This window comes from Phascolarctos cinereus, unplaced genomic scaffold, assembly GCF_003287225.1.
Source record: "Phascolarctos cinereus isolate Bilbo 61053 unplaced genomic scaffold, phaCin_HiC Scaffold_7;HRSCAF=346, whole genome shotgun sequence".
NCBI lineage: Eukaryota > Metazoa > Chordata > Mammalia > Diprotodontia > Phascolarctidae > Phascolarctos > Phascolarctos cinereus.
In genome coordinates this window covers 2,158,351-2,439,487 of record NW_027556180.1, presented here as the reverse complement: position 1 = coordinate 2,439,487, position 281,137 = coordinate 2,158,351, and the positions used below count along the sequence as shown (strand labels likewise).

The 281,137-nt window shown below is 44.9% G+C and overlaps 1 protein-coding gene and 1 pseudogene across 12 annotated transcripts; one reads left to right on the top strand and one right to left on the bottom strand.

The window, feature by feature from the left end:
* The first annotated feature begins 46,192 nt into the window (after positions 1-46,192).
* Positions 46,193-269,315, top strand: DLG1 (discs large MAGUK scaffold protein 1). 12 transcript variants are annotated; one of them, XM_078147262.1, is made up of 26 exons: positions 46,193-46,518; positions 46,638-46,769; positions 75,341-75,507; positions 140,878-141,042; positions 179,754-179,852; positions 185,658-185,711; positions 203,783-203,833; positions 208,321-208,445; positions 213,226-213,395; positions 214,601-214,740; positions 217,396-217,540; positions 226,659-226,779; positions 233,646-233,802; positions 239,698-239,800; positions 243,396-243,510; positions 244,787-244,963; positions 247,033-247,102; positions 253,321-253,506; positions 253,898-253,931; positions 257,176-257,217; positions 259,553-259,603; positions 263,226-263,327; positions 263,465-263,637; positions 264,411-264,520; positions 265,275-265,366; positions 267,632-269,315. In XM_078147262.1, the coding sequence occupies exons 1-26, from the start codon at positions 46,500-46,502 to the stop codon at positions 267,736-267,738; spliced, it is 2,907 nt and encodes a 968-aa protein (XP_078003388.1). In that variant the 5' UTR covers positions 46,193-46,499; the 3' UTR covers positions 267,739-269,315. The 12 variants fall into 12 exon arrangements, with proteins under 12 accessions (XP_078003388.1, XP_020820483.1, XP_020820485.1 ...); XM_020964824.2 differs by lacking the exon at positions 253,898-253,931 and having other exon boundaries at positions 253,324-253,420; XM_020964826.2 differs by lacking the exon at positions 253,321-253,506 and having other exon boundaries at positions 46,194-46,518; positions 214,604-214,740.
* On the bottom strand, positions 72,861-73,268 carry LOC110193184 (large ribosomal subunit protein eL32 pseudogene; annotated as a pseudogene).
* Positions 269,316-281,137: the final 11,822 nt, after the last annotated feature.

The following is a 281,137-nucleotide window of genomic DNA, read 5'->3' as shown; positions in this document are numbered from 1 at the left end:
TGGCTCAGGGGCCATGAGGAGGGGCCGTGTGCTCCCTCCCAGTTTCCCCAGGATGTGCGGGTGTCTTGCAGGGTGGGATGCCTGGGGCTGGGAGGGTGTGTGTCTGCCAGGGCAGCACAGAGGCCTCTGACTCTGAGGATGACCCCTGGTCCTTCCTTATTCCTTTCCCTTCCCCACCCTCCAGCCCAGCCCCTCCTTACCTGAACTGCCCCAGTCTCAGCAGAGGGAGGCGACCGCGGGGGAGCCTCCCAAATACACAGCGCTAACTTTCGGCTGGGACCCCTCACGACCAGCAGCCCTGCTCCGGCCTGAAAACAACTTTGTAATTACAAAGTCTGAATTCAGAGGATGAAAGAAGCTCATGGAATACTGCAGACAGTCACGTGGACAGAGGAACCTGTCAGAAGTGTTGCCTGTGCTGGCGAAAGTGTGAATGGCGATTTTTTGTGCCTGGAGGAAGCCCCCCGCTCCACCTTAGGTACTCTTGGGCAGGTGTCACGAGGTGCCCTGGGGATCTCAACCTTTTCAGCTGCAGAACTCCCCCAAGTGGGCCCTCCCACGAAGGCTTTTGGGGAAGGGGCCAAAGGAGGTTTTCCAAGGACACAGATGGAATTAGCAGCGAATGGGGGGAGGCTGAACTTCGGGGGGGCGGGGAGGACTGGCACAATAAGGTGCCTACTTCCTCTTGGTGGCTGAGGTCACTCTCAGGCCTAGACGCTAGGCTGACCCCCCAAGCTCTATCAGAGATCAGTGCAGGTTGACTCTGAGTCCAGACCCAGGCTTTGGCCAGCACAGACCCTATCTTGGCCCCCAGGCAGGCCCTGCCCTGCTCTTGGGGTCATATCGGGCCTCAATACCCCTTTTCATAAAGGTGCTACAAAAGGGAGCCCCCCATCCATGCCTCCCTCACCTCTGAGCCCTCCCTAGAGGTGCCTAAGATCGAACAGAGTCTAGCAGGGGGTCTCCACTCCTGTTCTCTCTTTGGGGTGCACTTCTTCCTGGTCAGAACAAACAAATGGCAAGGCCTGGAGGAGTCACCGTTGCCTGGGAGTCAGGAGTCCTGCCTCTGCATTGTGAGCCTGGGAAAGCTGCTGCCCCCTCTGGCCCTCCAGGGGCCAGACTCCAAGGCAGCCTCCCCCCCCCCATTGCCTTCTGGGCCCTCGGTGTGGCCACCACCCAAGGCTCTATCCTCAGCCCCTGCTCTCTCCCCTCTGCTGCCTGGCCACCCTCCTCTGGGCCAGTCACAGCCTGAGCCTACCATGGATCTCTGAGTTACAGCCCAGGATGTTTCCCAGGGAGAAAGCATGCTTTCATTTGCCTGGCCCTTGGTGGGCTGCTGGTGCCAGCTGACTTGGGATTTGACCTTGCTGCAGAAAATTCCAGGCATAACTCGGGGAAACCCACAGCCTCCAGGGAGCCTGAAAACATGGCAGGAGCATGCAGTGGACACGTGTACATGCATGCATGTGTGTGCATGTGCGCACATGCGCACGCGTGTGTGTGTGTGTGTGTGTGTGTGTGTGTGTGTGTTGTGTATGTGTCCCTCCCCACCCACCCATCAACTCTGGCTCTCGGCTCCTGCAGAGAGGTTCAGCTGGCAGAAGCTCACCCACAGTTCCCTCAGCGCCCCCCGCTTTGTGAGTCACGGCTTCTGTGCATTTGATGGCCCCTGAGTCACTGCTGAGAATCAGGGAGACAATGGGAGAGAGGGAGAGCAGGTGGGGGATAACTATAGCTCAGACCCTACACTTCCTTAGGGTCTCGCCAGCTAAGGAAGGGCCCCTGTCAGTGGGAGGGGGCCAAGACCTCAGTCAAGCCTGAGCCAGGGCTGCCAAGATGCTGGCTGGGCAGAGAGCAGGGCGGCCACGTGCAGCTGGGTCCTGTCCCTGAACGGGGTGTGTAGAAAGAGCCCAAGGGAAGCTCTCTCCAAAGAGCTGGGGCTACACCGGACTCAAGGTCTTTCCTGCAGTCAGGGGGTTCTGGGAGGTTCAGGATCTAGAGAATGAATGAATCAGCAATGGCCTAGGGATCCACTCACTGGCCCTGGTGTAGTGAGCTTTATGTGGCTGGCATTTGCAAACTCCTACGCCCTGGAACTGTGGATGGGTCCAATCAGTCTGCAAGACAATTTGGAAGGAGCGGGGCCGGGGTCGGGGAAGAGGAATGGAGAGGGACTGAAATGTCTTTTGACCCAGATATCCAGCTGCTGGCAGCTGGATGGCTCAGGGGATGGAGCATGGGGCTGGGAATCTGGAAGACTGATCTTTGTGAGTTTGAATCCAGCCTCAGACACTTCCTAGCTGTGTGGCCCAGGCAAGTCACATCACCTCATTTACCTCAGTTTCCTCATCTATAAAATGAGCTGCAGGAGGACATGGTTAAAGCGCCCTGGCATCTCTGCCAAGAAAACCCTAGTGGGGTCACGGAGAGTGCGTGGACTGAGATGACTCAACAGCAATGCCATCGCACTGCAAGGAGTGTGCCTCGAGGAGGTCACAGACAGGAAGAAATGCCTGCGCTCCACAATGCCTAGCACCGCCTCTTCTGGAAACAAAGTGCAAGCCCTGCTGCTGGGGACTGGGTGGCCCCAGGCCACATTCCTGGGCTGTGCAAAATGGTCAAGCAATGCCAATGAGCATTTAGTGAATGTCTACCATGTTCCAATCACTGCTAAGCGATGGAATACCGAAACAAGCCAAAAGAGATATTCCCTACTCTCAAGGAGCTTCCGCCCTAATGGGGAAGACACAAAAGGGAGCTGAAAGGGACGGCAGTGGAGAAGGTTCTGGGCCCTGGGCACAGTGGAAAAGCCCAGAGGAGGGAGCCTGACCGCCCTCCTTAAACGGAGGAGCCCTCCCCGCTCCAATCAGGGAGAGGCAGCGGCCTCAGGAGCAGAGAGGGCCCTGGCAAGGCAGGAAGTCCAGGATGATGAGGTTTCGGGGCGTGAGGGAGGAACCCAAAGGAGGGAGCCTGCTGGGAGATGGTCAACAGGAAAAGTTCAGAGAAGGCGAAAAGGCCTGATGGGAACTACTGCGATGGAGACCACCTACCAGGAGACATCCTCATGGTCCCTGACTCCACTTCGCTGATCACCTTTGTCAAAAGGAGATGGGAGTGTGGATGGCTCCCACTGGGCTGAGGCTGGCTCTCCAGAAGACCCCTCCTCCCCCTGCTCTTCCCCTGCTTTTCCTCCCCCTCCTCTCCCCCCCCTCCCCTTACTCCTCCTCCTCCATGAGGGCCAGCCAGACAGGAGCCTTGGAGAGGCCAATGGCCTGAGAGCTCTTCTCACCTCCTCATAGGGCAAAGGGAAGAATTCAGCTGATTCAGAAGCCTCTTCCATGCTGACCGAGGTGTAGTTAAGGTGTGGATGGTCTCTCCCTGAAAGGTGCAGATATGGACAAAGGCCCCAAAGGTTCAGGTCAGTCAGCAGCTATACACAAACACCTCCATGATCCCCAGGTGTGCACTCTCTCTGCCATTCAGATTGCAGCCCATCCCTGGATCCTGACCATGGGGGACTCCTGGCCTTGTCCTACTCCAAATCCTCTGGGGAGATTCTATTCAGCCAGGCCTCAATTCACCATTCTAGGGGTTCCAGGGCTGAAGACAGAGGCTGTCCACCATCCTTTGCCATTACTTCTGTCTTTAACAATCAGACAAGTCTCGACCCTTCAGCCACACCAGTTCTACTCAGGCAGAGGAAAGAGGGCAAGATTTGGGTTCAGATCTGGCTTTTGCCACGTATTCCCTGTGTGACTTTGGCAAGCCATGTTACTCAGTTTTCCTATCTGTAAAATAACTGTGCTGAGATCAATGGCCCTTATTCTAAGGGTAACTGTGATCCAAAATTCCTCACCCACCCCCCCAAAACTTGAGGCTCAAACAGATCACCCAAGGGGTGGCCAAAGAAGAAAAGTCTCTTTTTCACCTAAAGTTACTCCAGGCTGCTCCTCAGACACAAATTAGCTGCAATTCTGCCTAAGTTTTCCCCATAGGTGAGCAGGAGGGTTCCTGGTTCCTAAATAAGCATTTGAGTGGGATTATGACAGAAGGAGAAATAGGGCAGCTTCCATTTCCCCCACAATGAAGATGCCAAGAACTCCCAGGATCCCATAAACAAGCATAGAACCATAAAGTTCTCGGATGACTCATTAGCTCCCCTTAGGGTGGAACTGAATGTGGGGCAGCCTGAAGTTGTGTTGAGGCCCTCTTCCCCTCAGGGTCCCACCCAGGCGTCCTTTCACCATCCCACCGGAGCTCTCTGAGTAACTTGCTGTGGTATCAGGAGGCAGCTAGGACCCAATGTCCTGCCCCCCACCCCAACCCCTACCCCTACCCCGTAATGTGAATTAGTCTTTTAGTGAGAGGGAGCTCACCAGCAGGCATTTTCTTTCTGTAAGCATATGTTGCACCAGGGAGTCAAAATCTGCGGCCCCTCCATGAAGGAGGCTGGGGATCGTGAGTGGCCTCCTCACGTGGCAGGGGGGACACATTTCTGTTTCTGCCATGGACTTCTATAGGAATTCTCCAAACGCCCTGGCTGCTGCCCTTCTTGGGCTGCACGAGTCTGCTCTTAAGAATGCTAGCCTCTGACTTGCATATCAGAGATATGGGAAGGCATATGTAACTTCTGCACTTTCCCTTTCCTGAGCTTCTGCTACTGCTTCTGAGGGGGAGAGGCTCCTGCAGCCCTCCCAAGATCCAGCCCTCTCTACTGATAATCATTTAAGATCAACTGAGCTCCAATAAGGGCCAAAAAACCTGAATTGATCTTTTTCTCTCCGAGTGAACTAAAAACACCCCTTCCTGTGTCAGCAAATTCCAGGACCAGATGGAACTGACCAGCGTTCCTGCTGTGTTAGCACTGGGCCCAGGATGTCTGGGACCAGAGACTCTTCTTGAATAATGGGACTTCTCTTATCTTGAGTTTCTATTGACACTTTGGCATTCTTATGTTAAACAAACATATGGAGGCTGTATTTTTTTTTGTAACACAGACATCCTGAGTCTGATCACTCTAAACTGTATAAAAGTTCTCTCATTTTGCTTAATCTCTGAGTCAGAATCACATCTGGCTCCCATGTGTTAGAGTTAGAAGGGCTTATGTTTCCACAGGTAGAATAATGCAGAGATTTAAAGAACAACAGCTCCAGGAAGTAGTACACTGTAGGTGGGCTCGGGCTTAGCCAATAAAAAGTAAGTGGATTGTTCCAGAAGGACCCGAAAATCAAGATAAGGGTCGAGCCAGCTCAGACCAGTTAGGGTCAACCTGAGGACACCTGAAAAATGTTAGTGCGCCTGCTTAATGAACTTCATTACTATTATCTGACACACCCCGCATAAAATTAGAGCCTCATTAACGAGTCATGCGATGTATGACCAAGGGAGGGGGAACATACTTGAGCATATCAAGGGGAAACATGTAAGGAAAGGTGTAACCTGGGAAGGGATGAACCAATCCCAGCCTGGGAGGTTTCACTCGGAATTCAACTGCATAAAAGCACACTTGCCCTTGCACTCAGGGCCCACCCCTGAAGACGGGTGGAGCCCGCTTCTGGCCAGAAACATCTAAATCCTCTGGACTTTCTTTATAATAAATTTTCTTGATACTAAATTTTTGGTGTCAAGTCTATTTCTAACACATGTTAACATGATTCTCTAGCTAAAAGGGAATAAACTATATAATCATGTATCACCTAACTTGTTTGCCTTCTTTAACCAAACTTTCAGGTTAACACTACCATGTATTGACCTAATGTGTACCATCTTCTGGCATGAGGGATGAGGAGGAAAAGAAGGGGAAAGGAAAGTCTGAAGAAAGCCAAAGGGATTCTCCAACTCACTTTTATAGGAGTCAGAAAGTAAACAATAGGCTAAAATGACTGAAGATCCTCAAGGAAGAAAACTCAACTAAGACCTTGAGCATAAGCAGATAAACGGAGAAGATATTAATTGTAGAAGTGAATCTGCCTTCCAGATCAGGTGAAAGAGTCCAGACACATGTGAGTAAATATTCCAAGACAAAGGGATATTAATTAACAACTCACGAGGCTGCGGACTCGTGGATTCCCAAGAGAGTTGCGTAAACGGTTTACATGATGAATAAAAGTTGTGAAAGCAGAAGTTACAGCTTACACACAGCAGAACTAATGGGCAAAATAGGAAAACTTGAATCCAAAAAATGGAGTCCAATTCAAGAAAAAGTTGAGTCCATTGGAATCCATCCATCCAGTCACTAAAGAGGGAGTGACTGATCGGGAATGTAAGTACAGCAGAGCAGGATGATCTGGAAGAAGAGAAGCAAAAATCGATCACACTAAAAGAAGCGCGATCTCTGTACAAACAACACCTTTGGAGCTTGAGGATGGGAGGCGCAGAGCAATCGGATGATTACAGATGCGTCGGAAGAATGTGGTAGCTCCAAAACCCCTGAATGCCCTGATGCAAACAACTAGCTCCTGAGCCAGCAGGAGAAAGACCTTCAAGCACAAAGGAAATGAAACTCAAATGATAGAAGACTTTCTGGCACCGACCAGGAACCGCAGGAGGGAATGGGACAATGTGTCCCCATTAGCAAAGAGCTCAAGGCATGGCCCAAGGTGATCTATCCTTCCAGCATTAATGAGCAGAGGGGGAGGCTTAATCGCTTTTAAAAAGAAGCATCTGAAACATTCCCAGAAAGAAAACCAGACCTCACACCATTGTTTGCTTCTCAAAAGCCACGAACAAGGGAAATACAACAAGGCGGCCAGAGAAACCTGGAGACAGGAAGAGGAACACGGAGGGACCACTGGGGATCTCTGTCTACGTGCACACACGGACACGACGAAAGCAGAGGACAACAAGAGGCCAGATTGAAGCTGACCCAGAGGCCGTGGGGGGCCGCACAGCGGTTGCAGGCCGAGGGAGCCCATCACCACTTGTGAGTCACGGGATGAAGGTTCCACCTGCACCGGATGTCACCAAGGACACGCGGGCCTGGAAAGGACATTGGTGAGGCAGTCAACAAGCATTTACCGAGCACCTACTGTATGCTGGGCACGAGCCTGGGAAACGAGGAATTCCACACCTTTGTCGGGGCTCCCACTGCCGGCTTCCTGGCCCTGCGCTTAACACAAGCTAAACTGACCTCACTGAGCCGATTTTCTATTTCTTCATCCATCGGGGGCCTCATTCACCCCCTCCCTGCAGCTTTCTACCCAATGACACAGAGGCAGGACGGCTTTGATGCCTTCCCCTGCCCCCACCCAGTGCCACATCCTGATTGGGGGGCAGGTCGAGACACTTGTCCCAGGTCTTGGAGAATTGGCCTCTGGCGCTGCTCCCCAGCACCTGCTTCCTTCTTGGGCCTGGGCTTCTTGACCCATTGCGCCCTGACTAAGCGCTTTGAGATCCCGGGGTGGAAGGGGGCCGTGGCTGGGATGATGAGGAGGTGGCAGCACTCCCCACAGGCCTCCCTGGGAGCCCTGCCAGTCAGCTCAGATTCCAGATCACCTCCCTCCCACACGACCCGGTGCTCGCCCACTGTTTGCTGCTGAATCGGAGACATTTCAGAAGCAGAGAATCCAGGAGCTGGTAGCTTTTCTCTGACAGCTTCAAAGCCCCAGGGGAGAGCACATACCAATGTGAGGGACCCTCACAGGCTGCTCCTGCTGCCCACTCCGGGGGCTCCTCTTTGGCCAATCAGATGGCAGGATCTGAAGGATCCGTTAGCAATGGCATCACAAGTCTCTGGAACCAGCTTCTATGTACGTGTGCATGTGTCTGTCTGTGTCTGTGTGTGCGCTGAGGGGACCAAGTAATGAAAGGGGAATGCAACAGAGTGTTCAGCCTCTAGGGCTCCAGAATGATTAAAAAAAAAGACCCTGGAAGGCCCACAGAGCACACGTGGTCCCTGCATGAGGGCAGCTCCTGCAAGGATAAAGCTCCCTCAGCTGATCCCGCCTGTGTCTGCCTGTGCGGGATGCCCAGTGAGCACCCAAGCAGTGAACACTATGACAGTGCCAGGGGCTCTGTCGTGGTAGAAGCTGTCAAGACGTGAGGCTCAGGCCCCAGCAGCAGGGAGGCCCCGTTCTGAGGTGATCCAGTTACCAGCAGTAGCCGGGAGTACAATGATGAGGTTGGAGAAGAGGTGGCCCTCGAAGAGCAGAATAAGGCAGAGGGCAGGCTGAAGGGACTCTAGCGTGTCATGGAGTCAAGGCAACACATTTATTAAGTGATTATGGCATGTCTTGGGGTGTTTGGGTGTCGGGGAAGATGAGCACATCTGCTCATCCACCTTCGTCTCCACCTCTCACCTTCTGGCTCCAAGAAGCTGTAGCGTGTCTGGCAGACATACCAGATTAAGGTAACTGAGGGGTCTCAGACCCACTGGCGAGTTAGGAGGTGTCTATCCCAAACATGGGAAGGCTTCCCTCAGTGGAATGAGCACATGAGAACAATTTGTTCCAGCGGCCATGAAGTGGCTGAAGCAGGTGCTGCGGAGTGCTTAGAGCTTGGCTAGACATCGAAGAGGCCAAGGTCATCCTCTGCATCCCAAGTCACCACCATCTTGACTTCGTCCTGCCACTGGACTCCAGTGGCTCTGGAAGACGGAGTGAGACCAATGACTTCGCCCAATGCTACCTCACTTAAATCCAATTTATTTACTAATTAAAAGACATCACCCATGCCATTTTACCTTTTTTTTGGTTAACCTATGACAAAGTCCTGTGGGAACAGGCAGGTGATGAAGCAGCAGGTGTGGATACACTGGGAGCTGTGGTCACAACCCTGCCCACAGGCAGCCCAGGGCTTAGGGTTCTCTTCTCACTGGACTAAAGCAGCAGTGGGATTCGGCAGCCCCCTGGGTGTCTGAGCAGCCTCTTAAGGACCACACTGCTCACCTCCTGGTGGGAGGAAGGGGCTAGAAAAGGTGCCCCCCAAATTGTCTGCTTCACCCAATTCCAGCCTGATTACTGCAGCAGGGGGGGATCCCACCCTATGGTTGAAACAAAAAAAGGACACAAACTTTGGCAAGGATGATTCCGCTCACCACCGGCACATGGAATGTGTGTACACTTATAGACAACATGGTTTTCTGGAGTGGCCATGGTGCTGGGGAGCACTGTGAAGCTGGCGTAGGTTTTGCAAACAAAACTAATCTAGCCAACAAGCTCGTCTGCCTCCCACAAGGAGGGAGTGACAGGCTGATGTGATTGCCCCTTGCAGGAAACCATCATGCCACCGTCATCAGTGCCTGTGCTCCCACCATGATGAACCCCGCTGAGGGCAAAGAAAACTGTTATGAAGACCTGGAGACCCTCATCACCACTGTGCCGAAAAAGGACAAGCTTAGAATTCTATATGACTTTAATGCCAGAGTAGGCACAGACTATCAGACGTGGCAGGGACTCCACAAATGGAGTCAGAAACAGCAGCTGCAATGATCACTTACTACTGAAGACTTACAAGTCTCATAACATCCTCATCACCAACACTGTCTTCTGTTTACTTAAACATGCTAAAACTTTGTGAATGCACCCTAGCAGCAAACATTGGCATTTAATAGACTATGTCACTGTAAGGAGAAGAGAGACAGGATGTGAGAGTGATGAAGGCAATATATGGTGCAGAGTGCTGGACTGACCATAGACTTGCCCTTTCTAAGCTAAATATTCACATTCAACAGAAGCCACATCCCCGAGGCAAAATGACTGCCAGAAGAATTAATGTCAACAGATTAGAGCCTTTCTCTGAGCAGGAACAGTTTGTTGCTAACTTGGAGGGAAGGCTAAGCCAACACACTGTTGGCAACACTGGAGCAGAAAAGGAGCTTTGAGAGATCTGGTGCACAGCACCGCATTTATTCACTGGGGCTAGAATGCTTGCAAACATCAAGACTGGTTTAATGAAAATGATGGGGAAATTCAGAAGCTGCTAAATGAAAAAACGAGAGCTCCACAGGGTTTACCAGCAGGAGAGTTCATCCATCTCTAAGAAGGCAGCATTTAACTCCATCAAAAGTAGAGTGCAAGTGAAGCTTAGAGAGATGCAGGATTCTTGGCTCAGTAAGGAGGCAGATGAAATTCAGTTCTATGCTGATAGTAACAATCCAAAGCACTTTCATGATGCCTTGAAGGCTCTTTATGAGCCAAAGACCTGTGGTGCATCTCAGTTACTCGGTGCTGGTGGAGCCTCATTGATTAATGATAAGGACACGATTCTGGAGATATGGGCTGAGGACTTCCATAGTGTCCTCAACAGACTGTCACCAATCAATGCTGAGGCCACTGACCATTTACCTCGGATTGAAGACAGTCCCTCCCCAGCTGAACTTCCAACTGAAGAAGAGTGTTTAATGCCCTTAGGCTCCTCTCATGTGGCAAAGTACCTGGTGCTGATTCTATTTCAGCTGAGATTTACCAGGCAGGAAGCCCCCTGCTCATACAAAAGCTGACTGAAACCTTCCGGGTTATATGGCAAGAGAAGGCTATCCCCCAGAGGTCTCCATTGTCTACCTTTTTAAAGGAAAAGGAAATAGGTTGTCCTGTGACAACCACAGGGGGGCCTCTCTTAGTCATTGCAGAAAAGATTCTTGTCAGAGTCCTGCTTAGTAGGCTGATCCTTCACCTGAAGGATGGTCATCTACCCAAGAGCCAGTGTGGACTTCAGAAAAGGCCAAGGAATGGTCAATATGGTGTTTGCTGCCTGGCAACTCCAGGACAAATGCCAGGAGCAGAACAGAGGTCTGTGCAGTTTGCAGATCTGACCAAGTCTTCTGATACTGTCAGTCATGACGCTTGTGGAGGATCATGGCAACATTTGGTTGCCTGGAAAAGTTCATCAGCATTGAACATCAATTTCACAATGGCATGTTTGACCCGGTTCTGGATAATGGACAGTGTGCTCTCACACTTCCCCAGTCACCAATGGAGTGAAGCAGGGCTGTGTGCTTGCTCCCAGACTTTTTAGCATGCTGTTTTCAGCCATGTTGTCAGAAGCCTTCAATGAGGATGAACGTGGCATCAAAGTCAGCTACTGCACTGAGGGTGAATTATTTAACTTGGAAAGGCTTCAAGCCAAGACTAAAGTAAAGGGAGAGTTTGTGCATGACTTTTTGTTTGCAAATGATTATGCACTCAATGCAGCCTCTGAGGCCAACATGTAATAAAGTATGGATTGATTTTCTGCTGCTTGTGCTAATTTTAGCCTGACAATTAACACCAAGAAAACACAGGTTCTCCATCAACCAGAACTATTGGTTACAGCAAATGGAAAAATTTTGAATGCTGTAGATAAGTTCCCTTACCTTGGCAGTATACTTTCCAGGGATGCCCACATAGATGATGAGGTTGACACTTGCATTGCCAGAGCTAGCTCAGTCTTTGGGAGACTCCGAAGGAAAGTGTGGGAAAGAAGAGGGTTAAACTGACTATCAAACTGAAGGTCTACAGAGCTGCTGTGCTGACTTCCTTGTTGTATGGCTGTGAAACCTAGACAGTCCACCAGCGCCATGCCAGGAAACCAAATCACTTCCATTTGAATTGTCTTAAGAAGATTCTGAAGATCTCCTGGCAGGATAAGGTACCTGACACTGAGTTCCTTTCGTGAACTAAACTGCCAGACGTTCAAACTCTACTGCAGAGAGCGCACCTCCAGTGGACTGGCCGTGTTGCTGGAAAGCCAAATGGATGCTTGCCTAAAATACCATTTTACAGAGAACTCACACGGGGCAGGCTTTCATGTGGTGGTCAGAAGAAGCCATATGAGGACACTTCGAGGTCTCTCCAAAGAACTTTGGATTGATTGGTGTGGGAGACACTGGCACAGGACCAGCCAGCATGGCATGCCCTCATCAGAGAAGGCACCAGGCTCTGTGAGTGAGCCACCCCAATGTGCCCAACCTGTGGTAGAGCCTCCCAAGGCCACATTGGTCAGCTCGGCTACGGTCGACCACGGTGCACCTTGATCCCAACATGGTGGTGTCCTTTGATTGGGAACGAAGGATAACAAATCTCTGTTGTGCGCCTGGCCCCTCAGTGCTCAGCTCAGGGACCTCCCCTTCTCAGAAAAGTGTCCTCAAATGCAGCAAATGCAGAGGACGACAAATAAGCCCGATCCTAGTGAAGTGCCTACCAAGAGATTTTTAAAGACAAGTTCCCAGGCTCCCAGGTAAGAACCCCTGCAGGAGGAGGGGAAACTGGAAGGAGCCTAGAGCCTGACCGTGCCAATCTCCCCATTCCCCAGAGGGGGAACTGTGGAAACGTACAGATCCTGGAGGAGGAAGGGAGGCCTCAGGGCATTTTTTACGGGAATGTAAGAAGGTAAATTATATGTACAAGCTGTCAGACTGGCCTCTGCAGCCTTTGCCGCTCAGGCATCTCGGGCCACCAGCAGGAGCTGCTCCTGCCTGGCTCAGCCATGGACATTAAGGAATCACAAGCCTGCTCCCATTTTGTGGTGCTTCATTCCCGGGGTCTGTCACCCTGGGTGAGCAGATGGGACCACCCCCTGTCCTGCAGATGGGGACCCTGGGGCTCAGATGGGGGAGGGGTCTCCCCCAGGCCAGGCCCCCACCACACAACCCTCCCCCACCCAAGGCTGGCATTCCCACCTTCCTGGATCCAATCAGCCAGCTCTTTGCCCCAGCTCCCCGAAGGCCCTTGGAGGTAGCCAAGGTGTGCTGCTGTCACCTCTTTCCATGGGGAGCAGGGTCATTTCCAGGTTTCCCTGGGTGTTGAGGCGGATATGAAAGCTCCCAGGCTGGGGTGTGGTGAGGGTCTCTGTCAGCCCCCCCCCGCATGCTTCCTCGTCCTGGGAGGGTCTGGGGTGCCTCCTCTGGGCCATCCCCTTCCCAGGCCTCCAGTGTAGCCCAGGGGTGTCCATCCATCACTCATTTCTCACTTTTTCTCTCAGAGATGTTTCTTCACACTTTCAGACGCTGCACTGGACGCTCTAATTTCAGAAATCCACTGGGTTCTGTGAGAAAGCATGGACTATAAGGTCCTAGTCTTAGAGCTGGGAAGGGACTTGGCGGTCATCAAGCCCAGCCCTCTCATTTTACAGGTGAGGAAACTGAGGCACAGAGGTGTAAGTGCTTTACCCAGGGTAACAGCTAGTTCAAGCCCAGATCCCTTTCCCCTTAGTCATGCTTTAGACTGACCCCACCCACTTCTTGTGGTAGACTCCCCTCCCCTTGTGGCTGAGCCACTCAGGGGATGGCTCTTCCAAGGTTGGGGAAGCCTCTCCCATGTCTTTTATTAACATAGTCCCAAATCCGGGCCTATCTGCACCCCTGGGGGTGCTGGGGCCACATCTGCACGGGGAGATTCTGGCCCAAGGCCGGACACTGCAGCCTGAGCTCTAACTGTCCCCACATCCTAACTGGGGGACCATAACGCCCTTGGGGTCTGAGCTGCAGACAGAGCGCTGGCTCCCACACTCAGGACTGACATCCCTGGCGTTTCTAGCAGTGCTCAGGCTATAGAGGAGGCCACACTGACAGCCAGAGGTCCAGGCATTGACTCTGAAGGCCCGGGGAGGGGGCATATCTCCCCTAGGGGAGCTCTTCTCACTGCTTCCTGGGCCAACATTGGCCAACAGTGGTGGAACTCATCGCTGTCAACTCAATGGATAGCACCCTCGGGAGAGAGCCTTCAGGTAGAACAGGAGCCCTGGGTTTGAATTGTGTCTATGACTCATGAGCTATGTGAGCGACTTCCGGGCTGAGCTCGAGGGCCGCTTCCTGCTCCTGATGCGATAGACCAGAATTCTGAAGCATTAGCCTGGTGCCCGGCCCGGGGGAGGCACTATATGAAGGTCTAATTAGTATTGTCACTATTATTGTTGTCATCATTTCTCCTAGCGTTAGTGCCCTACCCCAAGTTCCCTTGTATTCACACCAAGAGGTGTGGACTTCTCCAGACAGAATGTAAGCTCCCTGAGGGCAAAGACAGTTGCCTCTGCCATGTGCCCCCATACCTGGTCCAGGTTGATGCTCAACAAGCAGGACTTTTGTCAGAAGAGTGGCCTGAGATCCCCTCGTCTGACATGCCCAGTTTGCTGATGAGAAGCCAGAGCTTCTGGGAGGGGACGGGGCCTGCCCAGCTCTCCGGCTCTCCGGGGCAGGAGGCCCCAAGCCCTTTCTCCTCTGGCCCGTCCGCTGTTGGAGGTCACTTGCAATGACCATCGGGGTCCTTCATCTCTCTTGCTCTTCCTGACCTGTGGGCTTCCTTGCTGGGGATCAGTCTTCCCCTCACCGACATCGAGCCTCAGCATGTCAAGGCCATGTTGGCCCTGGCAGAAAAAAAGGAAGCCAGACCTTGTTTCAGTAAATCTCGATCAATGAGGGTGCCACCTTCTAGTGGGAGGGCCTGACGTGGGCAGTTAAAGGTCATCAGACCTCGGCCAAATGGCCCCTCTTCTCCTGCGCCTGGTCTCCAATTTGTCTCTTATAACCACAGTGGGCTACTAAAAAGGATTACACAAACCTGGTTCTTTTACAGATGAGGAAACTGAGGCTTACAAAAGGGGAAAATGGGTGGAGGAGGGGATGGAGACAATTGGGAACTCAAAATTTTAAAAAATGAATGTTAAATGGGAACCTCCCACATTCGCCTGACTGAATTCTCTCTGGCAATGGAAGATCTGGAGGGATGGTCCAGGCTCCCAGGGCACCCCGGAAGTCCATGGGCAAAGTCGGATTCCCTTTGTATGGCTGCAGAGATCAGAGGCTGATGGGGATAAAAGGGGTTGTTCGTGAGGGGACGTTCGTATGAGTCAAATAAAGCCAAAGTCCATTGCTCAGTACAAGCTGAACTGGGCCAGGCTCCTCCCCCACCCCACCCCTTGCCCTCCAGGCAGTCAGCTTCTCCTTCTGAGCCCATCTCCTTGGTAAGCTTTGGCTTCTGAGACCCTGCTGGGGAGGGCAGGGAGGCAGCTCTTAGCCAACTCCCCCTCCCCACGTCTAAAAGTAAGTTCCTTGGGCAGGGCTGGGGGTGGGTGGGGAGTGGTGGGTTCACTCATGACCTGTGGACCACAGCATGCCAATACTGTCCATGTGATTTTCGTGGCAGATTCTGGCATGGTTTGCCATTTCTTCTCCAGTGGATTAGAGCAAACAGAGGTGAAATGACTTGCTCAGGAACACACAGCTAATGAGTGTCTAAAATTGGATTTGAACTCAGGTCTTCTTGACTCCAGACCCATCACTCAATCCACTGAGCTAACTACCCTTAGGTTTCAGCCAATCCAAAGGAATGTTCCAGTCCTGGAGCTGGGGTGGGAAGAGGGTTAGAGACAGTGAGGACATGGGCTGCTGCTGGGACCAGAAGATGAAAGGCTTGAGGTGGGGTGAGGTTGCCAGGTAGGCCTAGAAGAGACCTAAGCACCCTTTCCCCTTTAAACACATATGCATATGAGGTAAATAGGCATCCCAGTGGATAAGAACACTGGAGCTGGAGTCAGGAAGACCTGAATTCAAATCCTGCCTGTGGCATTTACTAGCTATGTGACCTTGGGAAAGTCACATAATCTCACTGTGCCTCAGTTTCCTTATCAGTAAAGTGGAGAGGATGATAGCATGAGCTTCTCAGGTTTGTTGTGAGGGTGCAGTGAGAGAATATTTGTAAACTTCTTTGCAAACCTTAAAGATTCTTGCTGTTGTGGCTGCCATTATGATGGTGATGAAGATGGTGATGATGATGATGATGACAATGATAATGGTGATGATGATGATGATGGCGATGATGATGACAATGGTGATGAAGATGCTGATGGTGATGAAGATGAGGATGGTGATGGAGATGATGATGATGATGGCGATGATGCCATGATGGTGATGATGACAATGATGGTGATGCTTATGATGATGGCAATGTTGATGACAATGATGGTGAAGATGCTGATGGGAATGACGTGCATCCCTGCCACCAGGGTTCATGGAGAAGAATGGCAGGAGAGGTGCCCACCAGCAGCCTGAGGAACCCTACCCAAAGCAGCACAGTGGCATGTGAGGCCCCTCTGAAAACCAGGCCAGTGGTGGGGGCTTCTGGGTCAGAGGCAGGGTCTGCTGGAGCTACAACATTCAGTGTGAAGGGCATTGACCAGGGCAGCTGGGTGGTGCAGTAGATAAAGCTCCGGCCTTGGAGTCAGAAGGACCTGAGTCAAATGTGGTCTCAGACATGCGACACTTATCTGTGTGACCCTGGGCAAGTCACTTAACCCTGATTGCCTCACCAAAAAAAAAGGGGGAAGAAAAAGAAAAAAAAAAAAGAAGGGCATTGAGCCAACACTACTGAGCAAGGCTGATTCTTCTGTGGATTGTCTAGACTGAAGAAAGGGAGGGAGAAAAAGTGGATGATGTAGGTAAAACCCTCAGGTATGTCATGCTTTCAGAGAGCCAGCTGTGAAACTGTTACCAGCACTCTCTGACTCCACTCAAGCTCCCACTTCTGTGTTCATCTTGCTAGTCAGCCAGAGGGCACATTTGGGTGAAAGTAAAGGCATTTTCTGAGTCACCCTAAGAGGAAAAGGAGTGATAGACGTTAGGCACATAGATCTGCTTCCCCCACTCCCAGTGAGAAGCTGGAGAGCGTCCAGACAAACAAGGTGACCAGGAGCATGCAGGGCTTTGGAATGGGAACACAGGAAGGAAGTAGACATGCTTAGCTCAGTGGAACAAAGTCTGGGAGGGGAGGGAGGGGGCGATGCTACCTGGCTCTGAGTGTCTGAAGAGGGGAAGAAGGGTGAGCTTCAGCAGGAGGGGCAGGAGCTTCCACAGGCAGCTTTGGGCTGAACTGAGGGAAAAGCCTCCTGCCGAGAAGAGACATCCCAGCCAAGCCTGGGTGGCTTCATGTGGGCTCTCCCTCCCTTGCTAAGGCTGCCACACTGCCAGCGAGAGGCTCATGCAGTGACTAGTTGGACTGGGTGGTCTTGGGTCCTTTCCAATGCTATTTCTGAGATTCTATAAATATGAAAAAGCAGCTACCTGGCACAATGAACAGAGCAGGAAGACTGGAGTTCTCAGCTGTGTGACCCCAGGCAAGTCACTTCCCCTCTGCCTCAGTTTCCCCCTCTGTAAAATGGAGATCATGATAAGCCCTCCCTCCCAGGGTTGGGGGAGGACCAGATGAGATCATGTATAAAAGCTCTGTGCAAACCTTAAGGCCTGGTGTGAACACTTGGTATTATTTCTGTTATTGTTACCATGGCCTGCATCGAGAATCACCCAAGAGGCCACGTGGAGGGGCCGTCCCTTGGGCGGCGTCCCCCACACTGACTGCGGGGCTGAGGAGCTCTTCCAGACATCTCCCAGGCAGCAGGTCACGTCTCTGCCACCTGCCACCAAGGGTCCCATCTCCACTCTGGGAACCACCTGCAGCTGCTCCCTGCCCTGGCTCAGTGGCTTCAGCTGGTGTTTGGCTTAGTAGTGGGGGATGTCTTTCTCATCAAGCCTGCCCCAGAACAGAAGCAAGAAAGTGCCTGCTGCCAGCCCAGGAAATGAAAGGCCATCCCCTACAAAATGGAGACAGGAACAATACAAGTTACAGAGGGAATTCCACATCCCTGGCCCCCTTTGGGGCCAGACCATCTCAGGCAGAGGACAAGTATGCTCAGCAGTGAGCTGATGGGCCAGCTCTGTGTGTCGCTAGTCACTGAGGTGGGGGCAGGCAGCCTGGAGGGAGCAGAAATCAGAAGCCCACTGCCTCTTCCAGAGAAGCCCCATTGAGCCCCATCTCTGAGGACAGGGGACCTAGCGTAGGAGGCCCCAGAAATAGGGGGCAGGCTGAGGTTGATCTGAGGGAGAAGAGGAGAAGAGGTCAAAAGAAGCCTTTGACAGGGGAAATGATATTCTGGATTTGATTGTGACCAGCAAGGGAAAGGTTTAGAAGGGATGGGAACTACCCATCTCTGAATATATCACATGAATAGAGAGGAAAGTTGAGTAAGTCTGAGACTCATTCTAAAATCTGAAGTAGGCATCAGAGAGCTCCAGGAATGGACAGGCAGGATTGCTCCCCTCTCACGAGTCAGAGAAAGTCAGCGCAGGAGTGATAAGAAGCTCTCCAAAATGAATCTGAAGACACAGAGGAAAAGAGACTGTTGTGGCTGCACAGAAAGCTCTCTGACCAACCTAGAGATGAAAGCAGGGGTTACTGATCAGAGGATAAACACACAAGTACAAGAACAGAGTCTGATGAAGCTGGTGATGGATACCACAAACAGCTAAACATCGGTGCTTTTAGGTTTTGTTGGGAACAAAAAAGATCCAAGAAGGGGCAGGTCTGCTGCTCAGAACATCTGGGACAAGAATAGCAGATGAGGGAAGAGAGATTCTGTTCACATTGATCCTGTTTTCACTACCAAAGATAAGGAGCAGGGACAGCTAGGTGGCGCAGTGGATAGAGCACCTGCCCTGAATTCAGGAGGACCTGAGTTCAAATCTGGCCTCAGACACATAACACTTACTAGCTGTGTGACCCTGGGCAAGTCACTTAACCCCGTTGCCTAGCCAAAAAAATAAGTAAATAAATAACAAAGATAAGGAGGTTTGGACAGGGAAGGGTGGAACAAAGATGTCAGCAAGGATCATGGCAAGTCAGAATGAAAGGTGGGATCTAATGGGATGAACCCAAGGACTGAATATTTGGGTTCTAAAACATCAGCCTCTCAAGTGCATAACTGGGGAAGAGTGTCTGTAAACCAGATTGGGGGTCATGGGGGACTGAGTGCTACATACAAGTCATCGACATACTATGGCAGCCAAGAAGGTTGGACCTCGGGCCACAGGAAGAGACATTCATCATCCACACAACAGGAGAGGTGACAGTCTCTGTCCTCTCTCTTGGTCAGGCCACATCTGGAGAACCAGTCGCCTTCTGGGCACCATATCTTGGGAAGGATGTTGTGGTGAGACCATGCCCTTCAGAGACCAAGGGGAGGATCTGGGGAGGAGAGAGAAGGTCGAGAGGCTGCATGCACAAGAACTGCCTTCAGGAGATGAAAGACTGTCACACAGATTCAGCTTGTGAAGTACGGCTCCTCTGCCGAGGGAGCAGACTTAGGCTGGATGTCAGGGGAATGCTTCCTAACAGTAAGACCTGAGCCAGAGCATCAGGGGCTCTGCCTCAGCCGGTGGTGGGTGCCACCTCACTGGAAGTGTTGGAGCAGAGTCGGGATGACCCTGAGTCAGGGATAGTCCAGGCGGGTCAGGCAGGAGTGGCCCAGAGACTGTGGAGGTTCTGTGATCCAGTGAATATTTGAAGGCAGACCAGAAGATTATGGAATGTTCTTCGTGGGAAAGGCACCTATCTCCCCGGCATAGCTTAGGCTGTGGTCCTGCTGAGGTGAACAAACATTCTGGGGCTCCAAACGGTTCCATTTGGGGTCTGTGATGTCTGGGAACTCGGGATGAGTCATTGGGGGATGGTCAGCCCCTCCAAAGATGCAGATGCTCTTCCCTCGTGGTCTGGCTGGCCACGAGGGGGCACCTCCTGTGGCCTTGGCAGCACGTGAGTCACAGAAAAGTCCCCGAGTCCCAGTGGGGATGGCAGCAGCATGGGCCAGAGAGGGCAAAGGGCCACGCTACCTTTAACTTAGCCGGAGCTCCTCTCAGCACAAGCTCTTTGTCTGGTGACACAGGTTGGAAGGAGTAAACCACAATCATATCGATGTTCCGGGATCGATGACGAAGTGTCAGCCAAATGGAGACGGCCTCGGCCTCTCCTGGGAGAGTTAGCCGCAGCAAACCACATCTTTACAACGCCCGACGTCAGGGGTGATTGATGACAAAAACAGCATTTAGCCAGACCAACACAGCCTTCCAGGGTCTCAGATGCGAAGGGAGTTCTCCAGCATGTTGGGTCTGTGGTCCTCTAGGGAGGGTCTGGGAGCGAGTGTGGAGGACGGGCTGCAATCTGCACCACTAGAGAGAGTGCCCACTTGGGAGAGTTCACCACTCCACCAAGAAATGCCCCAATGTCCCTCCTGACTCACTGAGCGCGATGACACCGCCACCCCCATTGGTGGCAATTCTCATCTCTACGTGTTGGCCAAGAATTACATAATACTTTCAGGACTGCCCTGCCGGCTGAGCAGGGTCAGCAGTATTGTTTCCATTTCATAGATGAGGGAAGTGAGGCTCTGAAAGGTTAGAGGGTGCTCACAGCTTCAGGAAACTCCCAGGCCAGCCAGCCCAACACCTTTATGATAAGGAGGTGGAGATTGAGCCTCAGGCAAGGTCACATGGACTTAAGCCCACCCCTCCCCCTCTCTCCAACCCAGGCTCTTGCCAAGCGCACAGTGGGACTGCAGGCTAATTGCTTCCTGTCTCTCAGTCTCTGTTTCCCCCTCAGATGACTACTGAGGGCCCACCTCTGATGTGGCAACTCAGGAGAGGTCAGGAGCTCACTCAGTCTTGGGCCTGAGCTTGGTGAGTGGGGGAGAGGACCTTGGACTTTCTGGCTGATGATCTGGTCCCAACCACTGGGCTCTCTCTCCCTGAGAACAGGACTCTTGCCTTGCAACATTTTCCTTTTGTGAAGCCCCTGGATAACGCTGGAGCCCAGGGGAGGGAGGGCAAAGACCACTGATCCCTTGCGTGAGCCCACAGCCAGAGACATGGGATGTGGGCTGACTGAGCTCCCAGCTCGGGCAGCCTGCAGACCACAAGAGGGGCCCAGCTGCACTAGGGAGCAGCTGAGTGTCACAGTGGATAGAGTACTGGCTTCTGCTTTTCCCAGGCTAGTGTCCAGAAAGACCAAACCCCAGGCTCCTGGACTGAAACCTCCCTAAACACAAGTCAAAAGAGGAATTTCTAACTGTGAGAAGCTGGAGGCCGGCCCTCTTCCCCCCTTCCTTTAGCAGAAGGTACCAGAATGCAAATGACTTGGGATTATGTCATCCTGGGCTTCTCTGGACATCAAGGTGGATTAAGTCCGGTCTGCTTGAGGAGATGGAGCCAGGACCCTCCTTGCACTCTGTGCCTCTCTCAGCAGCAGGGACCCAGGTCCTGGCCTCACTTAGCCTTGCATTTTCTTTTAAGTGGTTCATTTTGTGGCTGGCTATTTCCAGGCTAAGTGGCTCTCACTGAACCATGGATGTGAACAGGGCCCGGAGATTAGTCAGCAAATGCCAGTGCAGGCAATGAGTGGGTGGTGGAACATTCTGGCAGACTGAGGAGCCCCCCCTTCGGGCCAGGTGCCCAGTGCCAGGCGCAGGGTGCCAGGGCTGGACCTCCGTGGAGCCAGCCTGATCCATTCTCCCCAGACAGCAGCATCTCCACCACCAGCAGGCAAGTAAGGAGCTGTGGGGAGGGAGGGGGGAGGGCAGAGCCCATTTGACTCTAGGAAGCGTTTCATGGAGCCCAAACGCTACATCTGATGGAGAAAAACGAAGGCAGTTACCTGGTGGAAAAAATAAACAACAGCAACAAATCTGTGTCTAAGACCCCCAAATTCAGATGAGTAAAATGTAGTCTCTGCTAAAGTTCCTGCCTTTTACCCCTTTGTAGTGTGTGGGAGCCTCTGGTGGGTCACTCAGATCCATCTTGCCCCCTGGAGATCTGGGAAAGCTTCAGGGTGTGTCATGCAATGGGCAGAGGGTCAGCTGACTAAGGCCCCGCCACGGCTGGCCACGAGCGATGCCCAAAGCTGCCCTCTCAAGTGTGAGGGAGAGGGGTGTTGAGGATGGAGAGGCACAGGCATGTTTGGAAGCAGCCAGCAGAAAGAGTGGGGATGACAGAGGAGGCAGTCTCCTGCAGGAGACAGGGTGCAATGGGGTTGCTCGCCTCGGTCGAGGAGAAGGGCCACCTCGTCAAGGGAGACAGGGCTGAAGGTAGAGACAGGGACATGAGGTGGTGAGGGCTAGCATCCTCTAAACCCCAGGCCATCTTGGAGCAAAGCCCCAACTGTCTCACCCTGGTGGCAGCTCTAGAAATGCCTGGGGGCTAAGAGTACAACAGACAAGTGAGGCTGCTGGGGACTGCCTCTGTCGCAGAAGCAGCCCCAGCTGGAAGGAGGCCATGGGTCTGTGGACCATCCGCTACTCTCCAGTGGGAAGGCCAAGATGGGACAGAGGAAGGCAGACAAGCCCACGAGTTCTGTTGTGGACACAGGAGGTGACAAGGCCCAAAGCTATATCTTCTTCTTAAGATTGAGCTCCTAAAGTCCCATGTGGCCACTTGAACAATGCGTCTGTCAGCAAAAGTGCAGCCAATCTGGTGGGTTTCTTGCATGTATGTCATTGGGTGAGGGGGAGCAGCTAGGTATCTCGGCGGATAGAGCACCAGCCCTGGAGTCAGGAAGACCCGAGTTCAAGTCTGGCCTCAGATACTCACTAGCTGTGTGACCCTGGGCAAGTCACTTCACCCTGTTTGCCTCAGTTTCTCATCTGTAAAATGAGCTGGAGAAGGAAATGGCAAACCACTCCAGTATTTCTGCCAAGAAAATCCCAAATGGGGTCACAGAGAGCTGGACATCAACGTGATTTCTCACAAGTGGCCATGTGTGTAACCATCCTTTCGTTTGAAATCCTGAGAGATTTCCCCTTGAAGAGGAGGGTTTGTAATCTGAGAGCCCCGGCTCTGGCCTCCTCCAGGGTGTCCTTGGTTTCCTCGGGAAGGGCCAGTTCAGGCCGCTGCTATACAAGTGGCAGAGGCGTAGGCTCCCCCAGCACATCGTGGGAAACATGCCGCTCTCCCCAGGTGTGGACTGGTCGGGCAGCTGGCCTGCAGCCCCAGGGGGTTTCAGCTTAGGAAAGAAAGGCAGGCTGGCTGCTTCCTGGAAGGGAGGTGAGGGGACAAGCCCCGGCTTGCTCTGACCCATCCTGGCCCTTGGCCCTTCCAGAGGCTAGGAGGCAGCCAGCTCGGCCAAATTCCAGGGCAGAGCCACCGGTGACTTCCATCCTAGTCTTTCCTTGGTCACCCTGGGAGCCATCCTTTCCCTTCCAGCTGGTCCCCGCCCTCTTCTGTGGCCTGTGGTAGGAACCAGCCGATTGAGCTGCCACTTGGGTTACTCTGCATCCGTTTACTCCCTGACCTCAGAAACTTCCTCTGGTGCTCAGTGGAGAAGCCAGGGATGCCCCCAAGCACAGCCGTGGGTGCACGCAGAGGACGGGGTCGGGGGGGCTGGCCCCCTCTCACCTAGCTGGGGACTGCCCTGGGAGATGGCCCAAGCAGCCCAGTCCTCACCGACGTGAATGAGTCGCTTGGACGCTCCCCTATGTCACAGGGGTGCAGTGAGGACCTAGTTAGACGACATTTGTAAAGTGCTGAGCACAGTGCCTGGCACGTACTGGGTGCTGCATAAATGTTGGCCGTTATCATTCTCCTGTAGCGGCTTCTGAGCTGCTGAGGGGATAGAGCCATGGGCCTGCACTCAGCAAGCCCTGAGATCGGATTCAGCCCCAGGCACTTACAGACTATGTGACCACTGTCTACCTCGGCTTCCTCAACTGTAAGATGAGAATACCAGCATCTATCTCACAGGGCTGTTAGAAGGACCAAACGAGGTAATGTTTGTGAAGCCCTTAGTGAAGTGCCTGGCACATGGTAGGTCCTAAGCCCCAGTATGACCATTCACTCTGCTGCTGGACCATACGAGAGACCCGGGAATCAACAGCGAAAGCTATGCGGCCAACAAGTAATCAGACAGAAAAGGGAAGAAGCTACAAACCATTCTCTGCCCCCAGAGACAAGGGGCGGGCCTCTCCTCCTCCCAAGGGAGCCCCGTGGATCTGTCCCTTAGCCCTGCTGAGCCTGGGAGAAGGTGGCAAGCTCTTCTGGCCAGAACTCGTGGCCCCGCGGGGCAGGGAATGGTTGGAGGACAGTGGCCCCGCTTCTCCCAGAATTCAGCAGCGGAGTCCTCCCCTGAGCACGGCCCTTCCCTAAGCAGGACGTTGCAGGCTCCCCACTTCCCTTTCCTCTGTCCGTGACCCTGCCCTGCCCAGCTGCTGCTCTGGAGCCGGCTTACTGTCCCGCGGCAGCGCTTACCATGCACAGCCTCACATACAGTCCAGTCCTCTGGGAAAGAGAGATTCTCTCCCAAGGAGCCAAGGCCTCTCAGACTCCATCCCCTACCCCAGGCAAAGGAAGAATGTGTTTGTTTGCTTGGGAATCTCTTCTGTCCTCTAAAGGTGGAAGGAAGAAGTGGACATCCTTCTCAGCACTGCTCTGCTGTCAGTGTGGCATGGCGTCTATCCTGTTCTCTGCATGAACCTCCTTAAAGAGGAAGGGGAGAATGATCAGGGCCCTTAGACGCATTGCCTCATCTGATCCTCCTTTGGTTGGACGCATGAGGAAACTGAGGCTTGTCTAGGCTAAGTGACCCACCCAAGGACACACAGGTCGGGGAGCAGCAGAATCAGAACTTGAGCTCAGGCCTTCTCCCTTCCAGCCCAGCATTCCTTCCAGGGCACCCTGAGGGCTCCCCAGGACGGGCTCAGCCACAGCCCTGGGGCCCTGCTGGTCTCCCCTGCTGGTCTAGTACAATTAAGGGAGCTCAGGCGGCACAGGACCTGGAACACAATGAACTTCAGGGCTGTGGGATTTTCCATCCACTGAAAGGAAACTGGGCACATTTATTGCAATTCATCTTTTCTTAATTTTAATTTTAATTAAAAGTCGTGTCAGAGTCGGCAGAATGCCCATCCTTCAGGGAGGAAATGTTTCCACGGGATTCTTCTGTCCCTCTGAGATCAGAGAGGAGGGCCGGGGAGGGGGGGGAATGGAGGCAGGGAGGAAGGGAGAGCTGGGAGCTGCCTAAGAGGGAAAGGCTTCAGGGGAGGACGTGGGAGGCTCAGGAGGTGGGGGAGGGGACTGGGCAAGACTGATCATGAGCAGGCTCACAAGGCCAGCCTGAGCTCTAGGGGCACACACACACACACACACACACACACACACACACACACACACACAGAGGCACATGCATGTGCACATGCCATGTGCAGGCATATAGCACACACATGCACACCCCACACTACACACACATTGTGCACACTATACAGACACACGAGCCTCATGCACAGACCACACATGTGTACATGCACATATACACATGCACACACACGCTATGCTATACACACATCATATTCACCCACACATGTGCACACACACACCACATACCACGTTATACATGCATCATATTCATCTACGCACATGCGCACACACAGCACACAGACACAGATGCGTCCCAGGCAGTCTGCCTACAGACTGGTCAGGGTTAACCAGCTGCCTCAATCTCTCTTGAGTACTGGTCCTTATATCTTCATCTCTCCATTTTAGAATCTGTTGGGGGGGGTGGCACTGCTACCTCTCAGCCCCCCATGGCCTGGCAGTTCTGGGTCCCAAAGAAGTCCATTAGTAATGCAGATAGAGAATCTCCAAAGTAACATGAAGGCCTTAACCAGGTGGGCAGCACTAACAAAGGGTTGGGGGAGGAGAGGGGGAAGAAAGAGGAGGGGAGGGGGGGGAAGAGAAGGGCAAGGGGGGGAAGGGGAGAGCAGGGAGGAGAAAGGGGAGGGGAAGGGGGCTTCTCTTCAGAGGGAACACCTGAGCTGTCATGTGAAAGAAGCTCTGACTTCTCAGAAGTGGAGGTGAGAAGGATATTTCTGGCATAGCCCACCAACCTGCCCACCCAAAGGCTTGGAGGTGGGAAATGTGTACAATGAACAAGCTCATAGGCCAGTTGGAGATGCAGCATGGTCCCAGAGTTAAACAGAGAATTTGATCTGAATATAATTCATGCATTTTCAAAGCAAACAGATGGAGGTGGTGGGGGTGGGTGGGTGGGGAGGGCAGGGTTCTGAACCAGAGCAAGGGAGGGGTGGGGAGGGTGCTCCACATGTTCAGCCCTGGCAGGCCTGGCCAAGGCAGGGCAGGGGTGTCTCCAGCCCCTCCTCCCCCAGAACCCCTTTCCGGTCCCCGCCTCACTGTCTCTGCTCTCCTGGGCCTGGATGGTTTCCTGCAGCCTCTTCCAATGGCCACAAGCTTAGGACCACTCCTCAGAGGAGTCCACCAAGCCAGTGACAGGGAAGGAGGTGGCGGTCCTGCTTGGAGCCAAGGAAAACACAGGGGCAGCAATAGCTGGAGGCCCCTGGAGAGGCCTGGGGGCAGCAGCCAGATTTAATTTCCCTCCAGTCTGTCAGAAACAAGCGATTATTATTGTTATTAGCTAATAGATGACATTTACATACTCTGCGTCAGGCACTTGACAATTATCACATTTGAAGCTCACATCAACCCTTGGAGGTGGGTGCTGTTGCTATCCCCATTTTATATATGAGGAAACTGAGGCAGATGGCGGTGAAATGGTCTGGCCTGGGCCACAGTTTGAAAGTGTCTGAGGCTGGATTTGAACTCAGGTCTTGCTTACTTCAAGGCTCTATTTCCAGCCTACTGTGTGCCAGGCACTGGGTTTTACAAAGAAAGGCAAAAGACAGTTCCTGCCCTGAAGGTGCTCACAGTCTAATGAGAGGGAAACCTGCCCATCCCTCCCTGCTTGGTGCTCATCTGTGGCTTTTCCTCAATTTTCTGCTCTCCCTCAGTGACTTTTGGCTGCCTCATTCCCTTCTCATTCTTCTCAGCTGGAAATGTTCCCTTCTCCACAATTTTAGTCTCCTCTCACACCCTCCCAATCTCTGGGATCTCTTTTCTCTTCCCTAAAACAAGCACAAGGTTAGATTTCTAAATGTAGGGTTTGTCTTTAGCCTTAACAAGAGCCTTCCTTCCTGCCAGCTTCCTTGTGTGAGGTATGGAAGACAGGGATGTTCCCAGAGAGTGTTCCAATGTTGAGGCACACCCCCTCAGTGGCTGGGATTCTGGGGCACTTGTGACTCTGGCCCACCCCTCTGCAAGGGAGACTGAGATGCTCACCTAGAAGGGAGCACAAGGACACATAATCCTCCCTTTCTCCCAGAGTGGCACCAGACCAGAATTAGATCAATCTGCCCTCCTCAAATACCTCCGGTCTAGGGGTATGACAGATTCAGAACAAACACTGCTTCCCTGGCCACTCTTGGGGGTGTAACTCTTAGCTCAGTTCCTTCCCGCACAAATGCTTGCTGGGCCAAGTAGTAAAACTTGGTAGTAATAGCACCAGCCTTCCAGGGCGCACTGAGAGACTACAGCAACACAATGTGCACAGAGAGACGCAAGCCTGGGCCCCTGGCTGCTTAGTCTTTCCTTTCCTGAGAAGGCCCCTGAGCATCAGGCAGGAGGCATGCATCCAGCCTTGGGAGTGACCCTGTGAGATCAAGGGGCCCAGCAGCCTGGGTCCATCAGGTGGAGCTGTCAGCCTCGGAGAAGACAGTAAGTGAAGAGAAGAGGAGCCCAAGTGCTGACTTGACAAGTCAGAAGACATGGACTTTGAGGGGAAAGGGCAGAACCTGGATGAAATGTAACAGTGTCTACACTGTTCCCACAAGTGGCTTCATGATTCGATAGTTAGTATCAACCTCCCAGCAGAATATAACCACTGTATCCTGTTTTCAGTCTTTCTGTTAATAGGCACCTTTAAGTGGTTTGTGTTGAGCATTTCTTTTATGCGTAAGAAATAAATACTGTTCCCCGCCTGATTTATATTGTGCATTGAATACCCTTCTCCCGTTCTCCCTGCTTTGAGGAGACCTAAGACATGATCCACAAACTCAATTAGAAGGTGATGGAGTGGGGGCCATCAAACCAGGGCATGAGAAAAAGGAGCCTCGTTACCCTCCTTGGTGACTTAGGACTGAGCCCAGTGGGTTCTTGTGTCTGCACCCAGAGCAGGTGGGTCTCTTAGTGGGAAGGGGCATCATGGCTCTGATGGGGTTCTTGGATGCTTGTGTTTGGGTGCTTGGACCCCAATTTCTCCCTAGCCTCAGAAACACTATCCCTGACAATTTCTCCCCAGCCTAAGGACGCTGTGCCTAGCAATTACTCATGAGTGGGCCCCAGCAAGACCCTTATCTCTCTCCTGGTGCAGTTCCAAACAGCACCTGAAGAATTATTAGTTTGAACTGGCTTTGCACTGGGCCATAAAGACATTCTTACCCACTGGACTATCTATACTACCGCCCTACCTCATTATCTACATCCTGGATTCCTCCTTAACTGTATTCTAGACTTAAGACATATGTGTACTCCCTACCTCTATCTTGTCAAACAAGACTCTGATTGGTGGCAGACTGGACAACTCTCAGTTACCCTGAACTCTAGTTAACTTAGTGACGTAGCAGGCCTAAAACCACACCTCCATGTGGCCCCCCTTGTGGGCTTTTCCCAGTGAACTCTGGGTAAAATGCCTGCACAGTAGGTAGAAGAAGCGAATGTTCTTTAAAGAACTGACCACTCCTTAACTACTCCCTAATCCCACCCTGAATCCCTAGTTAGCATATTTGGCACATGTTTTATTGTATTTTATCCTATATAAACTCTAACTGTACTCCTTTAAGATTGCAGGATCCTTAAGAATCCTTGCCTGCTGAAAAGCATAACAATAAACTTTTTGCCACCTTGACTTAAAGAATGCTTGAGTCTGTTTATTCATTCCAGATGACTTGTCATGTACTTCAGTTTTTGAGGGGTCACAACCTCTCAGACTGCAACAGCTCCTTCCTTCCATTGCTGGTTCTTAGCATTGGAGCTTCAAAGGCTGTGAGAGCTGAGGCCATGGTTTGGGTGTGTGCGCACAACACAGGATTGTTACTGTAGTGGAGGATGCACAAATAATATTATTTGATGCTGATGTTGACTGAAATGAGATGAAATGAGCAATCATTAGTGACGAGGCCATAGAGCCTAGAAGAGGAAGACAGATGATAGAGAAGATGGGAGGTCCTACATCTGATGCTGGAAGGGGCCTCAGAGGTCCAGCCCAAAAAGGAAACCAAAATCTAGAGGAGGGAAATGACATGCCCAAGGTCACCAGGGAGGAAGTAGCAGAGGTGCCAGGGGGCCCAGGCTGTGGTCATACCAGGCCCCTCATTAATGTGCCGGATGATAGCTGGCCGCCCTTCCCAGCCTTAGCTTCCCAAGCTGAGCAGAAAAACCCAGTACTGAGGGTAGTTCCCAGGGCTGATGCAGAGGTTAATTTGTGCCTGTGTTAGGGGCTTTGGCCCTTTGGACTCCAGCGCAGTCAGCAGGCCAATAAGAACGCATAATGCTCCCCCACCCCTACCATCCCAACAGCTTGGAAACCCTGGAGTCAGTCAGGTTCTACCAAAGTCCCCTCCCCCTTCCCACTTGAATCTGTCCTGAATAATTAGACTGATGAGCATGGGTGCCTTGAAGGTTTGCTGAGAGTCAAACCCAGCAGGCTTCTGTCTCAGATTTCCTCTATTGAATGTCAGGGCTTTCCCAGAAGTCTTTGAAGGCAAAAGGTTAGTCCAAAAGGGGTGGATGGAGCTGAGAGCACTGAGCCTGTAGAAAGAGGTGTTTGAGGTACTCCCCCACCCCTGCCCTTGATGCTCTGTGGATGAGATGAGTGACCAACGGTCATTCAAGGCCACATTTGCAGGTGACCAATGGTCACTCGTGGCCACGTTTGCAGGTGACCAATGGTCACTCGTGGCTACGTTTGCAGGTGACCAATGGTCACTCGTGGCCACGTTTGCAGGTGACCAATGGTCACTTGTGGCTACATTTGCAGGTGACAAATGGTCACTCGTGGCTACATTTGCAGGTGACCAATGGTCACTCGTGGCCACGTTTGCAGGTGGCCAACAGCCGGTCATTCAAGGCCACATTTGTGGGACTGTATGCTCAAACCTCCAAATCTTATTTTAGATCAAACAATGCAACCTGAGCTCTTTTAATACCAATATTCTCCCTGATGGTGCCATATGACCACAAATGATAGAGCATCAGACTTAGAAAAATCACAATTACAGGTGACCCAAAGGACACATCAGAGAGACATGTGGGGGACCTAGGGATGTGACAGCAAGTTACCAGCAGTGGTTTCAGCCAGAAGTTCACAGGTTAACAGCCAGGTGCTGGCAGGCACCTCAGGAGTCACCTAGTCCAAATATCTCACATTACAGATGAGGAAACTGAGGCCCAGGAAGGCTAAGTGACGTGACCACAATCATCATAAGGAAATGTAGGATTGGAAAAGGAGACAGGCCAGCCTGACTGGAGCCCTGCTACCCGCTGAACTTCAAATGAGCCAGAGGAAGGGAGGCCTTCGGCAGGTTGGCTAAGGGAGGACATGGTGCCTGGGGCACATAATGAGGCCCCGTGGTTTGTGATCGGCCCCAGAGATGACCAGAACAGTCAGTTGGTGAGCATGCATTCAATGACACTTGTGTGCCAGGCTTTGGCCAGATAGAAAAGCAAAGAGGCGGAGCATCTGTTCTCCTGGAGCTGTGCTGATGAGGTCACATCTGCTAAAGGCCAAGGTGGGAGCCTCCCCACACCTTTCCTTGTCCAGCCTCTTTGGCCTCTAAGTGCCCAGCCTGGGCTTTCAGCCTTCAGAATCTCTGGGTTCTTTCTGCAGTGCAGAAAACCCATCAAACAGGTCATCAGGCAAGCTGGCAGGCAGGCAGCATCCTGTTGGCTGGTGCCTGCCAGCCCCGGCCAGATGGTGACCCAGCAGAACATATGCCCTCAACAATGGCCCTCGGTGACGGTTCTCCCTGCTGCCTCTTGCCTTCCTCTTTTTGTCAAATCCATCCCCCCTGTCCTCCAGGTCTGTGCAAAAAGGCAAGCAGCCCCCAACTGCCTGGGTCCTAGCAAAACCAGTGAGATGCCTGGCACCCAAGGCAGGCCCTGAGGAGGAAGAGCAGGTCCTTGGGTGGGCTAAGCCCTCACAGGGAAGCAAGAGGGAGGCAGGATTCCAGGCTAGAGACATTAGGGGAAGACTCTGAGGCAAACAGCACTGGCTTCCAACCGCCATGTTATCTTCTGTCCCAAGAAGAGGCCTTCTCAAAGCTGGGGGGAGGGAGGAGGCTCAGATAACAAGGCAATGTGAACTCAGCCAACAGAAGAAAAGGAACAAAAGGGCCCAGCCTGAAGAAGAAAAGAGAGACTGAGACAGCGAAGGAAGGATGAAGGAAGAGACAGAGAAACAGAGACTGAGAGGGAGAGACAGAGAGAGACACACACAGAGAGAGACAGAGAGACAGAGAGAGAAACTGAGAGAAAGAGAAACAGAGAGACAGAGACTGAGAGGGAGAGACAGAGAGAGAAACTGAGAGAAAGAGAAACAGAGAGATAGGGAGTTAAATAGATAGGGAGATAGAGCTATCTCTAAGGACTTTCAGTGTGATAGGCCCAGGAGCAATTATTCAGAATACAAATGCAAGCAGAGATAGTCTCTCTCCCCTCTCCTCTTCTCTCTCTCTGTCTCTCTTCTTCTCTGTCTCTGTCTCTCCTCTTCTCTCTCTGTCTCTCCTCCCTCCTCTCTCTCTGACTCACTCTTGTGAGTGAGACACTCACCCTCTTCCTTCCTTTCTATCTCCCTTCCTCTCTCTCCTTCCCTCTCTCTCTGTCTCTGTCTCTGTCTTCTCTCTTTTCTCTCTCTGTCTCTCCCTCTTCCATTCTCTCTCTCTCTCTCTGTCTCTCTCTATGTGTGTGTGTATCTGCCTTTCTGTCTTTCGTCTTCTCTCTCTGTCTCTCTCCCTGTCTGTGTGTGTGTGTGTGTGTGTGTGTGTGTGTGTGCATGTGTCTTTCTCTCTGTCTCTCTCTTAAGGACCTTACAATCTACTGAGCTGAAAACAGGGGGGATGAAGGTACCCTGCAGGAATGTAACCTGAGTCCCGAAGGCCCTTGGTCTGGGGCTCTCTTCATTAAAGACAAAGGGTGAATGCCCAGGGTTCTGTCAGGCTCAGGAGCGTGACAGCCTGGTCACTCCTCAAATGGAGGCTCACAGAAGGAGCTCACCCAGGAGAGGAGGAAGCCCCAGGTACAGGGACCTGATCACAGCCTCCAAAAAGCTGATGGGAGATCATGGGAAAAAGGACGTGGCCTCAGTCTGTGCACAAGCCAGAGAGACAGTTAAAAATGACAAGGTGAAAGTTTCGGGAGACAACTTTTGACTCACCATCGGGAAAACATTTCCTGACAGTTAGAACTGTCCGTCTCTGGGACAGGGTCACCTTGAGGTAATGAGTTTCACATCTCAGGAAATGTTTAAGCCCAAGCTGGACTGGGGCTTGTCGGGCTGGTTTCGAGAGGCTTTCTGCAGGGAGTGGGAGGCGCGGGCCGCCTTGGACTGCAAAGGTCCCTTTCTGGCTCTGGTCTGCTCTGGTTTTGGGGAGTGCTATTTGTCCCTTGTCTGCCCACTGTATGAGCACAGAGAGCCCAAGAACCAGCACGCCAGTGGTCTTACAAGGCAGAGGGGCAGTGTGCTATACCAGCAAGAAATGGCCTGTGCCAGAGAGCAACAGCTAGCATGTATGTAGCCCTTTATACTGTGCCATCCTGGGAGGCAGGGGCTGTTTTCACTCCCATTTTACGGCTGAAGAAACTGAGGGGCCAAGAGCTCAAGTGACATGTCTAGGATGACCCAGTTAACCATGATTCAAACACAGGTCTTTCTACTGCCAAGTCCCGGGCTTTATCCCAGGTGTAGCAGGAGGCATTTGAAGGAAGCCAGGGAGGACAGGTGTTGGTGCAGAGGAGGAAGAGCATGACAGACATAGTAGACGTGCCCAGAGCCCAGAGATGGAGGGTCTTGTTTGAGGAACAGCCAGGAGGCATAAGGTATGAGAAGACTGGAAAGGTGTGAGGGGGTGGGGGGTGGGGTCAGGCTGTGAAGGGCTTTGAAGGCCAAACAAAGCATTTTGTATTTGATCCTGGAAGTAAGAGGGAGCCACCGAAGGTGACTGAGTAGGGGTGATGGCAAAGTCATCCCTGGTACTTTAGGAAAAATACTTTGTCAGCTAAAGGAGGGGTGGACCAGAGTGTGGGGAGAGGAGGCAGGCTCACCAACTCAAAGGCCAGGGTCTTCAGGTTTGAAGTGGGGAGGGTCTGCACCAGAATGTCTGAGTACAGATGCTATGAAGGTCAAACTGACAGGCCTGGGCAACAGGTTGGATATGGGGGGAAGGGAGAGGTGGTGAGGCACCAAGGGTGCCCTTGCCAGGAACAGGGAAGTTTGGAAGGAGGGAAGGTTTGAGGAGGAAAAAGAAAGACCATTAGGTTTGGCAACGAAGCGATCTTGTTAACTTCGGAGAGAGCAGCTTCAGCTGAATGATGAGCTTGGAAACCAGACTGGGCAGAGACAGGGGAATACAATGTAAGTAGGATAGGAAGTGGTGGCCTCAGTTTTTGATGATCTTCTCCAGGAGTTTAGCCACAGAGGGCAGAAGAGAGGTGGGCTGATAGCCAGTGAGGATGGATGGATCCATGAAAGGCTCTGTGAGGATAAGGGAGACCTGGCCATGATGGCTGGGAGTGGGGAAGCAGCTGAAGAGAGGAGTGAGAGCTGGGTGAGAGAAGGCAGGCTGCCTGAGAGGAAGATGGAAGGGGATGGCTGGTGCAGGGGGAGGGGGAGGGGACTGCCTGGGCAAGAAGGGCCACCTCCTCATGGGAGGTGAGAGGGAAGGAGAAGATAAAGTCCAAAGGCATCTGAGTGCTGGGAAGAGGGGGAGGGGGAGGGGGAGAAGGAAGAGGAGGAGGAGGCAGAGGAGGGGGAGAGGCAGGGGGAGGAGGGGCAGGGGGAGCAGGAGGCAGAGGAGAAGCAGCAGCAGCAGCAGCACAGCCTCAAGAACACTTCAGTAAAATTTGAGGCAATGTGCTCAGATGAGAGGGTGGGGCTGGGGCAGCCTTTGGAGAACGTTTGGAGGACTGGAGGGTGAGTGGTATAGTGAGTTAATTAGGGAGGTGTGGAAGGATCGAGCACCAACAATGAGGCTCAGTCTGGTTATGGAGCCCAAATTCGTAAGGGCCTCAACCAGCCCAGTTTGAGGGTTTGACGAGCTGCTACATAGGGGAAGACAGTGAATGGTAGGAGAGCCTCCAGGCTGACCCCTGGCAGGGCAGTATTGGCCAGAAAGGGGCGTGGTGCTAAAGAGGCTGGCATAGAGTTGAAGACTGGGAGAAAGGGAGCCATAATGGGAGAGAGAGGCAGGGTCAAGGGATCTGAGGTTAAGGTATAAATGAGTATGGGGCTAGATGCTGATCTAATAGAATTTGGAGAGGAGAGACAGGCTGTGAGCCTCGGACTGAGGAGGAAGGGGAGTAGGTCAGTGGGCAACAGTTACCTTCATCTTGGTTGGCTTGTAGAATGGACTGGATGAACCTCAAAGGACTGGTCTCTGAGCAGCGGTGGTGAGGGGAGAATCTGGAGGTGGGGATGGGGATCGAGGAGGATCCCACCCTTCCTGTGTCTGCCAGTGAGCTGGGAGTGGGGTAGGGATAAGTGATAGTGCATCCACTGCTGGGCAGGGCAGCCAGGGAAACTAGGTCATCTTGAGGGAGCCAGAAAACGCAAAGAGGGGGACAGGAAAATACCTGCCATGAAAGCGAGCTTGTTATCCAAGAAGCAGGCATTCCTGAGAGCCAGGGGAAGGGGCAGGGCGCTTTAGAGGGGGGCTTTGAGTGAATTAGCATTTGATAGACTATGAGGCTGTAAGGAGAAGAGAGAAAGGATGTGAGAGTGATGAGGGCAATGTGTGGAGCAGAGTGCTGGACGGACCATAGACTTATCCTCCCCAAGCCAAATTCCCATTGAGCAAAAGCAGCAGTCCTGAGGCAAGACGACTTCCAAGACTTAAGGTCAATAGATTAGAGCGCTGTTTCTAATTGGGAGGGAAAGCTGAGTCAACACGCTGTTGGCAACACTGGAGTAGACAAGGAGTGGGCAGCTTTGAGAGATTTCAGAGTGGGTAGCACCACGTTTATCCACTGGGGCCGGAACACTCACAAACATCAAGACTGGTTTGATGAAGATGTGGAGGAAATTCCCAAGTTACTAAACGAAAAAATAAGAACGCCACAGGGTTTCCCAGGAAGATGGTTTGTCTATCTCTAAGAAGGCCTTGTTTAACGCCATCAAAAGCAAAGTGTGAGCGAAGCTTAGACAGATGCAGGATTCATGACTCAGTAAGAAGGCAGATGAAATACAGTTTTATGCTGATAGTAACAATTCAAAGCACTTTTAGGATGCCCTGCAGGCTATTTATGGGCCAAAGACCTGTGGTGCATCTCAACTACTCAGTGCTGATGGAGCCACATTGATTAGTGACACACTTCCATAGTGGTCTCAACAGACCATCATCAATTGATGCTGAAGCCATTGACCAGGAAATTGACCTGCTTCTTTTGTAATTGTCTTAGGAAGATTCGGAAGATCACCTAGCAAGATAAGATACTGGGCTCTGAGGTCCTTTCTTCAGCTGAACTGCCAACTCCAATGGGCTGGCCATGTTGCCCCTCCCATGGCAAACACCTGTTTGCCTAAAAGACTATTTTACAGAGAACTCATGCAAGGAAAGTATTCACACGGAGGTCAGAAGACCTGTAAGGACACTCTCAAGATCTCTCTGAAGAACTCTGGAACGGACTGTGAGACATGGGAGACACTGGCACAGGACCATCTGGCATGGCATACCCACATCAAAGAAAGTGCTGTGCTCTGAACAAAGCAGAATCGAGGTAGCTCAAAAGAAACCTGAGAAGTACAAATTCAGACATCTCCTCCACAAATGGTCATACAATCTACTTGTGCACGCCTTGTGGTAGGGCCCTCTGAGCTCAGATTGGTCTGATCAGCCACCGTCAGACACGCTGTACCTTGACCCCAGCGTGGTGATGTCACTTGGTCCTCTTGGAACATGGAAGACAAACAACTGCTCCCCTTCCCCCAGGCAGGAGACCTGGCCAGAGTGTTGATGGACTAGCCTTTCATCTCTTCTCTGGATGAGTCTGGTGCTGGATAGAATGGTGTTTCTCCTCTTCCTGTGGAAGTCTGGAGACCAGACAGAAGATTCAGAGGTGGAATGGCATTTCTTCCTTTACCCAAAGGCAGGAGGTGAGTGAAATTTTCCTCGCTGCTAAGTATTGTGGGTGCAAAGAAAGTCTTTGCCCTCCTGGAGCTTACATCCTCATTGAAAGAGATAACACACATCGGGAGATGGTGGCCAATGAGAGACACTTAGGCCTGGAATGTTCCTGGGGTGGTGAATGGGACCAGAGAATAGTTTGATGTGCCTTTTCCAGGAGTAATGGCAGAGTTAGGGTTAGACCTCTGATGCCCCTCTCCACCTCTTCCCTCCCCTCCTATTTTGCCTCCCAAGTCCCTTGTACTTCACTCTAATTAATTAACTGCCCTACAGATTAGACCTGTGTCCTCCCTGCACATATCCCTACCTCTACTGTGTCTACACTGTTGTCCTCGTGTGGGGATTTTCCCCTAGTTCTGCTGCCTTCCCCCCACATTAGTTCATGTGAGGCTTTCCCCACTTCTCTGTCATCTTCAATTCATCATTTTTTATTTTGAACTGATGGTCCATTATTTTCCATATTATATTGTCTTCATCCATTCTTCAAACAATGGGCATCTGTCATCTCCTGCTCCTGGTGCAGCTTAACTCCTGGATTAAGGGGGAACTTTCCTCCTGTCCTTGAACTCCTTGGGATGACCACCTAGAGGTGGGATCTTGGAGCATTTTGGATTTCTGACTCTTCCCATAAATCATTGCTTCCTCAAAGAATAAACTCATTAGGCATGCTAATTAAAACATCATTTTGTTTTCAGGAAACACCAGAATGTCAGGCTCTTGAGCAACTGTCATTTGGATATTTGCTTGCTAGAATGATGCCAGCCTTGGCATGAGCTGATTGAGTGAACAGAAGGAGAGCCTGAGAATGTCTGTGTGAGGATCAGAAGGCCCACCACTCAGCTTCCTCCTTTTAGCTCCCGAGCTCTCCAGAAGGGGTGTGGGAAGTCTCATGGGGGAGAGGGCACTCCTCCCCCCAGACTGTAGACCCCAGCCCAGACTAGACTGCTGGCCCCTCATCCAGATCCTCCTCTAGGGACACCACAGGGGCTCCCCCCAACAAGCTGAGTGCTTTCCTGATTTCTCTTGACCTTCAAGGATAGCTGTGGAACCTGCAGGACACTGTCAGAGTGCACTTTTGTCCCATGGCAAACCTGGCTTCTTTTCTGCTCAGACCTTTCTTTCCCCACTTCTTCTTGAGAATGTCTTGTGACCAGTCCAAGCACCTCCTACCCACCATGTATCTCTCCAGAGCCCTTTGGGGTTACAGTCAATTGTAAATTTTTTAGAGTCTAAGAGCCAAGGTGTGACGAGCTGGCTCTTTCTCTGTGTCTCTCCTCTCTCTTTCTGCCTCCTTCTCTCTGTCTCTCTCACACGCACACATACACACACACACACACCCCACCCCTTGGGCACCCCTTGTTTCCTGCTGCCCCTTCCAGATGCTCTCTCTGCCACCCTCACTCAGCACCCTCTTCTTTGAGGTCTATTTCATCCCCCTCTATCCCAGTCTAGATCTCAGACCCTCAGGGCTAGAAGAGCTCTCAATGGCCACTCAGCTCACTGGAAACTTGCAGAAACCTGCCTGAATCATAGCTGCTGGAGGCCAGCCCTCCAATGAGGGAGGAGCCATCATTTCTGGAGGTGGCCCAGGCCACTTGGATGTGGTCAGGAAGCTGCCTAACTCTGCCTCTTTTCAGCTCCTGCACACTCCTCCTTCTCATGCCCTCTGCCAAGCGTGTGACATGTGAGCATGTGAGCACCCTTCACACTCAGACACAGGGTCTGGATCCCTCCCAACTCTTCTCTCCCGGAGGCCAACAAGCCCCAGTCCCTCCAACCATTCCTCACATAGGGACCTTCACCTTCTGGTTGCCCTCCTGTGGACATTCTCTAGCTTATGGGAGGCCTTCCTAAAATGGGCAGTCTAAAATGGAACACAGCATTCCTGATGGACCACCATGGGGCAGGAGTCTGAGTTCAAATCTGGCTTGAGACACTTATTAGCTGTGTGACCCTGGGCAAGTCACTTCATTCTGTTTGCTTCAGTTTCCTCATCTGTAAAATGAGCTGGAGAAGGAAATGGCAAAATGTTCTAGTATCTTTGCCAAGAAAACCCTAAATGGGGTGATGAAGAGTCAGACATGCCTGAAATGATGGACCAAAAGTCCTGATGGAGTCTTAGCAGGAAAGAAGACAGAAGTGCCATCACTTCTTTGTTCCGGGCACTGTGCCTCTCTTCATGCAGCCCAAGATGGCATTTGCTTTTTGGGTTGCCACACGACACACTGCTGATTCTTGTTGAGCTCGTGGTCCACTCTAACACCCAGATCTTTTTTAGATCTTTTTCAGATGCTGTTTGGCTACATTAGTCACACATCTCCTTCATATTCCATTTGTGGAGCTGACCTTTTAAAACCCAAGTCTAAATGGACATTTATCTCCATTCCATTTCATCTAATTAAATTTGGCTCAATATTCAGGCATGTAAAGGTCTTCTGAGTCCTCACTCTGTCATCCTGGATTCCCTAGCACAAGGAATAAGTATTTTATTTATTTATTTTTAATGGAAGGACTAGACTTTATTTTACATTCCTATTAAACATATTTTCACATTAGCCATGTTGTAAAGAAGAATTAGAACCAATGGGAGAAACCACGAGAAAGAACAAAACAAAACAAAACAAAAGGTGAGATCAAATAGTCTGCTTCCATCTGCCTTCAGACTCTATGGTTCTTTCTCTGGATGTGGATAGCATTTTCCATCATGAGGCCTTTGGAGATGTCTTAGATCCTGGCATTGCTGAGAAGAGCCAAGTCTATCAAAGTCAGTCATTGCACAATGTGGCTGCTGCTGTGTACAACATTCCCCTGGTTCTGCTCACTTCACTCTGCAACAGTCCTTACAAGTCTTTCCAGGTTTTTCTGAAGTCTGCCTGCTCATCATTTCTTATAGCACCATAGTATTCCATTACATTCATATACCACAACTTGTTCAGCCATTCCCAAATGGATGGGCATCCTCTCAATTTCCAATTCTTTGCCACCACAGAAAGAGCTGCTATAAATATTTTTGTATATGTGGGTCCTTTTCCCTTTTTATGATCTCTTTGGGATACAGACCTAGAAATGGTACCGCTGGGTCAAAGGATATGCACAGTTTTATAGCCCTTTGGGCATAGTTTGAAATTGCTCTTCAAAATGGTTGGATCAGTTCACAACGCCACCAATAATGCATTAGTGTTTCAATTTTTACACATCTTCTACAATATTATCATTTTCCTGTTTTGTCATGTTAGCCAGTCTGATAGATGTATTGTGGTACCTCAGAATAGTTTTGATTTGCATTTCTCTAATCAACAGTGATTTAGAGCCTTTTTTCATATAACTATAGATAGCTTTAATTTCTTCCTCTGAAAACTGCCTGTTCATATCCTTTGACGACTGATCATTTGGGGAATTACTTGTATTCTTATAAATTTGACTCAGTTCTCTTTATATTTTAGAAATGAGGCCTTTATCAGAGACACTGGCTGTAAAAATTGTTTCCCAGCTTTCTGCTTCCCTTCTAATCTTGGTTGCACTGGCTTTGTGCAAAAACTTTTCAACTGAATGGAATCAGTCACTCAATTCGCATTTCATAATGTTCTCTATCTCTCATTTGGTCATGAATTCTTCTGTTCTCCATAGATCTGATAGGCAAACTATTCCTTGCTTTCCCAGCTTGCTTATGGCATTAGCCTTTATATCTAAATCATGTACCCATTCTGACTTCATCTTGGTGCAGGGTGTAAGATGCTGGTCTAGGCTCAGTTTCTGCCATACTATTTTTCAGTTTTCCTAGCAGTTTTTGTCAAACAGTGAGTTCTTATTCCAGAGGAACAAGTCTTTTAAAGCTACACCCAAGTCCTCACTGATGTTTGTTGCCATATATAAGATGGTGCCCTGCTTTTGGGGGGAGGAGAAGGATGTGGCCAGGAGTGGGAATTTTCAGAGCAGCATTTCCTGTTCCCAATGAAGACCTGGTTCTTGAGGTGCCTGAGGACCTGGACTCTATGCCCCCTAAATAAAGGTTTCCTTTGATGAGTGTAGCATGTCTCTATAAGCAGCAGAAAGCCAAGCCCTGACCTGGCTGGCTCTGCTACTTGCTAACTGCATGCGTGGATGGATAAAAGGCATTTCCTCTCTCAGAACCTCAGTTCCTGCACCTGTAAAATGGGGATAATCATCCTGGTATTGCCTGCCTCATAGGGCTGTTGTGAAATATTAGGACTATTACCATTAATGATGATGATGAATGATGATGGGGGTGGTTGGGGGTAAAATCATATTTTAGGAATGGAATAAGTGACCTCCTACTAATCTAGTGGTATTTTGACAGATCTAATTAAGGACTCCAAATTTTATTCTTTGTCCTGAAGGAAGTGCCTCATAACAATCCCAAGTATAACTTGAGAAGAAATTGCTTCTCCTGGAATCTAGGGTCTCCCCGGATTGTCGGCCTCCTCTTGGCTTTCAGGGAAAGAGGTTTTATTTTTTTTCTAAGAGTAAAAAAACAGCCCAGGAAAATCAACATACTAATCATGCCTGATAAGACATACTGTATTCCATTCCCATAGTCTCCCACCTGTGAATGTGGGAATGAAGTAATTCTGCTAGCTTCAAAAAGAAAAGCATTGATCTCCTGTCTTTATATCATTTTCACTACAAAATTTATTTCCCATATCCCTCCAACCCAGAGATATCTCTTATAACAAAGAATGAAAGAAAATCCCACAAAACTAAATAATACAGCAGTATGAATGAGTAAGTGAATGAATGAATGGAAAAATGCATTCACTAGCTGCTTACTATGTGCCAGACGCCATGCTTAGTGTGTGAGATACAAATACAAGAGTCACTTCCTCAAGGACCTGATTTTCCAATAGGAGAAGACAACGCATGTGGTGGAGAGGTGGCCAGGGGTGAGGAATCAGAGTAAGATGGCTTGCTGGCTGGCTGAGATAGAAAGGCCTGCTGTCTTGGGTAGTCAGGTGGCAAAGTGGATAGAGCGCTGGGCTTAGAATCAGAAAGATTCTTCGAGAGTTCAAATCTGGCCTCGGACCACATTTTTACTGGTTCTGTGACCCTGGGTAAGTCACTTGACCCTGCTTGCCTCAGTTTCCTCATCTGTAAAATGAGCTGCAGAGGGAAATGGCAAACCACTTCAGTATCTCTGCCGAGAAAGCTCCAAATGGAGTTTTCCAAAGAGTCGGACACAATGAAATGACTGAGCAGCAATAAGTGTGGGGCAGCTGGTAGACAGCCATGAGTTTGGGCCTTGCTATGTGAGCCATCGTTCCCAGGCTCTAGAATCCCAGACCCTAGGTATCCTCCTCCTCTGAGAGGGGAAGCAGGGGGACACATTTTCTTGTGCTGGTCATGGTTACACAGTGCTGAGTCTCCATCACTGTCGTTGCTTTTTCTTTGCTGACTGCTGTAGTTGCATGTATATTGTGTTCCTGGTTCTGTGCACTGCATCTGGCATCAGTTCTTGGGTTTTCCCATCCTTCTCTACATTCCTCATATTTGCCATTTCTAATGGGGTGGCGAGTAATGTAAGGTTACATTCACATGCCACCACGGCACAGGGGTCTTGAGCTACTCTCCCAGTCCTCAATTCTCACTGCTGAGCCAGGTCCCTAGAACCTGGCTGTGACTATGGCTCCCAAGCCCAAACCAGTGTGGTCCCCACCCCACCTCCCATGACTAGCAATTGCTATCGATGAGTCAGCCAGAGTGAATTAGCCTGTAGACAGGGGTATTTACTGAGGTGGTTTAGTAAGAGCAGTCTGTACCAGCCAACTCTCCACACATTTGTAACACGGTCTCCCACAAGTACGCACAGAATCCTGGGGAAAGCAGGCTCACACTCTCGGCAAAGGCGGTAGTTTGTGACTCCCAGAAGCCCCTTTGCTGGTCTTCACAACGTCCCTCTTCAGTATGCTGCGGCTGTCCGATTTAATGAGTTTAATTTGTCTTCAGCTCCCAATACAGACACTGCTACCAACCGCTATTGTCCCAGGGACTCCTCAGGAGTCCAAATCCTCTAATCTTCCAGAATTCAAAAGAATGGGGAAGCTGGGGTGGGGTGGGGAGAAGAGTCAGAGAATTCCTCCCTTCCTCCGAGCTTGGCAGGACTGTGCTCTATCCTGTGCTGCCAAATGCTGCAGACCTCCTGGTTTTGACGTGATCTGTTACTGTATACAAAACCCATAGGACATGATTGACTTTTTTCACCCAGTCCCAACACAATTCCACATGGAATCATTTCACTCCACTCAGTGGTATTTCCCATTGAACAAGGACATCTAAATGCCTTTGATTGATTGATTAACCGATTCAATGGGTCTTATCCATGCCTGGCTCATACCTCTGACTGATTTATTCAGTTGAAAAGTCGGGCTCTCTGTAACTGTGAATTAGGGATATGAGGAAACTCTCTTGGGGCTGAATTTCTTTAAGCATTTTCCAACCAACAGTGTGCCTCTCACTTCCAGTTGTTTGCTGCCATGGAAAGTGCTGCTATAAATATTTTGGTGGACATGAGTGGGGACTTCTTTGAGGTATATGCCTAGCAGTGGCACTCAGGTCGAAAGACATGGGCATTTGGTTATTCTCTTTGCACAACTCCTAATTGCTTTCCAAAAATGGGTAGATCACTTCACAGCACCACCAACAATTCACTTGTGTCTGTTGCTCCAACATTGAATATTTCCATCTTTTCTTATCTTTGCCAAGTTGTTGAGTGTGAGATGAAATCTCAAATGTTTTGATTCGCATGTCTTGTTTTTGTTTTGTTTTGTTTTGTTGAGGCAATGGGGGTAAGTGACTTGCCCAGGGTCACACAGCTAGTAAGTGTTATGTGTCTGAGGCTGAATTTGAACTCAGGTCCTCCTGAATCCAGGGCCGGTGCTCTATCCACTGCACCACCTAGCTGCCCCTGCGTGTCTTATTACTAGTGATTTAGAGTATCTTTTCATATGACTGTTAATAGTTTGCAATTCTTTTGAGAATTTGTTACCCATATCCTTTGACCATGTATCCAGTGGGGAATCATATTCTTTGGATACAAGATACTTATCAGAAATATTTGATGTAACACAGACCTTTTCTTCTTCTTGTTGATTGCTTCCCTTTCCATTCAAGTCATGTTGATTTTCTAAGTAAAAGTTCGATGATTTTTTTTTCCATTACAAAATGATCCCACAGCAGATCAGAGGATCACAGATTCAGAGCCAAAAGGTACCTGGGAATTAGGCTGAAGCCCTCTCATTTTATAGATGAGAAAATGGAGGCACAAAAAGATGAAATGACTTGCCCAAGGTCACATAACTAGGAAGTATCTGAGGTAGGATTTGAATCACGTCTTCCACACTCTATTGCCTCTACCACTATATTGGGCAAATAAGCCCCCTGAGGGCAGGCAATTACTTGATTTTTGTCTTGTATTAGCACTTGGTATAGAACTTAGCACGTGATAGGAGCTTAACACATGCTTACTGAATCGAACTCATTTGAATTTCACTTATTTTTTAGTTTTTCAATATTGACTGTTAGCAAATTGATTTATCTTATTTCTAACACAATCTTCTCCACTGCTAAGAAATTTCATTAGCAAGCATTTTTTCCACAATAAGTGTCAGAATATCCTCAGCTTTGTTTTTCTAGAGCACTTTATTTATTCACACACACACACACACACACATATCTACATGTACATATTACCATGGAAGGGAAAAGTCAAGTATGTGAAAGGAAGTGGGGGTGCAGAGAAACAACAAGTCTCCACCACAGGCAGTGCTGCCTGAAATCCAGGCCTGCTCCTCTCTTACCCTAGCTCTCTAGATGTGTGACTGTAGGCAAGTTGACTTCTCTATGCTTCAGTTTCCTCATCTGCAAAATCAATATAATAATACATCCTGAAAGTGCTTGGGATAATCCCAAAGTCTGGGTGATAAACTGGATTCCAACTGTTATCGGCTATTGGAATGAGAAGCAGGGGTGATCAGCCACCTTATCTACCTGCAACACACCACGGCTCCATGGCGTGTTTTCTAACATTGTTGTAATCCAACCACAATTATCGGCTGCCTGACTGTGGGGCTGGAGAGGCTGCTTGGGTGGGCTCCAACTTGTATCTCTTCAGCACAATACACAAGGTTTTCTCTTCACTAGGGTGACCACCTTTTGCAATTGGTTGCTAAGAGATGAGGGTTTCCTTGGGACTTCAGCCCTGAGTTAGGAAGACTACCCGAAATGGGGCTCCACACATCTTAGCTCCTTCCCTCCATAGCCTTCCCTATTAGGGAGCTTCCTCAGACAATACACCCAGATATGTGATGGAAGCCAGGCTGGCTGGCAGGCTGGTCAGAGCCTTATCTTTACAGTGGGCACTGCATGGGCCTGAGACCATGGCAGAATGGGTGGTGTGGCACTGGGGACTGAGTTTAGCTGGAGAGGTGCTGAGGAAGGTAGCTGCAACTAGGCAGGAAGGTTGGTGGGGGAAACCGGACTATTAGTGTTGAGAAATCAAATGGATGCTCCCTAAGCGCCCACCGAGTTCCAGGCATTGTGCTAAGCCCTATGCTAAGATGCAACCAGGCACAAGACAGCGCCTGCCCTCAGGAAGCTTGCAATCTAAGGGAGGAGACAACACACAACTAATTTATGGCATGTTCTCCCCTATGGTAAAAAGAAAAAGACAGACTTGTCTTAGAGGGAGGGCTTCATTACACTGCTAGAAACAGCCTCCGATGCAGACACACTGGCAAATGACTTCTTGAGATGTCACTGAGCAGACAAAGCATGAAGCACTCACTCTGTGTCAGGCACTGTGCTAAGCGCTGGGGACAGAAATACAAGCCAGATAGACGGTCCTTGCCTGGTCTCAAGAAACTGACATTCTAACGGGGACACTGCGCAGACCGGGGAGTTAGGAAGGGGGCCGTGGCAGCTCTTCAAGGTGACTGGTTTGGAAAGTGACACAGAAGCCGGATTGGAGCCCAGGGTGACAGAGGCAGGGTTCCACATGGTGGAAGTACATGGTAGTGGGTACAGATGAGAACCATGGGTGGAGAGGACGGCTAGACGACTTCACATGTTCTGATTTCATCCCATCCATTCAAGGTGGGCATCAGTGTACTTTCCAATACCTCCCAATGGGTTTCTCTTAGCCCAAGCCCAAAGCTCCAGCTCAGGTCGCTTAAATCGTCCTGGGTGAGATACCTCCTTTCCCCTGCCTATTCTTCCGCAAGTCCCTCGGAGCCCCACCCCGGGGAGCTTCTACTTCCTGGATGTTTCCATTCTCTGCGACCGGTGGCTGGGCTCTGCTCCCCTTTCCTCTGGTGGGTGGGCCAGCCTTGCAACGGCCAGTCTCCTGGTGAAGCTTTCTCTTGGGGAGGGGTGGGGGTGCTGTTTAGCTCCTCTGAGAGAGTTAGGGAAAGCAGGGGTGGCCTCTGAAGAGGGCCCCTCCCCGAACTGTCTCCAAGCACTTCCTTTCATCGGGCAGAGCTCTTGGGGTTAGGGGTGGGGGGGGCCTCCGAGCCCCACGTGCTGGAGGAGGCTGGGATAGCATGAAATGCCCGCGCTGCCCAGAGGTCCAGGCGCCCTCACCACGGGGCTCGGGGATGCCCAGCTGGACGACGCCTACTCTGGGCCTGGGGCCACGCCTCCAAGAGCGTTATTCACAGCAGGGGTTCTGAGAGTAAGGTTACAAAACAAAATCTTTCTTTTGGGCAGCTCCTAGACGGGATGTCATTCTTAAAACCTTGGCTCTGAGGAGCTGACAGCACCACCATTGGCTGCCTCCCTGCGTGACCTCGTCCGAGCCACGGGCCTCAGTTCCCTTTTCTGCTCCATGGTCTCTAGCCCCGGGGCCCCAAGGTTTTGTCCCGCCGCCTCCGAGCACCGGACCTGGGCGCTTCTTTCGCGCTCCTCTCCCTGGCCCCCATCTCCAGGATTGGAAGCAGCAGCAGCTCCTCCTCCGGACCCCGCCCCAGGGCGGGGCCAGCCCACCTGCGGCTTCGTCCCGCGGGCAGGGCAGCCACCTGTGGCTCGCGGGCCCTTTAAGGTGCGCCTGCCCCGCTCCGCGGGGGGCCCGCCCCGCCCCTCCCCGCTCGGGCCCCGCCCCCCTCTCCCCCGCCCCCCCTTCCCCGGGGCTGCCAGCGTTCGGGCCGCTGGGGCTCGCGCCGCCGCCTGCTCACTTCCTATTGGCTGGCAGCGCGGGGGAAGGCGGTCACGTGGGGGCGCGGCCGTCCGGCTCGGGGGCCGCCATCTTGAAGGAAAGTTTGAGGGGAGAGCCCGAGAAGGAGGAGGGGAGGAAGAGGAGGAAGAGGAAGAGGAGGAAGAGAAGGCAGCAGCGGCGAGACAGCGAGAGAGGGAGAGGGAGAGAGAGAGAGACAGAGACAGAGAGAGAGCGAGAGAGCGAGCGCGAGCGAGCGGAGGAGGGAGCGGCGGCGGCGGCCAGCGGACCGGGCCGGCCCCGGAGCCCCGGCGGAGTGGGCGGGCGGCCGGGCGATGGCTCTCCGGGCGTGAGGCGGGGCCGACGCGCGCCAGCCATGCCCGTGCGGAAGCGAGGTGAGCGGCCGGAGGGGGAGGGGAGGAGAGGAGGGGACGCGGGGAGGGGGCGCGCAGCGGGAGGGGGAAGGGGAGGGGCGGGGGGCGCGCGCTCACCCGCCCCCACTCTGTCCCCGCAGATACGGAGCGCGCGCTGCGGCTGCTGCAGGAGTACCGCGCGCAGCTGAGCCCCGCACACGACCGCCCGCTGCGGGGCTCCCTCGAGCGCGTCATCGGCATCTTCCAGAGCAGCCTCTTCCACGCGCTCCTCGGTGAGTGGGGGAGGGGAGGGGGCGGAGAGGGGGCGGGGCCCCGCCTCGGGCACCCAGTAGGCTGTTTGCTCCCGGAGCCGCAGGCCTGGGGTCCCCCCGCGGCGCCGGCCTCTGCGAGTTTCTGAGTGAGGGGAGGAGCGGGCCGCCCCCCGCTCTGCCGGGAGCTTTGATCGGGGCTCCCCGGGGTCCATGCGCGCCCCGATCCCGGAGGACGTCCGACGGCTGCCCCGGAGGACGTCCGACGGCTGCCCCGGAGGACGTCCGACGGCTGCCCCGCCGCGCTTTCCTTCCGCGGGCCGCTCCCGCCCTCTGGCTCTGTCTGTCTCTTGTCTCCCTGTCTGTCTTGTCAGCCTGGCTTCGGCCCTCGCCGGGCCCTCTCTGACCGAGGCAGCGCTGCCCGGTCCGCCTCTCGTGGCTGCCTCTGACCAAGTCCGCCTCCCTGTATTGCTCATCACTGGTCCCTGCGCTTGTGTCCTGGTGAGGGAGCGCTAAGTGGACCCGGGGAAGGCTGGTGCCCGAGCCGCTTCCCAAGGCGGGCTGGGGCGCTGGGTGGGGCGCGCAGAGACCCAGAGCGCTGGAAGTGGGTGATGGGGAGCCGGGCGCAGGAGCGGGCGAGAGGTGTCGACTCTCCGCGGGGCTCCCTGAGGCCTGGCGTCTGAACGTGTGTCCCCCCCCCCCAGCAGAGACTGGGGCCGGGGAGAGAGGGAGATGATGTCAGGGTGTTAGGAGGTGAGGGGAAGGAAGAGGGTGATTACTGTGAGTGAGCTCAGCTTGGTCAACGGCAGGTGAGGCCCTTAGCTGTGAGTGGGGGCGGGGGGAGGACGGGGGGGGGGGGGGGGGGGAGAGAACAAGTTTGGAAATCGGTTGTGGGAGGAGATAGACAGGGGATTGCTTTGCTGCGGGAAGAGCCCAGCAGAAGCTGGATAATAGGAATTTATTCCGTACCCCTTCAGCGTGGTTGTGACTCGGATTCCAGGTCTATTCAGGACTGGATCGCGGCAGTAAGCCATGGCTGAGATGTGGCGGCAGATGGTTGGTAAAAGGATTTCAGAATTGATGACTGGAGTTGGACGGCCCAGTGCTAGGGATCGGTATGTGTGACCTTGGGTCAGTCACTTTGTGTCTTTGGACCTTGTCATGTTTTCCTCCTGGTTAAAATAAGGGGGTCAGGACTGGATGCCCCTGAGATCCCCTGGAGGCAGCTCGGTACACAGAGTGCCAGCCCTAGAGTCAGGAAGACCTCCGTTCCACTTGGGCCTCAGATGCTTACCAGCTGGGTGACTGGGCAGATCACTCGCTGCTGTCTGCCTCCGTTTTCTCAACTGTAAAATGGGGATTATAATAGCATCTGTCTTGAAGGGTTGTTGTGAGGATCATTTGTAAAGCTCTTGCTTAGCCCAGTGCCCGGCGCACAGTAGGTGCAACAGAAAGTCCTGTTCCCTTTCTTGCTGGTGTGAGATCGATGGTTCTTTGAACCTTATTGACCAGTGTAGTGGCCTGAGCAAGCCCCGAGGAGTGGGGGATTGCGTGTCCCTGAGGAGGGTGGTAGAGGTGTGGATCAAAAGAATGTCAGAATTCTTTGATTGTCCAGCCCGTATAGGTTTCTCACCTGTCACCTTCGTCACCTGGGTTGGTGCAGTGGCCTCCGACTTGGGCTTAGCATCTCAGGATCCCCTCTCTGCCATCCTCCAGATTGCTGTTCCTAAAACCCACCTAAAGACTGTCATGGAGCTCCCTGCTCAGGCACCTCCAGGGATGGTTTCTAGGATAAAGTACCCTGCCTCCCTGGGCCTTTCAAACCCTTCCTCGTTTCCGGGCTTGTTCACACTGTGCCCATTCACGGGCTCACTGACTGGCCATGGTCCTTATGTGATGTTCCCCTCCCTCCCAGCCCGGGTACTGCCTCCTGCGTTGGGCCTTTCCTGATCTCGGTCCCTCTCCCCCAAGAGCATCTTCTGTTTGCTTGGAATGTTGTCTTTAATTATGTGTGGCCGTGGTTTCTCCCTTCTGGAGGCCAGCACGAGGTAATTGCTTAATAAGCTCTGCTGGAGTCTGCTGGCTGTTAGCATCACTAACAGTGATGGATCCTGTGCCTTTATAGTGAGCAAAACGGACCCGCTCTGCCAAAGCTCAGCGGGTGTCTGACCCCTTCCAGGCTGCCCAGGGGAGCTTGTAGACCAGTGTGGCCCCTTGAACTGGACACCCAACTGACAGGCCTACAAAATGTGGTTGGGGACTTTGGAGAGTGGCTGTTCCTCTGCTTGGCCCATGTGCCCAGTGAGAGGCTTGAGGGCACAGTTAGTCTGACTTTGGACCTGACGGGCTTGATTCACTGGCCCGCCCTTGGGATGCTGGAAAACGGTCTTGTCTTCTCTGGGGAATGTGTCCTAGCTTCTCCCTGACCTTCCCTTCTCTTCCCTGCCTCATTCCCCAAACCACAGGTCTCTGAGCTTGTCACAGGCTTGGGAAGTGCCCCCTCCCCATGGTGGCTCCTTCCCTGATAGGCTCAAAGCGTTGCAGATGTCTGATGGATGAAAGAAAGACTGAAGAAACTTCAGGCAAATGTCTTTGGCTTTCTCTTGATTCTCCTGGATGGGGAAAAACCAATCTCGTGTCTTGTCTAAAGGGAGGATTGTGCATTTCATTTCCCCATCCCTTCCTGTTCTCTGTCACACAAGTTATGTAAAATCCTCCGGGACTTTTGGGTGAAGGCAGATGGCAGGGAACTGGAGTTTTCACAATATTTTTCACAATATTTGTTAACTGCTGTGTGAGATCCACTTCCTGGAGCATGCTAAAGGGACTTTGAAGTCGGTGGATGTTTGGCTTGGAAAAGATCTGTTTCGTTTTTTAAAATAAATGTCTAAACCTAGGTCATGGGCAGCTGGACTCCACAGGCTCTCTGTCACCTCCAGGCTCCAACACAAAATCTCTACTGTTCAGGCCCTTCCTCCCAGCCTTCTTCCACCTTCTTCTGTCCCCCTGCCCCCCCCCCCCACTCTCTCATTCTGAGACGCTGGTCTCCTCGCCTTTCCTCTAACAAGACAGCCCATTTATGAAGTGCCTACTACATGCCAGGCAGAAGGCAGTCCCTGCCCCTGAGGAGCTTGCAGTCTGATGGGGAAGATGGCATGCAGACAAATATGTATGAAGGAAGCAATGGCCAGGATAAATAGGACATGATTTGGAGAGGGAAAGCACTGGGATGAAGAAGGGTAGGAAGGCTTCCTGTAGAAGAGGACCTTGATGGAGTGTTCCCAGCCTCCTCCTAGTCTCAGCAAAGCCTATCCTCCCTTTGTTAGGGATTGCTGCTCTGTTTTGTCTGTTCCTTTTTGTGCAGGATGGCTGGAGAGCAGGGCCTGCCTTCTGCCTTCCTGTGGATCCTCAGTGAACAGCTTAGTGCAGTACAACACATAGTAGGGATCGAGAAATGCTAGTTGACTGGCAGTAACAGAGTACTCATTTATCAGAAATTATCAGCCTTTTAGGGGCAGTCTTTCTAGGTATTTGCTTCTTGGTGAGGCAGTTGGGGTTAAGTGCCTTGCCCAGGGTCACAGAGCTAGTTAAGTGTCGAGTGTCTGAGGCCGGATTTGAACTCAGGTCCTCCTGACTCCAAGGCTGGAGCTCTATCCATTGGCCACCTAGCTGTTCCTTTTTTTGTCATTTTTCCCCCCTACTTATTAGTATTTTATTTTTTCCAATTACATGTAAAGATAGTTTTCAGTATTCACTTTTGTAAGATTTTGAGTTCCAAATTTTTTTCTCCCTCCCTCCCCCCTCTGATTTAAGCTATACATGTACAATCATGTTAAACACATTTTCACATTAGTCATGTTGTGAAAGAAGAATCAGAGCAAAAGGGAAAAACCACGAGAAAGAAAAAAACAAAAGAGAAAATAGTCTGCTTCCATCTGCCTTCAGACTCCATAGTTCTTTCTCTGGATGTGGAGAGCATTTTCCATCATGAGTCGTTTGTAATTGTCTGAGATCCTTGCATTGCTGAGAAGAGCCAAGTCTATCAAAGTCAGTCATTGCACAATGTGGCTGTTACTGTGACAACGTTCTCCTGGTTCTGCGCACTTCACTCAGCATCAGTCCGTACAAGTCTTTCCAGGTCTTTCTGAAGTCTGCCTGCTCATCATTTCTTATTGCACCATAGTATTCCATTACATTCCTATACCACAACTTGTTCAGCCTTTCCCCAACTGATGGGCATCCCCTCAATTTCCAGTTCTTTGCCACCACAAAAAGAGCTGCCATAAATATTTGTGAAGACGTGGGTCCTTTTCTCCTTTGTATGATCTTTTTGGGATTCAGCCCTACGTATTATCTTAAAGCATATATGTTCTAAAACCTGATATGTCAGTATTGACACGACAGGCTGAAATTCCTACTTTTTGAATCGGTGAACATTAGTGATTGTCCACAGATGCTCTTACAAACATGTTGTCTGAATCTTTGTACTTGCCCTTTCATCCATAAATTTCAAAAGCTGCTGTGGCGGGTTGATCCAGTTCTGCCTCCTGATTTTTCTGGTGGGCCCTGCATGTCCCTTCCTGAGATTTCTTGTGCTTGGGCTCTTATAGGCCCTGCTCGAAGTGGAGGGGGTGATTGTGTCATTGGCTTTGCAATGGACTCGGGACCAGGATTTTTTCCATTGGTGCTGGAATTTAATGTTTTAATCTCTGTTTTGGGTTGGATTGAGCTTTTTATTTGCTAATTGTTGAGTCGTATGCTTCTCTGAGAAAATATTTTGGCTCTGTGGAATCTCACAGAATCCCCTTCATTAGAGCCGGGTTTGTGGGTCTGGAAACATAAGGGAGGCTAGTCAGGTGTCAGCTGAGAAGTTTCACGCGGACAAGACTTTTTAGAGCTCTGTGAAGAAGGCCATTCAGAGGCGGTTTAACTGAGAGGTGTATTTATGTAGAGAAATGAAGCATCTTGATTTAGGGTATGGTTAGACTCCCCAGTGGAAATAGATTGAGATTTGTATATATTTAAGGTAACTATCAGAATTTAAAATGATTTTTATTATGTTTTACAAATACAGCATTCTTTTATTTTTCAAAATACATTCATAAGCCTTTCTAAAAATCAAGAGTTTTTAAAACAGCTTTGGGATAAGGAATATTTGGTTTCACTCACCCTGGGCAGCGGTAAGAAGATTTCATGGTTTATGTAACTTGGTTTAACTTTGGCAGTTTTGCTTTTAAATTGACTGAAAATCTGCACTTTTTAAATTGGGACCTTCTTGAATATTTGGTTTGCCAGAGAATAGACTGGGAATGAAAACAGCTTCCTTCTGTTTGACATGATGAAGGCAGATGATGGCTCAGTGGATAGAGTCTGGAGTAGGGAAGACTCGAGTTCAAATCTAACCTCAGGTGTTGTGTGACCCAGGGCCTTTCCCAGTTTCCTCATCTGTAAAATGAGGATAATGATAGCACCTATCTCTCAGGGTTGTTGGGAGGCTCAAATGAGGTGATAACTGTAAAGGGCTTAGCACAGTGCCTGGCACATAGTAAGCATTATTTAAATGTTAGCCGCTGTTACTGTTATTGTTGTTATTGGGGGCAGCTAGGTGGCTTAGTGGATGGAGTGCTGGGCCTGGAGTCACAAAGACTTGAGCACTCAGGCACCTACAACCTGTCCCTGAGCAAGTCACTTCACTCAGTTTGCCTCAGTTTCCACATCTGTAAAATGAGCTGGAGAAGGAAATGGCCAGCCGCTTCAGTATCTCTGCCAAGAAAACCCCAAATGGGGTCACAAAGAGATGGACAGGATCATAGATGGCTGAACAGCAGCAGCAGTTATTAGTAGTGTTACCATTATTATTATTAGTCCTTTATTGCAATTGTTGCTCTTTCAGGATTGAAATTGGGACTTTTTTACCAATGTTGTATAGCTGTCATCAGGATAAACCAAATGTTTACCAGTTTGTACGTGCGAAAGCCGTTCAGGTCCAGGTGGGTGCTTCTCAGGAGGCCAAATGCAAAGTGCTTTGAGATGTGGCACATAAAATGCCAGATCCTGTTCATGTGGGTTCATAGGGGTAGAGTCGGAAGGACTCTTAGAAGTGATCTTGTCTGCCTCACCTCCCATCCTCCCACCCCCCCTTGCCCCTTCTTTCCTGGAGGAGCTGTAGAGACAGGGACGTTCCAGAGATTACCCAGCTCAGCCAGGGCAGGGCCAAGATTGGAACCCAGGGCTTTTGACTCCAAGTCAGCTATTCTGTCACACCAAGTGGGGCCTCTACTCTATGGAAAGTTCACTTGTGTTTCCTGAAGGGCATCCAGAGTAGTGAGGCCACAGCATTGGAGTATTAGGTAAAAGGAACTAGGGATGTTTAGCATGGAGGAGTAATTGATGAACTTATAAATGAATTTATCTAGATTTTAGCAAAGCTTTTTATCCAGTGTCCCTTGCTGTTCTTGTGGAGAAGATGGAAAGCTCTGGATTAATTAGCTAATCCAGTTGGATGGGTCTGTGTCAGGAGGCGAGGAGGTCTCCAGAGGAATCCTAGGGATCTGTGTTTGGCCCTGGGCTGTTTACCATTTTTATCAGTTCTTTGGATAAAAGCACGGATGGCAGGCTCATCACACCTAGCTAGGAGGGACAGCTAACACACTGGACAACTGAGTCAGGGTCCCAAAGGTCTTAAGAGGCCACTACATTGGGCGGAATTTAGTCAGATGCCATTCAGTAAGTATCAATGTCAGGTCTTGGACCTGTCTATGCCAGTGGACTTCATCCAAAGGCAGTTGTTCTGAAAAAGATGAGATGGTTTTTATGGCCTGTAGATTCAGTATGAATTAGCAGTGATCTGTCACATCCAGAAAAGCCAATGAGACGTCTGTGGAACATCCCAGTTTGAGGTGCCAGGAGGCATTTGGGCGGAGCAGAGCTCTCTATCTGAGAATCATCTTCATAAGAACCCAGGAGGGCTGAAGAGGGCACCCAGTGACATGGCAGAGAGTAGGGCTGGTGGGGGCAGACTGCTGGAGAGGTTGGAGGGCTGTGGGCTCACATTGAGGGGTTTCCCTTAGCAGGAGGGCTTGCCTCTTTATGTGAAACAGGGCTGAAGGAATGTGGAAAGTTGTGGGGGGCGGGGCGGTTAGAAGTAGCTACAGAAATTTATTCTCGATAATTGAGAAAATAAACACTACTGAGTTCTGTCAGAAAAAGGGAGAGACAAACCACAGAGAATTACAGACTGATCTTACTAATGGAATTGGAACATTTATTAAGCATCTACTGTGTGCCAGGACCTTGGTTAGTTGCTAGGGATACAACAGCCCCTTCTCCTGAGGAGGGACAACCAAATTCCAGATCCATCATCCCCAGTGTGCATGGCACCCATCTGGGCTGGCCTGCAGAGGGCCCACTTATCCCCATGGCCTGGTGTGGCTCCAGTGAATCTCCACATTACATGTTTCTCTCATGTTGGTCTCAAGGCTTCCCCAGAGGTGGGGCCCCCAGCCCTCACAGTAAAGGGAATAAATGCAGGTTTGGCTGCTCCCTTGGACTTAAAGGAGATGTGGAAAGCCCCTGACTAGCCCACTGCCCAGCTGAATCTGTTCTTGTGGTGGAGCTCAGCCATTTGCCATTCCTGATGAGTTTATCTTTATTACTGAGTAGTCTGTGGCCTCCTAAGCCTAAAGAAAGTACAGGGCACCAGGTCCCTGGTGAGCTGTCATCTCACAGTCCCCTCATATTACTTGGCCACTCCTAGATCCCTCCCATAGTCTTTCTGTATATAAGTTCCATCTTGTCTCCATTCAAGTGCTCAGATTCCTTAAGAACCTAGCCAATAGCTCACAAATGTTCAGATTCCTTAAGAGTCTGGCCAGTGTGGTGGATCTTTAATAAACCTTGTTTTTGGCTGGGAAAAAAAAAGTACAGGACAGCCACTGTCAAAGACTGCCCAGATCTGCTGGGGCTAGGCTATACTGAGGAGTTGTCTGGGGGTCTGCAGTGGGCGCTGCTCAGATGACATCTTGGGGACGGCCCTCTGGCTACATCCACATGACATCTCCTGAGAGTAGTCTTTTCCGAAATGATGGATTTTTGGGAACTCTTCACCTTTGGGGGTCTTCCTTCCCCTCTTGGCACTGTCCAGGAAATCTCTCTTGTAGCTGAAAGACTAGATCCAGGATTTGGTCCTGAGGAAATTCAGAATCTCTTCCACATAGGCTTGTGGGCTTGGTTTGTATCTTGCTTAATTACCTGGGTGATCTTGGATCAAGCCTCAGTTTTGCCATCTGTGAAATGAGGAGGTTGGACAGATGGCTTGTGACCAGAGTTTCAGACTGTTTTTTGTATCTTGGAACTCTTTGGCAGGCAGTTTGGCTAAAAGCCTGTGAAATACTTCTCTTTAAATGCATAAAAAACTGATAATGATAAAGGAAGCCAGTTCTTTGGAAATAGTTATCCAAATCCTTAAAAAAACCCCAAAAAAGCAAAAACCACGGATCCATGGGTTCAGAACCCTTGTTTTAAATCTATGATCCTATAAACCAGTGATTCCCATTTTTTTTTTCAAAAAATAAATGTGTTGTGAAACCCCCAGGGTAATTTAACATACCACTCGTTGTATTTTTTTAGATTTATTCATTAAATACTTAAAATAACTACAGCGATAATTTTTGCCCCCCCAAAGTTCCAAATTAAAATTTGCGTTATTTAAATAAAATTAAATTTTATTCTATCTATACTTATGGAAACTCTAAATAGAAAATTATAAAACTCTAATTGTAAGATAGTTATAATATCTAATGTAGGATAGTCTATAAGAATTAAAAGAGGTAAACTAGCAAGACTGCTAACAGTCTTAATAATCATATATAAACTTAATTTTGAGGTTGAACTTTTTTATTTGAATGAAGGTTTGCAGTATTTGGCCCAGTCTTAAATCCATTTCCCCATTGAGCTTATATTCTGCATTTTGATTTAAAATCAAAGTGAAAATGATCACTCACATAGATATGGTGGAAAATGGTAGAATTTTACAAACTCTCATTGAGAGATGAAATTCATTTTTTATTTTTGGCCAAAAATGTAGAAGGCTATCATTTTTGATCATGTTTATAGGTCATCAGTTAAATTTTATTTTTCATCTATTGCCAGTTTATCAACCAGACATAAAATATATATCAGATGGGATTGTGAATCCAATTTAATTTGTTGGAAATTTCAGGAAAATATTCATTGAATGTCATTTCTAAAAATTTTAGATAATTACTGATATCTTTTTTGACAGCCTGGTCCCGAGACTGGTCATTTACTTTTTCTTTTTCTTTTTCTTTCTTTCTTTTTTTTTTTTTTAAGGCAGTTGGGGTTAAGTGACTTACCCAGGGTCACACAGCTAGTAAGTGTCAAGTGTTTGGTCTGAGGCCAGATTTGAACTCAGGTACTCCTGACTTCAGTACCGGTGCTCTATCCACTTTGCCACCTGGCTGCCCCCTGGTCATTTTCCAATAAGAAATTATATAATGTCACAAAGCATTCAGTACTGTTATTAATTGAGTGGTTCCTAAATTTTAGTTTCTCTAACAATACTTTTTTTGGTCTTGAACGGTCAGTGCTTGTGTTGTGCCATGCCCACCCCCCTTTCCCAGCGTGTGGAATTTGTTAACCTTTGAAAAGACATCTCCTGAAGATGCTAATCTTTGTAGTCATGTCATGTAACATAATAGCTTACTCAGGTGAAAAAGGATGGTCAGTGAAGAAAACAAGTACCTTTTCTCTCAATTCCAATAGATGATTTTCTCTGCCATGGGAGAGCCAGCCAGCTACCACCTTTGTTACCCTTCTAAAGTGTAACATGTTCACACTGCATAAAATGGTCAGCTGTTGAGACCTAAAGGAATCCTGCTTTTTCAAAATTCGTGATTTTGGCTGTGTTAGAAAACATGCTTTTAAGTTTGGAACATTCTCTCTGATGTCAGAACTTGTTTGTGTCTTGCGTGGTGTGCCCATTTTTCTTGCCTTGTAAATTCCACAGCAGTTTGACTGATTTGTTTTCTTTCAGAGTATGAATTAGGTTAAAAATAGCTTCCCCAGTTGTACTTCCTTTCAACATAAAGTAGCCTATGTACTTCTACTTTACCATCAGCAGATGTCTTACAAATACAGTTAAAACTACTAGGTTATGATCATTTGGTGCCTTATCTGATTGCAAAGGGTAAATTTTACTTTTTGGAACTCTTTCTATAGTAACTCATTCAAGATCATTGGACATAATGTGTTTGAAGAGACTTTTTTTTTGCTTTTTGGTGAGGCAATCAAGGGCTAAGTGACTTGCCCAGGGTCATACAGCTAGTAATTTTTTTTTTTTTATTTTTGAAAATGTTATTTTTATTTATTTAGTTTTTTGGCTAGGCAATGGGGTTAAGTAACTTGCCTAAGGTCACACAGCTAGTGTTATATATCTGAGGTCAGATTTGAACTCAGGTCCTCCTGAATCCAGGGCCAGTGCTCTATCCACTGTGCCACCTAGCTGCCCTCCCCCCTTTTTCAAAATAGAAAACAGGTATCATCTCTAACTTCTTAACAGAATTATCTCCAAACACACACTTTACAATTGTTTTGGCTCATGGCAAAATTTATTTTTCTGTAATAGTCTTCATTTTTTATAATTTGACAGCTTATTAAATATAAAAGTTCAGTTGCTTTTTGGCTTTCTTGTTCACAGAAATGAATTGATGAATGTTTTCACATGTTGTTTTTTCCATTTCAGAAACAATCAGCATATCTTTCATGTTTGCATTGTAAATGTCCAGTTAAAAGACATGGCTTTAAGCTGCAAATTGCAGGCATTTCTCCAGAAATTGTACAGTGTGGCTGTACAATTCAGTGTCTCCATAAATTAAAAACCCAATTTAATGTTTTCTTTATCCTGTTTTTTTCTTTTTCATAGCTGTTGTAATACAGGTATCTCAAACATGTATTACTTCAGAATTGTGACCTATCAAAATACTTTTGACTAGTTTTCTGGGCTGAATCTGAATGAGGATTTTGAGTTTCCTCATGAATACATTTTTTGGCAACTTTTTTACCCATAAATACATTGGGGCTGTGATAATTTAAAAAATAAAAACATTTCTACAAAAATTTCATTTCATGTTTTCTATTTGTAAAATATAAAACAGTACTATTACCAGCATAATTGCAAATGTGTATCCCTTCAGGCAGCTTTGCTTTGTAACAGTAGACTGACCTCAGAATGTTTCCCTCTTAGCTTGATGCTTCTGTTAACTGGTGTGCATGGACCCCAGAAGAGATGGCTACCCACTAACCAAGTGATGAAAACAAATAGCTAGTTGTGATATATAATATGTACTTTGCCACTGGCTAATGACAAGTGCTATGTTGAATCATAAATATACTTATATATTCTTTGGTTTTAAACAATTTTTATATAAACTAACTCTTGTAAGATATGACTTTCTTCTTGACTCTTGACTCGAATACATTCTTCTCAAAAACACCACTGAACTGCTTACCAGTGTGACAGTATTTTAAAAACCTCACTTGATCTCTCTATCCCCACTATCATCACCTATGTCTCCTGCCTTTTGTGGCTAAACTCCTTGAGAAGGCTGTCTACAGTACATTAGGTGCCTTTGCTTCTTGACCTCTCCTTTTCTTCACTCTCTGAGGTCTGGCTTCTGACCTCATAATTTCACCTGAACTGCTCTCTCTAAAGTTACCTGTGACTTCTTATTTGCCAAATCTAATGGTCTTCTCTTCATCCTCATACTTCTTTTTTTAAATAGCTTTTTAAAATCAATCTATTAATTAGTTTTTAGTGTTCAGCATTTGCTTTTATAAGATTTTGAGTTCTAAAAGTTTTCCTCCTCCCCAAGACAGCGTGCAGTTTGATGTAGGCCACACATGTATGATCATATTAAACATGTCTACATTAGTCGTGTTGTGAAAGAAGAATCAGAACAAAAGGGGAAAACCATGAGAAAGAAAAAACAAGAAACAACAAAAGAAAGAGAACTCGTATGCTTCGATCTGCACTCAGACTTTATCAGTCATCCTTGTACTTCTTGACTTTCCTGTAGTCTTTGACACTGTCGATCCCTCTTGACACTCTCTTCTCTCCTGCTTCTCCTACTTATCTTATCTATGACTGCTCCTCCTTAGTCTCCTTTGCTGGATCTTCATCCAGAGCCTGGCCTCTAATGATATGGATCCCTGTGGGTTCTGTCCTGGCCTCTTTTGTCTTCTCCCTCTTATCATCTTCTTTGGATTCTGTTGGATTCAATACCATTTCTATGCTCTACCTTTCCTGCCTTGGCCTCTCTGTTGACATCCAGTCTCACATTTCCAGCTGCCCTTCAGACATCTTGAACTGGTTGTCTGTTAGACATCTTAAACTCAATCTGTCCAAAACTGAACTCATTCTGTTTTCCCCAAAACCTTCTCCCCCACTCTTTTCCAAACTTCTGTTGACTGTGGAGGGCACCACTGTTCTTCCCACCCCCGTGTTTACAACCTAGATTTCATCTTGGACTCTTCACTCATCCAATATATTGCCAAGACCTGTTGATTTCCCCTGTGCAGCAGCTCTTGAATACACTGCCTCCTCTCCTCTGACACTACCACCCTCCTGGTGCAGATTCTTGTCACCTCACACCTGGACTGTAGCAATAGCTGCTGGTGGATCTACTTGCCTGAAGTGTCCCCCTGCTCCAGTCCATCCTCCACTCTGCTGTCAGAGTGATTTTCCTGAAGGGCTGGTCTGACCATGTCACCTCCTTATTCAGTCAATTCCAGTGGCTCCTTCTCACCCCCTTGGGTCCCATATGAAGGTTTTGCATTCAGAGCCTTTCCCAGCCTGGCTCCCCCTTTACCCTTCCAGTTTGATTCAGTGTCGTCGGCCTCCTTGCTCACAGAACGCTCCATCCAGGCATTGCTTGACTCCAGGTGTTTTTTGCTGCCCTGCAGGCCTGGAAGGCTCTCCTACCTCATCTCTACCTTCTGAATTCCCTGGCTTCCTGTAAGTCCCAGCTAAAAGCTCACGTTCTACAAGAAGCCTTTCCTAACCCCTCTTAATTCTAGTATCTTCCCTCTGATGCTTATTTCCTGTTTATCCAATATGTATCTTGTTTGTACATGGTTGTGTGCTTCTTGTCTCCCCCATTAGATTGTAAACTCCTTGAAGGCAGAGACTGTCTTTGCCTTTCTTTGGATCCCTAGCACTTAGCATAGGTGCTAAATAAATGCTTATAGATTGACTGATTGAATGACAGGCAATATAAGGTTTATTTCTTGAGAGCAGCTGTGCTGGTCTGTGATCACTTTCAAGGTGGCCTATAATGAGCATGCTCAGCAATCACGGTTTTCTTGCAGCCTATTTGTCCTGCAAGACCACAAATGCTCATACCATCAAGATGACATGGTTACACAGTGGATGAGGTAGAATTGATCACAGGGTAACTCTAACAGAGGAAAAGGAGCATTGGTTTGCTGGTACTTGTTTAACAACGAGCTCTTGAAATGACCCACCTTTAGTTTTAATTTGCTTTATTAACATTTTCTCCGTGATTTGTCTAAACAGTCAACAAACTGTAGATCAAGCCTTGATTTGTAGTGCTTGCTGCTTTCTGAGTCTTAAATGCTCACATGTTACAGCACACCCTTGGGGAGGAGGGAGCTGCTGTGGTGCATGTTTCTGATCATCTGTTGGGAATAGGTTTGTGCTTGAATGTCTGTCTCTTGTGGTAGTTTGGAAACAATTTGATGACAGATTGAGAAACTACAAGAACAGGATGGACTTAGTTGGAAGTGAGATGTAATTTCTGCAGGAACGCTGAAATCCCCCAAATCATGTGTATGATCATAATGGATTCTGAATTGCTGTGGAAATAAACCTAACACACTTCCACCATGCACATAGTTGTAACAGGAAAACTATATTCATAAATTAGTTAGGCAGTTACTTACTTCAGAAGGAAAGGAACAAGCATTTATTAAATGCCTATTACTACTCAGAGCCAGGCAGTGTGCCAGGTACTTTACAAATGTCTCATTTGATCCTAACAACAATGGGAAGTAGGTCCTATTATCACCCCCATTTTATAGTTGAAGAAACTGAGGCAGATAGATTAAATGATTTGTCCAGGGACACACAGCTTGTAAGTATCCGAGGCTGGATTTGAACTGAGGTCTTCCTGACTCTGGGTGCAGTATTGTCTACCATACTACCCAGCTGCTTTCCTAAGGCACCATTAAAGAATTTTTAGTTTGAGCCCCTTGGACCATCATCATTGCAAACCCCTTACTGGAAATCACTGCTGTAAACGACCCTGTTGTGCTGATTCTTCTCTTAAATCTTCCCTGTGATGCTCTTTGACAAGGTTCTAGAAAGGCTAGTGAAGCGCCGTTCTGTTCAGTAACTCACTTCCCTGGCTCTCTGTCATTCCCCTATAGGGCTTGTCTCCCCTCTTAGAATGTAAGCTTTTAATAAATACTTTTTTCTTCATTCTTTCCAAGGGGAACAGCATCATTGTCACTGTTTGTATCCAACAAGTTGGTTTAATTAGAAAACCTTGGAAAATTAGGAAAGAATTTAGGACAATAGCTTTAGTAAAGTGGCAGAATACAAAATAAATTAACAGAAATAATCATGTATTATATATAACAATTACAGAAACTAAGAGGAAATAGTAGAGACATTATATTTAAAGTACAGAAACTATTGGGGTGGGGGGAGATGGCAGTCTTCCAAGATGTACTCAAAGACTTTTATGCATACAACTACAAAATGTTATTTACAAAGATAGTAGAAGACACCTAATTGGATGACTACTCATTGCTCATGGTTAAGCCGTACCATTATAAAGATGAAGCTTATACCTTTGGTGACATAGAGTTTTGGATGAATACCTAAGAAGTTACCTTATGTAGACAATAAAATTCATTGGAAGGGACAAAGGAGACTAGTAATGAAAGGGGATTAGCACTAATAAAACTTAATCAGTATTCAGTATTTTATACTGGTTTGAAAAATAGATAGCTAGAACTATCTAGATAAGCAGAATCAGAAATGATCAAACTTAGTGCTCCAGTATTTGATAAACTGAACAGCACTGAGGATTTGACAAGTACTCCAATGGAAAGCTGTTTGGCAAAAAATAGGACCCTCGAATGATAGCTTAGAGCTGCCAGGAGCACTCCCCTGCTTTGATGGGTGAAGCAGCTGAGACCCAGGGAGAGGGAAGAAGTTGTTCCAGGCTACCCAGGTGTTAGCGCAGGGATGGGATTGAGATGGCAGAGTCACCGTTCTTTTAGCTGAGTCATGGATTTTAAGACCAGCTTCGTCTTCCACCATATACCATACACTGTACTAATTTTAATTTGGATACGTGACCCACATATACAATGTTTCTTCATTTAAGAGGGAAAAAAAGGGAAATTCTTTTCACAGTCATGGCTGGGGGAGAATATTTAACCAAACAAAGGCTAGAGATCACAAAACCTAAAATAGCTTTGATTACATGATGTTAAGAAGCTGTCATACAAATACTTTGAAAATAGTCTCAGATAATTTTATTTTTCTAAAATTTTTAGTTTGTCCTGTTTCATTTCAGAGAAATTTTTCATGCTTTTTGGAATTTATTTTGTAGGATTTGAAAATGATTTCCATTTCAAATCAGGATTGTATTCTTTAGAAGTATTTCTAAAATCTTTCCTTTCCCTCAACCCAAAGTGATATTTCCAACTGTTAGGTTCTCTTTGATTTCCAACAAATTTATTGCTAAGGTTAATGGAAGGCTGTATTCTGATGTTAGCAATTAGAGCTTTTGGTGAAAGCTCAGTTTCAGCATTTTGTTATTAATTTTTTTTGTTTTTTAGTTTATTTATTTTTAGTTTTCAGCATTCACTTTTATAAGATTCTCCCCTTCTTTCCCCCTTTCCCAAGACAGCATGCAATTTGATATAAGCTATGCATGCACAATCATATCAAACATATTTCCACGTTAGTTGTGTTGTGAAAGAAGAATCAGAGCAAAAGGGAAAAACCACGAGAAAGGAAAAAAAAGCACAAAAAAGAGCAAATAATGTGCTTTGATCTGCATTCAAACTCCATAGTTCTTTCTCTGGATGTGGATAGTATTTTCCATCTTGAGTCTTTTGGAGTTGTTTTAGATCACTGCATTGCTGAGAAGAGCTAAGTCTATCAACATTGGTAATCTCACAGTGTGGCTGTTACTGTGTACAGTGTTCTGGTTCTGCTTACTTCACTCAGCATCAGTCCATACAAGTCTTTCCAGGTTTTTCTGAAGTTAGCCTACTCATCATTTCTTACAGCACAGTAGTATTCCATTACATTCGTAGACCGTGACCTGTTCAGCCATTCCCCAACTGATGGGCATCCCCTCAGTTTCCCATTTTTTGCCACCACAAAAAGAGCTGCCACAAATATTTTGGTACATGTGAATTCAGTTTCAGTATTTTGAAGCCAAGTCCTTCACTACGCCCATGATGTCATTGTCCTCTTTGAAAACGAAGGACCAAAAACAGTAGTTTAAAGAGAAACTAGTGAGGTACAGGAAGGGTTGTCAGGCCAGGCATGCAGACCAGTGTGCTTTGAAGCCATTCTGACAGCTTGGATTTCTTTAGAAAATTCCACGTTCATATCCTTTGACTATCCACTGGGGAATAGCCCTCAGCCTTACACATTTGAATCAGTTCCCAGTGTCTTAAATTCGAGACCTTTATCAGAGAAACTTGATGAAAAGGGATCCCCCCTCCCCATATTTGTTTCCCTTCTAACTGAAACTGCATTGGGTTTTGTTTGTTGAAACACTTTTACATTTTTTATGATCAAAATTGTTCATTTTATGATGAACAGGATGATTAAAAGAAAAAAACCTGGAAAGACATGAACTGATACAAAGGGAAGTAAGCAGGACCAGTGGAACACTGTACACAGTAACAGCAACATTGTTCGATGACCAACTTTAATAGACTGGGCTCTTCTCAGCAATACAGTGATCCAAGACAATTCCAAAGGACTTATCGATGAAAAATGCTGTCTGCCTCCAGAGAAAGAATTGATGTTGTCTGAATACAGACTGGAACATATTGCTTTTCACTTTTCTTTCTTTTTTTCTTTTTGTTTGAGTTTTCATGCGTAAAATGACTAATATGAAAATATTTTACATAATTGCACATTTATAACCTATATCATATTACTTACTATCTCAGGGAGCAGGGAAGGAAGGATAGATTTTGGAACTCACACCTTAAAAAAAACAGTGAATGTCAAAAATTGTTTTTCATGTAATTAGGGGAAATATTATTTAAAAATAAAAAATAATACTAACATAAAATTGTCCATTTTATCCTATGTGATCAGTCAATAAAAACTTATTAAGTACCTGTTGTGTGCCAGGCACTGCTGAGGATGCAGAAAGAGGCAAAAGACAGCCCCTGCCCTCAGGGAGCTCACAGTCTAACCCGGGGGAGACAGCGTGCAAACAGACACAGAGCAAGCCAAGATAAATAGGAAACCATTAACAGAGGGAAAGCAGCTCCCAGTAAAAGATGGGATTTTAGTTAGGAATTCAGAGGAAGCCAGGGAGGTCAGCAGTCAGAGAGAAGGAGGGAAAGGGTTCCAGGCAAGGGGACAGCCAGAGAGAAGGCTCAGAGCTGAGAGGTGGAACAGGCAGGAGGCCGGGGTCGCTGGGTGGAAGAGTAGGGGAGGGGGAGGAAGGTGCACAAACCTGGAAAGGGAGGAGGAGCTGGTGAAGGGCTTTGAATGCCAAACAGAGAAGTGATGGGGAGCCCCTGGCGTTTACTGAGTGTGTGCGGGGTGCCGTGGTCGGGCCTGTGCTTTGGTGGTTGAAGGGAGGATGAATTAGAAGGAGAGACTTGTGGTGGGCAGACCCTCCCAGCGGCTATTGCAGTAGTGTGGGTGTGAGATGATGAGGGCCTGCACCATAGAACCCGTGTCAGAGGAGAGAAGGCGATGTATTCCAGAGATGTTGCAGAGGTAAAATAAACCAGGTATTTAAAGGTAAAATCACCAGGCCTTGGCAACAGCTTGGATATGGGGGGTGAGAAAGAGTGAGGAGTCCAGGATGACTCCTAGGGTGCTAGCCTGAGGTGGGGGTGTCCCTCTGCAGTTATAGGGAAGGCTGCAGGAGGGAGGAGGCTTTAACAGGAAAGATCTCTGTTTTGGCTGTCCCGGGCCTGCGTCTGCCATGTTGGTTCATGAGCTCTTCTTCACTCCAGTACCTGTGTCTTTCTTCCTTGCTCCTCTACTGCTTCTCACCTTTTATATATGTCATGGATCCGGTGGAGTTCACCTTGGTATATAGTTTGAAATGTTGGTTTATATCTAATTTCTGCCAACCGTCTTCAGGGTTTTCCTAGTAGTTTTTGTCAAGTAGTGAGTCGTTCCCCCAGTAACTCAGCCTCTTGAGTTTATTGAGCACAGTACTACTGTGTTTATTTGCTTCTCTGTGCTGTGTCTTGCTAATAAATCTAATAGGTTGGAATTTGTTCAGTTATCACAAAGCCACTCGTGAGTTTTTTTGGGGGAGGCCAGATAGGAGGTTGAGAGGGGACTCCTTCCCCCTGGACAGCCTTACTTTCATAAGAACTCTACAGCCCCCTTGAGTGACTTCTTTGTGGAAGACTCACCTAGAGCTTGGACTTCCTCTTCATCCCAGCATTCTTCTCAGCTCAGGAACTGCAAAGTAGACTTAAGAGACACTCACAACCTAGGGTGGGGTGGGGGCTGCAGTACAGTCTGGGCCCTTGCACTTCGCCACTAAATGATTTTCACATGGGAGATGAGGTGTCCAGCAGACAGTGGAACTCAGCCTACCTGGGAAGGCCCGTTGCAAGTATTGCTGAACACCCCAACTTTAATCCAGATCAGAGAAAAAGATGCTTGGATACATGGTGCCCATGTAAAACCTGCCCCTCATTGTTTCATGTGAGAGCAGTGTATCTGAAAACCTTTTTGTTTTGCTTTATCCTGATACTATCTGGTGTTCCTCCTTCCCCACTTAATCTTTGGAATGAAAAAATTGTCAACGATGGGACCGCGGATGCTTTTTGCAAAACCATTTGCTTTATCATACTCATGATGTGTTTTCCATTTTGTTCATCGCCTTGTTGCTTAATTCTGATGTTGTTACCAGTTCTTTTTGTGGTCACTCCTCTCAGGAGGACTGGAAAATACCGAATCATGTTAGTAAACTTCCTGGTGATGGAGGACATGCTTTGTATTATCTTAGGGAAGCTGGGCCTGAGGCTGCAGGGTTTGTCATCAGATCCACCAGAGTGAGCCTGATCGAAGGGAGTGTTCTCAGTTACTGAACAGGAAATTCTCCCCCACCCAGCAGATTCCTTTGACTTTGGACATCCTAGAACACCGTGGTCGAAAGGGGCCTTTACACCCTTTGCCCTCAGCCACTTGAAGGAAAATAGAAGATAACAAGGCAAGACCAGTATCCCTGACCCAGCTTTAAAGCAAACAAGTTATTTTCACATTTAATGGGACTCTTGATATCATCAGATTGAGGACTGTATCGCTTGTGGTTGCCACTCCCCTGCTGCCCAGAAACTTGGGGGCATTTCCCCCCCCCCTCAGTGGGCCCCATGGGCCCTTCTCTCCCTTTCTTTTGTTGCAGGGCTCAGCTCTGGCCAGCTTCTGGGCTGCCCCTGAGTTTGGCTCTTTCTGGGGTCCTCCCTTCTTGCTGGGGCCTCCCCTGGGCTGGCAAGGGGGCTCCAAGCTGCACCCGTGCTGGGTGTTGCCTAAGGCTTACCTTTTTCAGCTAGGCTCCTGGGCCCCTCCCTGTCCTATTCAGTTCTTTCCTGGGGCTTTTCCAAGGGGTTCATCTGCATGTAGGGCCCTTCTTTTGCCACTGGCTTTAGGGCCATCTCCTTGCTGGGCTCCAGTGGAGCCCCTCCTCACTCTTCACAGGCCCCCTCTGACTGCCTCAGCTCTTCCTTTCACCAGCCTTGGTTTGCCTGCTTCACGGTTTCTGCAGGATTCGTGCAGCCCTGGGCTGGACAGAAGGGTCTTAACAGCTGATGCTCATTATTTCTTTTTGTAACTAATGCATATTTAAGCCTTACTGGGCTATTTGTAGGGGATTTGGGCTCCTCTAGATCCTAACAGCTGCTGTCTTCCCACACAACATAACAACAGTACACTTTATGAAGGAGTTTCTGTTGCACCTGGGAAAGGTAAGACAGGTAAGATGTTAAGCTAGACTTTTGGTTGGGTGAAGAGTATCCTTGAACTCCTTGTTCTCTTGTCTTACTGGACTCCAGCCAGAGGCAGCTGTGTGGTGCAGTGGATAGAAGGCTGGGCCTGGACTTAGAAAGACCTGAGTTCAGTTCCACTTCCCTGGGCAGGCCACTTCATCTCTGTCTGCCTCAGTTTCCTCATCTGTAAGATCGGGAATACTAGCACCTGCCTCTCAGTTGTGAGGATCAGATGAGATAATAATTGTAAAGTGCTTAGAGCAAAGGGCTTGGCACAATAGTAGGGGCTTAATAGGGCTTGCTTTCCTGCTTGCCTTCCAGCCATGGATTTCTCCCAGTATTGCTTTCTTTCCTCTTCTCTGCCTGCTGCTGAACCCAGAGGGAGGAAATCACCACCTGTTCTGACTGGATCTTCTGCAGATTTGTTAGGTATTCTCAACCAGACCCTCGCTGCCACAAACCAGTCCTTTAGTCACTGTCCCGCTTCCCTCAGAGTCCAAAACTTTTCTTTCTTCAGGCCACCTGCCTGATAATCCTCCCTCTTTGTAGATCACCTCACCAAACATTTCACTGAAAAAGTTGAGGTCATCCCTTGTGAACTCCCTGTCTTTCAGCCAGTCCCCATTTTATTAAAAGCCTCCTGGTGTGTCAGAGATTGTTCTGGTCACAAAGGCTATAAATACTAAGAATAAAATAAACACCCTCTGAGAGAAACTCGCTGTCTTTTTTTAATAGTATTTTATTTTTTCCAATTATATATAAAGATAGTTTCTAACATTCGTTTTTATGAAATTTTGAGTTCCAAATTTTTCTCCCTAGCCCTCTTCCTAAAATGGTAAGCAATTTGATATAGGTTATACATGTGTAATCATGTAAAACATATTTCCATGTTAGTCATGTTGTGAAAGAAGAAACAGACCAAAAGGAAAAATCCATGAAAAAGATAAAGTGAAAGTAGTATGCTTCCATCTGCGTTCAGATGCCATCAGTTCTTTTTCTGGATGTGGGTAACATTTTCCATCATGAGTCCTTTGGAATTGTCTTGGATCCTTGCATTGCTGAGAAGAGCCCAGTTGGTCATCGAACAATGGTGCTGTTACTGTGTACAGGTTCTCCTGGTTCCGCTCACTTCATTCCGCATCAGTCCGTACAAGTCTTTCTAGGTCTTTCTGAAGTCTGCCTGCTCATCATTTCTTATAGCACAATAGTATTCCATTACGTTCATATACCACAACTTATTCAGCCATTCCCCAATTGATGGGCATCCCCTCAATTTCCAGTTCTTTGCCACCACAGAAAGAGCTGTTATAAATATTTTTGTACGTGTGGGTCCTTTTCCCATTTGTATGATCTCTTTGGGATACAGCCCTAGAAGTGGTATTGCCAGGTCAAAGGGTATGCACATTTTTATAGCCCTTTGGGCATAGTTCCAAATTACTCTCCAGAATAGTTGGATCATTTCACAACTTCACCAACAATGCATTAGTGCTCCAATTTTCCCACATCTTCTCCAACATTTATCATTTCCCTGTTTTGTCATGTTGGCCAGTATGATAGGTGTGATGTGGTATTTCAGAGTTGTTTTGATTTGCATTTCTCTAATCAGTAGTGATTCAGAGCATTTTTTCATATGACTACAGATGGCTTTAATTTCTTCATCTGAGAAGAACTTACCTTCAGATATACTTGTATCAGTCTACACCACATAGAGTAAATACATACAAAGTAGTTAAATACAGGGTCATTTGGGAGAGAGAGCTTTCTGGAGGAGCTGGTGCTTGGGCTGTGTCTCAGAGCGATACAGGGAGGGATTCCATGATTGGGGGGATGGAAAACGCAAAGGCACAGACAGGAGAGGTGGCATGCTGTTTTTGAGCAACACAAAGCCCATCTGTTTGGTCGGATGGTAGAGGTCAGAAGGGCGAGGCCATAGGAAGCCACTGAAGACTGAGTAGGGGAGTGACGTGGTCAGATGTGTACAGAGACTGATTGTAGTGGAGACAGCTGAGGGCTGTTGAGGGCTTGAAAGAAAAGGCTGCAGGAGAGAGATGTGGAGGTAGAAATGCAAGATTGGGAGAGTGGTCACAATTTTCATCTCCTTTCTAACTCAGGCTAGGGGACTGAGTCTTCCTCCAATTCCTTGACTGCTCAGCTCCCCAAAGACAGATGAGCATATCCTAGATCTTGCCATCACTTTGTACCACTTCCAGGATCAAGAATTCTGAAATCCCCTTATCTGACCATCATTTATTGGCTTTTCTTCTCACTCTCAGCCCTTACTTACATAACCCTACTTTTTGTCCTCACTGTGACCTCTAATCCCTCCAGATGATTCTCTCCCAGGCCACCTCCCCTTCACTAGCCACTCTTGCAACCTATCTTGATGCCTTGGTGAACCAGTCCAGCCCTATACTGTATTCTCTTGAATCTCTCACCCTTTTATCCTATCCCTGAATGCACCCAGCCACGCCTCAGCTTTGGGTCGCTTGCAGCATTTGTCACCTTTGCTCCTGCACACTGCTGAATGAAGGAAGAGAAAATCATGCAATTGTTTTGACTGGGTCAGCACAAGTTTATGTTTCACAACCTCATATGGGCCCTCACTGCTGTGAGGCAATCCTTTTACTCGTCCTGAATTAGCTCAGCATCTCACTGTCCACTGAGGCTCTTCCAGACCTTCTCATTTCTCCTCAAACCTCCTCCAGCTCCCTCTCCCCCTCCTCTCAGTTGAGGCCCTGGCCTTGTATTTTACAGAAGAAAATTGAGACCATTCACCATGAGCTCCCCCTTGTCCTCTTTTCCTCATCTCCTTCACTCACGTGCCTTCCACCCCTCTCTTCCTCCTCCCCTGTCTCACGTGATGAAGTGGCCTCACTCCCTACCAAGGCCAACCTCTGCCTGCACATGGGATCCCCTTCCAGCCCATCTCCTCCAGCAGATTGCCCCCTCTGTCATCTTCACTCTCACTTCAGTGTCTCCTACTCTGCTGGGAATCTCCCACATTCTGATAGAACCCTCTGTGGGATCTTTTCACACTTGCTAACATCATCCTATGTCTCTTCTGCCCTTTGTGGCTAAACTCCCTGAGAAGGTGTCTACACTCGGCCCCTCCACTGCCTTTCCTCTCCTTGTGCTTAACTTCTTACAGTCTGGCTTCTGACCCTCTCTGACCTCTCTTCTCTCTCCTTTCCTGGATGCTCCTCCAGGTTGTAGCCTCTAATTGTAGGTGTCCCTCAGGTCCGTCATGGGCCCTCTTCTATTCTTCTTCTGTACCACTTCACTTGGTAATTTCATTAACTCTCTTGGATTTAATTACCATCTCTATGCTGGTGATTGTCAGATCTTCCTATCTTGTCCTGAATTTTCTGCTGACCTTGAATTTTGCATCTCCAAATGGTTTTCTGACATCTTGAACTGGATGTCCAGTAGACATCTTTTTTTTCCTCCCACAATTATTCCATAAAACAAGCATTTCCATAACAAAGTATAGTAAAAAACCAAAAAAGATGATTGCACATGAAACTGCAAATCTATTATGTACACCTTGCTATTCCTTTAAATATATAATAGTTATGTAAATTTCTTTTTTTTTCTTTTTCTACAGTAGACATCTTACGCTCAGCATAACCAGAAGAGAACTCATTCTGATTCTTCCTAAACCCTCCCTTGCTCCAGCCTTACCTATTTCTGTAGAGACCAACATCGTCCTCCCAATTCCACAGGCTTCCAACCTAGGGGTCATCCTGTATTCCTCACTTTTTCTCACCCCTCACATCCAGTATGGTGCCAAGGCCTGCCAAGTGCACCATCTCTTGAATACACCCTCTTCTATCCTCTGCCTCCACCCTGGTGCAGGGCCTCCTCGCTGCATACCTGCGCCGCTGCAATATTTGCTGCTGGGTCTGCCTGCCTTAAGTCCTTCTCTACTCTCTGAAAGCCCTCTTGTCCTTCCCTCCCATGCCTGGAATGCTTTCCTTCCTCTGGTCCCACTAGGCACCTCTCTGGCTTCCTTTAAATCCCAACTAATACCCCCTTCTACAAGAAGCCTTCCCCAACCTCTCTTAATTGCAGTATCTTGCCTCTGCTAATTATTTCCTATTTATTCTCACTTTGTAAATATTTTTTTCCTTATTTTGCATCTGGGGAAATGGAGGCAAACAGAGGTTAAGCCACTTGCCTAGGGTCACACAACTAGTAAGTGTTTGAGGCCAGATTTGAACTCCAGTCTTTTAGACTCTAGGCCCACTGTGCTGCCTAGCTACTGCCTTTAGGCAATTACTGGTGTAAGGAGTCATTATTCTGCAAAACTCTTGTGAAAACTGGAAAGCAAGGTAAAGGATATGAAGATGCAGCACTCAAAGGAAGTAATTGATGCTATCAGCAACTGTGTGAAAAAATGCTCCAACTCACTAATAAGGAGAGAAACTCTCATTACAGCATCTGTGAGGTTCTACTGTGAAGCTGGCTATGCTGACCAAAAAGAAAACCAGTGCTGGAGGGATTATGGGAAAATGGACATGATAATGCCCTGTCAGTTCTAGCCATCCCGGAGAGCAGTCATTTAGGAGCTATGCCTCAGAAGCCACCAAGCTATGCATACCCTTTGATCTAGTGATATCATGACTAGGCTTATGCTCCCAAGAGGTCAAAGAAAGAGTAAGGGGATGGTGATGTATAAAAACATTTATAGAAATTTTTATTAGTAGCAAAAAACTGGAAATCAGGGGAGTTCTTACCTGTTGGGGAATTTTGCTATGCACATTTTGCTATGTATGTCATGGGGTATTATTACTTCACATAAGAATTGATGAAATAGTTTAAAGAAAACTGGGATGACCTGAAGAAAACCAAGTAGCACAACCAGAAGAGCAGTTTATATGTGAACAACATGATAAAGAAGAACAACTTGGGTAAACTTTAGAGCTCTGAACAGCATGGTCACAAATTCTCCTTCTATGGGTGGGAGGTGAAGTGTGCTGGTGGCGTTCTGACAGAGGATGGATAGACTCACAATGCAGAAGGAGGTACACTGGTTTGTGGGTGTGGTGAATTAGGGAATTTGTTTTCCTTGACTGTGCATATTTGTCTTGAGGGTTTTCTTTTTCTTAAATGGTATGGGGAGGGAGAGAAAATAAATGCTTATAAAAAGTAAAAAAGAATCCCTGGTCTAACCATAATAATATCAGTAAAAAGGAAAATTAATGCGGAATTTGAGGTGTTGAGGTTGAGATATTTCTGGGATATCTGGGTTGAAATGTCCAATGGGCAATGAGACTTAAGTTCTAGGGAGAGACTCTGGCTGGGTGTGGAGATCTGGGAACCTGCAGCCTGGAAATGATGGTGAGACACCTGAGAACTCATGAGATTGCTGAGAGAGGATGTGGAAGTAGAAGAGGGCCTCAGATAGAACCTTGGGGACATCTGGGCATGATTTACCAGCCAAGATCGTCAGCAAAGAGCTGTGAAGACCAGTGGGAGAACCGGGAGAGAGAAGTTTCCTGAAAGAGGAGAGACTGTCCACAAGGACTGGGGCTGGGTGTGTGTGGGGGGGTGCAGGGTTGGTCCGCAGTGGTAGATGGTGCAGAAGGTTGAGAAGAATGAGGACCTAGAAGAGACAGGCTGGCTTGGCAGTGAACGGATCTTTGTAAGATTTCAATGTCAGGCAGAATATAAAGGGATGAGGAGGATGTGAGAAGCAGTGAGTGTAGACAGTTTTCAAGGAGTTTGGCAGCTAAGAGAAAAGGGATACATGGGGATTCAGGGAATAATTGAGTCTAGTGAAGGGGTTTTTTTTTTTGGTAGTAATCGGAAGCTTTTTTTTTTAACACAAATAAAAATGTGCAAAGTATTTTACTTATTTTCTTCACTCCTCAGTCTAGCATTTGGATTGGTAATTTTGATGGCTAGCTGAGCCGCTCTCTCAACAATGACTTTCTGATTCTTGGAGGACACATTGTGAACAGTCTCGGTACAGGAAGATTTCTTGCGCATCAGAAGCACTTCTAGCTCTTTGACATTGTATACCAAAACCTTCCTGAATTCACTTGGTAACGTGTGTTTGGTCGTCTTATTACTTCCATAACCATTATTGGGCATCAAGATCTGGCCCTTGAATCGTCTTCGCACCCTGTTGTCAGTGCCTCTTGGTTTATGCCAGTTTCTTTTGATCTTGACGTATCTGTCAGACTGGTGCCGGATGAACTTCTTGGTCCACTTCTTGAGGATTTTAGGCTTTATGAGAGGTCTGAGGGCAGGCATGGCACTGGCGAAGAGATAGCAGCCCTCCACTCAGTGAAGGATTTTTAAAGATGGGGAAGATGCTTCTGTTTGGAGGCAGTAGAAACGCAGCTAGCAGATGGGAAAGGGTTGGAGATGGGGGATCAGAGAAGAGAGGGAGAAGGAGAAAGAATGAGTATGATTGACATTGCATTTCGCTGGAGAAAGCTGGAGGGGACATGTAGAGAAGTGGAGGAGAAGGCATCCTCTTTGTCAGTCTGGAGGAAAGGAGGAGAGAGTGAGAGCTAATGCCAGTGGATTTGGGGATGGAGAGGACAGAGGAGGGGGCCCCTGTCAAATCACCTCATTTTCTCAGGGTCCTAGTCTTGTGGGTAGGTGGGTGGGGGAAGAGCAAGGTGTGGAAGATTTGAGGAGAGAAGAGAATATTTGGAATCACTTTCTGGTGGAATGAGATCAAGAGTCAGTTAGGAACATAAATGGATTGCTTTAATCCCTCGAGGGGCTGTTTGAGTTGCCTGTCTTTGACCAGCACAGTCCTGAGACTTTCTCCAACTCTGTTTAGAAGCCGAGCAGAGGAAGCAGACGGAGAGAGTATTCCAGGGCTATGGTTTGGCAGGAGATGAGCAGAACTTGATGCGGCCTTCATTTTGCTAGCCATAGAATCTTGATTAGAAAGGGAGGAAAGTGAAATGAGTGCAGAGCTGATGAATGAATGACCTGACAGGCACAGATGGGTGAAGGGATTGGAAGGTTAGATGAGGCAGGTACTGGCTTTTACCTCCCTTTGTATCCCCAGCGCTTAGCACAGTGCCTGGCACATAGTAGGCTCTTAATACATGTTCATTGAGTTGAGATACATTGAAAGGTGTGGGCATAGAAGGTTAGGCCTGGGCAGAACTGCAAGGAAAAGGCTTGGTCAGATAGGGGAATGTGGGTTGGGTAATTTACTCATTTATTTTAATCAAATTTTTTTGTTTTTTGTTTTTTTTTTTAGGCAATTGGGGTTAAGTGACTTGCCCAGGATCACACAGCTAGTGTTAAGTGTTTGGTCTGAAACTGGATTTGAACTCAGGTTCTCCTGACTTCAGGGCTGGTGCTTTATCTACTGTACCACCTAGCTGTCCCTTAATTAATTTTTTTTTTAACGAGCACTTATTTTCTCTTCCTCTCACTTTCAGCCGACTGTAGCCGGAATCATTCCTCCTCTCCATCCTTTTCTTTCTACCAGTTACCTTCAAAAATGCCTTTCTCCCTTCTCCTTAAAAACCTTTGACCCTTCCTGTGGAGGTGTGGAGGGCCACACCTTTTGGGTCACCTTGGTTCACAGCCTCAGAACCATCCTCAGACTCCTCCTCCCCCAGATCCAGTCAGTGGCCAAGGCTTGCTCTCTACTCCCCAGGCCACTGGCCTGTTTCAGACTCTGGTCATCTCTTGCCTATACTGTTACCTCCAGTCTCCCCTCCCACCCACCCTCCCTACCCACCTTCCAAATTGTCCACATCTGCCCACGTCACTGACCTTTATCCTCTTGTTTCTTCCATCTTGTTTAGAGTAAGAATGTCAGCAGTGTAGGATTCAGTTCTAGGTACTCACATTTAGGGGCTGGGGCCTCCAGCTGTGTGGAAAGTTTTTGAGATTCAGAAAACGGTGCCATTTTTAGCCCCTACTGTTCTCTTGACCAGCTTCCTAGTGCATTGGTTCCTTGCCCATACTTAACTGGACTGGTCCATGGAAAACAAACTTGTTGGGCCTTCAGTAACCTGTAGGCAGGTGCTTCTGTGCCCTGATGAGAAAATGGCAGAGGACCTTTAATTTTTCTTGGTTGGGCAATGAGGGTTAAGTGACTTGCCCAGGGTCACACAGCTAGTAAGTGTTATATGTCTGAGGCTGGATTTGAACTCAGGTCCTCCTGACTCCAGGGCCGGTGCTCTATCCACTGCGTCACCTAGCTGCCCACCATTTGTCACTGTTTCTGAGTGAGAATGTTTCTTTATTTCTATGTTCTTGTGCTATTGCTTAGGTTATGTAGACAATAAATAATCTCCTTTAATGATCTGTTATTACATATCTTTATTTCTCTCTCCTATTTCTAGATATTCAAGAATTTTATGAAGTGACCTTACTGGATAACCCAAAATGTGTTGATCATGCAAAGCAGTCTGAACCAGTCCGGCCTGTGAATGCATGGGAATTTTCCAGCCTTCCAAGTACTACTGTGACAACAGACACACCACCCAGTAGCCTTAGCCCAAGTATAGAGGTAAGATTTTTAAAAAGAGTGGGGTTTTTTTTAAGTCCATTTAACCAGACTACCAGGTTTTCAAATTTTATTATAATAGTTTTTTTTCTCTCAGACTGATTCCTGTAAGAGCTGGGTCATTTATAAATGTGAATTTTTTAGAATAGTTGTGTGTGTGTGTGTGTTTGGATTTGGACTGAACCTTTCATTTCATTGGTAGAATAAAGCTTCTGCCGAGGAAAACCTACCCAAGCTAGATTGGTTCCTGCTCTGAGCCTTGCTCATGGAGCGTTGGGTGGCTTGTCTAGGGTCTCTGAGTCAGCGTATGGCAGAGGCAGGCCTCAAATCTGCCTCTTTGTCTTCTCTACCATGCAACGGCGTCTTGGTGATACAGAGAAGATAGTGGAATTGAGCCGATTCTTGGTGTTCCAGCTCTCCATTCTTTTGGCCGCCCCATTGTAAACCATTTCTGAATGGTTTGTGACCTAGAGGAATAGTAAGTTTTTGTATTTCAAGTTAAGTATTTGTGAAGTCCGTACTGTGTTCTAGGAAAGAAACAACAGTGTCCTTTCTTTTTCTTTGGGGGGGGGTAATGACAACGAGGAAAGAACAAGCTGGGACTCTTTCTTCTCCTGGATGCTCCTCCCTTGCAGGGCTCTCTCTCTGTACCAGCTTATTTTCCTCTTGAGTTTGATATAGTTCTGTGCCAAACTCTGTGTGTGTATTCAGCCTGCCTTTGCCTGTTTTAGGTAAGAGAGAGGTTCCTCCAATGCCTCCTTTCCCAGGCCCTTCCTCCATTTGGAAAATAGCAAGTTTCGTGCCTTTCTTCCTCATTTCTAGGCTGATGTATTCCTTTTACCCTTATTCCTTTCTCTCCTTCTTAAAGTCCTTAGAACAGAACCCAGCCCCTCCCAGGACCTTTGTTTTTCTTACTAAGCTTCTCCAATATCCTTTGACAGTGTTAAGGTTTTGTAGGGACGTGAGTGAATTTGCCTTTCTTTGATTCTCTGAGCTCTTGGTCTTTTAGTCTGGAATGCTTGAAGTCCTCAGTTTGGGCAGCAGGGCCCTTTTGGCCCCCGGAGGACCATCGATACTGCTTTTCAGGGCTTACTGTTCTGTTATAGCCCTCTCTCTTTTACTGTTTCAGATGTTCTATTTCTTGTACTAGTAGAAGTTGCCAGCTCTTGTGGGATCCTGACTCTTGTTTCTTGGTGCTTGAACTATTTGTCTCTGGATGCTTGCAATGTTTTTCCTTTGTTGTGGGAGGCCTGATTTTGAATATGACATTATTGGGACTGTTACTTTTGGGGTTTCTTTCAAGAAGTGATGAGTGGAGGGTGGAGCGAAAGCAGTGACTTCCTTGAGTTCTCCCCCAAACTCCTCTAAATACCCATAAATAATGGCTCTAAACAAATTCTAAAGCAGCAGAACCCACAAAAAAGACAGAGTGAAACAAATTTCCAGCCCAAGACAACCTGCATGACTGATCAGAAAGGTGTATGGCGCTGGGCTGGGAGCACAGGCCACGGTGAACCTGGAGAGTCCTCAGAGGACTGAATCGCGGGCAGCTGTGGAGGTTTCCAGACTCCTCAATCCACTAATGCCAAAGACAACTTAGAAGGTCAGTGGGAAAACTCTGTTTCTGCAGTGCTCAGAGAGGAAGGCGGGGTTTTAGCTCCATTCCCCAAGAGCGTGGCCCTGGCCGGGGGGAGCAGCTGCTTCCCGAGCTTCGGCCCACAGACTGAGGGGGAATCCAGTGGCTGATCAGAGAGGGATTGCAGGGATCTCTTTGCCAGTGCTGAGGCAGGAATCTCTTGCTTTGCCCGTGTTTGGATCTGGGTCACAGTTCTGGGCGGCGGTGCTGGGGTGAGGAGGAACGCTGGCTTGGTGGAGCTTGTAGTGGCTGTGGAGAGGAACCCCTCCTCACAGTTACAGGACAGAAAGGAATACTTGTGGTCACAGGCCAGGAAAGGAGTAAACACCTCGCCCCTTATCATACCTTGGAAGAACTGAAAATTTACAGGTCCCTACAAGTATCTCTGAAAACAGCTGTACAAACCCCTGAAGCTTGGGACAGTACATTCTCCACATTGGAAGCAGACTCTTACCTTAACAAAGAGTTTAAAACTCAAGTAATTGGCTGGGATCATGAGCAAGCAGCAAAAAGAGTCAGACTATAATCTTACTTTGGTGAAAAGAAGATCAAAATATACAACCAGAAGAAGACAACAAAGTCAAAGCTCCTACATCCAAAGCCTCCAAGAAAAATATGAATCAGTCCCAGGCCTTGGAAGAGCTCAAAAGGGATTTTGAGAAGCAAGTAAGGGAAGTAGAGGAAAAACTGGGAAGAGAAATGAGAGTGATGCAAGAAAATCATGAAAAACAAGTCAACAGCTTGCTAAAGGAGACCCAAAAAAATACTGAAGAAAATAACACCTTAAAAAATAGCCTAACCCAAATGGCAAAAGAGGTCCAAAAAGCCAATGAGGAGAAAATGCCCTAAAAAGAAAATTGGCCAAATGGAAAAGGAAGTCCAAAAGATTACTGAAGAAAATACTTCCTTAAAAATTAGAATAGAGTAATTAGAAGCTAGTGACCTTATGAGAAATCAAGACACTGTAAAACAAATCCAAAAGAATGAAAAATCAGAAAATAATGTGAAATATCTCATTGGAAAAACAACTGACCTGGAAAATAGATCCAGGAGAGAGAATTTAAAAATTATTGGACTATCTGAAAGCCATGATCAAAAAAAGAGCCTAGACATCATCTTTCAAGAAATTATCAAGGAAAACTGCCCTGATATTTGAACCAGAGGGCAAAATAGAAATTGAAAGAATCCACAGATCTCCTCCTGAAAGAGATCCCCAAAGGAAAACTCCTAGGAATATTGTAGCCAAATTCCAGAGTTCCCAGGTCAAGGAGAAAATATTACAAGCTGCCAGAAGGAAACAATTCAAGTACTGTGGAAACACAATCAGGATAACACAAGATTTAGCAGCTTCTACATTAAAGGACCGCAGGGCATGGAATATAATATTCCAGAGGGCAAAGGAGATAGGATTACAACCAAGAATCACCTACCCAGCAAAACTGAGTATAATCCTTCAGGGGAAAAAATGGTCATTCAGTGAAAGAGGACTTTCAAGCATTCTGATGAAAAGACCAGAGCTGAATAGAAAATTTGACTTTCAAATACAGGACTCCAGTGGAACATGAAGAGGTAAACAGGAAAGAGAAATCATAAGAGACTTATTAAGATTGAACTGTTTACATTCCTGCATGGAAAGATGATATTTATAACTCATGAGACCTTTGTCAGTATTAGGGTAGTTGAGGAAAAAAATTATATGTAGTAGATAGATAGAGGGACAGGGTGAGTTGAAGATTAAGGGGTCATCTGGAGAATAAAATTAAGGGATGAGAGAGGATTATACTCAGAGAAGAAGAAAGGGAGAGGTAGAATGGGGTAAATTATCTCACAAAAAAAACAGAAAAGAAAAGTCTCTCACAGTGGAGGGGAAACAGGGGAAGGTGAGAGGGAATGAGGGAATCTTATTCTCATAGGATTTGGCTTAAGGAGGGAATATACACATTTAATTGGGTATGGAAATCTGTCTTACCCTACAGGAAAATAGGGGGAGAAGGGACAAGAGAGCAGGGGATGATAGAGAGGAGGGCAGATTGGGAAAGGGGTAATCAGAAGCAAATACTTCTGAGGAGGGACAGGGTCAAAAGAAAGAATAGAATAAATGGGAGGGCAGGATAGGATTAAGGGAAATAGAGTTAGTTTTTCACAACATGTCTACTATGGAAGTGTTTTGCATAACTGCACATGTATAACCTATATTGAGTTGCTTGCCTTTTCAGTGAGGGTGGGGGGGGAGGGAGGAAGGGAGAAAATTTGAAACCTAAAGTTTTAAAAACATATGTTTAAAAAAAAGATTTCACATGCAATTGGGAAATAAGAAATACAGGAAATGGGGTACAGAAGTCTATCCTGCCCTACAGGAAAATAGAAGGGGAAGGGGGTAAGAGAAGAGGGGGAGAGATAGAAGAGAGGACAGACTAGGGGAAGGGATATTCAGAATGCATGCCATCTTGGGGTGGGGGAGGGGTGAGATGGGGTGAAAATTTGGAACTCAGAATCTTGTGGAAGTAAATATTGAAAACTAAAAATAAATAAATTTGTATTTAAAAAAAAGTGATGAGTAGATTCTTTGTATCATTGCTTTGCCCTCTAGTTCTAAGAGATCTGTACAGTTTTCATTTGTGATTTCTTGAAATACAATGTCCAGGTTTTTGTTTTTGTTTTTTTTTAAATCAGGGTTTTCAAAGAACCAGATAATTCTTAAAATTTAAATTAAATTTAAAACTTAAAAAATAAAATTTTTTTTAAAAAGTAAGCTTTTGTTAATCTCTTCAAATTTCTTTATATCGTCATAGTTATCCCTAGTATTCCTCCCCTTCCCATAAAACCATCCCATAAAACAAATAGTATTTTTAAAAATTAATTTAATTTGATTTATCAACCATCACTTCCATAAGCTTTTGAGTTTTAAATTTTTCTCCCCCTCCACAAGACGGAGTGCAATCTGATATGGGCTATACATATACATTCCTATTAAACATATTTTCATATTATTCATGTTGTAAGTAAGAATTAGAACCAATAGGAGGAACCATAAGAAAGAGGAAATAAAAAAAAAAAAGAAGGAAAAAAAATAGCAAAGAGTCTGCTTTGATCTGCATTCAAACTCCATAGTTCTTTCTTTGGATGTGGATAGCATTTTCCATCATGAGGCCTTTGGAGATGTCTTAGATCCTTGTATTGCTGAAGGGCTAAGTCTGTCAAATTTAGTCATTGCACAATGTCACTGTACTGTGTACAGCGTTCTCCTGGTTCTGCTCACTTCACTCAGCAACAGACCATACAGATCTTTCCAGGTCTTTCTGAAGTCAGCCTGCTCAGCATTTCTTATAGCACAATAGTACTACATTACATTCATATACCACAACTTGTTCAACCATTCCCCAGTGGATGGGCATCCCCTCAATTTCCAATTCTTTGCCGCCACAGAAAGAGCTGCTATGAATATTTTTGTACGTGTGGGTCCTTTTCCCATTTGTATGATCTCTTTGGGATACAGCCCTAGAAGTGGTATTGCCAGGTCAAAGGGTATGCACATTTTTATAGCCCTTTGGGCATAGTTCCAAATTGCTGTCCAAAATGATTGGATCATTTCACAACTCCACCAACAACACATTAGTGTTCTAATTTTCCCACATCTTCTGCTGCATTTATCATTTTCCTATTTTGTCATGTTGGCCAATCTGACAGGTGTGATGTGGTACTGCAGAGTTGCTTTGATTTGCATTTCTCTAATCAGTAATGATTTAGAGCACAAATAGTATTTTTTAAAGAGTAAAAAGAGTCAGTACAACTGATCTAGATGTTGAAAAAGTCCAAAAACATGCCCAAACGTGTAACACCTGTGAACCTCTGCCTGCAGAAGAGGAAAATTTGGGGATGTCCTCTCATGTCTCTTTGTTCAAGTCATGATTGATTTTTATGATTTTGTTACATTTTCTTTTGAGTGTGTTTACACACACATGTTATTTGTTTTTTAGCATTTATCTTTTAAACTTCCATTCCAAATTCTCTTCCTCCAGCAGAGTCCTTCCCCCCCTACCCCCACACTTCCTCCTTCCTAAGAATGCAAGCAGTACGATACCCATTATACAGTTACGTTTACTTTTGATTTTGGGAGTGTGTGGTCCTTCCGTTCACATTTTTGTTGTAGGCTTTGTGTCTTTTTTTTTTTCTTGACCCTGTTGACTTCATTCTGTATCAGTTCTTATAGACCTTTTTGTGCTTCTCTGTATTTATCCCATAAACCACTTATTACAGTACAGTCACATTCCATTTACATTCATATACTACAGTTTAACCATTCCCCAATTTATGGGCATCTATTTTGTTTCCAAAGTGCTACAGCAAAATGTTTTGGTATGTTTGGGAACTTTGTTCTCATCGGTGTCTTCCTTTGGTTATAAGCTTAGTACTGGAGTTTCAGTTGAAAGGGTAGGGACGTTTTAGTCACTTTATTTACATAATTTCACATTACCTTTTTTTTTGTTTTTTAGGCAGTTGGGGTTAAGTGACTTGCCCAGGGTCACACAGCTAGTAAGTGTCAAGTGTTTGGTCTGAGGACAGCTTTGAACTCAGGTCCTCCTGACTTCAGGGCAGGTGCTCTATCCACTGCACCACCTAGCTGCCCCCAGTTTCATGTTACTTTGCAAAATACTTGCGACACCAACAAGGTACTAGTGTGCCTGGACCAAGCGAGATAATTATTATGAAGCATTTTGAACGGTGTCCAGTGAACAGTAGTGATTGCCCTGTAAATGGTGACTTCTTCATCGTCCTCATTCTCATCCTCATCATTCCACAACCCCTCCAACACTGACTGCGAATGATTCTTAAGTGATTTCTCCTTGACCTTTTTTTCAGTCATTTGATTGAATTACAATATCTGTTGGTGTCATCGATTTATGATTGATCTGTTTTACTTTGCAGAGAATCTGTTTCTTGAGTAAAACTTGCCTTTTTCTGTTTTAAGCTGTTGTTGAGTCATTTCAGTCAGATTTGACTCTTTGTGGACCCCCCCCTTGGGGTTTTCTTGGCAGAGATACTGGAGTGGTTGGCCATTTCCTTCTCCAGCCCATTTTACAGGTGAGGAAACAGAGGCCAACAGGGTTACATGTCTTGCCCAGAGTCTTCCAGAGTCACCCAGAAGATAGGAAGTGTCTGAGGCTGGATTTGAACTCGGATCTTCCTGACCCCAGGCCTGGCGCTCTGCACTGTGGTGCCCCTGGCTCCCTAAGCTGTTCTCCTCTTAATTCTTGCCTCCAGAATTTTCATCTACCTCTCTATTTTTTAAGGCGTTATTTTCTTCAGTATTTTTTTTGGGTCTCCTTTAGCCAGCTGTTCACTTGTTTTTCATGGTTTTCTTGCATCACTCTCGTTTCTCTTCCCAGTTTTTCCTCTACTTCTCTTACTTGTTTCTCAAAATCCCTTTTGAGCTCTTCGATGGCCTGGGACCAATTCATATTTTTCGTGGAGGCTTTGGATGTAGGAGCGTTGACTTTGTTGTCTTCTTCTGGTTGTATGTTTTGATCTTCTTTGTCACCAAAGTAAGATTTTATGGTTTGACTCTTTTTGTGCCTTTGTTTGCTCGTGATTTCAGCCATTTACTTAAGTTATAAACTCTTTTTTAAGGTAGGAGTCTGTTTCCAGTGTGGAGAATGTACTGTCCCAAGCTTCAGGAGTTTTGTGCAGCTATTTTCGGAGATATTTCTGGGACCTGTAAATTTTCAGTTCTTCCAAGGTGCTGTGATCAAGGGTGAGGTGTTACTCCTTCCTTGGCCTGTGCTCTGGTCTGTGAGAGACCACGAGCACTCTTTTCTGTCTTGGAACTGTGAGGAAGATTTCCTCTCCACAGCCACTACAAGCTCCACCACGCCAGTGCTCCTCCTCACCCTGGCATCGCCACCCGGAACCGTGACCCAGATCCACACACGGGCAAAGCAGAGAATCCTGCACCAGCAGAGAGATCCCTGCAGTCCCCCTCTGATCAGCCGCTGGATTCCCCCTCAGTCTGTGGGCCGGAAGCTCAGGAAGCAGCCACCGCCCCAGGGCTGAACTCAGGAACTGGAGCTGAGATCACCACGCTTCTCTCTCTCACCACAGACATAGGCTTTTCTCACTGACCTTCTAAGTTGTCTTTGGCGTTTCTGGGTTGGAAGTTCTGGAAACCGCTGTAGCTGCCTGTGATTCAATCCTCTGAGGCCTGCTCCAGGTACCGCTCCCAGCCTGGCACGATACACCTTTTTGAGCAACCATCCAGGTTGTCTTGGGCTGGAAATTTGTTTCGCTCTGTCTTTTTGTGGGTTCTGCTGCTTTAGCGTTTGTTTAGAGCCATTTTTTTATAGGTGTTTGGAGGGGTTTGGGGGAGAGCTCAAGCAAGTCACTGTTTTTACTCCGCCATCTTGGCTCCACTGGCTTCATCTAACTTTCTGATCACTTGCTTGGTCGCTTCTGCAGTGTTTGTGTAATCCTTGTAGAAATCCATTTTTTCCTTTGAGTCTTTGCTCATTGTTAAAGGACTTACATCTTTTAGGTTAGATTTTTGGGCATCTCTAGATCTATTACTTTTGTTGTTGGTTGGTGTTTCCTGGTGTTTACTCATCTTTCCAGCTTTAGTTCCTGAACTGGGGCTTTGTGCTAGGGAACGCTTTTGGGTGAGGTCATTGGCGCTGCTCGGAACAGCCCTGGATTACCTTGGTTCCAGCGGTGATCTCCATTTTCTGGGTCTTTGCTGGATCTTTGGGGCCCTCTGTGACATCTCTGGTTGGAGGGATAAGGTGCTGTTTTCCTGGGCTTCTCTGGTCCCTCCCGTGAGGCTTTCTGGTTGTTTGGCCCACCATTCTGGCCAGAAGTTGATACTTTTCTTTGATTGTATTGTCTTTCTTATGTTTACATATTTTTTTTGTTTCACTGATAAGTATTACTCTTTGGTTACTTCATTTACTATTTTTCTTTGCCCTTAGACTTTCCATTCCCCTCTGCTGATGCACCACTGGTTTCAGATCATTTATGTCAGAGTATTGTAGTTTATTTTGTACGTGTCTTTTTTTTTCTAGATCGGGGGAGTGGTGCTTAACTGTACACAGGAATCTCTGAGGTCACATAGTGACTTGGAAAACCACATATTAATGTCTGTTTTCTAGTGTATTTTTATTTATTTTGTCAGGTGTCCCTCACTTCCATTTGAATCTGGTTCACTTGGTATATTTGACTTCCTCTGTTCTAGATCAAAGAGCTTGCCCAAACCTTGGGAAATATGATTCCTTATTAAGGACTGTCCATCAGCTTTCCGTCTTGCCTTTTGGTCAATTCGTTTGGCCCCTTTCATCTCTGTGGTAACTGCCTTTGAGAGTCTTTCCCCACCACTGGAATCTTATTGGACTTGTAGATTTTTTAGTGTTCTTTCTGTAAAGCCCAAAGCAAATACTGGGTACTGCCAACAAGCGGAGCAGCGAGTCTCCCTTCCTTCATTACTTATCGCGTGTGCTGTCAGACGTGGTTGAAGCGCTGGTTGGTTTTCCTTTTCCTTTTTGTTTTATTCTCTGGCTCACTTAGTAGTGGAGGAGTGAAGGGATCTGGTTGGAATTATGGTGTAAGAAAGTATTAACAGGTTTTTTCAAAAGAGGGTTTTCTAAAGAAAGTGCCGTTCTACCTTATTTAAAACCTTGTTGTCAAGTCGTTTTCAGACCTGTCCAACTCTCTGTGACTCCACTTGGGGTTTTCTTGGCAAAGATGCTGCAGTGCTTTGTCATTTCCTTCTCCAGATCATTTTACAGATGAGACAGCTGAAGCAAACACGGTCAAGTGACTTGTCCAGAATCACCCAGCTAGGAAGTGTCTGAGGCTGGATTTGAACTCAGGGAGATGAATCTTCCCAACTCTGTGCCTGGCACTCTATCCGCTGTGTCACCTACCTGCCCCATTTAAAAATGGGGGCCATCAAAATCTTAGGGGAAGGTAGGTAGCACAGTAGATAGAAAGCTAGGCCTGCAACCTGGAAGTCCTGAGACACTTCCTAGTTGGGTGACCGTGGACAAGACATGTCACCTGTTTGCCTCAATTTCCTTATCTGTAAAATGAGGATAATAATAGCACCTATATCCCAGGGTTTTTGTGAGAATCAAATGAGATAATTGTGAAGTGCTTAGCCCAGGCCTGGCACATAGTAGGTGTGGTGTAAATATTAGCTGCTGTTGTTGTTACTAGGAATACTTTAAACCTGGGAGCTTTGAAACTTAACTATGATATTCCTCTAAGTTTTCCTCTGGGGCCGTCTTTCAGGTGGTGATTGGTGTATTTTTTTCTATTTCTACTTAACCTTCCTGTTTTAGAACTCCAGGGCAATTTTCCTTGATAATTTCTGTAATATTGTATCAAGATTCTTTTTTTTTTTCCAATCATACTGTTTAGTAGATTTTGGTTCCATTTCAGGAACCCCTTCCATAATATCTGGAGGAGTCCTAAAGTGGAATACCTTGAGTGTCTGTATGGACCACTGGGGGGTTGAATCTCTAGCACCTTCAGGAGCCAGTTAAAGTGCCCCCCTCCTCCATGAAGCCTTTTCAGGTATTGCCAGTCAGTGCTCCTTCAGCCCCCAGCAAAACTCCCTTTTATGTGCTTTGTCTTTTACTTCGAGTCTTGGTGTCCTTGTGGCTAGAGAGCTGGCTTCCAAGGCAGAAAGATCTGTCTTCAGGCTCTGCCTCTGACACAGATGATGTGCTTGATGTGGAATGAATTAATTACCCTCTCAGTGCTCCAGTAGAAATGGAGTCCCTTCAGGCTGCAGATTGACTTAACTTTAAATTTGATATTATCCCAGTTTTATTGTTATTTATTTTGTTAAATATTTTCTAATTACATTTTCGTCTAGCCACTCGGTCACTGGGTTTGACACCTGTGTTCTGGGCAGTTCTCTTAAGACTAGAAGTGGTGGGAAGTGTATCCTTACCTTGGGTGTCTTCTTCTGGGAGTTCACTGGTCCTGACCCTGGCCCTGGCCTCTTGTAACTTTACATATATTTTATATTTATTTATCTTTGTTTACATTTTCCCAAGTAGAATGTAAGTTCCTTGAGAATAGGGTCTATTCTATTTTTATCTATGTCCTTAACATCTTTCCTGGTGTCTTACTGCTTGTTGTATTAAGATGAATGCTGTAGATGAGATTCATTCTGAAATTTTGTGTGTATATAGTACACACTCTGTGAATATTAGCTATTATTATTATGATATTGCTATCTGGCTAACTTGACAGATGATGTCACCGACAGCAGTGGTGAAACCTGAAAGAGGTTTATGAATGAGATTTTAGGGAAAAGAAAGACTTCTTTTTGGACATGTTGAGATCAAAGTACTTTTGAGCCACCTGGATGGAGAGTTCCTGTTGGCAGAGATCACAGAATCATACAGTTGGAGAGTCGGACTGGACCTCGGTGGCCATGGAGTCGGAGCCGTACTTGTAAAGATGCTGCACAGCAGCATCCCTGACAGTGGACATCGAGCCTGTTCCCTCTCCCCGAGATTGTCCATCCCACTTGGGGACAACATGCAGTCAGGGTCAGGGTTGGGAAGTTTCTCCTGACATTGAGGCTACGTTGACCTCTCTGTAACTCTTGACTGCTTGCTTCTGGTTTTGCTTTGGGTGGGTGGGTTAACAGAATAAATGCCATCTCTTCTCTGCTTGGCAGTGGATCATCAGATCCTCAAAAACAGTTCATCATGCTACTTCTGTATTTCTGGGGCTCTACTGCCCAGTGTCATGTGAGCCATCCTTCCATGGAGTTCCCTGACCTTGTGGTCCACTAAATTATCAGATCTTCTTCAGAACAGTTACTGTCTATAAACACTCCTTTTCCTTTTTAGGAAGTTTGGGGGTTTTTGTACCCAAGTTCAAGACTTGGCATATATCCTTAAGGCATTTTATATATTCAATCCTTTGCTTTTGGAAAAAAGGGAAGAAGTGTTTATTAAATACTACTGTGTGCCAGGCACTGTCCTGAAGCCCTTCACAAATTTCATTTCATTGCATCCTCAGAACAGGCCTGGGAGGTGGGTGCCATTCTTCTTCTTCCCATTTCACTGTTGAGGACACCAAGGCAGACAAATGAACTCCTTGCCCAAGGTCACACAAGTGTCTGAGGCCGGATTTGGACTGGGTTATCCCTGCTCCAGGCCTTGTGTTTTATGTACTGTGGCACTCCCTAGAAGCCTCAGATCAGACCAGATCATCTCCATGTTTCCCTGCTTAAGTTTTAAGAATATAGCTCCATTTTCAGGGAGTGACTTTTCATTTGAATCTTTATGAGTCAACAGCATCATTGAATAGACTGACCTTCATGGTAACATGACTAAGGACTGAAAATCCCACGATTGCCTCACTGTAAGGTTAATATCCCAGTTGAGGTTTTTTTTGGTACTAGAAAGTGAGAAGGAGAACAGCTCTAAATGTCATTCACATTCCAAAGTACAGAGGAAAGGGATGAATTTACTTTTCTGTCATGGAGGTTTTATACAACCTACTCTTATGGCATTTTCCCAAATGGCAAGTACATGCCAATTAGAGGTTTTAGAACTGTTAAGTGAACCAAAAGAGATTGAATCTCATGTACTGTGGCGTTGAAGCAATGACTGTCACTGTCTTAATTTAATTTCCCTGTCAAGAAAACAGTATTTCACAGGGGCTTTGTGACTATCGGCCTCAGTTTTTAAGATTTTATACAATTTAAAAAATTTGCATCAGAACTGTTTTTGGAAGCTGGCTGGTAAAATGTACTTTTAAAGTTACTTCTAGGGGGACGCAGCCAAGATGGTGAAGAAAAGGCTCACCCGAGCTCTACCTCAGACCCCTCCAAACACCTTTAAATAATGACTTTAAACAAATTCTGGAGTGGCAACCCACAAAAGGATGGGGCGAAACAATTTTCCAGGCCAAGACATCTTAGAAGGTCAGCAGGAAAGGTCTGTTGCACCTGGATGAGAATGAAGCTCAGTCCAGCCCAGACCTGTCCCCAGCAAACCAGGAGCAGGCCTTGAGAGTGACTGAATCAGTAGTGTCGGTGGCTGCTTCCAGAGCTCTCAGCCCACCGATGGCAAGGGGGTCAAACAACTGGTCAGAAGGAGATTACAGGGGTCTCTTTGCTAGCACTGAGGCAGGACTCTGTTGCTTTGCCCATACTAGAGCCAGGTCTCAGTCTTGGGTGGCAGTCCCAGGGCAAGGAAGAGCACTAGTGCACCAGAGCTTGTGGCCACAGGGGAGTGGGGACCCTGCTCACAGTATTAGGGCAGAAAGGAGTGCCTGTGGTCACTCACAGACCAAAGCACAGACCAGGAGGTGAACAGCTCTCCTTAGATCATACCACCTTGGAAGAAATGAAAACTTACAGGTCCTTACAAGCATCTCTGAAAACAGCTGCACAAAAGCCCTGAAGCTTGGGACAGTGCCCCCTCCCCCCTTACAGCATGGCCCTACTTTAACAAAGAGTTAAAAGTGAAGAAGAAGGCTGGAAAAATGAGCAAACAGCCGAAAAAGTGCTGACCATGGAAAGTTCCTGTGGTGACAGGGAGGCTCGAAACACACTTAGAAGAAGACAACAAAGTCAAAGCTCCTACATTCAAAGTCTCCAAGAAAAATACTAATTGATCTCAAGCCAAGGAAGAGCCAGAATAGGATTTTGAAGACCAGGTTAGAGGTAGAGGAAGAATTGGGAAGAGCAATGAGAATGATGTAAGAAAAGCATGGAAAAAAAAAAGTCATCAGCTTGGTAAAAGAGACACAAAAAAATACTGAAGAAAATAACACCTTAGGGACAACTAGGTGGCGCAATGGATAGAGCACTGGCCCTGAAGTCAGGAGGATGTGAGTTCAAATCCAGCCTCAGACAGATGATATTCACTAGCTGTGTGACCCTAGGCAAGTCACTTAAGCCCGATTGCTTTACAAAAAAAAAGAAAAAAAAATAACACCTTGAAAAACAGACTAGGCCGAATGGTAAAAGAGGTCCAAAAAGCCAGTGAGGAGAAGAATGCCTTGCAAAGCCAAATCAGCCAAATAGAAAAACACATATAAAGTTACTTGTAAGTGACTGTCAAGTTACTATTGTGTCGGGCCTTGTATTTTTTACCAGGAGGCCAGAGGAGGAGTCCTTGGCACAGAAAGGTCTAGACCCTTAGGGTAGTGTATGGTGAGTGCCAGATTAGGAGGAATCAAAAGAAATCCTGCTTCTTCTTCGGGCTTTTTTCATTTAAGGGCTTCATAAATATTTGTTGAATTGATTGGATGTTTTGACAGTGGGCAAGTCATCTAACTTCTCTTGTCCTGGATGCCTTCTGTCCTCTGTCCCTTAGTGGTCTGTGTCGTCAGCTCCGTTCCCACCCGAGTGCCACCAGTGCATGTGCCCCGGGCGTCTCAAACCCGACGTGTCCCAGGCACATTCGTTCCCTATATCCCCAGACTGTTCCTGCTCACAGCAGTCATCCTCCAGTCCCCCATGTCCACAAGCTCTGTGTCCTCCTCATCTCTTCACTGTCATTCCCCACGCATCTGCAGGATTGCTCTCCTCCTCTCTTCCTTGGCTGATGGCATCACTTCGTCATTGTTGTCCCTTCTCTGATCCATCTTCCCCTCCATTGTCAGAGGATTTCTCCCAAATGGCAGCTCTGACCATGTCACATTTCCTGCCATCTCTTGACTCAAGCATTACTTCTTGCTGTCTTAGCCTCCATAACCTGTGTCACCTTAGCTTTCCAGCCCCCTTAGACTTTGGCCTTCCTTGTTCTTCCTCACTGTCTGTGCCTTTATATTGACTCTACTGCCCAGAACATGCTGCTCCTCATCTCATGTCCCTCTGACACCTCTCTCAGCCCGGCCTCTGGGAGACAGGTGGTTCTCCTCCTTGCCTCTGTGTTCTGCCTTCTCCATCCCCGGCAGGGAGCCCCCATGGTCCTTCTCACTCTTTGGCTAATCTCTGGGGAGCAGACCTGCTTGGGTGTCCCAAAGAGGAAAGTATTTCTCACGGGATCCTGCCAGGAATGCGCATCTCCCCTCCTCCCTTAGCAAAAATCCTGAAAACCCACCTAGGCTCAGGGCTTCTTCTCTCCTTTTATCCCCCATTCATGGGGGCTCTCTCCTTTTCTCTGAGCACAGGCTCTGGCCTGATGGGTTTGGTTATCATCTCTGTCCGTGTGACTACCAGTTCTGCCTGACAAACCCATCTTATTCCTGGCCTCCATCTGGGATCTACAGGTGTCTGCTAGAATTCTTCAGCAGCAGGTGTGGATCTCTCTGGCTCATAGTCTTTCTGCTGCCTCCTCTGTCTCCCTCCTCTGTTTGTAGGAGAGCATCCTCTGTCCCCATGCAGGTTCAAAATCAGATCATTTCTGACTCGCTCTCACACAGCCTCCAGATTCCATCCGTTGTCAGGTGTCTCCTCTGAATCTCTCCTCCCTTCACTTCTCTGGACTTGCCCTCCTGCTACCCTCATCTAGGCCCATGATGTCTCCTGCTCGGGCCGTTAAGGGGATTTCCAAGAGCTCCCCCCCTTTTCCGACGTTCCTTCTGCACAGCTGCCAGATGGATCTTCCTAAAGTGTGGGGCTGGTGAGGGCCTTCACAGTGGTCTTCGTGTGTGGCCTTCTCGCTTCCGTGGCACACGCTGCGCTCTTATCACTGCAGCCTGTTTGCCTCTTCAGGACATCTCAGCTTTAGCTTCCTTGCTCTTGTGTCAGCTGTTGGCTGGGAGCCTGGAATGCTCTCCCTCTATAGCCCTAGCTCTCTTCTACTAGAAGCCCTATCTTACGTCAGCTGCTCTCTCCTTTAACCAAACTGTGCTGATCCCCTCAGGTGACACCTGTACCTGCATCTGCATGTGCATCCCCATCTCTCTATCTGTGGGGGCACATACCCACAGCTGAGCGTGTGTGCATGTGTGTGTTTGCGTACGAGTGTGATGTGTTCACACGTGGTTGTTTTTCATTTGTATTGTGTCTGGCTCTTCATGACTCCATTGGGGATTTTCTTGGCAGAGATACTGGAGCGGTTTGCCATTTCCTTCTCCTGCTCATTTTACAGATGAGGAAACTGAGGCAAACAGGGTGAAGTGATTTTGCCAAAGGTGGAGTGGATGGAGTGCTGGGGCTGGAGTTGGGAAGACCTGAGTTCATGTTCAGCCTCAGACGCTTAGCTGTGTGATCCTGGACAAGTCCTGTAACCTCTGTTTGCCTCAGCTTGCTCAGCTGTAAAATGGAGATGATAACAGCACTTACCTCTAAGATTGTTGTGAGTATCCAATGAAATAATAGTTGGAACACACTTAGCAGAGGGCCTTGCACATAGTAGGTGCTTAATAAATGCTCGTTCCCTTCCATTCCCTCTTCATCTATAGAGTGGGGGAAATAATGCTGGTAGTGCACAACTCACATTGTTATTGTGAAGATCCAGTTAGATAATGGATGTGCAGACCGCTTTATAAGTGTAAAATAAATGCCAGCTATTTATTGGGAAGAGGCATGGTGGACATCGACAGGCTAAGGCCCATTCCCAGCCCTGAGCGGAGCAAGAGAAGGGTATCCAAATCTAAGGAGCTTAGGCAAGATCAGAAGAGGAGGGAGGGCAGTTGAAGAGTCAGAACGAGACACAACGTGAAGAAGGGGGCTGGACTCTGGAGGCACTGAGATTACACGCAGAAGACCCCCAATATTTCCGATCGATCTGGATAGTGGATTTATGAGAGAATGTGGGAAAAGGCGAGATCAGATGAGAGCTCAGGCATTTGGATTTCTCTGCGTTGTCCTCTTCTCTAATACATATGTTGGCATCTGAGCCATAGCCTTCTTCCCCATCGACTTTTTAACAAATGCACGTCAGAAGAGCTGCAAAGAGAGATGACCCTGCATCTCCTGACGTGTTGTTTTTTTGCGTTTGGATACAAGGGCAGACCAGCTTTGCCTCCTCCTTTGTTTGCCTCTCCAAGGAGACCTTCTATTTAGCGGCAACTTTGGTGTCTTCTGGTTTCATTTGTGGCCAGGACGGACTGAAAGGATTCCATTCCTCCCAGAATATGTCAGTGGGCAGGAATCTTCTTCTGTGGTGCCACCATCCAAGGATGGAAGCAGTCTGAGGCCGCCTTTGTCGCTGTGACTGCAGTGAAGCAGAGGGCCAGGCTGAATGTTTATTTTCCTTGTGTGATCAGAGGGGATGTGAGCCTCTGTGCCTAGCCAGGCTGGTCCTAGGACAGCAGCGAGGAGGTGCCCAGAGCCATGTGCACTCCTAGACTTTCTAGCTTGGTAGATTTTAGGTCTGGCCAGTGCACACATTTATTAAGCATTTGCTAGGCGCTTGGCACTGTGCTTAGCACATCAGATCCAGAGAAAGGCAAAAAGGGGGTTGCACGTACCCAGCAATATCCACAAACAACATACGGACAGGACAGATTGGAGCTCGTCACACAGGGAAGGCACTAGAACCTGGCAAAGGCTGCTTGCAGAAGATGAGCTTTTAGCTGGGACCTGAAGAGAGTCAGGGAACCCAGGAGGCAGAAATGTGGAGGAAGAGAGTCCCAGGCGTGAGGGGCAGTCAGTGAAGATGCTTGCCATTGGAAGATGGAGGACAGCCAGGAGGCTTGAGTCACTTACTGGATTGTAGACCTTGGGGAGAGGAGTAAGATGTAAGAAGAGAAAGGTAGGAAGGGGCCTGTAGGTTACCTAGGGCTCTAAAAGCCAGTCAGAGATTTTAGACTTGATGTGGAAGCAATAGGAAGCCACTGGAGTTTATTGAATGAGTAATGAGGTCAGATCCACACTTTAGGAAGATCATGATAGGTCCTGGGAACTCAGAGACAAAGCTGAGCTGGTCCATGCCCCCAGGACTTTGCAGTTCTGTTGGGATGACAGGACCGAGGATGTGCTGGATACCCAAGTAAGTGAGGACAGAACACGCCCAAACTTGAGGCCTGCCCGGCACCGCCTTCAGCAGCTCAGGAGCCCTCCTGTGCCACACAGCGGCCTGGGAGCTTGGGGTCCTTTGTGGGCTGTCTGGAAGGGAGGCAGCTAAAGTGTGGGAAGAAAAACCACTGAGTCAGAAATAGCCATGTCTCTCTCCTTTGCCTCCCACCCCCATAAAACCTGAGCCAGGTAAACAGCATTTGACAAACAAAGGTAGTCAGTCATCTCCTGGTCTAAAAACTGTGATCTTGCTGTTAGGAATGGCACACAGTTTGAGCCATAATTTGGGGGTTTCACTTATTCTGAGATTGTGTTGCAAGGAAGTTGAATGAAACCTTTCTTTAGCAGAATTTGGTTAGATCAGATGATTTTCACAACATAAATAGAAGAAGAATACCTCTGCTTTTACATTCTTTTCATTTCATTGTCCGGGTGCTCCCCTTCTGCACAGTCCCACATGGAATGTTCCATTTATTCCTGCCTACAAAAGTCAGTTTTTTCCGAGCAGCAGTTACCGAAACGGTTTAATGGAAGCAATGTTTGCTCGCACTTGTGTGCTCTTACGTTGAGGTGTTTTTGTTCGTTTTAAAGCCAGAGAGCTCTCAGCCAGCTGCTTTAGCTCTCCCCTGCTCTGTGGAAGCCTTTCCCGCCAGCATTTCCTCAAATGCCTCCCCTCAAACCGTGTGTCCTAGGAAATCCTGAGACCAGAGGGATTCATGAAAGAGTGTCGGCGGCTGCACTCCCTGATCTTTTTTGGTGGGATAATTTTAAATTATTTAGGTACAGACAAAACAAGTGAGCATTCCAGGAGGTTTTAGGGGGCTCCTACGTTTGCATTTTTTCTGATACTTAAAGAAATTATTACTGCCTTTCAGGGTGGGTTTTCCTAGAGATACCCAAGCTTCCTGTGACCTTCCTGTAGCTTTCATTAATCTTCAGTGAAGTGAGATAAGAAAAGAATGCCAATTAATTTCCTTAAAGCAATTTTTTCAATCAGCTGTTTTAATGACTAATCTGTCGCTGTTATGTTGTCGGGATGGATTGTCTGTGCATTCTGACCACCAAGGTAAGCTGCCTCAGGCTTGGTGGGGAGGGAGAGCTTGGGACGGGAACCTTTTGTTCCATTGTGATGAAACTGGCCCAGTTGATTTCTTTTTGTTCCAGTTTTCAGAGCCGTTAGTTTGAGTCCTGTGCTAGGGCTAAGGGGCTTTCTTTGACAGTTAATGAAAATAAAGCTCCTGTAGTAAAACTGATGAAATGAATCTCCCCTCACTTTTAAAGGGAGCTGTTCTTGTCTAAATAAGGAAGCTTATATTTAGCTTTGCTCAGATGCAAGTATCTACCTCTGTAGTTTCTCCTTTCATATTTAAGTTTCCTGTTGGCATTTAGCTGATGATTTTTGCATGAGAAAAATAGTGTCATTTTCCAGTATTCTTTCCCCCCTAAAATGAATAGACTAGTAAACATTTAACTGACAGCTTCGGAGTGGTCTTCAAAGTTTTAATTTATAGCCTGTATCTAAAAAGGAGATTATACAGAGGTAAGAATCAGTGAGGGTAGACTAGATAGCCCTTGGGATTTATTAATTGAATTTAAAAGTGGCTAAATTGGGCACATATTCGCTTTCCCATGTTCCTTATCCCCTCATCTCCACTACTTTCTTTAAATTAATCTGTTCAGGAAGAATAAAGAGGAGAATGGAACCTCGTAATTTAATGTTTTCTAAGATGGTACGATGGCTCAAGTGAACTGATCGCACTGTCACAATGATTGGAATTCTCACTGTTTTGCCTGAAGGATCTTTTTGGGACAGCTACAGTAAGAGGTTTTATGTCTTCCTGTATACTTTTTGGTTTGCTGGCTGCTTTGATTTTTGCCATCAGCATCTAATGCCACCTCCCACATGCCCCATAACAGCCCTTTGCTGTCAAAGCATGTCGCTAAGTTCCTTTTGAGTCACCTGTTTCATTAGGCCCAGACCAAACCGGAAGTGCCCTGGGCATGCTAGCAGGGTGTTTGTTAAAACTTCTAGGGTCTAGGTGATTGTGTATTGTCAGTTCCTGCTCTGTGTCTGGGGCTCCTATTCCCATGAGTTTTCCTTTGTTACTGCTTTCTAATTTAGGGTGAGACAGTGTTGTCAGATAAGCCCACAGGAATTTCTTTTTAATATTTAATCCGCAAGGGAAAAAAGTGAATTACCAAGGTGATTTTTTTTCTGAACACTTTTAAGGGCTATTTTTTTAAAATAGCGTAAAAGTCTTAGTGCATTTTGCAATTGTGGAATGCTGCTAGTTGCTTTCAGCTGTCATGAGAAGGGGACCACTGCCAAAGCCCAGCTTCGTTAGGGCTCACAGTAGTACTTTGGGACCTTGTAGAGATGTCTCCTTCATCTGGTCACGCCCTCTCTGGGACTTGTGCCCCTAGAGGCATGCCCTGACTGTGTGTCTGTAATTTTTGCTATTTGTGGGGATTTACTCTGTAGCCTTTGTTCTTTCTGGCTTTTGTTTCTAAGATCGGGAGCAGATGTATTTATTTTTAAGAAAATATATCCCATTTTATCTTTTCTGTTTAAAAGCTCACTAATTTGGTTCCTTTTCTTTACAACTAAACAGCTAAGGAGATCATCACTTTTCCCCCCTACACTGATGTATTAATTCAGTTGCTATCCTCAAGCTAATGAAAACATGTTATAGAACAATCAAGTGACAATAGATAAACATAGGCTGGAAATGCAGGAGCTGCACAATTCATCTTCAAGTGTAAAAGCATGGAAAGCATTTGCTTTAGGCCACTATGGCAGCAAGAAAAGTCTTTGCTTCGCAATGTGGAAAAGTGAAATCGAGTTGGCTGTTAGTCATTTAAAATGATGCAGTAGAGTCTAGGGGATGGGGGAGCGGGAAAAAGGGAACGAAACTCGCCCTGGTCTTCAGAGAGCATCGTGTGCCTTACTGTTTCTTACTCGGATCTTCATGAACAGTCAGCATCCCCAGCTCTCAGAGTGAAATATTCCTCCCCCCCCCCCCCCCCCCCCCCCCCCCCCCCCCCCCGCTTGGTGACTTAGGTGGGAATGTCTGAGTCATTGAAACCATAGATAACCCTTCCACAGCGGCGTGTGGGTGGAACGAATGTTGCAATGGTTCTTTAGTCTGTCATTTTTGCTGCACAGTGAAGACTTCCAGAAAGCTTTGGGAGCGTTCTTGGTCGTGTGATCAAATGAACAAAAGGCGGCCTCCAAGTGGAGCAGCAGTGCCGGATGGTGAAGTGCTGCTCACTTTCAAGCCGTTTCCTTTAGCCGTCTAGCTTTAGCTGCTCTTCTCAGCTAGAGAGTGTATCTTACCAATGTAATCGAAATGTGTGTCTTATACACAGAATTTCAGAGGTTGTGTGGTTGGCACAGCCCATAGCTGAACTAGAATGCCCTTTCTAAAAGCCCTCAGCCAGCTTTTGTTGGAATACCTCCAGTGCTCCCTACTTTACAGGACTTTATGAAGACTTAGTAACGTGCCTCGCTTTGCACCCTCTGCTCCCACTTCCACTCGTTGCTCCCCCTACAGTCAAGCAAAATGAGTCACGTGGCCTCCCAAAGGTCACCCTCAGATCCTACCCAACTCTTTCCTTTTCTGGTGCCACATTTCTCGTTCCTTGTTCCACATAATCATTTGTCCAGGCACCCTCCTCTTGATTTATACTAGATTGTTGTTGTCTTTTCCAAGGTCTTGTAGCCCAAAACACATGAGCTTTATGGCCTGCTAGTCTATACTTTGGATTCATATAGAGCTGGTCAGCCCCAATCATGTGGAGAGCTTTTCCGGAAAAGATCAGAAGGTGTTGGACATGGTGAGCACTGAATAAAATGGCCAAAAACAATTTTTGATTATATTTATTTTAACGGAGAGGAAATAACTCATTTCTGATGTAAGAGCCATTTCCAGATCAACTGTCTGGGTATAGTCATATCACTGATTTATTAAAGCAAAAGTCAAAATTAGTACAAAGCTAGAATAAAAAAATTAAAATTATAAAAAGGTTTTACAAAAGAGAGGAATTCATACACACACATACACAGAGGTGGGTTCAGAAACACATTTCACTCAATAGAGAAAATGGAGGAAAAAGGGATGGAGAAACTGGAAGGAAGGTAGATTAAGAGAAATTATTCCTAAGCAAAATAACCTCTAATAAAGAATAAATAAAAATACTTATAGCTCTTTTTGAAGTGGCAAAGAATGGGACTCTGAGAAATGTCCATAAATTAGTATATGGCTAAACAAATCATGATACATAAATATGATGAGACAGACGTGTCAAACTCACAGCAAAATGGTCTGAACCAAATTAAAATTATAACTGGAAAATGTTTAACACAATATACTGTGTAGATCATGTTAATTTGTCACTATTTCTATTTAAATTTGACATCATACTATAAAAAATGATGAAGGGAATTGTTTCAGTGGAACCTGGGAAGAATTATTTGATTTGAAACAGAACAGTTTATACAATGACAACGTTATGGTAATGACCAATAACTTTGAAAGAATTAGGGACGCTGATCAGTGTAATAACCAAGTAGGATTTCAGAGGGCTAATGACAAAAATGTTACCAACCTCCCGATAGAGAGATGAGGGACTCAATGTAAAATGAGACATACTTTTTGGGCACAGCTAATATAGAAATCAATTTTTCTTGATTATTCATGTTTATAACAGTATTTTTTTTCTTTTGTTCTCAGCTGGGGAAGGTTGTGACTGGGGTGGGGGGAAGGGGAGTCAGATTTTTTGATGATTGAAAAAAATAAAATATACATATCTTAAAATAAAGGAGCATTAGAGAGGTAGCACAGGATTAGACTGGGTGAGGTAATATGGTCCCACTGTGGAAAAATCACTGGATGAGGAGTCAGGCACCCAAGTTCAAACACCACCTCCACAGCCTTAGAAACTCAACCTCTCTGGGCCTTAGTTTGCTCACCTGTAAAGTGAAGGGCTGGGTCTAGGCAAGTCTAAGAACCCTTCCAGTTTAAAATTTATGATCTTATAGAGAGTAAATGTCCATATTTCAACCCCAAAAGAGGAGGGACAAAGAAGAGAATGAAATATGAAAATTATAGGAAAACGAGCTCAATGTCCATTTCTAGCCAAATTCCAGAATACACCATAAGAGATGGGCTGGAACTGATGGTCCCCCAAAGTCAGCATGGCCTGATTAAGAAGTCACACCAAACAGTCTAACAGATTGGGGACGCTTTAGGCAACATCTGATCAAGCTTTTCATGCTAGTCTCCTAGTGACAGGGATGTGCACAGTGTCTAAAAGGCACTCCCTTGTAAAGTGGGTCAGAGGTCATTCTTTGCCTTGTGCCAAATATTCAGTAAATCTCATCGAGGCAAAGACAGTCAGACTTCAAAAGGATCTTGGCAGGCTACACAGATCATTAAGCTGATCATCTAATAAGATGAAATTTAATAGTGACAAGTACGAATTTGAATAACACTGATTCAAAAAGTTAACTTTGCAGGTGGAGAATTTGCCACTTCAAAAAGAGCTATAAACATTTTTATTTATTCTTAATTAGGGGTTATTTTGCTTAGGAATAATTTCTCTTAATCTACCTTCCTTCCAGTTTCTCCGTCCCTCTTTTTCCTCCATTTTCTCTATTGAGTGAAATGTGTTTCTGAACCCACCTCTGTGTATGTGTGTGTATGAATTCCTCTCTTTTGTAAAACCTTTTTATAATTTTAATTTTTTTATTCTAGCTTTGTACTAATTTTGACTTTTGCTTTAATAAATCAGTGATATGACTATACCCAGACAGTTGATCTGGAAATGGCTCTTACATCAGAAATGAGTTATTTCCTCTCTGTTAAAATAAATATAATCAAAAATTGTTTTTGGCCATTTTATTCAGTGCTCACCATGTCTGACATCTTCTGATCTTTTCTCTAAGAAAGCTAAATTCTTCTCTTCTTTGACTAGTTCACATGAGAATGAAATTCAACTGTCAGCCACTCCCCCTCACCTCTCTCCTGTTATTTGAATAGATGTCTACTTGTACACCATTATATAAGGATTATATAAGGTACAGTTTTCCCTATCTTTACTTTCCCTTCCCCCCCCCCCCAACGCCCACTGTATTCTTCTTCCCCTCTTTGTTTTCTTACACAGAGTCACTTCCAGGCTTTGTCTAATTGAACTTTGAACCCTGGTGATGGTACAGTTGGGAGTCGATGAATTTATCATCTCCCCATATTTGTACACAAGCTGTTTATTCTAGGTTAGCCTCTTATTGTTGTTTGTTTGCATTTGCCTTTATGTTTCTCTTCACTCCTGTGTTTGAACTTCAGAATTTCTACACAGCTCTGGACTTTTCATCAGGAATGCTTGGAAGTCTTCTCTTTCATTAAAACTCTATTTTCCCCCCTTTGTAGCATTCTGCTAAAGTTTTGCTGAGTATGTTATTCTTGGCTGTAAGCTCAAATCCTTTGCCTTCTGGAATACTATATTCCACCCTCTCTCCTCCTTCACTGTGGTGGCTGCTAAGTCATGGGTGATCCTGACCATAGCTTCTTGGGGCTTGGAGTCCTTTTCTGGCTGTTTGCAGTGCTTTTTCTTTGACCTGGGAGTTTTCATTTTGAGGTTTATCTGAGGGGGTAACTGCTGGAGCCTTTTTTATGTTCTTTCTGCCCCTGTGAGGCTTTTGAGATGTCTTGAAAAATGGATTTGTAGGTTCTCATTTGGCCATGATGTTCAGGTAGTTCAGTGATTTCTTAAATTTTTTCTCCTTGATCTGTTTTTCAGGTCAGTTGTTTTTGCTATAAAGATACCTTACATTTTCTTTTTTTTTTCCAGTCATTTAATTTTTTTGTTTTATTATTTCTTGTTGCCTCATGAAGTCACTGGCTTCTATTTGGGCTATTCTAATTATCAAGGAATTTGTTCGGCAAAGTTTTATAACTGTTGCACCAAGCTGTTATTTTTTTTCCTTTTTTCATTTCTTTCTTCCATAGCTGTCATTTCTTTTCTCATTTTTCTTCAAGAGCTCTCATTTCATCTATAAAAAATTTTCATAATGCTTTTAAAAAAACAACAAAAAACTTTTGTTTCATCTCTTCCAGGAATTCTAGTTGAATTTGTGCTCAAAAGTTTGAGGCTTTTGATGTGCATGTTTTAGAGTCCTTCTTTTCTTCTGGGTTTGTGTCTTTGGCATCTCTCTCACTATAACAAAGTTGTTATGATGGGATTCTTTTTCTGTTTGCTCAGACTTCCTGACTTAAGACTTGATATCTGGGCTGGGCTCTGGGCTCTTTGGAAGGATTGAGGCTGGTCTTGTTGCAGGTTTTGTGGATAGGGAGTGTTATGTTATTCCAGGATCCCAGCTCGGGCTGTAAGTGTTCCCATAGTGGTCTGATTGAGGGCGAAGTCTGATTACTGCGCTTGTAGTCGGAACTTTGCCAGTTCCTCCCCTGGGTTTTGCAGAGTCTGAGCAGGAATAGACTGCTGCTGTACTCAGTCACCATCAGCCAACTGGGAAACTGCTCCTTGGGGCTGAGCCCCATCGCTGATGCTTGGCTTTCTCTATTTTTTTTTCCTTTGCATAATACTTTAATAGGTAAGCTCTGATTAGGATAACTCCCCAAAAATCATGAAAAACACTTTCAAATCAAAGAGCAATAGTTGGTATATTAGTGATACAAAAAGAAAGTGAGCTTTGAAAATGACTCAGAGGTTTGTAAGCACTTCAGTTTAGCTTGATTCATTTCCATTGAAAAGGCGTGAATTGAGCACCTGTCATGTGCTAGCCACTCTGTTAGACCCTGTATGGGATACAAAGTCCCTTCTCTACAGAAAATTGTAATCTAGTTTGGGGCACAGGACTAGTGCAGTATGGAATAATTCTAAGCTAAAAAAAATAGAAGCAAATCATGATATTCAATTCAAGAAACACTTGTTGTTTTATATGTGTTCCAGTGAAATTGGCCAAAAACCTAATTTGTATACATTTGGTTTCCAGTTCCTCTTTGACTTCCATTTATAACATTACAAATATTATCATATTGGATAAGGGGAATCTCCTAATAGAACAACGTCAGACCTTTTGAGGAAGGGGTTAAGATTGAACCCATTGCACAGTATTGTACTGCATTTTATCATGGTAGCCAAATTCTGTCTTATGGGAGTTATATGCTTTACCTACTAGTTCGTTGTTCTTTTGTATCCCTTTATTTTTTTTTCTTTTTTTTTAAATATAAATTTATTTATTTGTAGTTTTCAACATTCATTTCCACAAGTTTTTGAGTTCCAAATTTTCACCCCATCTCACCCCTCCCCCCACCCCAAGATGGCATGCATTCTGAATACCCCTTCCCCTAGTCTGCCCTCTCTTCTATCTCCCCATCCTTCTCTTATCCCCTTCCCCTTCTGTTTTCCTGTAGGCCAGGATAGACTTCTGTATCCCATTTCCTGTATTTCTTATTTCCCAGTTGAATGTGAAAACTGTTTTTTAAACATGTGTTTTTAAAACTTTAGGTTCAAATTTTCTCCCTCCTCCCTCCCTCCCCACCCTCATTGAAAAGGCAAGCAACTCAATATAGGTTGTACATGTGCAGTTATGCAAAACACTTCCATAGTAGACATGTGAAAAACTAACTCTATTTCCCTTAATCCTATCCTGCCCTCCCATTTATTCTATTCTTTCTTTTGACCCTGTCCCTCCTCAGAAGTATTTACTTCTGATTACCCCTTTCCCAATCTGCCCTCCTCTCTATCATCCCCTGCTCTCTTGTCCCCTTCTCCCCCTATTTTCCTGTAGGGTAAGACAGATTTCCATACCCAATTGAATGTGTATGTTATTCCCTCCTTAAGCCAAATCCTATGAGAATAAGATTACTCATTCCCTCTCACCTTCCCCTGTTTCCCCTCCACTGTAAGAGACTTTTCTTTCTGTTTTTTTTTTGTGAGATAATTTACCCCATTCTACCTCTCCCTTTCTTCTTCTCTGAGTATAATCCTCTCTCATCCCTTAATTTTATTCTCCAGATATGACCCCTTAATCTTCAACTCACCCTGTGCCCTCTATCTATCTATCTATCTATCTATCATACATATAATTTTTTCCCTCCAACTACCCTAATACTGACAAAGGTCTCATGAGTTATAAATATCATCTTTCCATGCAGGAATGTAAACAGTTCAATCTTAATAAGTCTCTTATGACTTCTCTTTCCTGTTTACCTCTTCATGTTCCACTTGAGTCCTGTATTTGAAAGTCAAATTTTCTATTCAGCTCTGGTCTTTTCATCAGAATGCTTGAAAGTCCTCTATTTCACTGAATGACCATTTTTTCCCCTGAAGGATTATACTCAGTTTTGCTGGGTAGGTGATTCTTGGTTGTAATCCTATCTCCTTTGCCCTCCGGAATATTATATTCCATGCCCTGCGGTCCTTTAATGTAGAAGCTGCTAAATCTTGTGTTATCCTGATTGTGTTTCCACAGTACTTGAATTGTTTCCTTCTGGCAGCTTGTAATATTTTCTCCTTGACCTGGGAACTCTGGAATTTGGCTCAATATTCCTAGGAGTTTTCCTTTGGGGATCTCTTTCAGGAGGAGATCTGTGGATTCTTTCAATTTCTATTTTGCCCTCTGGTTCTAATATCAGGGCAGTTTTCCTTGATAATTTCTTGAAAGATGATGTCTAGGCTCTTTTTTTGATCATGGCTTTCAGATAGTCCAATAATTTTTAAATTCTCTCTCCTGGATCTATTTTCCAGGTCAGTTGTTTTTCCAATGAGATATTTCACATGGTTTTCTAATTTTTCATTCTTTTGGATTTGTTTTACAGTGTCTTGATTTCTCATAAAGTCACTAGCTTCCAATTGCTCTATTCTAATTTTTAAGGAAGTATTTTCTTCAGTGTCTTTTGGACTTCCTTTTCCATTTGGCCAATTTTTCTTTTTAGGGCATTTTCTCCTCATTGGCTTTTTGGACCTCTTTTGCCATTTGGGTTAGGCTATTTTTTAAGGTGTTATTTTCTTCAGTATTTTTTTGGGTCTCCTTTAGCAAGCTGTTGACTTGTTTTTCATGATTTTCTTGCATCACTCTCATTTCTCTTCCCAGTTTTTCCTCTACTTCCCTTACTTGCTTCTCAAAATCCCTTTTGAGCTCTTCCAAGGCCTGGGACTGATTCATATTTTTCTTGGAGGCTTTGGATGTAGGAGCTTTGACTTTGTTGTCTTCTTCTGGTTGTACATTTTGATCTTCTTTGTCTCCAAAGTAAGATTATATGGTTTGACTCTTTTTGCACCTTTGTTTGCTCATGATCCCGGCCAATTACTTGAGTTTTAAACTCTTTGTTAAGGTAAGAGTCTGCTTCCAATGTGGAGAATGTACTGTCCAAGCTTCAGGGGTTTGTACAGCTGTTTTCAGAGATACTTGTAGGGACCTGTACATTTTCAGTTCTTGCAAGGCGGTATGATAAGGGGCGAGGTGTTTACTCCTTTCCTGGCCTGTGACCACAAGTATTCCTTTCTGTCCTGTAACTGTGAGGAGGGGTTCCTCTCCACAGCCACTACAAGCTCCACCAAGCCAGCGTTCCTCCTCACCCCAGCACCGCCGCCCAGAACTGTGACCCAGATCCAAACACGGGCAAAGCAAGAGATTCCTGCCTCAGCGCTGGCAAAGAGATCCCTGCAATCCCTCTCTGATCAGCCACTGGATTCCCCCTCAGTCTATGGGCCCGAAGCTCGGGAAGCAGCTGCTCCCCCCGGCCAGGGCCACGCTCTTGGGGAATGGAGCTAAAACCCCGCCTTCCTCTCTGAGCACTGCAGAAACAGAGTTTTCCCACTGACCTTCTAAGTTGTCTTTGGCATTAGTGGATTGAGGAGTCTGGAAACCTCCACAGCTGCCCGCGATTCAGTCCTCTGAGGACTCTCCAGGTTCACCGTGGCCTGTGCTCCCAGCCCAGCGCCATACACCTTTCTGATCAGTCATGCAGGTTGTCTTGGGCTGGAAATTTGTTTCACTCTGTCTTTTTTGTGGGTTCTGCTGCTTCAGAATTTGTTTAGAGCCATTTTTTATGAGTATTTGGAGGGGTTTGGGGGAGAGCTTAAGCAAGTCACTGCTTTCACTCTGCCATCTTGGCTCCGCCCCCTTGTATTTTTGGCTCCGCCCCCCTTGTGTCTTGGCTTTCTCTAACTTTGGTAGAACTTAGCCAGCTCTGGGCCCAGGTCTGCCCTAGATCTGTGACCCGGAGCTGCCCGAAGCTACGCCCCTGCAGCCTGTGGTGGCCCTTGAGTGGGTCTGGGGCCTCTTCTTGGCCTGGTGCTGGTATGCTGTCTCCTGCTGATGCTCTGCAGTTACTTGGGGAGAGATCCTGCTGGACACCTCATGCCAACCAAGGCTTCTCCTTTTCCTTTCATTTATGGTGTCAACAGGTAATCACCGTGTCATGGGACTTATGGGAAAACCTGGTTATTACAAGAGAAGTGAACGTGCATGTGGATCCCTAAGAGGTCACAGTCCTCAGAGAAGTTTGTCTCTTTGTGACAGTACAACAAAAGGGGCGAGACACAGGAGGGGAAGGGTGCAGTAACCCTTCCTAAAGCGGAGGAGCAAGGCTATGGCAAAACCCCCAGTGATTAGATTAAAATCTTTTTAGGTTCATCCATTTCTGTTCTGGATTTGGCTTCCTAGGAGAGAATGGGGTGGTGGATGGAGGATTGGCCTCCTTGTTGGGAGCCCTACCTTTCAGTCATACCTCTGGGGCTTACCAGCTGTGTGACCTAAGGGCACATAACTTCACCAGCGTGTGACTTTAGTCCCCTAATCTGTAAGATAGTCATAATACCAACTTCAGTATTCAGTACCAACCCTGAAAGGGTCACATCACATACATGGGAGCTCTTCTAAAAATTGAGTTTAAACAAATTTCCTCTTATAACTTTTTCTTATTTTGTCTGTGCTATGGCTATGAAGGTCTGTAAATTGTGTAACTGTTAGAATACACACACACACACACACACACACACACACACACACTCTTTTTACTTTCAGTTCCATGAAACAGAAGTCCTAAAGAAGTGTGAAATATTTTTAGTACTTCCATCAATTCAACTTGAAAAATAAGCAAAGAATTTAACAAAGTAGTTGAGGGCCCTGGGAATCCCTGAATCTGACCTAGGAGTGAAGGGAAGAGAGGATTCACAGACATCCAGAGGTAGGGATCAGATCGGGCTCAGCAGCTCTGGTGGATACACACTGTGAACAAATGGGGCGATTGTGAGAAGCAGGGGAAACTGTCCCTCCGCTCACAGCATCTGGCACTGCTCAGAGAGCTGGATGGGGTGACAGACCATTGAAAAAACTCCTAGCTGTAAAATGAGGGCATTGTGGGCTTATCCACCTCGCAGATTCTATGCTTTTCTGGTTTGACTATTTTAGCAAAGTTTTTTTCCATGGAAAATCTTACTGGATTGGTGAAGGAGAGACTGACATCTGTATTTAGCTACAAGAGGAATATATCATAATGATAGCCTTAAAAACAGACAACTTTCCAGTCAACAAGTCAAGTCATAGGTCATTTTATTAAGTACTTCCTGTGTGCCCAGCTCTATGCTAATTGATAGGAATACTAAGGCAGGCCAGAGGAAGTCAGTCCCCTGCTCTGGAGGAGCTCAGTCTCGTAGAGAAGAAAACAGGCAAACCCAGCGCTAACAAACACTTTATATACAGGAGAAATTGGAGATCATCAGCAGAGGGAAAGTGCGAGAGTAGAGGGAGAGATCGGGAAGTGCTTCTTGGAGCCAGGACTTGAAGAGAGCCAGTGGGGCAGCATTGCAGGAAATGATTGGTAGACAATGAGGAATTAATTTGCAGATTCTTGAGCTAGGGCCTGAACAAAAGTTGAAGCAGGCAGCCAGCTGGGCTTGGGTTTTGGTGTTCTCACTGCGAAGGTTTTTTCTCCTCCTGTTTCAGGAGCCCTATTTTTTTTTTTAAGTTCACCAGCACCTGCTAAAATATTAATTGATCTTCATCATTTTAATTGTTTCATTGTCTTCCCAGTTTTAGGCCCCAGGTAAGCTTCCCTCACTTCCACTGCCCTGAGAGTGTTCATATTCATATAAAAGAGCGTTTCTGAAAAGGTTGCTTATACATAGTTTGCACATTCCCAACTCCCTGAGAAGCTTCTCAGGGGCACTTGAGTGGTTGGAAACGTGCTGTTAGAGATTTTGTCAAAAGCATGGTTCGTGTTCTAAGTCATGTGAGCCTTTTAACATTCAGCAGTGTCCTTCAGGTAGACTTGGCTACCCCAGTGAATTTGAGAAAAAAAGCTCTTTGAACCTGGGAAAGGTAGCTTTTGGGTAGAGATCCAGGACTCAGCAGCCTCTTCCTGATGACTGAGCCCAGTCCACTGGGGATCGAGTCTTTTGGGCTTATTTTTGAGGGTGCATGTTTTACTGTGGCGCTCTGGGGGCTGCAGCCTGTTCTGCTGAACTTAACCCTGCTAAGAAGGCCATGTAGGCGGAGACCCAGAGTCACTGTGCCAGAGCTCCATCACTTAAATCTGCATTCAGTTCTCATCCTAGGAACCTGATTTTCTTAGTTGAGTCCACAATGATCACAGCCAGTTGAACTGATGGATGCAAACCTTCCTTTTACCCTGCTGTCACCAGCCCATCAGATACACCCGTTCAAAACGGAATTCATCTGTCTTCTCTGCTCCCCTGCCCTTCAAAGACAATGAAAGAACAAAGACAAACCAGCCCTACCCTCTTTCAGATTTCCCTGTTCCTGGTGAGGGGCCCCTTCTTAGCCACCTGGGTTTGTGACTTCTGCCCCCTCAGTGCCATAGCCATTTTCCAAGTCAGGGAATTTTAAAAGTTGCAGGGCCCTTCAGTGACCCTCTAGTACTGCTTCTGTCCAAGCTAAAGTCCCCTTGGCAGCGTCCCTGCTAAAGTTTGCCCAACCTCTCCTAAAAGCCTTCTAGAGAAGGGTGGCCGACTCCCCCACTCACAGATGGCACCAGTTGTTACGCAGTCAAGTAGCAAGCATCAGTAGCAAAAAGAAGGATACTGCCTGCCATCCAGGAGCCTCCATTCTGATTGAGGAAGGCAAGCCATCAAAGGGAATTGAGAAGGGGGAGTTGGCATGGGGGCCAGGGGCATGGTCTGGAGAATCTGGAGCAGAGCTGGGAGAGGGGCGGAGGGATATGCCAGCATGGGAAGGCCGCTGAGAGTTGGGCGAGTTGGCAGGGTGGGGGGAGGTAGTGTCAGGCTCACTGTTAGGAGATTCTCCTTACATCTAGTGTGACAGGGAGGAAATGGAATGGGTGGGCTTAGGTCTCACAGGAAGGCCACCTTCTGAACATCTTCTGAAAATCTCTGTGCTCACAGCCGCACCCTCATTATGCCTCATCTGGTCTATCACTGCGGCTTCCCAGTTGGACTCCTTGTTTCTAGTCTTCCAAAATCATCTTCCCACGTTGCAGGTCTGAGTAGGTCACTCTCCTCAGAAACCTTTAATGGCTCCCTCTTCCCTTTGGAAAAATAGAAACCCCAGTTGTGCCTGGAGTTTAAGGCCTTCTGTAATCTGACTTATACCTGACTTTACCAAACTGACTTCATTCTTCTCTTCTCCTTCATGGACCTTATGTGCCAGCTAGCTCCTCTTCATAATCAATATGCATCTTTTGCCTCAGGACAGTTCACATAGACTCTTTTCTTTGCCCAGGGAATGTTCTCCTCTTTCTAGGCTGCTTTCAGATAGCGCCTCCTCCATGAAGGCCAGCGGCCAAAGGGGAACAATCTGCAGAACGTCCAGGCTGTGGACAGCCATATGAAGAGAATGGAGGTGGGGGTGGAGGGGTAGTTAGAGAGATGTGAAAAACAAAGGACGGCAGTGAAGATGACGTTTAAAGCATTTTTTAGAAAAGACAGCCTATGATTTCCCAGTCTTTGGAGCTCCCATTTGACCTCCCGGCTTCCATCTCTCTTTGTCTTCTCCATTAGCTCGTGAGCTCCTCAAGGGCAGAGACTGTACCTGAGCCCCTTTTTGTGTACCCAGGGCCTGGCACTGAGGAAATGCTTGTGCCTGAGCTCGGGGTGGGGGGAGAGGGGGGAAGGGAAATAGAATGCTATCATCAGGGCTGACAGAAAGCTCTTACCTTTCACGAAGCTCTCATTTTCCCAATGAGTACACCAGGAAGAAGAGCATGAACACATCAGGGCAGCCAGGAGAATAGCCTTATTTTCTGGATTTGAATCAATTCCTTATATATTTTGGAAGTGAGTTCCTTATCAGAGTGGGTGCTAGGGGATGCCATGGTGCACAGAGCACCCTGCCTGGAGACAGGAAGCCGCCTCATCCTGAGTTCAGATGTGGCCTCAGACACTCACTAGCTATGTGACCCTGGGCAAGTCACTTCACCCTGTTTGCCTCAGTTTCCTCATCTGTAAAATGAGCTGCAGAAGGAAATGGCAAACCACTGTAGTATCTTTGCCAAGAGAACCTCAAAAGAAGTCACAGAGTAAGATACAACTTAAACGACTGAAAAACAAGACCCTGCAGAAATGCTGATGCTTTGTGTGGGTTTATTTTATATCTGCAACTTTGCTGAATTTATCTATTTGAATTAATTACTTAGTTGTATCTCTAAGATTCTCTAAGTAAACATGATATCATGTGTTAAAAGATGACAGTTTTGTTTCCTATTTGCCCACGTTTATTCCCCCTTTTTTTGGTCATAGTGCCCTAGCTTACATTTCTAGTAGATAATAGTGGTGACCGTGGAAATCCTTTATTTACTCCTGATCTAGTTGAAATGCCTTGAGTTGAGCCCCCTTATGTAGAAAGCTGACCTTTTGTTTGTTTAGAAAGATACCATTTGTATTAAGGAATATCTCATTTATTCCTATTATTTCTCATATTTTTAACAGTAATGGGGGTTGTACCTTCTCAAAAGCCCTTTCTGTATCTATTGAGAAGTTATTTTTGTTGTTTCTTATTAATATAGTCATTACTTTTGTAGTTTCCTTAATATTGAACCAAAGCTGTGTTACTGATATGAATTCAGTTTCTTCACGGTGTTTAAACTTATGTCACTGTTGCCTTTTGTCCAGTTGACGAGATTTTTTATCTGTGTTCACTAGTGATATTATCTCGAGTTTTCTTCTTCTGTTTTGAATTCCCCTGGTTTACCTATCAAGACCATATTTGTATCACAGAAGGTATTGGGTAGAAGACCTTTCTGACTCACCTCTGGGCCTTCAGACTCTGCTCTGCCCTCTATGAAGGCAATGCTGTCAGACACAAAGAATCTGTGCAGAAGGATCCTTGTGGAAGAACATTTACATAGTTGTAAAATGTGATATCAGCTTTTTACTTGTTTTGTTAAATATTTCCCAATTAAACTTTAATGTGGTTCTGTCAGCGCTTGGCAGTGTTGGAGGCCATGTTTTGACACACCTACACTAAGCTCCCAAAAGGATTGTTCTAAACCAGGTGTGGGAAACCTGTGGCCCCAAGGCCCTAGGTCTGACCACGTCACTCCTCTTCTTGGGTTGCTCTAGGATAACCACTCCACCCCTTTCCACCCTGCCGGTGACCCTCAGCCCTGTGCAGTTCCTCCACCAAGACACTCCTGCTTCCCGTGTCTATGTCCCAAGACCGCAGTGCTCTTCCCTCCACCCCTCTGCCCTCTGACTTCTTTCAGCAGGACACCTGGCCAGGCCCCTCCCAGCTGCTGATTGGACCTTCCCTTCTCCAGGACCAGCAGTTTACTTGTTCTCTGCCCCACTCCGATGTGAGTTGCTTGAGGGCTGGGACTGCCCTGCCTTTGCTTCTGCTTGCTTAGCACGGGCTCTGGCACATAGTCTTTACTTCATCACTGCTTGGTGACTTCTGCCACCGCGGCTCTGGGCGCCTCCACCTTCTGTCTGGTCTTCACTAGGCCAGTCTGTCCTGAAATCCTGCCCTTGACTTAGCGGCTTCAGTTGGCCTGATGGGGATTTCTGCAACACTGTTTCAGACTTCTTTTGAAGATTTAATATTTGGTTTGCCTCAGAGGGGAGAACTGGGTCTACCCCCATTCTTCAAGCAAAGAGAATGCAGAGGAGAGAGGAAGTTAGGGACCGGTAGAACTGGGCTCCTGTAAAACCTTGGAGATTCCTGGAAGTTTGCTGCTGTGATTGTCTCTAAGAGGAGAGGCCCTTCCATGCTGGACACAGGCCGTGCAGAAGACTCCTTGGGAGCCTTTTCCTGGGTGTTCTAGTGAATATGTAGCCCTGCTCATTCAGCCCTCCATGGCAGAGGCAGAGTCTCTGGTGAATAAATTTCGTGCATTTTAGTTTTCACTTATTCTTTGTTCCCATAATGTCATCCTAGCAGCATTGACATTTTCTCACAGAAAGCCTCCTTCCTGCCTGCCTTCTTGCTGGAGGTGAGTGAAGCAGAGTCTTGGCGTGGCTGGCGTGGACCTTCCTTGTTACATTTCGTATTTTATATTCATTTGGGTCTTGATTTCCGGGGTATTTTACTCTCTCCGAGCGGCGCTGCCTATGGTCGCTGTGTGCATAGTCAGTCATTGTATACATTTTCAGGAAGGCTGGATCTTCCTTTGTCATCAAGTAACATTGACGGTGTAGGAGGGGGTGCCCTTTCTACCTGTATGTAGTTGAGCTTTCTTGTTAGAATTAGCAACAGCTTTGGAAGAGAGTGAGACCTTTTAAAGTCTCACTGTATTTTTAGAGTGATTTTGATGATCTAAGTCAAACCTTTGTGTGTTCAAGAACTAGACTGAGATATTAGTATAGAAATGCTGCCCTCTACTGTTTACCTATTTTCCCAGAATTAAAAGAACTACCCATCTGCAGTGAGGGATGTTAGTGAATTTACTGTACCGTGGAGCAACGGATGATGTTGGGACTTAGGCATCAGAATACTTAAATTCAAATCCTGCCTCTGAGTGTGTGACCCTGTGCAAGCCAGTTAACCTCTTTGAGCTTTCAATTGCCTCATTTGTAAAATAGGATGATAACACCTGCTTCACCAAAGTATTGTGAAAAATTAGATAACAAAGTGTTTTGCAAACTTTGAAGTGTTACACAAATTTTCTCATTTTCTTCAGGATAGAAAATAACCCTGGAACCCTTTGTATTGATACCTCGAGGTGTCAGTATGAGGAGGAGGGTGGGGAATGGCAGCTCACTTTCTTTCAGCTTACACAGGTAGGAAGTGCCTACGTTGTACAAGTATAGAGTCAAAGAGGAATGCATTCCATAGTCCCAAGGAGCTTCTGTTCTGTTAGGAGAATATAATGTGGACATAAGGAAATGCAGAGCTCATACAAGATAACTTCAAGGTTAATTGGGATGCAGGTTTAGAAAATGCTTAATGTTATAGCTGTTTGAGCTGAGCTTTGGAGGAGCCTGGGGATTCTAAAATACAGCAATAAGGAGGGAATGCCTTTAGACACATGGAGGAATGGAGTCAAGAAATAGAACATTACGTCTGATGAACTGGGAAGTAGGCAAATTTTGCTGGACTGTAGTTATAAAGGGAAATAATATGTAATATGGGGCAGCAAGGTGGTGCAGTAGATAGAGTGCTGAGCTTGGAGTCAGGAAGACTCCTTTTCCTGAGTTCAAATCTGGCCTCAGACATTTACTAGCTGTGTGATCTTGGGTAAGTCAGCTAACCCTGTTTGCCTCAGTTTCCTCATCTGTGAAATGGGCTAGAGAAGGAAATGGCAAACCACTTTCTTATCTTTGCCAAGAAAATCCCAAATGGGGTCATTAAGAGTCAGACATGACTGAACAATAGCTATATATATATATATAAGACTGGAAAGGTCGGTTAGAACCTGAGGCTTTAAATGCCAAGTAGAGGAGTTTGTCATTGATTCTAGAGGTAGTAGGGAGCCACTGGAATTTTAAAATAAGTTTTTGTTAATATTTTCTGTTTCTTACATCACCGTAGCACCCCACATATCTTTCCGCCTCAGAGAGAGCCATCCTATATGACAAGTAATATTTTTTCTTTTTTAAAAAATTCATTTACTTATTTTTAGTTTTCAACATTCATTTCTGTGAGATTTTGAGTTTGAAATTTTCTCCCCATCTCTCCCCTTCCCCCACCCCAAGACAGCAGTCTGATATAGGCTCTACATATACATTCATGTTGGACTTTTTTTCACATTAGTCATGTTGTAAAGAAGAATTAGAACCAATGGGAGAAACCAAGAGAAAGAAAAAACAAACAAAAAAAAGGGGGGAAAAAGAGATCAAATAATATGCTTCAATCTGCATTCATACTCCATAGTTCTTTTTCTGGATGTGGAGAGCATTTTCCACCATGAGTCCTTTAGAGTTTGAGAAGAGGTAAGTCTATCGAAGTTAGTCATTGCACAATGTGGCTCTTACTGTGTACAACACTCTCTTGTTCTGCTCACTTCACTCAGCATCAGTTCATGTAAGTCTTTCCAGGTTTTTCTGAAGTCTGCCTGCTCATCATTTCATAGTATTCTATTACATTCATATACCACGACTTGTTCAGCCATTCCCCAACTGATGGACATCCCCTCAGTTTCCAATTCATTGCCACCACAAAAAGAGTTGCTGTAAATCAAATAGTATTGTTGTAGGGAGGGAAAAAAAATCATCACAACTGATCTATACATTAAAAAAGTTCAAAAACATGGGTGATGTGTAATACCTGTGGACCTCCCACCTTCATAGAGGTGGGAATGAATTAAGAGAAGGCCCATTTGATCTTTATAATTTTGTTACATTTACTTCTGCTTTTTTAGTGTGTCACTTTTTACATTGTTGTAGTTACTGTTTGAGTTGCTTTCTTGGTTCTTCTTACTTCACTCTACATCAGTTCATATAGATCTTTCCAGGCTTCTCTGTATTTATCATACACATCATTTCTTTTCTTTTTTCTTTTGATATTTTCCCCCAATTACATTAAAAAAATTTTTAACATTCTTTGTTCAAATTTTGAGTTCCAAATTTTCTCCTTCTTTCCCCTCTCTCCTCATTGAAAAGGCAAGCAGTTTGACATAGGGTATACATGTGTATTCATACAAAACACATTTCCACGTAAGTCACGTTGTGAAAGAAAAACACAGACCAAAAAAAACCCAAGAAAAATAAAAAACATAAATAAAAGTATCTTCGATCTGCATTCAGGTGCCACCAGTTCTTTCTCTGGAGGTGGATGGCACCTTTCATCATAAGTTCTTCAGAACTGTCTTTAATTATTATATTACTGAAAATACCTAAGTTGATTATAGTTCTACATTGTATAGTGTTGCAGTTACTGTGTACAATGTTCTCCTGGTTCTGCTCATTTCACTTTGCATCAGTTCATGTAAGTCTTTCCAAGTTTTTCTGAGAGCATTGTGCTAGTTATTTCTTATAGCACAATAGTATTCCATCACAATCACATACAATAACTTGTTCAGCTGTTCCTCAGTTGCACATAATTTCATTTTTTTTTGGCCTTTGGGGGAGGGGTGTGGCAATCAGGGTTAAGTGACCTGCCCGGCGTCACACAGCTATTAAGTTTCAAGTGTCTGAGGCTGGATTTCAGCTCAGGTCCTCTTGACTCTGAGGCCTGAGCTCTATCCACTTTGCACCTAGCTGCCCCTGTACCTCATTACTTAAAGCACAGTAGTCTTCTATTACATTCATGGACCGCAATTTATTTGACCATTTCCTAATCAGTGTATATCTGTTTTGTTTTCAATTCTTGTTGTTCACTCGTTCCAACCATGTCTGACTCCTCATGACACCATTTGGGGTCTTCTTGGCAAAGTTACTGGAGTGGTTTGCCATTTCCTTCTCCAGCTTATTTTACAGATGAGGAAATGGAGGTGAGCAGGATGAAGTAACTTGCTCAGGGTCATATAGCTAGTAAGTGTCTGAGGCTGGATTTGAATTCCAGAAGATGAGTTTTTCTGATTGCAGGCCAGGTATTCTATCCACTGTACCACCTTCCTGCCCTTTTCTAATTCTTAGCTATCACAAAAATGCTGCTATAAATATTTTGGTGCATATGGAGACTTTCTTCTTATCACAGGCTTCCTTGGGATATAAGACCTGTAATGGAGTCTGTGGTTCGAAGGGTATGGACATCTTAGCAACTTTATTTGCATAATTCCAAATTGCTTTCCAAAATGATTGTTCCATTTCACAGCTCCAACAAAAATGTATTAGCATTTTCGTCTCTCAACCCCTCTAACATTGACTGTTGCCATTTTTGGGGTCATTTTTGCCAATTTGCGGAAGATGAGGTAAAACCTCAGAATTGTTTTAATTTGCATTTCTCTTTTATTATTTGGCACATTTTTTTCCATGTGATTATGAATACTTCACAGTTCTTCTTTTGAGAATTATTTGTTCATGTCCTTTGACTGCTTTATATCTATTGGGGAATGGCTGTTAGTATTATACATGTTTGTTTGTCTATCTAGGCTAGCACACCCATATCAGGGAAATTTGATACAAAGATTTTTTTCCTGTGTGACCACTTTCCTTCTTGCTCTAGATTCATTAATGATGCCTGTGTAGAAGTTTTTCAGTTTCAAGTGATCAAAAGATATTTTATCTTTTATAATTGCCTCTTTCACTTGTTTGGTTAAGTAAACATCTCTTATCCATGGCTATGAGAGATAGATGATCTGTTTCTCTTCTTATTTTTTCATATGATCTTTATTAGTAAGCACACATAACCCATTTAGAATGTATTGTGGAATGGAATGTAAGGTGTTGGTCTAAGCCTGATTTCCACTAGATTGCTTTCCAGTTTTCCCAGAAGTTTTTAATCAGATTTGGAGTTTTCCCTAAGTAATTTATGTTTTCTGCTTTATCAAACACTGGGCTACTGAGTACTGTTGCCTCTGAATTTCCCTTATCTATTGTTTTTTGTTTTGTTTTGTTTTGTTTTGTTTTTGCTAGGCAGTGGGGTTAAGTGACTTGCCCAGGTTCTTACAGCTAGTAAGTGAGGAGTGTCTGAGGCAGGATCCCTTATCTGTTCTGTTACATTGATCTGCTGCTTTATGTAGGATTTGAGATCTGGAAGTGGTATTCCCCTTTTGTCCTCACTTCTTTTCATCATTTCCTTTGATGTTCTAGAGTTGTTTTTCCAAATGGATTTTTTTAATTAGTTTATCAAGTTCTGGAAAGTATTTCCTTGGTAATTTGATTAGCATAGCATTAAAAGTATATGTTAATTTTTATTATATTGTATGTCATATTATTATATTGGCATAGCCTAGCCATGAACACTAAATATTCCTTTATCTATTTAGGTGGTTCTTTATTTGTTTACGAAGTCCTTTATAATTGAATGTATACACATATGCTCTTTTGTGTGTTTTAGGAGGTTGATCTCCAAATATTTTATGCATGTAGTAGGTGTTTGGAATGTGATTTTGCTTTCTATTATTGTTTCTCGTGTTTTCTTATTATCATATAGAAATGTTCATTTTTGAGGGTTTATTTTGTAGTTTGCAACTTTGATGAAGCTAATATTTCAGTATCTTTGCTGATTTTCCTGGATTTTCCAAGTAAACCATCAAATCATCAGCAGACAGGAATAGTTCTTTTATCTTCTCTTTACTTCTTTTTATCCTTTTAATTCCTTTCTCTTGTCTTACTGCTATTGCTAGATTTCCAGAACTATATCAGATCACAGGAGAATGGGCATCTTTGCTTCACTTCTGTATTTATTGAAAAGGAGTCTGGTGTATGCCCATTGCATATAATGTTTGCTTTTGGTTTTAGATAGATGCTTTTTTATGATACTAAAAAAGGTCCCTCTTTACCTCTACTTTGTAGGGTTTTTAGCATAACAGAGTGTTGTGCTTTGTTTCTTTCCCCAAGGAGCTCACAGGCCAGTGAGGGAGACACCTGTCTCTGCTTGTGTGAAGGAGAGCATGGAGGACAATTTCACTGGATCCCAGAGTCTGTGGAAAAGAGTAAGGTTTAAAAAGACTGGAAAGCTGAGAGGAGACTGGTTTGTAAAGGACTTCGAATGTCAAGCAGTCCTGGAGAAGATAGGGAGCCACTGAAGTCAAGTAAATGGAGGGGAGAGATGTAGCATGATCAAGCTTGCACTTTAGGAAGATTTCTTTGAGAACTAAGTGGAGGATGGATTGGAGTATGGAGAGGCTTGTGGCAGGGAGACTCACCATCAGGCTCTTGCAGTAGTTTGGGAATGAGGTGGCCAAGGGCTACCAGGGTAGTGTCAGTGTTAGAGGAGTGGAAGGACATGTATGACAGTTGTTGCAAAGTTGTTGAGAAAACTTAGCAACAGATTGAATATGGGGGTAGGAGATAGTGAGGAGTTGAGTATGAAGTCTAGGTTTCAAATCTGGGAGACTTAGAAGATGATGGTACCCTTGATAGTAATATGGAAGTTTGGAAATGGGTAGGAGAATATCATGGAGAGAAGAGGGTGATGCCAGTGTCAGAGTCTGCAAAGAGGTCAAAAGGATAAGGATTAAAAAAAGGATATTGTATTGGCAGTCATTGATACCTTTGGAGAGAGCAATTTCAGTTGAATGACAGCCTCGTAAGCCAGATTGTACATGCATAATAAGTGTTTTCCATCCCCTCAGTTTTATTTTGTGTATGTCTTTGTTTTTAATATGTGTTTCTTGTAAGCAATCAATAGATTGTAGGTCTCCCCCCCCCCCCATTTAGTCTGTCACTGTTTTTCATTTTATTGGATTGTTGGATCCATTCACATTAAAAGTTATGAGAGTTAGGTTTATATTTTCTTCCATCTGTCTTTATTCCTTTTTCTTGTTTTTGAATTATGATTCTCCCACCCTTCTGCTGTAAACACAGTACTATGTTCCTTCAGTTTCTTTACCTTTCCTAAGGTGGCCTTCTTGCCCCTCACTCATGATCCTCTTCTTATTTGTTAATCCTTTCTCTTTGAGGTTTTACTTATTAGTTTTTCTTTCTTGCTTTTATCTGGTTATATTCTTCTTCTGCCTTCCTCCCCCCCCCCCAATCAGGTAATTCCCTTTTCCATTCCTCCCCTCATTCATTAGTTTTTTAAATTTCTTTTTTTTTTTTTTTGGTGCCCCTTTCCAGAAAGGGTTTCTCTTGCTCTCATTATCATCCATTTTCTCTTTCTACTCTGGACCCTCATTCTCTGGCCTATGACCCCTATATTTCTCAAGCAGTCAAAATTTGCCAGGTATCCATTCTAGGTACTCCCCTCAGGCAGATTCTGCCAGTGCCTACTCGAGTTTGCCCCATGAGTTTCCCTTTTTCCTTTGTTCCTCATCCTAGAACAATGGCAGTTCTTGTGGGTGTCAGAGAAGACACTGCCCCATGGTAGGATCCCTCCCTCCCAGTATCCCTTATTATGTAGCCCACTACTGATGTATTATTCCCTTCTCCAATTACACCGCCCCCGCCCACATTTTTTGTCTCAAAATCTCCTCCCTGGTTCTCTTCCCTCCCACTCTCCTGTGTGCCAGTTGTCCCTGGGAGTTTCGGCTTCCCCCACCCCATCACCAAGGTAAGATCAGTGGCCTTTTCAAGCACCAAATTCTCTAGACCACACCTGGGGCTTGGTTCTGCATCTCCCTTCACTCATATGAACATTCTTCAGTGGAACCCACTCCCATGACCGAAGCAAGGCTGTCTGTCTTTCTTCCCCCATCAGTCTTCCCACCTTCCTCCTCACCCACTCCCTTGCAGGCATTTCTCTTACGAATCACTTTCCTCTCTGCCTTAATTTAACTGGGAGGCCTCCCATGTTCCTTTTCCTCCTTTTATGTACCTTTTTCTAAGAGCTGTTTTGTAGTCCCACAAGAAAACTTGATTTCCTGTAGGTGGGATGTTGCCAGGTTCTGTCCATAAGGCTCCAGGCCCACGTCTTCCCTGTGATCCCCAATGGATTTGCACCTTCACTGTGTCCTTGTAGACAGTTAGAAAGAAGGCTCTTCCCATCTTTATGCTGTCCTTTTTGCTGTTCCTTTCACTCCTACATTTATGTTGTTTAGGGTGTTCAAAAAGCAAAGCATCTCTTCAGTTCTTGTTTCCTTTCTAAAAATGTTTTAGACGCTTTTTTATTGTGGAAGGTCCAGCTTCTTCCATGTGTAGTTAAGCTTGGTCTTGCTGGGTAGATTACCCTGGGATGCATTGTTCTTCAGAACACATTATTCTGTTCCTTCCAGTGTTTTCTGGTGGGTGCAGGATAGACTTGCATTATTTGAATTTCTTTTCCTTTGTATTGGAAGGTCTTTCTCCTGATTGCTTGCAGAACTTGTTTCTGAGTTGAGTTGTTAAATTTATTCACTCCATGTCTTGGAAGTTGCAGCCTTAAGGTTTTTTTTCTATGAATTCTTTAGATTAGTATTTCATTTTCTGTGTAGTTTTCTTGTTTTATTTCTTGCCTTATGGTGTTCAGGTTTTTTCACTGTTATGTTCTTTTTGGAGACCTTGGGTCCTTAGGTTGTTGTATTTTGTTTGTATATTAAACATATTTTATTGGATGTTGTTTTTTGCTTCTTTTCTAGATTACCCTTCCCTTCTGTGTATTTGTGTTCCCAGTCTATTGTTCTCTCTTTTGTTTCTTTGTTGAGATTTGCCATCACGGATTTCCAGTTTCTCTGTTTCACTCTTTATCTTTGCTGTGGAGGACATAAAATTCGGCTCTCATATTTCTCATTTGTACCACTCAAGAACCTTATTCTTACATTCCACAGGGTCCTCTATCTTATCAAATGTCGGATTGTTTTCCCTCATTCTTCATAGATGTCTGAACTAATTTTCTAAATTTAGAGGCCATATTTCCTTCTGTTGTTACTGTTTTCTCTCTTGATTTATTTGCTTTACCTTCAAGAGCTTTTGAGTTTTCTTACTGAAATCTTTGGTAATTTCACCCTGTGAGAAATGCTGAATTATTAGATTCCCACATAAGTTGCAAAAAAAAAAAAAAGACAAACAGGAAAGGTGCTGAATGGCTAACTGATTAAGGGGAGAGTGACATTCCTCAGGCCAGTTAAGCTAGGTCAGCTTAACAGCAGAGTTCCTGTTTTTGCAGCCAAGCCTGTTGAGGGTCCATGTCTAGGCACAACAATCTGTTATTATACAGGCTCAGTGAATCTCATGCATATGTTAGCTAAAGGATCAGGATTTCACCAGTTGTAACTCGGATTGAGGTTTCTCTAATTAGAATATGGAATTGTGAACCCAACCAGTTGTGAAACTTTTGATATAACTCAGACCAATCCGAGTCTTGGAGGGAGGGGTGGGGGGACCAGACTAACAGCGTAAAGCTCTGTGCTCGGTATGCCTCTTTCTCCGGAGGGAGTGCACCTGATTCTCCTGAGAACTGATTAAAGGAATGTCTTCCTTCACTGTAAAAGAGCCTCTTATTTTGACTCTCAGCTGGGGAAGCAGTAGGCAGCGACAGCTTGTCCTGTGCTAACTCCCCATTCCTGCTGGTCCTGGAGGTTGTTGATAACGATGGACCCCTATTTTTGCCTGTTGTTCATTCTCTGACTCTCTTCTCTCTGATTGTGGTTTCTTTAGGGACTGGATCTCAAAGTGTCTCAGCCTCTTCCCACACTGGCAATCAACATTTCAACAGCCCAGGTCTCTGGCCTAAGTAACTTTTGAGTGGACAGAGCTGACCTCAACTGGATGCTGAAAACTTTCCTTCAGGCTTTGCAGAATGCTGCCTTGAAGATAGATGCTTTCTCACTCCCCCCATCCCCCATCCCCATACATCGTGTCTTCTAAGATCCAGTACAAACTCCTTTGTTTGACATTTTAAGCTCTTCATAACCTGGCCTCTTCCTGCCTGATTACAGATTCATTCCTCTTTTCTAGAAATATACTTTATGGGTCAGTCTGATTGGCCTTGTGGCTATTCTTGACACATGATTCTCCCTCTCCAGCCTATTTCCCATGCCTCACCTCTGCCTCCTGGAGAGCTTCCCTGGCTTCCTTCAAGTCCCAGCTCAAATCTCACCCACTACCAGAAGCCTTGCGTGACCTCCCTTCATTTTACTGCTTTCCTTGTGTTGATTATCTCCAAATTATCTTGTGTAGATCTTGTTTTTACATAGTTTTTTGTATAATCTTCCATTAGATTTGAGCTTTGTGAGTGCAGGAACTGTCTTTTGCCTTTCTTTGTATTCCCAGCACTTAGAGCAGCGTTGGGCACATAATAGGGCACTTAGTAATTGTTTTTTGACTGATTTGCCCAGGGTCCCGTAGCTAGTGTCTTTGTCCAGATTTGAACTCCAGGCCTAGCACTCTGTCAACTGGATGCCTTTCTGGCTAGAAGGTGAGGGAAGGATATAGTGGGATGATGGGATCATATATTTAGAGTTGGAAACCCTCTCTGCAAAGTTACCATTTCTTAATGACTAAATATCTGATTTAATTTCAGGCAACATTCAGTTACCTTATTTTTACTGAGGAAAGCAGGTGATGTAAAAATCTGTTGGGAAGAAAAATAAGATAAATTTCGCATTTGGACATTGAGAAAGCTATAGAGTTTAGAAAGAAATTCTGGGTAACTCACTCTTAGTTGTATTGCCTGATTGAAGAAGCCTACCCTGCTCACTTCTAACCTGTCTCTACTCTTTCTGGCTATTGGCTCCTTCCCTGTTGACTCCAGACATACCCACATGTCCTCTATCCTTAAAAATCCCATCGCTTAATGCTGTTATCATTGCTAACTACTGTCCAATGTCTTTCTCTCCTTCTCAACTAAATTACTTGAGAAGTGATGCACATTCTGTGCCTTCTCTTTCTCAACTCTTTGTGACCCTGTTTGGGCTTTTCTTGGCAAAGATTCTAGAGTGCTTTGCCACTTTCTTCTCCAGGGGATTAAGGCAGAGAGTGAAATGACTTGCCCAGGGTCACATAGCTAGTAAGTGTCTGAGGCCAGACTTGAGCTCAGGTGTTCCTGATTCCAGGCCCTGCTCTGGGCACTGCACCACCCAGCTGCCCATATATACATGTATACATATGTATGTCTGCATGTGTGTGTGTGTGTGTGTGTGTGTGTGTGTATAAGTGTGTAACAGTGTTCCCCAGATTTGTGGGAGAAATATTCTATTGGTACTTTTCTTACTGTGCCATTTCATTAAATAACTTTTCTTTGAAGTCATGGTGTCCTCTGGTTGATCAGACAAAAAGCAAACATATTGGTAGCAGCTTTTTAAGCTGTGGTTTTGAGTGCCTTAAGACGCAGGTCAGTGCCTTGAATCTGGATCCCTATTCTAGGGTGTAACAGTAACAATAAGAGACAGTGTTGCATCCTCCAAATACTGTGTTAGTTTACCTTTGGCTGGTGCTGTCCTTGGTTCCGAATTCTCTTGCCCTGACCACCATTCATTGCCCTGTTAGTCTCCTGTAGCCTCCTGGTTGCCGGTGCCTTGTGGATTTGTGATCTTGCCAGGCTCAGTGTACTGTTGTTTCCTGGCTTCTGGGCTCGTCCCCGGGACCCTGGCCACTGCTAGGCACTGGAGGTAGAGAGACCCACAGGAAGAGCGTAAGTTCTGTTGGGAGGTAGAGTGAGTGCTTTCTGACACAGCCAGCTGGGAAGTTTCACTGCAGCTTTGTTTTGAAGGAGGTGTGGAATGAGAGATAGAGGAGTCCTTGCAGAAAGGTAGAGAGGGAGGTGTTGGGATAGGGAGCAGTTGGTTCTGCTTGATTGGATGGAAAGAGGATGAAAGGAGGTCATTGGGAACAACACAGGGAAGGTTGAGGAGAGGCTGCCTGTGGCAGAGTGGTATTTGATCCTGGAAGCAGTTGGGAGCATGGAAAAATGTTTCCTTGCATGCTCCACTCTGTATTGGTAGCTGTGGAGAAGAGTGGATCAAGGGAGGAAGATTGGCCCTTTCTGGAGGCAGGCAAGGAAGGCTTGAACCAGGAGGGACTCTGAGTCCGGAGAAGGATCTGGATTTGAGATTTTGTAGAGGGAGAGTGCTCATTAATTGGATGGGGGAAGGATCTGACCAGTCAGGTTCTTGTAAATTCGCAGAGGACCCAGATCATAGCCCGCCTGGGAGTTCCGAAGCACTTTGCTTACTCTTACTCAGTTACCCGAAAAGGTAGGAACTGAAGCTGACTGCAGTGGGAAAGAAAGCCCGGGCAGCAAGGATGCTGAGCTTCAGGGCTGTGGAATGAGCCTCTTGCTGCAATATCTTGCCCCTCCCCCTAAGCCACCAGCATTCATTGAGCATTGTGGCTCTGCCAGAGTTCTCTTCGGCTTCGGCTCTGGAGGAGATCGAGAGAGCAGGGCAGGCTGTATTGCAGCAGGTGGAGGGAGCTGCTTTGGCGAGGGGCCCCAAGTGCTGCTGGGGGATTGGAGCAAGGAGCTGGACCTTGGAGCAGGGATGCTGCTTGGGTCCTTTCAGTCTGACCAGTTTCTTCCCATTGTGTGGAATGCTGTGGTCTAGAGGAGAGAGGAGAACTGGAAGGCTTTCTATGGCAAGCCTACCATGCCGACCTGATTGCTCCCAGGACTGAGGGAGGGTGATCGCCACTGCTGCCGCCGCTGCTGCCACTGAAGAATGCTGCATTTTAGGACAGATCTTTTTTAAAAAAAATGCTTTGGATCTAGATTAAATGTTCCTGCCTGGCAGTAAGCACCGTTTGCAAAGGCCTTTTTCTGCAGTCTCAGTCTCCGATCGGTGGAAGTGCCCTGGCTCTGGAAGAATGTCTCCCAGCATCAAAAACTTGGATTGCTTTTCTCCCATGTTATGCCACTGTAAAGTAGCTTGCAGCAGCAGCACGATGTCCTTAATGTTTGGCTGTAAGGTGGGTTGGAATCGTGTGTTCTGAAAAAAGCTGAGCATTAGCCACTGACGTTCCAGTTCTCCTATTTTGTTGTTAAATTCTCAGAGTAGGGTCTGATGGGTTGAGCTGATGTTGAGTGGAAATGCACTGCTATTTGCCTGCCTTCAACGAAGAATGATTCTGGGTGAAGATATTCTTTCAGTTCTGGGTGAAGATATTCTTTCTGCACAATGACCTTTTGAATTAGAAAGCTGTATGCAAAAGAGCATTTGCCGTGAACAAGTCCTGCTAATCAGCTTGTAACCAGTTTATTTACACTTGGTTTTTTTCAGTTTTTTCAAGTGTGGACAATTAAGTATGCAGAGAATTCTTGATGTGTGTGCAGGATTGGGGCTGCCTCCTGGTCGCGTAGGGAGAGGAGCAGGCTTGAGATCTCTGGGCTTGTGGACTCCCAGAGTGCACTGACTGGTCCCCAATCTGTCCCTCTCAGTAACCAAAGGCTTTTCAGTTTGATATTTTTAAAGCAGAAGTACATTGCCTCCGTTCTTTGGAGTTTAATACAAATGATAATTCATTTTGAAATTTTGAAAAGCTGATAAAAATCCATACATTCTAAAATGACATAAATCTGACTGAAGTATTTTAGTCTGATTTTCCCTTTGAAAACAAACCTCTAATTTAATTTAAAGCCAATAGTACACTAGAAGTTTTCTAGTAGAATTCATTATTTGTAGAATGACATATTTAGTATGAAGTATTATTTTTAGTATAAAATGCTAATTTTTGTAGACTGAAACTTTTTTAAAACAGTTGGTAGGGTAGAGAACAACAAAGTCTTAGAATCTCATTCAGTTGGGTGATTTTGAGTTAATGGGTTTTGCTTTTTAAAATTAAGAATATGTTTTCTTGAAAGCTGGTGTATTCCAGGTGAATGGTTTATGTTAGAGAATTAGAATTGCTCCCCTGCCAAAAATTTCTGAAATTATCTAAAATAAAAAGGAAATGTGTAATATAAATATAGTATTCTAATTAACATTTTATCAGCCAGATTTAAAATATTTTTCCATTAAACTAAGATCTAATTTAAAACAAGATTTTTATGCTTAAATTTAGGCTTTCTATTTGATCAGCTCAGATTGGATTTCTTTTGAGCTTGCTTTTTATTGAGGACTATGAGAGAGAAAAATGTTACCAGAGGACTTGCTTACATTTCTTTTTAAAAGACATTTTTCATTTGTCAAAGCATGCAGGAGGCTTATTTTTAAAAATCACTTTATTTTCACAAAGAAAAAAGCATTGCGAAGCTCACAGACATTTTCCTCGGTATCAGCACTGTGTTTAGTAATCAGCTATTTCAGTATTTTCATAGTATGTACATCAGTGAATCGGAAGTCTTAGGTTTGTTGTCCTGAAGTACTCGTAATTTTATCATTGGTCTTTGTTGTGTGCTTGGGGCTCTACCCTGATTCTTAGTGTTTCAGATGAAGTTTATGGAACTGCCTGGGGTCAGCCTCCCAGATTTCCCAATACCAGTGCCCCCTGGTGGGATGAATGAGCAATGGATTTGAAGAATTACATTAAAGTATTGCAATACCTCATATGGCATGTATGTAGCTTTTAATGGTAGCACCAAGTTCAGAAAAGGTATTTAATTTATAATTATCCATTTAGGAAATAAGTTTCAAATTTGTTGCTTTATGATATTGCTTGTTGGTAAAATATCCCCCCATTGTGATTAGTTTGTTTTTCTGTAAATCCTCATTGTGATTAGTCTAATTTGTCTTCATAGTTTTCTTCTCAGAGAATCAGTCTGGCCTTGAACTCCCGAAGACCCTGGCCCAGATTCTGTTTCAGACAGTCCTCTTTATGGCTGGGATTCACAGGAGAGGCCTCTAACCTAGTGCTTCTAAGGGTGGCTGGACTGCAGTCAGTCTTAGGAGTTTCTACTTTACCTACTCCTTATGCCATCAGAATAGGAGCTCTATTCTGTCACCCTCTGGAGGAATAGAGTTTTACATCCAATAATCAGTATTGGAATATGGAGGAATTAAGAATACTAAGACTTTTTGTAAGCTTAAATGCCCACGTGATGAATGAATTTGGATAGTGGTCCTTGTGGACTCCATGTAGTGAAAACATAACTTCCTTGGAATAGTTAAATTTATTTTTTGTTTTTCTTTTGTTATCTTACAACTTATGGATTAAGACTAAAAAATAACAATGGAATAACCAGATCTGTGCTAAACAAGAAAGGAAAGCATCTCATTATTATGTCAGAGGTCCTGTTTATGTTTGTTCAGATAAATGAAATGTGGTATTAGCCAAATGTTTTAGAGAAAAAACGGGCTTGTAGCTTGGTGAATTCGAAAGTAAATTTAAAAATCAACTGGTGCTACACTGTATTATTGTCTCCATCTGAGGTGTTTTGCTTTAGTGAGTTTTCCAATATTTGGAGCTTCTTTGCTTTAAAGCCTTCTTTAATCATTTGACTGGAAATCTTTCAAAACAGACTCCAAACTTCCTGGCTTTGGCATTTTGAAACATTTTACGTACTACATGTGTTGAGTTGTAATGATGATTATTAATATAGAGTATATTCAACATCACTGAAGCTTTTCTTGTTGATCCTATCTTTATTAAAAGCCTCAATTATTGAAGTATATAATAATAGGGATTCCTCCAGGGATTGTTAGGTGTCCATAGGACTGTTTGCCTTTACCCCAAATGACTCCAGATTACTATTCTATTTTGATTCTTTTCTTTCTATTTAAACTCCTCCTCCCCCCCTTCTGCTCCTGACACTGCGCGTGCCTAGGATTTTCTTTTGTTCCCCTTCCTTTGCTTCTAATTTGTTGTGTACCTAGAAAACGGATACTGTTCAATTGTGTCCAATTCTTCATGACCCCTATATGTACTTTTCTTAGCAAAGATACAGAAATGGTTTGCCATTTCCTTTTCCGGTGGATGAAGGCAAACAGGTTAAGTGACTTGCCAGGGTCACACAGCTAATGAGTGTCTCAGGTTAGATGTGAACTCAGGTCTTCTTGAGTCCAGGCCCAGTGCTCTATCCACTGAGCCACACAGTTGCCTTTAGGAAACAGATAACCAAATGGCTTTAATTTGGATAAGAGACAAAGAAAAGAAAAGCCACTCAGGCCCTATGAGGTGATTGCAGGAGTTGGAACACTTGACTTTGAATGCTAAAAGGTAGGTTGTAACATCAGGGTGTAGGGAAAGGCATTGGAATTCTAGACTCTGCAGCCGGAGTCCAAATCGTGGCCCTGTTCCTTATTATCTGTGCACCTTGAGGGAAACTCACATAAGCTTTCTAGCTTTTGCCTTTCTTTGTATCCTTAGTGCTTAGCAGAGTGCCTGGCACACAGTAGGTGCATAATAAATGCGTATTGACTGACTGACTAAACTTGGGCTTATATCACCTTTTTTTGCTTACTTTGCAGTGCTTGGCAATGCCCTGTACAAGGGGAGGTTGCACCAGAGAGTCACGTTTGACTTGAAAATTTTCTGTGTAGCATGCTGCCTTTGCTGCCTTTGGAAAAAGTGAACTCATGCGTTTTGTAATTGGAAACTAAATACTTTGAACCAGAGGTATTTGATGCAGGTAAAATGTATCAATGAAGTAGTCAATGTGAGAAGCTTTATCATTGTGACAAAGATTTGTAAGGACAAATCAGATTCGATTTAGAATGTCTTCCCATCCATTTCTCTGCCTTTTCTTTCTGGCTGTCAGGCTTATTAGTCTATGTGCATTTTTTTTTTAAGAATTTAGTTTTTACAGTTGGACTGGCCCTTTCAGAATTTGTTGTTTGTCCATGGAATTGTTAGTTAGCCACTGTGTGTCTTGGAATTTACAGAATAGGCCCCCATCCCCCACCCCCTTTCCCGTGGTGTTCTGGGATTTTTTGCTTGATAATTTGTTTCTGTTTTTCAGAAGTTCTGGGCAGTTTTCTTTCTTTTTTGGGGGGGGGAGGGGATTATGATCTTTTTTGCTGTTATTGTTGTTACATTCTTCTGGCAGGTCTGTAATCCTTTTATTGTCACTGAACATCCTGTCTTTGTGATCAGTATGTTTGGTTTGTATGGAGGTATGCTTTCTTTCATTTGTGCATTTGCATTCTCAGTCACTTATCTTTTGGGGGAAGGGGCTTGTTTTTGGTGAGATTTTCCACGTGGATTCAGATTTTTCTGTTTGCCAGGTATTCCGACTATGCAGGCTATATCTTTTATTTCTTTCTGAAACCATTCAGGATCATCCTGCTGTGGTTCCATGCTCTCTTGAGAAACTGCAAGGCCCTTCGTCTTGCCATATTCATTCATAGGTATCTGAACTCACTTAGCTGATCTGGATGCCACATTGCCACTTGTTTTTAATGTGTTCCCTCTTGGTTTATCTGCTTTTGCTCAAAGCCTTTGACTTAGTTTTCTTCCTTCTGAGATCTTTAGTCATTTCAGTCTTTTTTCCTTCCCTTCTTTCTTTAATTAGCCCCCTGTTGCTCACTTTCTGACTCCTTCTTTGAGCGTGGTTTCCCTAAGGTTTGGCACTCAAAGCCTTCTCAGCCTCCTCTCATGATAGGTAAGTCCCTCACAGTTCACTCGACTCAGACTCTGCCCCAGAAGACCCTGAGGGGAACAAACCTGTTCCCGGTTGGAAGAGAGAGTGAGGCTGACAGTTTTGTGCAGCAGTGCCTCCTTTCAGAGTGAGACAAGATGGCATTGTGATACCATTGATCCTCTTGGAGAATGAAGGACAAGGAGAAAGACCTTTAGGAAGGGGAACCCATCCACCCCCTTTTTGGGGCACAGCCTTTGTGTTAGCAAGTTTTCCTTAGTATCATATTAAACACTTGAAGCCTCTAGAAGGTTGAAGAAGGGGGTGTAGGTGGGTGCTGTCTGCTTCTGTGTCTGGGTCTCTGTTAGGGTAGTGGTATGACAGTTCTCAAGATGACTTCCCTTGTTTCCTTTTGTGTACCTTGCATGGGGATTGTCCTTGCTGGGTGCAGCACTGCAGGGTGGGGACTGGAAAGGACAGATTCACTGATACTTCTGCTCCCAGATCTTTGCTTTTGGGTGTGTGTGTGTGTTCAGTTTATTGGTTTTTGCTTTGGGATTTTACAGCATCGCAGTTGTTTGGGGGGAACGGGACCAGAGACACTGACTCATTCCCTTGGGGGGGTTCTGTGGGACTTTCCTCAGGACGGGAAGTTGCAAACTTATATATGGCTTGAATTTCTGATTTAATTCTTACTCCTTTCATGCCTGATTCCAGTCTGTAAATCACACCTTAGGCACCATGAACAGACGACCATTATTTTGAGCCTTTCATTCCTTCTATCCATGGCATGGACAAATGGGTATGGACCTTGGTTTAGAAGAGGTTGTCACTAACAGTGCAATAACCAGATGGCACAGGAATATTTCTTGTTGCTTTTTGATAGATAAGATCAATTTTTTCAACTCCATTGTTTTCCCCTTTTAAAAAAACCTTCTGAGCCATCTTCACATTTAGTTGTAACTCCTTCTGTCTTCTGCTTTGTTTCTAACAAGAATGCCAGTATTGATGGGTTTCTCCAGTAGTAGCAGCAGCGTATTAGTTGGTTTTTAGGTGGGAATTCATGTTCAGATTACCCAAAGTTAATTTTTAGGGCAGACTATAACCCACCACTGTCTTTGCCACTCTTTGTCAGGGTCCCTGAAGAATTGACTGAGTTCTGCTTTGGATTTTCCTTTTATTTCCTGGGCTTTTGTGGTCAGTCTCCAGGCGTGTCTGTGCTTAGGACAGCAGCCCAGGACTGCCTCTGGACTCGGAGCCTTTTCAGTATTGTAGAGCATTCCAGAGCCTCAGAAGTCGGACTCGGCTCCATGTTCTCAGGAGGTGTTTGGACAAGGACAATCTAGAGTGTGAGTCCCAGAGGGCCAGTGTTATAGTGGGTGGTTGTAGGTTCACTGTCACCGGGTAAGTTGAAGTGACGCTTGTGCTGGCTTGTGAATGATTGTAATGTGTTCACACCTTGTGGTTAGATACGGCATGTCACAGGAGGTAGAGTCCTGGACTTGGTCAGGAAGATCTGTGTTCTCATTCTGCCCCTACCACTTGCTGTATTTCCATGGTGAAACCCTAGGATCAGTGGGTGTAGTTTGGATGCAGATCCAGCAAAGGAGATGGAGAAGGACTGGTCTGGAAGGTAGGAGGAGAACCAGAAGAGAGTGGGGTCAGGGAAACCTAGGGAGACTGCAGAGAGGTCCAGAAGTGGTCAGTGAATTCATGGGTGCTGATGAGATCATGGGGAGGAGAGCTTGAGGGAGGCTACCTGTCATTACGGGATAAAGTCTGGATGATTCCCCAAAAGGAGCTGGAGCCAGAGTGGGAGAGGGAGGAGCAGAAAGTGTCTGGCCATGGGGCAAGGCACTGGGGATACCAATGCTAGCAAAAAGAGATAGCCCCTGCCCTCAAGGAGCTTACATTCTAATGAGGGAAGTTCACCCCTGGAAGGAGTTGGAAAGTAGGTGAGCTGGTAGGGAATGAAGGAGGGATGGCTAGCCTGGGCCTTTCCCCAAAATGGAGGTCCAGGCAGGAGCTCAGGGCTGAGAGAAATCCTTGGTAGGTTTGTAGAGAGCAGTTCCGTTGAGTGAGGAGGACTAGAAGTCCGATTGCATGGGATTTAGACCTGAAGGCAGGGATGTCAAGGATAGGTCACAGGACATAGATTTGGAGCTTAGAGGACATCCACTCCCATCCCCTCCTTTTACCGAGAGAGATGTCTCTGCCTCAGAGAGGGGAACTTGGGACTTGCCCCGAGTGAGGATTGCTCCTCTTCATCTGCCTGACTCTCACTCCATTATACCTACCTGAGGCCTCCTGGGTGTGGCTGTGAAAGGGGGCATTAAAGAAGAGCTGGGAGAGAAGGTTTTGTCATTTTTGTAGGCAGCAAGTGAAGAAGCTGGCAGATTTGAGGAGACCGAAGACTAGGAGAAAGTGGGGGATGAGTGGTCAAAGGGGCGAGCACGGGGAGTAGACAGAAAGGGATCGAGGGTTCAGATGGAGGACTCTTGCAAGAAGAGGGTCCTGACCATCTGTGTGGTCATCGGTGGTGGTCTCACTGTGCAGAAGGCAGAGCGGCCTGGGCGGCCCAACCAGCTTCCTTTCCCCTGCCCACAGTCACATTGCTCTGTGTGTCTGGTGGAGCTGGATGGAAGCCAGGTCTTTCTGACTCCCAGGCAGGCACATGGCACCACTCTGCCTTGTATGAGATGGGAATTAGTCTGCTGACTAAGGCAATTGTATTTTTCACAGCTGTGTTTGTATGGAGTTGAATATAAATCAGATAATTTTAAATGTATTAAGGTAACTGGACAGTTAATGTAATTTTGAATTCTTTTGTTAGGTGTGTGACAGTGTCCCTGTTAGAATTAGAAGGGCTTAAGTTTCCACAGGTAGAATAATGCAGAGATTTAAAGAACAAAGGCCCCAGGAGGTGGTACACTGTAGGTGGGCTGGGCTTGACCAATAGGAAGTAAGTGGATTGTTCCAAGAAGACCCCAAATTCAAGATAGGGGTCGAGCCAGCTCAGACCAGTTAGGGTCAACCTGAGGACACCTGAAAAATGTTAGTGCGCCTGCTTAATGAACTTCATTACTATTATCTGACACACCCCGCATAAAATTAGAGCCTCATTAACGAGTCATGGGACGTATGACCAAGGGGAGGGGGACCATACTTGAGCATATCGAGGGGAAACATGTAAGGAAAGGCGTAACCTGGGAAAGGTTGGACCAATCTGGGCCTGGGAGGTTTCGCGCCGAATTCAACTGCATAAAAGCACACTTTCCCTTGCACTCAGGGCCCACCCCTCCTAAAGAGGGGTGGAGCCCGCTTCTGTCCAGAAACATCTAAATCCTCTGGACTTTCTTTATAATAAATTTTCTTAATACTAAATTTTTTGGTGTCAAGCCTATTTCTAACAGTCCCTAATTTTGGTCTCAGTCTCAATTGTTATAGTGAATTTCCTTAAAGCAAGCCTTGTTCTTTTTCTCTTTATTACCAAAAAGTTTAAAAAGCCAGTTTGTCCCCCCCCCCACTCCCTTAATAAAATGAAATAGATTTGAACACCTTGGCCCAGCTCTGTTAAATGCTCAGGAGTGTTAGTCCTGGGTCACCCTTAGAGCTCACTAAATTAGCATAATCAGAGGACTCATTGTTTCCTAAGGAAGATCTCTAGGAAGTTATGTAACCACCACTGGAGTAAGAACCCTGGCCCATTCTGATGCAAAACTCAGGTCAAATCCTGAAGTAACCCAACTAAGCAGGCAGATCCTGCTGCCCAGCGAGGCAGAGTGGGAGGATCTGGGCTCTGGAGAGCTGACAGAGAGAGGCGTTCTGGAATGGAAGGAAACAGGGTTGAAATTTTCCTATTTTAATGGTTGTTGGTGTTACAAAAATTCCACTCCCCCCCCCTTTTTTTACAGCGTTTGCAGCCGTATTGGTGGTAAGTTAGACACGGTCGTCTCTTTGTATATTATTTCATGATTTCCTTTGGAGATGGAGGGTTTTGGAGACAGTGCCCTTCCGAATATGATTTTATGAGGTTTTAAGTATTGAACTTTTTAAGAAACGTACTCACTCCTTTGAAGGCAACTTGCTAATTATAATTAATAAGAGATACTCATGCCCTTGACCTGGGACAATACATGTGGTCTGACTCAGGCAGAATACAATAACCTCCTTATTTCTGGAGACTTTTCCAATTTAAAAAAAAATCTATTTGGTGAATCTCTTGTGTGTCCTCATCTGTCTCTGCAGCACTTCTCCCCCTCCCCCTTCCCCCCGTAAGTATTTGTCTTTGTAATGTCATTCTTCCATACCTCCTTGGCCAACTTCATGGGTAGCATTTTACTCAATGGGAATCTTCCTAGTTGGATCTGGAGTCAGGAAGATCTGAGTTCAGGCCCTTCCTCAGATCCTGATTAGCAGTGTGACCCTGAGCAAATCACTTAACCTTTGTCTGCCTCAACTCAGATCTTCAGAATGGGACTAGTGAAAGCACTTACCTGCCACGGTTGTTTTGAGAATCAAATTAGATGACGTTTGTGAAGTATTCTGCACACCTTAAAATGCTCTTATACTGGATGGGGTTTTCTGGGCAAAGATAATGGAGCGATTTGCCATTTCCTTCTCCAGTGGATTAAGACAGACAGATGGGGTGCGTAAGGACCTCTCCACATCTGATGTCCACCTGTCACTCAGCTCTCATTTGTGACTCCAAGGCTGTGCAGCAGCCACACCCTACTAAAATCGACAGACTCGACCAGGTTGAGGGTAACCAACGGGCCTTAGATCCATTGCTGAGTTAGAGGGATGCTATTCCAAACATGGGAATACTTTCCCTGCTAGAATGGGCAGATGTGAACAGTTTGTTCCAGTGGGCCATGAAGGTGGCTGGAGCAGGTTCTGTGGAGTGCTGAGAGCTTGGTCAGACATGGAGGATGCCCGGATCAACCGCCCACTGTATTCTGGGCCATCGCTGGACTCTGATGTCTCAGGAGGAGAGAATGAGGCTGACAGCTATGTGCAGTTCTGCCTCACTTCAGTCCAATTCATGTGTCAGTTCTTCTAGTCTTTGTTTGTCATGCTGTGCTTGATTTTCTTCTCCTTGCTGTCTCCAGGCCATCTCCAGGCCATGCTTTCTGTATCTGGCATCTTCCAGGTACTTCTGTTGGCAGTGGGAATCCCTGAACCTGGGACTTGGGTTCTGATTGGTGAATTTTCATCTTATCTTATCCAGTCCCCGGCTCGGCATGCCGCTTCCCGGCCATCTTCAGGCCATCTCTAAGCTACTTGGTTGAGGTGCAGAAATCAGGAGGGAAGGAAAGCTGACTTGGCCACAGGAGGCATTCACCAGTGGGAGGAGGTGGGCCTTGTGGAGCGATGTTCCCTATTGAGAAGGCCATGGGGTTAGTTGGATGTTGAAGGGTAAGGAGGCATTTGGGGCTCAGTGAATCTTGGATGAGACCCAGCAGAATCATGGTTTTGAATGGTTTAAATGAAAAATGTACAATCAGTTCTCCTGTTGTGTAAATTTGCATCACACAAATTTGACTTTATATAAAGAATTCTGAAAGAAATCTGCATTCCCAGAAAATACCTATGTTAAATTTACTGTATAGTACTGTGGCCTTTCTCTCTGTGTTCCTGCCCCTCTGCTTGGCTCACTGTGGCCTCCCACCATTCCATGTGAAAGCAGAACAGCCACGTGGAGGGACTGCCACAGTCCAATCAGGGGCTTAGCTTGAGACCTCCAGTCCAGAGGCCTTTACCTAAGTCCACCTGCTTGCATGTTCTGCTGCCACGAGTCTGTCCTCCGCATCCACACTCGAGGCCTGTGTGTCTGTCTCTACACCCCCCATCTCCTGCGTGTCACTGATTCTTGCCTGTCTGTGTTTGTGACTGCCCCCTGCGTGTTATTCCCCACATGGCCGGTCCTAAGCTCTGCATATTCCTCCTCCTGCTTTTATTTCTCTGTCCCTGGCCCCCATGTGGCCTTGAATTGTATGTTGGTCCCCTCCCTCCACAGGTTTACATGGCCTCCTTCCTGCCTCCTTCCCTTCCCCTGTCCACAGCAAACATACGTAAAGATGGCTTTATGGAGAGGTCTGAATGTTCAGTTTAAGCAGAGTGCCCCAGCCAGCCATGTTCACTTCTTCATTCTTCCCTTGTTTCCACTTCTGACTCTCAGGACTTAGTTCTTGCTTTAGTTTTGTCTTGACCCATTAACAGTTAGTGAAGTCTTTGTTAAGCTTTTGCTATGTGTCAGGCATTGTGCTAAGTGCTAGGGTTACAAAGGAAGGTGACAGTCCCTGCTTTCAGGGAGCTTACAATCCTATGGTAAGACAATGTGTAAACAATGCCATGCAAACAAGCCCCCCCCCCCCCAGAGGATAAATTGGGTATAATCAAGAGAGATTAAGGGGGAGACCAGGACATACTTCTTGTGGAAGGTGAAGTTTTAGCTGGGCCTTGAAGGAAGCCAGGGAAGTAGAGAAGAGGGAGAACGTTGCAGGCGTGGGGGACAGCCAGAGAAAATATCCAGAGCCAGGAGATGGAGAGTCTTGTGTGAGGAGCAGCCAGGAGGTCAGGGTCACTGGACTGAAGAGCATATGTCGGGGAGTCAGGAGGGAGAAGACAGGAAAGGGAGGAGGGGATAGGTTATGAAGGGCTTTGAATGCCATACAGGGTTTTGTATTTGATCCTAGACATGATAGAGAGCCCCTGGAGTGTATTGAGTGGGGAGAGACCTGAGGCAGCAGACCTCCCAGCAGCTGTTGCAGCAGTCCAGGTGTGAGGTAAGGAAGATCTGCACCAGGGTCAAAATAGACAAGACGTGGCGACATTGCATACGGCGGCTGAGAATAGAGGAGAGCGGCTCATAAACTGGGTCCAGAGTTAAACCAAAGATGCAGGGGGAATTGGATTGCCTTCAAGAAATGTCAAACCTTCTTCTGCTGTCAGTCACTGGGCTCCTCATTTGAATCAGTCTCACAAGTGACGTTTTAGATCTTATGCTTTTCCAATGTTCAGATGATTAAGATGTGAGTGAGGGGGTAGCTGGCATGTAGGGGGCGCCACAGGGCACAGAACTCGGGCCCGGCATCAGGAAGGCTGGCGTTCAGACACTCAGCCTCGAACGCTTCCTAGCTGTGTGGCCCTGGGTAAGTTGCTTCATCGCCATTTGCCTGTTTCCACATCTGTGAAGTGGGAATAATCACCTTCCAGAATTGTTTTGAGGATCAAGTGAGAAGAATGGTAAAGCACTTAGTATAGGGCCTGGCAACACAGTAGGTGCTGTATAAATGTTAATTGTGGTGATGCTGGTGTTGTTCACCGACAGTCTGGATCCTAACATCTCTGCAGGCAGGAACATTGAACCCACATCTCTTATGATGAATTTTATAGGGACAAATGTGAAGTGTTTCACTTGGGTTAAAAACAATCAATTTCACAAGTAAAAGAAGTATTGGCTGGACTTCATTTCATCTGAGAAAGATCTGAGTGGGTTTTGGTGGAGTTCATAAGTATTTATTAAATGCCTGCTCTGTGTGGATTACGCAGCTAGGTGCTGGGATCGTAGAGAGAAAAACTAAAGCATTTTGTCCAGAAAGTGGGAGGACTCAGTCATACAGTGCTTTTGCCTTGGTCATTCCACCATAATGGTCATGTTGGGTTTGATTCTGGTTGTTGTAGGTTAGGAAGAACTAATACTGACCTCAGTTAGTTTGGAATTTTGTCCTAGTACCTTTCCAGAGGCCTAGGAGTTTATTTTAAATTTGGGAGATAGCTAATCCACAACTGATCCCAAGAATTCAGATATAATCTCACCTCCTCCTTTCCCTCATTTCATATAAGGAGTTTTTAATTTGTGTTCATAACATCATAGTTATTTGTTCTGCCCTTAGTCATTTGAATATTTAAAATACTTTCAATGGGCCTAATAATCCTGATTCAAAACAAAATTTTGATTAAAAAAATCTCCCAATTCTTTCTACAAGGCTAACAGTCTCGCAGAATGTTAAACATAGCATGAAATGGAATGATGTCATATCATATGCTATTTTGGTACAGCCTCATTGTGGTGTGGCGCTGAATCTGGGCTCTGGAAGGCTTTGCCAGTGAAGTTCACACTCTAGCACATTTGAATGTGCAGGGAAGGCGTTGAAGCTCATCCAGGCTGCGGACTTGGATAAAGCCCAGCCAAATACCTTCAACAACAAAGGTAAAATGACTCTGGGAAAGAGTTTGTGAAGAATTTCCTAGTTTCTAGGACTTCTGTCAAACTGGACTTGCCTTTTGGCACGCCAGATATAAGATCTCCATTGACAGATGGGTAGAATTTGGACTCCTGGAGGAAGTGAATTGTATCCATCTGGACTCTTGAACTATGAAGGGAACCACCAGAAAAAAGCAAGTTGCCCCTGTCCTTGTTGAAGTCACAAAGAAACATTGTTTCATGAGATGGCTAGTTGTGGCAGAATGCTCATGGGAACCATTTTCAAGAAGACCAGGATGAAAATCGTTGTAGTTTCTGGGCCATTAGCTGTTCCTGAAGTTAAGGGGGCAGAGAAATATCTCTGAAGAACTCAAGAAAATCTTTCAAATCAAATCCTGATATACTTTAAGACTTGGTGACCTCAGTGCAAAAGTGGTGAGCAAGGGTAACTAGAATTGGTGAAAAATGTTGGAAAAATAGTTTTCAAGTTCTCTCTTATCCTCATATCACTTAGTATTCATTTGGTATATCTTAAAAACTTTTTATTATTTTTAAATCAGTAAAACTTCATGTTTTCTCCCTCCCACCCCAACCACCCGTTTGACAATACAAGAAAAACAACACATTTAGTTGAAACATTTTCACATTGCTTCTGTACTCAAACAATATCTGTCTCTCTGTACTCTGCATCTTTCACCCTCTGTCAGGAGTTGGGGAGTATCTTTCCTCATTAGTCCTGGAAACCTGGTTGGTTGTTACACTGAAAAGAGATCAGCATAGTAAGTATTGCATCCCATTTATCTGCCATCACTTCTTCATCCATTCCCTAGTTTATGGGTACCCTTTCAGCTTCCCTTTCTTTGCCACCTCTAAAAGAGCTATAAATATTTCTGTACGTCCTTAGAATTTGTTTTGATTAGGACCAATCCATTACTTTAATCTACCCTCTCTCTAATTCTCCCCTTCCCTCTCCTCCTCTTCCTGTTGAGTGAAATGTATTTCTGGACATGTATATGTTGTATGTATGTATTCTTAAATCTTTGGCTAATTCAGATGAGAGTGAGGTTCAAATGCCAGCTGCTCCCCCTACCCCATGCTCCTTGTTTGTATAGATGTCTACTTTTGCACCCCAGATGTGTGAGATCATTTCCCCATAACCTTTGTCACCATCCCCCGTGCTCCCCGGTATTCTTCTTCCGCTCTCTTTACATTCTTTTCTTAAGTTCATCAAGACACAACCAAACCTCTCAGGCCTAATTAGCCTGCCTGATGATGATGGGGATCAGAGGAGACATGTCTTATCTCCCCATATTGGAGTGTAAGCAGTTTGTCTTTGTTGGTCCCATATCATTCTTTATTCATGCTGACCTTTTAATGGTCCTCTTCACTCTTGTTTTTGTATTTCAGTTTCTCCACAGCTCTGGTCTTTTCATCCAGAATGCTTGGAAGTCTTCCTGTCATTAAAGGTCCATTTATCTCCTTCCCCCCCCTCCTCCCATAGCATAATACTCAATTTTTCTGGGTACCTTATTCTTGGCTTTAAGCCTATATCCTTTTGCTTTCTGGAATGTCATATTCTGAGTTCTCTGCTACTTCATAGTGGTGGCTGCTAGATCGTCTGTAATACTCATGGTGGCTCCTTGGTACTTGAATTCTTTCTTTCTTGCTGCTTGTAGTATTTTTTCTTTGACCTGGAAACTCTGGATTTTGGCTGTGATGATCCTAGGAGTTTTCATTTGGGGATTTCTTTGAGGTGATGGGAGAGTGTTTTCTGGTTCCATTTTGCCCACTCACAGATCTGGGAAGTTTTCTTTTAAGACGTTTTGAAATATGACGTCTAGTTTCTTACGCATTGTTTTCTACTTGATCTGTTTTTCATGTCAGTTTTTTTTGCTATGAGATATCTTACTTTGTCTTCTATTTATTTTTCAACCTTTTTGACGTTGTCTTAATATTTCTTGTTAATTATGACTCTTCAAGAACTCACTTGGTCCATTCTAATTTGCAGAGAATTCCTTGGGCCAGGTTTTGCACCTCTCGTGCCAAAATGTTAACTTGTTTCCCACTTCTTTCTTCTGTAGCTCTCATTTCTTCTCCCATTTTTTCAAGCATTCTTCATTTCATTTATGAAAAAAAAAACCCTTAAAATTTTTTTAGAAACTGTTGTTTCATTTTTTCCAATATTCAGAGCTGTTTGTTCCCTTGAGACTTTGCTTGTAGATAATTTGGGGTCATTCTCTTCTGTGTTTGTGTCTTGGCCATCCCTATTACCCTAATGTCTTTTGATTGTGGGCTTCCCCTTTTAAAGGGTTGCTTATTCTTCCAGCCTTTTCCTGACTTGAGACTTGACATTAAGTCTGGACAGGGGAGGTCTGACTTTATCCTACTGCTTTCTTGGGGTGTTAAGTGCTGTGCTGTTCCAGGATCTCAGGCACAGCTCAGGCTTTCGGGTCTTTAGCAGCGCTTCTTAAACTGTGGGTCATGACCCCATCTGGAAGAAGATTAAGAAGCCCTGCGTCCAGGGGACAGCTCTGTAAGTTCCAAACTTAGGTCTGGGCAGAACCTGTCGCTTGATCAGCCACTCTCAGCCTGTTGGGAGCTCTGCTGGTTCAGAGGGTCTGGGATTCCTGCCTTGGCTGTTCCTCTGAAGGCTTCAGACTGTGTGAGAACCTGGGACCGCTACTCCAGTCTGCTTCTAGGTTCTAAGCCATCTGACTACTGCTTGCTTCTCAATACATAGGCTCCTTACCCAGAATGACCACCCTCCATGGAGGTGCCCTCTTTAGGAATGACCACCCTCGATGGAGGTGCCCTCTTTAGGCCTGTATCTGTGACCCAGAACTGGATAGCAGGTGACAAAGCTGCCACTTGGCACGTGCTGCTCTCATTGTTCCCCATCCTAGGCATGTCCTGTGGGGTTCTAGGCCTTGGGGCAGAGGCCCTCTTTCTGCTTCAGAGTTCTCTGCAAGTAGTAATCCCTTTCTGTCTATTTCCTTATGCCACTCTGGGCTGGAAGAATGACTACTGTGATTTTTTTCTTGTATTTCTTTATTAGGATTCGTTCTGGTGCATTTTCTCAATCTTTTGAGGGGAGAGTGCTCTGCTGCACTTCTTTCTGGTCTTCACCATCTTGGTTCCATCTGTTTGATGGACCTCTTCCTTACTTGTATATACTTCATTTGTTCCCCTTACATGTGCACGGGTTGTTCTCCCTGATAGAATGGAGACTACTTAACAGTCTGTGGTTTTTGTCTTCATATCCCGTTGCCCAGTACTTGGCACAGAGTAGATTTAAATACTTGCTGATTGATATGGAGGCAGGATGATGGAGTGTTAGAGCATTGACTTTGGAGTCAGAAGGCCTGAGCTCTAATTCCGTCTCTGATGCTTATTATACACACCACTTTGAGTTCCGTGGGCCTCAATTTCTTCATCTGTAAAATGAGTGGTTGGGACTAGATGGGCCCTGAGGTAGCTTCCAGTCCTAAATCTGTGATCATCCAATTGGTTCTTTCATGATCTTCATGTATGTCGCATCCCTCTAGTAGAATATCGTCTTGAGGGCAGAGGCGATTTTGTGTCTGACTGGCATATAGTAGGTGAATTCAGAATTCTTCATGAGTGAATGAAATAAGCCTTCTTGCCTAGATATCAAGGATATTTTCTCCAGGGAGGGATTCCTGGCAAAATGGTGTCCTGGAAATGATGTCAACATTTAAAAAAAAAAAAAGGGAATTGATTCTGGTTTTACTCACAGGAGGTAACAGGTTACTTTCATTGGGGTTCTTCCCTGGCAGCTCTCTTAGAAGTAGTCAGCCCATCACTGTGTTAAAGCAAAGCTCATGGTCAGAACTAAATAAGAAAGAAGCAAATTGAGAAGATGAACAAGCTGTTTTCCCTGAATCATGGATAGAAGTGGAGTCATTGTCAAGAGTGATTTTTTTTTAAGGCAGTTGGGATTAAGTGACTTGCCCAGGTTCACACAGCTAGTAAGTGTCAAGTGTTTGATCTGAGGCCACCTGACTTCAGGGCCGGTGCTCTATCCATTGCGCCACCTAGCTGCCCCGATAACATTTCCTAAAAGACAGAAGTAGTATGGGGAAGAAATACAAGAGAATTTACAGAATACTTTGTATAAAACCCAATAGAGTTCATTATCCTGATGTCATTTATGGATGAAGCCGGAAGGAGGATTCCTGAATGGACCAAGGACATTCTTGAAAGACAGAGATAGGAGAGTGGGTATTTGGGTCCTCGGGGAGGGGGAAAAGAAACCCTTCTAATGCAGGCAGCCCCCCTCTCCCCCATCCTATCATCTTCATTAATCCTTAGACTTTTCAGAAATAGATTTATCTTATTGACCTAAAGGACTCATACTTTTTGCTGTCTAAACATATTGATATTAGCTTAATATATTTCCAGTTTCATAAATATTAACATAACCCAGTTATTCTGTTGTTGCTTTTAAATCCTTTGAAATTATTTTGCACATATTTTGTTTTCTCGTGTATGGATTCATGTATATGCCTGGTAGACTGCAATTTCCTAGAGGCAGGGACTGTCTCCTTTTTGTCTTGCTCCCCAAACAAGGCACGTTAAGTAGGCACACAGTAAATGTTGGTGGAATTAAATGGAAAATCAGACCACTGCTTCCTTGCAGGTACACAGATGATTGAAGTGTGTAGGACATAGAATGCCCTGCCGTGCTGCTTCTGATTTGTTGAGTTTAAAGTTCACACTTGGTTTGGTTAAGCAAAAACATTGCCTAGAGGCCCTCTTTCAGCAGGCTCCATTGCATGTGCCCAAATATAGTAAGATTTCTTTGTGGGTACAGCAGTAGAGATCACTTTGTCTGACTCTTGTTATCATATGAATGAAAACGTAAAACAGGAAGACATGTGCCCATAGGAGACTGAATCTCAAAATATTAGAACACTGCCTTAAAATAGACGTTGTGATCATGTGCATGATACACCTCTAGGTTATGTCTGTCTGTGGGGTAGCTGTCTGACATCAAGAATATGCTTTGTATCAAGCATGTGCGGTGGACTCAGAGGACCTAAATTCAGGTGCACGCACCTTGGCTGCCCCACATCTGAGCAGTCTTCGTGCCTTCTTGACTTTCTTGGAACTTTTTAGGTCCACGTTGGTTCATTCTGTATGGCAGTTCAAAACAGCATTTGAATTAAGTGACTCCCCCCTCCCAGTTGTCAATGTTTCAAAGGTTTCTTTCTTTTTTTACTTTGCAGAAATATAGATATCAAGATGGAGATACTCCTCCACAAGAACACAGCTCTCCAAACATCACCAGTGAGGTGACAGGTCCGGAACTGGTTCATGTCTCAGAGAAAAATCTTTCAGAGATAGAAAATGTGCATGGATTTGTGGCCCACTCTCATATTTCACCAGTCAAGGTATAGTGTTTCAATGCATGTTCATCTTTTTTCTGTGCTTTATTACTTTTGCACTAACATTGCTTTTTTCACATGTTCACCAGAGCTAATAGAGAAATAGTTTTAGGTATCAGAGCCTGTGATCTGCCCTTTTCAGATTTTTGCTGAAACTTCATGAGAATTTCAGATCTCTCGTGTTCAAGGAAACTAATTTAGCTACTAAATGTTCCAAAATGTCACTCATTTTGAAACAGTCCTTCATTCCATTAGTTACTCATGACTGTTGTGTTTGGTCTATGACAATTGATGGTGGTAGTCTCATTCTCTTGTGCCACCTTCTCATGTCAATTCATCTTGAAAAGATGTTTTGGGGGAGGGGTGGTTGTTGTTGTTGTTGTTGGAGGGATTTGGTAGCTAGTGTTTGAGGCTGTATTTGAACTCACGTCCTCCTGCCTCCAGTGCCGGTGCTATTCACTGTACCACCTACCTGCCAGAAAAGAAGGTACTTTTTAAAAATAATTTTAAATTTGTGATTTGTTTCTTACATCCCCGTAGTTTCCATGTATCTCTCCCTGAGAGCCATCCCATATGACAAATGATTTTTTTTAGAAAGGAAAAAAAATAACTAATTTGTATTTTTAAGAAAGTTCACAAACATGTGCCATATGTAACTCCTGGGGACCCCCTTTCTTCAGCAAATGGTAGGTTGGAGGTGTGTTCTCATATCTCTTTATTTGAGTCCCGCTTGATCTTTTTATAATTTTGCTTCGTTGACTTTCGGTTTTTTGGTGTGTGCGTTGTTCTTTCTAATTACATTGTTGTAGTTACATTGTCTGTTGTTTTCTCAGTTCTGCTTCCTTCATACTACGTCAGTTTGTAGAGATCTTTCCTGGCTTCTCTGTATCTATTACATACATCATTTCTCATGGTACAGTAATATTCCATTACATTCATGGACCAAAATTTGCCTAACCATTTCTGATTGATGGGCATTTATTTTGTTACCAGTTTTTAGCTATCACAAAAAGTCCTGCTGTGAATATTTTGCATTACATGGGAAATTTTTTCTTATTGATAGCTTTTTTGGGATATAAACTCAGTAAAGGAGTATCTGGTTTACAGGGTCTAGACATTTTAGTCACTTTATTTGCGTAATTCCAAATTGCTTTCCAAAATGGTTGTTCTTCACCGTTCTACCAACAATGTATTAGTGTGCCTATCTTCCCACAAGCCCTCCAGTATTGACTTTTAGCATTTTCTGTCATTTTTGCCAATTTGCAGGGTATAAGATGAAACCTTAGCGTTCTTTTGATTTGCATTTCTCTATTAGTGATTTGGAACCTTTTTTCCATGTAGTTGTGAATATTTGCAGTTCTTCTTTTGAGAATTATTTATTCGTATCCTTTGACCATTTATCTACTGGGGAGTGACCATTAGTCTTATATATATTTATTTATTAATTGTCTCAGATAACAAACCCATATCAGAGAAATTTGATACAAAGTTTTTTTCCCCATTTGACCACTTCCCTTCTTATCCTAGATGCATTAATCACTGTTTTTTGTCCTTTGTTGTAAAAGAGGACCATGACATCAGGGAAGTGCTGACATGACATGCAAGTGAATTGGATTTAAGTGAGGGAGGGCCGTTCAGAGTCACTCTGCCTTACTTTCTCCTCCGGAGCCATCTGAGTCCAGTGGCCAGACATGGATCATGACAACTGGACACGGTCCAGATGCAGCAGGAACCTTGGCCTTTTCAAGCTAAGGTCCTTAAACAGGTCTCAGTTTGATAGGGGTAACACCCATTCAGTGATTAAGGCTTAATAAGAAATGAAGCAAAGAATGGCTTCTTAAAGATGCATTAATGATGCTTGTACAGAAGCTTTTCCTTTTCAAGTAATCAGAGTTATCTGTTTCATCTTTTGTAATGGCCTCTATCGCTTGTTTGGTAAGAATATGTTCTCAGCCTTAGCTGCTAGAGGTGCATGGACTATTTCACTTCTCATTTTTTATAGTATGCTCTTTAATATTAAGGTCACATATTCCTTTAGAGTGTATTGTGGAGAGTGGTGTAAGGTGTAAGTCTGAGCCTAATTTCTGCGAGATTGCTTTCCAGTTTTCCCAGCAGTTTTTTTTTTTAAATCAGATTGAGAACTTATCCCTGGTAACTTATGTTTTCCACTTTGTTAGACACTGGGTTATTGAGTTCTATTGTTTCCATATTTTCCTTGTGTATTCTGTTCCATTGATCTATCTTTCTATTCTTTAACCAGTACTAGATGGCTTTGATGACTGATGCTTCATAATATAGTTTGAGATCTATTAGTCTTTACTTCTTTTTATCATTTCCTTCAGTATTCTAGACCTTCTGTTTTTCCAAATGAATTTTGTTAAACTCTATAAATTGTCCTTTTGGTAATTTGATTAGCATAGCATTAAAAGTATGAATTAATGTTGGTAACATTGTCATTTTTGTTGTATTGGCATGGTTTATCCACAAGCACTGAGTATTCCTTCAGCTGTTTAGGTGGTTCTTTATTTTTTATGGACTACTTTGTAATTGAATCTGTATAAGTCTTTTATGTCCGTTGAGAAGTTGATCCCCAGATATTTAAGCATTTAGTAGGTATTTGGAAAGGAATTCCCTTTCTCTTGTTGCTTCTTGCTTTTTTAAATTGTCATATAGAAATACTGTTGATTTTTGGATTTATTTTTGTAGCTGATAACTTTGCTGAAACTATTAATTGTCTCAGTATCTTTGCTGATTTTCTGGGGTTTTTCAAGTAAGCCATCATATCATAAGCAAACAGTGATAATTTTGTCTCCTCTTTGCCTATCTTTATTCTTTTAATTCCTTTCTCATGTCTTACTGCCATTGCTAACATTTCTAGTACTGTATCAAATAATAGTGGGCATCCTTGCTTCACTCCTGTATTTACTGGAAAAGGTTCTAACCAAAAAAATAAAAAAATTAAAAAAAAAGAAGACAGTGTGAAATATCTTATTGGAAAAACAACTGACCTGGAAAGGAGATCCAAGAGAGATAATTTTAAAATGGTTGGAGTACCCGAAAGCCATGATCAAAAAGAGAGCCTAGACATCATCTTTCAGGAAATTATCAGGGAAAACTGCCTTGATATTCTAAAACCAGAGGGAAAGTAGAAAGTGAAAGAATCCCCCAATCACCTTCTGAAAGAGATCCCTAAAACTGACAGGAATATTATAGCCAAATTCCAGAGTTCCCAGGTCAAAGAGAGAATATTAGATTTAGCAGCTTCTGCATTAAAGGATTGGAGGGGTTGGAATATGATATTCCGCAGGGCAAAGGAGCTAGAATTACAACCTAGAATCACCTACCCAGCAGAACTGAGTATAATCCATGAGGGGAAAAAAAAAAATGGATATTCAGTGAGATAGAGGAATTTCAAGCATTCCACATGAAATGACCAGAACTGAATAGAAAATTTTACTTTCAAATACAAGACTCAAGAGAAGCATGAAAAGGTAAACAGGAAAGAGAAATCATAAGTGGCTTAATAAGGTTAAAAAGAATTCCTACATGGAAAGATATTTGTAATTCATAAGACTTTCTCATTATTAGGGTGGTTAGAAGGAGTATATATACGGAGGGCACAGGTGTGAGTTGAATATGAAGGGATGATATCTAAAAAATAAAATTAAGGGGTGAGAGAGAGGAATGTACTGGGAGAAAGAGAAAGGGAGAGGTAGAATGGAGTAAATTATCTCATAATAGAGGCAAGAAAATTTTTTTACTGTCATCAAAATTGGCTTAAAGAGGGAATAACATACACATTCAATTAGGTATAGAAATCTGTCTCACCCGACAGGAAAGTAGGAGAGGAAGGAGATAGGAGAATGGGGGGTGGTGGTGATAGAATGGAGCACAGATCAGGGGAGGGAGTAGTCAGAAGCAAAACACTTTTGAGGAGGGACAGAGTGAAAGGACAGAGAGCATAGAATAAATGGGACAGGATAGGATGGGGGAATAGTCACAACATGACTATTATGGAAGTGTTTTGCATGACTATATATGTATAACATATCAAATTGATTGCCTTCTCAATGAGAGGGGGTGGGAAGGAAAGAAGAGAGAGAATTTGTAACTCGAAGTTTTAAAAACAAATGCTAAAAATTATTTTTACATGTAACTAGGGAAAGATAAAATACTTTAAAAAAAGAAAAGAAAAAAAGATTCTAGTATATCTCCATTACCTATAATGTTTGCTTTTAGTTTTAGATAGGTTTTTTTATGATACTTTAAAAAAGGTCCATCTATGCCTATACTTTGTAGGGTTTTAGCATAAAAGAGTGATGCACTTTGTCAGAGAGTTTTGCTACGTCTGTTGAGATGATCGTGTAGTTTTGGATGTTTTGGGTTTTAATATGATTAATTATATTGATTGTTTTCCTAATGTTGAATGATCCTTGCATCCCTGGTATAAATGCTACTTGATTATAATGAATGGTTTCTTGGATAAATTCCTGCAATCTGTTTGATAGGATTTTGTTTTAAATTTTTGAGTCAATATTCATGAATGATCTTGGTCTATAATTTTCTTTCCTTGTTTTATCTTTCCTTGATTTAGGTAGTAGGATCATTTTTGTCTAATAAAAAGATTCTGGTAGGGTTCTTTTTTTTCTCAATTTTTGAGAATAATTTCTGAAGTCTCACTACTAACTGTTCTTTAAAGGTTTGGTAGAATTTGCCTGTAAATCCATCAGGTCCCTGGCGTTTCTTCCGTGTCCCTCTCCTGTTCTCTGCTATCCTTGTTGTATGAAAGAGGGATTAGGTTTGTCCTGTAGAGCCCCAGAGAACAAGACCATGCACAGTAGAAGTTTCAGAGAGGTTAAGTGAGGCTTGATGTGAGGGAAAAATCTTAATGATTAGAGCCTTTCAAAGCTGGAGTGGAGTACCTTGGGGTGTGCTGGGTTTCCCCCTCCTTGAAGGTCTTCATCAAATAGAGTGGTCAGCCATGTGTTAGATATGTCGTAGTGGTTGCTTTTTCACATCTCAGTTGGAGTAAATGGCTACTGAGGTTTCATCTGTCTTACTCTGGAATTCTGGAGGGCTTTGAAATTTTCAGTCAAAATAGGGTGTTTATTTACTTTTAAAATGGATTTTTTAAAGCAACATTTTCTATCAAAGTGCCTACTGTATGTTATACTAAAGGGTGGTGTGGCCACTAGATGGCGATGCCACAAAAGGGGACTTTGTGAACTGCCTGGGTGATTACTAACATAGAATTGTTTTCTTTGTTAAGGGTTAAATATTACTTTTAAAAGAAGTAACTGTTATATTCCATTAGCCAAAGAAGAACCTAGGTAATAATTTAAAAGAAGTAACTGTTATATTCCATTAGCCAAAGAAGAACCTAGGTAATAATTTAAAAGAAGTAACTGTTATATTCCATTAGCCAAAGAAGAACCTAGGTAATAATTTAGACACACATTGGTAGGTAGCTTGAGTCATCTTTAGTCTCCACTTAAACAGAATCATTCCTAGGGAACTACAAGTTGGTGCAATTCTATTCAAGAAATTTACCTTAAAAACAAAACAAAACACAACACCACCACATTTATTGAGTGTGTGTTATATGGAAGGCTCTATGCTTGGCCCTAAGAATAAAAATGTAGCTGTGCTGCCTGCCCTCAAGGAACTCCATGCTGCTGCTATCTGAAGCTCTGACATACTCTCATGCTGGACCTGGGCTCAGGCCACCAATCCCCTTGTAGATTTTTGCCATGGTTTGCCTTGCTTCTGCATCCTCCTCTTCATCCCTGCTCTCCCCCAGCCCGTCCCCGCAACTATTCTTTCTGCCCTATGCTCCCTAACTACCAGTCCCACCAGCCTTGTTAGAATATTAACTTACGGAGGGCAGAGATTCTCTTGTTTACTTGTATCCCCAATACTTGACTGAGTTCCTGGTACACTGTAAACATATGATAAATGCCTTTTCATTCATTACTGCTATGGAAAGAGCATTGCTTTGAGCAGCCTTTGAATCCTGCCCGTGATCTTTGGTAAATCACCTAACCTCTGTGGAACTGTTGTTTCCTTTTCTGTAAAATGAGGGAGAATGTTGAACTAGATGGACTTTGAGCCTTTGTCAGTTAATCCAAGTTAATTTGAGGAGGGAGAGAAGACCACCTGATCTTCTTGAACAAGGTGAAGCCTATGGGGTGCCTTCCAGGAAGGAGGTCTCCCGGGGAGGGGGACGATTCCAGGCCAGAGGAACAGCTTTGGTTTGAATTCCCAGAGGTGGGGGATGATGTTTTGGGACCAACTGATAATGTGAAATAGGGCGACATAGGGAAGTTGGATTGAGATTATTGTGGACTTCCTTGAATACCAAGTTGAGGTAATTCTAAAAGCTGCAGGTATTTTTGAACAAAGGATTTTTGACACGGTCAGACCTGTGTCTTTTGGCAAGTTATTTTGGCAGTGATGTGAAGGAGGAACTAAAGAGGAGAGAAACTGCGGAATAAGGAGCCCTCCTCTTCCTCCAACCTTCTCAGCCAAAGATTTGAGCACATCCTTGACTGAGAAAGTAGAAGCCATTTCTAGTGATGTTTCATTCTCCTGTTTGATATCTAAGGGGGCAAATCACACCCCATTCTTTCATCTTTCCTCTAATCTGATGAAGAGAAGGTCCTTCTTGCAGTGCTATGTGGGTACAGCTATCTGGTGTAGTAGATAGAACCTTGAATTGAAATTCAGCCTTAGATACTTACTAGCTGTGTATCTCTGGACATATGACTTCACCTCCTTCTGTCTCAATTTTCTTAACTGTAAAATGGGGGTAGCACCCTATGGCACCTACCTAAAGAAATAGGCTGGAAAGTGAGCAAATAGCAGAAAAAGATCCTGACTAAAGAAGGTTACCATGGTGAGAAGGAAAATCAAAGCACAAACTCAGGAGAAGACAACCAAGTCAAAACACCTATATCCAAAGCCTCAGAGAAAAATGTGAATTGTCTCCAGGCCATGGAAGAGCTCAGAAAGGATTTTGAAAATCAAGTTAAGAGAGGTAGAGGAAATATTGGGAAGAGAAATGAGAGTGATGCCATCTAATCATGAAAAAAAGAGTCAGTGGCTTGGTACAGGAGGCACAAAAAATGCTGAAGAAAGCAACACTTTAAGAAACAGAACAGACCAAATGGCAAAAGAGACACAAATCCAGTGAAGAGAAGAATGCCTTGAAAAGCAGAATTGGCCAAATGGAAAAAGAGGTACGAAAATTAATTGAAGGACAAACTTAAAAATCAGAATTGGACAAATAGAAAAGGAAGTACAAAAGCTCACTGAAGAAAACAATTCCTTAAAAATTAGAATTGGGCCAGTGGAAGCTGATGACTTTATGAGACATCAAGAAATAATCAAAGTCAGAAAAATGAAAAAATAGAAGAAAATGTGAAATACCTCATTGGAAAAACAGCTGACATGGAAAAAATAGATCCAAGAGAGATAATTTAAGAATTACTGGGCTACCTGAAAGCTATGATCAAAAAAGAGCCTAGACATCATCTTTCAAGAAAACTGCCTTGATATTCTAGAACCAGAGGGTAAAATAGAAATTGAAAGAATCCACTGATCATCTCTGAAAGAAATTCCAAAATGAAAACTGCGAGGAATACTATAGCCAAATTCCACAGTTCCCAGGTCAAGGAGAAAGTATTGCAAACAGCCTAAAAAGAAACAGTTCAAATATCGTGGAGCACAAGATTTAACAGCTTCCTTTAATCCAATTAAAGTATTGGAGGGCTTGGAATATGATATTTCAGAGGGCAAAAGAGCTAGGATTACAACCAAAGAATACCTACCCAGAAAAACTGAGTATAATCCATGAGGGTAAAAATGGAGGACTTTCAAGCATTCCTGATGAAAAGACCAGAACTGAATAGAAAATCTGACTTTCAAATACAAGACTCAAAAGAAGCATAAAAAGGTAAACAGGAAAGAGAAATCATAAAGGATTTAATAAGGTTAAACTATTTACATTCCTACATGAAAAAATGATATTTGTAACTCCTAAAAACTTTATTAGGGCAGTTAGAAGGAGTAAACATAGACAGGGGATAAGAGTGTGAGTTGAATATGGTGAGATGATTATCTTAAAAAAAAAATAAAATTAAGGGATGAGAAAAAAGAATTCACTGGCAGAAGGGAAGAGGTAGAGTGGGGTAAATTATCTGAAGAGGCCTGAAAGAGATTTTACAGTGGAGGGAAAGATGAGGGAAATGGGCAGGGAGGAGCTTGTGAACCTTACTCTCATCAGAATTGGCTCAAAGAGGAAATAATATACACACCCAGTTGGATGTAGAAATCTGTTTTACCATACAGGAAAGTAAGAAGGGCAGAGGATGAAGGAAGGGGTCAGGGGAAGGAGCTGGAAGGAGCTGATAGAAGGGAGGGCAAATTGGGGGAAGTAAAAGTCAGAAGCAAAACACTTGAGAATGGACGGGGTGAAAGGAGGGAAAAAGTAGGGCAAATGGGGAAAATAAAAAAAAAATTACAGCAAGTTTCTCTGATAAAGATCTTGTTTCTCAAATATATAGAAAACAGAGTAAGACTTACAGAAATAAGAGCCATTCCTCAATTGATAAATGGTCAAAGGATATGAACAGGCAGTTTTCAGACAAAGTAATCAAAGCTATCATCATATGAAAAAATGCTCTCACTATTGATTAGAGAAATGCAAATTAAAACAACTCTGAGCTACTACCACATACCTATCAGATTGACTAATATGACAAAAGAAAAATGATAAATGTTGGAAGAGATGTAGAAAAATTAAAACACTAATGCGCTATTGGTAAAGTTGTATGCTGATTCAGCTGTTCTGGAGAACAATTTGGAACTATGCCCCAAGGGCTATAAAACCATATGTACTCTTTGGCCTGGCGATATCACTACTAGTTTTGTATCCCAAAAAGATAAAAAAAAATATGGACCAAAAATATTTATAGCAGCTCTTTTAGTGGTTGCAAAGAATTGGAAATTGAGGGGATGTCCATCAATTCGGGAATGGCTGGACAAGTTGTTGTATATGATTGTGATGGAATATTATTGTGCTACAAGAAATGACTAGTGGGATGCTCAGAAAAACCTGGGCTTACGTGAACTGATGGAAAGTGAAAGGAGCAGAACCCAGAGAACATTGTACGCAGTAACAGCACTATCATGTGATGGTCTGCTGCGAATAACTTAGCTATTCTCAGCAATGCAGTGATCCGAGACAGTTCTGAAAGACTTAACGACGAAAGGTGCTGTCCATCTCCAGAGGAAGAACTGGTGATACCTGAATGGGATTGAAGATACTTTCTCTTTACTTTCTTTACTGGGGCGTGGGATCTGTGTTTCTGTGTTGTTTCACAGCATGGCTTACATGGAAATGCATGACTACACATGTATAAGTTATGTCAAACTACTTGCCTTCTTAATGAGGCAGGGAGGAAGGGAGGGAGATAATTTGGAACTCAAAATTTGAAAATAAAAAGGAATGCCACAGTTGTTTTTGCATGTAATTGGGGAAAAGTTAAAATATTAAATATTTTACAGTCTCCCAGGATCAAATGAGGTAATATTATAAAGCACCTAGCAGAGTGTCTGACACATAGTAGGCACTTAATAAATGCTTATTCCTTTTTGATCCCTTCCCATCCCATTTTAGATCCTTTTACCTTCACTGCAAACACAGCCCAGTTCTCTGCCATCCTTTGAAACAAACAAAAAGCCCTTTATTTGATCCTTCTAGGCTATTGGCCTTTATCTTTTCTCCCTTTAATAAGCAAATTCCTTTGAAATGCTATTTCCATTTCATTCCATGCTTTCATTTTTATTCTCTTTTCTGAACCCCTTGAATAAACTTCTGCGAATTTCAAGGCCTTGGACAAAAGTTGTGTGTGATGGACAGGTATAGATGGGCTAGGTTATGAAGGACTTTGAACGCCAAACAAAGGATTGTGTGTTTGCTCCTTGACACTACAGGCCACCACTGGAGTTTATTGAGTAGGAAGGGGTGCCAGGATCACACCTGGGTTTAAGGACGACCAATTTGATATCTGAGTGGAGAATGAATTGAGGTGGGGAGAGACTTGGGGCAGGTAGGCCCCCTCCCCCAGCAGCTGTTGCAATAGTCCCCATGTTGCAGAGGTGGACTCAACAAGCCCTGGCATCATATTGGATATAGGGGGTGGTTTGAGGGCAAAGAGAATGAGTTCTCTTTTGGACAAAGAAGAGTTTTCATTTTTTTTTAAAAGGCAATTGGGGTTAAGTGACTTGCCCAGGGTCACACAGCTAGTAAGTGTCGAGTATTTTGTCTGAGGCTGGATTTGAACTCAGGTCCTTCTGACCTTCAGGGCCGTTACTCTATCCATTGCGCCACCTAGCTGCCCCAAGAGTTTTCATTCTTGCCGAAAGTGCCATCTGGGTTTAAGGGAGCTGTAGTGGAAAGATGAGCAAACAGGGAGGATGATCTCTTCCAGCAATTGTGCCAGTGTTGGCCTCCTCACTTTTCACCTGATTGCTGGAGCCTCCTCATTGGGTCCCCTAAGCATGTCTCTCATCTCCTGCTCATCCTCTGCCAAAGTGTTTTTCCTAATGCAGGCTCTGACCACGTCGGTCTTGTTGCCTCCAGTCCCAGATAGAAACTCCTGTTGGACGTTTAGTGCCCTTTATCATCTGACCAGCTTTCCTTTTCAGACGTGGGTCATATATCCCTTAGTCCTCCCCCTGCTCTCTGTTGTCAGGAGAGATGTTGCTCACGTGATCACATTTCATCTCCTGCCTCCATATCTCTGCTCCAGATTGACCTCTGGGTCTGGCGTGCTCCCCCTCCTCACCTCTACGTAGTAGAATTCTTAGTTGATTCCAAAGCTTCACTCCAAGTTCATTTCCTCCATGAGATTTTCCCTGGTCCAGCCTTGTCCCTAGCAATTGCTAGCATCTCCCACCCCTCAAATGACCTTAGATTGACTTTCTATGCATCTTTAGGGCAGAGACTGTTTTGGTCTTTGTCTTTTATCTACCCAGGGCCTAACACAGGGTCACACGTGGCCCCAACCCTGGCCAGCACACAGTTGGTGCTTGACATTGGCCTGTTTTTCTTGATGACTCTGTCTGGTTGTTTGGTTTTGTTTTGTAAAATACTGAAGTGGTTTGCCATTTCCTTCTCCAAGTAGGCACTTAGGAATTGCTTATTGATTGATTGGCTTATATCTGGCACCAGGTGCTAAGCCTTTCCTCAGTATGGTTTGGGATGAAGCTGACCAGAAAGAGAACCTGTATCTGGAACATATGCTTGGCTCTCCTTCATGTCTGGAGATTGAGCCCTCTTATACAGATGGGAAATGTGCGAGGGTCTGAAGCGGTCACAGGGTGTTAGGTAAGCAATTAAAAGCACTGTCCATATTGAGCTTCAGGGCTCCCATAACCGAGATTCTTTTTAAAATAAGCTTTTGTTGATATATTGTTTTTCAGTCATCAGAATTTCTATCAGTATCCCTCTCCTTCCCCTCCCATCCATCCAATGTAGCAAATAACGTTTTTAATGAAGAAAAAGAGGAAGAGGAGAAAAAATGCCAGCCAAACTAATGAATACATTAAAAAAAAGTCTGAAAATAAGCTCAGTCATCCATAGCTGAGGCCCTCCCGGCTCTGCCAAGAGGAGGCTGGGAGGATCTTCTCATCTTCTTCAGGGTCATGCTCATTCCTTTTAATTTTCCTGTATTCGCTTTTGATTATTGTTATTTTTATTGTGGTGGTTCTTTCTATTTTACAGTGTATTCACAATGTGTGTTGGGTTTTTTTGTTCTCACTTCACTTTTTTTTTATGAATTTATTTTGATTTATCAACAATCACTTCCATAAGCTTTCGAGTTTTAAATTTTTCTCCCCCTCCCTCCACCCCTCCTTCCCCAAGACAGCACACAATCCATATAGGCTTTAAATATACATTCCTATTAAACATTTTCACATTAGTGATGTTGTAAGGAAGAATTAGAACCAATAGGAGGAACCACAAGAAAGAGAAAACAAAACAAAACAGAAGGAAAAAATAGCAGATAGTATGCTTCGACCTGCATGCAAACTCCATAGTTCTTTCTTCTTTGTGGATAGCATTTTCCATCATGAGGCCTTTGGAGATGTCTTAGATCCTTGTATTGCTGAAGGGCCAAGTCTGTCAAAGTTAGTCATTGCACAGTGTGGCTATACTATGTACAACGTTCTCCTGGTTCTGCTCACTTCACTCAGCAACAGACCATACAGATCTTTCCAGGTCTTTCTGAAGTCTGCCTGCTCATCATTTCTTATAGCACAATAGTATTCCATTACATTCATATATCACAACCTGTTCAGCCATTCCCCAGCTGACGGGCATCCCCTCAATTTCCAATTCTTTGCCACCACAGAAAGAGCTGCTATAAATATTTTTGTACATGTGGGTCCTTTTCCCACTTGTATGATCTCTTTGGGATACAGCCCTAGAAGTGCTATTGCTGGGCCAAAGGATATGCACATTTTTATAGCCCTTTGGGCATTCCTCACTTCACTTTGCATTAGATCAGACCATCCAGGTATTATCTTCTTTCTCCATATTTATTCCATTCCATCCATTTAAGTTGGTTTAGCCTTTCTTCAGTCAAGCGGGTTTCCAGTTCTTTGCTATCACAGAAATTGCGGCTATAAATATTTTTCTTGTATATGGGATCTTTTTTCTAATTAGCGCCCTTCTTGGGGTCTGATCCTGATGGTGGAATCATTTGGTCACAGGGTATGGACACATTAGTTGCTTTATTTGGATATTTCCCATTTGCTTTCCACAATGGTACAATCTATACTTATAGAATTTTTTATTTCAGAAATTAATGTATTTTTGCAAATATTTATTTTTCCCTTCTACCCTCTCTACTGAACAATAGCAAAAAAGAAAAAGAAAAAAAAAGTCTCTTAACATAGAAATACTCCAACAAAACAAATTTCCACAATGCCTATATCCAGAAATGTATCTCTCATTATGAATTTTAAGTCTATCACTTCTCCAGCAGGAGGGGAACAACATTTTTCACCTTCAGCCCTCTGGAGTCTTAGTGAGTCGTTGCATTAATGAAAGTTCTCGTCCAAATACAGCCTATACTCTTTAAAATGTCATTGATGCTTTTTTTAAAAACCCCTGTTTCCAATATGACTCTCCTTTTGTCAAAGTAGAAATCTCCTTGTGTGTATATAAATAAATGAAACAAACCAAGAAATGATGTGCCTCTTTCCGCCTGCTGTCTGATGCTTCTCAGCAGGTCGGGGAGCCGTGCTCCCATGCACTCGCGGCCTCCTCGCACTGGCCAGAGCTCTGAGGCTTTGAATGGCATTCTGCTTTCACATTACTGGTTCTGCCTTCATTCATCAGCATCAGTTCCCACCATTCTTCCTGTTTCTCGGCTTTGTGTTTTGCATTTATTGTGGCACAGTAATAGCAGATTCATATACTATTGTTTTTCCTCAGTTGGTGGGTACCTACCTGCCTGCTAGATTTTTGTGCGAATCAGTGGGTGTCAAAGTATGCACTGTGGAGTCCTGGGGATCCCCAATACCCTTTTCAAGGGGTTTGCAAAGTAGAAATTATTTTTATAGTAATACTAAGACATTATTTGTTTACTAATATACTCCTTGATTTTCTAACTTCATATCTCTGTGGGGCTGGATTTTCTTCAAATTAATTTAATTAAAACAACCAGTCACAATAGATTGAATGCAAAAGGAGCTCTGAAAATCCAGATGTGAAAGAGATTTTTCTCCCCCCCCCCCCAATAAATAAATAAAAGTAAAACAATACCAGGTTTTGGTTGGTTTTTTTGGCTTTTGTAATAGCTATTTTTTCATAAAATATGTTATTTGTATTAACATGTAGTGGTTTTATTGTTGCTATTTTAAGCAGTCAGCTTCAATTTCTAACATGGTGACTTGGTAGATATAACCCACATAAACAGAAGCCTTTTGGGGGTTCTCCATTTTAGGAGTATGAGGGATTCTAAGACCACTGTTAAAGAGGTCTGACCTTTTCTCTCTCATTTCTGGCCTTTTTTAGGTGCATGGTTAGTAGTGGTATTGATGTGTCCAGAATTGAATAACTTGGGAGTAGTTACTGTGAGTGCTCAGTAACTTTTTATGTGGGATCAGAGCATCCTGCATGTAGAGCTGGAAGCACCCTCCTTTTCTAGAGGCCTGGACAGCTTCCTGAACACAGGTCCCGACAGGTCCGACCGGACTTTAATCCAGATCTTCCTGTCTTCAGGGAAATGGGAAGAAAAGAAGCACTTAGAAGGTAGTGCCTACTGATAAACGCTTAACAAATATAATTTTATTTGATCAAGGCCAGGGCTGTAACTACTGCCTCCTTCCTGCCTCTCAGTACAATTTTAGTACAGTTTTCAACTGAACCAAGTCAGTGTTCCACCACCGGCTCATTGGCATGCCTGTTCTCCTGTAGCGCCCTTCAGCGTTTACTCTTTTTTGTATTTTATCATCTTTTTGCAGTGTGAGGGAAAACTTTTTCCTCTGAGTTGTTTAAAGTAATTTAATTTTTAATATTATTTTGGAGAATATTGTTATCCCTTGTAGTTATTCTTTTCTAAACTGTTTGCAATCCATTCTCTTGGGGCCGTAATATGTGCACACACAGAGACATGGCTCATTTTGCTGAGGCTTCCTTATTAGTCCTCTGCAGTCATAGGCATCGCTTTTGTTCAGTGTTCCAAAGTCTTTCAAAATTGCTCATCTTTACGGTAGTGTTGTCATTGTACTAATTGTTTTTTCCTGGTGCTATTCAGTTTACTCTGCATCAGTTTATATGTCTTCCCAGATTTCTCTGAACCCCTCCCCTCCCCTAGTTTTTTAAAAGAACAGTGATTTTCTATCATATTTATGCACCGTAACTTAATTGTTCAGCCATTGCTCAGGTGATAGGTACTCCCCTCAGATTGTTGTTCTTTGCCATCTTAAAAAGAATTATACATATTTTTGTATATCCTTGGAGTTTGGTTTGCTTAGGACTGATCCCTCCCTTAATCTACCCTTGCTCTAATCCTTCATCTTCCCCTTTCCTCCTAGTACCATTTAAGCAATTTTTCCAGCGCAGGTCAGCGTAGGGAGACAGACAGAGGACTATGGACATTGGGAATGGGGACCCTTACGACAGAAACTCAGAAAAGAGAATGACACCAAAACAGGTACAAGCAAAGCCTCAAAGAAAAATACTTCCTATGCACAAGTTCACCTAGAATTCTTAGAAGAGATGAATGATAAAAGACCTCTAATGAGACCTTAATATTAAAATGCAGAGGCATTTCTAGCAAGTATTTGAATCAGACTTTTACTTCTTCTTATCAGTCGTGCATAGAAAGTAGTTTTTGTGGGGTTTTTGCCTTGAGGTGCCACAGGCTTGATCCTTGGGTTAATGGAAAAGCCAGTGAAGCAGGCTAAGGAATGAAGGAAGGTGCTTGTTCCTTCCAGAGTGAAAATCAAGAAGAATTATTTGTCATCCCCCGTAAGGGAGAAGAAACGGCCCCATTCTGGGAGTCAGAAAATTTACTGCCTCTCTGACTTTGGGCAGATCCCTCCCACTTTCTTGGTCTTTCCTTGTTGTATAGAGTCGGACCAGGTGAACTTCTAAAGGCCCTTTTTGGCTCTGAGTCTCTGATCCTATCCTCTCTACTTTGGTAGACATCTGTCCTTCTAACTTTTGTCATCTTCCCCCTGCTGCCTTCCCCCACCTCCCCACCTGAAAATCTCATGTTGACCTTTTGACTTGATTACATTGTTCAGTGTCAGTTTTCAGCCAGAAGATGGTGGTTATGTTTCCACCAATTTGTATACTATCCGTAGATGTTTGGTTTCCTGGGGTTTTAATTTTTTTCTTTATTCATCCATTTATTTACTTTTTAGCATTACCTTCTCTAAAGTAAATTATTTTGGGGGGCGTTCTCTCTTTAAAAAATTGAATTCCAAATTCTCTCTGCCACCTCCACCCACTGAGAAGGCAAGCAGTAAATGGTATCAGTTATACATGCGAAATCACGTGGAACATTTCCATTTTAGCCATGTTACAAAACAGCAACAACAAAAAGCAAGAAGCATGAAGAAATTGAAAGCAGTCTGGTCAGTCTGCACTCAGAGCCCCTCCCTTCAGGACGGGAGGTCGGTCTCTGCAGGAGGAGAGCATTTCTCATCGTGAGTCCTCGGGGATTGTCTTGATCAGGGTAGCTGGTGCTTTCCCATCCCAGCTGATCATCACTACAGTGTGGCTCTTCTTATGTGCATTGTTCGCCTGCTTCTGCTCACTTCCCTTTGTATCAGTTCCTATAAGTCTTCCCAGTTTTTTCTGAAACCATTCGGCTTGTCATTTCTTATAGCACAATAGTATTCCATCACAGTCGTGTACTGCAACTTGTTCAGCCGTTCTCTACTTAATGGGCATCCTCTTAATTTCCCATTTTTTGCCACCACAAAAAAGAGATGCTAGAAATATTTTTGTACGCATGGATCCTTGTCCTTTTTCTTTGATCTCTTTGGTATACGGACCCAGTAGTGGTATTGCTGAATATGCATAGTTTTATAGCTCTTTGGCTATAGTTCCAAGTTGCTCTCCAGAAAGGTTGGATCAGTTCACAACTCTGCTAGCAGCGCATTAGTGTCTCTGTTTTTCCGTATCCCCTTCAGCATTTGTCATTTCCTTTTTCTGTCATGTTAGCCAGTCTGATAGATGGGAGGTGATACTTTAAGGTTGTTTCAGTTTTCATTTCTCTGATCAGTAGTGATTTAGAGCATTTTTTATATCACTATTGATGGCTTTGATTTCTTCTGAAAACTGCCTGTTCATCCTTTGACCATTTATCAATTGGGGAATGGCTCTTATTTTTATAAATTTAGCTTAGTTCCCTATATGTTTGAGAAAATGAGGCCTTTATCAGAGAAAATTGCTGTGCATTTTCCCCCTAGTTTCCTGATTTCCTTCCAATTTTGGCTGTGTTGGTTTTGTTGGTGCAAAACCTTTTAAATTTCATGTAATCAGAATTATCCATTTAATTTCCTGTGATCTCTCTATTTTTGGGTCATAAACTGTTCCCTTATCCACAGATCTGACAGGTAAGATTTTCCGTCTTCCCCAGATTTGCTTATGATACCATCCTTTCGGGGCAGCTAAGTGGCACAGTGGATAGAGCTCCGGCCTTAGAGTCAGGAGGACCGGAGTTCAAATCTGGCCTCAGACACTTGACATTTACTGGCTATATGACCCTGGGCCAGTTCACTTAACGCCAATTGCCTCACCAAAAGGCAAGAAAAAAAAAAGGTGAGGGCACACGATGCCATCTTTTCTGTTTAAATCACGTGCCCATTTTGATCTTATCTTAGTATACAGTGGAAGATGTTGGTCAGTGTCTAATTTCTACCAAACTGCTTTCTAGTTTTTCAGCAATTTTTGTCAAATGTTGATTTTTACCCCCAAAGCTTGGATCTTTGGGTTTATCAAACACTAGATCAGGAGTGGGGAACCTGAGATCTCAAGAGTACACGGCCCTCTAGGTCCTCAAATTCAGCCCTTTGACTGAATCCAAACTTACAGATCAAATCTTCTTAATAAAAGGATTTGTTCTGTAAAACTTGCAATCAGTCAAAGGGTTGCATGCATCGGAGGACCTGGAAGGCCACATGTGGCTTTGAGGCGGTGCAGGTTCCCCACCCCTGCTAGATTATTACAGTCATTTACTACTGTGTCTTGTGTACCAATCTGTTCCACTGATCCAGCACTCTATTTCTTATCCAGTACCAGATTGTTTTGATGATGACAGCTTTGTAATCTAGTTTGAAGTCTGGTACTGCTAGGCTGCCTTCCTTCACAATTTAAAAAATTGATTCCCTTGATAGCCTTGGTTTTTTGTTCTTCCCGATGAATTTTGTTATTATTTTCCCTAGTTCTATAAAATAATTCTTTGATAGTTTGATGGATATGGTGCTAAATAAGTAAACTAATTTAGGTAGAGTTGTCATTTTTATTATATTAGCTTGGCCTACCCATGAGCAGTTAATATTTCTTTGTTTTAGATATATTTGTTTAGATCTATCTTTATTTGTGTAAAAAGTGTTTTATTATTGTGTTCATATAGTCTCTGGGTTTATCTTGGCAGGTAGACTCCCATGTATTTTATAATGTCTCTGGTTATTTTAAATGGAATTTATTTCTCTGTCTATCTCTTCCTAATGAGTTTTGTTGGTAATATATAAAAATGCTGGTGTTTATGCAGGTTAATTTTATATACTGCAACTTTGCGAAAGTTAATTGTTTCAACTATTTTTTTTAAATTAAATCTCTAGGATTTTCTAAGTATACCATCCTATCATTTGCAAAGAGTGATAGTTTTGTTTCTTCATTGCCTATTTTTATTCCTTCAGGTTCTTTTTCTTGTCTTATTGCTCTACCTAGCATTTCTAATGCAATATTGAGTAATAGTGGTTGATTACAGACGTATTTGCTTCACCCCTAATCTTACTGAGAAGACTTCCAGCTTATTCCCCTTATATATAATGCTTGCTCTTGGTTTTAAATAGATACTTTTTATCATTTTAAGAAAGGATCCATTGATTCCTATGCTTTCTTAGTGTTTTTTAGTAGAAATAGGTGTTGTATTTTGTTGAAAGCTTTTTCTACATCTATTGAGATAATCATGATTTTTGTTGTTTTTGTTAATGATGTGGTCAGTTATGCTTATAGTTTTCCTAATATTGAACCAACCCTGTATTCCTGGTATAAATCCCACCTGTCATACTGTATGATCTTTGTGATATATCATTCCATCTCCTATTTTATTTTATTTTTGCTTTTTGGTGAGGCAATTGGGGTTAAGTGACTTGTCCAGGGTCACACAGCTACTAAGTGTTAAGTGTCTGAGGCCGGATCTGAACTCAGGTCCTCCTGACTCCAAGGCCAGAGCTTTATCCACTGTGCCGCCTAGCTGCCTCCTTACTAGTATTTTATTTAAACTTGTTGCATCAATATTCTGACCTTCTAAGTTATCTTAGGTGGGAAAAATGTCTCACCCCGACCTTATGTTGGCACTGCTATTCCAAAATTGGATTTGATGCGCCATTGTAAAGTTGTTTGGAGAAGAATGTTGGTTGTTGTTGTGTTTTGTTTTTTAGGCAGTGGGGTTAAGTGACTTGCCCAGGGTCACACAGCTAATAAGTGTTATGTGTCTGAAGCTGGATTTGAACTCAGGTCCTCCTGAGTCCAGGGCTGGTACTCTATCCACTGTGCCACCTAGCTGCCCCTTGGAGAAGAATGTTGGGAGAGCTCAGATGAGTTGCTCCCTCTAATCCATCATCTTGGCCCTACCCTCTCAAGTCTTCCAGATTTTAATTTAAAATTTCAGTTCCCCTAGCAGTAATTTTCAGTGTGATATTTCCCCCAGTGACAACTTAGTGTCATGTGACTTCGAAGGAGTAGAAACATTTCCTGTCCACTCTTGATAGTAGATCTTTAGGTGACCACTTTTAACCATTTGAGTGCCCAGAGATAGGCTCTATCACATGAGCCTAGTTTTCTTCTCTTATGTGTCTGTCTTTGTGGTCTAATAACTAATGGCCTCTTGGGTGACCCCAGACTAGCAAAAGCTCAGTGTTGCTACTTCGTCCCACTGGCTCCTGGCATCCCGGGTTCAGTAAGCCATCATGTGGCCTCCTTGCCAGGAAGAGTCAAGTATGGCAGCCTCTAATGTCAGTAAACACAGCGAGGCTAACACCAGCCACAGATTATCACAGCTTCCAAAGGTGTCAGGGAGCTTGCTTGCCCTTGGTGGCCTCTTCCTCCCCTTCTACCTCATTCTCTTCCTCTTGTTCTTGTCATCATTCTTCCTCCTCCAGCCTTCTTTTCCTTTTCCTCTTCCTCCCTTCCACTTGTAGAAATTCATGTAGAGATGACACAGAATTCTAAATGCTTGTCCGAAGTTTTGAATACTTTCTGAAGTTGACATGTGTTGTTAAAATGGATGTTGTCATTTGTTGGTAGAATGATGTGTGGAATTTCACGATAGACGATGTCTCTGTAGTGTCACAAAAGTTCCAAAAGTGACATGTTAATTCTCCTGACTAATTATCTTTACCTGCCTTTAAACTGAATTGTTGGAGCCTTGTTATAACAGAAAAAAAGGCTGGGCTACATTCAGCATGGATATCCTTTCTCCCTTTCACGATATCCTTGTTTCCCAAGGCAAGCTAGCCCAATGTTTTAGAAGCACTTTTAATGGAATCTCATTTCTGAAGTAGTAATTTGTTCACTAACGACAGAACACCTCTTTTGGGTCACAGTATCCTTAGCAGTCAGAATTGCAGAGAGGACACTTCCTTGTTGAATTCAGTTGATGTTTATAATTTATGTAAGCAGCGAAGATGCCATTGGATTTTACTACAGCCTGTGATTGAAACTTGGTCATTGTGATCCCCGGTTTCTCCACCCAGTGCATTCAGTCAGGCAGCCCCAAAGGGTCTTGGTAGGCCAGTGCTTAGAACATCCCTCTCTACCTGCTAGTCGACCTCACTTCCTGGATTTCAGTCTGTCTAGTTGGCAGCTAACAAAAGAACAGCTTCTGATCCCTGCAGACCTCGGGGAAAGGATAATCGTGAAAAAGAAATCTACCCTGTCCTGCATTTTTTGGTCTCCAAACATGAGGCCAGCCTTCCGGCGAGTAACACACCGATCTAGAAGGAAGCCCTAGGCTCTTGGGTGGAATGAACTTAGAGGAGAAATGAAGAGCAGTTTGGGAGATGTTCATTTGCCTGATCTGCAAGCGATGCTGCTGTAATTCTGTCTGCAGTTCTTCTCTGATCGTTCACCACTGAGCAGCTGCTAGAGAAATAAGACTGCCTGGCAACCACCTGCAGGGCTGCAGAGATGAATTACATTTTCGGAAACAACACACTTCTCTACTCTCGTGCCAGTCGAGGAGGCAACCCCAGCTCGAGCCACAGCTCGGCAGGCCCCAAGCAGAAGCCCTGGGCCCAGAAGGGCTCCAGCGATGAGCTGCAGGCTGAGCCCACACCTTCCCGTTGGCAGCAGATAGTGGCATTCTTTACTCGGAGACACAGTTTTATTGACTGCATCTCGGTCGCTGCCAGCTCCACCCAGGTAATCCATCATCACTTGTTGAAATTATTGTTGACTCTTAGAATCTGGTCATGCCTTGGCACAGGTTTCTTCTGATTTGGAAAATGGGGTTTTACATTAGATTCTTTGTTTATGTTCTATAATTTGAATTTATAGATATTGATGTGCTTCCAGACCGTGCAATGTAGGGCTTACTGCCGAGTGGGGAACAGAAATCTCTTGCCTTATGTAATTTTAAAAAAACCCCAACAGTCAATCTAGACATTCTCTTGAATGACAACTCAGAAATACCATGACATCAATGTATGCGTCAGTACATAAATCAGTAAAGCTGAAAATTGTTGATCAGGTTAGCCTCTTTATTTTCAGGAAATGTTATGACTATACAGCATAATGAAAGCATAACAGCTTAAATGCTAATTTGCCATTCTTCCTTCTGAGGGGATTGATAACCAGAGAAAGATTGTTTTCTTAAAGGAATAGGAAATTGCCAAATTCACCCTGCCCACTTTATTAAGATAAGGTTCCTGAGAGCTCTCTGGTTGCTTTCCAGCTCTGCAGTTTGGAACTGTACATTATAACATATTTTGTATTTTAGTATGTGCTATAAACACAGAAATGGGGGAAATCTTAAGATACTGTTCATGTGGCATCTTTTTGGCAGGTTTTTTTTTTCTGTCTTCTAAATTTGTTTGCATTGTTTGAAATGAGTAAATCTATTACACTGTAATTTTCTGTCATTCCACATTTTTCTGCCAGTACATAAATCCTGGTTTAAAGTGAGGGCGGTGAGCGCCAACCCTAAAGCTCTACGTGAAGAGGCTGGGAGAAAACACAGGTCAATGATCCAGGGGAATGACGTACAAAGTGATTTTCATACTCTTCTTTGTCTGAATTGAAGCAACACAATAATTAAAAAAATTAGTTTAGGGTTCTTTTAAAAAATATTGAATATAAATACTGTGAATCAGGTGGTTATCTTTTGAATGGAGAAAGACCTGTCTCTGTGAATGCAATGTTCAGTATAACCGTATCTTGTTATTTAAGGCCAAGGACCCTTAAATCTTATTAGCTGTTTAAAGCAGGAGCAATGAAATAAATACAGTTTGTAGCTCAGCAGTTCCTTTCTGGTTTTAGGCGTCATAGAGGCTACTACTCATTGTCTACTTTAAAAGTACTTAAACTTTCTTAAGGAATATTTCTTTCATTTGTTTTTTGTTTTGGAGGCATTCAGGGTTAAGTGACTTACTCAGGGTCATGCAGTTAGTGTCTGAGGTGGGATTTGAGCTTAGGTCCTTCTGACTCCAGGGCCAGTGCTCTATCCACTGAGCCACCTAGTTGCCCCATAATATCTCTTTCCAGTATTTTCTTTCTTTCTTTCTTTAAAAAAAAAAATCCACTATTTTCCTTTTGTTTGAAGCCTGAAAGTATATTTTTCCCCAAGTTATTTATGTAAATTAGACATCTTTTAAAATCCCACTTTTACAGTAAATCATCTCTTAAATATCATCTATCAAGTGACTTTCATTAGGTTGGTCTGTGCCTTTTTTTCAGTCAATAGATTTGTTTCTATGAATCTCTTATGCTATAGAGGAAAAGTGAAGTGTGAAGAAGGCTCATGTGTAGGCCTGCCATTTGTTTATTCTTTGTAAAACATTAAATCAGCCCTTGTGATAGTCAACAAAACTCACAGTATCATAAATGTTTAATAAAAATGTTTAATAAGGATTTATGCTTGCCTATAAATCTCACTTTCATTCTTATTCCCTTATTAATGTAGTATTGTACTTATCTAAATTGGAAGGCAGCCTTCTTTAGAATCAATTAATTGACTTCAGTGGTTTAAACCTAAGGTCCTTCTTTGAAAAATGAAGTTGAGGTAGCTTAGGAATTGAGCCTGAGTGATCGTTGATTTCTTCCTCGCTCTGCTAAGGCGCTAATTGAGATTTTTATCTAGACTTAGATTGTCACTCACTCTGATGGAGCAGTGTCAGTTTTCAGTATTTTCTCTTCAGATAGATTTACTTCTTTAGGGGCTGGGGATGTCATTCTTTAGACTTTTCTCCTTATAATTTTGTCACTTTAAAAAAAATAAGTATCTTCTTAATTTAGGTCTAGAAATAGCAAAGGTTTGTTTCTTCCCTTGTCAAGAACTTATAAAGTTCTGAGGGAATGGGCAGAGATGGTGCCCGCTGTCCTACCACTTCTCTGGTCAGCGGAGAAGAATGGGACTTCCTTCAGGAACTGGCTGCATTGTGGCGCTAGTGTAAAAGACCACATGGTTTGGGTGCATCCTTTTCCTTTTGGAGCTTTTCATAGAAATTACTTTGGCTTTTTGCTCTTTCAGACTCACGAGTAGGTAGTGACCCTAGGTGTCCAACCTTTGGAAGAGATACTCATTATTGGAATAGGAATTTACTGAATAAAAGTAAGTTATCACAACTGAAATCCCTGTGGATAAAATGAATTTTGAGTGAGGGAGACTTTTGGAAGGCTTGGAGCTCCATGAACCACTGGTTGATTCTTTGTTCTGGTCATTGTCAGCAGTGTCCTTCCTTGCACCCTGTCCACATGTTGGGTGGACCCACGCTGGCAGAAGTATGGAAACTTCTGGGCCAGAGAGCTTCCCACGCTGTGCAAGCATGGATAGCCTTTCTCCATGGTTAGAGGGGATTCCATCATCAGTGAGATCACAGCTATTTGTTAGAGTAATAAGTATACCGAAATGGACGAGAGAGTATCCTTCAGAGAGAAGAAGTAGTGGGTATGGCTAGAGTCACTATGTAGCAGAAGGGATGGAAATATAAGAGGAAGAAAATGGACTAGATTGGGTGTTTCCACGAGGGTAGAGATGTAGCTGCCTGTATCATTCCCGAGGAGGCTTTCTTTGGGTCATTATAATGTATCACCATTTCTCCCAAATAATAGTCTGTGAATGGACATCCCATGTAACTTTCTGGAGCTTCTGCTCTGACCTACCTTTCCTAATAGAACCCTCTGTGATGGAAAAATCAATTTCATTTCTCCTCTTAGGGATCACCTAGTTCACAATTGGGAAACTTGGTTCACCATATTCAGTTGGTTGCAAATTCTTTGTGATTCCTCACAGCTACTTTTGGGGACTTGGGTAGTTTTTTTATCTTTGTAGCTTTTATGCATTTGATATTTTATATCTAAGACTGTCAGGTGATAGCAGGTTCCCCTTTTTTTTTCCAATTTATAGAATACCTTATGTTGCAGTGATACTCTGTTTTCTATAGTTTGATTTGTTCAGCTATTGCTGAACAGTTTGCCATGTTTTTATTCTTAATGATAAGACTTAAGGCCAGTGGTCTGAGAATGAGACACACTGACCAATTTCTGTCAAATGGGTAATGGAATGAAAATGGAGAATAAGACTTTGCATTTTGGAAAGGCCAGTGTAGGAGTTTATTTTTCTGGCTCATGGGGGGTTTCTTTTTCTTTTCTTAAAAAAAAAATTCAGTTAGAAAATGGAGAGTGGAAAGGAAAGATGATAAATTTAAGGGGAAAATGAACCCCTTAACAGTCTGCAAAAACAAATAGTTTCATACCGGGGGGTCAGGGGCTGTAGATTCTTCTTCTAACAGGGAGATACAACACACCAAAGGACCTGAGAAGGAGTGAAGGTTCAGGGAAGAGCGCAGGAAGTCTAGAAAGCCAGAGGAGTTGAGTTGGGAGGGGAATCGAGGTTGGCTGGCCTGGTCCTGTCACAAAATGAAGGCCTAGAAAGAAGTCACCAATGCTAGAAAGAGGCAGTCTAGTGGGTAGAGATTCTAAAGTGAGGAGACCATAGGCTTGGTGGAATAATCCAGGGGGAGGAGATCCAAAGCAGTAGCTTAGGCCTGGTTTTGAGGTTCAACAAGTCAGGCCCAGAGCTGGGAGGGGAATGAACATTGCCTAGTCTGGGCCCCTCTGCACCATGGCAGCCCTAGGAGGAAACACCCATAGGAGAAGGGGGCTGGCCTGGAAGTTGGATGATCAGAGTGAGAAGTCAATGAATATAAGAGCAATAGGTAAAAGAGACAGCAAGGTTACAGAAAGCTTGGGGAGAGACTAAAGGAAGCAAAATCACGGGGCCAGGGAGGACAGAGCTAACGAGGGAGAGCAGGAATGGGAAAAGATCTTCTCTCCATCATTGGCTGTCGAGCCGCTATGAATGGCTTCTAACATCACATCTAACATTCACCGGTGGAGAAAAGCTTCGCTTCCAGGAAGTCTTCACAGATCAGAAAGGGAGGGGGCTGCTGGAGTACAGACAAGGCTTATGGGGGGCGGGGGGAGGTGGGCGGGACACACTTTCCAGGGTGCTGAGGCATCTCCAAGAAGAGAAGAGGCCAAATGTATGAGAATAAAACTCCCTGAGTTTATTTTTACCAAAACTGTTGACCAAGAGAATATTAGTATGGATAGGATACCTTCCTGTCTTGCTATAGAATTTTCGTGAGACTTAATTTATACACTCATTGAAGGTGTATTTCAAAAAATATGATGAATATGTGTGAGAAGGGAAATAAGTAGATCTTAACAGTATTTGACAGCAAGGCCAATATTTCCAGTCACGTTGTTGACTGAAAGGTCAGGAGCAGTGGTTCTCAGTGTGGAGCTTGAGGACCCCTGAGGGTTCTGGAGACATTTCAGAGGGTCTGTGGGGTCAAAGCTGTTTTTATAATAGGACTGTATCAGTAGATAGAACCCACATAAACCAAAGCCCTTTCTGGAAGTGTCCTCAATAATGGATGTAAAGAGGTCCTAGGACGAGAAATTTTGAGAACAAAGATCACATTGTGCTAATTGTTTGGGATCTATAACAAAGCATTTCTTTAAACCAGGAATCCTTATCCTGGGGTCCAAGGACCCCTGCGGATAGGTATCAGGGATGGGTCTGTGAACTTCGAAAAAATTGTGACTAAGTCTCTTAACTTAATTTGAACATTTACCTCAATAATGCATGTTGGTGTTGGTGGCAGTGTTCTAAAAACATTATTCTGAGAGGATGTAGACTTCGCCAAACCACCTAAAGTGTCTATGATACAGAAAAGGTTTTGACCTCCAGTTTAAATAGATCCAAAAGGCTATTCTCCCAAGAAGAGGTCCCTTGTGCTGGTGTGGATAAAGCATACTAGAGTCTTTGAAAGATGTAGTAGCAAAGATCGATTTATTCAACCTTGTGATTGTTAATAAGGATGTTTCCCCAAAGATGTTGGCCCATGGTAAGGTCTTAATAATTCTTACTGATGGACTCTTGATCACTGCCATGGATGGTGTCTAGCAGAGTGTTCATATCAATCAGCCAATCAGTAAACCTCTGTTAAGCACCTGCGATGTACCAGGTACTGTGCTAAGTTCTGGGGATACAAAAAGAGGCAAAAGACACTCCCTGCCCTCAAGAAGTTTATAATCTAATGGAGGAGAAAATGTGGAAATAAATGTATATAAAGTAAGCTATGTAGAGGATAAATAGGAAATAATTAACCAAATTGGAATTAAGAGGGTTTGGGGAAGGCTTCCTAGAGAGTGCAGACTTAAAGGGAGCCAGGAAGGTCAGTAGTTAGAGCAATGGAGGGAGAGCATTCCAGGGGGATGGCCAGAGAGAATGCCCAGAGATGAGAGATGGAGGGGCTTGTTGGTGGAACAGCCAGGAGTCCAGTATCCCTGGGGTGAAAAGTACCTGTTAAGGGAGTAAGATGTAAGAAGCCTGAAAGGTAGGAGGAAGGCCATGTTATGAAGGGATTTGAATGCCACACAGATGTTTTTGTATTTCATCCTGGAGGTGATAGGAAGCCATTTGAGTTTATTGATTAGGGGGATGATATGGTCAGACCTGCGCTTTAGGAAAATCATTTTGGTGGCTGAATGGAGAATGGCCTAGAATGGGGAGAGACTTGAGGGAGGCAGGACCCCCCACCCTCCCAGCAGCTATTTCAGTAGTCCAGGTGTGAGGAGAGAAGGCAGTATATTGGGGAGATGGCGCATAGGGGAAATCAGTAGGCCTTGGCACCGTATTGGATCTGAAGGTTGGGAGGTCGTGAGGAATCCAGGATGACTCCCAGGTTGGGAGTCTGAGGGACTGGAAAAAGGTGTCACTTCTACAGTACCAAGGAAGGCAGGAGTAGGGGAGGGTTTGAGGAAAAAAATGAGGAGTTCTCTTTTGGACATATGGAGACCTAGACACCTGAAAGACAGTTGGAGATGTGAGATTAGAGATTATGATGTTCTTGGAATTCTCCAGTTTGCAGATGATATCATATTGATTGCATCAAGCATTGGAATGTAGCACAGCTTCCCAAATGAGCCCCACAGTCAACTCAAAAGTGGTTAAAGTATCAGGGAAAAATAATGGGAATAAAGCTCATGTGTTTTCAGTTGGTTGGGAGGCAATGTGGTAGTAATAGAGTCAGGAGGACCTGGGTTCAGGTCTCTCCTTCAGCGGGTCCCTTGGCCCCCATGAGCTATGATACCTTGCTGGTCACTGGGAATACAACAGTCAGAATGAAACGGTCCCTGTCCCCAAGGAACTGCTCCTTGATGTAGGAGACCATGCACCTTTATAGTGTCCTTGATGTGATTTGGGGGGAGGGGAGAACAAAAGGCCTCGTGTGGCTGGTGGCCCTTGGGCCGGGCTCTGAAGGACATGTGGAGTCCTGAACAGCAGGGCCGGGTAGGGGCCTGCGTTCCAGACATGGTGTGGGGACTGACCAGCATGGCAGTTTGGCTGGATGAGCCTGGAAAGGCAGTTCCGAGTCTGGTAAGAAAGAAAGGGCTTTAAATGTCCTAGGATTTTGTATCGGATGGGAGCCAGTAGCAGGGCAGGGCAGTAGCATGTTCTGAGCTACACTTCAGGGAAACAGAAGGTGGATTGGCCGCAGAGGCCAGCTAGGCTGGACTAGAGGTGATGGGGCCTAAGCTAGGTGAGCAGAGAGAAGATGTTGACAGCATTGGATACGTGAGGTAAGTGTGTGTGTGAGAACTCAAGAACGTACAAGGTGGAGACTTGCAGGATGGTGGTGCCCTCAACAGTAACAGGCAAGAGTTTGGCGGGGGGGAGTAAGTTCTGTTTTAGATGATTAAAGGATGTCCATTTGAATACATCCAGTAGGCCATTGGTGCTGCCTGACTGGAATGTGAGACGGTGATCAGGTCCTATGTGGTTCTGGAGTCACCAGCAGAGAAGGTGATTAAACTCATGGGAGCTTGACCAGCTTGGACTGACCATCCAAGAATCTTTGACAGTGCCTGTGGGTGATGAGCTGGGCCCACCAAGTACCAGGGAAGAAGAGAGGCTTGCCTTCCTTTTCTAAGAGGTCTCTTCTCTTCTGGTGATGCTGTGGCTGCAAGCCATATCATACCATGGCTCCCATGGGGTTTTAGAGGGGTGTGACTGAAAAAAGGAGCAGGCTCCTCCCTCATTAGGGGAGCCCCCTTGGAGGCCAGAGGGGAGGACCTGGATGAGCTGCGACCACATGTGTTGATGGGGTTACTTGGCCATTGACATGTGGTGCTTTTCTTGTTGTTAACTTGCTGGGTTTTAACAACCCAGGCAGCCACCTTAGGTGATTGAGGGAGTTCGAATGTGGGACTTGGAATCAGGAAGAATCAGTTCGAATCTTGTTTCAGACACATAAGTAGCTTTGAACGTCTGTCTACCCCAGATCTCTCGTTTGTACAATGGAGATGATAATAATAAGCACCCACCTCCCAGAGCTATTAGAAAGCTCAAATGAGATAGTACATGTAAAGTGTTCTGCAAACCCTAGAGCCCTGTCTGATTGCGAAGTGAGAGGAGTTGGACCACTTCACAGCTTTCCTGAGGTACTTTTGTGATCTCTGGGATGCTGCATCTCCATCTTTGACCATCTTTGCTGGGTTTGTGATGGGATGTGATCACTGTCTTCTTCAGTAAAAGTCTTGCCTTCAGAGGGTGGGAGCACTGCTTCCCAACACTGTTATTTAGGACACTTTCAACTTCTCACACAAAGATTTAGTAATTAAAAAAATAAACTTCTGATTTAACTCCATTTTAGAATCCTTTCTCTCTTGTCTGTTCTTAAGTTAAAGTCTTCTTCATTTTGTCACCAAGTGTGCCAGCTTCTAAACTTAGCTTCTTTTGTGTCAGTTATGATGTCATTTAATCATCTGTGTGTTCATTTTGAAGCGTTGCAGATGGCTGGCCAGAACCGAATTCTGGGCCTTCCTATCACAAATCGCAATAGACCATGATACAGAGGTTTTCTAGAACTGTGCAGATCGGCCTGTGGCCACCTGGGAGCCTCTGGACATGACTATGCAGAGGAACTTGAAGGGCTAGAAGCTGGAGCCAATATTTACGCTGGAATTTCCACTTCATTTCTGAGACCTTTGTGGTTCTGAAGTGGAGGGAGGAGCTTAGTGCTGCCCCAAGTCTTAGGATCCCAGGCCTTCGTGGAGCAGATTCGGAGTTAGAGAGATGGAAGCCCAGCACCCTCATTTTATGTGTATGTGATGAAATGGAGGCCCACAGAGCAGATCCTTGGCCACATCCCAGGGCTTCCTACTTCTCCCAATACAGTAACTATGCAAAACAGTTCAAATCCTAAAATCCTCTTTCTCTGCCTGGGCGTCCCCTTCATGCCCACATGAGCCCTGCCGGTCTATTCTGAGGCCTGTTCAGACAGTGCTGAACATAGATCCCTGTAGGTATGATGAAGGCCCGCTACAAAGGGCAGTGGGTGATTCAGCTTTTCTCTCGGGGCTCCCACTAAAGAGGCCCTGTGGCGACTGGAGATCATGCCTTTTTGTGTTCTGAGTGTGAGGTTTGAAGCCCTGCTTGCACTGTAGAAAGCAGCAACTACAAGTTTGGGGACACGTTCTAGACAGGATCAGGACATAGACAAATGGAGCCATTCCAGATGGTTGGTTTTTGGATCTTTTATTATCTGTATCCTTGTCAGTTTCAAGAGGTGACAAAAGGGAAAGGGAATAAAATGACTTTTTTTCATTGATATGAAATTAAATATTATTCTGCTGAGTTGCCAGTTACCCTCTTATTTCTTACCAGAAAAATCTTTATAGAAAGAACTGCCTTGGTTATTGGCGGCTGTTTGGTATTTGGGATCTGACATTTTTTCCTTCTTCTATTCACAGTAGGTTGTTTGCTTTTGCTTTAACGACTTGTGATTTCATCAGTCTAGAGGGTTCCCTGTGAAGAGCCTCAACCCTGCAGATCGATCAGTACCTTCTCTGAAATTTGTAGCCATCAAAGCTGCTGGGGGCCACTGAGTGCTTCCTGACTCGCCTTTTAGGGGTCAGGTAGGACTTCAGCCCGGGGTTTCTGACTTCAAGACTACCTCTACCTCTGAGCATATGACTTCTGTTAATTTGAGGTTCTTTTGAACTAATTTAAACTGATTCTGTATTCGGTAAAAAGCTCATAGAAGATTATTTGCTGACTTGTAGCTAGAAATTAATCAGTTTATGTTTTGTCAGTATCATAAACCCAACTTCTGTTTTGAAAGCAAAATACAGTTTGTTTTTGATCAAGTATTCCAAATAGCTTTTGACAAATTTTGAAATATTAATGAACAGATTTAGATGTTTTAACATCTTTTGAAAATATAAAAAAATTTTTAAACTTAGGGAAACCATGTCTGGTACAATTATGAGATATGCAGAAAGCAAAACACAGCTGGTGTTTTCTTTTTGGTTAAATCTGTAACAAATCATTTAAGCAAAAATAATAATATTTTTAAATTGGTCCTTTTTAGATTGACCTGTTGATACACACAGCCACAAAACTTTAGAGTTCCCTTAGCATCTTAATACCAGCTGTTGGGTGTAAATCAGGTTAGCTGATTTACCCAGCTGGAAAACAACCAGAAAACAATCTAGTGAGCATAGAGAAATTGATGGCTATGTCTCTTGATAGGACTAATTGCTAGTTTCTAATTTCAGTTTATTATCCTTTCCTTGAGCTTTTAAAATTTTTGATTCCATATTTTTATATCTGACATAATAACACAAGACCTTCCAGACTTCTGAAAATGATTTCAGAAGCATTCTTTCCAGTTGTCTGTGCTTCTCCGACAGGAAGATTAACATAAGCTCAAGTATGGTTTATTGCAGTTGGCTGCTGGGTGGCTTCCCAGCCTCCTCTCTCTTTGTGTCTCTGTCTCTCTGTCTGTCTGTCTGTCTCTCTCTGTCTCTCTCTCTCTCTCACACACACACACACACACACACACACACACACACACTCACACACTCTTACCCCCCCGCACATCCATACAAACCACACACACATCCACATACACCACACACACATACATACATACACACAGAGCACATACACCCACATACTCATACTCACATACACACACACACACACACACACACACACACTCACATACCACACCATACCACAGCACACACTCACCATCACCACACATATGCTCCATTGTCTCTCTACCACCTCTAGCATCAAATATAAAATCCTTTTCAAGTCTTTTAGAACTTGCCCCTTCCTTCAGGTCCCCACCCTGCCTCCGTCTGAGCAGTGACATCAGCCTCCTTGCTGTTCCTTGTGTAAGGTGCTGCATCTCCTGACTTCCTGCCTTTTCCTGGCTGTCCTCCATGCCTGTGTCCTCATCTCTGCCTTCTGGCTTTCTCGGCTTCCTTCAGACCCCAGCTAAAATCTCCCTTCCTGCACTGAACCTTTCTCAGCCCCTCTTCATGCCCATGCCCTCTCTCTCTGGCCTGTCTCCAGGTTGTCCTGTCTACCTCTGGTTCTTTGGGTGTGGTCTCCGCCATTAGACTGAGAGCAGGGAAAATGGCAAAAGAGTTAATAGTCATATTGAATTAGTCAGTATGCTGTGAGTGCAGTGTTTCAGGACTTGCTCACAGCTATACCAGAAGAACATTGGTATTTTTATAAACTCTGTGTGTGTGTGTATGTGTGTGTGTGTGTGTGTGTGAGAGAGAGAGAGAGAGAGAGACAGAGAGAGACAGAGAGAATGCAGTCTGGGATTGTTAAAAGTGGCGTACTTGTTCCCATGCAATGTGAAAAGACCCAAAGGATAGGGTTACCTGGTATATGAGGTAGTTTTTGCATCATTTCCCCTCCCCCCCAGAGTTTTTGGTAGGACATGTGAAAGAAGCCTCTCCCCCCCACAACCCCTTTTCCCCCTATTTCCCAGCAACTACCTGCTTTTGGATTTGGGGAAATCTCGTTATCCTGCAAGATGGAATCTGCCTGGTCCTCACATCTCATCCATTCCCTCTGCCTCCCTCCCCCATCTTTGAGCCCCCTTTCTAGAGGGCAGGGCCACTTCTGGGGTTCTGTTAAAGAGGGAGGCTCAGCACAGTCTTCTCATTTCTCACCACCCCCACTGCTTTGGAACATCACTGGACTTCTCCAACATGTAGCTTCCTTTTGTATCTTATCTCCCCCAGTAGATTGTAAGCTTCTGGGGGGCAAGAGGAGAGGCATTTGTATCCCCAGCACTTAGCACAGTGCCTGGCATTTACTAGGTCCTTAATAAATGTTGATTGACTGACTGACCAAATCATACAAGATAATATATGCATAGTTGCTACCTGTATCAGTGGGAAATCATGGGATCATAGATTCAGGTGGAAGGGACCTGAAAAGTCATCTAATTACTTGAGAATTGAGGAAACAGAGATGCAGACTGATTAAATAATTGGCCCATGGTCACAGCTGTAGCTACACAATTAGTGTTGGGGTCCAGGGCCCCATTGCTCCATGCTCAGAGTTCTGTTCTTGTCACCCACCTTATACCTTATGAGTTCTGTACAATGAATCTTCCCTGGGCGAAGTCGGAGGCACCACCCCCTTCAATAATGAGATCGCACAGAGCCACTGAAGAACCCTGCCAGGTGCAGCAGAAAGGACAAGGGGACTGTGGGGTTGGCCTTTGTAGTGACCTCTTTTAACAGAGCTTACCTGAAGGAGTCAAACTCATTCCCTCTTTGTGAACTCGTAATCAGTCAGCCAGTCAGTCAGTAAATATTGATTAAGTGCCTACTGTGTTCTGGACACTATGCTAAGTGCTGGGGAAATTCTTGGCTTCCCTTGAAAAGTATATATATAAAACAAAGGCTTCAAATTCAAAAAGGGATGGAAAATTAGAAAGGGAAGGAAGTGATGGGAAATGGAAGGAAAACTGTGCCATTCCAGTAAGGAATGATGCCAAGTTCCTCTGGACTTTGGGAGAAATGTTCATGGTAGGCCGTGAATGTCCCAGATACGCTGGAGACACCAAGGGGGCGAGTTGTTGCTTGGGGGACGGTTACATTGCTAGTGGATTTTCATGTTATTGGAAAATCTTTCTGGGTTTTGGGAAGATTTGACATTAGACACAGAACATAAAATCTTAAAGAAAATTGCATATAAACATAAGAATAATTTTTTAAATGTTTATTAAATTTCAGTTAACTGTATTTATAAAGCTGCCCACCATTCTCCTGTTGCCTCTCCCTTCCACATACACCTTGGAAAAAGCAACAGTTTGACATTTGTGTGTTGGTATTACTTTGTAATGTGAAAAATCTTGGTAGGTTGTCATTTATCCAAATGTGCAGTGTTGTTGTTTTGCAGTTGTGTTAATATTATAAGCTCCGTTGTCATGGAGGCAAGTCTCTGAAGGCGGCTTGAAGTGTTTCCATGGTGTCACCATGGATAGTCACATGGGCCAGATTTTTATCTTTGGAGATGGCTTTATTAAAAGATGCAGCTGGAGTGGGGGACAATTATGATGATGTTGATATTCATTATTGGCTTATTAATGAAGGAGTCAAGCTAGGATTTGTCTACATAAAAATCCTTCTGCTGAATCCTGTGGTAGAATATATGCCCATGTGTCATGGAGTTCCTTCTGTAGTCTATTTGGCATTCAGCAAAAGTAAAATCTTCAACAAGATTATAGATATATTTTTACCACAATGTTTATTTCTTCCTCTTTTTCCTTGGATTTCATAGCACTCTCAATTATGTTGTAGAAGCTGCTTCTTAGAATCCAGTCTGTTCCAACCTCTTTCCTGTGCCCATCACTCCTGAGTGTTGTGCCTCTAAGGACAGAGGTGTGGGCTGCAGGCAGGGTGGCTCAAGGAGGAGGCCAGGTGATAGCTAATTAGAGCATTCCCATGAAGTATTTGTTGTTGACATTTCTGCTGTTTAGTAATAGATCATGCTTTATATAAATAAGCCTGGTGTGACAGCCAGTCTTTGATGTGGCCAATAGGGTGTTAACACATACTGTTAGAAGACACAATGTGCTAAGCTCTGCTTCTGTTTAGGCCAGTTGGAAAGATTGTTGGAGTGAATGTGTGTTGACTTGTGGCCACAGAGATGTGGGACTCTCTGCTTTAAGAAGGCTCTTGTGCAGCAGGATTCTTGGGTTATCAGAGCAGCTGATGTAGCTAGAGTACCTATAATGCACGAAGGTAGACATGAATTTAATTAATGAATTTAGATCTTCTAAATCAGATCATAAGATTGTAATTTTAGAGTGTCACAAAGCTACTTTGTGGGATCTGGGAACGTTTTGGGACATTTTTTTTTAAAATGGAAAAAGGGCGAGGAATAAATGTTTATACAACTATTATATGCTAAGCCCTTTACAAATATTGTCTCATGTGATTCTCACAACAACCTTGCAGGGTAGGTGCTATTATTATCTCCATTTTACAGTTGAGGAAACTGAGGCAAACAGGTCAAATGACTTGCCCAAGGTCACACAGCTGTTAAGGATCTGAGACCAGATTTGAACTGAGGTCTTTCCGACTCCAGGCTCAGTGCCAGAGTTCGAGTCCGTAAACATTTATTGCGTGCCTACTATGTGCCAGGAACTCTGCTAAGCACTGAGAATACAAAGAAAGGCACAAGACAGCCTTTGCCCTCGAAGTCACGGGGGCCAGAGGGAGAGTCAGGTCGCAGCCAGAGTGGGAAAGGCTCTGAGGAAGGGAGCTGATGTCACGTGGCCCAATGAGGAGTGTCTGGAGATGGAGAAGTCCCGGAAAGTTGCCTGTGGGAGATGAGGAAGAGAATCCTCTAAGGACTTGGGAGGGGCTCTCCAGCGTCTGCCTTCCACCTTCCTCTACCCAAGGGAAGGGCCCCGTTCATGGCAGCCTTGATGCCAGACATCGCTGGCATTTCAGGGTGATTGGCTTCTCTGCCTTGCACACACTGTTCTGAAAAGGGGTCCAGAGGCTTTGTCAGATGACCTAAAGAGCCCCCTGATCTAATCCAGGACTGAGGCAGAGACTAAATGACTTGCACAAGGCCACTAAGTGGCACAATGGAGGGAACACCAGACCTGGAGTCAGGAAGACCTGAGTTCAAATCCAGCCTCGGCCACTCACTAGTCACTAGTGGGCAAGGCACGGAACCTCAGTCTGCTTTGCATCCTTTGTTGTAAAATGGGGATCAGTCACGGCCCCTCCCCACCAGGGTTGTTGTGAGGATCCAGCGAGAAACTCTTTGGATGTGCTCTCTCTCAGTGCTGCTGATGACAATGCCAGTGCCCCCACCGCCTTGGGAAGGCTTTGAAGGCCAGCTTTGCGACTCCCAGGTCAGCTGTCTTTCTGTTCCATCTTGCCACGTCTTTGTCACCTGCTTTTCTAATGCTTAGTTGATACATCATTGATTATAGATGCTGAAATTGACATGTGCAATTTTGAGTTTATTTTAGAAGTGATAAAAAGTACGATATCTTTTCATTGTCCTAGAAACCATAATCACAGCTCTGTTGTATCCATCACCGCAATTGTTCTTTGTCATTTGGAATTCTGAAAATGAGAAAAATGTACTTTGCTTCTATTGGTTTAAAATGAGTTAAAAATTTTACATTTTACCAAAGACTGCTGTTTCTTTACTTTGATTTCCTAGCAGATTTGATTGTAGCAGGAAACAGAGCTGTGATTTCATTGGTTTAGGCACCTTCCCTTGAGGAAATTCCCTTTGACAAAAGTGCAAGGCAGAGCTTGGGCCCTGGTCTTCCTGGCTCAGAGACTTCCTCTCTGACCACTAAGTCATGTTGCCCAGCAGATCGAAATTTGTACTGAACTACGAAAGTCACCACCTTTGACAAGAAGTATTTCTTACAGAAAATGAAATCTATGTAAGCAAAGAAAATTTTGGAAAGGCCAAATGCAGCAGCCTTGAGCTAGGCCTTCTGGGATCCATTTGAAGGAAGGAAGAATTTGTAGCTTAGGAAACAAGCATCCTCGAGGGAGCTTCAGATGCATGATTAGCTATGTTCTCTGAGGCCCCAGAGGCAGAAGGATGAGGGGGGACCAAGGAGCCACTTTCTGTCTCCGACCAGATGCTAGGTGACCCCTGATTTTTTAAAAATGTAGAGCAGATTTGATTTGATTTGATAAAAATGCAAAGGACAGAGGACTGACTTCCTGAGCCCATGCATTATCAAAACAATTTGCCTACCCTGTTTGCTGGCGATTCTTCTCGTCCAGGTCCCATGTTGTTCTGTGGCCGGGTCTGCTGTCGTCCTAGCCACTTCGGAGCCCAGATCACAGGCCCCTGCACACAGTGTGTGTCCAAAGGATCCTCGTTGGGGCAGTCGTGGTGGCGACGGCTGCCACAGCTGGTTGAGCCTCTCTGCCCTTTGTCCTCAGGATAGGTCTGGCTCCTTTCGGCTTCCCCTTGTGCCATACAAAGTGGCGCTCGCATGTGTGGTGGGCAGGTGCTCTCTCCCATTGAGGAGGACCTGGCCTGGCCTGGATCTGGAAATGTCTGTGTGTCGCCATATCCAGGAATGCCTGAAGGACCTCGTACTCTACAGGGATTTCCTCCTTTTCCCTTTGGTTGTTTGTCAGGGTGGCAGAGAATGCAGCTCCCCACCTCACCATTTGTGGAAGTTGCTCTTGCCCATGGTTATCAGCCACCTAACCCTAATTACTCACTCATGACCTTTTCGTAGTCCTCATCCTGCTTGACCTCTTTGTCATATCGGGTGGGTTGTGATCACTCTCATCCTCCTGGACAGTTTCCTTTCCCTTCATTTTCATGGAATTGCTGTCATCTGCTTCTGTACCTATTGTTCCTTCTCAGTTTCCCTTGCAAGATTATTGTCTACATCCTGCCCCAGTATGGTTTGAGTGCCAACTTTAGAAAGGCAAAAAGCAATCTCTCTCTCTCTTCTGCTCTATAGCCCTTTTCTCTCAATGCTTTCTCTTAGTCATCTTGCTGCCAGGTTTTCGCTGTCACCTCCGTGCCCCTCCCAAGCTCCAGTCCCATATCACCAGTTAGCTCCGTGTTCGATAGTTCCAGTTGGATATCCCCGAGGCATCTCAAGATCACCAGGGCTAAATTGGACTACTACTGTCTTTTCCCCCAAAGCTGGCTGTTAGCGGAAATTGTCTTGTAGCCTTCCATTCGCCCCCGGTTCCTAATCTTGGAGCCATCACATGCCAAGTCTTGCTGAATCTAGTTTGTGACATTTGTCGCAATCCACCCTACCCTCTCCACCCACGTGGTCACTGCCCTGGGCCAGGCCTTAAGTGGGAGTTCACCTTTCCCTTAGACATTGGGTCGCTAACTTTCTCTAGTTTAGTCTCCATGTGACAACCAAAATCTTCTTCATCCAGATTGCTGTGACCTTGTCACTCCTGGCTTCAGTTTACCTTTCCAGACATCTTAGGTTACTCTGATACATGTTCCTTCCTAGGCAGACTGGCCAGTACCGGCTTTATCCATTTTTCACCTCACTGTCTTTCGTGTGTCTGCCATGTACACCTTCCAGCCCCTGCACCTAAGCACAGGGTAGGAGCTACACAAGGGTGGGGGAAAGAGTGTCTGCACCAAGGAAATCATCGTCATTCAAGTGGCAGCGTTCAGTTGGACATGTACTACAAGATGTGGGAGCTCCAAATCACTCGAGGCCAAAAAAGAGGCTGTGGGACTGGATTTCCCAAATGATACTCAAAAACAGAATCTGCTGAAGTGTTTCAGGGAAGTTAAATGCCAGTACAAATATATTGGAATCACATCTAAAAGTTTTTAAGAAAACTACTATGTGAAGATTGTATTGAGGATTATCTAATATGAAATGTTAAAATAAACAGTGTGTGTGTGTGTGTGTGTGTGTGTGTGTATGTGTGTGTCATAGGCTGCTTACTTGTCATTTGTTGCAGTGGCCAGCAGTGTTACAGGGAAGCCCCAACTGATTTCTACTTAGAGATCCTTGGATGTTGTAACACTGTACTCATTTGCTAATTTGCATTCTCTGAGGGCACAGTTGAACAGGAGCATGTAGGCCGGCCAGTTTGGCCTGCACATCAGGTGTGTGGAGGTGTGGGGCGGGGGGTGGGGGGGTGGACAGCAAGTGTCTCCTGGCCTCAGCTTCCCTCTGGCTGGATTGCTCATGAGGACTGACTTGCAGGCATTGTTGTGAGAGCTGCCAGCTGTGGGCTCCGCCTGGCTCAGGGGCTGGGGCTCTGTCTGGGGGCAAGTGTCACCTGCTATGTCTGCCTGTTTGCTTTATTCCATGTGTCTTGTCCTTCCTGACTCTTTGTTCTTGATGATTTTTAGCCGACAGAAGCTGCGCCTCCCTCTCCTCCCATTGTCCCTGTGGTCCCTGTCCTGCCGGTCTCTGCTGAGAATACTGTCATCCCGTCCACGGCACCACAGGTTTTTATTCTTTTTTTTCCTCCGTATTTTCTTTCTCTCCCTGCCTCCTTCAATATTTGGTTCCTTTGAGCCTTCAGTTTACTTAGAGCATCAGTAGTTGTACTTTAAAGACATTGCACACTTACGCTGAGTGACCTTTTGTCACATTCTGAATGACCTCCCCAGCGGGCTTCTTTTAGGCAAGCTTCACGTCTTCTTGGAGACATTAAAAGCCTGCTGAATGCTTTGCCATCTCACTGAATTGAGTACAGCATGTTAAGATAAAGAGCATTGTGCAGCCCCGTGAGCTGCTTGCTGTATTTTGTTGAAAAATTCTCTTGCCTTGGTAATGTTGTTGGGTTTTGGGGTTTTTTAAATTTTTACCTTAATTGGTTCTTGCTTTAGCTTGAGAAATTAGGCAGTTAATTGACATAAAAGTACTAAAGGTGTTTCACTTTGAAATACATTTTCATATGGTATATTAAGACCAAATGTCAAAATTCAGTTTTCCCCACTGAGTTCATTAGCACATCTTTATTGGGGTGGTGTTATTTTCCATCTTTCTGGCATTTGTCTGTTTTGCAAAGGGCAAATTATACTTGTCAGAAATAATCCTGCTGTTATTCAGTGTCATTCAGTAGAACGAATGAAAGAGGATTTCATCCATGGTTAGTTCCCGAACCGAATCCTTCGGAAAGAACTGCCACATGCTGACTGGCATTCTGAACCAGCATGGGAAGTGAATCTCTACCTGTATCTCTTCCCTGCCTCACCACCCTTCATGATAGGCTGTCACCACACAGCACAGGGCCTGAAGGAAAGGCCGGCTATGAGCAAGAAGGAATTAACTGAGATTTGGCTTCTTTATTGCTTCATTCTAAAAGAAATCATTAGAAATTAAATCATTGTAAAACCTTAGAGAACAGAGCTAGTGAGCTGAGTCAAGGCAAACCTTTTCTGTTCAGAGTAGATCGATTGAATCTGTAAATAAAAGATAGTCTGGAGTAAGTAGGTGAGACTGTTCATGGTATTGTCATCATTTTAAAATCTTCTAAGGCACTGAGGTTTGGCAGCACAACATCGTATGAAAGAAGAAATTGTGCAAGTGCGGTTGTTTTACTTTGTTATTTCTATATGAGGACTACTTTCAGAGTCAGCTCCTCTGAGCTAGCAGCCTGGCCAGCAAGGCATCCTCCCGGCCTCTCTGCTGAGCTCATCCTCTTCCCTCACAACTTGACTCAGGCTCCCATTCTCCTTTGCCCAGACTTCGTCAGCAGCCTTCTCCTGGGCTTCGCTGACTCCAGTCTCTCATCTCTCTGGCCTGTCCTTTCCACTGCTGCCAAGGTTGTATTCTCTAAGTGTAGATCTGACTGTGTGACTTTTCCTAGTCTGCTTGTATCTCTCTCTCTGTTGTGCTAGAGTAAAATCGGAACTCTTGCTTAGCTTTTAAAGCCTTTCTTTTCTTGGCCTCAGTCTTTCTTTGCATCCTTAGTGCACATTCCTCCCCTGGCATCTGTGCTGCAGCTAGCCAGACCAACCTCACCTCTGTTTGTCCCACATAAATCCTCCAACTCCTCTCTCCAGTTTTTGTGCTAGCCGTGCTCCGTATCTGGGATGGACTCCCTACTTACCTTGACCTCCGACTCAGAGAGGCCCTCTCTTCCTTTACTATGCAGCTGGAGCTCCACTTAGTGATGCCTTTCCTGGACCCCCTTCTGCTCATACCCTCCATCTCAGACTCCCTGGGGTTTCACTATTCAGGATAGGTTTGTATTTGTGCCATCAGACAGAATATCCCAAGAGATGCCCAGGCTTAAAACTACCCCAGGATTCTGGAGACACACTGTCTATGCATCTTTCTTTGTCTCTGTCTCTCCCTCTCTTCCTTCCCCCCTTCTCTCTCTGTGTCTCTGTCTGTGTCTGTCTGCTGTCTCTTTCTGTCTCTCTCTGGCTTTCTCTCTCTACATATGTATATATTTGTATGTACATGTACATATGTACTTCTGAACTCATCTCCCCCATGAGAATGTGCAGCTGATTTCATTCTTTGTCACCTGGCTTCTAGCTCATGACTAGTGTGTTACTTTTATTATTTAGGGATTGGATACAGTGAGATTTTGGAGTGGGAAAGAGGTGACCTTTGGGCACTCCATAAAAGCTTCATAATTTCCCATATTAAAATAAATTGGAATAGCATTTTCATTATGTGGATTTTTGCCTTAAGGAAAATTTTTGCAGAATGGATTTTGTCTGGGTGTACATCCTTAGATGGGTGTATTTGACAACATTCTCTTAACTAGTCTGATAACTTTAAACAAAAAGGAAATAAGGTCACCAAGTGAAATAGTCTAAAGAGAGAAGAGAAGAGGGTCCAGGATAGAGCTCTGTAAGACACCTGTGGTTTGTAGGCATGACCTGGATGAAGGTCCAGCAAAGGAGACTGAGGAGGAGCAGTCATATTGGGAGGAGAACCAAGATAGAGCAGGGTTACAAAAACCTTATGAAGAAAGGAGAGAAAAGGATGATCCACAGTGTCAAAAGTTGCAGTATGGTCAGAGAGAAAGAGGATTGAGAAAAGGCCATTGGGTTTGCAAGTGAAGCGATCACTGGGGACTTTGGGAGGATGATGGCATGGGAAGGGAACACAAGCCAGACTGCTGAGATTTCAGAGCCGAGTTGGAGGAAGGGAGTGCAGACACTGATTAGAGATGGTCTTCTCAAGGAGATTTGCCAGAGAAGAGAGGAGAGATGGGCCCATAGCTAGTGGGGATGGATGGATTCTGAGACTTGAGGATAGGGAGACAGGAGCGTGTTTCCAGGCTGCAGAGAAGCAACCAGTGGAGAAGAGAGATGGTGCATTCTCTGATCCTCGAAAGAGGCTGAGGCCACTGTGGGGTGTGGTTCAGAAAGGAGTATGTCGTGGGGATGAACCCTGGCTAGGCCAGCATCAGCAGGGCATTGCTGGGCTTTGTCCCACTGTCTCCTGTCCCCAAACGTCCAGGAGAGTAGTGTGTGCAGTAAAGGGAACCAAATGAAATTACCCTCTTCTACGGGCTAATTGTTCCCTTGGAGACGCAGAATCTCCCATTTTAGAGGTAAGAGGGACTTCCACAGCCATCTAATACAATCCTCATCTAGAAGCGATTTATGCTTGGCCTCCCCCACAAGTGCTCATTTCACTCTGGGCTATTGGATTGTTAGCTTTTTCTTTACATTAACCCTACATTTGCACTTCTACAGTTTCTGCCCACTGACCTTCCATCTGCCCTCTGGAATGAGTGGGAGCCTTCCTCATGTCAGCCCTTTAAAGACTTGAACCCAGCTCCCATATGTCCTTCCTCAGTCTTCTCCCAGTAAAGTATCTCCAGCTCCATGAGCCCAATGGCATGGACTCAACTGTTACCATCCTGCATGCCCTCTTGGCCTTGGCCAACCTGAGCATGCTGTTCTTGCATTTTATTGCTTAGGACAGAATGCTGCAGGGTGGTCTGATCATGTTAGAGTGTATGTAGACCATTACCATGTTTCTGAAAGCTTTGCCTCTCTGAATGAATCTCATCCCCTCATCAATCAGCTTTTTGGGCAGACCGCCCACCGTCCTGCTTAACTCCTGGAGCTGAAAGCCCCACATAAGTGAACAGAGAGTCCAGCCCTGGTAAGGGGAGCATGTGAAACAGCGGTCACTCTTGGTACTTGCCACAAACCTCCTGCTTAAATCCTATTTCGATCTCCTGAGCACGGGATGCCATTGAAGCAGCTTGAAGAAGTCAAGATGTGTGTCTGTTTTAAGGATTCTGCAGTGGAGGAGGGGCATGCAAGCACAGGTCTGCTGGGCAGCCTCTTCTGAGAAGGGAGGGAGGAAACACAGAATTTGGGAGTTTGGCTTTTTCTGACTATTGTACTATGGACTTGAAACTCTAAAGTTTGATGTTTTAAAATGCATTCTTCTATTTAATTTTTGCTGAAATTCTTTTTATTGGGTAAATGAGGGAAAGCAAATCTTTTATTTTTAGTAAGAAACCTACTTAACACCAAACATAACTAAATGAATATTAGCTCAACCATCTTACTTTAGACTTATGAAATGATTTCCAGTCAGATTGATATTTAGAGATACAAGAATATAATTTTTAAATTACCCACAATGTTAAAATAATGAGCATCACGGTGTTTCACACGTAGTAAAGGTGGGGACCACTATAGTAATCTTGTCATTTCTTAAAAATACAACTGAATTTGAGAAAAGTATTTTGTCCTGCGGTTATTCACAGGTAATAACCTGTGGGAAAAAACTAATTAGTTCAATTTTAAGGGTAATTGAGTAGTAGTTAATGAGTAATAGCAGGTAGAGAGTAATGCACATTTCCCTTGAAAGGATTTAGAGGTTTTAATATGATAGTGAAACTTTAGTTGTAAGAAAAATATCACATGGAAACTACCATTATGACTGCCTTCCATTGGTATCGAAGGGGACTGGGGCCATTTTCTGACCACTAAGGCAGAAGAATAGGTTCAGCACAATGGAAAAGGCCCTGGGGAGGGAGCTAGAGTGCCTTGTCTCTGTGTGTTACGGGGAAAAGCTTCGAGGAGCTTTTAAAAGACTTCTTAAACCCTCTCTGCATGCCCAGTGGATCTTTCTGGAGTGCCTGACTACAGTGTCTTTGTTTTAGAAGAAATAATGGATCGAATTATCACTGGGCAAATGTCTGGTCCCAGTCATCTGGGCTCTAATCCTGCTAGGTGGAAATGACAAACTGCCTGTCCTGGTGACATTTCCCACTTGTCCTGCACACGTGTGCGCGCGCGCACACACACACACACACACACACACACACACACACCACACACACACCCCTCTTCTGAATGCCCCCTTTTCTGTTGAAGGCAGAATTGTCCTTCCAGTACACGGGTTCTCAAACATTGGTGTTGCCCTTGGCTCCCCCTCCTCCTATAACCCCCACATCCCATCACTTGCTGTTGTCTCTCTCCCCTGTCCTCTTCCCACTCTTGCCACTCACCTTCCTTTCACAGGGACCTTTGCAAGTGTCTCTGAGCTGGTCTCCCTGCCTTCAGTTGCTCCCCATTCTAGCCATCAGGATCTGTTTCCCCCACAGCTGCCCAAGTCTGTGTTTGTACATTGTCCCTCCAGCACAGCTTTGGCCTCATCGTTCTCTCACTCAAGCATGAGGAGCCTGCTCTCTGGCATTGAGAGCCTTCCAGAGGGTGGCCCCCAGCATAGCTTCCCTGCCCTGTCATGCATTTCTCCCACTCATAGTGGTCTGGCCCAGCCAAGAGGGGCTCCCTTCTGTGCTTGTACGCAGTCCTCCATCTCTGGTGTCTGGGACTTGCCCTCCTCTTGCCCCTTCCCTTGATTCTGTAGAGCCCCTCACTTTGTGCAGGCCTCTGTTTCTCCTCCACATTGTGCAGCCTATGCTCTTCCTTGGAGCACTTTCTGCACTTGTGTATTTATTGAGGCTCTCTGCCCTGAGCAAATGCATGCCCATTGCAGACGGCCTGGCCCTTTTGTACCTTGCTGGTGCCTCGTCTGTGGCCTAACGTGTCATTGAGATGAACACTTGTTGATCCACTGTTGGCTTGGCTTCTCCAGAAGAGTACTTCTTCAAAGCCGTGTTCCAAACAGACGCCACCGCGTTATATCCTGTTTGTAGACAAGAAAATAAGGTCACTGTAGCACCAGAGAAGGTCATGTTCAGCGTGTTCCTGATAGTGCTGAGAGCTGTTTGCGGAATGTCCTGACTGTAAAATAGCTGAACTTTGCATTTTTTGGTGCAGGGCACTAATGCATTTTCAAATTTTCCTCCAAAGGCAAATCCTCCTCCAGTGCTGGTCAACACAGATAACTTGGAGACTCCACCATATGTAAGTTCACATTTCTTTTATATTCTTATTTGTTTCAACCACCTGGCCTTGGGGCCAGGCCTTTTGCCTTGAGACAGATCTTGTCAAGGAAACCATGGAATTATTTTCTAATCATAAAATTGTAACTACTTGTTATAATATGGCATATTTCTGATGCAAAATAAAATTTGTTAAATTTAATTGCTCATAGATAGTGATAGTAGCTGAAGCAAGCCTAATTCAAATAAGTTATTCTTAAGAGTTGGTTTTCTGCTTTGACAGTAAGTGGGAAAATTTGATTAGGAATCTATGGTAGGATGTTTGAACTAAATCTGATTAACCTCGAAAGATCATCTTGGACCAATTGCCAGCAGGGTCACCATATGGATGATTGTAGTACGTGTGTCATTGGATGACTCAGGCATCTGCTGAATAAGCCTGGAGCCCCGGTGTGAGAGCCTGCGGAGAAGGCCAGGCCAGGTCTCCAGGCAGCAATTTGATATTCACTGTATCACGGTTTTCATTTTTTCTGTTGCGTATTTTCCTGGGTTTGACCTGGGTACAGAGGGATACCTCTCTGGCCTGAAGGACTGTGTCTGTTATCTACCTTGTACAGGTCAGCAGGCTGACACAGCAGCTGTTGCTGTGGGCTAAGGGAGGGGAGGAAGAGAGGAGGAGGAGGAGGAAGAACAGTTTTGTTCTTTGTCTTTGTTGTTGTTGCTGTCTGTCTTTCCTTCTCAAAGGGGACCATGACATTGGGGAGGTGCTGCCATGACATGCAAGAAGTTTGATTTAAATGAGGGAGGGCTGTGCAGAGTCACCAGCGTCACTTTCTCTTCTGGAGCCATTTGGGTCCAGGGGCCAGACAGAGATCAGGACAACTGGAAATGGCCCAGGATGCAGTAGAGGACCTTGGCCCTTTCAAGCTAAAGTCTTTCCCAGGTCTCATTTTGCCTGAGGCAGTGCCCATTCAGTGATTAAGCCTTAATCAGACATGAGGCAGAGACTGGCCTCTTTACCTCATCAAAAATTTTTTAAAAAATGAACCTGAGAGGGAAAGACCCTTAGAGTTTATGGCCAAAACAGAAACAATTGGTATTTACAGTCATTCTGGGTCAGTCAGGGTCCAAACAGTGACCGAGTAGGGCTTGGCCTGGGACCTGTTGTATCAGTCCCTGCCACACAACAGGCCTTTAATAAAGGAACCAATGGGGTTGGATTATGGGTTGTACTGGGGATGATCGAATGAAAATCCGCAGGGACCTGTGATCTTCCTGGTTGGGTGTCTATGCCTCCACTGATTTGTATCATAGAGTGTCCGTATCTATCCATCCTTGGCTCTTGGTGTCCCCAGACAATGGGTTAGCAGCCTTCCTTACTATATTGTGACATTGCAGAGGTACCAGTAGAGCACTCAGGCCATTCCCATCCAAGTAGCACAGTACTTGGAGTCAGGAAGACTTGAGTTCAAATTCAACTTCATACACATAGGAGCTGTGTGACCCTGGGCAGATCACTTCCCCTCTGTTGGCCTCCATTTCTTAAACTGTCAGATGGAGTGCTGACAGCACTCACTCCCTAGGGCTGCTGGGAAGATGCCAGGAGATCATATTTGTAAAAGGGCTTCACCCAGTGCCTGGCTCATCAGGCTGCATTCTCCTCACTTCCTCCCTCCCTCCCAGCATCCTTTGCTCTAATCACGTGGCCAGCCCAGCTTCCCTTTCTTTGATGACATCGTGTCCTCCTTTCCTTCTTTGATGGTCCTCTTGGGTTATATGTTGCAGCCTGTGCATTCCCACCAGGTGCCTTGTGGGGAGGCCGATCACACGTTCTTTTGTGGCAGAAGCGTACTATGCCTTAACTACTGTAAACAGCCCTGGCCAAACGTGTTGAAAAGATAGAGCCAGTGAAAGGGCTGTGCGCTTTCTTTCTTTCTTTTTTTTTTCTCTAGCTCAGCATCACAAACATTTATTAAGCATCTACATTTTACTTAAGTCCTTAACCTTTGTTTTTTCTTCTTAAAATTTTTTTTTATTTTGCTCAATTATTTTCCAGTTACATTCATTTTTAAAAGTTTTGAGTTCCAAATTCTATCCCTCTTTCCCTCCCCTACCATGAAAAATGCAAACAATAAGATAGCCATTGTGCATGTGAAGTCATGCAAAACGTATTTCCATAGTAGCCATATTTTTGCTGTTTCCTAAAAGCAATGTGTGTCCGTTCCCTCCTCCCCTACTTTTTCATGCCAGGCCCAGCTCCTCATCCCCCATCCTAGCCATCTCAGACCCACAGACTCTTGGGCCAGCTCTGTAGGATGTCCGTTCAGATGCAGTTTGAAATTTGGGCTATGGCCGTGCGTTGCAGTTAGTCCTTCCCGTGTGGATGAACAGGCCATACTCCTTCAGGTAATCTCAGTTGTGTTATGGGAAGTTGTGCAATTTTGGGGCTGACTGTAATTGGCAAACAGGGTCATTTAGAAGATTTGCCTCTCCAAGGGCAGTCCTCCTCTTGCCTGGCCTCTGCATTGGTTCTCCTCTACCTCTTGTTGTTCAGTGGTGACCCTGTGGACCACACTGTTTGTGGGATTTTCTTGGTGAAGATATTGGAGCAGTTTCACAAAAACAGAGGTCAAGTGTCTTGCCTAGGGTTACTCAGCTAGGAAGCATCTGAGGCCCCATTTGAACTCAGGGAGATGAGTCTTCCTGACTCCGGGCCTGGTCCCACCTAGTTGCCCCATATTATGCTTGAATAACATGACTTAAAATGTATTCATTATATTCAAATAAAGAATATAGAAAAAAATCTTTTCAACTCTTTTGCCCTCTGTGCTGGGATAATTGTACGCTCACAAAATGATATGATGATATAAATTCTTAGTGTCTAACTTTTATGAGATTTTTCTCTTTTTTAGTTTTTTCTTTTTTCTCCACCTTTTTTTGATTCAAGTCTCTGTCCTCACACTTATTTTTGGTAGCTCCCTTTCTGCCATTTATTACTGTTGTACAGGGAGGGTACTTGAACATTTGGGATGTTCTACTTCTTAGAAGACATTGCCTTTTGCCGGCTATAGAATAAGTTAAAAAAAAGATAGAAGCTAAGTATTGGAATACATTAGGCAAATCAATATAATTGACAGTTTTCCAGAGTCAAGCAAGATTTGCCAGTAAAAGCGAATTTTAAAATCTTAAAAATTCTGGAATATGATGCTAATAATCTGAAATAGATCAGAAAAAAAAGTAACCCTGATCAGGGTGGATCGGGACCTGATGTGAAAGAATAAGCTGAAATTCTCCTCCCCTGTGCTCAATCTGACAGGGCGAGGATGCCCCCACTTCCCTGGGGGAAGCTCTGTAGGGGCTGGCTGACTTGATGTGGCCCCTGTCCTGTCCCCTGGGGTGAAAATTAGAGAAATTCCCTCTGGCTGAGTGAGGAATGAATCTTACTCACTTCCTGTCTTTCCTCCATGTCAGTGGAGCAGCCTTATCTCTACAGGGATTGTAGCTTTCCTTATTCCTGAAAGGGACCTTGGAGGCCACTTAGTCTGGTGCTCTTAGGGGTTGAATGGCTTTGCTGCAGTCCCACACGTTGTCCTAGTGTCATCTTCCTGATGCAGAACGAAGGACGGCTGACAAGTTATAAGTAGTGAAGAGCAGTGCTGGAAATGAAAACTCAGGTCCTCTGGCCACCCTCCTTGCCTACTGTGTTTCCAGATGTGCCCAAAGTGCCATGCATTATTCAGTAGGACTTTTCAAGCAGTGGTTTTCTTTCAAGTTTCTAGCGTTGGTACACAGCTGCCTAAATTTTTAATTAGGAAGAGCACTCCTTGACACTGGCATGAGCCTGTCTTTATTTGTTAACCTAATGCATCATTATTTTTAGACTCTCTGAGGCTGTTCAAACTTTGAGGTCTTTAATTGTTTAAAAGCATGCATTAATATGAACCTGAGTCATAGGAATATGAATATTTATTGATTAAAATCTTGGATTTTAGAAAAGGAAGAGACCCAGTCCAAATACTTCACTTTGTAAACGAGCACACTGCATTGCAGAAGTAAGTGCTTTGTCCCATGGCACTAATCTCATTGTACCCGGCAGCTGGGGTTTCTCCTATAGCATTCCTCCCTCTCTAAACTGGGGAATGAATGAAATTAGGCTCCTTTCATTTAGGAAAAAAGTAAGAGTTAGTTGCTTCACAGTCAGCATAGTATAGGAAATGGAGATTTGGGCATTTTTATAGGCATTAGGGAAGGAGCCAGTAGAGAGGGAGAAATTGAAGGTAAGTGACAGAGTAGAAATGACAGGGATAATCTGCTGGAAGAGACAGAATGGAGTAGGATCATTTGAGCAGGTAGAGATTGGCCTTGGTCAGTAGTAAGGACACCTCATCATGTGAGACGGGGAGAAGGAGGAGAGGGGGCAGAAGATGTCTGAGTGACAGGAGGTGAGGAAGAGGGGAGAAGGGGGAGCTCATGCTGAATAGCCTTATTTTTTTCTGTAAAATATGAGGGAGGGATCTCAGCTGACAGAGGAGAGGGGAAGGGGAGCTGTGGGAGGTTTGAGGAGGTTTGGAAGAGCCTTGGTGGAGTGTGACAAGATAAGCTAATCAGAGGTGGGTAAAAAGATTGCCTAGCGGCAGCGAGGACCCAGGTGAGATTGTAAGACATAAATTTTTAGTGGACCCAGTCAGAATGGTTGTGTGATTTTCTTCATCTTTGTTCAGCATGTATCTGTGTACAGGAATGAAAACAATGTACGGTGGGAGTGATCCAAGTCTGAGGCGTGGCTGGTGTAGTTGGGAATATAACAAAGGGGCGAGGGATTCAAGAGAGAAGGACAGTGTAGAGTGGAACTGGTGTTCACTAAGGGGTGGAGATGGGGAGAAGAGGAGAGAGAGGTGAGTGCAGGGGAGATGGCCTGGGAGAGAACGGTCTGGAGGTCACAGTGAGGATGAAGAGCAGGGTTATGTAATGGAGGGCTGAGGAAGGGGTGGAAAGCCAGTAGATTATGGTTGGATATGGAGAATGAAAAAAAAAGAACAAATCAAAAATCCCCAGTTGAGCATCAAATTGGAAATCCTGAAAACCAAAGGTGAGATTAATAAAATTGAAAGTAAGAAAACTATTGAGCTAATAAATAAAACTAGGAGCTGGTTTTATGAAAAAACTAATTAGATAAATAAGCCATTGGTTGATTAAAAAGAAAGAAGAAAACCAGATATCCACTATCAAAAATGAAAAGGGAGAAATAACTGCCAATGAAGAAGAAATTAAAGCAATCATTAGGACATATTTTTGCCCAATTATATGTCAATAAATTGAAAATCTGAGTGAAATCAATGAATATTTACAAAAAATATAAATTACCCAAGTTAAGAGATGAGGAAACAGAATGCCTAAATAACCCCATCTTAGAAAAAGAAATTGAACAAGCCATTAATGAACTCCCTAAGAAAAAATCCCCAGGACCAGATGGGTTCACAAGTGAATTCTACTAAACATTTAAAGAAGAGTTAATTTCAACTATATAAACTATTTGGAAAAATAAACAAAGGAGTCCTGCCAAATTCCTTTTATGACACAAATATGCTGATGCTTAAACCAAGAAGAGCTAAAATAAAGAAAGAAAACTAGAGACCAATTTCCCTAATGAATATCAACGCAAATAATTTAAATAAAATGCTAGCAGGGAGATTGTAGCAATATATCACAAGGATCATACCCTGTGACCAGGTGGAATTTATACCAGGAATGCAGAGTTGATTCAGTATTAGGAAAATATCAACATAATCGACCATATAACAAAACCAACAGAAGTCACCTGATTGTCTCAATAGGTGCTGAAAAGGCTTTTGACAAAATACAACACCCATTCCTATGAACACTAGAGAGCATAGGAGTAAATGGAGCTTTCCTTAAAATGATAAGCAGCATCTATCTAAAACCATCAGCAAGCATTATCTGTAATGGAGATAAGCAAGGAGCCTTCCCAGTGTGATCAGAGGTGAAGCAAGGATGTCCACTATCAATATTTTACTAGAAATGTTAGCAATAGCCATAAGAGAAGAAAAAGAATTGAAGGAATTAGAATAGACAATGAGGAAACAAAATTATCACTCTTTGCAGATGATATGATGGTATACTTAGAGAATCCTAGAAAATCAACCAAAAAACTACTTGAAATAATTATCAGCTTTAGTGAAGTTGCAGTATATAAAATAAACCCACATAAATCATTGTATATTACTAACAAAATCAAACAGCAAGAGATAGAAAGAGAAATTCCATTTAAGGTTACTGTAGACATTATAAAATATTTGGGAGTCTATCTGCCAAAACAAATCCAGGAACTATATGAACAAAATTACAAAACACTTTTCACGCAAATAAAGTCAGATCTAAATAATTGGAAAAATATCAGTTGCTCATGAGTAGGCTGAGCTAATATAATAAAAATGACAATTTTACCTAAATTAATTTCCCTATTGAATGCCATACCAATCAAGCTACCAAAAATTATTTTATAGAGCTAGAAAAAATAATAACAAAATTCATCTGGAAAAATGACAGTTCTGCCTAAATTAACCTATTTATTCCATGCCATACCAGTCAAACTATCAAAAAACTGTTTGATAGGGCAAGAAAAAATTAAAATTCATCTGGAAGAATAAAAGGTCAAGAATATCAAGAGAATAAATGAAAAAAAAAATGCACAGGAAGGCTAGCAATACCAGATCTTCAAACTATATTATAAAGCAGTAATCATCAAAACTATCTGATACTGGCTAAGAAGTAGAGTGGTGGATCAGTAGAATAGATTAGGGACACAAAACGCAGTAGTGAATGACCATAGTAAGCTAGTGTTTGATAAACTCAAAGACCTCAGCCTCTGAGATAAGAACTCACTATCTGACAAAAATTGCTGGGAAAACTGGAAAATAGTATGACAGAAACTAGGCATAGACCAACATCTTACACTGTATGCCAAGATATGGTCAAAATGGATGCATGATTTAGACATAAAGGGTGATACCATAAGCAGATTAGAAGAGCAAATCTGTCCGATCTGTGGAAAAGGGAAGAATTCGTGACTAAACAGGAGATTAGAGAGTATTAAGAAATGTAAAATAGATAATTTTGATTATACTAAATTAAAAAAATTTTTGCACAAACAAAAGCAGTGCAACCAAGATTGGAAGGAAAGCAGAAAGCTGGGAAACAATCTTCATAGCAAGTGCCTGTGATAAAGGCCTTATTTCTCAAATATATAGAGAACGGAGTCAAGTTTATAAGAATATGAGTCATTCCCCAATTGATGAAGGGATAAAATAATAAAAGGATATGAACAAGCAGTTCTTAGATGAAGAGATCAAGGCTATCCATAGTCATATGAAGAAAAGCTCTAAATCACTTTTGATTAGAGAAATACAAATTAAAACAGCTATCACATTGGCTAATATGACAAAAAAAAAGAAAATAACAACTGTTGGAGGGGATGTGGGAAAACTGGGACACTAATACACTGTTGGTGGAGTTGTGAACTGATCCAGTCATTCTGGAATGCAATTTGGAACTATGCCTGAAGGGCAAACCAAACCTTTGACCCTGCAGTACCACTACTAGGTCTGTATGTCAAAGAGATTTTTTAAAAAGGGAAAAGGATTTATATGTACAAAAGTATTCATATCAGCTCTTTTTTTTTGTGGCAAAGAATTAGAAATCGATGGGTTAGCCATCAGTTGGGAAATGGCTGGACAAGTTGTAGTGTATCATTTTTACAGAATACTGTTGTGCTATGAGAAATGATAAGCGAGATGCTTTCAGAAAGTCCTGGAAAGACGTGTATGGACTGATACAGAGTGACGTGAGCATAACCAGGAGGACATTGGACACAGTAACAGCCGTGGTGTATGATGGTTAGCTGTGAACGACTTGACTATTTTCATCAATACGTTGATCTGAGAGAATTCCAAAAGACTTAGGATGAAGAAATGCCATCCTCCAGAGAAAGAACGAATGCAGATCGAAACATCCTTCTTCCTCCCTTCCTTCCATCTGTTTTCTTTCCACAACAGAGTTACAATGAAAATGTTTTGCATCACCTCATGTGTATAACCTATATCAAATTGCTTGTCTTCTGAATTGGGGGGAGGCAATGGAAGGAGAGAATTTGGAACTCAAAATTATATTTAAAAAAAGAATGTTAAAGATGTTTTTTTTTTACATTGGAATCACATTTAATTGGAAAAAATAAAAACAGAAAGTTCCAGGAATAGGAAAAGGCAGATCACTGTTCATTCATTGATTTGAATAGATGACTGGAGCCTGCCGGGTCTCAGCGCTGCACTTCCTGCTCCCTCCCCTGTCTTTACCTCAGAAGGTACCACGGAGATAGAGAACAGAGCTCAGCATATTCAGGATGCTCGCTTTAGAAAACATGAATTTCAGTTTTTAAAGAACACCACACAGTTTTCTTTTCTCACTCCCATACCTCGCCATTGGATGGAAGATGAAAAAACAAAACTTTTTCTAAAAAAAACATACGGAGTGTAGGAATGCAAGTTCCTGTATTGCCCTTGTCCCCAAATCATGCATCCCATTTTGCATCTTGAGTTCATCACTTCAGTCATGAGGTTCATTGAATAATTTGGTTCTCTGAAATCTTGGTGCATATTTGTGTGGACCCAGAGTCATTTTTGCTTTCAGCATTGTTTATTTACTTATAGCATTGTTGTTAATGTGTGAATGGTTTTCCTCATTCTGCTCTTTTCCCTCTTCATCAGTTCATGTAAGTTGTTCTAGATAGCACTTGAAATCGGACCTTTTCATCATTTTGTATGGCTTAATAGTATTGCATTATATTTATACACCATAATTTGTTTAGCAATTCCCAGTTTATCAGTAGCCCCTTAGTTTCTGGTTATTTGCTACTACAAAGAGAGATATTAGAAGTAGTTTTTTTACACATAGGTCCTTTTCCTCTTTTTTTGATCTCTTAGAGATACAGGCCTTGGAGTGGGATCAGTTGTTCAAAAAGGGGTCATTTGGAACTGACTTGTGGAATGGCTGGGCCAGTTCACAGCTGATTTCTCCAGCCCCTATTAGTGAACATTTGACATTTTCCTTTTTGATAAACTTTGCCCATTCAAGTTACAACCTGAAACTTCCTTACTTTGCATCTTTCTAATTATTCTCTAATTAGTGATTTTTTTCACTGGCTATTGATAGCTGTGATGTCTACCTCTGAAAACGACCCATTCATATCCTTTGACCATTTATTATTTGGAATGGCTTTGATTCTTGTCTGTTTAACATATTTAACCTTATATATTGATGTATTTATATATATTATATATTTTGGAAATGAGACTCTCATCAATGAAACTTACTGCAAAGATTTTCTTCTAGCTGACCTGCTTTTTTTCTATCATTTTTCTTTGTGCAAAGACTTAAAATTTTCAGAATCAAAATTATCCAGTTTGTCTTCTATTAATCTTTTTTATTCACTGTGTAAGATGTTGGCGTATACCTAGTTTCTGCTAGAATGCTGTATAGTTTTCTTGATAGTTTTTATCTTACTCCAGTTGCTGGGGCCTTTGGTTTTATCATACACTCATTGGCTTTATATGTTGTCTTTGTAATCTGGTCCACTGATCAACTTTTCTACATGTTAATCAGCCCCAAATCTTTTAATGATGATTGCTTTGTAGTTTAGCTTGAGATCTGATTCTACCAAGCCTGCCCTCTCAACCCCCCCCCTTCCCCTTTGTATTTTATTATTTCCCGAGAGATTTAAAAACTTTTTTATGTCAATATGAATTTATTTTTCTGTCTCTTTGATATAAGCCTTTGGGTAGTTTAATTGGTGCAGCATTGGATAAATATATTGTTAGATAGTATTGTCGTATTTTTTATATTGGTTTTATCTACCCTTGATCATTTGTAGTTTTCCTATTATTTCTATATTTCTGTAAAGTGTTTTATAGTTGTTCTCATATAAGTTACTCTGTCAGTGTGCTAGTAGGTAGACTCCCAAGTATTTTATAAATTCTGTAGTTATTTTAAATAATTTTTCTACTTCTTCTTGACAAATTTTGTTGGCAATGTACAGAAATGTTGGGGCAGCTAGGTGGCACAGTGGATAGAGCACCAGCCCTGGAGTCAGGAGGACCTGAGTTCAAATGTGGCCTCAGACACATAACACCCACTAGCTGTGTGACCTTCGGCAAATCACTTAACCGCAATTGCCTCACCAAAAAACAAAAACCTAAAAAAAAAAAAGTACAGAAATGGTGATGACTTAATGTGTATTTGTTTTATATCCTGTGACTTTGCTAAAGTTATTTTGTAACTTTTTTTGTTTTCTCTCTTTCCTTCTCTAAGTACATCATTGTCATTTGTGGGAAGCAGTGTTTCTTTTCCTATGCTTATTCTTCCGTTTTCTTTTTCTTGCCTTTTTGCTATTGCAGACATTTTTAGCACCATATATATATTTCACATGGTAGTTGTGACAGTGGGCATCCTTGCTTCACCTCTCATCTTAATGAAAATGCCATTACTTTATTCCCGTTATATGTGATGCTGGTAGCGTGCGTGCGTGCATGCGTGCGTGTTCTTATTTTAAAAAAAGGTTTAATTTATTCCTGCATTTTGTGGTCTTAACAGAAATGGATATTGTAATTTTCTCAAGCTTTTTCTAAGTAAATAATTTTTGTATTTCTTGTTTTTAACATATTGGTTATGTTTTTAGTTTTTCTAATATTACACTAGGACTGCATTCCTGTTATAAATCCAACCTAATGGTAATGTATTATCTTTGTGATATGTTGTTTGCTAATATTTTATTTAAAATTTTTGTACAAATATTCATTGGGCATTTTTGTAGGGTTTTTTTCTGTTTTTTTTTCTCTATCTGGCTTAGGTATCAAGACTGTTTATATCATGGAAGGAACTTAGTAGAATAATTTCTTTTTGCTGTTTTTCCAAATAGTTTGTGTAATATTGAAATTTATTGTTCCTTGATCATTTGACAGAAGTTGCTTGTAAATCCATTTGGTTCTAGGATTTTCAGGTTAGGCATTTCATTTATGGTTTGCTCTTTTTTTTTTCTGAACTGAAGAAGTCTAGTTAGGGCAGTGTCTAGTCAGGGATCCCCAATACTGATGATGAAGCATGTCACTTTTTATTAATTATTATTATTATTTAATTTTTTAAAAATTTAAATATTAATTTTAATTAATAAAGTTAATTTAATTTTAATGTATCTTAAATGTTAAAATATTAATATTTTATTTTCCCACCAATTCTGTGTAAAAACAATATTGACATTTTTTTTTTCAAATTTTGAGTTCCAAATTCTCTCCCCCCCCCAACCCTTCATGTTACTTTTTTTAGAGAGAGATCAGCAAGTATTTGTTAAGTGACTACTATACAAGAAAAAAGTGTAGCATGTGTTTGAAGGGGAGAGACAAGTGAGAGTCCTGGGAAGTGGGAGGGATCCAGGAGAATCTTCCTGGGTTGCACAGTTCATTAGCATCCCTTAAAGAACAGAAGGGAGAGGGGAAGGAAGGAGGGAGGGGGAAAGAAGGAGGGAATGCCTCCTGCAGTTCAAAGATTGCCAGTCCAAAATCACTGAGATAGAAGAGGGAGTGTCCCATTTTGGCTGGTTCACTGGGTGCCTAGGCAGTATTTCCTGAGGCTAGAAATAGAAGTTGGGGCCAGGGTGTAGGTTTTAAATGCTAAACAGAAAAAAATTATATTTTGTCCTGGGGGCAATCAAAAGCCTCTTGAAGGGGGGGGGAGGCGGCAACTAGATGGCACAGTGGATAGAGCACCGGCCCTGGAGTCAGGAAGACCTGAGTTCAAATCCGACCTTAGACACTTGATGCTTGTTAGCTGTGTGACCCTGGGCAAGTCACTTCACCCCATTGCCTTGTGCCAAAAAAAAAAAAGCTCCTTGAATTTTTCCAATAAAGGAGTCATATGGTCTGATCTTCACTTAATGAAAATTGTTGTTGACCCAGCAACAGCACTTCTAGGGCTGTATCCCAAAGAGATCATAAAAATGGGGAAAGGACCCACATGTGCAAAAATATTTATAGCAGCTCGTTCTGTGGTGGCAAAGAACTGGAAATTGAGGGGATGCCCGTCAGCTGGGGAAAGGCTGAACAAGTTGTGGTATATGAATGTGATGGAATACTATTATTCTATAAGAAATGATGAGCAAGTGGATTTCAGAAAGACCTGGAAAGACTTGTATGGACTGATGCTGAGTGAAGTGAGCAGAACCAGGAGAATGTTGTACATGGTAACAGCCATGTTGTATTATGATTAATATTGACAGACTTAGCTCTTCTCAGCAATGCAAGGATCTAAGATATCTCCAAAAGTCTAAAGATGGAAAATGCTGTCCACACCCAAAGAAAGGACTATGGAGCTAGAATGCAGACTGAAGCAGACTATTTGCTTTTTTTTTCTTCTTTGTTGTTTTTTTCCCCCTCTTTCTGGTGGTTCCTCTATTGGTTCTAATTCTTCCTTAAAACATCACAAATGTGAAAATATATTTAATAAGAATGTATATGTAGAGTCTATGTCAGATTGCACACCGTCATGGGGAGGGAGGGGGAGAAAAATTTAAACTTCAAAAACGTATGGAAGTGATTGTTGAAAGCTAAAAATAAATTAAAAAAAAAAGAAAGGAAAATTAATGGACTGGAATGGGGAGAGACTTGGTACAGAGGACCAACTGTTAGGAAATTGTGGCATTTGTTTTCAGACAACTAACCAACAAAACACGAATATGTTTGGACTGTAGTTAGTTCATTTATTAATCAAGCTTTATTAAGGACTTGTTATGTGCCAGTCACTTTGTAAAGCTCTGGGGATCCCACACAAGGCAAAATGTGTTTATGTATTTGAATGAAGGAAGCCATTAGTTTCATTAGTTATTAGGGGAAAAAGACCAAGAATTATTTGTATTAGTTGTTGTAATAGACCATTAGTTGTTGTAGATAACTGTATGTGAAATGTACATGAAGCATCCATATAGAGTAAACAAGAAGTCATGTGTGAGGGAAGACCCCAGCCAGCGTGGCCCTGGATTTGGATTGGCTGACAGATCTGTGTAATTCTGCCCTCAGAGGCGGAGCCATTGCCAGCTCCCACCATGAGCCCTAGGCAAGGCTGTATGCACAGTGGTGGTCAAGGCAGGTCTCTGTGCCAGACCCCGGAGGAGTACACACCTTCTTCATCTGACTCTTAGAATTAATGATAATAGCTAACCCTTAGATAGTATTTACTCGGTGCCAGGCACGGTGCTAAGTACTTTACAATTATTACCTCATTTGAGCCTCATGCAATCCTGGGAGCTAGGGGCTATTATTTTACAGTTGAGGAAACTGAGGCAAACTGAGACTTGCCCAGGGACACACAGCTAGCAAGTATTTATGGCTGTTTTGAACTCAAGTCTTCCTGACTCCAGGCCCAGCTCTCTTATCTACTGAGCCACCTAACTGCCCTAAATTATGAAAATTTCTCATTTCTTTCAGATCCTTCCCCTACAGCCCTCAATTGAAAAATTCCCTTGTACTTCTCATCTATATACTTTTCTTTATGTTGTTTTGTCTCCCCCAGTAGAATGTTTGCTCCTTGAAGCCTGAATCTATGTGTTTTGTCTTTGTAATCCCTGGCCCCCAGGGCAATTCTTTTCATATAGCAGGCACTTAATAAATGCTGATTGATTGACCCTAGACAAGTCACTTTTGTAAGCTTGTTTCTCCCCCGCCCAATCTATAAAAGGGGGGTAATGGTAGCACCTGCCTTAGAAGCTTGTCCTGAGAATCAGATGAGAAAAGCTATGTTACACACTTCAAGAACAATGAAGGGCCATCTAATGGTAGCTCTTACTATTATTACTTCTGGCTTATAGAGCTGCCCCGTATTTTAAGTTCTGAGACTCTGGTATTAAGGTCTGCATAATGTCATGATTTAGTTTTGGAGGGTTGGGTTCCACACACCTGTACTCCCCCTCCAACTTATTCTAAGATAGTGTGACATAAGGAATCGCCAGGACAGGAAGCCAGCACCTCTCCCTCTTGGCTCTAGAGTGGTGATGCCGAGGATCTGCACTGGCTGCCTCCTGCCCCTCTGACTTGAGCTGCTGTGAACAGGGCTCCTGCTGATGAGGCCTCTGTGATGTTCTTGACTCAGGAGACCTCATGTGGCAGAGACACCCTGAGATCTTGACTTCCGATGGTACTAAGCCTTCCTATCTGTGACTAGAGGTACAGAACTAATTGTGGTGGTTGTGGCCCAGAGGGCAGGGGCTGTCTCAGGTGCTCCATGAATAAAAGAAGATCCCGTTTGAAGGTTATTGTTCTATTTTGTTCTGCTGATGTTAGACTCCATCTGCAGCATTGTGCTCAGTATAGGAAAAGAGGTACAAAATTGGCTGCCTTTCCAATGAAGGGCTACCAAGTGTCATCACGCATTATCATGTGTAACCTCAAATGTGACTCGGTGGAGAGAGCGTCCTTACAGCTGCATAGAACAGGGATTGGATTTCTAATTCGTTAGGTGGCATGGTTACTTGCACGTATGTACTTGGTGCTTCCGCTAAACTAAATCCATCTTCTTAAGGTTGTTTCCATTTTGAAAAGGAATCAAGATGGATCTTTCATCTGCTCATTTCTTTTAGAGGATGAGCACATGAGAATATTGAATTTCAGAATGAATTTCCATCAGCAGTAGTTCAATGTCTTAGAGATCAGTCATGAGGAAGGAATCCATTTAGAATGCTGAAATGAGAGTGTGTCACGTATCAGATGTTGACCTTGCTTGTAGGTGAATTTCGAAGAGTGAGGCAACCTAAAAAATGCTGATGCTCAGTCGTCATTACTTTTTAAGATAGTATTTCAGTGATTCATGGGTCAGGAATTTGTCTCTCCTCTCCCCTGTAACCCCCATTTTTAAGAAGACCATGGTAAAACAGAGGGTGAGAGGCATCCTAGTGTGAACAGATGTAACCTGGAAGCGGGAAGCTCATCCTGAATGCAGAGCCTGGGGCAAGTGCTGCCAGCAATCTCCTGCCAAAGAAACCCCACGTCCAGTTCCTATTGCTTTTTAAGCACTCAGTTTACATTTTCCATACTTGGACATTAATCGAGCCTTTTAAATAAAGTTCTTCCATTTAAAATGTATAGCTTTTCTTTTGTGTCTCTGATGTTATGAAAAGTCTGTTTGAGTATTTCAAAGCAAATTAACCTGCTGTCCCTGCCTTGTGACCTTGTACAGGACACTTCCAGCCTAGGAGCTAATCTGTAATACTTCTCTGCCTCTGTAACCACTACTGATCTAGGGGCCGGATCTTCTCCATGACTTTGCTTACAGAAAAGAGGATTTTCTGTCCTTTTATCTCATTAGTTCTAAATATATCAACTCCTGGCAGTCTTCCTAACAGACAGCAGCATAACCCAAAATACACGAGAATCGAAAAATCATGCGGTTATAGCGCATTGAACTTGAAGTCAGGAAGATCTATTTTGCAACTGGCCTCAGAAACTTCATGGAAGTTCTGGGGCCCTGGGCATGTCCCTCAAGCCCTCTTACCCTTGTTTCCTCATGTAGAAAATGAGGATAATAAATCACACCTGCCTCCCAGGGTTGTTTGAGGATCCAGTGAGTTAACCATGTGTGGTACTTTATAAATGCTACCACTTGTAATCATTTCTTGTGACTTCCTAACTCCTCCCACACTGGATCTTATTTGTTTTAACATTATTTCCATGCTCTGAGAGTACAGCAGATAAAGGGTATGTTTTGGATGTCCAGATTTAAAACTTGTCTCTGAACAAATGGGTGGTCAGTAGTTGCTATAACCCTCCTAAAATTAGACAGTGAATTAACTAAACAGACTTGTCTTCTTTGCAGCACTAAGCATATTGCTTTACTGATAAATTGAGACTTTTTATGCCTGAAAAAGCAAATTCATTGTATTTAGTTAGCTTTTTAATATTTTGCCTATAATTATCTCTAAAATAAACCTCCCATGAGAGTTCTCCCCTGATCCTGCAGTTGGACATTTTTCTCTTTATTCCCAGTACCCTTACTTGTCTTTCTGTTCCTCCCGACCTCCCCGTCCGGCCCCCTGAATCGGACCTCATCCACCTTTCCGGCCTGCTACGGCCTCAGTACAGATCTAGGGACCTCATCTTCTCCTGACTTGCTTTTATTACTTCCTGATTGGTTCCAGAGGTTCTTGTAAACTTGCCATTCTATCCGTGAGGGTCCTTTGCCCCGTTTCTTTCTCATACTCCTTAACTGAGGACCACGTTTTCTCTTTGTCTGAGCACACAGAAGCCTTGTGTCCAGGGCACAGCTGGGTGGCCTGGTGGACAGTGCGCTGGGCCTGGCCGCAGAGACTCCCTAGCTAAGTGACCCTGGGCAAGTCACTTCACCTCTGTTTGACTCACTTCCTCATCTGTAAAATGGTGATAATAACAGCACCCACCTCCCAGGGTTGTGAGGATCAAAATAAGACAACATGTGTAACAGCCCTTAGCACAGCGCCTGGCACATAGTAGCTACTGCATAAATGCTTTTTCCTTCCCCTCCTTGGGCTCTATCTCCTTCCCACTCCTCTTCCTCATTCCCCATTGTGTTCCCTTGGGTTCCAGTCCTTCTCATTGCTAAGGCCTGCACCTCTGCTTGGCCTTTTATCCCCTCCCTTCCCGACACCTCAAAGAGTTTGTTCCTTTCTTCAGCCTACCCTTTTTTTTCTTAGGCACCTTAGATTTCTGTTACTTACATTTTTTTTTTGCTAGTTCTTCCCAATGCTCCACCTGCCCAGGGTTTCCCCATCCTTCCCATACTTTGGCACGGTAATTATCATCACCACTTTCCCCAAAAGAAGGGCACATCTCTTCTCCTTCTCTCCATTTTCTTTGTCCAGTCTCAGATGATCTCACCAACCTCTGTAGGTTCAGTTATTGTACTCAACTCTATTGCCGTCTGCAGATGAAGGCTGTCTGCAGTGCCACATGTCAAAAATTGGTCACTTATTTCCCCCAGAGATAGCCCTCCAAGCTTTGTCTATTTGTATGGCAGGCCCCACTGAATTTTACAGTCTCACAGTCATCCTTCACTGCTGGTTCTCTTTCCCCCTCCTCTCCCCCCCACCCCTCATAGACTTGTTGCTTCTGCTCCCACCTCATCTCTTCCATTTGTCCCCTTATGGCCACCACGCTCAGCTAGGCCTCTGGTCTGTACGATTGTAGTGGGCACGGAAGGCTTTGCGCTGCATTGAGTTCCTTTTCCCAATCCTCAGCCACACGGCTGCCAAATTGATACTGCTAAAACATGGACTGACTGCATCATATACCTAATAAAAAAAAATCGTCGCTGATTCCCTGTTAATCTCTAATAGAAGATAGAAGTCATCTTCCTGAGATTTCAGACTCTCTCAAGTCTGTCCCCGCAGTCTTAGGTCTGCCCCATCTGGGATCTTCTGCCTTCTACCCCATCTCATGCCGCCTCTTTGGATGGATACCCATCTCTATGGCCTGTAGGAAATGCTCCCTTTCCTGGAAGCACAGCAGAGATGCCCCTCATGCAGGAAGCATTGCTGGGATGGTCCAGTGATTAATTCTCTCTCCCCCTTCATTTGGGAGGGGGTGTGTGTGTGTGTGTGTGTGTGTGTGTGTGTGTGTGTGTGCGCGTGCGTGTGCGCGCGCGTGTGTGTATGTCTACACTTGGGTGCACACATTACTTCTCCCCCCAGGTGGATGTAAGGAAGCTCCCTAGAGTCAGAACCTGTTCTTTTCTTTGTCTGTGTGTCCCTAAGGCTTCCTTACTTACTCCTTATAAATGTTTGATCGCTTGAATTAAAAGTTAGGCTTTGAAATTGTCTTCACAGTTGGACCATAGGATACTTGCAATATATTTAACCATTTCTTTTTCATTTTGTCTGCTTTTCTGCTACACATAAAAAAAATCATTCTGGCTGTTTTATTAAATGTGTTCTTATTATCATTTAATTGTTAAACATGTTTGTGAAAAGAGCTTTGTTGTTTCTAAATGACCCTCTTCTCCCCACATTAGGTCAATGGTACCGATGCAGATTATGAATATGAAGAAATCACACTGGAACGGGTAAATAGACATGTTAATTGACCTTATTTGTTTTGTGCTCAAATCTGTTATATTCTATAAGAATAGGTTTTCAAAAATAACTTTTAGCCTTGCTATCTGTTCTGATTAACATAGATTTGAAAGAAAAAGATCTTCTTAAGAGGTCTAACTAGTGGTGTCTTTCTAAAAAGATGTGCACACAAACACGCAGATCTCTGTTTATGTAGTCTATGTTAGGTTTTTGTTAAATAATAAAAAATAGTGAATAAAAACAATAATTTTTCAGGGACACGGAATGGGTATTTATTCCTTTTACCCTTCAATGTTGATCTCAATCGAAATTCACCAGGAAAAATGGAGACTAGGGTGATGAGTTGTACCTAACTTTCATTAACTCCTCAGAAGCCATTCAGGGCTTCATTCTGGCTGTTTGAACAATGTTATTAAAATTTCAGCTACTGGAAGGTTACATAGCAATCTGATACATCCCGTTTGAATCACTCCAAACCTCTAAAAGGATAGGCGAAGGTAGAAGGGGCTGCCCTGAAGTGATGAGTACCCCTCCAGTTGCCCATCTTTGAACAGATGCTCAGTGGCTTACCTGTCAGGTGGGGAGTAGGGGGAAGGGGATGGTGTGGTCTAGGTGGTTTCTGAGGTCCCTTCCAGCTCTGTGTTTCTTATGTTGTGTCTAAAGCAGGCCTGCAGGATACGTGGCCCTGGAGCAATATGTTGTGCAGGTCTGCCCTAAGGGAACTTCTCATAGTCAGTTTTGCTGAGGGATTTGCGTAAAATAGGTCTGCATAGCAAAACCGCTCTCAGGCTGTGTGTGGTGCAGGCCTGGTCTAAAGTATTCTCCATTAGGCGAGATTAAATCAAAGATCTGGTTAGTTAGATTGTTTAATGCCACCGTTCTTTGGAGCCATCAAAGAATTTAAAAAGCAATGATAGAAAATAATTGTTGGAAGAAGAGGCAAGATGGTGGAGTAGGAGCCCTGTGCACGCTGTTCCCTTCCAGAAAACTCCTCTAAATGGATCTAGAAAATGCAATCAGAGGAATCCCGTTAGGGAAGTCTAGAGGATAGAAACAGTACTGTAATTTTTCTGGCCCAGCTTATCATAAGAAGACAGGCAGTGGAGACCGCAGTCAAGCCAGAAACATGCCACATGGGAGCACGCCAGTGCCCAGGAGATGCCAAGTGCCCTGGCCATACTGGGACGTAGCGACGGGGACTGCTTTGTCCCTCATTACCCAGGTGTGGCTCACAAATCCGGGGTCCTGCAGTGGAGGTGATGTTGCCAGGTAGGAAAGCCTTGGGTGTCAGGGCAGCTAGGTGGCACAGTGGATAGAGCACCGGCCCTAGTCAGGAGGCCCTGAGTCCAAATTCGGCCTCACGTACTTGACACTTACTAGCTATGTGGCCCTAGACAAGTCACTTAACCCCAGTTGCCTAAAAATTTTAAAAAAAGAAAAAAAGAAAGCAAGCCTTGGGTGACAGGCCGAGAAAGGAGGAGGTTCAGAAGCCAGCAGCAGCAGTGTACCTCAGATCTTAGGCACAGAGTGGGGCCTCATGCCTGTGATATAGCCCAGTCTGCAGAGGAATCCCACATCAGAGGGGAACCCAGAGTTCTGCTGCTCTGAACCAACAAACCTTCCCCCATTGGCTGAAAGGGACAAGTTCTAGCAGCTCAGACCGGGGGGCAGGAGGGGGGGGTGGGGGTGGGGGGTGGCAGTCAGACTTCGCCCTGGATCAGACCCCTCCAGGAGCACTGATGGCTTACAGCTGCCCACATGTCCCTGAGATCCTGAAATGACCTAATATTCAATACTCGAGGAAAGCAGCAGCAAGACCAGCCCAGACCTTTGCCCCAGGAGGCCCACAGGGCCCAGTCCTAGGATCGAGTCCAAACTCAGGCTGCGGGCCGGAAGAATCGGCAGACAAACAAAAAGTCCCGACCTAGAGAGCCACTGTGGTGACTGGGAAGACACAAACACAGAGGAAGAGAATGGTTCCAAAGCCTGCGAGGAAACCCAGCTTGGGTGCAAAACTCCACCAGAATCCCTGCAAGAGATGAAATGGGAATTTCTTTTAAAAAGAGTTGAATGTTTTTATAAGTGAAGTGAAAGCACTAGAGGAAAAAAGTGAAAAGCAGTGAGAACTAGGGAAGAAAAAAGGGGAGAGGGAGGGAACGTCTTGGCACAACAGGCCCAAGACCTCGTCCAAGCAAGAAACTCCCTGTAATTCTGAACGGACCAGAAAGAAGGCAGTGACTGGGAGACAGCAAGAAATATTCAAAGAAAGTCAAAAGACTGAAAAAAATAGAAGGAAATTTAAGGCATCTCATGGCAGAAACAGAAGAAGAAGAAGGAGAGGAAGAAGAATTTAAGAATCATAATCATTGGACCACCTGACGCCATGACCAAAACAAGAGCTTAGAACGTCCTATTTCAAGAAGTGAAAGCTGCCCAGAACCAAAGGGCAAAGTGGAGATAGAAAGAACCCACGGGTCACTTCCTGAAAGAACCCCCCAGTGAAGAACCTCCGAGCCAAAGCCCAGAGCTCCCCAGTCAGCAGCCAGAAAGCAAGAATCCAGGCACCAACAAGCCATGGCCAAGATCACCCGTGACTTAGCAGCCATCACCATAAAGAGATGAAGAACTTGAGATGTGGTCATCCAGAAGGCAACAGATTTGGGCTTACAACCAAGAATAACATATCCGGTGAAACTGAGTATAATCCTGGGGGGTGGGGATGCATCTTTAGTAAAACAGGACTTCCAAGCATTCCAGATGGAAAGACCAGAGCTGTGAAGAAACTTAGAAGTTCAAACACAGGAGAGAAGGGAACCGTCAGAAAGGTCAGTGTGAATGCAGCGTAATAAAGGAATAAGCAAGAAGAAGCTGTTTCAATTCAAATCTGGGGAGATGATACATGTGTCCCCTTGGATCCCTGTCATCGTCAGGGATCATAGGAGTCCAACTTAATGCCTTCAGACAGAAATAGAAAGAGAAGGGAAGAGGAATACGTTGGGGTAGGAGGAAGGGAAAGGAAGTTTAGGGGACAGTTATCTCTCATAATCAGGGTGCAAAAGGAGAGAGGGGGAGTGAGTAGCTCACACTTGAACCTTAATCTTAACTGAACTCATCAAAAGGAGGGAAGAATACACATGAGCTCTCTCTCTTTCTGTCTCTGTCACACATACACACGTGCGCTCACACACACACAGAGTTGGGTCTAGAAATACATTTCAATCAACATGGAAATAGGAGAAAAAGTGGAGAAGAAGGGAAGGGAAATTAGAGGGTAGATTAAAGGGGGATTAGTCCTCACGAAACAAACTTTAAGCATACACAAAAATAGTTATAGTTCGGGGCAGTTAGGTGGCACAGTGGATGGAGCATCAGCCCTGGAGTCAGGAGGACTTGAGTTCAAATGTGGCCTCAGACATTTACTAGCTGTGTGATCCTAGGCAAGTCACATAACCTCGATTGCCTCAAAAAAAAAAGTCATAGTTCTTTGGGGTGGCAAAGATGGGAATCTGAGGTGATCCCTAAAAATGAGGACTGGATGAACAGACTTTAGTTTATAAATGTAATCGAATGCTATTGTGTGGATCTCTTCTCAGAATAATGACCAACCACAATACCAGAGGATTAATCATAAAATATGCTCCACCACCTGATAGAGAGGTGAAGTACTTTAGAATTCAAAAAGAGACCCATATTTTTTAGGACAGAGCCATTGTGGAAATTATTGTAATTGACTGTTCATGTGTGTATGAGTTTTGTTTCTGTATTCTCAATTGTGGGGGGGAGGGTTCAGGTGGCAGGGGAGAGAACTAGGGTGGAAGAGTGAGAAAGGAGAATTTGATTAAAACAAATAAAATATATTTTTTAAATGTTTTAAAACTGTCTTTTGAACAGTTTTTCTATTTTGTAAGAAGTTAATAAAATGTGCATCAACATTCGTGATGTAAAATCTATTGTATTCTATTTCTTAACTCTGAAAGTGCCCACAGATCTGTTTGGGACGTGCAGTCCCCTGTATATCATTAGCGTCAGACTGAAAGCCCCAGGAGCACACATAGACACCCTTGCATACAGCCCAAGAGAGCAGAGAGCCATGTCAGCAGGTGGCTAATGAGAGGATGCACCATCTTCTCAGCTCCCTGTTCCTGTTGCCCGCTGACACACCTAAGCTCCACCATTCTGTCTGCAGTCAGTGTAGACAGTAGCTCATGCCCATTGCTTGTATGTGTTCATGATGAGATGGACCTGCCGTTGTGTGGGTGTGGGGCACACGTGTTCTTCCTTAAAGCATTGTCTGTTCTCTGTGCATTTGAAGGACAGCCATGTAAAAGGCTTGTTTCCCATGGTTATTTTTATCATTCTATAGATGATTATTCATCTAGAAAACATAAATTTGTTTACTTTCAAAGTTTTACATGACTGAATTTGATGAAGTTTTTCATAGCTGACTTGAATTCTGTTCCTTTTTTCTTTTCCTCAGGGCAATTCAGGGCTTGGTTTTAGCATTGCAGGGGGCACAGATAACCCACACATTGGAGATGACGCCAGTATTTTCATTACAAAAATCATTGCCGGGGGAGCAGCAGCACAGGATGGAAGACTGCGGTATGTGGAGTCTCCAGGGAAGAGTGAATCTGGCAGCCTAAGAGATTGGGTCCAATTTGATGTTTTTATTTTTCCCAAAGCAAATTGGGTATGGTGTAGGGGGGAAGAAAGGCTGTTGACGTGTTCTCTTGTTGGCTTGTAGTAAACACTGTTCAAATTGTAATTAGGTTTTTACTGTCCAGATCCTCAATACATGTGGTTAAATGGCCAGAGTCAAGGCCCTTATCATTGTCCACAGATCCTCGGTCACAGTGTTGCCTTCTCTTTGTCACATGTGGTTGTTCCTGTGGTCTTACTTTTTATCTCTGCATTAAGCATTGGAGAATGTTTTGTTTTGGATATTTGAAGAGAGCATGTAACTAAGAATGGGTCAGAGATCAAAGCCAATGAATTATGTTGATCCCAAGCCTTGTTCATAGGAGGTAGTTGGAGTCGGTGGGAGCAGCAGCAGTAGAAGGTCTCGAGCTCTCTCTCATCCTGTCCTGCCCCCCCATGGCCTCTGCTGCCTCCTAAGGAAGCCCCCTCTGCTTTGGGCTTTCTCTGATTGCTGATCTCTGCCTCTTTTCAACTTGGGCCTGTGACTCCTCTTTCTGAACTCTTCCAGGTGACCTGAAAGCCCTTCGGACACTTGGAAATCACTTGGTCTTCCTGTGCCGTGCCGCACCCCCCCATCCCCCTCCCCTCATGGTTGCCCCCCTCTGGACACTCTCCATTCATGAGGGTGTCTCTCAGAGCCAGGCGTGAGCCTCCAGATGCCATCATCCCCCTAGCCCTGGACTCGGACACATGTGCAGCGTGGCCTGAAGTGACATTAGCCCTTTTGGTGAATCATTTACTAGGCAGCGTGCCAGGTCAGCTTCAGGTCTATACTGCAACTTTATACTTGTGCTGCTGATTTGGTGGGAGAGGCAGTCAGGGTTAAGTGACTCGCTTAGGGTCACACAGCCAGCAAGTGTTTGAGGCTAGATTTGAGCTCAGGTCCTCCTGATTCTAGGGCCAGTGTGCCACCTAGTTGCCCTCTGCTGGGCTGAATATTGGGGCTACAAGACCCTGCCTTCAGGGAAGCATTTATTAAGCACTTAGTGTGTGCCAGGCACCGAGGATATCAGTACAAGTGAAGAGAAAGACAGTCCCTGCCCTGCAGGAGCTGAAAAGCAAAGCAGAGGGTAGTGCAGAGGAGGGCAAAGTCCCTAGCTTTGGGTGCATGGCTTTGAATTCCAGAGTCCAGACTAGGGCCGTGGGGATGATGGGAGAGTGAAGGCCAGCTGGGCCTCTAGGGGAGAGGGGGAGTGAGCCGCACATGTGTGTGGATAGAAGGCTGCAGGCGTGAGGCCAGCAGGAGAGGGGGTGTGGGACAGGACCAGCAGCTTTCTGGGGAAGCCCACAGGCTTCCGTCTGTCTGGCCATGTGCTGTTGTAATATCAAGGCTAATATTAATGAAAACAAACTTAGATAACATTTATCGGCCATTCTGAAGTTTGTGCACGCTTATATCAGTGACCTTGTTTGATCCTTGGGATAACCCTGTGAGGTAGGTACTGTTACCACCCCCATTTGATGAATGAGGAAACAGAATCTAAGAGGTACCTCATTAGGGACCATTGCCTCAGACAGGACTTAAACTCTTCTCTTTCTGACCCGACATTTGGCACTCACAGCCAGGTTGACACCACGTAGCTAGTGACCTAGTGCTGAAGAAAGAAGGGGAAGTGACACATGCACGCATGCACACATGCAGACGTGCACATACATCTGGAGTCCTCTGCAGTAATTTCAGGGGCTGGTGTGTTGGTGTGGAGAAGGTGGCCAGGCGTTTGATGACAGCCAAGCACAGACCACTCCTTGGGGCCCTCTTGTGTGGAAGCCCTCATCCCAAGCAGAAATCCAGCCATCAATGTCCACCCTTTGGGTTCAGCTGTTCACTCCCTCACTCCCAAACCCACTAGGCTGTGTTATTATCACACCTGTGTCTTGCCATTTTATTCACAAGTGCAGCATGAGACATTTCCTCCTCTGTTTTGCTAAACGAGGTGATGTCTAACACCCTTGTCAAATTGTCAGAAGATAGGAGTAGACAGTGTTGGGAGTCTCTCTGCAAAATAGACTGTCTTAATACCTTTTGGCAGAGCTACAAATTGGCCTTGCCATGCTGACAGGCTGGGGCCTGGCAATCTCCTTCCTGGACGCGTGCACCAGGGACGTCAGAGATAAAGAGAAAGGCCCCGTCAGTACCAGAATCTTGATTGCAACACAGGTGGAGGAAGAGAAATCCTAGGAAGAAAGCCCTGACTGTATGGAGGGTGCTTACCCTGGGAAAGCTGGGTGCGTTGGTGCAGACTAAAGTGAGGGGAGTGGCCAAACGTTGTATAAAGGACTGCCCTTGGCTCTGTGCCAGTCCCTCACTCTCTCAGTCTAGTGACCCATGGCCCCCAGGAAAAGAGATGACCTGTTCTTGTAGAAGCCCTGTTTGCTAATACTCCTTTTCTAGTTCCTCACCGAATATCCCTGTGATGACACAGCCTACAGTTTTGCCAGGAATCAGATTCAAGTTCCCTGTCCTGTAGTTTTCTATCTTCCATTCTTTTCTGAAAATGCACTCATTTGTTCTTCTCTACTTCTGGGGTGCTTCTTTAATTGTTCACTTTTCCCCATTCTCCACAGTCTTGTAGAGATGACTATCTCATAGCGGCCAGGGCTTTCAGGACTCTAGTGTATCGTGTATCTTATCCGAGTCCCTTGAACTCTCCAAGGGCAGCCAGGTGCTACATTGCTCTCTCCGTTCTTGGCTGTCAGTACCCTGTTACCTATTTTGCTTGATGATTTCCAGTAGAGATATTGTGTCATCATTCTCCATAAAAGTTTTGTGTTCCCTTCTTCCCTCCATCATCCACTGTCATCTTCTTGTCTGTCCCAAACCCAAGCATCAGCTCTATCACACCTGTGGTCCCTTGTGGCTTTCTGATTCACTTAAAGATTCTTTTGGTTGTCCTGAGGTTCCCTCCTAACTATAAACATACAGAGGCTAGTGGTGGACTGTGTATTCATCCTTCCTTACCTGCCCAAGCTTTCATCTTTGGAATATAGCTCACCAGGAATGTGCGCACCTTGGCATGCTATTTCACTGACAGACTTCTTATTTGGGCTTCATTGGTGAGAGGTATTATGTGCATTTTGTTAAGTAATGCCAGCATTCTGTGAATTCATATCTTACCTCTGGGTTCATTTTTTTCATAGGTGTTCTATTTCTAAGGTAAAATAGTTGTATTTTTCAGGTAGTGGTTATGGTTACTAAAAATGCCTCAGACATTATCACTTGAAAAATGTTATTGGTAGAATTTGAAACCAAAATTACCCTTAAATAAAGTGTGAGTTAGAACATTAGGCAGAAATGGAGAAGATGAATTTTAATAGCAATAAGCATGAAATCTTTCGCTTGGTTTCCAAAATCAGCTTCCTGAGTATAAGGTGGGAGGGTGGTGAGGAAAGAGAGCAGTGGGATTGAAAACAAGATTTGGGGGGTTGAGGCACAGTGCCTGGACCTCAGCAGGCTGTGGCGGTCAGGCAAGGGAATAGTTGTTTGACCACCGTCCCAGAGGTAAATTATCAAGGATTGGAAGCCGCCATCCTTCTGTTCATAGGCCTTGTCATCCTCAACATGTAGTATTCTGTTCGGTTTTTGGTGCCATGTTGATAAGTTAGAGTATCTTCAGAGAAGGACATCCCCATTTGTGACTGGCCTTGGACATCCTGTAATATAAGGAGCTGAAACTCTTGAGAATCATCCCAGCCAAAGGGGCTCTGGACCTAGTCCAGGGAAGGGCGAGGCTGGGCACCATAGCTGGAGAAATCTTAGAACAGAAAACAGAAGAGCAAAGCTAGCTGGCGTATTGGAAACTTAGGACATTTCATGCCTCATGCAGCATCTGCAGGGTGCCCCATCACCACCACCACCACCACCACACACACGCGCACGCACACACACACACACACACACACACACACACACACAGAGAGACAGAGAGAGAGACAGAGAGAGAGAGAAGTTGGGGAAGACAGCTGCTCGGAGCTTTTTCTTTGGGGCCGAGCTTGGTCAGGGGTTTCCTAGCATTGTGGGTCTGCTGACTGCTTCTTTTCTTTTCGTTTATATCGCCCTCATCCTTGTGAATTGTTTTCCTTCTTCAGCTTATTTCACTTTGCGTCACTTCCTGTAAGTCTTCCCATACTTGTTGATATACATCACATTGGCTCTTGTCTTCGCTACAGTGATATTCTACAGCATTGAGGGACTGCAACTTGTAGAACCATTTCCTCATTGCTAGACATCTTTGCTCCTGCTGCAGGTGTGTCTCTAAACGTTTTAGGGGCAATAGGGCCTTTCTTTTTGGTCACTTACCTCCACGGGTTTGTATGTCTAGCAGTGGAATATCTGGATCGGAGGGTATAGACATTTTAGTTCTTTTCATCACTCATTCTAAACTGCCTTGCCAAGTGACTGAACCAAAGAATTTTAAATTTCAGTTTATGGAGCACTCCCACATAGACTGTTTCAGTGCCCACCCCCACCCCACCCTTTTCTTGCTCCGTGCCCGTAAGCCTGTTCTTAGACGCTGGAGAGATTCTCACCACAGTTGCTGCTGACAGGATCTGCTTTTGTGTCCAGTGTGACCTGTGGGGGCTGGGAGGATCTTAACCTGGGACTCAGAGCTTATCTGCTTCTGCGATTCTGACATGGGGACACATGAAGTAAAAAGGCTTTTCTGTTTCCCATGTATCCCCTTAGGGTTAATGACTGCATTTTGCGAGTAAATGAAGTGGATGTCCGGGATGTGACACACAGCAAAGCAGTCGAAGCTTTGAAGGAAGCCGGCTCCATCGTGCGTCTGTACGTCAAAAGACGGAAGCCAGTGACAGAGAAAACGGTGGAAATCAAACTGGTGAAGGGCCCCAAAGGTAGGGCAGTGGGAAGGTGTTGCTGACACGAGGCTTGCCTAGACTTAGAAAGGGGCTGCCTTGTCTGGGCAAAACCCAGGTTGATACATTTAAAATTTGTCTGTATTATTTTCATAATTGAAGTAAACAGTTCCTACTTATTTTAGATATTTTTGCCACATGTCAAAACATAAGCTCAGTGAGCAGACTTTCCTTTTGTTCAGTAACTGCCTGACAATGATCCGTCTACCAGTGACTTAGATGGAAACCAGACCAGGAAAAGAACAAAGACACCTTCCCTAAGACTTCCAGTCATAAAGTCTGTTGTCTCATAATACGGCAAAATTGTTCCACGTTTCAAGAACCAGAAGTTAAATTACTGAAATTAAAACAAAAAAAATTAGGCTCTGTAACTGATCTTCTTTTCTATTTCATAGTTCTCAGAAGGAAGTGGTGGTAGGCAGCGTTGGCACAGTGGCTAGGGCACTGGGCCTGGAGTCAGGCCTCAAACATTTCCTAGCTGGAGGACCGCAGCCAAGTCACTTTGCTCAGCTGTAAAGTGGGGAGCATAATAGCACCTCCCTCCTGGCCTTGTGTGAGATCCAGTAAGATCATATCTGTAAAGTACTTAGCACATGCCTGGCACACAGTAGGTACTTAATTAGTGAGTGCTTGTTCCCTTCCCTCCAGGAAGGCTGGCCTGGGTTTGTGCCCCACCTGTGTTGCCTCCTGGCTGTGTGACTCTGGGCACAACCCTTCCCCTGTGCAGCTCTCTCCCTGCTCCCCTCTCATTGCCTTGTGTCGTGCCTCCCTGATAGCAGGAAACCTCTTTCTTACTGTCTTGATATGCTCTGTCCCTTCTCCCCCGCCCAGGACCTGGCTGAGAGGTACTCCAGGAGTCTTTTTTCCCAGACTTGGCAATCCCGTAAATGTTTAGCTTAGGAACAGCCAGGAGATGCACCAGTGGGATCTGATGGCACAATCAAAGCCAAGAAGGGTGGCCGGAGCAGGGAGAGCACGGCCACTGTCTGGCGACAACAGTAGGGGCACATGGCCTTGCTCTGTCTACAGGGTGTTTGTAATGGCCTTGTTGAAGACCACCATTCCATCATTGCATAAAGACACTAGTGTCTTGACTTTGCCCAGCGCTGGTCTAGGGCCTGCTGAGGGCAATGAACTGAGAGCTCACATTTCAAGGAGAAATTGACACTTGTGAATTTTCCAAGCAGGCCTTGGGTTCAGTATAGCTGGCGGAGTTGGGAATCAGCATATTCCTGGGGATAACAGCATATATGTCACCAAAATTATTGAAGGGGGAGCAGCCCACAAAGATGGCAAACTACAGATTGGAGACAAACTTTTAGCGGTAAGTAGCTTCTTGTTTTTCTTACGGCCTCCTGTTTTTCTCCTAAACTTTTGATATTTTTAGTCATATTACAATTTTATGAATTTCGAAAGATAACTTCTTAGCGTTGAAGAATTTTTTAGTATGAAAAGAAAACATTTTTTGTGTGTCTTTCTTGGAGCATGTTCATATACCTAAAAATATTCCTAGCTATTCCTAGGCTAGCTCTTGTTTATTTTTATCTGGAAACGTTTTGGCATATGCTTTTCATTCTCTGGCTCCCAGGATCTGGCACATATGCCCCAGCCATGGGTATGTGGTCTAGCGGCAGGGGAGGAGCAGAAAAGGAGAGGGGTGGGATGAGCCCCCAAGACCCAAAGTATCTGTTCCTGTTAGAGGAGGACAGGTGATTTACCGCAAAGACTTATAAGGCAACAGGGATTAAGAACTAGGGCTCGGTCAGGCGCTTCACAAGTAGGACCAGCTGCCTGCTTTGCCCAGCCAGCGCTAAGGCGCTTCTTCTAATGGACTCCTACATCAAACTGGGCTAGTTCCCAAAGCTCAGAGGAAAACATGGGTTTTGGTTGGAGTGCAGTGAGCACCTTGAAATGGAGGTTTAGAGAGAGACAGCATGACCAACACCCAGCACCTGTGAGTTTGCGGGTGAAGCCATCTGCGCAGACAATCTCCATACCTTATTTTGTCTTTTGGACTGGGCCTGTGCTTTTCACTGGTATAGGATGCATCTAGTGAGGAAGCGCCCTCCATTCCCAGCATTGGCACTTGATCTGCGTCATACTGTCTCAGAGACTGCCTGAGGCACTCAGCGCTTCAGTGACTTGCCCAGGGTCACAGGGCAGACCTTGAGTCCAAGTCCTCCTGACTCTGAGGCCAGCTGACTCACTATCTTTTAGGCCTCACTGACTTTCGAACCTAAGTTTAGATAGTCAGAGTGGGCTCCTCTTTTACTGTCTGACTAATAAACTTTTGGAAATGGGTAAAATGTTTAACTCTTTTCATCTCCTTTGCCTTCATTATCTTCTGGTCTAATTAGTTTTGATTAGTGAAATGACTGAAAACAGAGAAGAAAAACATTTTTTATGTAATTCGTAGACGAGGAAGCCAATTTGTGAATGTTTTAGCATTAAGTGTGGTATTGTTGAGTGTATAATTTCAAGACACTTTAACTTAGTGTCTCTTTCTAAGGGATGTCTACAGAATCCTTGAAAGGATGAATTTGGTCTTGTTCCTGTTCACCTGCACAGAAACAAAGGAGAAATACTAAATATTGGAGGTTCACTGAGCCTCCTTCTTGGGCCCTTTTCACTCTTTTTCTGTTTCCCCCTCATCTGCCTCTGTGGGTTTAATTACTCTCTCCATGCCGGTTTCTGCCAGATCTCTCTGTCCTGTCCTGGTCTTTCTCTCGAGCCCCAGGTCAGCCTCATCAATTACCTCCTCATTTCACACTGGATGTTCCATGAGCATCTCCACCACAGAACTCCTCTTTCATCCTCTTGCAGTGAGGCATTGCTGTCCTTGCTGGTCTCTCCCACTCCTGGGGTGCATCCCTGCCCCCCCCTCACGTAGCCAGGCTATTGCCACTTGAGATGATAGGGCCAGGCTCTCCCGAGGAGGCGTCGAACAGAGGCTTGTTCCCCTCTCCCTTTGTCCCGCTTCTAGGATGTCCACACTGTCCTACCAGCCTGGGTCAGGCCTTGGTGCCCCTTGCTTCCTGAGGCTTTTTTCCATGCCCCACCATTCTTCCCCCTTTACTCCATTTTCCATACTGTTGACGAAGTGATTTTCTTGGGCAGCTAGGTGACTCAGTAGAGTAAGCACTGGGCATGGAGCCAGGAAGGCCTGAGTTCAGATTCTTAGTAGCTGTGTGACCTTGGGCAAACCACTTCGCCTCTGTCTGCCTCAGTTTTCTCCACTGAAAATTATGGATAATAACAGCACCTCCCTCCAAGGCTTTTTGGGAAGGTCAGATGAGACAGTGTTTGTGATATGCTTTGTAAATTGTAAAGTATGATAGAAATGCTGTTATTACTCTTTTTTTTCCTCCCTCAAGCACCAAGCAGTCACTGCCCAGAGCACATGCCATGAACTTTAGTAGCTGCACCCTGCCCCCAGGGTAGTGTAGGAGTCGCCCTGTTTTGCTTTCATAGCCCTATACACCTTGATCCTTCATTGGACATTGCTTCGCATCTCGCTGAGATCTGGCTGCACACAAGCTCCTCTCTGGTCCTCATTCCTAACTCTACCTTCCATTCGCTATATACCTCCCTGGGCAGTCTGGCCTTGTCCTCTGAGACACAGCATCAGCACCTTGTTTTCTGGGCAGCCTTTGCCGATGCCCCTGGCTGCAGCCACTCACAACAGACACTTGTAGTTCCACTGGGCCAGGCTGCCTCCGATTGAACTCCTTTGCACATGTATTCATCTGTTCTGTTTATATTCGTCACACTTAGGTGCATGTGTACCATGTAGCCAAGTGCCAGGCATAAAATGTGGGCTTCACAGGTGCTTCTGGGTCAGCTGGTCATTTTCCCAAAGCTATGGCTGTAGTAAACTGTACACCTGTACAGCTGGAAAGTTTCGGTTCATGTTGCTAACATATGAGAATGTTTTCTATGTTACAACATCTGAATCCTTCCTGTTCCTGTTTTGTTTTAGGTGAATAGTGTATGCTTAGAAGAAGTGACTCATGAAGAAGCCGTGACAGCCTTAAAGAACACATCTGACTTTGTTTACCTTAGAGTTGCAAAGCCCACCAGTATGTACATGAACGATGGCTGTGTTCCTCCTGATGTCACCAACTGTAAGTTTAGTTGCTCCGTGGAAATTTTATAATGGGGTTAATAGGCATTTTGTTTTGTTTTTAATTCTTCGTTATTATTGTTCACGAGGAATATTAGACATCACATAAAATATTCCTTAGGTAAAGTCACATCCAGGGCATTAATGGTGCCATTTTCATTTGTTATAACCTAGAATTCTTTGGATTATCCCTATGCTTAGAAAAATCCAAATCCTTCCCTCTGTTGCTTATCTCCTCTTTATCCTGTTTATAGTTTGCTTTGTATGTATTTGCTTGCATGTTGTCTCTCCCAGATTGTAAGCTCCTTGAGGGCAGGGACTTCCATTTGCCCCTTTTATATCTCCAGTGTGTAGCACAGTGCCTGCCACATAGTAGGAATTTAATAAATGTTTATTGGGGCAGCTAAGTGGCACGATGGAGAGAGCACTGGCTCTGGATTCAGGAGGACCTGAGTTCAAATCTAGACGCAGACACTTGACACTTAACTACCTATGTGACCCTGGGCAAGTCACTTAACCAAGATTGCCTCACAAAAAGGAAAAAAATTGTTTGTTGACTAATTGATTGAATCCAGAAAAAGCAGGAGTTGCAGTCATGCTGTCAAACAAAGCAAAAACAAAAGTTTACAATATAGAAAGAGGTAAATGTGGCAACTACATTATACTGAAAGGAACTATAAACAACAAACCTGTATGATTATTAAAATCATATGATCTCAATGCCTTAGCATCTAAGTAAAGGAAAAATTAACTGAACTAATAGAAGGCATAGACATTAATATAAAATTGGGAGAACATTTCCATTGTTCCCTATTGTTTTGGACAGATAAAAGGAATAATATATAACTGAACAAATTGCTGGAGAAACTAGAGCTAAAATACTTGTCATCTTCTAAACAGGACTGCTAAGGAATTTTTCCATTCTTTAAAGAAAGAATAACCATGTATTAAGCAACAGACATTTCAGGCAAATGATAAAAGGCAAAAATAGTAAACCTATCTTTTACAGACCATTCAGAATAAAAATAATAATCATTCAGGGGACAAAAGCAAAAGACCTAGACATAAATAGAGACTTGACAATGAAATTCTAAAAAATAAATAGATTAAAGAACAAATTGTAGCATTCATAGCTATAAGAAAATTATAACAATGAAAAAAATGTAGCAGGATTTCTGGGATGTAGGTAGTCTTAGGGGGGAAAATTATATCCCTAAAAATATTAGCAAAATAGAAAAAAAGTGGCAGAGCCAAGGCAGGGACTTGCCTGAGCTTTCCCAAATTTCCCTTTAAACAACATTAAAATAAGGCCTCAAAACAAATTCTGAAGTGGCAGAACCAACAAAAGAATGGGGTGAAACAATTTTCCAGCCCAAGACAGCTTGGAAGGTTGGCAGGAAAGGTCTGTCTCACTGGGCTGAGAATGGAACTAAGTTCAGTGTGGGCCATGCCCTGGCAAACCAGCAGCATACCTTGGGGTGACTTAAATCTGCAGTGACAGCTTCTGGAGCTCTCAGCCCACAGATGGAGGGGGTCAGTCAGACAACTATTCAAAAGGAAATTAGAGGGGATCCTTTCCTGGCATTGGAAGCAGGACTATGTTGCATTGCCCATGTGAAGTTCTGGGCCATGGTCCCAGGACAAGGAAGAGTACTACCACACTAGACTATATGGCTGCAGGGGCCCTCATCACAGTTCCAAGGTAGAAAAGAGTGCTTGTGATTATTCACACACCAAAGGAGAGGCCAGGAGAACAGTGACCTTTCCTCTCTTTAGATCAAGCCTTAGATCATATCCCCTTGGAAGAACTGAAAACTTACAGACTCCCAGAGCTAGCTTTGAAAACAGCAGAAGAAAAATCCTAAAGCTCGGGACAGTGCCCCCTTCACCCTGGGAGCAAGAGCCTAATTTTAACAGAAAGTGAGAAGTCAAGAAATAGGCTAGAAAAATGAGCAAATGACCAAAAAAAAAAAAAAGAAGAAGAAGAAGAAGAACCTAACACTAGAAAGTTACCATTATGACAGGGAAGATCAAAACACAAACTCAGAAGACAACAGTGTCCAAACAGCTCCGTGGAAAGCCTCAAAGACAAATGTGAAACGTTCTCAGGCCCGAAAAGAATTCCTGGAAGTGCTCCAAAAGGACTTTTAAAATCATTAATCTGAGAGATAAAGGAAAAATCGAGAAAAGAAATGAAAGTGATGCAAAAAAAAAGTCATGAAAAGAGTCAATAGCTAGATAAAGGAGATACAAAGAAATAACACCTTAAAAAACAGAATAGGCCAGATGGTAAAAGATGGAGAAAAATTTACTGAAGAAAAGAATTCCTTAAAAAGTAGAATTGGGCAAGTGGAAGCTAATAATGTTATGAAAAGTCAAGAAACAGTCAAAACCGAGAGAGTGAAAACAAAAAGAAGAAAATATGAACTATTTCATTGGAAAAAGAGCTGACCTGGAAGATTGAAGAGAGAGAAGTTAAGAATTATTGGACTACCTGAATGCCATGACCAAAATAAGAGCCTACACAGCATGTTTCAAGAAATTGTCAAGGAAAACTGCCCTTATATCCTAGAGCCAGAGGGTAAAATAGAAATGAAAAGAATCCACCAATCACCTCCTGAAAGAGATCCCAAAAGGAAACTCCCAGGAATATTATAGCCAAATTCCAGAGTTCCCAGGCCAAAGAGCAAATATCATGGAGCCACAGTCAGGAAAACACAAGATTTAGTAGCTTCTACATTAAAGGATTAGAGGGCTTAGATTATGATGTTCCAGAGGGTAAAGGAGCATCTAAGATTACAACCGGCAAAATTTAGTATAATCCTTTAGGGAAACAAATGTCTGTTTAATGAAATAGAGGACTTTCCAGTCTTCCTGATGAAAAGACCACAGCTGAATAGAAAATTTGATCTTCAAATACAAGACTCAAGAGAAGCATGAAGAGGAAAACAGGAAAGAGAAATCATAAGGGATTCAATAAGGGTAAACTGTTTACGTTCCTACATGGGAAGATGATACTTGTAACTCCAGTGAGCTTCATAATTATTAGAACTGTTACAAGGAGTCTACATAGACAGGGCATGGGTGTGAGTTGACTATGATGTGATGATATGTAAAAAATAAAATTAAAGGGTGAGAAAGAAATGCACTGGGAGAAGGGAGAGGTAAAATAGGGTAACTTATCTCATAAAAGAGGCGCAGAAGAGCTTTTGCAGTGGGGGGAAAATAGAGGGCGTGGTGGACAATTCTTGAACCTTACCATCATTGGAATTTGCTCAAAGAGGGAATAATATTTATACTCATTTGGGTATGGAAATCTATCTTAACCTACAGGGAAACGGAAGGGGAGGGAAGAAGAGAAGAGAGGCAGGCCGATAAGAAGGGAAGGCAGATTGGGGGAGGTGGTAGTGGGAAACAAAACACTTTTGAGGGGGGATGGTGAAAGAAAGAGAGAGAGAGAGAGAAGGATACGCAGGTGGGGAAAGTAGGATAAAAGGAAATACAGAGTAGTCATAACTGTGAAGGGGATGAACTCACCCATAAAACAAGTGGATAGCAGAGTGGATTACATGATTTAACAGAGGGTGATACCATAAGCAAATTAGGGGAGCATGCAATAGTTTATCTGTCAGATCTATAGATAAAGGAAGAATTTAGGATCAAACGAAAGATACAGAGCATTACGGAACGTAAAATGGATAATTTTGATTACATTAAGCTAAAAAAGTTTTTGCACAAAGAAAACTGATGTAGCTAAGATTAGAAGGAAAGCAGAAAACTTGGGGGTTTCTCTGATAAATGCCTAACTTCTCAAATATATGGAAAACTGAGTCAGATGTATAAGACTACAAGTCATTCCCCAGTTGATAAATGATCAAAGGATATGAACAGGTAGTTTTTGGGTGGAGAAATCAAACCTGTCCATAATCATATGAAAAAAATGCTCTAAATCACTATTGTTATTATTATAGAAATGCAAATTAGAACAATTTGAAGGTACCACCTCTCACACCTGTCAAATTGGCCAATATGACAGAAAAGGAAAATGATAGATATTGGAGGGGATATGGGAAAATTGGGACACTAATGCACTGTTGATTGAGTTGGTGAATTGATCCACTCATTCTGGAGAGCAATTTGGAACTATACCCAAAGGGAATAAGAATTGGAAATTGAGAGGATATTCATCAATTGGAGAATGGCTAAATAAGTTGTGATGTATGACTGTGATAGAATGTTATTCTTTTCTTTTTTTTTTCCTTGGTGAGGCAATCAGGGTTAAATGACTTGCCCAGGGTCACACAGATAGTAAGTGTCAAGTGTATGAGGCTGGATTTGAACTCAGGTCCTCCTGACTCCAAGGCAGAGCTCTGTCCACAGTGCCACCTAGTTGCCCCTATTTCCTTCTTCATTATTTATTTATTTATTTATTTATTCATTCATTCATTCATTCATTCATTCATTCATTCATTTATTTATTTGTTTGTTTGTTCATTCATTCTTTTATTCATTCATTTATTTATTTATTTAATTTTTGCCTTGGAATACTATTGTACTATAAGAAATGATAAGTAGGATGCCCTCAGAAAAACCTGGAAAGACTTATATGAACTGATGCAAAGCGAAGTGAGCAGAACCAGGACTTAGGTGTTATGATGAAAAAATGATATCCAACTCCAGAGAAAGAACTGATGAGTTTGAATGCAGATTGAAGTGAAATTTTTTTTAACTTTATTGGGTGGGGGGTTCCTTGGTTTTTTGTGGATCTAATAGCTTTCACTTCCTTTAATTGATTTTAGTTTTCAGCATTCACTTTTATAAGATTTTGAGTTCTAAATGTTTCCCCCTCCCCAAAACAGCATGCAGTCTCATCTAATATAGGCTATACATGTACAATCATATTAAACATATTTCTACATTAGTCATGTTGTAAAGAAAAATCAGAACCAAAGGAAAAAACCACAAGAAAGAAGAAACAAAAAGAGAAAATAGTATGCTTCTATCTACATTCAGACTCCATAGTTCTTTCTCTGGAGGCAGACAGCATTTTCCATCGTGAGACCTTTTGAGATGTCTTAGATCCTTGCATTGCTAAGAAGAGATAAGTCTATCAAAGTTAGTCATTGCACAGTATGGCTGTTACTGTGTACGGTGTTCTCCTGATTCTGCTCTTTTCACTCAGCATCAGACTAGACAAGTCTTTCCAGGTTTTTCTGAAGTCCTCTTGCTCATCATTTCATATAGCACCATAGTATTCTATTACATTCACATACCACAGCTTATTCAGCCATTCCCCAATTGATGGGCATGCCCTCAATTCGCAGTTCTTTGCCACCACAAAAAAGATTGTCTGTTTTCTTTTGCAACATGACTAATACAGAAATGTGTTCTGCACGACTGCATATGTATAATCTGTCAGATTGTTTGCTCTCTTGAAGGTAGGGAAGGAGAGAATTTACAACTCATTTTTTTTTAAATCTAAAAATTGTTTTTACATATAATTTGAAAAATATTAATTAAAAATAGAAAATGAGAAAATTAATGAATTGAATAGTTATTTTTAAAAATTAGGCAGAAAATAAAAATAGTCACAAAAGAGGAGATATTAAAAACTAGAGGAGGAATAGGTTAAACCGGGATCACTCCCTCTTCCCAAAAAATCTCCTAGATAAACCATTAGCCCATCTGATTAAAAAGAGGCACAAAACCAAATCAGCAAAAGAGGAAATAAAGGAGGTAGAGACACAGTGATACCAGAAGAAATAAAAAGAATATTCATAAGCTGTTATGCACAGTTATATTGCTAACAAAACTGAGAACACAATAGAAATAGAGAAGTAATTTTAGCAATGATAAATACCCAAACAAAAGACCAAATAGAAATCTTCAGTATTCAAGTCTCAGTAAAAGAGAATTAACCACAACAGAACCACCAAAAGAAAAACATCCTGGTCCTGATTGACTAGAGAATTCTACCAAACTTTTTAATACCAATACTTTATAAATTTTTCTTAAAAATTGAGAAAACTTACTGTATAAGATTTCTTTTATGAGGCAAATGTAGTCATAATACATAAACTAGGAAAAGTTAAAGCACAGAATTGTAGACTAATAAATTTCTTCATGAATATTGCTTATAAAATTTTAAATAAAATCATGTCTAGAAGATTACAGCAAGAAATCATTCATCAGGACCTAACTGGATTCGTTCTAGGGATGTGTGGATGATTCAGTATTAGGAAAACAACCAATATAGTTATCAATTTTAAAAGCAAAACTTCCCTAACTATATGGATATCTCCAACGAGATAAGCTTTTGACAAAGTACGACACTTTTTTATACTGAAATCTCTACAAAATATAGGCTCTGGGGGACCTTTGAAAAATATAATAAAAAGCATCCATCTTAAACTAGAAGCCTCATGCATTTGAGAACTAAGCTTTCTCATTAAATACAAGAATAAAGCGATGAAGAGCTGTGTGGGTGAAAAAGGAATAAAACTTGCAGACCTCAGGTTATATTGTCAAGCAGCAGACATCTAGAGAGAGTGAGCCTGGAAACAGACTAGAAAAGGGAGAATCAGAAGGAGCGGAACCCCGTTTCCATCAACAAGAAAATGTGAATGACTGTGGAAAGACCCCTGTGTCAGAACAGATGAGAACTTTGCTTATATGAACCTGAAAAACTTCTGCCCAAACCAAATCACTTACACCTAGGATAAGAAGAGAGGGTTTGTGAACAGACAGTTCTCAAAAGGAGAACTGTGAACTCTTAACAACCATCGGGAAGGCCTCTCTAAATCACCGATGGTAAGAGAAACGCAGAGCCAGATGATGGAAAGAGTCTGCCACCCCCTAAAAATTGGCTAAGATGACCAAAGCAACAAACCCAAAATGGGGATAGCATTGGAAGTGCTCTGGGATGACAGGCCCACCAGGACAGTCGTTGACGGAGCCGTGAATCAGTTATGCAGAGAAAGTGACCAAAATGACCGTTGCCTTTGACTCGGAAATTCTGCTTCCTTCCACACCAAGGAGACCTTGGATCTTGTGATGGCCAAGCAGTGGAACAGGCATCAGCCGGTGAATGGCTGTGATGGCAATGGGGCAGCACGATCAGGGCTCTACAAGCTGGCGCAGCCAAGAAAATAGTCAACACCATGACTCCCACCACGTCAGCCCTCCAAATAAGTGTCAGCGTGTAGAGGCCGCAGCCTCCCTACTCCTGGGCGAGGTGTGAGGATCACAAGGATGACTTGCAGGCTTCAGTGCTGGTTTTTTTAACCTCTTTAATCTTCAAAAAAATTATTTGTTCTATTCGATGGCTTTCTGGGAGGGGAGGAAGAGAACCAGCATTGATATGGCACCTACTGTGTACAGGAACTGTGCTGAATGGATTTTTACAAACATTCTCTCATTTGATCCTTATAACTAGCCTGGGAGATAGATGCTGCTATTATCTCCGTTTTACAGATGAGGACATTGAGGCAGACATGAGGTGAAATGAGCTGCCCAGGGTCACACGCTAGGGAATATCTTAGGCCTCATTCAAATTCAGGATTCAGGCCCAGCGCTCTGTCCTTTATGGTGACACCAGCTGCTTCTGGTGAGGGGGACCCTGGGGGAAAAAGTGGTGCTGTTTAGAGAGAGAGAGAGAGAGATCAATGAAAACATTCTCGCTTCCATTTTAGAGTCCACATAAATCCTCTTCTTATACTTCAGATTTAGCGTTCAGAGCTTAATTCACGGCCTGGGTAAACAAAAATAGTTTTTCTTAGTTGCTGCCCTCAAGGACTTTCACAGCTGGATGCCATGGAACCCAAGACCTTTGCAGGTGACCCAGATAAACACCTGAATGTTAGGAGGCTCCCAGCCTTCTTCCAGGCTGTGGCTGCCTTCCTCCTGAGACAGCCCCTTCCACTTTCAGACATGCCTCCTCCGTGACTTCAGGCCTCCATTTGCCTCCTTGAACCCTGTGGTTCTGCCCTCTGGGGCCACCTTGACATCTGCTCTCTTTGGAGGTTCTGTGTGTCCTCCCAAGGCTCCGAGGGTGACCTCTGTGCACACACAACTATCACCAGCTGCACTGACTCACCAGGGCCCCCAAAGAAAAAGAATGCCTTGTCTCTCTGTCCTCCACAGGGTCTCTCCTGACCTTCCTGTAACCTTGGATAGAGTACTGAGGCTGGAGTCAGGAAGACCAGAGTTCAGATCCACCCTCAGACACTTGCTGGCTATGTGACCCTAGGCAGGTCACGTAACCAGTCTGCCTCAGTTTCCTCATCTGGAAAATGAGGATAAGGAGAGTACCCACCTGGCAGGGTTGTTGTGGGGATCACATGAGATCATGCCTGTGAAACACTTGGCCCAGCGCCAGGTTCATGGCAGGCACCTCATCAGTGTTTGTCTTCTTCCTTCCTTCTCCTACGTGTTCCATCATTTACCAAGTCTTGTTGGTTCTGCTTTGATAAACTGCTCCTCTCGGCCACCTCCTTCCCACTCCCCTGGCCACCACCCTTGCTCAGGCCCTCTTCTTTACCGGGAAGCTTCTCTATTATCCCTGGGTCATCCAAGTCCTGAATTTCTTTTCATTCCATTGTCCTTAGGAAGTAGTCAGATATGACGGAAGTGCTTGGGTGTCCTGAGTTTCTGAGCTAGGCCTCATCTAGGTCTTCCTGTGCGGTCTCATAGTCTTGTTCCAGTCTCATTAGAGTCGTGGGATGGCCCTGTGTGTACAGAGGCCCTCACAGCTGAGAGGGCGTTCATGCTGCCGACGATGGACCCTTGGGGCTTCACCCAAGGGCCGCATCACTCAGTCTTACCCCTGTGAATGGGTGAGAGGGGCTTCCTGTGTGTCAAGCACTGCACTGAGCACCCAGAGCAAAGACAATATGTTATTGGCAGGACACGGTGAGTAGGGGTTACGTTAGGTGTCGCTGAGAAGATCCACAGGAATCATTAAAGTCTGAACATAAGAAATCGTCCCAGAATTGTAAACAGGTTGGTCACGGTTAAGTTGTCTTACTGAACTAATGAACCAAATAAATATCTTTCATACTGTATTGCTCAGGCAATTAGTTCTTTATTTTAATTTTTTGTTGTTGTTGTGGTTTTTCTAGCTTATTCTCAACCTGTGGACAATCATATTAGTCCACCTGCTTATTTGGGCCAACCACCAGCATCACCAGCCAGATACTCCCCAGTTCCCAAAGGGATACCTGGAGATGATGAAATTACAAGGTAAGGAGCTGGCATTTCTTATCTCCCTACAGCCCGACTGGTCCATCAGGGTTCATCCCTAAGAGATAGCCATACCTTGGATTGCTGCATGACAGATTTCATTTCTACTTGTTTTATGACAAAAGAAACCCTCATTCAGCTTGTTAATTAGCAGAGCTTTTCTTTTAATGTTGCATTGAAAATTGAATTTTTTTTTATTGTTTTTTATTATTTTTATTATTTTTTTCATTAAAACTTGGTTTTCTGTCCCTCTCTTCCACCCTTTGCCCCACCATTGGAAAAAGAACAAAACCCTTGTAACAGATAGCCCTCAGTCAGGCAAGACAAAGTCCACGTTGGCCACGTGCAGAAATGTCTCCTTCAGTCCAGCTGCTGCACCCCTCTGCCTTTGTCAGGGCTGGCACGGCGCTCTGTGTTGTTTGTTTGTGCAGTGTTCTTGGGATGGGGTTCCTGGTTCTGGGCACTTTCCTCTCTGTGAGCTCATGCCAAGGAGAGTCTCAGTGCTGGTATCGTTTACTGGGTGGATAGCCTCCTTTAGGGTGTCACAGCAGCAGCCGGTTTGCCAAGGAGCCCCTTCAGCATTGGTCACTTCCTTTTTTTTCTTTTTTTCTTTTTTGGTAGATAGCCATGAGGTACAACCTAAGATTTCCTTTAATTTGCATTTCTCTAATTTTTAATGATTTGGAGCAGTTTTTCATAAGACTTAGTGATAACCTGGAAAATTATCTGTTCCTATCCTTTGACCACATGTCTATTGGAGAATGGCTCTATTCTTATGGATTTCAATTAATTCCTTATATATCTTGGAAATGAGACCCTTATCTGTGAAACTTGCTGTCAGAGTTTTCCCATGCTACCTATGTCCCTTCTAATTATAATTGCATTTATTTTGTTTGAGCGGATACTTTTTATTTGTATGTAATCCCACTATCCCTTTTCTCATCGGTGACCCTTCTATCCCTTGTTCGGTCCTAACCGCTTTACCTGTCTAAAGAACTGAATGGCATTTTCTTTCTTTCTCCTCTGCTTTGCTTTTGAGATCCCCCTTTAAGTGGAAGGAATCTATTTGGAGCTTATCTCAGATGGTGGGAGGGGAGGGAGGGTCTGGCTTTGACCAGCTTTTTCTGCTGGTGATTTCTGGCTTTATTGCTGCACCTTTATTTTAGCCAACATTAAGCGACTAGTCTCATTTGCTGTAGTTGATTGTCATGTAATCGATCTAGTCAGCAACTTCTCTCACTTTTAACTAGGCCCACGTGCTTTGGGTGAGTCTGCTTTCTCATGGAGTTTTAGATCTGTTGCTGCTGATAAAAGGCCTCTTCATGCCCACTTTAAAAAAATGATTTTCCTTTTTTTCCTCCAGATGAGTGTTATCATTAATCCTTTGGTAGTGTGATTGGTAGGGCATTGGAGAAATAAATGAAGGTTGGCAGTATTGTCCTTTTTATAATATCAACTTGGCCTACCTGTAACCAAGATTTCTCCAGTTTTTTTATGTCTGTCTTTCTATAAAGAGTATTTTGTAGCTATTTTCATATTTCCTGTGTATGCGTGCTGACAGGTAAACGCTCTTAGGTATTTTATACATTCAGTCAATCAATCAATAAACATTTATTAAGTACCTACATATGTTAACATTTCTGCTTTTTTACATTTGTCCATGAAATTTTTGTGCCCTAATTAATACATGGTCATCCCTTTTGGTAAAGGTGCAGTGCACAGCTGAGAATATATAAGCCTTTCTAATGTCATTCCATATTCACCAACGTCATGTCATAAGATTCAGTTCAGATATTTGTTTTATTTTGGGGGGGTCTGAAAGCTGCACCTTGAGTTTCTTATAGTTATAATTTTAGTCTTCATTTCTTTCTGTGACTCAGCTTTTCCTTTCAGTATTTAGGTGCCATATCATTTGGTGCATACATGTTAAATATTGGAATTAATTCATTGCCTGTGGTGTGTCTCTGTAAAATGTATAGTCAGTCAGGATACTTTTTTGCTTTTCTCTTGCCTTAGATTGATGGGTACCCCCTCCTTTTTTAAAAAATCAGAGCTTAGCCTTGTGCCTGGTATGTAATAAGTACTTAATAAATGCTAGTTCGCTGACTGCTTCACTTGGAGATCTCATCAGCTCCCTACCTTTCCTGCCCCGATTTCTGCTGACCTCCAATCTTGCATCTCTCACTGTCTTTCAGACAGCTCATATTGGATGTCCTGTAGACATCTTAAACTCACTATTTCTTGAACAGAACTCGTTCTCTTTCCCCCTGAAGCCTCCTTCCTCCTACCTTCCCCCTAACCACAGAGGGCACAGGCTCCCAACATGGGAGTCGTCCTGGACTCCTCACTCTCTCACCCTCCAGGTACAAAGCCTGTCCATTTCAGCTCTGCAGCCTCTCTCAAATATGCTGCATTCTCTCCTCTGACCCTCCTCACTCACCCTTGGATTGTTGTGGTAGCTGCTGGGGGTCTGTCTGCCTCAGGTCTCCCCCCACTCCAGTCCATCCTCCATTCAGCCACCAGAACGACTTTCCTGAAGTGCAGGCCTGACTGTGTCAGCCCCTGCTCAGTAAACCTCAGTGGCTCCCTGCTGCCTCCAGGAGCAAACACACACTGCTCAGTTTGGCCTTCAGTCCTTCATCACCTGCCCCCTCCTGTCTTTCCATTGATCCCAGCCTCCTGGCCATTCCTCAAACAGGGCCCTCCAGCTCTCAGCTCCAGGCATTCTCTCTGGCCGTCCCCCAGGCCCAGAATGGTCTCCTTCCTCTTCACTGGCTTCCTTTAAATTGGAACTAAGAGGAGGACCTGAGTCAAACCCAGCCTCAGACCAAAACACTTGACACTTACTAGCTGTGTGACCCTGGGAAAGTCCCTTAATGGCAATTGCCTAAAAAAATGAATGAATGAATTGGAAGTTAAGATCCCACCCCATCTTCATTCCAGTGCCTTCTCTCTGCTCATTATTTCCCATTTATCCTGTATGTGGCTTGTTTGTAATTTGTGTCATGTTTAATTGTCATCTCCCCTGTTAGACTGGGAGCTCCCCGAGGGGCAGACCCTTGTCTTTTGCCTCCTTTTGTATGTCTGGCACTTAGCCCAGTGCCTGGCACCTGACAGGTGCTTATTGAATGTTTACTTACTGACCGACTGCTTCAGCTGAAACGAAATGGTGCAGTGCCCAGAGTTCTGGACCTGGGGTCAGAAAGACCAGAGTTCACATTTGGCCTCAGACACTAACTAGAAGTGTGACCCTGGGCAAGTCACCTGAGCCCTATTTGCCTCTATTTCCTCATCTGTAAAATGGGCATAATAATAGCACCTACCTCCCAGGGCTGTTGCGAGGATCCAGTGAGATCATATTTGTCAAGCGTTTAGCACAGTGCCTGGTTAAGAAGTGCTTGTCATCCTCTTTACTCCAGCCCTCAGTTTGACTCTGCAGAGTGTTTGTTTTAAGGTAGCTACATGGTAAAGTGGATAGAGTGTGAGACCTGGAGGCAGCAAGACTTGAGTTTGAATCCTGCTTCAGAGACTCAATAGCAAGTCACTGAAACCTCTCTGTGCCTCAGTTTCCTCATCTCTAAAATGAGGATAATAATAACACCTAGGATTATTTTGAAGGTCAAATGAATTAACACATGTAAAGCACTTTGCAAACCTAAATGCTAGTTGTTAACTATATTGTTATCATTGTTATCAGTACTAGTTTTTCTTGTAAACGGCACACGTTGGGTTCTCTGTCCTGTTGTTATCTTCTTCCATTTAATGGATCAACTTATCCCACAAGCATTCACACTCAAGATTATTAATGTGTTATTTTCCTCCATCTTCTTCTGTTCTGTTTTTTTTTCTCTCCTCCCAAAGAAGGTTGTGGAATAGGAGTCTGCTCCCCACTGATGTTCAGGGCTTGATACCTCTCCTGTGCTTCAGTGCTACTCTCCTGCACGCCCATAGGCTCTTACCTGTAATTTCCTTACATCCCTCTTCACAATGCCCTCTCTGAGTTTAGAATATGCTTTTCTTATGACTGTTTCATTCCTAAATCTGCCCTCCCTCTTGCTGTTCCCTTCCCCTCTCTCCTTCCCCCATTTCTGCTGTTCTGTTGTATTTCTGCCCTAAAATCTATGTGTGTGTTTTACCTTTCAGAAGAAATTGGGGTTCCAGTGAGCTTACTCCCTGCCCGCCTTCATCCTTCAGGTGGACCAGGAAATTTAGTTTGATTGTATTTGAAAAATTTGAAAGCCATTCTTAGCGTGTGGATCTGCAGAAGCTAGTGGTAGACCAGCCGTGCCCACGCTGAGTTTTCCAGCCTTGGAGACTGACTCGAGAGTTGACCTTGTGGCCAAACCGTTTGTCTTTGAGGATTTGCTCGTTTGTTTCGCAGTCATTTTTTTCTGGTCGATGTCTTAGGTCCCCCTTTCTCACCAAGACAGCTCTATCCTGGTGTCTTTTTTTGTTTGTTGGCCTTATATCCTGAATTGGACTCTGTGTTACAGCTCAGTTCTGTGCCGTTCTAGAGGGAATGTCAGGGTCTTGTGAGGCCCCAGGGCTGCTTTCTTAGAGAATCGAGGGCTGTGGCCTTTCAGCGTGTTGAAGTGGTTTGATCTAGGTGACGTCAGGTCCTTGCCCTTCCAGTCTGAGCTCTGCACTTGAATTCCCCAATAACTGCTCCCTTTGGTGTTCATGCTCGGAACCCTTCAGGGGCAGGCATTTCTCCATTTATGCCTGTGTTTTCTGGGACCTCCACAGCACCAAGTTTCTTTTCTGACCTCTTGTCCCCACTTTTCAGTGAGACCTAGTTCAAAAGATCTCTAGTGCAGTTGCACAGGCACCTGTACTTGGCTCCCACATATTTTTAAGTTACTTGGAAGAAAACATTTGCAGCACACTTATGAAATTTTCAGGTGACTCTCCTAGGTTTGCTTCCCAGAGTGATCAAAGAAAAGGGAAAAGGAACAATCTGTACAAAAATATTTATAGCAGCTCTTTTTGTGGTGGCAAAGAAATGGACATTGAGGGGATGTCTGAACAAGTTGTGATATATGATTGTGATGGAGTACTATTGTGCTGTAAGAAATGACTTAGGGGATAGTTTCAGAAAAAAACTGAGAAGACTTACATGGACTGATGCAAAGCAAAGTGAACAGGAGAACATTATACATAGTAACAGCAACGTTGTACATCGATGAACTGAAATGAACGACTTAGCTGTTCTTAGCAAGATCCAAGATGGTTCCCAAGGATTTGAGATGAAAAATGCTGTCCACCTTTAGAGAAAGATCTGATGGAGTCTGAACGCAGATTGAAGCCTATTTTACTTCTCTTTTTTTGGTCTGTTTTCTTTTGTAACATGGTTAATATGGAAATATGGGGCAGCTAGATGGTCCAGTGGATAGAGCAGAGGATCTGGAGTCACGAAGACTCATCTCCCTGAGTTCAAATCGGGCATCAGACACTTACTACCTGTGTGACCCTGGCCAAGTCACTTTACCCTATTTGCCTCAGTTTCCTCATCTGTCAAATGAGCTGGAGAAGAACATGGCAAACCGCTCCAGTATCTTTGCCAAAAACCCCACATGAGGCTGTGAAGAGCCAAACACAACTGAAACAACTGACCAGGAACCACGGAAGTGTAGAAGACTGTTTTGAGCTAGTCTTTGTGCGTGGAGAAAAACTGTGAAGAGACACTATAAATCCATTAGTGATCCAGGCTGCCTTCTTGCAGCAAAATGGTGAATGAATTACTTTGCAGATCGGCAAATGTTCTATAAGGTTTTAAAAGATTTTAATGAACTTTACTAATGTCATCAATCCTGTAATTGAGTGCCTTGGTGAGATCTCTGTTTCAGAAAAGCAAGGATAACCAGAATGGCAAATATAAATTAGTGTGATCTCACTTTAGGTAGGGATCAGTTATCCCTTAAAACTGTATGATTTGGGCTTTCTCTGTGGGTGAGTAGCCTTTCCCTTAACAGGGATGTTTCATTTCTCTCTCCCTTTCTCTTATGTGTTCCACAAAAGTATAGAACAGCTACTGTGTACCAGACGTTGTGTAGATGCTGAGTACACAGTGACAAAAACTGTCTTCTTGAGTTTCGTGGGCATCTTGCATGGGACTCTTTTTTGCCAGTTGGTCATTCTTATTCTAGCTGCTTTGGTTTTGTTCATGCAAAAATGCTTGAAAAGTTTTATGCAATCAGTTCTCTATTTTGTCCCTCATGATTCATTCTCTCAACAAGTATTATTTATGTACCTGCTGTGTGCTTGGCACAAGAGATGGAGACAAAGAGAGAGCCCCTGCCCTTGATAGAGCTGATATTCTGCAGGAGGAGAACAGGAGCTGTGCCAACATGTGTGTCCAGAGACACTTGGGGTGGTGCTTAAATGACAACTGAGGACTTCCGGTACATTCAAGTGAAAATAAAATCATGTTTGTAGTGTACTTAATAAATGCTGGTTGTCCCCATGTCCTCTTGCTCCTCATGCCAAATAAAATAGCTACTTTTGTAACAAATTAAATGCCTGTGTTGGTAAATGAACCGGCGTCAGAAGGATTTGAATGGGATTGTTGACTCTGATCGAGTATTCTTTTTGTAGAGAGCTGCCAAGCTCACGCAGAGGGGTCAAACTTTCTAAAAATCACAGTACAGTATGATCCACTTAGTGCTACTATGAGACATGTTTTAATCTTTGAAATCATGATCCAGAAAAGACTTTGAGAATCTGCATTCCCTTACTGTAATCATTTGTGAAGATAAGATACTCAGTTGTTGTTGGAATGCTGACTGAGAGAGATTTCTGCTTGGCAGAATGAGCAGTTACGACTCACTTTAAGGTGTGTCTCAATTGTCTGCTGTCTTCTGTTTTAGGGAACCAAGGAAAGTTGTTCTTCACCGTGGCTCGACAGGCCTTGGCTTCAACATCGTAGGAGGGGAAGATGGAGAAGGAATATTCATCTCCTTCATCCTTGCTGGAGGGCCTGCTGATCTGAGTGGGGAGCTCCGCAAAGGGGACCGCATCATATCGGTAGGACAGACCTGAAATCACTTTCTCAGTTCTGGCTGTTAAGGATAGTCGGCACTTTTAGTGATACACAGGAGGTCAGAGATGGCATGAGTGAAAGTTTAACGTGGAGAATTTCCTACTTGAGCAGGTCATTGGAAAGAATGGTTTCTAGTCATTTTGGTACTGTGTTTTTAAAACTCATAACTCATGTAGGATGCTTTGGGGGGGGTTGGAGGGGGCGGGGGTCAGACACTGAGCATTTTACAGACATGAGCTCATTTGATCTTCACCGCAACCCTGAGAGGTAAGTGCCGTTACCGTCCCCATTTTACAGTTGAAGAAACTGAGAAGAGCAGAGGTGAAGTCCTGGGACACCCAGCTGGGATGTGCATTGGCTGGATTCGAACTTAAGTCTTCGTGGCTCCAGGCCCAGTGCCCTGTGCACCGAGGGGCCCCCCATGTGGCCATATTTAGCAGCTTGACAACTTGTAGAAATTGACTTTATGTGCACATGTTCAGAATGTGCAAAGGAGAGATTCAGAGGGTCAGTGAATCTGGGCAAGCAAGTAAGCATGGGAAAAGACAAGACAATTTTGGTAGGAAGTAAGGATCCTGGTGGTGGCCCACGGGCACCGAAAGTGCCCTCTGATCATTCTGGTTTTCATGACCAAGCGTCAGGGCATTTGGATGAAGAGCTGGCCTTCGATTCCTCAGTTCCTCAGTCAGCAGATATAGGAATGTGTGTGAGGCACTGATCTAGGCACAAATGAGGCACTGCTTTCCCCAAGGTGCTTACATTCTGTTAGGGGAGATAACATGTGTGCAAATAAGTAAAATAAACAGAGCATGATACTGGGCAGTCTGACTTTGCAAGCTTGATGTGTTGGAGGAAGCCTACGAGCGCCACACGGAGCTGGGAAGGAAGCCCAGGACGTGTGTTAAGCGGCAGAGGACACAGGGCAGGTGAGGAGCAGCATGGAGGGTGCCCCTCTGCCTCTGCCCTCTCCTCTCTGCCCCATCACACCTGCAGCAGGGCCGTCTGCTGGACGAGGGCGGTCCTGCCGCCGTCCCCCACGCTGTCTGTCTGCTCTTCGCTTTCTCCTCTATTGCTGTCATTCGTGCCCATGACTCTTAGAGAGCTGGGTTTTGTAGTGGTTGAGCGATGAGTCAGGAGACAGGAAGACCTGAGTTCAGATCGGTCTTTTAGACATTCAGTAGCTGTGTGCCTTTCACAGAGTCACTTAGTATCTGTTTGCCTCTATTTCCTTAATTGTAAAACAGGGATAATAATATAATAATAATAGTAGCACCTACCTCCTGTGGTAGTTATGAGTATCAAATGAGTTAATGTTTTTAAAGTGCTTGGCATGGTGTCTGGCATATTGAGTAGTTGCTTAATAAATACTTGTTTCTTTTCTTCCTTCTCTGTCCTTAAAAAAGTCTTACTCCCTTCACCTCTCACTCTCTACATTCTGGCTTCCACCTTCATCATTCAAAGTTGCTAGTGCTCTTTTAATTGCCAAGTCCAGTGATGCTTTCTCAGGCCTCTCTCCAGCCCTGTTGTTCACCATCTCTTGTGCTTTCTCGCAAAGTTTTTGTGACATTTCATTTTCCTGAGTCTTCTGCTCCCTGTCTGAACACCACTTTTCAGTCTCCTAGGGTGGATAAATTCATCTGTGTCATGCCCCCTCACCGTGGGAGTCCCTCTAGCCTCTGTCCTTGACCCTCTGCTCTTCTTCCTGTGTAATAATAGTATTCTTTATATGCTTTCTTGATTCAGGGACCTCATCACCTCCTGTGGGTTCAGTTATCGTGTCTATACAGACTATTCACAGAGCTAGATATCCACCCATGACCTCTCTCTCGGGTTTCCGGTCCCACATCGTCTCAGGCTGCTTCTGAGACATCCTATAGTCATCTCAAACTCAGCGTATCCAATATGGGATTTCTTATCCCCAAACTGTCCCCTCTTCCTAACTTTGCTGTTGCTATTGGGGGCACTCCCATCCTCCAAGTCACTAGGGCTCACAGGCTTGGGATCATTATTGACTCTTGGCTTGATTTCGCCCCCCAGCCATCTCTGCAGTGTCTTTCGCATACATGCCATTTTTTCTGCTCATCCAGCCGCCACGTTGGTGTAAGCCCTCCTCACTTCTTATCCAGACGCTTGCATTCTCACTGGGCTCCTTTCCTCAGATCTCTCCCTACCCCAAGCTGTCCTCCGTTCAGGAGTTGGTGAATTTTCCTAAAACTCAGGACTGGCCACACTTGTGGCTCCAGAGGCTTTTTCTTCCAGGGTCAGATAGAAGTCCTTCTGTTTGGCCCCTAAAGCCCTTCCCAGCTTGGTCTTTTCCTGTCTTTCTAGTCTTTCACACTTTACTTGCCTCCACAGACTTTTTGGTCCCACTGAACCAGCCTGTTTGCTGTTGCATGCATACACTACTCCACCTTCTGGTCTGATGCCTTTTCACTGGGTGACCTCCCTACCTGGAATGCTCTCTCTAGATGTCTGTCTCATGGGGTCTCTGTTTCCTTCAAGATCCCCACCACCCCGCTTTCCTCTGAGATTTCCTTCCCTCCTCTATGTGGTTTGTTAGTGCGTAGTTATTTACGTTTAGATTTCTTCTTTGAATGGGAGCTCCTTGAGGACAGGAACAGTGTTTTAGCCCTTATTATGGTGTGCTAAGCATGCTTAAATAAATGCTTTTTGACTACCTGACTCCATGATGTGCCATTACAACTTAGAAAGAGTTACTGAGTCAGGACTGCATGATTACCTTTAAAAGACTCCAGAGGACTTGGCCATTTATGTTTGGATCTTATCCCAGAGATATAATATAGAGAGGTGCCAGAGTTTTTGGCACACAGCAGTGATGTAGTCCAAACTAGGCTTGACTAATAATACCGCTCAGATAGTTACATGGAGGGTTGATTGAAGATGCACAGAGAACATTTAGGAGGTCATTGCCACAGTCCAGGGCAAAAGTGACAAGGGCCTGAACTGGAGTGTTGGCTCAGTTGGGAAGAGAAGGGGGATAGAAGAGGAGAAATGTTAGCAAGACAGGCCATTTGGCATCAAATACATTCGCCCGACTAAACGTAATTGAATAAATAAAAATGCAAAGCATATAGGTAGTACTACTCTACATTTTTCTAAATCTGTGTGCATTGACAGGGATCCTTCTGTATGGCTTTGTGGCCCCACTTCGGTTTACATTTGACACCACTAGTGTAGAGAATGAAGTGAGAAGGAGGGGTTTGGGATACAGCTGAAGTTAGAAACCTAGGAGACTAAGAATGGTGGTACCTTTGACATAGACATTAAGATTTTAAAAGAAGACTAGGTCTGGAAGGAAAGAAGATGAGTTCTGGTTTAGACATGTTGAGTTGGAGATGCACGTGGAACGTCTAGTTGGAGATATCCACTAGGCCATTGGTGTTGTAGGACTGGTGCTTAGAGGGAGGACCAGAGAGATACACCTTGAAATCATCTGCAGGGTTGGAAATTGACCCATGGGAACAGATAAGATTGTAAGAGAAGGTCTTTAGAGAGTGGGGAAAAAAGGGAGGTGGGACATGGACATGGATGAGCCAGGAAGTCTTGAGAAGGAAGGGCTACGCAGATGAATGGACCGGTTCCGATGCCGAGTCCTGCCCCTTCCATAGCCGTGATGGGGAAGCACCCCAGGCAAGCTCGAAGACTGTGAGTTAGATATGAGAGGAATTACTGTAGATCAGCATTGGTGGGGGAGCTTTCCATGACAGGAATTCCCTGTACTGATGAGAAAACCACAAGTCCAGACCAAAGAAGGAGGGTGGGCTCGGGGAAAGTCTTTTGTAAGCTCTTGGAAAACCAGATGTGAACTCTGCAGCAAGTCAGCCAGTCAACAAGCATGCATGTAAGTGCCTGCTCTGTACCATGCCCTGTGCTAAGTGGTGTGAAATCAGAGCAGGGCCAGCAGCCCGGGAGAGCGCTGAGAGACGGAAGGATTGGCCGTCATGATGAAGAGATAGCAGGGAATAGCTAGGAAAGTTCAGAGTTTTTGATTGTGGAAGCAGAACACTTGTGGGTGTAAATGAGAGAAAATGGAGGAACTGAAAGATTTGAGCAGGAGTTTGGGTGGAAAGAGGGTCAGCAGTGTGTCACCACCCAGATCTCGATCAGCTGTTAAATTTGGGGAGAAAGAACTCTGGAGCAGGAGATGTGGCTGAGCGGTAGCAGCAAAAAGAAGGGCTGGAAGCGTTGATGAGGAGCCGGGATTTCCCCTTGTTGACTAGATGACAAAAGAAATGAAAAGAGATGAGGCCAGGGGCATTAGATGCTGAGCCAATCCGACGGAGGCAGAACTAGCGAGGCGACCAGACACACGCTAGGCGTTATGCTTCAGGGGAGGCTCGGATTCTGCTGTTTCACAGTTTTAATGGGACTTGGATAAAGGTAGAGCTGACATGCAGGTGACCCCAGACTGGGAGGGAGAACAAGCACCGTGGAATAGAGAGCCAGGGTCCGAAAACGAAAGCCGGCCTTGAGGTGAGTCTTGGTGTTTTGTTGTTGGGTGGTTGTTTTAGTTGTGTCTGACTCTGTGCGACCCCATTTAGTTTTCTTGGCAAAGAGTGAATTGTCATTTCTCTCTCCAGCTCATTTTACAGATGAGGAAACTGAGGCATATAGAAGTTTAGTGACTTACCTCACACAGTTAGTGTCTGAGGCTCGATTTAAACTCAGGTCCTCCCGTGACTCTAGGCCTTGCATTCTGTCACACAGTTCTCTCATTCTAGCATGTGCAACCTAGCTGCCCTGAGCTGAATCTAGGAAGATGGAATTCATTAGGGATAAATGTGAAGTCTTGGACTTGGGTGCCAAGCATCAAACCATTCACTGTCTTTGTATCTTCAGTGCCTGGCACACAACTGGCACTTAATAAATGCTTGCCGATTGATGGATCTGTTTTCTGAGAGTGGTTACTGAATGGATGCCCTGCTTCTCTTATTCCTTTGGTCCCATCATTCTAGCCTGTCTTTTTAGATCCCGATTCTCATCTACTACATTAGCTTAGTTTTCCCTCGAAAGTTTGGAGTTTTATTAAAGGGATTTGTTCTGTGAAGTTTGTGTTCAGTCAAAGGGCCACACTTGAGGACCTGGAGGTCCACGTGTGGCCTTAAGGCCACAGGTTACCCACCCTTGCTCCAAACCTGGTGTCCAGCCAGCCTGGCAGATCTGCATGTGGGAGTTTGGTCCCAATTCCTGATCAAAACAAAGAAGGCAAAGCCAGAGCCAGATCCCTGGGCCCTCTCTCTCCCGCCTCCACACACACACTGTGGGTGTCTTCCATCTTGTGCAAGGGTGTATGAGAGACTTGGTCAGAGGCTTTGAAATCCAACACACCCTATGGTGACGTTAGCCCTGTTGACCAAGCTAATCCTTGCTAGAGGAAAGGCAGTTGTTTGTGACCCTTGAACTTCCTGGAAAGGCGTGCCTCCTAGTTGGGAGCTGGGAAGAAGAAGAAGGAATCTGAGAGATAGAGAAGTGATGAGAGGCTAAAGATAACTTACTGTTTGGATAAGTGAATAACTGGTGTGCTAACTTAAGAGGATTTGGGGCAGTTGTTTTCCTATTTTTTCTGAAGAAGATGACCAACTTTCATGAAAAGCTGGAGGATATGGGTGAGGTGAGGAGGAACAGTATAAGAGGTAGTAATTTAGAGACTCATGCTGAATCGTGATCTCAGATGGAATGAGTGGTGGTTTGGAGTAACGATACATTGTTGCTTACTTTCAAGTTAGGAAATGTTTTCAATGGATAAAATGATTGAAACAAATTTTCATGACTTGTCTGTGTTAAAAGCACATCTTGTTCTGATTTCCAATGGTCATCATTCTTGTCTCTCAAGATGACGTCTCTTGTTTGATTTCCAGGTAAATAGTGTTGATCTCAGAGCGGCCACGCACGAACAGGCGGCAGCAGCTCTGAAAAACGCTGGCCAGGCTGTCACAATTGTGGCCCAGTATCGACCTGAAGGTAAAAAAGCTGCGCCTTCTCCACGTGGAATTAATTCCATTTTTCCATGAAATAAGAATAGGCAAAGTGGAAACAAAATGATCGCTTTTTGTAGGTATGATGATTTATTTAGAGAACCCTAAAGAGACAAATAAAAATTAGTGGAAAAAATCAATAAATGGAGCAGAGTTGCAGAACGTGCACTCTATCCATAGACATCATCAGCATTTCCGTACAATTCCAACAAAATGCAGTAGGAAGAACTGGAAAGAGCAATTCCATTCCAGACAACAACAGAATGTATAAAATACTCAGGCATCTCCGTGCCAGCATACATATAGGAATAAATTTAATACAACCATAAAACACTCTTCAGAAATAAAGACAAACCTAAATAACTAAAGCAGTAAGTAGGTCGAGCCAATATAGTGAAAATGTCAGTAACCGTCATTCATACCATCAGAGGATTATTTTATGGAGCTAGAAAAAATGGCAGTTTATCTGGAGAAAGAAGAAAAAGGTCAAGGGAATTAATTTGGAGAATAGGAAAAGAGGGGCCTCGGATCTCCAGTTCTCCCACCACACAGTAACCATCAGAACAGTTTGTGCTGGTCAGGAACAGCCAGCTCAGCCAGTAGAACCAAAGCGCGTGGAAGACATAGCCTGGCATCCAGCAAACCTGAAGACCTCCGTTACTGCAGTCAGGACTCACTGTTTGACCAAACCTTCTAGGAAGTCTCCAAAGCGTTCTGGCAGAAACTGATTATAGATTAATGTCTCCTACAGCAACCCTAGCCATGCTATGATAAACTGCCCATTGGTCCATGACATAGATATAAAAAGAGACATCATAAGCAAATTAGACAAACTTTCAGATCTATGGTTGGAGGAAATGTTTTTGACCAAACAAGGGATAGAGAGGATTAAATGGATTGTTTTGATCATATAAAAATTTAAAGTTGCTGGACAAACAAAACCAGTATTTAAATATTTTGGCCACTTTATGAGAATATGGAATTCACTGGAAAAGACCCTGACGTTGGGATCGATTGAAGGCAAAAGCAGAAGGGGACAGCAGAGAATGAGATGGAGAGATGGTGTCATGGAAACAATGAACATGACCTTGGACAGACTTCTGGAGGCAGTGGAGGATAGAAGGGCTCTGTGCACTGTGATCCATGGGGTCATGAGCGACTGAACAATAGCAAAAATATAGTGACATCTCTGCTTCTTAAATGCTGGTCTGGCTGAAAAGTGAGAGAGCCATATTCTCAGAATTTCCCACATCAATTGTGGATAAACCTTTTAATCATTAGAGTAGCAGCTAGTAGTAAAAGCACATTTTTGCCAAAAATGCCCTTTTTGAAGTAAAAACGTCCAGGACAAAGATCCCTTTTCCTGTCTTGTAAGAGCCTGTAACTCTCAGAACCATGTCTTTGTTGCTTTCTGTGCTATCTATTTATGTGTGAGCATGGTCCTCATTGATGTTTTAATCTAGACAGCAGGCCTGACCACCAGAAAAATCCAAAATTGTCCTAGATAGGCCTATGTGTCTTCTGTAGGCAATATGGAGTGAAACTCTTTTAGCCTTTGGAGTTTCCTCTTACTGTATGTATTTCTCAGATGTGTTTTAATCAATTATAGATAAATCAGGAGCCAGAGCCAAAAAAGAAAGAAAACCTTGGAACTTGCAGTGGTATTTCCAGCTAATAAGGTGTCGTGGACGTAACCTCCAAAATCCTAAAGAGACGAAAAAAGAAGAGGATTGGAAAAACTGAAAACATGCTGGAATAAGCCCCCAGATCCTGTTAGGGATGCTGCCAAATGTGATCACCCAAAAGGCAGAGACATCAGAGTCCTCCTGGCAGCCCTCCTCCCTGGGGGGATTGACTTTATTGGACCATCCAAAACCTGCTGCCCTTCACCTGTTGTTTGTAGTGTGGGGGGCCTTGCCTGCCCTTGCTTCCTTTATCTGAGTGACCACAGACCTCCTAGCAAACTAGGGTTCTTCAGAAATAGCACTAGTGATGAGTACACCCAGTACTCATGGAAGCTTGCCCCAGACTTGTCTGCAGAGCAGTGAGTTTTTGCTTTTCTTGTCCATGAGGCCCTTCTGGATAGTTAGCCAGCACCTGGCCCCACCTCTGAAGACCGCAGGGATAGGAATGTAAACAGCTTCTGGCCCTTTAGGGGCATCTGCTAGGAGAGTCCCCAGAGAAAGCAGTTTACCCACCCACATGTGACGGTCTGGACAAAAGCCTGGGGGAGGGAAAAAAAAACCTTCTCTAGCTGTTTGTCACAGACACCCAAGGGCTGCTGCTACTGATGGGGGGAAAGGGGGAAGGGAACAAGCATTTTTTAAGTGCCTTCTGAAGACAGTTCTTGCTTTAGGTGAAGGAATTCTAAAAGAAATCCGCATTCCAAAAAACACCTGTGTTGACTTGACTGTGCAGTATAGTGTTCTCTCTCTCATTTCTGCCCCTTGGCTCTGCACTTGGTGGCACCCCCAAACCCCCTCTTCCCCACACACACAAAAAAGCAGCAACTCTCTAAGTGGAATCAGAAGAGGCTGACAGGTCTGGGGCTTGACTTGAGACTCCAGCACCACGAGAGAAGACCTCTGCTCTGCCCACTCGTGTGTCTGGCTCCCGCGACCCATGTCCTGGCTTCCTTCTGTCCACATGTCTGTCCGCGGCCCCCACAAAGATGGCTCCGCCCTGTGTATTCCTCCTGCTGCTGCTCTTGCTTCTCTGTCCCCAGCCCCCCACGTGTTCACGGGCAAATGACTTGCCTCCCTCAGTCCCCATGTCCGCGGGCAAATTCACATGATGTAAAAATTGTTTTATGTAGAGGTTTGAGGAATGGCCCAGTTGCATAAAGGGAGAGCTGTCTGTATGTGCAAGTCAGTACATGTTTATTTCATGCCTGTGACGTGCCAGGCACTGTGTGAAGCACTGAGGATACACCCCTTCTCTCAAGGATCTCACAGTCTAATGGCAGGAGTCAGGCTGCATAGAGCCAGGGAGAGACTGGAAAGCATGAGCAGGAGGAAGGCTTTCTGTAGAAAGTGGTGTCAGACTCAAACCAAGACAGGAAACCAAAAATTCACCTTCTCTGTGTTGAAGGTTTGTTTATTTTGGTGAATACTTCCCAGTTAGATTTTAACCTGGGGCTATGCTCCTGGCCACGAGTCTGCCCCCCCCCACCACCACCGAGATGGGTTGTTAGCGGGGGTGTGAAGGAAGCCAGGGCTAGAGAGGAGGAGGAGCAGTGTTCCAGACATGGGAGACAGCCAGGGCCAAGGCCAGGAGGCAGGAGATGGAGGGCTCCGGGTGTGTAGGAGAGCTAGTTTGGTTGGGTCACAGAGCTCAAGAATAGCACTGTGTTCAGCAGAGTCAGAGTGTGCACGTAGTAAGTGGTTAAAAAACAGCCTTGGGGTAATAGTTGAGATTTGAAAGGATCTTCAGGCAGTGTAAGCATTTTAGAATTTTTTTCCTTTGGAGTTTCCAAGTACCCAGTACTTGGCCATTGACATGACGGATAGGCATTTTACATTTGTTTAACTCTTAGAAAGTTACCGTTAGAAAACATCTTTTTTTTTCTTCCCTAACAACAGAGTATAGTCGTTTTGAAGCAAAGATCCATGACTTACGGGAGCAAATGATGAATAGCAGCATCAGCTCGGGATCAGGTTCCCTCAGAACCAGCCAGAAGCGATCCCTCTACGTCAGGCAAGTATCCAGTTGCTCCTGCTCACGTTTGCAGGAGGCCTATGTCAAGTGACCTGTTCTTTGCCTTGCCGCACTCGCTGGTGTCATAACTTTTTGAGGGCAAGGATTCTAGAGAAATGAAGGCATCTGAATGCAGAACAGGTGGTCCTCTTGTTGACTTCCTGAGATGATTTGTGGTTAAATAGCCCCATGTCGGTTGTGCCTCGTGACTGTAAACAGCTGGCCAGTTGTTGTACTCAGTCAGTGGCCTGATGGCTGTGGACCGGAAACTTCTCAGGGGGAAGTCAGTGATGACTTAGAACATGCTCTGTTCCTGCCCCAGCCAGGTGGGGAGGAGTCCTGGGTGAGCCTGGGCTTTAAATGCTCAGCAGAGGGGCTTCTGTTGGGGGTCCTCAGCTGCTCTCCAGGCTGTGCAGAGCCTCTGGAGCCTGTTGGCATTGATTCGGGGAGTCCCGTGTGCAGACAAGACAAGAGTGAGCCAGTGCCTGCCCTCCAGAGGTTGAATGTCAGAGGGAGGCAGTGCCACCTCCCAGTATCTAGTGAGCTCTTCTGGGGTCTGGCAAGGTGTGTTTTTGGAGCTGGGGGATTGGAATGGGCCTCATGGGGCAGGATTTATTGGCCAGAGAAGAAAGGTGAGCAAACCTGCCCTTGGGTGGCCAGGTGGGTGATGCCAGCGGTGCTGTTTGGCACAGGGGACACACCCAAGCCATTGGGACAATCCAAGTGTTAGGAAAATGACCTCGGTTTATCCTCTCCAGTGAGGTACTGGGGACCTTATAGACGTGCTTCTGGTTTTTCTTTTGGGATTTGACTTGGGAATTGCTAACTCAGATTCCCCGGGGGAGGGAGGAATAAATTCATAGTGCCCAAAAGTGTTAGCAAAGAAAGGAGACCTATTTATTACTGTATCTGCATGTAAATGCCTGTGTGCATGTAGCTCTCTGTCTTTCTGTGTGTCTGCCCCGATGTCTGTCTGTCATTCTGTAGTGATTTACATTCCCCAAGGGTGAGAAGAGAAAGATAACATCAATCATTACAGAATTCTGAAAAGTGAGAGTCTGTCCTTAGACACATAGTAAAGGCCACAGAGCTAGAGACCAGACGCTAGAGGAAACAGTGTGGCAGTCCGTGGGGTGTTGGCTGCCACACTTTTTGATACACAAGCATTTTAAAATTCCTCTAGCACTTCTGTGTTAGGGACAGCATTGACGTGACTTCCGGGTGTCAGCTGCTCTTCCTGCTTGACTCAACATGGACTTGTTCTTCTAAATCTTAGAGCCCTTTTTGATTATGACAAGACTAAAGACAGTGGCCTTCCGAGTCAAGGATTGAATTTCAAATTTGGAGATATCCTTCATGTTATCAACGCTTCTGATGATGAATGGTGGCAAGCCAGGCAAGTGACGCCAGATGGGGAGAGTGACGAAGTCGGTGTGATTCCCAGTAAACGAAGGTAATCTTTCTTCTGTTGAGTCTTGGCTATATCCATATTTTAAAGTCTGGCGCCGTGAGCAGATGAAGATCTTTATCCCAACTTTCATTTTCCCTTTGAATTGGTGATTTCCTAAGTAGCAAATGTATCTCTGTATGTGACATGGCAGTAAGTGGTCTTGTGGAAGATTTTGGCAGCACCTACAGCAGGGAGGGCTTTGAATGTCACAGCAGACAGAGTCAGGGGGCGCGAGGGAAGAGTGCAGAGCTCCCTCACCTGGGATGAGACTTAGCACACGGACCCCTCTTAAGCTGTAGCTTGGAGCAGTTAGCCAAGGTAAGTGAAGGCCTGGTTGCAGCCCTGCCCTCCAGGAGCTTAGGCACACACATGTGCACTCACACACACGCATGTATGTATCCACATACCTTCGTTTATTGGTATCATCTGCATAGTTCAGTAATCATTGCAAACATGCTCTCATTGATAATGGGTATTCCCTTCATTGATACGGATTCTGAATCAGTCAGTCAGTAGACATTTAAATGCCTGCCGTGTTCTGGGATCACAATGGCTGCTGGAGAGAGTGCATGGTGGAGAGAAGGCCCAGTTCCAGGGCAGAAGAGAGGGCTTGTGGTCACTCACAGACCAGAGCACAGGCCAGGAGAGGAATAAACACCTCTCCTTAGATCATACCATCTTGGAAGAACTGAAAACTTACAGGTCCCTAGAAGTATCTCTTGGTGAGAGAGAAGCATGGTCCAGCCCCAGTCCTGGCACAGCCCCGTGCAGCGGCTGCTGACTCTGACTGCAGCAGCTGTCCTGAACCTTCTCAGCCCCCAGGTCACTAAGAACACCCAGGCTGTGAGCCACTCGGGCCTTCCTTCTCCTTCTCTTCTTTGCCTATATATTCTCTCCCTATCTGTCCTAATAATGAGAAAGATCTTATGAGTTACAAGTATCCTCTTCCCATGTAGGAATGTAAACAGTTTAACCTTATTAAATCCTTTATGATTGCCCTTTCCTGTTTACCTTTTTATGCTTCTCTTGAATTTTGTGTTTAAAAATCAAATTTTCTATACAGCTCTGGTCTGTTCACCAAGAATGCTTGAAATTCCTCTGTCTCATTGAATATCCATTTTTCCCTTCATGGATTATACTCAGTTTCGCTCAAGGTGTGAGTTGAATATGAAGGGATGCTATATATAAATATCAAGAAAGCCCTGGAGCTGTGAGGAGGGTACCCGCTTCCCTGTGGCTACACGCTCTGGTGTGCTAGTGCTCCTCCTCACCCTGGGACTGCCACCCAGGACTGCGACCTGGATCTAGTATGGGCAGAGCAGCAGAGTCCGGCCTCAGTGCTAGTAAACAGACCCTTGTAATCTCGTGACCAGATGTTTGACACCCTGATCATCTGTGCTCTGGAAGCAGCCATTACCAATTCAGTGGCTCCCAGGGCATGCTCCTGGTTTGCTGGGGCCTGGTCTGCTCTGGAGCCAGGTCTGCATGGGCATGGCCTGCATTAAACCACATTCCACTTTTACTTCAATGCATCAGACCTTTCCTGCCAACCTTCTAAGTTGTATTTGGCTGGAAAATTATTTCATCCCTTCTTTTTGTGGGTTCTGCCACTCTGGAATTTGTTTTAGGGCATTCTTTAAAGGTGTTTGGAGGGGTTTTGGGGAGAGCTCAGACAAGTCCCTGCCTTTTCTCTGCCATCTTGGCTCTGTCTGTTCCATGCTTTCTGTAAGATGGTGTAGACTGTAGACTCTTAGTATGACCCCAAGGCCACCCAGATAAGGTACTTGAGATGGACTGACTATATGTGTAAATTATACTGGATTTTGAAATCATTTTTGGATGGTTTTGTTTGAGGAGCTTCTTAAAGCACCACGGACTTATTAAAGAAAAGAACAACACTTTTCAATAATTTAAGTTATTTTGCTTGAAGGTTCCAATGTTGTTGTTACTGTTTGGAAGTACATTGTTAGAAAAATACCGCTCTGTTGGAGTATCTGATCTGGTGATCGATCTTAAACATGGCGCTGTCAGATAGGTGGGAAATGGAGTCATTTTGGGGTGCTTTTTTGCAGAGTTGAGAAGAAAGAACGAGCCCGGTTAAAAACAGTGAAATTCAATTCTAAAACAAGAGGAGATAAAGGGGTAAGTGTGAAATCTTGATATTTTGAAAATTTCAGTGACAATAAATTTGGACAATAATTACTTGATGCTATTTTGGTCGAGCTGGATTGTTAAATTAAGGGTGATGTTTTTGTCAAAAGGCTCATGATTGTCTTCTGTCTTTTAGAAACAAGTATGGCTTCCCCAAAATTATGTTGACTGAAAATATTCTTCGCAGCATCCTTTCAGTAAAAGGTCTTTTTTCTGAGTGAGACAGATGCCATCCTGTCTCAAGCTGCCATCTGGTGACAGTCACTCGGACCAGAATTCTTTGGCATCTAGTTATCATTATCATTAGTAATGGTCCATGATTACATGTGAAACTTTTGAGAGGGTCAAAAAGCCTCAGACCCTAAGGCCATAAAGTGTGTAAGTTTATAGGACTCTCCTGGTTGCTTCCCATTCCTTATTTCCTTCCCCCCCCATTTTTTTCTAAGATTACTTCAGGTGTTTTGTCCTTGTTGTTCAAACATGTTTGCGGACTTTTTCAGTCTTGTTTTGGAAGTCTGCTCATACTTCTCAGCACTCTGAGCTATGTATGATTGGGGTGTGATAAATATCCAAAGAGGATCACCAAGGTCCTCCTGCCTTGGTCATAATTAGCACCCACAGCCCTCATCCTTTTTTGCCTGCTGCAATGACATGCAGTTAAAGGCTGTCGTAGAAATGTGATCGGGATCAGGGCAGAGCATAGGGGTCGGTGAGGACTGACGCACTTTTAAGGCTCCCCAAAAGCCAGCCATTTGGTTAACACCGGTGGAGACTTGGCCTGAGACCTTTATAGAAAGCCAGTGGATTATTTCTACTCTTCATTCCACTGTGTCAGCCAAAGGCCATTCTCCACTCAGAGACGCTAGGAAGGAAGGGGGTCCTGCTGGGGCTGGATACGTTTTACGGTAAGGCAGCAGGGACTGCTGGGAGTTGGGAGACCAAGATTCAAACCCCAGTTCTGCCATGAACTTGATGATCTCCAAGGTTCCTCCAGCTCAAAAATCTTAGATCTTATCTTCTCTCCTCCCGCCCCCCACACCCCCCAAGAAAAAGGTACTTGTGACTTAAACCTCTTCTCCATAAGAGCTTCCTTTGGCAAGCCAACAACTGTTTTTTCTAGGCCTGCATGAGGCCCTCACTTTGAATCCTCCCTACAGCCATAAAATCTGCTAACACAAATGTGCCTCATCTCTGCTACTTGAGGTCAGAGCAGATGTGCCCTTGTGCGAGTCCAGAAAGTCTTAACTGCGTTGTTTCAAGTCAAGTCAGAAGGAAGAGGGGGCCCTGCAGACAGTGCTTAGGGCTTGGAAAAGAGGGGGTGCTTTGGTTTGTGTTTGCTCATCTCTGTAAGTGATCATTTAGCAATAGAGTCTGCAGTAAGTATGTCTTGATGAGAATGAATTGCATGTTGTAACTTATAAAACTGTGAGCAGTTAACTGAATTAACGACATTTCAATCCTAGTCTCCTTTGTTGACTGTAACCAGTTTGTACACAGTCCCTGTGTCCTAACACAAGCACCCAGAATATGCATGATAGGAGGGGGGGAAATACGCTTGCCATTGATAGAGAACTGCCTGTCTGTCTTCTACAGCCTCTTCTCGCCCCCATCCTTTTCTTCTTCTTCAACTGTAAACTTCTGACATTTCAGTTTCTCATTAAAGTCATTTAAACTTTCATATGGATGTTTCAAAGTGTCAGGTATGAAAGTTTAAGTGACCAGCTACATAACATTCACACCGTGAATTAAATTTGTGATTTTTTAAATAGACTCTTACCCTTACTCCATGTCACTCCAGTGTCTCACCTGCCAGCAGCATTGATGGTGAAGAGTGGCCCATGGCAGCTTGGTTTTCTTTTGGGAAAACGGCGAAGCTGGTGCTGGCAAGCCCAAGCGAGCATGAACGAGCCCGCTCTCTGGGGCGCTCTTTCTCTGCACGTTCTTAGCTTTTGCTTGGGCTAAATCCTTCTTCTGGCTTCTGATAGTTATGTGGAGCGCTTCATGTTAAATTTAATACAATTAATCCTTCCAACTAACCGCAGTTCTTCATCTTCTGTGTTCTTATGATATCTGTAAGATACCACATTTTGACTGATTTTTTTTTTCAACCATGACTCAAAACTTTTTAAATTTCGTATTTCTTTTGGTTGTTTGCTGTGAAACTGACTCTGACCACAAAACATGCAGTAAGAAGAGGGGAGAGATTTTGGTGGCCAAATTCTGCTAAACTCAAAAGCAGTCATTCTTGCGTGCTGAAAGAACAGATTACATCCATACGTTTTTCCAAAATGTGCCTCATGTTAAAAAGCGGATAAGATGATTGCCCCCAAATGCCCGTGAAGCCCTTTCTTTGTTCTTTTCTGTTTGAATTCAGCTAAGGCTTTTTATCCATAAGATGCTACTTGACAGATATTAAATGTGTCACATTACTTCACATAGTTTTATCTAATCAGTGAAATTTTGATCATGATACAGAACTGTTTCTTAATAATTTTTATGGGCTTTCCCTTGAAACTTAAATTATAACTCACTTTTCTTCGTTAAAAGAGTGGTGTAGCATAGCATACAACTGTAAGAGTGGAGAACCAAAAGAAGTTGCCTTTATATATCTGTGATCATTTCTGTTATTTCAAGATGATCGTGTTAATTCTGACTTCCTTGTCAGGAGGAAAATCCACAGCAAGCTATGTTAACATGACATGAGGCTGACCTGGTCTGGGCCACTTGAATGACTCTGCTTCCAACAAGGACATATGTGCTCATGGCAGAGCCCAGGGGGTTAGAGCTGGGAGAAAGCCACAAGGGTTGTCTTCACATGCCATCTCGTGTTTGGTGGGTAGAGGGGCCGACAGCCCTAGACAGAGCTTGTGAGAAACAGCCAAGGAGAGGGGTGCCTCCTTCCTTTAGCTGGAGAAATGGGTGAAACTTAACTCACCTCCCTCCACCCCTCCTGCACACACTGAGACAGATGGGAAACCTCACTTTGCTTAAAGATAAAATTAAGAGAGTGAAATAAGACAAATCTGTATGAACCACAGACACTTGAAGTGTTGCCCGAGGCACTGAGAATAACCAGAAAACCACCGGTGTCAGTGCTGCTGGGGGAGAGGAAGGGCGAATCAGGGAGGTGATCAAAAGGTGCCTCAGGGCAGCCACAGAATGGTCTGGGGACAGGGGAGGGATCAGGAGGGATCTGGGAAGACCCCAAGCAGGGGAGATGGCCTCGCAGGAAGGGAGTGGTCCTAATAATTAGTAAAGCTGATGGTGATAGCTAGCATTTCTGTATTGCTTTGAGCACCAGGTACTTAACAGCCCTGGGAGTTGGGTGGTGGCGTTGTTATCCACATTTTTCAGATAAGGAAACTGAGGCCTGGATAGGTTAAGTGACTTGCCCTAGGTCACACAGCCAATAATTAACTGAGGCTGAATTCAGACTCAGGTCTTTGTGACTCCGGGTCTGTCCTCTGTGATTCCACCTAAGCAGCTGCCTTCTCAAGTCTGTCATTCAGAGAAGAGCTCTGAGTGCAGTATGCATGAAGAGGGCACAGGATGAACTCGGTCTGGGAAAGGAAGGTGGGGCCGGGCTGTGCAAGGAGGAGTGCATAGGCTGTCCTAGAACCAGGCAAGAGCAAGAGAGTGGCCCAGATTGCTGCGTTGGGGAGAAGAGAGTAGTGAGGGGGTCTGGGCTGGGTGGTAAAGAGGGAGTGGAGAGAAAGGGGCTGCCACTGATAGTGCTGGACCCCTGCCTGGCTGGCAGGGAGGAAGTGAAAAAGTGGAAGCGTCATCATCAGAAGAGCGAGAGCCTGGGGAGGCAGGAGATGGCTGAAGGTCTCAGAAGGGGCAGTCACACAGGAAGGGAGCCATGAGGGCACGTGTCCAGCAGGAGGGCCTGGCCAGCAGCCGTGGAAGCTGCAAAAAGGAAGGTGAGATCTGGCCATTAGGAGCTTGCTGGGCACCTTGGAGAGAGCCATTGTAGAGCAGAGGAGTGAAGCTAGGGGGTCGAGAGGATGACAATCAGAAGGGATGACAGAATCGAGGAAAGGTTTTTTTGGTTCTTTCCTAGGCTAGAGGAAACCTGAGCAGGTTTGTTGACAGCAGGGAGGGAGAGGTTTTCCCTAGAAGTGGGGGAAGCAGGCCACTGTACTGGAGGAAGCCAGTGCCAAGGATCTGAGAGGCCAGCCAGGCTGGTCTGGGTCTGGGCACTGTACGCGGCCAAAAGTTGTCATGCCAGTCCCTGAGGATGGTCGCTGAAAGGGAGGCCAGGCCTTTGACAGGCAGTGTATTTCCCTTGGGATAGCTCAGATGGTGAGGAAATGCTGTCCTCTCTGGGGCCAAGCAGAAGCCTCGTCCCCGCAGACCCTCAGACAGCTGCTGGGTCCCCTCAGGTGTTTCTTCTCCAGGATAAATAGGCCTGGTTCCTCCAGCCCACCAGCATGGAGCACGGTAGCCTGGGTGACCTTGAGCCCCATTCTTAGCTCACACGTGGTGCCCCGAGCCAGACGTGTTATCCCAAAGATGGTCTTACTGGGACAGAGGGGAGTGGGGCTCTGACCTCCCTCTTGTGCTGTGCACTCTCAGGTCCCATTTCTTCTCTTGATCATAGCATACTATTAACTCATATTCAGTTTGCTCTCCTCTAAAGACCCTCGGGTCTTTTTGAGGCGAGCCCGGGCCATGTTATCTTTGTCAAGTGGATTTCTTGAACCCAAGACTTTACATTTATCTTGTTTGATTCAGCTCCATGTTCTAGTCTTTCAAGCTATTAACTGTCCTTGCACTTTTTGCCTCTCATCTCCCAGTTAGCTAAGCATCCCTGAGGAGACACCTTCCTAGTGGACATTGACCCTTCAATGATGGTACTTCAGTCCCTGCCTAGCCCTTACCTCTCCATCTTTACCCAGGAGTGACATAAAAGCTAGGTGAACTTTGTCTCAGCACTCCTCCAGGTTAACTCATCAACCTGTCAGAAGGGGAAGTATGGTGAAGGAGACAAGGCAAAAATCACATTGAGATGGGGCTGAGTGGAAGTCCGGGCTCTCATGCAGAAGTGCGTCACAGGGTTGTGGGACTGCCTGAGTAAGGGGGGGAGGGGGGAACCAGAGTTAAGCGAGCAGCAGAAACCAAGAAGCCCCAGCATCATAAGAGCCAGAGGAGGAGAGGCAGCACAGAACCTCAGAGTTGAAGTGGACCCCGGGGCCCAGTCTGCCCTCCTCAGATGGGGAGCCCTCTGCTCCTGGCAGCAGCTCCGGGCAGTGTGGGATTGCTTGGTTTTTAGTGTGTGGAGAGATTCCGGTCACAATGAGGTTCAAGGGTTAGGGGAAGTGAACCAAAGAATTGAAGTGAATACTGAATTCAGCCTTATCGAAAATCTTAGACCAAGCGCAGGGCAGGGGGCCTAGATTGTTCTCGTGTCCATCATGGAATCAGCATCTGTATTCCCTTAGTGCTTTTGTTCTTGGGAGAAAAGAAGGGTTGGGTTTGTTGAGTCTGGCCTTTGATGAAGTGTCTTACAGATATGAGGGAAGGGTCTCAGGTCAGGACCAGAAGTGTGGCGGCCTCCATCCCAGCTCCTCCCCCATCCCTACTGCCTGGCGGGCACCAGACCAGGGAGGGTCTTTGATGACTTTTTAGAATTTAGGATGCTGTCAGAACATGTAACGTGTATAAGCAGCCGTAAGCTGCTGATCTGCCGCTGCAATCAAGCTGCCTTGTGCCCCCCAGACCTATCAAAGCCCATCAGCCTCGGAAACACTTGGTGGGCACCTCTCGGTCATTGCCACCATCCCCCTCATTTTTTTTTCTCTCCTATAAACAAGAAAGAGGAGGAAGGACTTCAGTGCCAGACTGCTATTAGTGCATCTGCCAGGGTCTGCACAAGAGATTCACTGCCATGGCTGGAAGCCGTGCCCTCTGCCATCTGACCTGGCAATGACTGCAAAACTGATCAGCATTGATTAGCTGATCTGAAGACTATATCAAGTAGCATGGAGGCCCAGTTTCGGCAGGCATCTTAGACGATGTTTCTGGTCTCTGTGGTTTTGAGTTCTCTCGGCTATACCGCAGCCAAATTGGAGGGTTTTGTGAAAGCTCAGTTCAGTTACAAACTGCATGCTGTGGTCACGAGAGTCGGCTTCCCCAGGGCTGCTAGGCTGGGCCGTTGTCCACACCGACGTTAGACCCCCTTTGTTTTGCCCCCTTCTCTTCTTCAGCAGTCACTCAATGGCAAGCGTAAAAAGAACCTCTTTCCCCGAAAGTTCCCCTTCTACAAGAGCAAGGACCAGAGTGAGCAGGAAACCAGTGACGTTGACCGTGAGTATGCAGGCGCCAGCCAAGAGCCGCCAGCGCTCGCCCACGGGAGGCTGTTACCATGGAGACAGTTTCAAGGGCTGCCCCAGGTGATGAAGGAGCCGCTGGCAGGTTCCAAGTTGGCACGAAGGGGCTTGTGGCGCTTAACTGTCAGTGGAATCATCCCACCAGCCCCTCGGCTAGATTGCCAGCAATCATTCCGTTTTCACCTCTTTAGCCTTGCAGAACGTAATGTCCTAGCGATTGTCGCCTGTCTGCGTACTGGCTCGGCGGCCACTGAGGCAGAGAACGAAGTTCTCAGTGTTTATTCCCAGGGCTGATTCCTGGAAGCCTTCAAGCCCCTGTGACGCCTGTGTAAAGCGCGTGCACCTGCCATGGTCTTGGAACTGTCTCTGGTTGTAGCACCTGGTTTGTACATGACTGACGACTGTTTTCTTTGATTATCTTTTTATCGCTTGCTCTCTGGGGACTACTCTACAGGAGATCCCTGACGACATGGGATCAAAAGGCCTGAGTAAGTGATCCAGTCCTCCCGTCCATAGACAGACCCGACTTTGTCAGATAATTCCCAGATTGGCGGCAGCGTCTTCTGGCCTAGAGAGCCTCCTAATCTAGTCCGCTTTTAGAGTTCTCACGATAACACACCTGGGTTTTCATTCACTGTAAAACCCACTTCTGGTTTCTGTTTCTCTCTCCAGTGATTTACCTACCTGCAGCACACAGTTATTCCTCCGTGTGTTCAAAAACACATTTTCCTCTTTGTAATTTTGTTGACAACTGAATGCTTTGCTGTGGTTTTTTCAATTTTAAATTGATATTTTTCAAAACTAAAGTTACACCTCGTAATATGGAAGCTATACCACATCAAATCCCAAAGTTGGGGGAGACCTCAGTGGCCATAAAGTTAATTTTCTTTTGGGACTAAATGCTGAAAAACCATCAACATTACAGCATTCATGTATAAAACGTAGGATTACGAAGAGGAAAAGAGTTTCAAGGAACTTGCAGTAGTGACAGTGTGTTTGTTTAGAAAGCAGAGGAGCTAATAGTGGAGCCTAACCCTTCCAATTCCACCCCTCTTTTAAAAGTTGGCTCGCTAGAGGTAATGGAGAGAAGAGAGCAGGGAGCAGCAGGGAAATGGCCCTCGGGGGCTTCTCGGTTCAGGTTAATTAGCCCACAAGTACAACACTTAGTTTAGCCTCATGAAGTAGTTAACAAATTCATTTTCTGTAAAGCAGAACATTAAAGCTAGTAACTTCTGCATTGCTGTGATGTGAAAAACCTCTCCAGATGCTTTTGTGGGTCTCCTAAGACCTTCATTTGGTCTGGGCGATAATCTTGTTTCTGAGTTGCCTCCAAGAATAAGCATCAATCATCACACACTGAGGTCCTTCATAAGCCTTCTTGGTAGCCTCTCCTTTTGGAACTTAGAAGTGCCAAAGTCAGGGTGGCCGTCTCTGCCAGCCCCACCCCTCACTCCGGTTTGATTTCTGTTTTCTGAGGACAGCATTGAAGGGCAAGCATTGAATTTCACAACCATGTAATTTGTATTTTATCTGGTTTTGTTCAGTTTCTCTCAGGCTGCCTTTTGCTTTTAGACTAAATGATATAAAGTAAATGTGAATAAATTTAGATTTTTTTTGTCTTCCAGGATGAAAAACTTGTAGGAAGTTTAAAAGCATATGATTTCTCTGTATGTCAGGACACAGTTTGATTTTTCTTGTCCTCATTTCTCTCAGTTTATGTAGGATAAGAATAAGAAATGTACAGTAGAGCTGATACGATCTCAGATTGAATGAGAATGGAAGACGTGTCAGTGCCCCTGGGCAGTACAGAGAAATCCCAGGAGGCGGCTGGTCTGTTGGCAGCACGCAGTGCAGGTGGCTGTCACTGACCAAACCCTGATGTTTGCAGAGTTCTCTGGTCTTCCCACTCTGGCCTCAGTTCTCTTCTGCAGCCGAGATCCAGAGACAAGTAGCTAAAGGGAGACCAGGGGCTGAATTTGGTTCCTTCCTTTTGCCTTCCTTCCACAGCTCTTTGTAGCATTGGAGCACTGGGAAAATGGGAGTTCTCATGATTCCTGTTCTATTTTAGGCTGTGTGGTATTTGTAGCATTTGGTGGATTCTCACATTGACAGCAATGCCAGATATTTTAATCCCTTTTCAATCAAGCAAGTTACAATTTCACTTACATTGGCCTTAAAGTTCACCTGTTGCTTGTTCAGGTGCCAAAACATTCCATCCCAGGACAGTCTGATGTGAAGAATCAGACATTCCTAGTTCAGGTCAGAGCGAAGATGTCTTGTTCTCTAGGCAAGTGTCTCTGCTCTCCTCCCTATCCCCAGCCCCCAGGAGCAGAACTAAACACGATGTAGAATTGAGAGTTAGCCCTGACCAGACCTAAAGCAGTGGCCACGTCCACCATCCCACACATGGTTCCTTGCCTTGGTTGCTCAGTGAGATGTAAAGAATGCAGCCTCCTTTCTCTGATAATCGTTTCCTACTGTTCTAGTCTAAAACATTCATGCTTTTCTCTTAAAAGTGCCTTTTCTTTCAGAACTCTGTGACTGTAGGAGATTCTTTGAGTAATAAGGTGTAACTGATGCCTTTTCCTGTCCAAATTCTCTAGAATCCCCATCCTGTCTCCAACTTTAAAAGTTTTTTCTAGTCACCAGATATTGAGGCCTTCATGCTCTCCTCCCTGCCTCCGAGGACCCTGTTCAGAGTGAAAAAGTGACTCTGGTTCTTGGAGACCATGCTCACAGAAGGCAGACTGGAGCAGGCCCTGCAACACTAGAAAAATCTCACAGGCAACCCTGTCTATCTTCTTATAGATCATTTGGGGATCTGATGGATGTCTGTGCCTCCTTTGCCCTAATCAGTGACTGCCCCAAACCAAGCAGTCAGTTCCTCAAAGGAATACATTTCTTCTTTCCTTGTTGCCCTCCAGGTATCCATTAGCACAAACAGCAACCTCCCAGGTCAGCCAGCTTAGGGTGAGTGGGTGAGTGTGTAGACATGTTGAAGAATCCATGGTGGTGTGATAGTCAGAGGCGAAGCTTAGTTCGTGACTCCAGAATTATCCTTAAAGGTAGGGCTTGTTTTAGGGGAAACATGGCTGCAGTCCAACTCACTAAAAATGGTGGTCTGAACTCAGTGTTTACTTTTCAAAATGTCATCATCACAGTCTCAGCACTGGAAGTTTTGAGGCCTAGTTTTTCCCTGTTAAGTTTTATTTTCTTTGAAGTTTCAGAATTTGTGCCTTCAAAAGAGCTTTGCCTGTAAACTCAAAACATGAGATCATCTCTCACTTGAGAGTCAGAAAAAAGGAATTGGACTAAAAAAAACTTGGAGTTTAAGGACCTCTGCCTTCGAGGAAGGCATTTGTTTGCTCAGCACAAAATCTTGGGCTAACAACGTTCCCCATAAGCCAGATGCTTCAGTTACACCTTACCCTTCTTTGTCCTGTTCTCGGCTAGTTCACAAAGATGTAGTTTGTCATCTATTTTATGTTATCTAGATAAATTTTGTAGTGTCTCTAATAAAGATCACTTTTCTTGCCTGATTTTTGTGTACAAAATGGAATTAAATTCTGTAAAGAAAATCAGGAATTATTTGATAAGCTCTTTGCTTCTGTGTGCTTTATATCTCAGTGTTTTGTAATGTCAGCTTGTCTTTATTTTGATAAATTTTCTCAGCTTTTTTTGAAAATTCATGACATTGTGATTCCTTATTTTTCCATTGTGTTGTAATTTCAGAGCATGTAACTTCTAATGCCAGCGATAGTGAAAGTAGTTACCGTAAGTGTTCTGTTATTTATTTCTTTTTAATCCCTGGGAATATAATTTGTTTTCATGTACTTCCCTTAATGTGGATTGCAAATATTCTGTGGCAGATGTTCCATTACAATAAACACTGTGAAAAAAATTGAAGCAACTTTTTAAAAACCTCCACAGCTGTTAAGATACTGGCATGAATTGTTTGAAGAACAAGTCATCGTTTTTAATAAGTGCATGCGCAATGTTGCCACCTCTTAGAAGAAATAAATTTCTCATTTGAAGAGAACTTAATTTTTTGTACTTTTCGTTGAATTATAAGGTGCTTTCTAACAACAATAATAAAGTGCACTTATTTTTAGGTTAAGTTACAGTAACTCAAACACAGATTTTATGTCGCCAAATATGATTTCTGTCAACTCACCATTGTTGATAGCCATGAGTTTTGGCCAAACAAACGAGATGGTGAAAGAAATTCTAAATTTCCTAACAGGACTCTTTTTATTAACTAGCACTTTATTTTACCCTTACTAATTCTGGTCTGCTTGGGGGATTTTTTGTTTTTCTTTTTTTGATGAAACATCCAAAAAAGTTAAGTTGGTCGATAAAGCTTTGGGGTGGGAAGGAAGTGAGGCTTTTTGTTTTAATTTACAGCACTTTAAAAAATTAAAATTGCCTTTCTAACTTCTTTTTACTGCTGTCTAATCTGAAAGTAATCTTGATTACAGATGAGTATGGTTGTTCAAAAGGTCCACTCTATTAATGTGTGTTTTGCTCTCGTGTTTTGCCACGGTGACAGTATATACTTTTGACCCTCATTTGTAGTGGTCAAGGTTTGCTTTTACTAGACAATGTTCCCTGTGACCAAGTAGACAAAAAAATTACTACTTCTCTCAGGCAGCACCATGCTGCTGGGAGTTAGGGGGGTGGGAGCTGTAACAGACAGGTGGAGAGGTGGGTGATGCACCAGCTCAAAGAGGTCGTGAGAGTATGTACTGTCTCCCCCATGCCCCAGATGCATGAGCTTTTTAAGACATGAAGACTTTAAGGCTGCATGTTTTTGTCTTAGGTTCCTAAGTGTTTTACATGCCATAGTTGAAAAGTAACCTGTGTAGTAGTATCTCTTCCGTTTGCTGCAAAATGTCCTTGGAAACGAAATAAAAGATGTTGAGGACTCTGTGCCATCCATTGAAAGAGTCAAAAACAGCAAAAGCTCGGGCTTTAGGCCTGAGGATAGAGGGAATGGGCCGAGATTGGCCCTTCAGCTGCCATTCCGAGAAAGTTGGTGTCCATGAATGATGCTCAGGAGAGATTTCCCAAGATGGAGGCCTTTCATTGGGCCACCTCACTCTTGTTTGTCTTATAAGCCCACAGTATAACAGATGTCCACAGTGGTCTCTGTGTGGTTCTGATCATTCATTAGGGTTTTCTTTAGTTGGAGTTTTATGTAGTTACATTTTTAGCTTGTTTTTATGAACTTTGTCTAATTCAATTATAATTCATAGACTTTTGAGAATCTTTACATAAGATGCCTTCCTGCACATTAACACTTGCATTTCAGAGGAGGGTGGTGGCAGCTGAAGCACATTTCAGACACTTGCCTTTGACATTTAAAAAGCTTTTAACTTCAAAGCAGAATGTGTGAGCTCTTTCATTTAATTCCAAGCTGTCCTTCTTCTGGAGTGGAAAGGACTTGGCTCCCGTCTGCATCCATTCCTAATGTACCAGAAATGTCACTCTACAGAGGAGCTGTCACTTCCTTAGACTACTAGGTGGTTTGTTTTCTCAGTGACATACAATGACCTCCTTTAGGAGTGATATGGAAAGTCTTTCACAACCTTCCGTCCTCAGAAAGCAAATTTGGTTTATTGCTAATTCTCTCAACTCTTTAATATTTTATCATGTTACAAGCCAGAGAGATAATTCCTATAGGGATGGATGGACAAGCATCTGTGTGTTGTGTCTCAAATCTGTCGGTAATTACAGTTTTAAACACTATAACGATGATTCTGTTTTCATTCACACATAAAAATTCACCTCCACCCAGTTACAACAGCACAAAATGAGATTGAACAAATATACCAGCATAAAATGTGTTACTGTGTAAATAGAGTATCTCTGTGTATATTACTGTTCCTTTTAATTTTTTAAGTTCCTCATTTTGATTTTATGATTTACCAGTGCTTTTAGTGAATGTTGCCATAATCAGCTTATTAGGTGAAACATTTTCTTTGATACCTCACTTTTTCTTTAATCTAGAAAAAAACAAAGTTTATGTGTACATAAACATGGATGGATGGATGGATGTTAATTGAGGTTCTTTCTAGATTTTCTCATCTGCATTTTAACTTTGTAACAGGTGGTCAAGAAGAATATGTCCTGTCCTATGAGCCAGTGAATCAGCAAGAAGGTTTGTGAAATCCACTGAATGTAAATGTTTCTGTGTGCCTAGAAATAGAAATGTAAAGTACTCTTGGGTCTCTTCCTCATCTTGGAGAAGGAAGCTAATTTGCTTTGGGGAAAGCTGTTATGTTAGGATTTTATTCTGTTAATTTGTTTCAAGAAATATGTTTGACCTCCCCATCATTGACACCATTGCTTCTCTGGGATGTCTCAGGTATGTGCAGGTGGGCCAGTTAACAGGGAGGGGTGCTAAGGGTCAGAGCCCTACTTAGCCAGCCAACGTGTGGAGCCAAATCCTGTCGGGAAAAGTGCAGCCAGCCACTCTCTTCAAGTTGAAGGGGGAAGAGGTGGGGCCAGACAGGCATTGGTCTGAGAAAAGCTGTAAGGGCCTGCAAGCTTGATGTAAGGCAGCCAGGCGATGGATGGAGAGAGGCACAGCAGTGCCCCTATTCTCTGCCCAAGTCAGGCCTCGTGTGTGGTACAGAAGTCAAGCTCCAGGCATCCCCTTGTAGGGTACCTGTTGATGAACTGGAGACTGGCCAAAGGAAGCAGGCAACCAGGGTAGGGAAGAGTCCCAGTTCCCTGTCATATGAGGATTGGTTGGGAGAACTGGGCCCAGAGAGGAGAACTCGTCATAGCTGTAGTTAAATGTGGGAAAGGGCCGTCACGTGGAAGAGGGAGCAGGTGTGCTTTCCCTGGTCTTTAACGGCAGATGGAGCAGCAGTGTATGGAAGGTGCCGATACAGATGATAACTGTCTAGGAGTGGCACGGTTGGCTTGGCCCTTCAGTAGAGGCCCTCAAGAAAGCACTGGGAGTGATCTGTTCTGAATGCGTCTGGATCCTGTGGGATCCCATCCAGCTCTGAGATTCGGCTGTCATGGGCACGTCACATGATCTTTGAAAGCGGCATATTTATGATTGCCTGTGTAGGTGAGGGAGCTCCCTTAGCCTCTGGCTTACTCATGATGGTCCTTTGAGGTCACCTCCAGAGCACCAAAGGGTGGTCCCGCCCCTTAGATGCTGTAGGTTTATTGGAAGTCAGATGTTGAAACTAGCTCATTTGGGTCCAGTCAGAGGGCTGCGCTTGATGGCCTTGAGGTTCCCCATCCCTGGATTGTGTCCGCTACCTTCCTGGTATAGGTGTTCATGCAGGCCTCTGGAGGCCCCTGGTGAAAGACCACATGTGCTTGTGCATCATTCTCAACACTGAGGATCGCGGTGTCAGCCGTGCTCTGCGTGGCTTCAGGACGCAAAATAAGGGGAACAGACAGTGTTTGAGCTGGGAGTTTTGCCAGCTCTTCATTCTTCGTAAGTGTCGAGATGGAGGTTTGGGAAGAGAGAGAATTTCAGATGAGATGATAAAGCACTTTGCAGACCTCACCTGCCTGCCAGTCGGGTTGTTACAGCCCCAGAGCCCGTCAGCCGCCATCTTAGCTCAGGCCCTCGTCCTGTAGAGCCACAGCCCTGGGGCCAAGGCAAGGAAGTGACCGGGCACAGGGCTCTGGATTGACTCTAGGATGGGAAGCCCTGTACCACCTCCTCCAGCCTCCTTGGTGTCCCCTGCCCAGAGCCCTTGTTTCTGTTCTGTTAACTTTCTGTTTATGCAGAAAAAAATGCCTCTGCCTCTTACTGTCTCCCCCTCCACTGCTCATGGTGAGCAGAGGCTTCGTTAGGTGAACTGGTATCCCTAATGCCTGGCACACCAGGCAGTCCACGAGGAAACCCTTCCCTTTGGGGCCTTCCTACCTGTGAGTTGTTGCTTTTCTGCCTTATGTGAATCATCAGAAGCGTCCCCACACGACAGTCACAAACCAGTGTATTGAACTGCTTAGGGGGCCCCATTTTACACTGAGACCATTGCACCCCCCTTGTCCACCATGGACAGCTGCTCTGGAAGGTGGACAGCTCTCCTCTGCCAAGCTCTGGATTGCTGTCCACCTGGACATTGTAACAGACCCAAGAGCCTCTGTGTGGCCCCGCATGCCCACACAGAATACAGAGTGGCCCTGCTTGGTTTTCCCTCCTCCCCACTTCCCCAGAAGCCAGCCATTGAGTCTCCCCACCCCCTCCCTCTGGCAGCGGCCCATGATTCCACTTGGAGACAGTCCAGCCCCTAGAATGGTTGGAGACAGCCGTCCTCTTCTCCTTCAGCTGGCCTCCTTCAGGGCCCTTCACTCCACCCCCACCCCCACCCCCACCCCTGCCGTGGTTCTCCTTTCAGACCAACTGCTTTTTATACGTAGTAGGTGCTTAATAAGTCTTTACTGATGCACTGATTGATGAAATCCCTGCCTCCCCTTGTACTTGGGAAGTTCCATTTTATGACTCCTCCCAGATGCTCCAGCCCAGAGGTTCCTTTGGGACAAATGTGCCCAGCACAAAGACAGGCAGAGCCTGGGAGCTGTGGACATGTAAACCAGAGTCAGGGTGGGTGGGAGACCAAGAGACGCCTCTTGCAAAAGGGGAGGTGAGGCCCCTTCCCTGATCCTGCGGTCCCCTGCTGGCATATGTCCTTGGGCCTCGGTGCGTCTCCAGGCCAGGAGTGGAATGAGGTAGGGGGCCCACTAGGGTGGCATGACCCTGGAGTCAGGAAGACTTGAGTTCAAATCCAACCACTTGCTAGCTGTTTGAGCCCAGGCAAGTCCCTTCACCTCGGTCTGCCTCGATTTCCTGATGGGGATAATAATGATAGCACCTCCCTCTGAGGGTCCTTGTGAGGAGCAAGTGGGATAACCTTTGTCAAGTATTTAGCACAGTGCCTGGCACATAGTAGGTATGAGAGAAATGTTTGTTCCCTCCCCCAGCCAGGGGCTGCCTCATGTGTCCTTCAGGGCTGGTTGTGGCCATCCCCTCAGGGAGCAGAGACGCCAGACAGCATTTCTGGCTGGATGCCGTGGTCCTGGCCTGCTGGCGTTGCTCAGATGCCACATCAGGCCCCTCTTGTTAGGAATCGGGCTTCGTCCCTGTCTTTCTGACACCGGGCTTGTTTGCCTGGGCCCATTCTGACACACCTGAAGTGCTCCTGCTCAAGGCCCCTTTGGGGCACATGAAATCTGGAAGTCACCATTGTCATCACTGGTGACATGTGCCAATGTGGCTGGGTGCCGGGCCTCATGAGCAGCGAGCTGGCATGTCTTTGTGTGCAGAAGGTGTGGCAGGCGGGCGTGGTGCCTGAGCATCTGTACCCTCACCTCACCCAGGGTGGGGATCACGTGTCTCATTTTGTACAATGTGTTGTTGTCGTAAAGATCGTTCGCTTAAAGACAAATCTCTCTAGTTTGGTGAGTAAAAATAATGTCCTTTATGATGAAGTATTCAGGGACAAAAGTCCCTGCAGGCATGCCCAAGTGAACTCTGCGTGCGTGCGCGCGTGCCCCCCCCCCCCCCCCGCCGGGTGCAGCCAGGGAAGTTGGTGTCCTGCTCCAGTTACCAGGGGCCAGGCCAGCTTGACTGTTGGCAAGATGACTGATCCCTGCCTGCCAGGACCCTTCTTGTCACTGTTGGCAGGAGGGCCCAGCCTCCCTCCACCTCTCCTATCCAGGGCCCTTCCCTTGACTGGAGGACAGTGCCGAGGTGAAGCTTCTCTGTCCTTGCCAGGGGAGTGACTGTCCTCTCTCTGTCTGTGCAGTGAGTTACACTCGACCCGTGATCGTCTTGGGACCCATGAAAGACAGGATCAATGATGATCTGATCTCCGAATTCCCAGACAAGTTCGGATCCTGCGTCCCACGTGAGTGTCCCTGCCAAGCGTCCACATCTTCAGGGCGCCTTTGGCGGTCCACCCTGGGTGCAGCCTTGTGTTTCACCACTTTCCCTGGTGCCCAGACCCCCTTCTAACCCCCAGGCATCTTCCTTCTTCTCTTTAAGACACGACCAGACCAAAGCGAGACTACGAGGTGGACGGCAGAGATTATCACTTTGTGACCTCGAGGGAACAGATGGAAAAGGACATCCAGGACCACAAGTTCATCGAAGCTGGGCAGTACAACGGCCACCTCTACGGAACCAGCGTGCAGTCTGTGCGCGAGGTCGCTGAGAAGGTGAGGGCCTTCCCCCATGGAAGTGGACCCCAGGGGCCACTTCAGAGCTGAGCCAAAACCCTGCACACACAGAAGGAGGAGGGCCAGGTGGTCACCAGAATTCATTAGTGTCGCTCTCTGTTTCCACCTCCATGAAGAGTCTTTTCTCATGACAAGCTCTTGTGACCTCCATAGATTTATAAGACTTTTAGGGAAATGAAAGTTTAACTGGGCAGACCAGAATGACCCTTCCGCCCTCTCACTCTGATAATAGGGCAGTCAGGACACCTTCCATCCGTAGCAGTGATCTGGGAGGGAGGGTCATACCCTGGATTGGACCATTACCTATCCTTATTGAGAACTTTGAAATCCCTCGGACTACCACTCCCTATCCTTTCAGCTTCATTCCTCTCTAGGATGGGGGTGGGTGTGTAGTATAAATAAAACATGTCAGGAGTTGGCTAAGAGGCATTTGAGTTGAGCTTTGGAAGAAACTAAAAATACTCAGAGTTGGAAAGGGGATTGTTAGAACAAAGGCATATGATCAGGGTGCTGGCCCATCGTTCTGAGATTTCGATATGCCAAGAAACGTTTGCGTCGAAATCTCAGAGAATGGTGGTCCTTATGGGCACAGCTCAGCATCCAGGGCCGTCACTGGGCCTCTTCTTGCCTGAGCTTTAGGAGAAGAGAAAGAAAGTCATCTCAGCTGGCGGAAGAAGGAGACAGGCCCAGGAAGGCCCTCCCGTGTGATGGCAGTAACGGCCCTACTTTTCCTTTGTGTTTTTCTGTTTTAGGGCAAACATTGCATCCTTGACGTCTCAGGAAATGCCATCAAGAGGCTGCAGATTGCACAGCTCTACCCCATCTCTGTTTTTATTAAACCCAAGTCTGTGGAAAATATCATGTGAGTTTATGATGAAGTTCTCTGGGTTTCTCATATTGCCCTAGGACGTAATACTTAAAGCTGCCAGTTAGTTTGAAGGCAAAGCCAGACCGTTTTCTCTGAAGCCTAAGACTTTCAGCAGTTAGTGGGGCTGGCTGCCTTGCCTCCCAGAGGCCTGACCCACTTTTATGGGGACGGCCTGCCACTGTCCTCCCTGAGTCTGGGGGTAGGGGGCCAGTGTTTAGTTGGTGGAGAGGCAGTCTGAAGGGCGTCTCCTGCTGGAGCTCCAGCCTGTCCTGGATTGAAGATGTGGGCAGGACCGCAGAGGCCTCGTCGTATGGAAAGGCGTCCCTGCTCCAAGAGGCGTTGGTCCAGCAGCCCCTTGGCTGCTTTTTACAAGGTTTAGCCTTCAGAGTTCACCATCCTCTGCTAAGAAGACAGCGAGGGCAGGGCTGTTTACCCATCCACACCCACTTTTCACTTTGGCTCTTTTGTACAGAAAGCATCCTCTGAAATACTGTTCATTGGAGCTGATTCACTAGCATCTGCATTCCCTTTCCTGATTAGCAGTTGAAGAATTTCAAAACCAAAAATGTTACCAGATTGAACTCCGATAGGTTTACAACAGTTTTTCAGCGGGAAATGAATTCCAGCCCTTCCGGCCGTCCCTAGGGACACTTGGGGCCCAGGCCGCCTTCCCGGTAGGCCTGCTCACCGGGGACAGGACGCTGGTGCACTTCAAGAGCCAGCCTCCGAGTTTCACTCTTTTCTGCAGGGAAATGAATAAACGTCTGACGGAGGAGCAGGCCAGGAAGACGTTTGAGAGGGCCACAAAACTGGAACAAGAGTTTACAGAGCATTTCACAGGTTGGCATCTTGGAGAACTTGTTATCATGGGGTTTTTTTTCCATGGGGCCATGGAGACAGGGATATTGACACTGGTTTGGTCTCCATGCTGCAGTCTTGTAGCAGGAGCGTACTGTGGTGAGGTGAGGCAGAGGCAGGAATCCGTCTGACCCCCACCCCCCATCAAGGGTAGATTGAGTCCAGGATGCCTCCATTCCTCGCCCTGCTCTGGAAGGTGACTGGGGGCTGTCTGTCTGTTGGGTCTGCTCTTTCTCGCTTGGTCATTGGTCACTGGGCATCTGTCCTGGAGTAAAAGTGCTTTATTAGCGTAGCCCAGCACAGAGCTCCTGGCTCTGTGGTCACAAAAGGCGTCAGCTGTTTCTTCTGTGACCCCGTCTGATTCTTTGTTTCCTCCTTTGTGGATTCTCAAGTATGTTGATCTTTGTTTCTATCACTGCAGGTCTTTTTTCCCTGTCTTGCCTTTTGTTTTCTTTTAAAACTTTTAATAACAATTTTGTCATTAAAAAAATTATTATTTTTTTAAAAAACTTTATTTTAATAACAAGCTTTTCTTTCTCTCTTTTTTTTAAGGCAATTGGGGTTAAGTGACTTGCCCAGGGTCATGCAGCTTATAAGTGGCAAGTGTTTGGTCTGAGGCCAGATTTGAACTCAGGTCCTTCTGACTTCAGGGCAGGTGCTCTGTCCACTGGGCCACCTAGCTGCTCCATTTGTTTCTCTTTTAAAATTTCATCACAAAGCCATCTTTGAACAGCTCCAAATTCCCATGAGACCATTTTATATATTTTTCTCTCTCTCTCTCTCTCTCCCTTCTTTCTTTCCCTCTCCCCTCTCCCCCCTCCTTTCTCTCTCTCTCTTTCCCTCTCTCTCTCTCTACCTCTCTCTCTCTCCCTCTCTCCCCTCTCTTTCCCTCTCCCCCCTCCTTTCCCTCTCTCTCCCTCTCTTTCTCCCTCCCTCCCTCCTCCTCCCTCTCTTTCTCCCTCCCTCTCTCTCTCTCTTTCCCCCTCTCTCCCCCGCCCTCCTCAGGTAGCATAGCAGGTTTTAGATCTACTCTGACAGCGTTTGAGTGGTGCAGTGTCCCTCCCAAAGTGTAAATGACTAGTGTTCACTTTAGCGTGAAAGGAGAGAGGTTTTGGTGTCTGGAGATGAGAGTCACGAGGTCATTGGCTCATTGAGAGCCAGCTTTCGCCTGGTACGATTTTGAGGGGCTGTCTGACCATTTTGTTAAAATCAGGAGATACAAGAAATGGGTTTGCCAAGGAGCTGCTGGCTCCACCTCAAGCTCTGGCTGTTTTCCCAGAGCCAACGATGAAGGAAAGGAAGAGCTTCCGGGCCTTCTCTCTGGCCACCCCCTCTGGGGGGGCTTCCCCAGCCCTCTTCATGGCCGTCCCTGTGTTCATGCCCTCTACATGTCCCGTACAGAGCTCCTCCGGGAGTGCTTATCACAGTGCCTGGCACATAGTAGGTGCTTAATAAAGGTTTATTGGCCATTGATTGCTTTCCCATGTTAATTATCCCCACTTTATCTTGTTTGTTTAGAGTGTGCCTATATAGAGTTGTTTGCATTTGGGAAGCCCTTGAACTGAAACATCTCTTGCCTTTCTTTGTGTCCCCATTACTTGGCACAGTGCCTGGCACCCAGTAGGTGCTTGCACCTGAAAGCCTATGAGCTCTTTGGGAATCTTGAGGAAGGCCTTCCTGATGCAGAGATGTGTTGCCATCGTGTGCATCTGAAACCCTGAAGTGTTTCCACTGCCTGTCCCCATTGTCTTGTTTTTGTTTGAAATCTCCCCGTGGTTCTGTTTCTCCTGCCTTCCTGAGATGACAGGGAAGCAGCAGGGTTTTTCCTGTCCTGGTAGCTTCAGTTTGGATCAGCCCTTTCTCTGTAAAGTAAATGGAACATTTAGAATACACTTCCATCCTCCTCACAGTCTTTATCAGTCACACCCGTTACTTGGCCCTCTGGCACCAGCTGGTCGATTCAGATATTGGACGCAGTCCACTCTTGTTCAAAGCCCTGATGCACCACTGTCCTTAGTACTCAGTCTTTCGAACTGTGAGGCAGTGATAGAGGGCCACTAGTCGCTCCAGAGCCTTCATGGGGCCTCCCACACTGAAATGCGTGTGGGTGTGAAGGAGAGAGGGGCTGCTCCCCCACTCCTAGTTCCCACCCCTCACCCAGCCTGTGGTTACATTTTCTAAAGAATCGTGGGGCATGCAGAGCCCCTGCGCCTACCTGCCACTCACGCCCTTTCCTCTCTGTTGCAGCCATCGTGCAGGGGGACACACTGGAAGACATTTACAACCAGGTGAAGCAGATCATCGAAGAGCAGGCGGGTCCTTCCATCTGGGTCCCGGCAAAGGAGAAGCTGTGAGGACAACTCGCGCTTCTCCTGCCTCTCCTGCCTTGGCCCGGCCCTACAGGTCCTCCTCTTTTCTGAAACACCTTGTAACCCTTTCTGTTTGTTCCTTTGTACTCTTGCGTGTCACTGTCGGTCTGCTGCCATTTTTCAGAACTGAAGATGGAATGGCCCGACCAGCTATTGAGGGTTTTGGGGGGGGGGGATGGGGAAATTGTGGTCAATTCCTTAATGTTTAAGGGAAAGTAACTTTCAGAGATTTTCAGAAAAGCTTTCTATACAGTCTTTTAAAATTTCATAACAAATGAAAGAAAAATGGTCTTAATCAATGATTTAGTAAATTGTGAGCAACTTTGCACGCCCACTGTAATAGCATGGTTTGGCCAATGCCGCTTTCAAGGCTTTTTTCTTCCAAATTTGACTTGTTATCAGAGCAGAGTTTTGTTTGTTTTACGGGCAGTTCAGGAAAATCTCTGCTTCAGTTTGTTCTCTTTTTAATTTCAGATTAACGTCTGCATTAACTTTCCTAGTTTCACAAGGGATATTCATTTTCTCAAAGGTTACTTTGTTTTAAAGTTTTTTTCTTTTTTTTTTCCTTTTTTTCTTTTCTTTTTTTCCTGATACAATTGCTAGGAATAGCGATGTTCAATGTTTTTAATCCTGCTCTTACAGCACTATTTACAGTGTCTTACAACTGTTGTTTATAGCTAAGGATCCTTCTGTTTTCTGAATCAAGACCACGTTTAGGTGCTAGGAAGGCCTGCCCTTTACACAGAGGGTTAACGGTTCACGGGTGTCAATACTGACAAAGCCGAGCCAACTGGACTGTCGTGTCATAGCCATCCACAGGGCTGTGGCCAAGGAACCTGGTTCAGAAAATGACAAGTGTATTCTTTGGGGTCAGATTTTAACGAGTATTTTACCCACGATAACTGCCTATTTTGTTATAATGATAAAATATATATATATTAAACTTTCTTTAACTAAAACTCTGTAACTATGGGAACTATTTTCTTTACATAGTTGCGCACACACACACACACACACACACATATATATATATATATATATATTTAAAAATATATATTTTTCTTTTATCACCTATTCCTAACTTTTTGTTTGGTTTTGAAAATAAATATTAATTAGAATTGATCTTCCTTAATCATGTGAAAGGCAAACAGAGGTATGTCTGGTTGTTGGGGAAAATCTTTAGAAGGAAATGAATTGCCAGAAAATGCTATGAACGTGTTCTCCTCTTTTCTACAAAAAGTTCCAGTTGTTTGTTTTCTGCTTGCCCCAACCCACCCTTTTCTCAGAGGGAGAAATCACAACAGAACTGCAGGTTGGTGTGCTTTCAGCTTGGACCCCAGCTGGGAACAGAGCTGGACCCTGGCACTGCACCATTCATGTTCATATTGTTTGGTAGCTGCCCATCACTGATTGGAAGTTGATTGTTTATTAAATATATGTTTTCCAGCAGCTCCCTCCTTGTTTTTTCTTAGCCAGATGAGAGCTGGTTTATAAAGATGATCCATGTCCATTCCATTTGTCAGAAAGGGGAGAACAGCTAATAAACTTTACTGTACAACCTACTCGTTGAATGTGTCTTGAATTCTACACCATCCCCCCTCTCCACCCAAGGACAGAGCTGCTGTATTATTGCGCCCAGGGGGTACCAGCCGCCTGGATCCTGAGGAGAGTTCCCAGGGCCCCTGGACAGACCGTGTGGACCCCCATGCTCTGCACTAGATGACTGTAGGGTTACCCTCCCTGGCTCATTCTTTCACGTGGTCTGATGAACGGTCTGACCAGCTGTACTGTGAGAGACAGACCTGTTTATTGCCAAGACCCATTGTTTGAGCATCGTGGGGCATGGCTTCCGCTGGTGCAGATTGCAGCCCTTCCTGTGCTTTGGTCCATTTTCTTCCCTCCCCCCCTCAGGTGATGGGCCAGGGAGGGAAGTGAGAACGGCTGGACTCTCCCAGTGAAGATGTAGCTGCAGCCGGACTCTAGGGTGGCCTTACTTTTTCCATCTGTCTGCCCCTCTGTCCTTGTGCTACAGGGCTCTCCGAGAACTTGGAGTCTGCACGCCAGTAAGTGCTGAGTTCACATGCTTATGCTAGAGAGCAGAGAAAGGGGCATGGCCGACCAGGGGGGAAGTTAACCTGTACTTGGGAAACCGCCTGGAAGCTTGCTCTTTAACCTGTAAGAGTATCTGGAGGAGCTGCCTGGGCAGCAGGGATCATGGTCCCAGGACAAGCCACCTCTCCCTTTGCCCTCTAACAGGCATCCCAAGCTGAGGGTCGGCTTTTGGTTAGACATCTCTTTGTGTGACTGTAGAATCCTTTGGATCATCTCTGTAGAGCACCCTATGGTTTTCACAGGGTTTTACATGCATTCTCTTATTTGAGAGACAGTATCCCCACTTCACACACAAACAAATTGAGACTCAGGCACACACAGCTAGTAAAGGTCTAAGACAGGATTGAACCCAGGTGTTATTGACTCCTGAATCATCACTATCCATTAGACTGTGCTGCCTCTCAGATAGGAGTGATGGAGCTAGCTATTAAGAGTTTGTTTTTTAAGAGAGGCAACGGTAAATTCTTTCTCATTTGAAGGGAAATACTTCTAAGAGGTTTATTTACCTTTTAAGATTTCATAACAAGGTAACTACCATTTAATTGGGCAAAAAAAGTACCCTGAAATTATACAGTTCAGTGTTGGTGGGGCTGCAGACAATGGTTCCTTTTTTCTGTTATTGAGGTGGTCAACTGGTACCAACTTTGGGAATGGCTTTGGCAGTATGGCCCTTTGGGTTCCATTGCTTGGACTGTTTCCCATTCATTTGAAAAGAGGACAGCCCGTACAAAGTTAGTGTGGCCACTTTACTTGTAAACAGCCAGATGGGCAGCCGTCAGGGAGGCTTCAGTGTCACCCTGATGACAGGTTGTAGGATTCTCAGAAACAGCGCAGCAGCTTAAAAACAAACCCAGAATCCACGCGGGAGGAACCCGACACTCTGCCTCCACACCTTCAGAATCTCCCCCCCCCCAGCTTCTCTGAGACCTTATCCAGCTGGAGCAAAGAACACCTAGGTCTGGTCTGAGGGCTGTCGGAGAAACCTCTGATGGCGTGCCGACCCTCAGGGTCCAGACAGGAGTCTCACAACTGGGTGAATCTCAGTGGGACCTCCAAAGCTGTGTGGTACAGCAGATCTGCTGGGCCGGCCGGCCTGGGCTCTTTGGTCTCAGGACGGATCTTACTCCTTTCAGTCAGAATGCCGGGCTTAGACTCCAAGAGCTCGGAGGGTCACGCCATGTTGTATTTGAATATTTGCATTTGTTGGACGTGCAGTCTGAATGAATTCAGTCGGCTGAAAGTAACACCGTGATTTGACCAGTAGGTTTTCAAGGATGTGAGCTGGCTGATTGGGTGGGGTTGAGTTTGTTTTCTTCTCTAGTGTGGCCAGACTCAGGATGAGACTGTGGTGTTATGTTTTGGTCAGTTTCGAACTTTAGTGACAGAAGGGAAGAGAAAGCCAGGCTGAGGGTGCTGTGCCGAGCTCTTACAAGTAGCTCACTGAGAGGTGCTGTGGTTATCCCCATTTGATACTCGAGGAAACGGGCACACAGAGGTCAGGGGATTGAGGCCTGATTTGAACTCGGGTCTTCCGTGGCGCCTTTTGTCTTGGCGCAGCTTTGGCTGTGGAGCCAACAGCATCTGGGTGCTGTGAGGAGTCACCCTCGAGCCCTCTGGCCATATTGCTGGGTGACCACATCACTTATCAATCAAATACAGCCGACACAACCGGGATCCAGATTCCTTTTTGTAAACAGCCAGTTAAAAGTTCCTGAAGGGGCCGAGAAGCTGAGGACTACAAAAGGCATTTTTAACTAAAAGTTAAAGTGCAGAGAGTCTGCGGGTGGTTAGATGATCATTCTTGACTCAAAGGGAAAACACGTGTTTGCCCACCTCTCCTCTTGCTTGTCTCTCCTCTGGGAGGAGATAGGACGGTGCCCTGGAAATGGAAGGGGGCGCCCAAGGCAAATCCAAGCACGAATGACCTTCAGGAAGCGCATTCGAGGTTGAGTCCTTCTCTCCCCTCTCCCCTCAGCAACCTCCCCTTTGATGCCCTGGAGCACGGGAAGTACAAATCATAAATATTTGCTTAGGGCCTACTGTGGTCCCGGCACTGGGCTGAGAGCCGGGATACCAAAAGAGGCAAGACCATCCCTGCCCTCAGGGAGCTTATGATGTTGAATGAGATGTAACCTCCGTGAAGACTTCTCAGGGTGGTGATGAAAAAACTGTCTCGAAATTAGAGATGGGCTCTGAGAGAACCAACCCAGGCCATAAGTCTGAATTACCTAAACCTATAGGAATTTGACCCTAAACCCTCTCCTGATGGTCACACCACTGCCACATCAGCCTTAGATTCGCCAAATAAGGACATGTGTGCTTGGATTGGCTATTCCCTGTTTCCTTGTTCTTTGTCTTCAGGGAAGATTTTCTTTCCCTCCTAGAATGTAAGCCCACTCCCAGCTAATGGGAGTAAGGGATAGTGGTGGGTGGAGGTTTTTTGTGTTAGGGTATATAATCTCATTCCTTTTTGTGTGCCTGGCCTCTCTCCTGTGGGAAGCCTACCGGAGGAGCAGGTGCCTCTTCTCTCGAGATTGTAATAAAAAGTAACTTTTGCCCCCACCTTGAGAAGTCTCTGAGTTTAATTTGATTTAGAATCACTGTACCACACAGCTTTGGAGGTCCCACTGAGATTCGCCCACCTGTGAGTGAGACTCCTGTCTGGACCCTGAGGGTCGGGGCGCCATCAGAGATTTCTCCGACAGCTTTCACCTAGGTGGTCTTTGCTCCAGCAGGAAGCTGGGGGGGAGCAAGAGTGAAGCAGGGCAGCGACGAGATTGTGTGAAGCCTGCCGGCTGCAGACAAGGATTGAGGTGCATCAGATCAGTCAAGTAAATTGTACACGCACAGCCCAGGGGTAAGTGGCTCTCATGTCCCTTTATTGGTAGGTCTCTGACCTGGAGGGAAGGAGAAAACCCTTGGCTAAATTAACTAATTAGTGAGTCTCTGACTCTGGACAAGAGCAATCTCTCCCGACCAAATTCTGGTGACACTGAGGGAGCACCAAGGTGACTGTGGGGAGAGGGCGACCTCTTCTGTTGGTTAATTGTTGAGTATTGCCTATGGGTAAGAGAATTATGGGCAAGCAACTATCTAAAATAGGTCAGAAGCTGCCATTTGATGTTCCGGAAGATAGTCCTTTAAGGAGCAGACTCCAAGACTGGAATGAACTGCCAAAATATGAGGGAAAGGACACAAAGAAAAGGATAAAATGTTGTTTGGATGGGGTGGGATGTCACTCGGAGGAAACGTCTTCTGGCCAAAGTTCAGATCCTCTGAAGACTGGGTATGCCAAAAGTTAAATTTCTATGTAAACTCAAGGGAGCCTTTTAACACGGAGGAGAGTTCATATGCCACCCTTTGGCTACCTGGGGTGCAGCAGATGGTGGTAGGAGAGGAAGAGGGGAAGGAGGATGATGTATCTAAGCAGCCTCCCCATCCATGGGATCCCCTCCTCGCTCTCCCCCATATGCTCCACCCCCGCCTGCTGCAGACCCGAGGTTCCACTTGTGCCTCTACCATCGACCCCCAATTTGGGAGGTGTTGGGGAGGATCTGATAAACTTGAATAAGGGGAGTTCCCCTCATGGTCCTCTTAGAAGAGAACTTCCACAGCTTCTTAAGGACCAAGAGAATTTCCCTCTCCCTCCCAGGTCATCACAGGAGGGTTTGTCCCCCTAAGGGAGGTTCCTCTTGCCCAAGGGGGCCTGGGTTTTGTGAATGCACCTCTTAGCACCACTGAGATAAGAAACTTTAAGAAGGAAATGAAGCCGCTGATAGAAGATCCTGTGGGTTGTCCAAACAAATTGATCAGTTCCTCGGAACTGATGTCTGTTTTAGGGATCCTATTTACAGGGAAGAGCCAGGACAGATTCGGAGAGCGGCTATGCGGGTGTGGGATGATACGCATCCTGTTGCCCAAGGGGCACTGCATGGAGATCAGAAATTTTCTTTGCAAAATCCTAATTGGGATCATAACAACACGACCCACCGAGAAAATAGGAATGATATGAGATACGTAATAATTCAGAGTATAGGAAACGCAGTTCCCTGCAGTAAAAATATGAATAAAGTAACCGGTATAAAGCAAGAGAGAGATGAGACCCCCTCTGCCTTCCTGAACAGACTAAGAGAAAATATGAGAAAATATTCTGGGCTGACGGAGGAGGACCCTACTGCTCAGAGTCTCCTCCAAATATATTTTGTTACTAATTCCTGGCCTGATATTAGTAGGAAATTATAAAAATAAGAGGGATGGCAGACTAAAGCATTAGATGAATAATTGGAAATGACTCAAAAGGTCTATGTTAGCAGTGAAAATAAGGAAAAGGAAGAAAGGAGGAAAAACTCTAATGTTACAATCTATAGAGCAACAGAAACAATCCATGAAGCAACAGAAAGAATGAGAGAAAATTCTACTGCAAACCACGCGAGCTGTTGCTAAATCTATAGAAAAAAGAGAAAAACAGGAAAAGAAAGGTCCTAGTTGGAAGGGTGGGCTTTGGGGACCCAGTCCGGATCTGGAAGGGCCATGAGTCCTAGAGCTCCTGATCAGGAGAAAGACTGGGGGGATCCCAGGGCACCCAGGCGGCCCCTTCTGTGCTGGCACTGCAGGAAGGAGGGGAATGTTCTGAGAGACTGCCCTCAGACTCAATGGGAGCAGAAGGTGTTCTCTCTCATGGAATTGGAAGATTAGGGGCATCAAGGGCTCCTTGAGCTGACCCACCCAGAGCCCTTGATAAATGTGAAGGTGGGACTGAATAAGGAGAAATTTACATTTTTAACAGATACTGGAGCTACCAGATCATCGGTGACCCAGCTACCTATTGGTTCCAGGCTATCCAACAAAAGCTTAATGGTAACAGGAGTGAAGGGAGAAACCTTTTCAGTTCCCCTCACTGAGGCTTTACAATTGGATTCTCAGGGTGCTACTGCATTGGGACAGCTACTTCTGGTTCCTGAGGCAGGAGTCAATTTACTAGGAAGAGATTTAATTACGAAACTGTCAATCGATGTAGTCCCTAGGGGTCCTCGAATAATACCCCTGAAGGTAGCCCTAATGAAGGAGGAAGAGGAAGCAAAAATTAATTCCAGAGTATGGGCTGGTCCTAATAACCATGGGAGAGTTAACAGTACCCTCATAAGAATAACATTAAAAGACTCCACTATGGTGGTTAGAAGGAAGAAGAGGACTACAGCCAGTTATGAAGGGTCTACTGGAAGCAGGGCTCTTAGAACCATGTATTTCTCTCTTTAACACTGTAGTGTTTCCGGTGAAGAAGAAAGATGGGTCTTACAGATTAGTGCAGGATCTGAGAGAAATTAACAAGGTAGTACTCCCCTCCCACCCTGTGGTACCTGATCTCTATACTATAATGGGGAGGATTCCCAGTTCTAGTAGATGGTTTAGTGTAATAGACCTAAAAGGTGCCTTTTGGAGTTGTCCCCTTGATTTGGAGAGTAGAAACATTTTTGCCTTTGAATGAGAAACAGCAATGTCACTGGTGTGTACTACCTCAAGGTTACACTGAGTCCCCTAACCTGTTTGGGCAAGCACTTGAGGGTGCTTTAGAGGGGGCTAAAATCATCCAGTATGTGGATGACCTCTTGATAATGGGGGACAAGAGGGGAAAGGCTAGTGAGGCTGTGGTCAGGTCACTAAGTTTCTTGGGGGAACAGGGACTCTGAGTATCTAAAGAAAAATCACAGTTTGTGGAAAAGGGAAGTTAAATATTTGGGACATTTAATTAGCGAGGGAAGTAAGAAATTAGATCCGGCCAGGGTGAAGGGGATTACTCAAACCCCCAGACCTGAGACTAAGAGGGAAGTCCACAAGTTTCTTGGACTAGTGAGGTATTGTAGAAACTGGATAGATTCTTATGCGGCTCTCACTAAACCGTTATATTGACATTTATTGGATGAGGGACCAGATCCCATAGATTGGGATGAAGGAAGTAGTCAAAGCTTTGAGCAACTGAAAAGGGTCCTGCTCTCTCCTCCTGTGTTAGCTTTACCATCTTTGGGAAAGCCTTTTCATCTTTTTGTAAATGTGGGAAAAGGGGTAGCCCTTCGAGTCCTGGCACAAATAAGAGGAGGGCAAAGATGACCTGTAGCTTTCCTGTCTGAAATTCTAGATTCAGTGGCCAGAGGATGGCCTACTTGCATTCAAGCCATGGCTGCTACTGCTATACTGGTCGAAGAGAGCAGAAAGCTCACCTTGGGGGGAAGTTTGATAATGAGTGTCCCCACCAGGCGAGGACTGTTCTCAGCCAGAAGGCAGGCAGATGGCTAACTGACTCAAGGATATTAAAATATGAGGCCATACTTGTAGAGAGGGATGATTTAGTATTAGCCCAGGATCATAATATAAATTCAGCCTCCTTTTTAACTGCTAGTCCTGAGACACATGGTGATATTGAACGTTATTGTTTGGACTTAATAGAATACCAGACTAAAGTAAAGGAAGATCTTCAAGAGTCTCCCATTCCTGGGAGAATAAATCTGTTCATAGATGGGTCCTCCAGAGTCATAGAAGGGAAGAGGCAGAATGGGTTTGCTATTGTGGATGGAGATTAAAAACTCCCTGGTTGAGGCAGGGAGCTTGCCCAAGATCTGGTCAGCTCAAACTTGTGAACTCTATGCCTTAAATCAGGCCTTGAAGTTGTTGGAAGGTCAGGAAGGGAACAGATATATGGACTCTAGATACGCATGGGGTATAGTACATGTGTTTAGTAAAATTTGGGAGGAAAGAGGAATGATAAACAGCAAAGGCAAAGAACTCGCCCATACAACATTGGTGGCCTGAGTTTTGGAGAATTCACCATTACCCGAGGCTGTAGCAGTCATCAACTGGCATCAAGGGGCATCAACCAGGAATGTCTTTTGAGACCAGGGGAAGCCGCCTTGCCGATGAAAAGGCCAGGAGGGCAGGAGGAGGACTTAAGCAAGGTAACCCAATGTTGGTCCTGTTCCCCTCTTTTCCTCCCAGTCTTCCTTCCCACCCTTTTCTCAGGAAGAAAAAGAGGAAGCTCGAGGACTTGGAGCACAGGAAGACAAACAGGGACAATGGTTTCTACCCAATGGTCGAGAGGTACTGACCAGAGCAGGTACGAGGCAAGTATTGCAACACTTACACCAAGGCAGTCACTGGGACTTCCAGAACCTGGGGGCTGTGGTCTTGACTTGGTTTGTATCTCTCGGATTATATGCCCTAGCTCGACAGTTCGTGGACGGCTTCCTGGTTTGCCGAAGGACAAACAAGTCAGCTCAGTGCCCAGCACTGAAGGGAAGCAGACCGCCGGGTACGAGACCTTTCCAAAGCATACAGGTGGACTTCACCGAGTTGCCTCCTGTTGGCCGCCTCGAACACTTAACCTCATGGGTGGTCGCAGGCTCCTGCTCAGGCAGCTACTGAAGTCTCATTGGAACAGATCATTCCTAGATACAGGATGGTGAAGAGAATTGACTCGGACCAGGGGAAGCATTTTACTGCCAAAGTTCTCAAGTCTCTTAGGCAGGCCTTGGAAATTTCCTGGGAGTTTCACACTCCCTGGCACTCTCCCTCCTCAGGAAAGGTGGAGAGAATGAACCAGGAAATCAAAAGACAACTCACAAAATTGACTTTAGAAACTCAGTTGCCTTGGACTAAATGTTTGCCCTTAGCTCTAATTAGGATCAGAACCAAACCTCGTAGGGAAATTGGCCTGTCACCTTATGAGCTTCTATATGGCCACCCTTACCCAAGGGTGGGAAATGGCCAGAGTTGAGATCCAGTCTTTGAGTGTAAGGACCGATTCCTTCGAGAGTATGTACAGAGTCTGGCAAGGCACCTTCATATTTTACAGAACAAAGGCCTGGTGGCCCAGACCCCCTCCCCTTGGATTCCCAGTGCATAAGTTCCAGCCTGGAGACTGGGTGCTGATCCGGACGTGGAAGGAGGAGAAACTCACTCCCTGGTGGGAAGGGCCATCCTAGGTTCTCCTCACTGCAGACACTGCTATAAGGACTCAGGAGCGTGGGGGAACTCACCACATGAGAGTTAAAGGGCCGGTGGATCCCCCTGCTGTATGGACTGTCGCATCTGGACACCCCCAGAGACTGAGGCTTGCACCTGTGGTGGGGACCCCCTGCAGGGTGGCCACACGACCCATGAAGGAAAAAGGTTGGAGGTGTTTGGGGCTGTTTGATTCTTGTAGCTGTCACTCCATTATTTCTATTTGTGTCACGCATCTCCGTTCGCTTAGGAGCTGTATTTTTCTTCAGGAAATCTCTCCCCCTTCCTCCAGTGGTATAATCAGGATACAAGGCCATGAAAACTCCCTCAGGTAGTTTCTTAGTTATTTCTCTTCTAGGTTTTGGACTTCCTGCTAGCTCAGCCCCCACTCTCTGGTTACTTTCAGCAAACAACTTCGAACAGTATCTTCTAGGGCTTGTGGCTCTAATTTCCCCCGTAATGACAGAGTGGCAGCAAAATTCCCTTATACGACTGGGACAAGCGGTGGCCAATACTGGACCGCAGGATTGCTGGGTATGTCAGATACATCCTCAGGTGAGAAATGGACCCCCACAGTGCAGAGGACCCATATCCCTCCACAAGATATGCTACACCTTTATTCCAAGCACAACCAGACAGAGATACTTTTTGATCTATACTTTGTTTTGATACTGGATACTCTTTCTTTAATAAGACTTATAGTAAGTCACAGCATTATGGTCCTATATTAATAAGTTTAGAGGGAACAGCACAAATTGGACCTTTCACCTGTATTTGTGTGAATGGAAACATTACTACCTTTACCCCTCCTAATTATACCCATGTTGTGTGTGACTGTTGTACTAAAAGTCTTACACACTTTGGTCATGCTGGTGTAGTATGTACATTTCTTACTGACTGTAGTTATCGGTCCCCCAGCTCCACTGTTGTAGTACAAGGGAATAGTTTTGGGAATATTACTATGAAACTCCCCAAGCCAAAACCACCATAGTGGCAGGTGTGTCAAAGATTGAAGCAAATGGATTTACATCCTTTCTTTCTCCCCACTCATAATACATCCAATATCTGGGCTCCGAATGTTGTATCTTTACTAAAAACCACTAGACTAAATTCAGCGTGTGCCCCATCAGGATATATATTTGTCTGTGGTAGATCTACAACCTCTTTAATTGTATATGAAGCCTGGCCTAATCTACTCTCAATGCTTTCCAGTGTGTGAGTCCTTACAAAAACTATGGTCAGTATACATTAGGTGTCATTAATCCTGGCATGCAATTATATGGGTATACTACTTCTTCTGGCCAGAATCTACACCACACTAAGGCGGAGTTCATGGGACAATTTTCTCTGGTGGATTAGGAAAACCACAGCATTCCTTATACCCTGGGTAGGATACATCCACCATGAGACCGTTTTAACTAATATTACTAAGACTATAGAAGTAATGGCTAACGAGACAGCCGCAGGTCTGCAGAATTTACAGGAATCCTTGGGCTCTTTAGCACATGAAGTTTTAGATAATCGAATAGCATTGGACTATTTATTGGCTGCTGAAGGGGGTGTATGTATGGTGGTGAATACTTCTTGTTTCTATATAAATAAATCACAGCAGGTAGTAACCAGTATCCATCACCCGCATGAGGCAGCTACATGGATGGAAGAAATTCAGCAACAATTATCTCCTATTACATCTATGTGGGATAGATGGAAGTCAACAATACATTCGGCTCTTTTGTTTGTTGTAGTTATTACACTGTGCCTCCTGTGTGGTCCTTGTACACTAAACTGTTTGGTGTCTGTCTCTTTTGCTAGAATACAATCTGCTGCTTATTCTGAATCTGTTCAATTAAGAGTTTTAAGGGCTCCAGGGAACCTGGGAAGAGGGAATAGATCGGAGGGGAATGACGACGAAATAAAAATTGTGGAGGAGAGAGTGCGGTACGAAAGCCTAAGAGAAGGCGACAAACCGGTCGATGAGTTGTATCAGCAGCAGGGTGAGAAGTCTTCAGGTAATATGAAATAAGAGGAGGGACTGAATGAGACATAACCTCCGTGAAGACTTCTTGTGGTGATGAAAAGACTGTCTCGAAATTAGAGATGGGCTCTGAGAGAACCAACCCAGGCCATGAGTTTAAATGACCTAAACCTATAGGAATTTGTCACACCACTGCCACATCAGCCTTAGATTCGCCAAATAAGGACATGTGTGCTTGGATTGGCTATTCCCTGTTTCCTTGTTCTTTGTCTTCAGGGAAGATTTTCTTTCCCGCCTAGAATGTAAGCCCGCCTCCCAGCTAATGGGAGTAAGGGATAGTGGTGGGTGGAGGATTTTTGTGTTAGGGTATATAATCTCATTCCATTTTGTGTGCCTGGCCCTTCTGGAGAGATTGCTTCCACCTTGAGAAGTCTCTGAGTTTAATTTGATTTAGAGTCACTGTACTGCACAATCTGATAAATAGGAAATAATTCACAGAAGGAAGGCTTCCTGTAGGAGGTGAGATTTTAGTTGGAACTCAAAGGAGGCCAGGCAGGTCAGTAGTTGGTGTGGAGGAGGGAGGGCACGTTCCAGGCTGGGGAATGCCCAGAGCCAATGAGAAGTGGAGCATCTTGCTCAAGGAGCAGCCAGGAGGCTAGGGTCACTGCATCAAAGAATGGATGGGGGAAATGGGGAGGGGGCAGGCAATGAAGAGCTTTGAATGCCAAACGGCATCTTGTGTTTGATCTTGGAGTGAGAGGGGGAGCCCTGGAGTGTAGGGGTGCGACAGACGTGGGCTTTAGGAAAATCACTGTGGTGGCTGAATGGAGGGAGGACTGCGTGGGGAGAGCCCTTGGGGCAGACAGGTGGTGACGGCCAGCACCAGGGTGGGGGGGGGGAAGGGGGGAGAAGGGGCCGGGCTAGATGCTGCAGAGGTGAAATCCACAGGCCATGGCACCATATTGGATGGGGCAGGGGTTGTGGTGAGAGATTGGAATCCAGGCCCTCCTAGGTTTTGAGTCTGAGGAACCAGGAAAATGATGTTGGCCTCCACAGTGTTAGGGAAGGTGGGAGGGTAATTAAAGCTATGGGAGATGATGAGATCGAGTGAAGTAGTGGAGAAGAGGCCCTGTCTGCTGCCTCTCTCCTCTGCTTGTGAGCTCACTGTGGGCCTACTCTCCCAGCTGACTCTGGGTGTTTGTGGAAGAGCAAGCACCAGTCTTATGGGGGGGCAATGGTAGGCATTCATGAGCTGTGGTTTAACAGTGTAGAGCCAACCAAGCAGAGGACTGTGAACTGAGCGCG

What these genes read in the sequence shown, in the direction of transcription:
- DLG1 (XM_078147262.1), top strand. An exon ending in AAGTCTGTGGAAAATATCAT is followed by an intron (nt 264,521 to 265,274) that starts GTGAGTTTATGA and finishes TCTTTTCTGCAG; the next exon opens with GGAAATGAATAAACGTCTGA. An exon ending in GTTTACAGAGCATTTCACAG is followed by an intron (nt 265,367 to 267,631) that starts GTTGGCATCTTG and finishes TCTCTGTTGCAG; the next exon opens with CCATCGTGCAGGGGGACACA.